We start from the raw sequence: 238,651 nt of genomic DNA on the forward strand, positions 1-238,651 counted from the left end.
ATATAGAAGTAGTGGCCTTGAAAACAAAATCAGATATTACAATATTTGTTTTGAATGCCTGATAAAAGTGTTGATATGAAAACTGTTGAATATGGTGATGACTGATAGCATACAACTTCCATGTATCAATCATGGTCCTTCAAAAACATCAATATTCAAAATATATCCAATTTTGCCTTTTAAAACTGACAGATTTCTGGAGTGGCAGGGGTAAGGCAAAGTATCTGTAAAGAATCCTAAATACAAGCTGATTTCAGTAGAATTTACATGCAAGTAATTCTAGTTTGATATTTGGCTGTCACTTAAGCTAGGATTTAGTCCCACTGTTCTAAGTAGCATAAGAAGTTGACATACTAGATTCCTTCAGAAAGCTTTTGGAAAAAATGACAATTTCCCTCTTTCTGCCAAAGACAACAATTATGCATGTAATGGGCTTCCGGTACAGTACTTAACATTTTCCTACCCATTGAAACATGTTCTCCCTCATTAATGTGACACTTATTTTTTAAAAAATAAATACTTATATCTTACCTTTTCCACCAGTGATGCATAAGGCAATCACGACAAACTTGTAGGGGGAGGGAGTAACAAAAGAAACTAAATATATTTTAATCTTTTTAGTAGATACATATATAAGTGTTAATTCCATCAATGTTCAATTGTTTTTTTAAAATGTTTTTAGCTGTTCTTATTTTATCTGTAAGCCGTCTTAAGTCCCTGTCTGGGAAAAAGGCAGTGGAACAGAAAAACACCAGACAGTTCTAGGTAACGTCAGTCCCTTTGCTGGCCATGTTCAGGTCTATAGCTTATAGGATACCTACAGTTGTAATATTCTGACCTTCCAGCAGCAAACAGTCTCCTTTCAGCATCCCAACACAGGCTAGGCTTTGGCCAAGAGCAAATTTGCCTCAAACACAGGTGTCTATAGTTTCGATTGTGCCAAGTTGCTCTCATATGCTTAACCAGGTGCAGGACAAAAACACCCAAAATTAAGCACACCTAACTTAAACCCTTTCTTGCCCTTTTCCCTCTGCAGGCACAAACCTCCTTATACATTAACACAACAAGAGAGGTAAGATGACTCTCTAGGGAAAGCCCTCAAAGTGCTTGGGGCTGAATCCACACTGACCTTTTTAATGCCATTAGAACAATATTGGATACATCGTTCTAAAATGTTGCAGGGCATACCTGAAAATTAAAAGCATTTTTTGTTTCCCCCGTCAAAACACTTATTTCCCCTACTGCTGGTTCCTCTGCAGGGCCCTATGGTGTCACATTTTAATAACACATTATGAACGTTAAAACCAGGGTGTTCGGTCTCCCATCTGTGTTACGAAAACCATTCCTTGACCCTTAACGTTACAAACCATGAGTGTCCATCTGCCCTGGTTGCGGCTGCCAAAAGTCCTCTCCCTGTGTCTCAAGTGTTAACTTTACAGTATGCAGGTCTTCTCCAGAAGATGTTGAGACCCTTTTCTGAGCTGCAAAGCAGCGGTGGTTAACTGCAGGCCTAGGACCGAAACGCTGCTTCCCATGCCATTGGGACTCCACCCAAGCAACACTTCTCCATAGGCCACAGCCTCGCCAACCCTGCTCTGCTCTCTTCCTGAGAGCTTTTGCCTGGCCAACACATGTCCTTAAACTATGATGATGCTTCTCGCTTGCACGGATGAGGATGGGTTGGGTAGGGTGTGCAAAAACTTCAGATTGTGTAGCCAGAATATCTGCGAAGGTAAGAAACCCTGGTTGCTCCACCCACTTCTGTCTCTATCCCTGCCTACTTGTATGCATGCCCCCTGGATGAAAAGGTGGGAAATAAATGCAATATAATAATGCTGGCATAGGTTCTCCATTGCTGCTGCCAAGGTTTACAAGGAAAGGAAGAGTTCTATCTGGGCTTATCTCTCTGCGTCTTACCAAGGCTACGAGTTTTGAACTTGAAAGGCCAAAGGGTCCACTCTCAATGTGGCCCCCACTTGCTTCCTGCGCACTCCTGTTGGTGCTTGAGTCCTGCGATGATTGGCCATTTACAAGGTCAGCTCCACATTTGAAAAATCACGGGCTTTCATAACCTAATGTCTCTCCCTGGGTGCGGTATGGAAACCACATCAGAAGTGTGAACCAGTTTCCCCTTTAAAACTATTAAAAGAGCTTGGAGGCGTCACATGACCAGCACAACACTAAAATTCTAAACTGCCCAATGGGGTGTTTCTCTTTTAAAGGCTGGAAGGTTTCAAGCATGATAGTGGGTACATTTAAAAGGTTGCAGCCAGTGTGTGTGTGTACATGTATGTACAATTCAAACTGACAAGGTCAAAACAGCTGCCCAAGATGATAGAGTGACATATCAGAAGTGCTAGGATCAGATCATCAACAGGACATGGGGTGCCTTGAATAAGCATCAGGTATGTTATTGTGGGGGACGCAGGTGGCGCTGTGGTCTAAACCACAGAGCCTAGGGCTTGCCGATCAGAAGGTTGGTGGTTCGAATCCCCACGACAGGGTGAGCTCCTGCCCACCTAGCAGTTCAAAAGCACGTCAAGTGCAAGTAGATAAATAGGTACCGCTCTGGCGGGAAGGTAAACGGCGTTTCCGTGCGCTGCTCTGGTTTGCCAGAAGCAGCTTAGTCATGCTGGCCACATGACCCGGAAGCTGTCTTCGGACAGACGCTGGCTCCCTCGGCCAGTAAAGCGAGATGAGCGCTGCAACCCAGAGTCTTCTGCAACTGGACTTAACGGTCAGGGGTCCCTTTACCCTTTACCTTTATGTTGTTGTGGAGCTCAGTGAATCACTGACATTTAAAGAAATGGCAAGAGAGGAATTGCTTTCAACTTGCCCCCTAAAAGGAGAATTTCCCTTTGCCCTCCCCTCCCCTGCTTTTGTATTGGTTCTGGCCTTTGAAAGAAATCTGGCTCAAAACAATGAAAATGGCCATTAGGAAAATTATCAGCCTTTAAGTCGCATTTTCATTAGATGCAACTCTATCTTTCTTCAAGGTTTTGTAAATAGTAATTATAGGAGACCCTGTGCAACAGGACGAGAAGCACTTTCCTTTTATACATAGGGTATAGGGTTGTCATATTTCAAAATCCAGACACAAAAAGACCTTTTTTGGGGTGGGATGCAAAGTTGTTGAGAGTGGGGGTTTTATGTGTTTTTGAGATATTTTTAAGGAAATTCGCCAAAATCTAGACTTCCAGCATGGGTTGCCATACAGCCAGATTTCCCTGGACATTTCATCGATTTTCGCCCAGACATCTTATTTCCGACAGCCATATTTCAGCCATGTCTGGGAAATTCCAGATGTATGGCAGCCCTATTACACAACTTGCTACTGTTATATTTTGACTCCCAAAAATATTACTCAGTGTTGTTTGCGGTACTTAAATACTAAATACAAAATGCCCTAAATAAAAATTTCAAAAGTATCCCAATTCTTAAGTCAAAATAGTAATTGCTATATAAAAAAGATCACATCAGTTCTAAAAATTCTCAATAGTTTACAAAAACGGGTTTGCACTGCTGCACAGTATGACTGTTCCTGTTTAAAGCTTAAATTATTCTCCAGAGTAATTTGTGCCTTGAGTTTTTGTTGTCACCACAACAGGAATACTTAATTTATTTCTGACAATGCATTCCTATACATACAGCATTTTTGAAACTTCCCCTAGCAAATTGCCCCAAAACATTTCATTACACATATAGCATGTATATTAGATCCAATTGTACATTGTTATTACTTAGCATATCTGATAGAAGACTTCATAGAAGTTAAGTTTCTCAAAACAGAGTTTTGTTTTGTTTTTATTTATTAAATATCTATCCCACCCTTCGTCCAAAGATCACAGTTCAGTTTACAATTTGGAGTCAGAACTCTGGGTTCTGGGAAGAATATCTTCGGGTGTAGTCCTGTAACACTTACCTGGGAGTAAATGCTATTAGAGGACATGCTATTAGTTCTACTAACTTACTTTTGAGTAGAAAGGCCTGGGATTGTGCTGTTGGTCATTTAATGGATTTTGTCAGCCATTTTAATCTCTTTGCAATTTATTTCCTTTTTTTGTCTAGCTTGGGATGCTAAGACGTTTCTGTACCATGTCACTGGAGGGAAATCCCCATATGTGGGGATCAAAGGATGTTAACAAAATCACACTTTACATAGTGTGAGCCTTTTGAAAAACAAAAATGTTATTTTCTTCCATCAAAGGAAATGTGTAACTCCCCCTTTTGAAGAGGCTGATGAATTGTGCCTCATGTTAATTGCATGTTCTGAAATTGCTGCTCTTACCTGGTCAACAATGGACACATTTCTTCTAAAGGACTCCCCAAAGGAAATATGTGGCCGTTGGCACTGAATTTACAATGACTGCCATTTTCAGCTGCAATTAAAGCCATTTTCAATTTGGAAAGGCCTCGGTGTTGCATAATACAAAACGTACAATGGTTCACAAAAGCATGATACTGCAAATGAGCCATTAATGCACGACATATTCATACAGAAGGAATCCAGTTCCTACCAGAGTTGTACAGCAAGATTTTTACAGCTACTTTTCATAGAGGATGCTCACTTGGTAGTAGAAAGTAAACACAGGTTGCATGTCCTCCATTGGTATTCTAACTTTCCCCCCTCAATAGCAGTGGGGAAAAGCAGGTTTCCAGAAATGGTATATGAATTCCCTGGCCTGTGAACATCAAATGTGCTGCATTTCAGTGAGTCCCATATCAGGGATGTGGGTGGCGCTGTGATCTCCACCACTGAGCCTCTTGGGCTTGCCGATCAGAAGGTCGGTGGTTCGAATTGTGAGCTCCCGTTGCTCTGTCCCAGTTCCACCCTAGAGTCACGTATCTACAGAAAAGCAGACTTCAGCCTGGAAATGTTTTTCATGTTGTGCCCCATTAATGCTGCTAGGAATGTGTGATTTTGAAAATGTTGAAGGGGAAGCTGATTTAATAAATATAAAAATTCCGTTCCACAGTAACTGGGTTATTCTATTGTACCCTAGCTAGTTTTTCTCTTAGTTAATAGGTTGCAGCCCCAACATTTTGGATTATGTCACTGAGAGAATGGAAAGGCAAAACAAGCGTGTATATTCCATATATACAAAACAGGCCATTTCTTGAATTATCGGCAGGAGATGCTATAACCAGCTAATGTTTGCTGGATTAACTCTTGAAGTGGGTCTACTGCTGAAAGCTTAGAAGGAAAAGAAACAAAAAAAGAACTGTGCCATGAGAAATGTATTTTATTAGCCGTTCGAAGTTATTCCTAAGATCATACAGGGAAGTAATAATAATGTTATTATTATTTATATGCTGCCCAGCTGACTGGGTTGCGTGAGCCGAACTCTGTGCAGCTTCCAACAAAATATTAAAACACAAACAACTCAAACATTAAAAACATCCCTGTACAGGGCTTCCTTCATTAGAAGACCTAATGAAAGACAAGCAGATATACTGAGGTGCAGCCAGGCCACATTCCAGCTTTTGGAAGGTATGGTCTGGGTATTAGGGCTTGTTTGCCAGGATACCCCGATGATGTAAGAGGAGACTATAAATGGAATTAAATGGCAGGATTTGAACTCGTTAAATTTACAGCAAAGGCAGATATATGACACGCCCTCCCAGCATCATGATCTGGGGTTACACACTTTGATTACCTGCAGAGACTCGAGATCAAGGGACCAGTGGGAACAGACAGGGTAGGGAATCTGGTTTGAATAGCTGTCTGTCAGGGATTGGACTCAAGAGGACGAGACGGAGGAGGAGTGGTGGAGATCACACCCACCCTTCTCCTGATGTTACAGGAGAAGTGGAAGGTAGCATTGATTTACAGCAAGTTGTTGAGGGAGTGGAGGAAGGTTATGACTCAAGAGATAGATGAACAAAATAGTTGGGCGATTTTAGAAGGGGGGTGGGTGGGATTGCGACAGGGCAGCCAGTTGCCGTGTTGTCACTGGAGAGTATTTCAGGGGGCCCCCCTTCCCCCAGAACTCGGCGTTCATTAAGGGTACAAGAATAACAGGATCAGAGACTTTTGGCCCGAAGCAGATACTTGGGAGGTGTTGCTGTTAGGAATGTGGGAGGTGGAGCCCAGTTTTGAGCAACGCCATTGTTAAGGCTGGATACATTCTTTTGTCTCTCGCTATTAAGGTTGAATAAAACTTATTAAAAAGGACCTAACCTTGTTATCTCTGCTCTTGCTGCAACCAGGAAAGGAACAGCTTTCCAAAAACCTTGATACTATCTTCTGTTAGCTTTTTTTCGCAGCAAACATAGGGAAGTGGCTGCTTTGCATGTTAGGTATGGAAAGGTAAAGGTAAAGGGGTCCCTGACTGTTAGGTCCAGTCGTGGGCGACTCTGGGGTTGTGGTGCTCATCTCGCTTTACTGGCCAAGGGAGCCGGCGTACAGCTTCCGGGTCATGTGGCCAGCATGACTAAGCCGCTTCTGGCGAACCAGAGCAGCGCACGGAAATGCCGTTTATCATCCCACGGGAGCAGTACTTATTTATCTACTTGCACTTTGATGTGCTTTTGAACTGCTAGGTTGGCAGGAGCAGGGACCGAGCAACGGGAACTCACCCCATCACGGGTATTCGAACTGCCAACCTTCTGAACGGCAAGCCCTAGGTTCTGTGGTTTAGACCACAGTGCAACCCATGTCCCAATAGGTATGGAAATTTAACTACAAATAGTTGTGTGAGTAAGGAATGAACCGCTCAGATTCTCTGTTGCGGACAATACTGAGCTAGGTAGACCAGTGATTGACTTGGTACAATATGCCTATTGAAAACTTTGTTCTTCCTTTATCCTTCGTGAGCAAGTAAATGTCTTTCTGAGGATTGCAAAATAAACATGCAACCGCTGTTGAAAATACAAAGAAAGACACATACGTATTCTCTAATCACACTATAAATAGATGGTGAGTGTTTTCATTGACTGAAAAGGCTGCTGGTTGGTAGTAGCCAAGACATGTTTATCAGTTGTCTAATACACAGTGCCATCTTGGTGTCAAGTTAAAGCTAATTTGCTCCCTTGACGGAAGATCAGAGACTTTGTATAAATAGAGGCATGGCGACAAACCTCAGAGCACCTTACAGACAAGTAAATAAATACATCTGAAGAAGTAAATACACATAGGCTATGTTGCTGTGACCAAAAGAGATGTATCTCCAAAATGTAGCAACCTCTTGACATTTTCTCAATGAACTCTTTAATAAATGTTTACACATGCAGTTCTCTATGAATTGTGCATGGTTTCCGGTCGAGTCGCAGAGGCCCAACACTGGCAACAGAAAGAGAGGTTTTCACTGCAGCTAGTGCGCTATTGGGAAGTTTGCAAAATGCTAACTACAAATGTACATTTATACAACCTTCTCTCTGTTACTGCAATACCCATTTGTGAACTATAGCTTCCATCACCCCTGCTCAAAAATCTGCGCCACTAAAGTTGGTACAGTGGTACCTCAGGTTACGAACTTAATTCGTTCCAGAAGTCCGTTCTTAACCTGAAACCATTCTTAACCTGAGGTACCACTTTAACTAATGGGGCCTCCCGCTGCCGCTGCACCGCTGGCACATGATTTCTGTTCTTATCCTGAAGCAAAATTCTTAACCTGAGGTACTACTTCCGGGTTAGCGGAGTTTGTAACCCAAAGTGTTTGTAATCCAAGGTGTTTGCAACCCAAGGTACCACTGTATTTGCTTATATCACAGTGAACTGCCATAACATTTATCAAGTATAACTTGGATGTAGCTGTTACACATTACCATCCCAGGAAGTAGACACTGTGGTAAAATCATCAAGTGGTAAACCCATAAGGTAAAGGTAAAGGGACCCCTGACCATTAGGTCCAGTCGTGGCCGACTCTGGGGTTGCCGCACTCATCTCGCTTTACTGGCCGAGGGAGCCGGCGTACAGCTTCCAGGTCATGTGGCCAGCATGAGTAAGCTGCTTCTGGCGAACCAGAGCAGCGCACGGAAATGCCGTTTACCTTCCCGCCGAAGCGGTAACTATTTATCTACTTGCACTTTTATGTGCTTTTGAACTGCTAGGTTGGCAGGAGCAGGGACTGAGCAATGGGTGCTCACCCCACCGTGGGGATTTGAACCGCCAGCCTTCTGATTGGCAAGTCCTAGGCTCTGTGTTTTAACCCATAGCATCACCCGCGTCCCTGGTAAACCCATACTGTGTCCTTAATGGAAAAGCCTGAACTGGGTTTGAAAAGCCATATAATGATTTAGAACAAAGATCTGAAACAAAAAGTTGTGAAGTGGAGTCTTGCTCCTGTTCAGAAGACACCATTCCATTCAACACCGCTAGCCATCCAGCATTCCATGTCTACTGAGCATGCTCAGTCCTCACTGAGCTGAGTTCCCGTCCCCCAATATGCTTCTGTACTTCTGCAAACCTTGGGGCTCCTCTGAGCTTGCTCTGTCTTGCATTCAGATGATGCTGTTTTGACTATGCAAGTAATGAGGACTGCTTTTTGGCATATAGGATACTGCTTTGAAAGTTTGACTGCAAAGCTGATTAAGACCAAAAAGCATTATGTGTTGACAGGAAAGATGGTCAAAAACTAGAGCTGCCTCGAAGTTGAAGTGCTGTGGTAAGGATGGCTTTATGTAAAACGTCATTCAGGTTTACACTCCACCCAGAAGGCTATGTGAACACCAATATATGCCCAGAGTTCTTGGGGGGGCAAGCTGTCCTTTCATTCCAAGGTATAGCTCCAACTGCACAAAAGGAATGAGTGGAGATCTGCTTCTCCCAGTCAATCGATGGGAGAAGCTCTTGCAGCTTTGAGCTTCACATTAGAGCTCCACACCTGAAATACATCAGTGCTTCAGGATGCAAATTTGCAACGTTATTTCCCAAACAATACCTTCTTTATCTGTTACTGCATCCAAACGAGTTATTTTTTATTAAACATCTTCAGCATATCAGGTAGTAGGTAATTAAGTAAAGATAACGTTCTCAGCCTAATAGGCTCCCGAGGTGGCTGAACAACCAATTAAAAACCATATAAACACTACCACTGTTAAGATTAAGTACAGACCCTACAATCCCCAACAGCTAGGAACTGAAGCTGTAATTCTAAGTAGTAGTAGTAGTAGTAATAATAATAATAATAATTTATTATTTATACCCCGCCCATCTGGCTGAGTTTCCCCAGCCACTCTGGGCGGCTCCCAATCAAGTATTAAAAACAACACAGTGTTAAATGTTAAAAACTTCCCTGAACGGGCTGCCTTCAGATGTCTTTTAAAGATAGGATAGCTATTTATTTCCTTCACATCTGAAGGGAGGGCGTTCCACAGGGTGGGCGCCACTACCGAGAAGGCCCTCTGTCTGGTTCCCTGTAACCTTAGTTCTCGCCATGAGGGAACCACCAGAAGGCCCTCGGCGCTGGATCTCAGTGTCCGAGCTTACACCTACGAAGAAGTAAACCTCATTGAACACAGTAGAACTTAATTCTGAGTTAAACATCTAACATTGTGCATTTGCTTCTGCATTAACCTTCCAGGATTTGTCATGAGGCCCCAGGGATTCCCAAGGTCCTCTCTTGAGCTTAGATTTCCCTTACTGGCTTCAAAGAGGTAAAGCAGGCATAGGCAAACTCTGGCCTTCCAGATGTTTGGGACTACAATTCCCATCATCCCTGACCATTGGTCCTGTTAGCTAGGGATGATGGGAATTGTAGTCCCAAACATCTGGAGGGCTAGAATTTACTGTCATTGTTAATGTTAACTGGGACTCCATTTTAATCTGGATTTGAAACCAGTTTCAAACGCTGGTTCCAAATTTGAGTTTGTCTACAACTGACTGGGCACACTGAAAAATATTGATTTCTAACATGTTCATGTTTCAGTAGCAGCCAGGGTGCTGGAACAGAGTTTGGGATCCAGTGTTATTGCCTGAGGCGAAATGGGAAGGTGCTGTCTCACTTACCGGGGTCTCAGGAAAGTTGTGTGAGGCCTTCGAGTGAAGACAACCCTTAGATTTTGCCACCTGAGACAGCTGCCTCAGTCTGCCTCATGGATGGGACAGCCCTGTGTGTCACTGTAGCTCACCTGGATAAGGAAATGGTAGGGCAGAACCACAGCCAAGCTGGGATTCCCACTGGACGTTACTCGTGGCTTTGAATAGTGAGGAGAGAATAGAGAATATTGGTTGGAAATAAAGAAACGGGTTATTGGAAGTTTCTGATTGAGGTAGGTCCTTTGGCTGTCAATCATGTAAGTTGCACTGTGCTAAAGAGAACCAGAATAAAAGCATCTGTAAGTGTCAATCATTTGAACTGCTTTCAAAAATGGAAATTAAAATAATTCTGGGCATTGCAGCTCACCCCCCATTAACCCTTCACAAACTACAGTGCCCAGACTTCTTTGAAGAAAAGAAGGCACTTTCAATGTGCTTCACAGGTAGACACAGCCTTTGGCTTAACGTCTAGCCCGAGGAAGAATTCTCATGAACTCGACAACTTGTCCACGACTCTCTGCGTTATTGCGCAACTGTGGCTTGTAGGTGTAAGCCGCAGAGCAGGATTTTATAACTCCTTCCCCAAATCCCCTCCTTTTTCTTTTTCTTTTTGCAGGACTCTGCGAGCGATCGTGCCTTTCTCTCGCCTGCCGGCTCGACGCTTCTCCGACCTGCGCAAGGACCAGCTGAGCAGACCTGTTGCTTCGCCTCCTGCGCGAAGAAACCCGCCCCCTTGCGCAATCGGATCTCGGGATGCTCAGAGCAGGAGCTTTCCAACCTCGCCGGGCTCGGGAGGGCTATTTTTAGCGAGCTCATTCCATTTATATCCGCGGCAAACAAAGGCATCGACCTTAAGACGCTCCACGGCTTGGATAACCCCGACCCCCTGCAGTCCTCTCGCCTGCCGCTGCCTCTCCAAAGCCACGCGCAAATCCGTTTCTTACCCGGACGTTTGGGGTCGCGGACGGGTCCAGCGCGCGTTGCGCCTTCATCCCGCTTCCTCCTCCTTAGGATCTTCGGCTTTCTGGAGGAAAAAAAGCCCAGTCGGGAGCTCAGGAAAGTAGGGTATATTCGACCCCCCTCTCCATTTGGTTCCTCGCTGCTGATTTCCCTCTGAAGCAGAAACATTCGCTCCATCCAAACTTTAGAGACGGTGCGCACGGCGGATCGTATTAGAAATCCAGATCCCCGCTAGCACGTGGGTTTCCTCTCCCCGGGGGGCCCCTCAATTTCGGAGATCGGCAAGCGGGGGAAAAGGATCCCCAACCAACCACCACTCCCGGATCCTCGTCGCCCCGGTGAGAAAGAATGGTGGACATTTTCACGGGGCATTTCCTGGTGAACCGCGACGGCCAAGCCGTGGATCCCGAGCAAGCGCTGCAGAACAAGATCGTGGGCTTGTACTTCTCGGCCGCCTGGTGCTCCCTGTGCCGGGATTTCACGCCGATCCTGTGCGACTTCTACAGCGAGTTGGTGGAGGACGCGCCCTCGCCGGCGCCCTTCGAGATCGTGTTCGTCTCGTCGGACCGCAGCCGCGAAGAGATGGTGGATTACATGCAGAACATGCACGGGGAATGGCTGGCGGTGCCTTTCCAAGACACCTTTAAGCAGTGAGTAGGAGAAGGGAGCGGCTTGCGGGTGGAACACGTGTGTGGGAATGCAGAAGCCCGCGCAGAGGAGGGGGAGGCAGAGGAAGACCTCCCTCCCTCCCCCGCGTATGTAGATCTGCTTCCCCTCCGCCCACTCCGTGGTTATTATTTTTTTAAAAAAAAGATATTTATTAAAGTTTCAAGAAAGATTACAAAAAAGTTGCAAAATAAGAAGAGAAAAAAAGAGAAAAAATTACAAAATACAGAGAAGCGAAAAACAATTTAAATCAAATCAATCTTTTCGTATCTTATCTTTCCTTTACTTGTTTCCCTGACCTCCTCACACCTCCCTTTTTTGTATTCCAGTTCAGTTAGTTAAATCAGCAAATCCTTTCCCTCCTTGTTTTTATCTTGTTCCTCTACCTTGATGTATTATATCTTTACATTCTCATCTGATAACAGTCCCTTTTTACATACTCCTTTATAACATTGCTGCTAGAACCACTTAACTTCATGCCAACATCATTCTAATGTTCATTAATTGTGCAGTGTTTATGTAGATAGTCTTTAAATTTCTTCCAATCTTCTTCCACCAACTCTTCTCCCTGGTCTCGGATTCTGCCGGTCATTTCCATCAATTCCATATAGTCCATAACTTTCACCTGCCATTCTTCCAGAGTGGGTAGATCCTGTGTCTTCCAATACTTTGCAGTGAGTATTCTTGCTGCTGTTGTAGCATACATAAAAAAAGTTCTATCCTTCTTTAACACCAATTGGCCGACCATGCCCAAGAGAAAGGCCTCTGGTTTCTTCAGGAAGGTATATTTAAATACCTTTTTCATTTCATTATATATCATCTCCCAGAAAGCCTTGATCTTTGGGCACGTCCACCAGAGGTGAAAGAATGTACCTTCATTTTCTTTAGATTTCCATCAAGATTTTTGCAAGCTTGACTGGTGTCATTTACCACCTGTATATCATTTTCATAATATTCTCTCCGGCGCCCTTCGAGATCGTGTTCGTCTCGTCGGACCGCAGCCGCGAAGAGATGGTGGATTACATGCAGAACATGCACGGGGAATGGCTGGCGGTGCCTTTCCAAGACACCTTTAAGCAGTGAGTAGGAGAAGGGAGTGGCTTGCGGGTGGAACACGTGTGTGGGAATGCAGAAGCCCGCGCAAAGGAGGGGGAGGCAGAGGAAGACCTCCCTCCCTCCCCCGCGTATGTAGATCTGCTTCCCCTCCGCCCACTCCGTGGTTAAACCCCGCCTCCTAATTCCAGCTGTGTGCAGGAATGGGAGAGAGCATCCTCCGGTGCTGCCAGGTAGGGGCAAAGCTCTGTTTAGCATTTATAGAGGTGCCTATGGTCCTCTATAAGTTGGGTGGTGCTGTGGTCTAAAGCACTGAGCCTAGGGCTTGCCAATCAGAAGGTCAGCGGTTCGAATCCCCGCAACAGGGTGAGCTCCCGTTGCTCGGTCCCTGCTCCTGCCAACCTAGCAGTTTGAAAGCACGTCAAAGTGCAAGTAGATAAATAGGTACCACTCCAGCGGGAGGGTAAACGGTGTTTCTGTGCGCTGCTCTGGTTCGCCAGAAGCGGCTTAGTCATGCTGGCCACATGACCCGGAAGCTGTACGTCGGCTCCCTTGGCCAGTAAAGCAAGATGAGCGCAAACAACCCCAGAGTCGTCTGCAACTGGACCTAACAGTCAGGGGTCCCTTTACCTTCACCTATGGTCCTTTACTGGTTTTATGTCATAAAACTTGTACAGCGCTTTATTGTAAAACAAAACAAAGCAAAAACTCACAAAGCGGTATACACACACACAAAAAGCTACAACAATAAAATTAACAAGAACAATAAGACGTTCACAAGGTTGAAATAGCAATAAACGAAAAACTGATTGTATCAACTTTCTAAATATCTGGGGAGGTTTGTAGGAACAAAAATGTTTTTAACAGGTGCAGAAAAGAGTACAGCACAGGCTTTTTCTTCTTCACTGGCGATCACTCGTAGCCGAGTAAAATTGTCTTCCATGAACACTGTCTTAAAAGTGAGTCCATAAGTAACTGTGGAGGCCAGTTCTGGATCCACACGTCCTTCCCCAGTGGGGGCATAGATTTCCGGGCAGGAGTTGATCACTGTGAGGGTTTGCCAAGCGTGCCTCATGGGCCATTGTTTCCCAACTGTCGGTGCTTATACTACTTTTTTAAAGATTTGTCTTGAGAGAGTCTTTGAACCTCTTTGGTTGACCCAGTGGCGTAGCGTGGGGGGTGCAGGGGGGGCCAGCCGCACCAGGCGCAACATCTGGGGGTTAGGGTTAGGGGGCGCAAATCCACGGGTTAGGGGGTGCAAATTACTTGCCTTGCCCCGGGTGCTGACAACCCACGCTACGCCACTGGGTTGACCACCAGCATTACTCTTTCCATTTTTAAGTTCAGAATACAGTCATACCTCGGGTTGAAGTTGCTTCAGGTTGAGCGCTTTTGGGTTGCGCTCCGCGTTGACCTGGAAGTAATGGATCACATTACTTCTAGGTTTTGCCGTTCGTGCATGCGCAGACGGTCAAAATGACATCACGTGCATGCGCGGAAGTGGTGAATCGCAACCCAAGCACGCGCAGATGTGCAAACGCAGGTTGCATTCGCTTCAGGATCCGAACGGGGCTCTGGAATGGATCCTATTCGTATCCAGAGGTACTACTGTAGAGTAGCTGCTTTGGAAGACGATAATCAGACATCCGTACAACATGACCAGTCCAACAAAGTTGATGTTGAAGAATCATTGCTTCAGCACTGGTGATCTTTGCTTCTACCAGTGCACTGGCAATAGTTCGCCTATCTTCCCAAGTGATGTGTAAAAGTTTTTGCGTCAGTAGGCAGGGAGTTTCAAAGTTTAAGTGCTGCCACAATGAAAGATTAAAGTCCGTACAAATTTGGAAGGGGTGTTCTGTGGCCTTTCTATCAGTTCTGCCCATTTGTCAAGGTTTTTAACCTCTTGCACCTGTTGGTTTGAGACAGTCATGGGGAGGGGACAAGTCTGTGGCCCTCCAGATGTTGCTGGACTGTGACTCGCATCATCCCTGGTCACACTAGCGGGGACTGAGTTGGAATAGAGGGGAGGGAAGGTGTTCTGGTAAAGAACAATATCTGCAAGTAGAAGGTCTGCAGAGGATCCTCACCTGAGACCTTGGAAATCCACTGCCCAGTAACCCAGATGAGATGGCCTGCTAACCTTGTATATATTTTGAGCAGCCACAGTTCTTTTACTCTGTGCCAGGAAATCTCTTTGCTGGACTTGAAGTCATCAGATATCAAATCTTTGCGTGTAAACTTGCTTTTTTTTGGAAATCTCCCATTTTGAATTGACACTTTGGTCTCAGCAGGTTTGTCTGCTTACCTGCAACACCTGAACCCATCCTTCCTCGAAGTAGCATCATACAAGGGGCTGTCTCCTTTTACTGTCACAACAGTCCCTTGAAGTATTTCAGAGACGCTGCTCTCAGCTGTGAATCACAGAATCTTAGATGTAGAAGGGACCCAAGGGCCATCTATTCCACCCCCAGCAATGCAGGAATCTCAGCTAAAGCATCCATTACAGATGGCCCTCCAACCTCTGCTTAAAAACCTCTAAGGAAGGAGCCCATAACCTCCCAAGGTAGACTGTCCCACTGCCAAACAGCTCTTGCTGTCAGAAACTTCTTCCTGACATTTAGTTGGAATCTCCTTTCTTGCAACTTGAAGCCATTGGTTCGATTCCTACCCTCCAGCACAGGAGGAAACAAGTTTGTTCCCTCTTCCATGTGAGAGCTCTTAAGATATTTGAAGATGGCTATCATATCTCCTCTTTTCCAGGCTGAACATACCCAGCTCTTTCAGCCATTCCTCATAAGGCTTGGTTTCCAGACCCTTGATCATCTTGGTTGCCCTCCTCTGTACACGTTCCAGCTTGTCAACATCCTTCTTAAAATGAGGTGCCCAGAACTGGATATAGTATTCCGGGTGTGGTCTGACCAAGGCAGAATAGTGGTACTATTACTTCCCTTGATCTGGACCCTAGACTTCTGTTGACTTGCCCAATGAGCTGAATGCCTAAGCAAGGATTTGAATGAAGTCCTCACTGGTACATCCTATTCTGCCCCCATGCACCACTACCCCCGAGAGTGGATTCACATCAAATCAAGCAGTTCAGATTTGTTTATTTAAAAAAGCTCAAACCAGCCTAATTATAGTATTGAGATGAGATAGCCTCGCTTTAGGAGGGATAGGTGTCACTTAGAATCATAGAATTGTAGAGTTGGAAGGAACAACGACGGTGAACTAGTCCAACCCACTGCAGTGCAGGAATTGGAGCAACAACCAGTGATGTGACAGGCACTCTAATGAGTAAGTTTACCTGTTCCCTGGATTGACCACATAATTGCACCACTGGTTGTTAGATTAACTAACATTAACTAAGATTTAGAGGTAATACATCCCTGTATGGAAAGGAGCCATTTTGCTTACAGCTATAGCAGAGAGCTTGAAGTCTGGATGATTAACTTCACCCTTGCACAAGGTCTTACCAGAGATAATGATAATGTTCAGTGGTTAGGTGGTTCCCATGTCTGGAAGACAGACCAGTTATCTGTTCTGGATGGGGTTGCACTGCATCTTAAGGAGCAGGTATGTAGCCTCAGGGTACTCCTGGATACAAGGATGTGGTTGGCGCTGTGATCTAAACCACTGGGCTTGCCGATCAGAAGGTCGGCGGTTCGAATCCCCGCGACGGGGTGAGCTCCCTTTGCTCTGTCCCAGCTCCTGTCAACCTAGCAGTTTGGAAGCACGCCAGTGGGTTTCAGCCCCACATTTGGCAAAAGATTCCTGTATTGTAAGGGGTTGGGCTAGATGACCCTCGTGGTCCCTGATTCTCTGATTCCATGAAACCAATATCCCCCCCTCCCATGGGCTCCATCTATTCATGAATATCTACCTTCCACACATCATATTCGTGAACATGCAAACACCATTCTGCCTCAACCACATTTGAAAATGTACTCACACAAACACTTACCAGCCGACATCCAAAAACATGACCTCCATTCACGTTTGTGCCCTGGCTGCAATCCACAAATATACACTGGCTTCTGTTGAGTGTCTTCCATCAGCCGACATCCACAAACATCAGTCTGCTTTAGCCTTGTAGCCTCCACCAACTTCCGAATCCAAAAGCCACTGGCTTTCATCCACCAACACCTGCCAGCTTCTCTCAGGTCCATCATGAGACGTCCACCAGCTTCCAAACACAGATACCAGCAGCCTTCAAGCAAGCAAACTTGCCTTATTTTCACTCCATAGCATCCCACTGCCAGAGGATTGCCTCCTTCCATTCTCCATTTTGCCTCCTCCAAGTGGAAGAAACCTGGGCAGTGCTGAATGTCACATCCATTGCCAGGTGTGTCCTGCTGGAAATAGAAAAGGGCTTTCCCCTTGGCCTACCTTTCTATCCACTCAGTTGCCAAGTGCTATTGTGACATCACAAGAAACCCACAGTCAATGTCCTGTACCACCAGCAGCTAGACTCCTGACGGGGTCAGATGGCCAACGGCATGTGATACCTCTGCTAAAACATTGGCATTGGCTGCCCAAATGCCACACAGGGCTCTTGTGTTGATATACAAAGCCCAAAACAACTTGGGTCCATGATACCTTAAGGAGCCATTATATCCCAGCTTAATCACTGATATCATCTGACAGAGGCATGTTAGTTGTCCCTCATACAGTCTTCAATAGCACCTGGCATCTCCACCATCTGGGGATAATTGGATCTGGACTGTTTTTCTTTTCTTTTCTTTTCTTTTCTTTTATAAATATTTTTATTATTTGTTTCCTTAAACAATATTTTCAACAATGCAATAACAAACATAAAGCTTTCTGCTCTGCCCAGTATGCAACTTCCCTCCTTCCCTTCAGCAGGTTTTCCGCTTTCAAGTCCTGTCTCGCATTTTAGTTCTTTCACTTCTGTTATCCACATTGAAGGATTTATTTCAATCCTGCTAGTGTCTTCAGATTTTGCAATTATGAGTCAAATATACAATAAATTTACTCCAGTCCCTTTGAAATTTTTGATCGTCCTGGTCCCAAATCCTGCAGGTCAGTCTGGCCAGTTTTGCAAAGTCCATCATCTTTGCCTGCCACTCTGCAATCGTAGGTACTTCCTTTAACTTCCACTTTTAGGCCATTAAAGTTCTTGCCGCTACTGTGGTGTACATAAATAATCTTTTATCTATCTTCGCAATTTCCTCTCCCATCAAACCTAGCAAAAGTGTTTCCAGTTTTTTTGGGGGAAAGGTATATTTAAACATCTTTTTTTGGTTCATTATAGATCAATTCCCAAAATGTTTTTACTTTATCACACGTCCACCACATATGATAAAAGTCTCCATCTGATTCTTTGCATTTCCAGCATGTTTTGACTCTCATCTGGGAATAATTGGATCTGGACTGTTTTCATTCACTAATATTCTGTAGAATTCTATCAGCTATATTTTATTTGTACGATTGGAACAGATTTCAGGAACCAAAAACGCCTTTTTTTGCAGCCTGAACAGGAGCAGTCACCATTAAGAAAAAGAGGCTGGAGTAGAATATATGTGAGGACTGTCCATTTCTTCTTTTCTTTTCTTCTTCTTTAACTTTTCTGCTTTTCTACTATAACTTCTCACAGCTCTTAACCTAGCTCAAGGTTGTCATCTGAACTAGCCAGATGTTCATCTGAGAATCAACCACAGAACCAATCATTTGAAAAATCAGACTTTAGAGCTGTCTTCCCCCAAAATGGCAGCTAGACATTCCATTTTGGTGACTGCAACCTTGGTTTAAGGAGCCATTTGGTGCCTAGTTTATATACCTGGGTTTCCAACACTGCCCTCATGGTACATGTTGCAGAGATCTGACTGGTGCCAACTACAAATTGGGCGTTTGGTGTCACTGAAACAATCTTCCAGCAGAGATTCAGCAGGCATCCTTGGGGAAAGAGGTGTGTAAGTACTTTTAAAGGTAAAGGTACCACTGCCCATCCGGGCCAGTCGTGTCCAACTCTCGCTCAAGAGGCCGGGGGCCAGTGCTGTCCGGAGACACTTCCGGGTCACGTGGCCAGCGTGACGAAGCTGCTCTGGCGAGCCGGCACCAGCGCAGCACACAGAAACGCCGTTTACCTTCCCGCTATAAAGCGGTCCCTGTTTATCTACTTGCACTTTGACGTGCTTTCGAACTGCTAGGTAGGCAGGAGCTGAGACCGAACGACGGGAGCTCACCCCGCCGCGGGGATTCGAACCGCCGACCTTTCGATCGGCAGGTCCTAGGCTCTGTGGTATAACCCACAGCACCACCATGTCCCATAAGTACTTTTATAAACGAGTAAATTAAAGAATTCCTGAACTTGTTTCATCCCCCAATTTGTCTGTATAATCCAGAGACTATCCTGAGATTTAAACAAATCCACAGCATCGGGATAAGCGCTGCAGTGTTTCTCTCTCTCTCTTCTCTCTCTCTCTCTCTCTCTCTCTCTCTCTCTCTCTCTCTCTCTTTCTCTTTCTCTCTCTTCTTTGGTCTGACTCTTTGTCTTGAGATAAATGAGCATGTAAACAGCATGCAACATTATCTCTGATGGATGCAGTCCATTGTTTTGTACCACCCAATCACTTTGAACATGCCAAAGTCTCAATGAGATGACTTTACTGACTGACCTTGCATGACGCAGCGCATGTTTACCCAGAGGAGGAGTCTGGCTGTTTTCAAAACAATAATGCGTAAATCATTTCTCACACTCCATACTCCTGTAATTGGGTTGGAAGACTGCATGGGTGGAATCTAAATTATTCTGAGCTTGAAAACCCAACACCCAAAAAGCCCCTAATTTAAGGGGGAAAATTATGCTCTTACAAGCTCACTCATACAAGCTCGATCATTCTCCCCAAAACATGGAAATTTTTAGTTAAGGCTTCTGCAGTCATTTTGGTTTCAGTGCTATGCACCTGGCAACAAGCTCTGCCAAATGTAGTGGAAGTGAGTTCTGTATAAGTATTCATGGGAGCGTGTTATTAATGTAACATCTTGTTCTGGTTTGAAGAGTGCTTGAAATTTTTCAGAATATTGTCTGTGTGTGTTATAGAAAGCGCTTCTGTTATTTGAATCAGCACTTTAAACCAGGTGACTTTTTAAAGAGACTTACAATAAATTGTGTGCTTGTTGTTTTTTAAATAACAACCCTATTACAATTCTTTTAACCAACTTTAAGTAAAAATAGATATTCAATCATGCTTAATCCACTCTATTTTCTCATGCATTTTACACCAGTGTGTTCCTCTTTTCCTGCCTCCTCTTTTTCTTTGCAGTGAGCTGAAGAAGAGATACAACATCACAGCCATTCCTAAACTTGTGATTGTTAAACAAACTGGAGAAGTCATCACCGATAAAGGAAGGAAACAGATAAGGGAGCGGGGACTCAACTGCTTCCGAAACTGGCTGGAAGGGGCAGACATCTTTCAGAATTTCTGCAGCTGAACCAGTGGTGGGAATTTCAGACAAAGATAGCTTAGCTAAATCTTTTGTGTAATCGGAATTCCCACCTTCACAACTAAGCCAAGCAGAGAAATGGCTTTTTCTTCGGATGGTATCTAATCAAGTCATACCCAGGGCAGACCCATTGAAATGAATGGATGCAACTAACTGTGGTCCATTGCTTTCAATGGTTCTACTCTGAGTACAACTTAGTTGGATACCCAACTTTATTTAAAATTCTGTGTGACTGGAAGAATTAAGCATAGCTGGGTCCAATGTACTCTTCCATCTATTTTGTATTATTTATGCTTTTATTACATAGAATATAACCAAAGCTGAAGAATTTGGTAAAGGCTAGCATTATCTAGGAAAGAGGATTTTGGCAGTTAGAAAGAGTGCCCTCCTCAATCTATGCAAACCTGTTATTTTTACAAAGGTAAAAACTCTACAGGGAAAACTATATTTCTTGGCAAGAAGACTTTTTTGGAGTATTGGTTTATAATTTATATTACTAAAATAAGAGAGCATTTGCTTTAATAAATCCATTTATAGCTTACTTGACTCCTTTACTGCGTACCAAATTGAAAACGAAAACTCGATGGCCTGTTATCTAATACTTCTCTTGCTATTAGTTCATGCTTTCTTCTCTCTAGTAATATATTTCCCTCCGGAGTTTTTTGGGTTGCTTCTTATTCCACCCTGGTCTCTTCACTGCTAACAGGTGTTGGCCTTGCAAATGCTATACAACTTGTGAATCAATGAGCCAATAGCAGCCCACCAGTCATGGATGGCAGCCTGTCATGAGCTTAATAAACCTCTCTATTTTTGCTTAGTTGTGTGGACGCTGTCAAGAGAAGAAGATGCAACCTCTGTGCTTGTAGAGCAGGCTTCCTCAACCTCAGCCCTCCAGGTGTTTGGTGACTACAATTCCCATCATCCTGGACCACTGGTCCTGCTAGTTAGGGATCATGGGAGTTGTAGGCCAAAAACATCTGGAGGGCCGAGGTTAAGGAAGCCTGTTGTAAAGTCTTCACATCCACTGAGGACAAGAGAGAGAGCCACTTTGGTCAAGGTAAGAGATCAGGGAGATGAATATGGTAGAGGCACTCATTTCGGCCCATGGATGATGGCCTAGGGCAGGGATATCCAACTTGGTGCCTTTCAGATGTTGTTCAACTGCCATTCCCAGCAGCCCCAGACAACATGGCTGATGGGGAGAGACAATGGAAGCTGTACTGTGGCAACATCTGGAAGGTGTGACATTGGCCACCCCAGTCAGGTGACTTGATTCTTGCTCTGTGTGAGAGAGGTTCTGGATTAAATTCCCGGACAAGCCCAGGGAAGAAGAAGAAGAAGAAGAAGAAGAAGAAGAAGAAGAAGAGGAGGAGGAGGAGGAGTTTGGATTTGATTTCCCGCTTTATCACTACCCGAAGGAGTCTCAAAGCAGCTAACATTCTCCTTTCCCTTCCTCCCCCACAACAAACACTCTGTGAGGTGAGTGGGACTGAGAGACTTCAAAGAAGTGTGACTAGCCCAAGGTCACACAGCAGCTGCATGTGGAGGAGCAGAAACGCGAACCTGGTTCACCAGATTACGAGTCTACTGCTCTTAACCACTACACCACACTGGCGTAGGGAAAAGAGGGGCTGCAGCTTTAGGGTTGAGGGGCGCATAGTTCAGTGATTTTGCATGCCAAAGATCTCAGATTCAATCCCAGTTACAAGGATAAAGGAGCAATGGACACAAAAGACGTTTGGCGAAGACCCAGGAGAGCCACTTCCAATCCAAGTAGACTCTGGGTGGACTCTGCATAAAGCATTTATTCCTGGAGATTGTGATGGGGCTTTCTAGCCAGACTATAGATGAAGCCTGGGCATTAGAAGATGTGTGCACGACAGGGATGGGACACCTGCAGCCTCTTAATTTTATGTGGCCGTCAACCTCATTGCAAAAGCCCTCTGCAAGTGGTAAGTTCAGACTTCTGCCAACACCATCTCTCCCTCTCCAGCAGCCTACTGGCTGGGGAAGAAGAGAGGCTGAGAAAAGGGATAGTCTTGCCCACTTCAGATTCTGCCTCACCTGCCAACTATTATTATTATTATTTATCATAATTTAGTGTTTTCAGACATCTCTTGGTTATCTCTTTCTGGCAGCAACTGGCAGCTGCATCTCGCAGGCCTCAGAGTGGATACAAAATTCATTTACTGCAGTCCTTATGATACATTTCCACATATTTTCTGTCTTACATGTGACACACAGCAGCCAGGCACAACTCTCAACCTGGAGAAGTGAGTCTGCTGATGGCCGTCTTGTATCCAGTCTGGTCAGCTCACCCAATCCTATATTATTATTATTATTATTATTATTATTATTAATAATAAAAAACCACCCTATACCTGGGGGTCTCAGGGCGGTTCACAGAATAAAATCAAGATATAAAAATCACAAAAAACATAATAAAAATAAAAACAACAACCCAATAGCTCCCCCCCCAAAGAAAACACATTTTAAAAGGGCATAGGATGTAAATCAGATCAACCAAAGGCCTGGTTAAAAAGGAACATTTTTGCCTGGTGCCTAAAGGTGTATAATGAAGGCGCCAGGTGAACTTCCCTGGGGAGGGCATTCCACATACGGGGAGCCACTGCAGAGAAGGCCCCGTTCTTGTGTTGCCACCCTCCGGACCTCTCGAGGAGGAGGCACATGAAGAAGGGCTTCATCCCTTCCAGCCTTTGGCACGTGGCATTCAACATTATCCCAAAGCGACCCACAACAGAAAACAGGGTGCCCTTCCAGGTGTGCAGAATAGCATGCAATGTGGATGGCAAGCGGCCACCAGGAACCAACATCAATGTTAGACCTCTCTGTGATGTTTCCAAAGCCTAAAATTAAGCTAGAAGAAGAAGAGTTTGGATTTGATATCCCACTCTATCACTACCCGAAGGTGTCTCAAAGCAGCTAACATTCTCCTTTCCCTTCCTCCCCCACAACAAACACTCTGTGAGGTGAGTGGGGCTGAGAGACTTCAAAGAAGTGTGACTGGCCCAAGGTCACCCAGCAGCTGCATGTGGAGGAGCGGAGACGCGAACCCGGTTCCCCAGATTACGAATCTACCACTCTTAACCACTACACCACACTGGCTCTCCAGAGCTAGAGCTCTACATTTTTTCCTTCTCCTTCTGTCTTTCTTCAAGGGCAATGTGAATTTGATACAGCGGAGTAAGGGATGGCCTGCCCATCTTCACCACCTTGATTTCTTTATCACTGGTTGTCCGAGAAGCAGCTCACATTTTGCAACCTGCAAGCTGTGCCTTTGATAAGTAAAATGCCTTTAAGAGGCTCCCTCCTCTGTGCAGATATGAACCTCTGGAGGCTTAATTGATAGGGATGCGACTTCTGGTTAGCAACAGCCATCTGTGCTGTGGGAACAAAAGGCTCATATTTCTCTTGTAAAGTTCAACTCTGATATTGTTGTTGATCAGAGGCATTACAACCAGATACTCGGCGTAACCCATAAGACCCCCTTCTGCATAGAAGGATGTGCCTAGCTTTCAGGGCACCTCCAGACTTGTGGTGGTGTTTTAATGGGTGTATGCTGCACCATATTGACGCAATAACAGAGCACCACTGGTTTAGTGGATCATCCACATATACCGTATTTTTTCCTCTATAAGACTCACTTTTTCCCTCCTAAAAAGTAAGTGGAAATGTGTTTGCGTCTTATGGAGCGAATACAGGCTGTGCAGCTATCCCAGAAGCCAGAACAGCAAGAGGGATTGCTGCTTTCACTGCGCAGTGATCTCTCTTGCTGTTCTGGCTTCTGAGATTCAGAATATTTTTTTTCTTGTTTTCCTCCTCCAAAAACTAGGTGCGTCTTGTGGTCTGATGCGTCTTATAGAGCGAAAAATACGATACCTTTTTCTTTATTAGCTGTTCTATGGTGCTTCTCCAGTGTCACTGCACCATTGCCAACTGGAGAGGTGCTCCTGTGCTATAATGCAAGAAAAAGGACAAAACCCAAAACCAAACACCCACGAACAGATTTTTTTTTAAAAAAAATATTATTGCAAATCAGTTTACATAAAACAACACAGACAAACAAAACAAAAAAGAACAGTACATCAGTAACAACTACACAGACACTAACAACGTTTTTAACTTCACACACATTTTGGACTTCCGATTCACCTTATTGTGCTTTTTACATATTCTTAGCCTATAAGCCAGGGGTTAGCAAACTTTTTCAGCAGGGGGCCAGTCCACTGTCCCTCAGACCTTGTTGGGGGGGCGGACTATATTTTTTTGTGGGGAGAGGGGAAGAACAAATTCCTATGCCCCACAAATAACCCAGAAACGCATTTTAATTAAAAGGGAACATTCTACTCATGTAAAAACACACTGATTCCCGGACTGTCTGCGGGCCAGATTGAGAAGGCGATTGGGTCAGATCTGGCCCCCGGGCCTTAGTTTGCCTACCCATCGACTAGCTGCTCCATCTCCTCATTGTTTTCAAGACAGGGCAGGTGAACAGAAGGTGATAGCAAGGAAGAAGAGCTATAGAACCAGGAGACTCCAGAGAGAATGGCAGTGGCAGGATAAACCACGGTTGCATGAACACAATACATTTAAAGCACATGAGTTTCCCCAAAGAATCCTTGGAGCTGTACAGTAGTTTATTAAGAGTGCTGGGAATTGTATCTCTCTCAGGGATAAACTGCAGTTCCCAGGAGTCTTTTTTTTTGGGGGGGGGGGGGAACGACAATATCTGATTTAAATATACTTTGACTGTATGTTGTGCACCCAACTAGGACAAAATAAAGTTTACTGCACATTACGGAGGAGGCCCTGTGTACTGTGGCTTCCTGGTGTTTGCAATAATGTGCATTTTTGTCTCTAGCTTTTGGAAGAGAACCGTTTTTGAATATTAGTGGTGGTCATGGCAGGAACAGTAAAGGTATAGTTTCTAGAACTGATTGTGTCAAAGCACTCAATCTGAGAAGAAAATTCTCTTGGTTGTCTGCTAGGTTTTGAAAAATATATATATTATTATTTGCAATCGTAGCTTCAGCTTGTTATTATTTCAGCTGTTTTTATTAATTTGCAGGATGGCATTAAAGAAGGTCAGTTCAGACAGATGTTTGTACTGAGCAAGTTCAAGTTGAGGCTTTCCTGTAGTCTGGCGGTGTGTGGGTTGCTGCAGATTCTCTGCTGTCGACTGCTATGAAGACAAATATACAGATCCTCGAATCCTCCTCACAGAAGGATTTATTGTCGTCATCTTTCTCCTTGTTTTACTATGCAGTATATTTAACATAAGCGTCTCAGACATAAAACATGCTTTATGATTGGGGTTTTTTGGCTTTCGGAAACGAAGGGTATATTTTAGAACTCTAAAATCCAGAGTGAAGAGGTTGCTATGGAAAACAGCCAGAAGGTAAAGCACAGCAGGCTGTTTCTGTGTCATAGAAATGTTAAATTATTTCGGACAGGTAGCCAAGCTTTGGTCTGAAGCCAAGTCAAACTGAAGTCCCGGAGCCCCTTAAGAGACTAGCATTTTTATTGTGGCATATAGCACAATAAAATTGCTAGTCTTGAAAGTGCCACTGGTTGCTGTATTTTTGTTCTTAAATGATGGCATTCTTATGCGCAGAGGTGTGTATAGATGCTAGGAGAGGGTATATTTTTAAGATATTATCTTTCTTTCTGCAGAGTGTATCCATTGCAGCTGGAAAGGGAAGCTTGTGTAGGTTAGTTTTAGCCTTTTAATTTCAGTAATCCATGGTGCTTTAAGGCAGACTGGATTTCCCTGCCATTTCCCCCTTTCCTCCCACTTCAAACAATAATCACACAAACAGTCTTGTCAAGGTAAAAACAGCATTTACTCATCTCAGAGTTTCAAATGGTAATTCCATTACAAAGACATACTTAAGGCTAGCTTAAGAGGGTGTCTGAACAATGGAGCTCAGGCGTACAGATTGTTCTCACATTTCTGGCTTGGCAATGAGATGAAGAAGAGTGAAGAGAGCCAAAGGAGGATGTGCCCAGGCAGGTAAGGAGAATATATACATGGCTAGGCCCTCTCCCCGTCAGGGCACAGTGGGAGTGACTTTCACAGAGTTCTAGCAAACTTACAGGAAAACTCTGTGAGCTTCATCTCCTGGCATGTGGCCATCTAGCAAACAATGAATCATTGGTTTGACTGCCCTTTGACTACCTCACACTATGTGAGCCCTCCATTGGTTGCCAGTTCATTTCTGGGTCTAATTTAAAATGCTCCTGCTAGTGTTTAAAGAACTGTGGGCTTTGAAGATGCTCAAATTCAGGACGAAAGGGAGAAATGTGTTAAGAGGAAGGCATGTTTGGCAAACCCTCACCGTGATCAACTCCCGCCTGGAAAACTATGTCCCCTCTGTGGAAGGACGTGTGGATCCAGAATTGGCCTCCACAGTCACTTACGGACTCACTGTCAAAACTGTGTTTATGGAAGACTATCTTACTCAGCGAAAGGCTGGCCTGGATGAATCCCAAACCGGAATTAAGATTGCCAGAAGAAATATCGACAACCTCAGATATGCAGCTGACACAACCTTGATGGCAGAAAGTAAGGAGGAATTAAAGAACCTTTTGATGAGGGTGAAAGAGGAGAGCGCAAAGTATGGTCTGAAGCTCAACATCAAAAAAACGAAGATCATGGCCACTGGTCCCATCACCTCCTGGCAAATAGAAGGGGAAGAAATGGAGGCAGTGAGAGATTTCACTTACTTGAGCTCCATGATCACTGCAGATGGTGACAACCGTCACAAAATTAAAAGACGCCTGCTTCTTGGAAGAAAACCAATGACAAACCTAGACAGCATCTTAAAAAGCAGAGACATCACTTTGCCAACAAAGGTCCATATAGTTAAAGCTATGGTTTTCCCGGTAGTGATGTATGGAAGTGAGAGCTGGACCATAAAGAAGGCTGATCGCTGAAGAATTGATGCTTTTGAATTATGGTGCTGAAGGAGACTCTTGAGTGTCCCACAGACTGCAAGAAGATCAAACCTATCCATTCTTAAGGAAATCAGCCCTGTGTGCTCACTGGAAGGACAGATCGTGAAGCTGAGGCTCCAATACTTTGGCCACCTCATGAGAAGAGAAGACTCCCTGGAGAAGACCCTGATGCTGGGAAAGATGGAGGGCAAAAGGAGAAGGGGACGACAGAGGACGAGATGGTTGTATTGTGTTCTCGAAACTACCAGCATGAGTTTGACCAAACTGCGGGAGGCAGTGGAAGACAGGAGTGCCTGGTGTGCTCTGGTCCATGGGGTCACGAAGAGTCGGACACGACTAAATGACTAAACAACAAATCTAACTCAGCTATGAGTGATTGCCAAAGAAGAAGACAAAGATATGATTGAGGTCCCCAAATATCTCTAATAATGCAATCTTTCCCTAAGGACCCTCTTGGGTGTTAAGATTGGCAGAGGGAGCACTCTGTGGCAGCCCCTACGTTGTGGAAATCCCACCACACAGAAATGCTTCTGGAACGTTCATGAAAAGTTCCTGATATGTACTGAAGATGCACCTCTACCCTGGCCTTTGAGATATGTGTTGGCAGGACCCGCCCTATCCCCGTGACTGTAATTTGTTTTAACCTGAATTTTAAATTGCTGTAAGCCACCCACCCTCGGACCTGCTGGTGGAGGGTAAGTAAACACAAACAAACAAACAAGCAAAAATAAGTGCTGAAACCCCAAAGGAGCAGAAAAGACTATTTATGTATGTGACCATGGCGGTGTGGATGTTATTGGCCCAGAGATGGAAAGAAGATAAAGTCCCTACCAGAGAAGAATGGCAGATTAAATGGATGGACCATGCCGAAATGGCTAAAATGAGCGGAAGAATCAGGAATCAGGAATTTTAATAAGGAATGGGGAAAATTTATAACTTCTCTTAAAGACCATTTTAAACAGTTAAAATCGTTAGTAGAACAGGCATAGGCAAACTCTGGCCCTCCAGATGTTTGGGACTACAATTCCCATAACTCCTAGCTAACAGGACCAGTTGTCAGCGATGATGGGAATTGTAGTCCCAAACATCTGGAGGGCTGGAGTTTGCCTATGCCTGGACTAGAAAATCACTTGTAGTTTAATGGTCGACACAATGGAGATGAGAAAGATTTGGATTATCATAAAAGATGCAGGAGGAAATGATTCATAATAGGACCCACAAAGAGAAGGATGGAAGTCTAGGAGATTCCTTGGAATTTTTTTTTATATTTATGTTTGATATATGACTGTAAATTTTTAATCTGAAAAACCAAATAACTAAATTAAACAAACAAACAAACAACAAACAAACTATTAATAATGTGATTGATTCTCAGCTCAGCCATCTGAGCTGAATGGCTTGGGGCATTATATAAACTTCCTGGGTCAGCTCAGCCCTTGGCCTTGACCTGTCGCCGTGTACAAGGTAGTGCTGCCAGAAGATTAAAAGAGATCAGTGGAAGAGAGCCGTGGGTCTTCGGGAACACGTTCGAGATAATGTTGCCTGTCTGATTTCTGCATTTCCTGTTCATCCTACAACATGGATATATATATATATACCCGTGAAAATCTACGAAAGCAAATATATATATATATATATATATATATATATATATATATATATATATATATGGTAAAGGTACCCCTGCCCGTACGGGCCAGTCTTGCCAGACTCTGGGGTTGTGCGCCCATCTCACTCAAGAGGCCAGGGGCCAGCGCTGTCCGAAGACACTTCCGGGTCACGTGGCCAGCGTGACATCGCTGCTCTGGCGAGCCAGAGCTGCACACGGAAACGCCATTTACCTTCCCGCTAGAAAGCGGTCCCTATTTATCTACTTGCACCCGAGGGTGCTTTCGAACTGCTAGGTTGGCAGGCGCTGGGACCGAAAGACGGGAGCGCACCCCGCCGCAGGGATTCGAACCGCCGACCTTTCGATCGGCAAGCCCTAGGCGCTGAGGCTTTTACCCACAGCGCCACCCGCGTCCCATATATATATATAAAATTGTCCAGTAGCACCTTAGAGACCAACTAAGTTTGTTCTTGGTGTAAGCTTTCGTGTGCATGCACACTTCTTCAGATACACTGAAACAGAAGTCACCAGACCCTTATATATACTGGGAGGGTGGGGTGGGGTTTTTCTCAGGAAGGTAACAGGAGATGGGTGATTGACTGATGGGTATGGTAAACCTGCTGATGACTGTTAACGACTGCAATTAATCCTACAGGAAAAAGCAAGGGATAGTATGCAGACGATTAGCATATGCAATGAGACAGGAATTCAATCTCTCTATTCAGACCAGGTTTCTCCATAGTTTTCAGTTTAGTGATAAGTTATAATTCAGCAACTTCTCTTTCAAGTCTGTTTTTGAAATCCTACAACATTGTTTGTGAATAGTTCATAAACCTACGCAGAACAGCACTGGGATAACTTCAGGCAGTGGAGAATCTTACAAGGAAATCCGCATCCCCCCCCCCACAAGAAGCGAGTTTTTTGGGTTTGGGGGTTGTTGTTTTTAAAATGCATCATTACAATAAATATGCAAACTGTAAATACTGCAGAGAGAATTCCGTCTCAAGGACTATTCTCTCTTGTTGTGTGAACTGATTTAACTGTTGAGGGAATACGCAGGGCTCTGTTAGTTATTGAAGAGCATTCACTTGAGACTCTTGTTTCTTCAAGGATCACAAAACAGATGATTTTAATCTCCGGAGGCAGGCTCTTTAAACAGCAAATGCTTCTCTTCAGCTAATGTAAAGATTTTCACTGGGGTCAGCAATCATCCAGGTTTTTTTTTGTTTTTCCCGTTACTTCTCAGTATTTGCTTTTCTTTTAAGCCTTGTCATAGTGCCAGTCCCTCCAAGCTTATACAGCCTTTGCCAGCACAGAAACTTACTTTAGATCGCTGGGCAAAGGGTTAGGATGCTACCACGACAGGCAATTCTGTGAAAATAGTACTGGGGGCAGAGGATCCCCATCAGAGGATTACAGGTAAAATCAGGATCTTCTCATCTGTTGGGGGGGGGGCTATTACTTTGAAATCCATTAAAAGACACCTCATCCCACACATCCCCCCAAAAACACACCTTTGAATTTCCAGAGAGGATAAGAAAGTGAAACACAGCTGTCACAGGCAGGTTTGTGAGTTCGAAGAAAAGAGCCCACCACTGGGCACACAGCTGAAACAGTCCACAGAAGCCTTTGAAGTTCAAAGTTGGCATCGTTTCTTTGAAGGTAAATGTTCTAGGGGTAACAGATTATTATTTCCAGATGTCCTGCTAATTAACCTGAGGAAAAAAACTGTGAGGCAATTACTAATTTGAGCATGCAGAATTGTCCAACTGGAGACTGTAATTGGATATGGAAATTTGTTACCTAGAAACATCGGTAATTAATACATGTAAATCTGCATCTGTGGAAAAACAGGATCACAAGCAAGCAGGGAGAACATTCTAGCATTGTCAACAATCCCTCTTCATAATATATATACCATCATGCATGCACAAACCCTGCTTGTTTCATTTGACGTTTAATCTCCCATTTTAGCCTGCCGCTTTTCTTGTTAGTGAGGTCCATAGACCCTACCAGAACTAAATATTAAATATTAAATCAAGATATAGTGCAGTGATTCCCAACCCTTCTTTGGCCATGCCCCACCTAAGCACCTCTAAAATCCTGATACTCCCCCCCATGATGTATAATTCTTATTATGCAAAAAGTGAACTCCTATTCACGTGGAGGAAGCCTAAAAGGCCATTAACTTGGTCTACACAAGCTTCTGCAGAACATGGCATCCATGAAAGAGAGAAATAAAAGAACAAAAGGACAGTTGAAGTACTGTACTGAGGAAGAAATCATTAAGAAAATGTTTAATAACAATAATATGAAGAGATATAAAAAATAGGAAATAAAGTTTCAAAACATATAATGCAAAACTGAAATGCATAAATATAAAATAATTTTATTGGAAGCTTTTTCTGTAATACAGTGGTGCCCCGCAAGACGAATGCCTCGCAAGACGGAAAACTCGCTAGACGAAAGGGTTTTCCGTTTTTTGAGCTGCTTCGCAAGACGAATTTCCCTATGGGAAATTTTGCCATTTCTGCATGTTACATAAGTTTTTATATCCATTCGTCCTTTACTGGGACTTCTGATTCTTTTCATTTTGGGGCAAGTAACTTTCTTGCTGCTATTGTAGCATACATAAATAAGTTTCTATACAGTTTCGGTAGTTCTAGCCCTATAATTCCCCAAAGAAAAGCTTCTGAGTTTTTTTACAAACATTATTTTAAACATCCTTTTCAATTCATTATATATCATTTCCCAGTAAGCTTACTGCAAGACCACCACATATGATAAAAAGAACCTTCTTTCTCTTTACATTTCCAACACTTTGTTGTTGTTGTTTAGTCTTGTCCGACTCTTCGTGACCCCATGGACCAGAGAACGCCAGGCACCTCTGTCCTCCACTGCCTCCCGCAGTTTGGTCAAACTCATGCTGGTAACCTCGAAAACACTATCCAACCATCTTGTCCTCTGTCGTCTCCTTCTCCTTGCACCCTCCATCTTTCCCATCATCAGGGTCTTCTCCAGGGAGTCTTCTCTTCTCATGAGGTGGCCAAAGTACTGGAGCCTCAGCTTCACAATCTGTCCTTCCAGTGAGCACTCAGGGCTGATTTCCTTCAGAATGGATAGGTTTGATCATCTTGCAGTCCATGGGACTCTCAAGAGTCTCCTCCAGCACCATAATTCAAAAGCATCAATTCTTCGGCGATCAGCCTTCTTTATGGTCCAGCTCTCACTTCCAACACTTACTTGATTTAAATGTACACATTTTTGCCAGTTTACTCAGTCTTAGGTACCATTGATATATCATTTTCATATATTTTCTCTTAGACTATAACATGATGTAAATTTTACATCCATATTCCACAATAGTTCCCATGCTCTATATTATTGCCCAATGTATCATTGAGGATTTTACTTGCTCATCCATCGTCTCCCATTTCAATAATATCCCATTTCAATAATAATACATTTTAGAGAGGACTTTTACATTACATTCGAACAGGTCTCTCTCCAGTTGTGATATCAATGGATGGAGGATGGTTGGTGGGGAAACAGAGAAATTTTCAGCACTGCAAACATCCTCAGTTTAAATTCCCTACATTGGCAAGGAAGCAAAAAGCGTCTCCAAAGCTATGGATTGATTTAAAGGGAGCTCTCCTATTTTGTTTTCATTAGATAGATCAGTGGTTCTTCAAATACAGCTTGGTGCATTATATGCCTAGTCTTCTATGAAGCTGTTTTCTCAGAAAAGTGGAAATTGCCTTTCAGGTCTCTCTCCTCTGTTACATTCAAAGAGAAAGGCAATTTCTTTTAATGTTGATTCTTTGTGCAAAAGTGCCTCAGAGCCTTCTTAGGTCTCACTTTGCCGTTTTCAGTCCAAACAGTGACATCTTCCAAAATTTGTTTACTATTCAGGGGTGGGGTGGGGTAGGGGCTACATTTAAAAAAATGGTATTTGAAATATATTCATTTCCTCAATTTCCCATTTTTTGAAGTGGTTTCCCCCCTCAATTTAATTATATGGAAGATACAGATGCAAGGCAGGAAGGATTAGTGTTTGAAAGGTAATTGCTCATCCATATATTTTAAAGACATTTAGAAAATGCATATCCATTCAATTTCTGAAGTCATTATTCCAGACCTGTGGCCCAGAGAGCAGTATTCTGCCACTATTTTATTTACCCTTATACTTTGCCTTAGCCCAATAATTTCCATTTTGTCTGGAAAGGAAGGCAGGAGAAATGGAGCAGATTAGGACAAAACACACTTGAAGGTTCCCACTGAAACTCCCTATTAAAATGTTTAGCCTGGTGCCTAAAGGTGTATAATGGTGCCAGGCAAACTTCCCTGGGGAGAGCGTTCCACAGATGGGGAGCCACTGCAGAGAAGGCCCTGTTCTCATGTTACCACCTTCTGGACCTCTCAAGGAGGAGGCACACGGAGGGCCTCAGAAGATGATCTCAGGGTCCGGGTAGGTTCATATGGAAGAGATATTGAGTCCTGAGCCATTTAAGGTAAGGTTACCAGACATCCCCATTTCCCAGGGACAGTCCCCGGATTTACATATCAGTCCCCTGACAAAATGCATCTATTTAGTAGGGAGCTGAAAAGTGTCCCCGGATTCATTGGAAAAAACCTGGTAACCTTAGTTTAAGGCTTTATAGGTCAAAACCAGCACTTTGAATTGTATGCACTGGTGTTGACTTCCTAAAATCATTAATGCTCCATCTTTCTCCGCTCTGAAGCAACACCATATTATTGGCTGTGAAGAGCTCTGAGATTTCGAAAGCCTTTTACAAGAAGTACTTTAAACAGGACTAGGAAACCAAGTCCCACTCTCTTTTGTGAAACTGCTAAGTAGAAAAGAGGAACATCTTTTTCTTCAGAAGTTCCCCCCCCTTAAGTTTTCCAAAAATTCACACATACATTTCAAAACATAATTAACTTCCGACTTCCCACTCCCCTTTTCCATGGTGATTCTATTTCTCTACCTCTGAGGCAGCCTGTTTTTGATCTCTTCAACCTTAACAGAACTACAATAATCTTTAATCCCTTCTGTTGCTTGTAGTTCAAATCCTGCTCACGTGTTCATCGTATAAAAATGTTTCTTCAAATAATCTGAAAATTCTTCCACAAAACCTTCGGCATTAGGTTCTCTTATTTGAGCTGCTAACCTTACCAATTCTGCATAATCCATCACCTTACTTATCTACTCTGCTTTGCTGAGTATTTCTGCTTAAATTTTTGTGCATAGAGAATCCTAGCTGAAAAGTGAAATTTCTTCTTTTGTGCACCCAGAAATTGCATTCTCTTGCACTTTCTGAGGCTATAACTGTCTCGGACGCCCGGGTCTCATCTTTGCGATTTTGTGCACTGCGATGCTGATAGATAGAACACTTCTGCATTTTTTGTATTCTCCATTGTAAGTCTGTTCTTGCATCTCTGAATTCCTGCACTCCAGGAGACTCCAAGAAAGATATTGTTGGGGTGAACTCAGTCTGCCTGACTGGAATGCCATACTAAGTGTCTTTTTCTGTGCTCCCACTTCCAGCAGATACAGTAGTACCTCGGGTTACATACACTTCAGGTTACAGACTCCGCTAACCCAGAAATAGTACCTCGGGTTAAGAACTTTGCTTCAGGATGAGAACAGAAATCATGCAGCGGCGGCGCGGCAGCAGCGGGAGGCCCCATTAGCTAAAGTGGTGCCTCAGGTTAAGAACAGTTTCAGGTTAAGAACAGACCTCCAGAACGAATTAAGTACCGGTACTTAACCCGAGGTACCACTGTACTGCCCAGCGAAGAAGGATGCCTCACCTCGGGGCTTCTACATTACGCACAGAACCTGCTTAGAATCATAGAATCGCAGAATTGCAGAGTTGGAAGGGAACCCCAAGGGCATCTAGTCCAACCCTCTGCCATCTTGGAATCTACTTGAGTAAAGCAGGCTTCCCTCTATAGATTGTGGCCCCCAAAGGAGGGCAGCAAGGTGAGAGCTAGCACAATTGTCCCCACTCTCTTCCCAAGCGTATTAATTTAACCCAAAAGCTGAAAGCTTGAATAGCGCGTAAACTGTCAGGAATTCAGCCTACACTTGAGTAGGACTCTGGCAGAGACACATGCCCGACTGGCATGTTCCCTCCCTCTTGGTTGATCGTTTGGGAGATTCTAAAGCTTTCTTCTGCCCGAACATCACAGCGACTGATGCCAACCAACACCGGCACACTTAAGGATCCGCAGAGTATGCACAACTTGCGTAACAGACTTCAGCAACTCAGAATATTGGCTAATCTACTTTTATTTACATATAAACACACACGGAGCACTGCAACATGGCTCCCTCTCTCTCTAGCATCAGACAGCAAAGAGAAAAAGAGTGGCCAATAGTGCCACTTTACGGAACACAGCAACACAAACATCCTATCTCCATAACTTCCCACTCTGTGGAGTCAAAACATATACCGTCATGTGATAGACAACAATCCTATGACTGCAATCATGGAGCAGGAATTCTAACATCCTTCCCCAATTCATGATCTGTGTTGCAGTCATCAGTGTAACTGCAACAACCATACAGATGTCATACACACAGTATACTCCTGTATCACCCGTTCCACCCTTTGAACTACCTGCAACTGGATTAGCCTTGGTTCTCACCATCTTGCACTTCTGACTAGTCTTGGCATCATAACCCTTCTGACTATCAGGAAGTTTCACACCTGGCTTTTGGGGGACTCGAACCCTAGCCTCGGTCCTCTCTGAGGAATCAGTGTTGGCATACAAGGCCTCTGGACATGGTCCAGCTTCCTTCTCCAAGGCAACAGTGTCCACCCTTACAGTCTTTGGGCGTGGTTTCCCATCCCTTGAGGACCAACCCTGTACCCCTTTCAAGACTCCGGGTTTCAAGACCTGTGTTGAGCTACTAACCACAGCTAAATCTGCAACAGCTGTGTTAGCAAACTCCTGAGCATACCTGGTGGGCATCTCACCCTTTGTAGCGCCTCCTGAGCTGCACACCTGGTGCATCAATAACCCCATAAGAATTCTAGAAAATAATTGGCCACAGCATGTCTACTTGTATATTAGTGGTGTAAAACTGATGAGCCAGCATCTCTATGAGCCTTCTCGCCATCCCGAGACAGAAAAGATGCTTCAGCGTGACATAATATAGTGTTTTCTGACATCTCTTGATTATCTCTTTGTGGCAGCAACTGGCAGCTGCATCTCGCAGGCCTCAGAGTGGATACAAAATTCATTTACTGTAGTTTTTGGAGGAGGAAAACAAGAAAAAAAATATTCTGAATCTCAGAAGCCAGAACAGCAAGAGGGATTGCTGCGCAGTGAAAGCAGCAATCCCTCTTGCTGTTCTGGCTTCTGGGATAGCTGTGTAGCCTGCATTCGCTCCATAAGACGCACACACATTTCCCCTTACTTTTTAGGAGGGGAAAAGTGAGTCTTATAGAGCAAAAAATACGGTATTTTCATTCTCATGTGTGACACACAGCAGCCAGGCACAACTCTCAACCCGAGAAGTGAGTCCGCTGATGGCCATCTTGTATCCAGTCTGGTCAGCTCACCCAATCCTATATTATTATTATTATTATTATTATTATTATTATTATTATTATTATTATTATTAATATACTGCCCTATGCCTGGGGGTTTCAGGGCAGTTCACAGAATAAAATCAGGATATAAAACCACAAAATACATATTGAAAATAAAAGTAACAACAACTCAATAACACCTCCTCAAAAAACACCACATTTTAAAAGGGCATGGGATGTCAATCAAATCAACCAAAGGCCTGGTTAAAAAGGAACATTTTTGCCTAGTGCCTAAAGGTGTATAATGAAGGCACCAGGCAAACTTCCCTGGGGAAAACATTCCATAGACGGGGAGCCACTGCAGAGAAGGCCCCGTTCTTGTGTTGCTACCCTCTGGACCTCTTGAGGAGGGGGCACATGAAAGAGGGCCTCAGAAGATGATCGTAGGGTCTAGGTAGGTTCATATGGAAAGAGGCAGTCCTTGAGGTATTGCAGTCCTGATCCAGTTCCTTTACTCTGTCAAAACTGCCATTCTACTGCTCAGAATCCAAATATTCTGCTTCTGTGTCTGCGAGTTAGCAAGCATGTTTTGCACTTTAAGCGATATTCTTTGGGGAGCTTCGTTCCAGATTTTCCCTTGTGTTCCACGAAACCATAGCCATGTGTTCAGTTTGGTTCTGCTGTACCTCGCCCAGTGTTGTTTTCGGTTAAATAGCTTTCAAAATACACCACAGACCATTTGGGTGGGAGGATCTATTTGGTGCTAACCATTTCTGGTTGTGTGAGACGGTAAGTTGGTTTGTGTCCTTGCTTAAAAATAATAATAAAAAAATTCATATCAGTCTTGGAAAGACAAACAGAAACTTTTCTCTCCCCAGTTCTTCCAATATCCTTCTCGTTTTTCTGTTGGATCTCCTCTCGTAAGTGAAAATGTGTTTCCTTTTAGGAAGGTTTCGGTTTGCCAAACCTCAGAGGAATTATAGTTATTTGCTATCTGAACTCACTGTAAACAAATCAGGAAGGCCGATCCTAGAAGATGCCAAGGTGCCACATATTTTGTGAGAGATGCACAGACCAAAAGTTTTCAGGGAGGTTTTTGGATGTCTTTATGAGGCAGAGTTGATATGTGACTGGCCACTCAGCTCTGAGTGAAAAGGCCCGTTGCAATATTATATAGTGCTTTCAAATTCCCACTTCAATGTTTAACCACAAGAGGGCAATGTCATTCTTAAATTCAGCATTTACTATGGCATGTAACACAAAAGACAACACAAGTCTCCAGTATCTTTCAAACTGCAGCACTGGCTAACTATTAGTACTTCTGCTCTCATGACCAAATATTCTGTTTTATAACTATTAGTGATATTTTCATAGGCGTCAGGGAGAACATTCAATTTAGCTTAAGAAGGGTGAAGGCTGAGAATACAGTGGTACCTTGGTAATCAAACGTAATCCGTTCGGGAAGTTTAATCCAAAACCAAGCATTCCAAAACTAAGGCATGCTTTCCCATAGAAAGTAATGCAAAACTAATTAATCAGTTCCAGACTTTTAAAAACGACCCCTGGGAGAAGAAAGGATTGAAGAAGATTGGAAAAAATTCAAGATTTACCTACAGAAACATTGTGATTTAGTGGAATGTTAAGAAGGATGCTTGGTTTTAAATAATTGGCCATCACTAAACTGGATTAGAATTTGATGACAAATGAGATTAAGAGAAACAAAATCTGTAGGAGAACTATTATATTGTATTTAAATGAGTGTTTATAAAATTGCAAATAAGATGATAATTTGCTTGAAAAAATTTATTAATGATGTAAGTGGGAGCGGGGGACGTGAGGAAGTCAAAAGATGTTATGAAATTCTGTAAAAACAAAGCAATGCTGTTTATTACTTTTGTATTTTTTTATTAAAAACTCTAATAAATATTTATATATATATAAAAAACGACCCCTAAAACAGCAATTTAACATGAAATTTACTATCTAACAAGACCATCGATCCATAAAATGAAAGCAATAATCAGTATACTGTACTATAAAATAAATAAAACAGTATTGTAGATGATAAAAATTAAAATTATTTTTCTTTTCCAACCTATACTGATTATAGCCATTGTTTGGATGGGGGGCTTTTATCCATTTTCGCAGTCAACCAATCAACCAATCAATCAATCAATCAGTAGCTGAACTGGGATCCACACAATAATAATAATAATAATAAATTAACTGAAAAAGCCTCAAAAGAAAAAAAATGCAAAATAAATAGCAAAAACAAAAGCACCAAATTTAAACTCCAAATATCAGTTCAGAACACTGCAATTGGAAACAGAAGGTTTGAATTACAATGGGGGGACGCAAATTAGAAGGTATACTGGACCGAGGCCGTTTAGGGCTTTAAAGGTTAGCACCAACACTTTGAATTGTGCTCGGAAACATACTGGGAGCCAAAGTAGGTCTTTCAAGATCGGTGTTATGTGGTCTCGGCGGCCGCCCCCAGTCACCAGTCTAGCCGCCACATTCTGGATTAGTTGTAGTTTCCGGGTCACCTTCAAAGGTAGTCCCATGTAGAGTGCATTGCAGTAGTCCAAGTGGGAGATAACTAGAGCATGCACCATTCTGGCGAGACAGTCTGCGGGCAGGTAGGGTCCAGGTCTGTGTACCAGGTGGAGCTGGTAAACAGCTGCCCTGGACACATACCCTGAAAGCAGTTGCTAGTGATAACCATGACATAGTGACTTAGCTGACACAAAACTATCACTTTCTGAGAAAATGCACTGCAACCATACAGAACCGGAGCCCTCCTGTGGCGCAATGGGTCAGTGTGTCTGGCTGTTAACCAGACGTTTCGTGGTTCGAGCCCACCCAGAGATGGCTGTGGGCAGAATTCCTGCATTGCAGGGGGTTGGACTAGGTGACCCTTGACCCCCTTCCAACTCTATAATAATAACAAGTTATTATTTTGACCCTGCACTACAATTTTCTACAATTCTATGACTCTATAACTCTCTAAGGCACTGTGGTATAAACCACTGAGCCTCTTGGGCTTTGGGATCGGAAAGTTGGCAATTTGAATCCACACAATGGGGTGAGCTCCCATTGCTCTGTCCCAGCTCCTGCCTATCTAGCAGTTTGAAAGCAACCAGTGCAAGTAGATAAATAGGTACTGCTGTGGCGGGAAGGTGAACGGCGTTTCCGTGTGCTCTGCTTTCCCTCATGGTGTTCCGTTGCACCAGAAACTACTGTTAGATCCATCATGAGATGTCCACCAGCTTCCAACCACAGATATCAGCAGCCTTCAAGCAAGCAAACTTGCCTTATTATCGCTCCCTAGCATTCCACTACCAGAGGATTGTCTCCTTCCATTCACCACTTCGCCTCCTCCAAGTGGAAGAAACCTGGGCAGGGCTGAATGTCACATCCATTGCCAGGTGTGTCCTGCTGGAAATAGAAAAGGGCTTTCCCCTTGGCCTGCCTGTATATCCACTCAGTTGCCAAGTGCTTTTGTGACATCACAAGAAACCCACAGCCAATGGCAACAGCTGGGGAGGCATCATCTTCATTGCTTTGAGCCTCACAATGGTGAGTGGACCTATCACTGACTGTGTGCTTGTTTATTCAGGATGTGTGTGGCGCTGTGGTCTAAACCACTGAGCCTCTTGGGCTTCCCAATCAGAAAGTTGGCAATTTGAATCCCTGTGACAGGGTGAGCTCCCTTTACTCTGTCCCAGCTGCTGCCAACCTAGCAGTTTGAAAGCACGCCAGTGCAAGTAGAGATAAATAGTTACTGCTGCGGCGGGAAGGTAAACGGCATTTTTGTGCACTCTGGTTTCTGTCACAGTGTTCCATTGCGCAAGAAGCGGTTTAGTCCTGCTGGCCACATGACCCAGAAAGCTGCCTGCGGACAAATGCCAGCTCCCTCAGCCTGAACGTGAGATGAGCGCCGCAATCCCATAGTCGCCTTTGACTGGACTTAACTTTCCAGGGGTCCTTTACCTAAGAATAGCTTTACAGTGGTACCCCGCAAGACGAACGCCTCGCGAGACGAAAAACTCGCAAAACGAAAGGTTTTTTCGTTTTCGAGTTGTCTCGCAAGACGAATTTCCCTATGGGCTTGCTTCGCAAAACGAAGCTTGCCCCGGGGACAGCGGGTCTTCTCTTTTGAAGCAAGGGGCGGCGGGGAGATCGCTTCTCCCCACCGCTCCTTGCTTCAAAAGAGGTCCGGGGTGGGGGGGCGGGAACACCTGCCCCAGCCGCCGGGCTTCGTAGCGCTGCTGCGAAGCCGGGCGGGGGGGCGGGAACACCTGCCCCAGCCACCCCGCTTCGGAACGCTGCTCCGAAGCGGGGTGGGGGGGCGGGAACACCTGCCCCAGCCGCCGGGCTTCGTAGCGCTGCTGCGAAGCCGGGCGGGGGGGCGGGAACACCTGCCCCAGCCACCCCGCTTCGGAACGCTGCTCCGAAGCGGGGTGGGGGGGCGGGAACACCTGCCCCAGCCGCCGGGCTTCGTAGCGCTGCTGCGAAGCCGGGCGGGGGGGCGGGAACACCTGCCCCAGCCACCCCGCTTCGGAACGCTGCTCCGAAGCGGGGTGGGGGGGCGGGAACACCTGCCCCAGCCGCCGGGCTTCGTAGCGCTGCTGCGAAGCCCGCGCCCCCCAGCCTTCAGAAGAGGTCCGGGGACAGACTGTCCCCGGACCTGGTCTGAAGGCGGTTTCCCTAGGAACGCATTAATTGATTTTCAATGCATTCCTATGGGAAACCGTGCATCGCAAGACGAAAAAACCGCAAGACGAAGAGACTTGCGGAACGAATTAATTTCGTCTTGCGAGGCACCACTGTATTTGTGAAGGGTCGGGTACTTTCTAATGATGTGCTACAGCCAAGGGTTTTCTGGGCATCTGTTGAGAGCCCATAGCACCCCAAAGGGCTCCCTGGCCACAACCCCCTGGATCTGCTCCTCTTTCCACCATTGCAATTTGTTTGTTTATTCCCCCGCCTCTTGCTCAGGCCCAGAACAATGGCAGTGTTGAAAAGTTGGTTCCAAATGCAGTTGCACCATAGATTTGTATAACAGCGGTATGATATCAGCGCTTTTGTTTTCAGCTGCTTTCCTAATGATCCCAAGCATTGAATTTGCCTTTTTCACAGCCAGCAAATACTGTGTTGACATCTTCATTGAGCTGTCCGCTACGGCCTCGAGGTCTCACTCCTGGTCAGTCACTGACAGTTCAGGCCCCATGAGCGTTTATGTGAGGCGCAAACCAAACAAATAACGTAACACACATGCCGGAAAAAAATATATCAAAGCTAGCAATATCTTTAAACAGCATGAAAAGATAGCTAACCAACCTATTTTGTGTAGCTACCAAATATATATATAAATTTGGTACCTCATTCTTTTCGTTATTAGTCTCTTTGATGCTTACAGTGTGATGCTTACAGTTAACCACCTTCTGCACGCATGATAATTTCATGAAGGGACTAAATATATATTACTTCTTTCCATCCTTATGTTGTCTCTCTGAATATACTTAGGATATATATATATATATATGTATATATATATATATGCAGGTTTTGGTGTCCTCGGGTGTCTTCCCGTGTAAAAGTTGGGGTGTCTAGGCGACGTTTCGACGAGGTCTCACTCGTCATCTTCAGGCTGGTGCTTTCGGCTTCTTGTTACTGGAACAGAGCAGGATCTCAGTGTTTGAGTTCCTATAAATACTGTTGAGGGGGTGTGGTGTATAGCCTCCAATGTTCTGGGCAGAGAGGAAGTTCCCAGGCTAGTGTGCCTTTTCTTCTTTTGTTCCTTAATTACTTGAGTGATTTCTTGAGTGATATCCTGAGTACCACTTAGGTGGGTCATTAGGTGTGGATTAGTTGCTAAAGTCTTTGTGTCTTGACCTCTATACACGAAGCCAAGCCAGAGCACAACTAAGTGCAGTACAGCCATCTTCTCAGAAAAACTCTTCACAAAGTTCAAGAGGTCAAGACACAAAGACTTTAGCAACTAATCCACACCTAATGACCCACCTAAGTGGTACTCAGGATATCACTCAAGAAATCACTCAAGTAATTAAGGAACAAAAGAAGAAAAGGCACACTAGCCTGGGAACTTCCTCTCTGCCCAGAACATTGGAGGCTATACACCACACCCCCTCAACAGTATTTATAGGAACTCAAACACTGAGATCCTGCTCTGTTCCAGTAACAAGAAGCCGAAAGCACCAGCCTGAAGATGACGAGTGAGACCTCGTCGAAACGTCGCCTAGACACCCCAACTTTTACACGGGAAGACACCCGAGGACACCAAAACCTGCATTCCTGTACCCGTGAAAATCTACGAAAGCATATATATATATATATATATATATTCCACTCTCCTTTGCTATCTCCTCCCTTTTCTCTCTAGTTTATCCCGCAGAGCCACAGAAGTGCTTTTATTTAATAAGATGACCTTTTTAAAAGAATCTGGCAATTGATGCAATTTCAAAATAAAACATACTCTTGGCTCATAATTGCTTCCTATGGAGTCTGTATTCATGCAAAGTACAGTTGCTGCCCATCAAAGATGAAGGGTGAAAGGCTGTAATTTAAAGTGGAATGACTGGGTTTGTTTGACTTGATCCAATTTTCTGACACATTATGCTAGAACAGTGGTTGGAGCAAAATAATGGTTTGGATCCAGAGTTAGCCTGTCATGTTTAGAGAGGACCCCTTAAAAATGACTGGCACTTAAGCAAGCCTTGACTATCAGCACAATCCCATGTATGTTTACTTGAAAATAAGTCCCACTGTGCTTCAGGGTGCTTGGAATTGGAGGCTATGTCTAGATCCAGCTCAATATGTTTAGCCTATTTATAACTCCTAGAAAGGAGAATTGTTTGTGTGTTACGGGTATAAACTCATAGCTTACTGGTATATGGGAAATATTATTAAGATTCCCCAGAGGCAAAGAGCCATAGATTTATTTTTAAAATGAAAAAAAAACCCATGCATTTTAAGTCAAGGACAGGAAGAATGGTTTTTTTGGTATCTGCTTGAAAGACAAGGAGAATGGAGAATGGAAGAGGAAGAAAGAGTTCTTAGCAAAATACTCTGCAATCTCTTCCTCCCAAACTGAAATACATCTTTGCTGAACCAGCCAAAGATGGACAGTGCAGTGTTCTACTAACTAGACAGAGTGTTGGATTAGGATGGGAACAAAAAGATCTGTGGCAAATCACTATAAGGTCACAACATAAAACATATTGAAGGCCTTGAGTAAGTTTGCTAGAGGGCCTTCTTGGTAGTGGCGCCCGTCTTGTGGAACGCCCTCTCATCAGATGTCAAGGAAATAAGCAATTATCTGACTTTTAGAAGACATCTGAAGGCAGCCTTGTTTAGGGAAATTTTTAATGTTTGATGTTTTATCATGTTTTTAATATTCTGTTGGGAGCCGCCCAGAGTGGCTGGGGAAACCCAGCCAGATGGGTGGGGTATAACTAATAAATTATTGTTAAATTATTACTAATCCAGGGACCATCAAAGTGGTGCCCTCCAAACATTGGACTACAGTTCCCATCAGCCCTGGCCAACATGGCCAATGATCAGGGCTGATAGGTGTTTCAGTCCAGCAATAACTGGGCTGAACCACAATGGCTACCCATTGACAGCACACCAGGAAGAGCCCAGACAACCAAATGTGGATAAATAGGTTATATTTATTAAGTAGAACAACTTGAGGATCTTAAAAACAAACTGTTTGGTCAAACTCATGCTGGTAGCTTAAAAAACACTATCCAACCATCTCATCCTCTGTTGTCCCCTTCTCCTTGTGCCCTCCATCTTTCCCATCATCAGGGTCTTTTCCAGGAAGTCTTCTCTTCTCATGAGGTGGCCAAAGTATTGGAGCCTCAGCTTCACTATCTGTCCTTCCAATGAGCACTCAGGGCTGATTTCCTTAAGAATGGATACGTTTGATATTCTTGCAGTCCATGGGACTCTCTTCCAGCACCATAATTCAAAAGCAAAGGGGCTTGAATAACTCAGAGAAGCTATGAACTATGCCAAGCAGGGCACCCAAGATAAAACAAACTAGTTTCAGCCAATGGAAGAGTCCAGAGTAACCCAATGCCACCCCCCACAAATATCATGCCTACATAACAGAAAAGGCAGTCTATAACGAGAAATTTGAATGTTGTTGTTTTTCCTGTCTGCCAGGTTATCTGATAATGCCTTATCTGATTGCCTTTCCTGGTAGTCTGGCCATTCCTTTGAGATGGTGATTTCCCAATTCCTGAGACAATGGGAAGGTTCCCTCACCCTCTCCCTCCTTGCAGAGAAAACATTTGGTCAGTTTGGGAGTCAAAATGGTTTCAGGGAGGTCTTCCTGTGCTGCTTCAGACATGTGGTCCACATATCTATGTATGTGCTTGGTTGGTACATTTATAAGCATTTATTATATATATATAAGACCTTAATTTTTTTTATTACAACAGAAGCGGTTTGAATTCTTTGAACTGTCTCTGCAGGTTGGAAAAAACCGTCCTCGGTTCATGAGAATCTGTTTTATTTATTCAACCACAATCAACAAATAGCCAGTGCTCAAACGCAAACCAAAGTTTTCTTTCCAAAAATGTAGTTGACTGCAGTGAACTCTGAGCAGTCAAGGGCACAGATTCTGTGGGTGGATCAACTGATGTAAAGCTGGAATGATTTCCAGCACGAGATTATAAACGCTTTTGCCAGCAAAACCAGACATTGCGGGGGTTTCTATTTTTACAGCTCACCGATGCATTGCAACGCCTTTGAGTGCCCCACTTGCCATCACTGTGTAATATATAGGCTTCTTAGTGTTAAAATATGGCATGCTGGCCAGCTCCCAACTGCATTGCATGTTGCATAGGTAAGTGTGCACAATCTGTCATCTTCCCTGGAATGTGTATGTGGGAAATGTGCAAGGACCAAATTAGGTTTAAATCACAAGAGGGTGTGTGTGCGTGTTAGATTGAGAACATATTGCAGGCGAATACGGCTAACGACGACATTCTGGGAAACGGTCCAAACTTTGCAACGGTGTGGTGGCGGGTTCTCCCCCACCCCCTGCTTCTGCAATTGAAAGCCAGAAAGTGTCCGTCCCAAAGAAATAAACGAAGCTGCTGAGAAAGCACAAACGAGGAGGCATGGAAATAAGGCACCCATGTGTGACTCACTCTGGCACCAGCGTCTGCCAAGAAAGGGGAGCTCATGCTGACCCTTCGAGCAAACAGGGAGACATTTCTGGACCCAGTCTTGCAAGACAAGAAGTCCAAAGAGCAAAGGCTGTGGGCAGTGGAGCTTTTTTAAAGGGATCAGCCAAAGTTGTCGAGCTTTTTTGGGAGACGTCGGCAAAACTTCCTTAGTTGGCGTTTTAAGGGGCGTACAGTTGCTCCACTGCTCTCCAGTGCCCTGCAGAGCCTCTGCCGCCCAATGCATCCTGGCCCCCCTTCCTTCACTACTGGGCTGTAGCCAATGCATTCTAAGCAGTGCCGGATTTACGTATAAGCTAAACAAGCTATAGCTTAGGGCCCCACTCTCTTGGGCCCCCCCAAAAAAATTAAAGGAAAAAACCCTGGATGTACACTTCCAAAATATACAATAAAAACAAATAAAATAAAAATAAAACAGTGTTTTGTGTTGTGTAGGCTCCTATGATGTAAGTAATGGGCCCCACCTGCTAGCCTGCTCCCTAAAATATCACCGGTTTGCTCATTTCTAAATATATAGGATGCCTACATTCTGCATGGACTGGTTGCATGGCAACATGGGCAAATGGCTTTAGATGATGAAGAAGAAGAGTTTGGATTTGATATCCCGCTTTATCACTACCCTACGGAGTCTCAAAGCGGCTAACATTCTCCTTTCCCTTCCTCCCCCACAACAAACACCCTGTGAGGTGAGTGGGGCTGAGAGACTTCAAAGAAGTGTGAGTGGCCCAAGGTCACCCAGCAGCTGCATGTGAAGGAGCGGGGACACGAACCCGGTTCACCAGATTACGAGTCTACCGCTCTTAACTACTACACCACACTGGCTCTAATACCTATTAGGTCTATAAATTACCATATAGCATATATTCAACACCAAAAACAGCGACAATTTGTTGTTGACAAAGGACAGCTGGACATATAAAGGGCCCCATTACCTCCAGTAGCTTAGGGCCTCATCAGAGATTTTCATTTTCATTGGGGCCATCTCCTGACCATGGCTAGCATCCCATTGCAAATGGTGCATCATTCCAGAGGGAAGCAGTAGCTGCCACGAGACCTGCCTACCCTCCTGCTGTTAAGGATGCTAGTGAAGAGTTTATGTTGTGGATATAGTGGAGAACAATCCATGAAGCAGGAGAAGGTGCAGACTGTCCATTTTGTATCTGCTACAAATGCACTTTAATCATGTAAGTGGCGCTGTGGTCTAAGCCACAGAGCCTAGGGCTTGCCGATCGGAAGGTTGGCGGTTCGAATTCCCATGATGGGGTGAGCTCCCGTTGCTCCGTCCCAGTTCCTGCCAACCTAGCAGTTTGAAAGCATACCAGTGCAAGTAGATAAATAGGTACCGCTGTGGCGGGAAGGTAAACAGCATTTCTGTGCACTCTGGTTTTCATCATGGTGTCCCATTGCACCAGAAGTGGTTTAGTCCTGCTGGCCACATGACCAGGAAAACTGCCTGTGGACAAACGCCGGCTCCCTTGGCCTGAAAGCGAGATGAGTGCCACAACCCCAGAGTCACCTTTGACTGAACTTAACCGTCCAGAGGTCCTTTACCTTTTACCTTACACTCACTCCCGATGCTCCCCGAATCTATATATTGCTGTTTTGCAGGCAGGATTCAATGGTGGATGGGCATATCAAGGTTGCACGATTGAAGTGGATTTTGTGCTCTTGCACAACAAACAAATCCCTTGCTTATTTTTTTGCAGTAAAGAAAGGAATGGGAAAATGCAGTGGGAACGAATGCTTAGTGAATGGATAGCTTGTAACCTCCTTGCAAACTTTGTGTAAATAAATCAGAATGAATGCTCTGTGTAAATAGGCAACCTAGAAGTGAAGAAACAGATCATCTAGAGTTTTTATTTACCGGTAGTTGAAATTCAGTGCCTATCTTGCTTTTACAGCCTCCTTTCCACCTACCTGTCTGTGTTCACCTGTATTGCTCTACCTGTCCCTGCCTTCCTGGAACCACAGCACTGAGCACCCAATAAACAGAAATACTTCATACGCCTCGTTGTGTTGCCTGCAGATCCAGAAGCCAGGAGGGCTTTCTATCTATGTTGCAAGTAACAATGTGTGTGCAATGCAGTGCAGTGGTTAGAGCACTGGACTTGATACATTTCATTAGCTTCACAATCAGTTTAACATTTCAAAGTTTGACTTCCTTCCTCCTCTTTCTGCGGTTCTTTAAATTTATTTTTTAGTATCTTCTGCATATCCAAATTCATTTAATTTACTCATTTAATCATATACCGGTACTTTAAATATGAAACTGTTTTATGAAACTGCAGGTTATTACAATAATCCTGCCAATGTTTCTATCTGTTTGGAATTTATCTGTAAATATTCAATAAACCATTTCATTCTTTTATAAAAAGTTTGTTGTCTTTGTTGTCTAAACAAGCTTCCACAGAACATGGCACCCTTGAAAGAGAGAAATAAAAGAACAGAAGGACAGTTGAAGAAGAAATCACTAAGAAATTGTTAATAATAATAATATTAATATGAAAAGATATGAAAAAATAGAAAATAAAGTTTCAAAACATATAATGCAAAACTGAAATGCATAAATATAAAATAATTTTAATGGAAGCTTTTTCTGTAATACTTTGATCATTTTAATTATTACACAATAAAATAAAGGTACCTAACAAATTCCTTCCCCCTCTTTCTGTAGTTCCTTAAATTTATTTTTAATATCTTCTGCCTATCCAAATTAACTTAATTTGCTCATTTTTTCATCTACTTTAAATATATACTCTTATCAAACTGCAGGTTATTACAATAAACCTGCCAATGTTCTTATCTGTTTACAATTTATCTCAAATATTCAATAAACCATTTCCATTCTTTTATAAAAAGTTTCTTATTTTTCTGGTACATTTCGCCATTTCTGCATATTCCGTAGGTTTTTGTATCCATTTTTCCTTTGCTGGGACTTCTGCTTCTTTCCGCTTTTAGGCAAGTAACATTCTTGCTGCTGTAGTAGCATACATGAATAAGTTTCTATACAAGTAGTTCTGTCCCTATAATTCCCAGAAGAAAAGCTTCTGGGTTGTTTCCCCCCCACAAGTTATTTTGAACATCCTTTTCAATTCATTGTATATCATTTCCTATGATCCATCTAGTGTAGATAGCACTGGGCTAGATAGAATGAGTGGCAGCAGCTCTCCAGGATTTCAGATGGGGTGTCTCCAAGCCCTACCTGGAGATGCTGTGGTTTGAGTCAGGGACCTTCTACATACAAAGCAGCCGCTCTATCGCTTCTCTATGGTCTCTTGATTCCGAAATCACTAGATTAGGAGGCTGCTTGATGCCCAAAATCTGTAACACCCTATTAGCAAATGGGGTTAATTCAAAGTAAATGGTAGCAGATGCGCATTGGTTAGAAATAAGAAATTACTTGATTACTCAAAAGCTAATACCAAGGAATGATCGCGAATTGAATTATGTATTTTGAACCCAGCGGGCGAAGAGATGAACAAATATTGGGTCAATATGCAATCTAAGTAGCTTAGCCCAGGCAATGCATCTGTTTGCTATTAACTTTTCTTGAGATAAGTAAAGGTCAGGGGTTTTCCTGTGGTTTAATTTGAGAAGCAATTTGGATTTCCTGCCCTCAGCTGGAGACGTTGTTAGTATGAGACCAAAAACGGTCTCAGCCATCCAATAAAGGCTTATATTTCACAAAGGAAAACACCTACGGAAATTTCTGTGGGTTATCAAAAGAATGATGTAAGGAGGGTTTGGGGGGGAAATAAATGCTTTCACTCCTTCGGAATAATTGTTAAGGAGGGTGAAAATTTAATCAAAAACTAATGACAATATTTTCCAAAATTTTAGTTTACATGTTCAACAATGCTATTTGTTCAGGTGCTGAAGATTTTTTTGGATAGGATCAGCTGCTTAGTTCAGAAAGCAAAGCTGTCCAATTTGGTCCCCTAGTCTTCAGATAACAGTGATGGAGATGGAGTTAAAGTCCTGACATGTTGAAAATGCATCTGTGTCACAAGGTGAGACTTGCCCTGCCCCGATGCAATAACTCAGGCATCCCCAAACTCGGCCCTCCAGATGTTTTGGGACTACAATTCCCATCATCCCTGACCACTGGTCCTGTTAGCTAGGGATGATGGGAGTTGTAGTCCCAACACATCTGGAGAGCCAACTGTCAGGAGTGTGTGCAGGAGCCAGGCCCTGTGACTGGTAGGGTTTCGCAGGACTGGGGCTTTCCTAAGTTTGTTCTGAAGAGGCAAGGTGCAGCCGCACAGGTAAGGCCAATTGGTAACTCACAGCACCTGGTGGCAAGAGCCGGGAAGGGATATAAGGTCAGCATTTCCCTTTGGCTCTTTGCCACAGCAACATGCTTCCTGCCTTGCTGTGTTTGGTTTCTTGACTCCTTGCTTCCTAGTCCTTGGACCCTTGGCTCCTTGAGTCCTGGTTTCCTGACCCTCGGCTTCTGGACTCCCATTCCTGCTCCCACCCCACTGTCTTGCCCCCGGTCCCTCCTTTTCTGTGATCTAGGTACAGTGGTGCCTCGCAAGACGAAATTAATTCGTTCCGCGAGTCTTTTCGTCTTGCACGGTTTTTCGTCTTGTGAAGCACGGTCAGTCACAACTGCACCTCTTCAAGCGGTTTTAAGAAAAAAGGAAACAAACTCGCAAGACGTTTTCATCCCATAGGGAAAATCACTTGCGAAGCAACTCAAAAAACGAAAAACCCTTTCGTCTTGCGCGTTTTTCGTCTTGCGAGGTACCACTGATGTTTAAGGGGGTGTGGTCTTGGGTTACACCCCTTCTGTGATGTATGTATGATGTATGGAGGGGTGGTCTTGAGCTCCAGGGCAGGGAATTTAAAGTTTGGGGTCCTCCTCCTTTCCTGCATGTGAGGGGAGCACCTTGTTGCAACAGATCAATAAAGATCAGGCTTACTAGCTACTTTGCTTCTCAATATTCTCTGGTTGGCCTCTGTTATTTTCTCCTACCAATAGGGAACCTACGTAAGGACTCTGTATGGGCTCTTGGATACCCCATAAGGGGAAAAGGGCAGATTTTGTTTACAACACTACTACAAATGATATTGTCAGGTGTGTGTGCAGGAGCCAGGCCCTGTGACCCATAGGACTTTGCAGGACTGGGGCCTTCCTAAGTTTGTTCTGAAGAGGCAAGGCGTGGCCGCACAGGTGAGGCTGATTGGTAACTCACAGCACCTAGTGGCAAGAGCTGGGAAGGGATATAAGGTCAGCATTTCACTTCAGCTCTTTGCTACAGCAACATGCTCCCTGTCTTACTGCGTTTGGCTTCTTGACTCCTTGCTTGTTGATCCTCGGACCCCTGACTTTGTGACTCCTTGCTTCCTGACCCTTGGACCCTTGGCTTCTTGACTCCTGGCACTCTGACCCTCATACTCTTGGCTTCTGGACTCCCATTCCTGCTCCCACCCTGCCATCTTGCCCCCGGTCCCGACGTCTCCAAGTTGGGACTTCGACCGCCCGTAAACCATACCGTGACACTGATTTTCAGGATGCCTGCAAAAATTTCTTCCTCAACCACTGTAAGGCACTGCTCTGTGAAGCCAGCATCATTGAACTTGGCTCCTGGTCTTGGGAAAAGAGGATAATCTCTTGCCATTGTGCAAGACACCCCACAAGGCCTTTCTGGCATGCATTTATTATTTCAGATATTTTTGTACTGCTTCATCCCCAGCACAGGTGGCCTGCATTTGCAGCATGCAGGCAAGGCAGAGGGGCAGCTTCTTCACCTTGCCCAGTTTGGCTGGCCATGGGGCTTGGTGTGGGAGCAGGAGGAGGAGAAGGAAGGGTAGCAGCTGCAGGGAAGGGCAGAAGAGGCAGCAGCCCCAGCAGCCATCCTGGAGGACTTCTTCTCTGAGACGTGCAGCCCTCTTGTCTGAGCAGGTCCTCTCGCAAGCCTAGGAGGTCCTGTGTCAATAGTTGTCACCCGTCCAGAAGTTCATGGTCTTCAGGAGCAAAACATACAGGATTGTCTTGGTCCTTGATGGCGTCATCCAGTGCACGGAGGGACGAGTTTTCGTACCAGGAAATGATTGCTAACCTTCCCTTGTGCAGTCACCCAAAGCCACAGAAAAAGGTAAAGGTACCCCCTGCCCGTGCGGGCCAGTCATGTCCGACTCTAGGGTTGTGCGCCCATCTCACTTAAGAGGCTGGGGGCCAGTGCTGTCTGGGGATACTTCCAGGTCACATGGCCCACAGAAGGTGCTCGTTATTGGGAGCAGCAATGGAGAAGTCTTGCAGGAAGTGGTCAAGCACCCTCTGTGGAGTCTGTACTAAAGTGGTACCTCGGGTTAAGTACTTGCTTCATTCCAGAGGTCCGTTCTTAACCTGAAACTGTTCTTAACCTGAAGCACCACTTTAGCTAATGGGGCCTCCCGCTGCCGCCGCCGTGCAATTTCTGTTCTCATCCTGAGGTAAAGTTGTTAACCCGAGGTACTACTTCCAGGTGAGTGGAGTCTGTAACCCAAAGTGTTTGTAACCCGAGATAGATAGATAAACTTTATTCGCATTAGCCAACGGCCATAGCAACCTAAAACAAGCAATATATACAATTAAAAAGACAACAATGGGTAAAAAGGGCATTCAAAAGATTATCGTTCAGATAGCGGCCTTTAATCTCATTGCACCCTTGATAAACCTAGCAACCTTTGCTGTTGTTTGATCATTTTGATCTGATAAAAGAAATAACAATGTGGCCACAGATGGGTGGCATGGGGTGGTAAGTAAGCATGGGGTGATTCTCTCATTCCTCAGATCTTTATAAAGGGGACAGAACAGGAGAACAAGAGCCACTGTTTCCAGATTGCCATCTCCACAGGGGCAGAGTCGTTTCTCAGTTGGAATCTTTTGGTATCTGCCCTCAACTACGACCACCACCGCATGATTTCTGTTCTCATCCTGAAGCAAAGTTCTTAACCCAAGGTACTATTTCTGGGTTAGCGGAGTCTATAACCTGAAGCGTCTGGAACCCGAGGTATCACTGTATAGTGCAAAATCGACAAGGATGTGATCCAAGCATCTAAGAAGTACGTCCCAGGGATGGCCATGCGATATTCCAGCCCAAAACTCTCTTGACATGTTGCGGACAGTTTTGAATTCATGAAGCAGAACTAAGAGGCTTAATCTCTGAAGGGTCTAAGCAGGGCACAACGGAGAAAACCAATGAAAATTAATTGATTTAAATTGGGAGCTATGGAAGGCAAAGGACAGCTAAAGGGAACATTGGGCTTTCTGGGGAAATGAGACAAATCTAGTTGTTGAAGGATTGTTCTGCATCATAGAGCACCTTTTGGCAGATTAATGATACGTCATTCCTTCGATCCCAGCCATTGCGAGGCTGTCACAAATCATGGCAGCACAACAGCGTAATGGAGGAGGAACAGCGTTAAAAAACCAAGCTCTCGGAAGAGGAATTTGGCAACTTGAAGAAGGAAGGATGCTCACAAAGATGAAGGAAAAGAAGTTAAAATAGAGTTTGTGCCAAGAAAGCACTTTGAGCAATATGATGGAAGTCCATTAAGTCTCAATATCACCATGCGGAACTTACAAATGGTCTTCTAGAGAACATCTGCAGTGCCAACAAAATATGCTCTTTTATCTTGTCCATTGTGTAAGTTCCTCTTCACAGTCTAGGGGTAGATAAGAAATTTGATTCCGTTTTCACTTAAAGGCAAACCTAACTAATTTGTACTGTCCAAAATAAACAAACAAAAGCATAGCTATCCTTTGAAATTCACACTTCTCCAAATTTTGCAATGTCATCTCCATCCGAGATGTGTATATATTAGGGCAAAGTGTACATAAAAGTGCATATAATATAAGAAATAATAGAAAAATTGGATTATGCTATGGGAAATTGTTTTTCAAAAACGAACCGTATATATTAGGAGAAAATCACACTAAAATGCTGGTGAATTTTTCTGGTTTTTTTTAAAAAAAATTGCAAACTGATATGGAAATGTGAAGAACTGAACCTAAGACTCCAAAAATGAGAAACTGGGAGAAAAGTAAAATTTACAAATTTGCCCATCCCTACTTAAGGGTTACCAAACAATCTATTTTGATGGTTAGTCCTGCATCTCCTCATTTCAGGACCGGATTTAGGTTTGATGAGGCCCTAAGCTACTGAAGGTAATGGGGCCCTTTAAATGTCCAGCTGTCCTTTGTCAATAACAAATTGTCATTGTTTTTTTGTGTTGAATATATGCTATATGGTAATTTATGGACCTAATAGTATGTACTTTATCAAAGTAAATGTTGAACTGAAATACAGTTAAGAAGTATATTAATAGTGAGATACAATTACCATATTTTTTGCTCTATAAGACACTTTTTCCCTCCTAAAAAGTAAGGGGAAATGTGTGTGTGTCTTATGGAGCGAATGCAGGCTGCAATCCCTCTTGCTGTTCTGGCTTCTGAGATTCAGAATATTTTTTTTCTTGTTTTCCTCCTCCAAAACTAGGTGTGTCTTGTGGTAGAGCGAAAAATACGGTAAGTATATTTTTGGGGGGGGCTGCAAGAGAGTGGGGCCCTAAGCTATAGCTTGTTTAGCTTATAAGTAAATCCGGCACTGCCTTATTCAGACGAAGGGGGTGGGGGAAGCCATATTCAAGTGTTGAAAACCACAGAATTGCAGCCATACGAAGGGGGAGAGGGAGGCCATGCTAGCTGGGTCCCAGACCCACATTGTTCATGCATTGGGGAAACGGAGAGGCCTGTCAGAGGCATGTGAGCCTTCCTCATAACTTGGAACTCTGGATAAATGAAAGTTCTCTTTGGCAAGGTCTCACAGACATGTGGAAATGCTGAGTACGGCAGTGATTCGGAGCACTGCATTTTGAGTTATGAGGGTTGTCTGACACTTTCAAGTCCGAAGCTGGACTATCGCCGTCCAACGAAATGTGCTTAGTCTTGTCCTCTCATTTCATGTACATCACCTCACCACAACGGCATCATCCGAGTCTCTGATTCAGGTGAACGAAGGGACGGATTAAGGTTCCGCTAAAGTGGAAGGCATGAACTTGTTCAACTTATTATCGCTTGACCGTGTTAGACGGATCAAACCCTTCTGCTTCGCTGGGTGCCAAGACGCCGAGTCCAGCACCAAGAAGCCATTATTCAGGCTGACATTTCAAACATTCTGCTCATCAGCAGGGGGCCCTGAAACCGCCATGGTGACATTTTAATGAGTGCGTAACAAAACCGAAGTCCTGGATTTGTGTAAACCTACTGGAGTAATTTACTTGCACGTCCAAAAGGATGACAATATTTATACACAATTTAGTGTCGCAGTAAAAGGACAGCTCAGAAATGAGTCTTCATAAATAAAGGGCAACGAAGGCATGTACTCTGGCGTGCATATTTCAGTTTCCTTGGCCTGAAATTGTGCTCTCTCATAACCTCATGCAAAAGCTCCTTCAAGCCTGCATAAATTTCACAACTTCTTTTTGAAAACACCACAATTGGGTGCTTTAAAGACGGACTTGGAAATAGACGTAGTGGTGTCAAGGTTTTAAGCTGGCAGCAAATGGGTCTCAAAACATACAAATGCAGCTAAGATCAGGCTCTCAAATGAGGGTTCCTGACCTCTGGGATTGGTGTTTTTGTTTTTTTTTTTAAAAAAAAACAATTCTGGAAGTGTGGAAATGAACCCAAAGATTTCCCCCTCCCCAAAGATTTCTGCGTACATTGGACATTTGTGAGGCTATTAAATCTTCATATAATGGTGGACCGGCCCCCTCATCTCTCCTATGTATATTTAAGCAGTGTGGTGTAGTGGATAGAGTGCTGGACTCGGTTGGACTTCAGACTAGAGCAGTGGTTCCCAACCTTTTTTTGGCCATGCCCCAACTAAGCACCTTTAAAATCCTGGTGCCCCCCCGACATATAATTATTAATATTCAAAAAGTGAACTATTCATGTAGAGGAAGCCTGAAGCATGGGAGCCACATGTCATACGTTCCCTCACTGATAAATCATGAATTTCCCAAGGTATCTGAATTCCTGCAGACCACCAGTGCTCAGAGCAGGTAGTGGCCCAAAACACATCTCTGAAAAATGCCAACGGCTCCAACTGAGCAGCTACAGAGCAGTTGCATTCAGGAGGAAATTCTACAACTTTTGACTGAGCACTCCTGGAGCACTACTCCCCCTAAATGCACCCAGTGTATTTTCTGTTTAGATATCCTTTTCCGTTTAGATAACCTCTCCATTGTCACCAGCTGACCGCCATGTACATTCTGATTTTAATTTTAAAAATGTGTAGGTCACAATATATATTTATATACAGTATATGAGGCTCCTAGAACCATAAGATATGCAAAAATTTCACTGTTAATAACTCATTCTCGAACTGCCCCCTTTAAAAATCAAATTGCCCCCCTTTGGGGTGTGATCTCCACATTGGGAACCGTGGGACTAGAGAGACTTAGGTTCAAATCCCAACTCAGCCATGAAGCTTAATGTCACTATCTTAACCTAATTCGCAGGGTAGTTGTTATGGAGGAACCAGCACTGATTTCCAAACCCTGCCAAATGTAGTTCACACTTACAAGCTTGCAGCAAGGATGTGTGGTGCAATGCCAATGTGCCCATGTCTGTTTCGTTGTGTAACTGGGATTTGCCAGATACACTTAAATATTTGAAATGTGAGGTGCTGGGCTCAACTCTTTCCTTTTTCCTTTCTCCTTCTGTGATGGAACTCCTATTTGGGGACTTCCCTGGCTCTTTTCTGGCCCACGTAGAGCCAGTCTGGATAGTTGGCCTTGGTGACGATTTGACGTTTTCATCCCCAAAAAGTTTTTGATTTGAGTTTCTACTAAAATGAGGCTGCATTTTGATGTTGTATTTTAATCTTGTTTTTAAGATGTATTTTAATCAATTGTTTTTATACCTGGTGCTAGCTGCCCTGAGCCTGCTCTTGGCTGAGGAGGGCGGGGTATAAATAAATTTTATTATTTTTAACTCTGCTTGAAAGTGGGACACTTTGCCCTCAGAGCTGCCTCCTGTTATCCTGGCTTTTCTCAGTTGTGCAATGGTAAAAAGGTAAAGGTAAAGGACCCCTTACCATTAAGTCCAGTTGCGAACGACTCTGGGGTTGTGGCACTCATCTCGCTTTACTGCCCAAGGGAGCCGGCGTTTTGTCCGCAGACAGTTTCTGGGTCATGTGGCCAGCATGACTAAGCTACTTCTGGCACACAAAACGCCGTTTACTTTCCCGCCGGAGCGGTACCTATTTATCTACTTGCACTTTGACATGCTTTTGAACTGCTAGGTTGGCAGGAGCAGGGACCAAGCAACGGGAGCTCACTCCTTCGAGGGGATTCGAACCTCCGATCTTCTGATTGGCAAGCCCTAGGCACTTCGAACATTCTGGAAGGCCCTTGCTTCCTCACTTGCATGCTACAGAGGCAACATGGGGCTGAGGGACAACACTTTGAGAAACTTTTTGCTCTTAGGCTCCGAAGAAAACTGAAGCCAGCTTTGCACGACTGAGTTAATCTAGTCTTCAAACTTTTAAATTGGGGTAAAATGTAAAGATTAGGCAGAGTGGGGGCAGATGAATGAATAGGTAGTCTCAGCAGTGGCATAGCGTGGGTTGTCAGCACCCGGGGCAAGGCAAGTAATTTGTGCCCCCTAACCCGTGGAATTGCGCCCCCTAACCCTAACCCCCAGATGTTGCGCCCAGTGCGGCCGCCCCCCCCTGCACCCCCCACACTACGCCACCGAGTCTCCGGATTTATGCAGCAAAACACAACCACCACTCTTTGGTTGCCAGAAATTTCAGGGAGTACAAAGTTATTCCATAAAAGGTACTGGTATTTCCAGAAGTCGTTTTCCTTCCACCAGCAAATCCACGAAATGTCTGACAACTGAGATAGTTTGCATCAGTGCTTTTTTCCCTAAAAAAAGTTTAGGGGTACTCTCATTTTCCTACTCATTTTGAAATACTGCCCCTCAATGAGGACCAATTTAGATTCACAAAATGGTTAGGGGTATGCGTACCCCTGCATACTCCCAGAAAAAAAAAGCACTGGTTTGCATTATCTGTATTTTTTCTCTACCCATCCTCACCCAAACCCTCCTCCCCTCTCCCAAATAATTACAAGTGATACCATCTTCCAACAAGGAACCTTCTCTCTCTCTCTCTCTCTCTCTCTCTCTCTCTCTCCCCTTCTGTATGTTTTTCTAAATATCTCATGGCCCTTATACCATGGTGCCCAACAGAGCCTCTCTAAACATTTCTTCCCCTGCATTGTACGAAGGAACAATTGTGTTCCAAATGAATTAGGGCAAGGCTGCTTCAGGATTCCTGAGGTTGGACCGCATGCTGTTTCATTCAGCCGCCTTTGATAACAGGAATGTAGCCTCTGGGGCAACTTATTTGCTTCACTCATTGTGTCCTCCTCAATGGATATGAAAGAGCTGCGTTGAGCCTTGACTTCGTTTGCCACTTCAGAGCATCACATCTGACATTTATTTTATTTTTTTATTTGCCAGAGAACAGAAGGGGGAAGGGGAGGAAACTGTTCAAAAATCGCCGTTTCACAATTTTCATCGTGAAGAGACAAAGGATCAATTCTCTGTATGCCACACAGCTGCCACTGGAGTACGTTCTGGGTGAGAAATTGCTCTGTTTATTCAGCCAAGAGACAACTTCTTTCCTACCTCCAAACTATTGTTCTTTCCACCAAACAAAGCAGTTAAGTAAACAAGAGCTCTGTCCCCCAAACCCAACTCACACTGGTCATGCTCTCACTGGTATTTATGGCCCATGTGATAGCTTGTGAAGGACCTTTTACGACACGCGTTTGATCTTTATTGCTCCCATCACAGCCTCGCAGATTGACAGGGCTTCCAAACTTGTGCATTGAGCTACAAGGTTCAAACCTGTCTCTCTGGATAGGACACTAATTAGTGAAACTTACCCGCAAGTAAGGCTTGATTTGCAAATATGTCGTCATTGCTGGACAGCTTCAGCATTATGTGGTGGCTTCCTGGGCCAAGGGCCATCGCAGAAATACAACACAGGAAAAAAGAATATAAACTCAGACCCAGTGATTTTTCAGTCAAATCAGATCATGGAATCATAGAGTACGCTTCTTGGAAGACAAAAAGCAGACAAAAACTTCAAGAAAGAAGGGGGAAAATTTATAATTTATTTAGGAGACCACTGTAAGCAGCTGAAAACATTAGCAGGATTCTAATAACGCTTGGAATATAACAAATACTACAGACAGCATGGAGAGATATAAAATATGCATGATGAAATAATATGCAGTTGAAAACATTGACAGGAGAGTGGGAAGTCTGGAGATTCAGAGAAATCGGGTGCTCCCTTAAAGAGGGCACGTGTTGCGGGGAGACCTGGCAACGAAACCCTGAGTTGTGGGTGGGTAAGATTGGATAGCCACAACACCCAGTTGGTAGGTCCCTTGATGCTGGGTTTAATCAGGCCAATGGGACGCAAGCTAAATGGATCAAGGGACCTATTTATGCCCATGCACATGACCCAAAGCTTCCTCTTTTGGCGCATACATTTGGAACACCCGCCCACCTCTCTCTACTTTTAGGACTTGTGCGCTTGACCTTGCTATGCCATCGTGTGTCATCTGTTGTTGGGACAGGGGCAGGAATTTTCCCCACTTGGCTGATTGGCTGGTGCTATTTGGGTTTTGCCTGCTGCGTAGCAAATTGTCACAACTTGTAAGGTTGCGGATAGGCACCTTAGGTTCAGGTGATAGGGATGGGGGAACGCTCTCACCATCCCTATGTGAAGGGTATTCCATTAAAGGAATCTAGGGACTCGATGGTTTGGTCAACCCCTGTGAGGGGGTTGTGCCTGTGCCTGAGTCCAGGGGGGCATTTGGGTGGTGGAGTTAGTCTGTTCCCAGCTTTCAACTTATCCAGGTGTTCACCCTTGGCAGACCTATGATAGAGCTCTGGGTCAGCGCTACCTGCAATGGTACAGGGAGCTAATCAAACCAGAGCCTATCCAACCACTCACTTTCTGTAATCAATAAAGTTGTGGCCTTAATTCTGCCAAAAACCAAAACCAAAACTTGAGTCTTGTCTGAATTTATTTAAGGGGGAGGTTTAAAGGTCTGAACATGCAAATCTCTAAATATGGATATGTAATTGGTATTGTTATAATTCTTCACTTGCAAAATCAAATAATTTATTTTTTATTTAAAAAAGAATAATAGGGTAGGGATGACCTTAGGGTCAACTAGTACAAACCACTACAATGCAAGAATCTTAACTAAAGCATCCATGACAGATAACCACCCAACTTATGCTTTAAAATCCCTGAGGAAGGAGATTCCACCAGCTTCTGTTAGCACCAGACTGTTATTCTGTTATTACCAGGCTGGACTGGTAATAACAGAATAACAGTCTGGTGCTAACAGAAAGCACTGTTATTACCAATGCTTTCCTTTTGGATAAAGACACTGGCAAGGTAGGTGTTGAGCAGTTTCACCCTTTTCCCCCCTGTCACCCAGTAACATTTCTCCGTCTTCTCCACCCAGTGTGCCTACTACTTGGAAGGCCTCATCCAAGTCTTCAGTCTAGCTAGGAGGTCTATTTCCCAGTTTTCACTCTTTCCTCTCCTTTCTTTCCGGAGATGCCTCTTTTGGAATTGTTTTTGGAAGCCTCGATTTAGAAGGAAGTCCTTGTGTGAATTATTACCATTGCCAATATCAATTTCTTTCTTTCCCTGGAGCATTCTTGGCTGGCCACCATCCTGAAAGACCATCAGAAATTCTCATGTTATAATTTGATCTCTTTTAAAACATTTAAAACAGAAACAAAACCCCAAGTCTACTCCTCTGAGATTTTTTACTGCTAATACAACAGCAGGTTACTTGGTCTCAAATGTCAGATCTCCGAAGTCCAGTTGCAAAGGGTTCAGCCAAGATTAGCTTGGACCATCACAGCATTTATTAGAAAGCCAGAAATTGGTGCCATGATTTATCTTCCCGTGACAAGAAAAGTTGGAGGATCCAGCTATTAAATATTCAGGCTCCAGCGTAAAGTCTTTCAAAGTCAACTGAGATATTCCTGCTGGTGCATATTACTCAAAGGTGGTTGCTTCCTGCTGGACCAGGAGCAACAAACCATAAAGCTGGACTTCGCATGTCACTCAAAACTGGGTTTAAACAAACCATAACTGGTAGCCAAGGTAAACTATGGTTGGCTAACATTAATGTGACTATGTTTGAACATGACACACAAACCAGGTCATTGTACAGTGGTACCTCGGGTTACAGACACTTCAGGTTACAGACTCTGCTAACCCAGAAATAGTACCTCGGGTTAAGAACTTTGCTTCAGGATGAGAACAGAAATCGTGCTCCAGCGGCGCAGCAGCAGCAGGAAGCCCCATTAGCTAAAGTGGTACCTCAGGTTAAGAACAGTTTTAGGTTAAGAACAGACCTCTGGAACGAATTAAGTTCTTACCCCGAGGTACCACTGTAAATGCACCCACAAGTTTAATTGTTGCCTTTTCTCTAATAGTGTTTTATTTTATTTATATTTATATTTATATTTTTTATAATTATTTTTATTTTTATCCTGCCTTTCCCCCAGAAATGGGAGTAAAGGCAGCTCACAAAATTAAAAAATATCGCTAAAAGCACATAAGCGGTTATCAAACCCTCCAACATTTCTCTGTTGAAAATAGGGACGTCCCATTCCATAATGATAATTCTACTACTTATACCCCACGCATACTACTGGGTTGCCCCAGCCATACTGGGCAGCTTCCAACATATATAAAAATGTAATAAAACATTTAAAAAACCCCTTTTGTATACCGGATTGCCTTCAGGCAGCTCGGGGGTTGGATAACTCCATACCCTCCAACATTTCTCCAATGAAAATAGGGACATCCTAAGGAAAAGTGGGAGATTCCAGGATCAGATCAGAAACTGGGACGACTTCTCTAAATTGGGGATGTCCCTGGAAAATCAAGGATGTCCCTTTCATAGATACCAACCCATTGTTTATCTTTCTTAAAATAATACAAATTAAATGGGCTTAAAATAATAATAATAATAATAATAATAATAATAATAATAATAATAATAATAATAAAAAAAAAATAATAATGCAACTCTTCTTCGTCTTCTTTTTTTAAAAAAGGTTATCTGTAGTGGGCTGTGGAAATTTCCTTTCCTTTGATAGCAGATTATTGTGAGATTATTTCTCAGATAAAAGGCACTGGAGAGAGACAGCATCTCTGCTAATGAAGTGTTAGCACAACATCACTCCCACTTATATGCCAGCCCCAACTCTATTTATTTAGCTTCAAAAATAGCTATGGAAATGATCCAAATACAACCTGCAGCTTTCCATGAATGAATTTTTCCCTGCTTTAGATATATTGATGTGCTCTTGTATATCACCTATAAAGGGGAACAACTTCCGTATACACCGATCACAATAAAATCCACTCTGTGGAGGCATTTTTAAGAAACAGAAATCACAGTCTAGTAAAAGCCAGCCGGGAAACTCTTCTAGAATTTTACAGTAGAGGATCAAATTCATAAAAGTGAAGAGGAGCACAAAGAGGCCTTATTTCACCAGTACTGCCACTGCCTGTCCTGTGGTGTGAAAAACCTTTAATGGGCAAGGGAAACACAGTGGAACCTTTCTTTGTGCAAAAAGGAGAAGGACAATTGTTTGTCTTCCTCCATCAAACAACAGGAGCACTTTTAAAGGCCTGGCTGCTGCAGTCTGGCCTGTTTTTTTACGACATTTCCATTTGACAAACTTCCAGCTTTGATGGCAATTACCCTTTTTTTACTGTTCTTTCAAACTACCCAGTAAGAAACCTGTACTCTGCAAGAAAGAAAAAAAGCCGATATCATTTTTTTGGGGGGGGGGGGGGTTGGAATGTGACGCACTAAGTTCCCACAATGGATTTGAGAATTCTTCAGATACTCTCAAAATAGGATGATCATGTGTCCTATTTTACAGAGGACAATGGTATGGAAAAGTTGCTTAATCAAAGCTCAGTTTCAAGCTAAAGAACCACAAGAACTGAGAGCAGGGACCTTGAAGTTGCCCGACTGCAACACCTGGACAGTAGACTGAGCAGGTAAAATGGTAAAAGGACCCCTGACCATTAGGTCCAGTCGTGGCCGCCTCTGGGGTTGCAGCGCTCATCTTGCTTTATTGGCTGAGGGAGCCGGCATACAGCTTCCGGGTCATGTAACCAGCTTGACTAAGCCACTTCTGGCGATGGCCATGGGACCATCTTTCCTGCTGAAACGCAGCATTGGGAAGGAGAGATTTTAAGCCAGGCATGTTCAAAGTCTGCTTTGGGGGCCTAATCCGGCCCTCTGGTCAGTTTAGTCCGGCCCCCACAGGCGGTTCCTTCTCTGGGTTCTAAAAAAAAGCTCAACACCTTTGGTCGGCCCTCATGCATGTTCACTTCATCAAATCTGGCCCTCTTTGAAAAAAGTTTGGGCACTCCTGTTTTAAGCTGAGAGGTGAGAGATCTTGCAAATTTTTTACCCTTCGATTGCACTCCATGGGGCAAACTGAAGAGAAGATGTTTTAGGATGAAAATGTGAAGCTGTATTTTGTTGGAAGCCGTCCAGAGTGGCTGGTGTAACCCAGTCAGATGGGTGGAGTATTATTATTATTATTATTATTATTATTATTATTTATTAGCTGGAAAAGTCCACGCTTACAGTGGAGTGTTAAAAATTCACCCCACCCAGAGTTCTTCTGTCCCTGCTGTTGGTCTGCACAAAACAGCACCTTCATGGCATAAGTGGCAAGAAGTCACTGAGAGAAAGACAATACTTGAGTTCTAGGTGTACCAGGGGAGAACCACCACCCCTACTTGCTGTCATAGCCCCATAGCTACTGTTTAAGAGGACTCTGGTGGTGGCCATAGGCTTCCTACCTATCAGTCCTACTGCTTCAATCTTTCCAACATGTCTTTCTGACTCTGGCTGGAGATGGCAGCCACAAATTTGTAGGGGAGCAGGTGGCGCTGTGGTATCAACCACTGAGTCTCTTGGGCTTGCTGATCGGAAGGTTGGCAGTTCAAATCCACACAATGGGGTGAGCTCCTGTTGCTTTGTCCCAGCTTCTGCCTACCTAGCAGCTCGAAAGCACACCAGTGCAAGTAGATAATTAGGTACTGCTGTGGCAGGAAGGTAAATGGCATTTCCATGCATTTTGGCTTCTATCACAGTGTCCCATTGTGCCAGAAGCTATGTTAGCTCCATCATGAGACATCCGCCAGCTTCCAACCACAGATACCAGCAGCCTTCAAGCAAGCAAACTTGCCTAATTATCACTCCCAGCATCCCACTGCCAGAGGATTGCCTCCTTCCATTCACCTGTTTGCCTCCTCCAAGTGGAAGAAACCTGGGCAGTGCTGAATGTCACATCCATTGCCAGGTGTGTCCTGCTGGAAACAGAAAAGGGCTTTCCCCTTGGCCTGCCTTTATATCCATTCAGTTGTCATGTGTATTTGTGACATCACAAGCAACCCACAGCCAATGGCAACAGCTGGGGAGGCATCATCTTCATTGCTTTGAGCCTCACAATGGTGAGTGGACCTATCAGTGACTGTGTGCTTGTTTATTTGGGATGCGGGTGGCGCTGTGGTCTAAATTCCTCTTGGGCTTGCCAATCAGAAGGTTGGTGGTTCGAATCCCCGCAAATGGTGAGCTCCTGTTGCTCTGTCCCAGCTCCTGCCAACCTAGCAGTTCAAAAGCACACCAGGGCAACTAGATAAATAGGTACTGCTGTGGTGGGAAGGTAAATGGTGTTTCTGTGTGCTCTGGTTTCCATCACAGTGTCCCATTGTGCCAGAAATGGCCACATGACCTAGAAAGCTGTCTGCAGATAAACGCTGGCTCCCTCGGCCTGAAGTGAAAGGAGCACCACAACCCCATAGTCGCCTTTGACTGAACTTAACCATCCAGGGGTCCTTTACCTTTTTAATATATACCACAGCTCTGTTTACTCCTGCTGCAAATCACAATCCACACATGTTCAGTCAGTGCTTGAATTACAGGTGGGTGGCATAGGGGATCTGTTCCCATTTCCTTTGGGGATGGTCATCCATAGCTACAATTTTTAGAAGACTGGGGAACAACATGTTTCTGTTATAACTGTGGAGGAGTCAGAGATGAGACTTGTGGGTTTCATTAAGAGCTAAGCTATCTCCTGCCTCCTGGATTTTGGGAGCTACTATGTGAAAGATGTCACGGCTAAAATGGCCGCTGTTTCTTTAATGCGAATAAAGCTGGGTCAGCATGACTCAGCGGTCTGCACCAAGTTGTATATATAAGTGAGAAATGTTAGTTTGTTGCTGAGGCTGGTGTTTGGGTTGGTTGGTGCTGGTGTGTGGAGTTATTCAGTCGTGTTTTGCACAAAGACTTTTAAGAATAAAACTCTGCAAGGATATTCTCGTGGACTCTTTTTGTGCCGACAAGGGTCCGAGGACCAGGCTGAAGAGGCAAAGGGAGGTCAGAACCTTTTCCTCCTTTTTTTTTGCTTTTTACAAACACTGACAGGTTATGGGCCCAGTGTTTCTGAGCATGTGCAGAGTGCAAAACGACTGACAGCATCTCAGCAGGGAGCTGGTGAGTCCTGGTGGTGTATGGAGCCGGTGGCTGTGCGTTGGAGCAGTTGGTGGCAAGCTGTAACTGTCTGCAGCGACGCTGGAGCAGCTAGGATCTGAGGACCAGAAAAGCACTCAGCGTCGGCTACTGGAACAGTTTGAACTGCTAGAGGACCACAGTAGGCGACTCACAGAGCGGCTACACCAGTTGCAGAGCCAGGCGGGACCTGAGGGTCAACAGAGGCAGCAGCTAGAAGCCGGTGAGTGCCAGCCAGGACCATCTAGTGGGACTCTAAAGAGAGAGTCTGGAGAGTTTGCTGGAGGCCCCACAGAAGGGGCTCAGCAAGCACCAGCAGAGATGGCAGATTTCCAGTCTTCCCAAGTTGTAAATATTGGGGGAGGCATCCCTTTTGAACTTCTCTCAGAAAGCAACTGGCTGAGTTGGTCAATTAAAATGCAGCAGTTGTTAAGGAGAGATGGACTATGGGACTGTGTTGAAACTGAGGTTTTGAGGACTGACTCTGCTGAGAAAAAACGGCTAGATGAAAGGGCTCGTGCCCAAATTATGCTGTGTTTGAGCAACTCTCAGTTATTGCATGTAGCAAATGCCAGCACAGCGTTTGAGTGCTGGAATTTATTAAGGGCAATGCATGTCAGAGAAACTGCTGGAACTATAATTTCTCTGACCAGAAGGCTGTTCAGGACTGTTATGAAAGAAGGTGAGAGTTTGGCAACTCATCTTCAAACGCTGAAATCTCTGTTTCTTCAACTACAGCAGAGAGGTAAGCGTTATGATGAGACTGACCAAACCTACATTATTCTTTCAAGTTTGCCTGAAAGCTGGTTGCCCGTGATTAACAGCATGGAGAGTATGCGTCCCCGAGATCTGACCTTTGAGTATGTGGTTGGAAGATTGACCGAAGAAGCAGAAAGAAGGTCAGATAAACAAGCTGAACTCCAAGAGCGGAGGAGTTACAGTCGAGGGGGCCAGCAGCAGAATCTGCCAATGGAGCAACGCCAAGGTTTGGACTTGGCCATGGCAGTGAGGAGATGCTATAGATGCAACCAACCCGGGCATCTCCAACGTCAATGCAGGGCAAGACTTCCAGGAGACGACGTGGAGCAGAGACAGCAATCAACGCAGAAACGTAAGCAGAAGGGGTTCTCTTCAGAGAAGAAGAACACGCGTTCTGCTCAGTTTGTTTCTGCATTTTCTCGAGAGGAGAGGAAGATACCTCGAGGAACATGGTTGCTGGACTCTGGGAGCAGCAGGATTATCTGCAACAGTCGGGAGGACTTTAAGACCCTGGGGAAGCCAGCTGATGGAAAAGACTCAATTTATCTTGCTGATGGTCGTAGAAGCAAGATTGATGGCCAGGGAACATGTTTCCTGCAGTGCTTGAACACTACTCTACCAGAGACTCTGTTTGTCAGCAGTTTGGACTATTGTTTGCTGTCTGTAAGCTGTTTGATTAATGCAGGGTATAGTGTTAACTTCACACGGGATGGCTGTCTGATAAAGAATGGAACTCAGGTATGTGGCCATGCAAAGTTGGAAAATGGGTTATATGTAATGCAGGACAAGCCTGTTAAAGCAGCCCAGGTGGTTCAGGATAATTTGCCAGTTCATAAGGGGTGTGTACATGAACTGCACAGAAAACTGGGTCACGCCAATTTCCGTGTGCTTTCAGAGATGCAAAAGGTGTGCAAGAACCTAAAAGTAAACAGCTGTAACTGTTTCCTAGATTGCAATGTATGTAAAATGGCCAAATCTAAGAGGAAGCCTGTGGCTTCTAAAAGTGACAGAGTATCTAAAGAGGTTTTAGAACTTGTCCATTGTGACGTGATAGGCCCTTTTCCACAGAAGACTGAAGGAGGCGCCAGATATGCTTTTCTGGTAATTGATGATAAATCACGTTTTAGTTGGTTGTTTTTGTTAAAGCAGAAATCTGAGTGTTTCCCCACATTCAGAGAATGGGTTGCCCAAGCTGAAAAGCTCTTCGCTCGCCCTGTTGTGCAGTTGCAAACAGATAGGGGTGGAGAATTTCTGAACAAACAATTTGGGACATGGTTGCGACGTAAGGGGATCACTCATCGTTTGACTAACCCTTATAGCCCTGCTGAAAATGGTCTGTGTGAAAGACGTGGGGCTGTAATACAGTCAGTAAAGGACTGCCTGCTAGTGGATGCAGGATTGGGTCACAACCATAGGCTGTGGGGCGAGGCTTTTCTGACAGCGAACTTTTTGATTAATAGAACCTGGTCTAGCTTTATAAAAGATATTCCTTATCGTGTGTTGTTTGGGAAAGAACCAGAGTGGACAATGCTCCATAACTGGGGTGCTTGGGCACATGTAAACATCCCCAAAGCTCAGCGCCAGAAAGGGGGCGCTAGAGCACAGAGACTGCGGTTTGTGGGATATCAGTCCTATGGCAAAGGGTGGCGTTTCAATTTACGCCCAGGACGAGTAGTTCTGTCACGAAGTGCAGACTTCGCTGACCAGGACAGATGGACTGTGATCCATGCCAACCCAGATTGCCTACTGCCCCTGCAAGTAAGAGAAGAGGCTTCTTCTCAGCCATTGGCAACGCAGGAGCAGGAGGAGGAGGAGGCACAGATTTCCCCAAAAGATGTGGCAAAAGATAATACTTCTCTAGAGGAAGAGGAAGAAGAGCCAGAGATAAGGGGGGAAGAAGAAGTAATAGTGCCTAGGCGCTCCCAGCGTTCAAACAAGGGTGTACCTCCTCAGCGTTTGACCCTAGGAGGAGTGAGAGTATGCAATGTGAGTTGTGTGGAACCACAAAGTTATAATGAAGTCTTAGACTTACCCCCTGGGGAACGTGCTTTGTGGGAACAAGCTATGAAAGAAGAAATGGACTCTTTTAAACGTAACAAAGTGTTTGAGGTCATAATGCCGCCACCTGGTGGCAGAGTGGTGTCATGCAAGTGGGTTTACAAAAGGAAAACCCTTGCATCTGGGGAACCACGTTTTCGAGCCAGATTAGTAGCCAGAGGGTTCACTCAGATTAAAGGGGAGAGTTATGATGAAGTGTTTTCTCCCACTGTAAAGAGTGAAACTTTTCGCTTAATGCTTTCCATTGCTGCTGTAAGACAACTAGCAGTGCACCATTTTGATGTTGATGCTGCATATCTGCATGCAAATTTAGACCATGAAGTATTAATGAGACAACCCCCTGGGTTTGAAGAGGAGAATGGTGCAGTCTGGCGTTTGAGAAAGGCTGTTTATGGTCTCAAACAAAGTGGAAGGTGTTGGAACCAGTGTTTAAATGAAGCCCTTGTAAAACTTGGTTTTAAAAGGAGTGTGGCTGATCCATGCCTGTACACCAAGGGATCAGGCAACAAATATCTAATGCTCTTAGTCTTTGTTGATGATTTGCTTGTGGCAGGGAGTTCCACAGATGAGATCCAGAAGCTCACAAGTCAACTGGAAAAGAGGTTTAAGCTTAAAGCCTTGGGGCCTGTAAGCAATTACTTGGGAGTAGAAGTAAGGCAGGAAGCTGATGGAAGCTTCCTATTGAGCCAGAAAGAGAAAATTCTTCATTTGATAGAGCAGTTTGGCATGGAAAACTGCAAGCCAGTTCAGACTCCCATGACACCAGATTTCCCAAAGACAGTGTGTGATGATAAATTTGATCAGCCTGAGTTGTATCACTCAAAAATAGGATCACTGTTATATTTAAGCCAGTGGTCAAGGCCAGACATTGCATGTGCTACAAATGTTCTGAGTCAACGTGTATCTAAACCCAGTACTGCTGATTGGTGTGCTTTGAAAAGGCTTATCAGATATCTAAAGGGGACATTAAATGTATGTTTGAAGATATCTAGTACACAAGACGAAAAACTAGAAGTATTTGTTGATGCGGACTGGGGAAGCTGTGTAGCTACCAGAAAATCTACAAGTGGAATGGTTATGATGTTTGCCAATTCCATAATTGGATGGAGGTCAAAGAAACAAGGATTTGTTGCAACCTCATCCTGTGAGGCAGAATATGGGAGCCTGTCGCTAGCATGCAATGAAATCATGTGGTTTATACAGATACTAAAAGATCTAGATTGTAAAGTTGATTTGCCTATTCAAGTGTATGAAGATAGCCAATCGTGCATTGCATTAGCGGGCTCGGAAATAATGAAATCCGCATCAAAACATATTGCTATCCGTCATGCGAATGTTAGAGATTGTGTACAGAATGGGGTAATCAAACTGGAGTATTGTCAGTCACAAGATAATATTGCTGATTTGTTCACCAAGCCTTTGCCAGCAACATGCCATAATGAACTGATGACAAAACTGGGTTTATGTATATAATGTATGTATGTATTGTTTCTGTTGGGGTTTTTCGCATTTAAAGAAACAGAAGGGGTGTCACGGCTAAAATGGCCGCTGTTTCTTTAATGCGAATAAAGCTGGGTCAGCATGACTCAGCGGTCTGCACCAAGTTGTATATATAAGTGAGAAATGTTAGTTTGTTGCTGAGGCTGGTGTTTGGGTTGGTTGGTGCTGGTGTGTGGAGTTATTCAGTCGTGTTTTGCACAAAGACTTTTAAGAATAAAACTCTGCAAGGATATTCTCGTGGACTCTTTTTGTGCCGACAAGGGTCCGAGGACCAGGCTGAAGAGGCAAAGGGAGGTCAGAACCTTTTCCTCCTTTTTTTTGCTTTTTACAAAAAACCTCAGTGCCTAGGACTTGCCGATCGTCAGGTCGGCGGTTCGAATCCCCGCGGCGGGGTGCGCTCCCGCTGCTCGGTCCCAGCACCTGCCAACCTAGCAGTTCGAAAGCACCCTCGGGTGCAAGTAGATAAATAGGGACCGCTTACTAGCGGGAAGGTAAACAGCGTTTCCGTGTGCTGCGCTGGCTCGCCAGATGCAGCCTGTCATGCTGGCCACGTGACCCGGAAGTGTCTTCGGACAGCGCTGGCCCCCAGCCTCTTAAGCGAGATGGGCGCGCAACCTCAGAGTCGGACACGACTGGCCTCTACCGGCAGGGGTACCTTTACCTTTACCTTATGTGAAAGACATCCAGGAAGAGAGAGCCTCCTACCCTCTGGATGAAACCAAATGAGAAAGTTGTGATGAGCTGATTCATAGTAGACCAGTAATGGATGAACTGAGAACTTCCAGAACTGCTTAGCTGGGACATCATGGACCACAACCCCCGGCACTGGGTCAGTTCAGAGCTGTATCATTTTCTGTCAGGGTATCGACGCAAGTCCCAGCATGATTCTAGATTTTTCTCAGGCAGATCAAAATAGGCCTAAGTTTTTTTCTGTTCGCCTCTCTATGTCTATAGCCTTGCTAAGTAGCTTGTCTGAACATACAAATGGGTTCTCTGTTCCTAAAAAAAATTATTTTGTTTAAAGGCAATTTCTTTCTGTGGTTAAATTTCCGTCCACCCCATCTGCTTTTCGTTAACAAGCTTGTAGCCTAAAGGCAAGATTACCTCATTCCAACTGGGATAAAGTAAGTCAGGATCTTTCCTGGGACAAAGGCACAGGCTTATTAAATATAGTAACCCCCCTCCCCTCCCAGTGCTTAGGTTATAGAAGTGTGTTTGGATATTTAGCTGAAGGGTGCAATCTACCAATAATTTCTCAACAGTGCTGGAATGAGAGGCAGTGTTGAACTATTGAATTCATTGTCATAGGATGTAGGAATGGCCGTCCACCTGGATGTGCTGAAATTTTTCTCCATCTCTGATAAAACTGGAATGGGTGATGTCATGAAGCTGAAGTGTGGGAGATTCGAGACAGAGAAGAGGAAACCTTCCTTTGCACAGGTGAAGCACATATTAAAACTTTGAAATTCACTTCCACGAGATGTGGTGATGCCCATTAATGTAGGCGAGATTCACATGGCAGTTTATTCCATTTCCCTAACTGTTAATTTGAGCTTTCACTGTTAATAGTTGAGCTTTCACACAACATAGAAGCCTCTTGCAGAGGGCAATCTCAGCATTCATTTCTGTGTTGTTTTCAAATAGGTGTTTTTTTCTTCCTGGAAGCAAATAACACAGAAATGAGGGTCATATATTCCACCATATTTCTGAAAAGGACTTTAATGTTGTGGGAAAGTTCAAGTACAGTGGTACGTCTACTTATGGACACGATCCATTCCGGGGTGCCGTTCGCACCCCAAAAAGTCTGTAAGTAGAGCACCACTTCTGTGCGTGCGCAGGAGCGAAGTGGTGAACCCGGAAGTAAACACTTCCGGGTTTGCCACATTCATAACATGAAAAATTGTAACGTAAAGCAAACACAACTCGAGGTATGACTGTACAATGCAGACATTAACATATGGTAACTACACGTCCCTGCTTCCCAGGGACAGTCCTCGGGACAAAATCCATCCCCAGAATTTCCCCGGATTTCATTTAATGTCCCTGGATTTATATTTTAAGTGTTGTATATTTATTAGAAGGTAATGAATGTTGTGTGGTTGGTTCAACGGCTCAAGAAACATCATATGGGGACTTCTGGCGAGGCAAACTGGCAGGCGCCATGGCAGCGAGCAGCTCCTGAAGCTACTAGGCTGAGGCTGCCACTGCCACTACCGAAGGGGAACTGGGGACTCCCGGCGTGTCAACTGGGGGAGCCACTGCCCCCCGTGACCCAAACTGAGCCAGGAGCAAGAGCACCCAGATACCCGGCCAACTGCCTAGGGGCGCTCCGGGGCCAGGAAAACCCTGGAGCCAACGCAAAAGGAAAGGGAGAGGAGGAGAAGGAGAAGGAGGAGAGAGAAAGAAAGAAGAAGGAGAAAAAAGAAAGAAGCTCCAACCTTGCCGCGCCACCACTAAGTAAAGATAGGAGAGCATCGGGAGTTCAAGGACATGTGCCCGAGCCCAGGCCCGACCCGAGCCTACTCCATGGCGGCTAGTGCTCCAAGAGAGCAGGCCAGGGTCCAGAGAAAGGCCACACAACAGAGGAGACCACAGAAGAGGAGATCTTCCTTCTTGTTTTTTTTAATTACTTTTCCCCCCTCTTTTCAAAAAATAAATGAGAGAGAGAGAGAGAGAGAGAGAGAGAGAGAGAGAGAGAGAGAGAGTGTGTTAGAGGGAGAGAGGTGTGTGTCCCCAGATTCATTGGAAAAAATCTGGTAACCGTACATTAACAGTTAGGGGAATGTGATGGAAATGGAACAAATTGCTGTGTGAATACAGGCTTAGCTTCAAAACTAGACTAGACAAATCAGTGGAGGTACTAAGGGCTAACAGTCACACAGGCTAAATCCTACCTCCAGGACCAGACAGATCATGCCTCTGAATGCCAGTCAGTGGAAGGGGCATACCATGGGGAGGGCCAGGGTTTGTGTGGCCCTGGGTGCAGATTTATGAAAGTGGGGGCACAAACAGGCACCCACACAACAGACTCCCTCACTCACCAGGCCATGCCTGGACTGGGCCTTCAGGGCTGGGGTGATGGTGACACCTCCTTCTCCTCAGGTAGGTGAAGGGATGCCCACATGCGCCCCACCCCTGGGCCAGCCGAGAGGGAGGGAGGGTGCCTCTGCTGCCACCCACTGAGGAGAGGCAAGAGGCTCTGGCAGCCACCTCCTCCTTTGCAAAAAGGGTGCCACAACCCTCAGGTCTGCCCTCCTCATTGGGCATTTGAGCCGCTTTCTCCCTCCCTTCGCTTTGCCCCACTCACCGCTGGCTCAGACTGTTGTGGCTCAGTCAACGGTGAGGGCTTGGGATGGTGTGGCCAGTTTCCTGTCAAGGACTGGGTAGAAGAGGAATGGTGGAGACCACCTCCCTATCCTGACCCTTCCAGGGAAGAGGAAGACAGTATAGATTTACAACAGAGATTTGAGGGAGGTCACAGCTCAGAGACAGATGAGGGGAAAAGTTGGGAAATAATGGGAGAAGCAGAGGCAGAACCAGAGTGGCAGCTGGCTGCCACTGTGTCTTTAGAAAAGATCCCAGACCCTCCATCTCCTGGAACCCGGCGTGCCTTAAAAGTAGGAGAGCAAAACTGGCAGAATCCGAGACCAGGGAGAAGAGTCGGCGGAAGAAGATTGGAAGAAATTCAAAGACTATTTACAGAAATATTGCAAAATCAATGAATGTTAGAACTATGTCGGATAGAAATTAAGTGGTTTCCAGCTGTAATGTTTTAAGAGAATATGGAAAAAAAGGTTTAGAAGCAGGTTAAAGCTTATTGATAAGGATTTGCTGAACTAACAATTTGAATTGGAATACAAAAAAGGGAGGTATGAGGAGGTCTGGGAAATAAGTTAAAGGAAAATAAGTTATGGAAACTTTGTGTGTTTTTAATTATTTTTATTTTTGTATTTTTGTTATTTTTTCTTTTTTCTTTTTGATTTTTATTGTATTAATATTGAAAATTCTAATAAATATCTTTAAAAAAAAGTAGGAGAGCAAAGAGCTCAAAGACAGAGGGCATGTAGCAGCACCCGTAGAAGAAGTGGGAGAGAACGGGGGTTGGAAATTCACCCTGGATAACGCCATTATCCAAGAGGCTGGGTTCTATAGCCCCTCTCTGTAAATATTGAAATAATAATGGACGGTAAGAAATTTTTCCTCATCTTTATGCTTCCTGGACAAACAGCTGGGAGCCAATGATGACAGCATCCTGACACCTCCACACCCCATGCCTGTGAGGATGCGCCCCAGGCACCAACAATCCATGTTACGCCACTGGTCAGTGGGGAATAACAGTGGAAGATGGCTATTGCCTTCCCATCCTACATCTGGGCTTGCCAAAGGTATCTGGTTGGGTACTAGAGAAAGAGGGTGCTAGACTAGATAGGTCATTGGTCTGATCTGACAGGGCACCTCTTATCTTCTTATGTTCATTCCTTCTACAGGTATATGGTGTAGGAATTGGGCTAATGAACTACAGCAGCAATAGAAGGCAACAAACCAGCCAAGCAGGTCCTTTACAGGTGAAAACTCTACCACACCCTGCCAAGAATCCAAGTAGAGCCCAACTCTTACATGTTCTCTGATGCAATCAGCTGTCCTGCCATTTTGGCTCCCTCTGCAGCCCTCTCTCTCCAATGCATCCTCACCCCCAGGCTTGGATTTTTGCGGCTTTCGCTTCTACCCAGCAGTGGGAAGAGACTCAGATTGCCTCATCTTCCAGCACAGCTGGCTTTCCCATGTTCCAATGGACTTAAATGGGCATAGAACCAGGCTCTCAGCTAGCTAAGCTTCTCGGAAAAACAAAAACAAACATTTCAGCTTTGGCACGGCCACCTTGTCCCAAACCATGCCCATGTGTCACAGGCAATATGCGCTTCTGCAACAGGCAGGGTTATGATTATGGTATTCCCCGCGTGTATTTGAAGAAAACAAGCCATAAAATATGTTGGCCCATTGCACATATTGCCACAGCAGTAATTATATGCATGGTAAGGTTGGGAGAAATTTCATTTGGTGTATGCCCAGCTCTTCTAGAATTGGGAGTCCTGGTTTTATGCTAGAGTATAATTTCTTTGCAGGGAAAGTTTTATTTCTCTGAGCTGGGCTGCCTGTTTCTTGCCATCCTTCAGGCTGCAGCAACAGCTGAGCCTTGAGGGAAACCTTTCTCAGTTTATGCACTGAACATACAGGCAGAAAAGGGGATTGCAAATAGAGATAGATAGATGATAGATAGATAGATAGATAGATAGATAGATAGATAGATAGATAGATAGATGATAGATAGATGCCTCTAGGAAATTCACATGGTGGGTCAGTGGGGTATCATTAAATCTGCAGTGTGTCTATAAGCAAATAAATAGAAATTCAGTTTAAATAAGTGGGAGGGCAGGAGACCTGGGGCTCATCTCTCCTGGGTACCCTCCTAACAATGCCCCTGGCTCCTGCTTTGATAACATCTCTTTTGCCATTAGAAATCCAAGCTTTCAGAGAGCTTTTAAACACAAGATGAGAATATACAATATTGACAACATTATTATTTTTTGCACACCCACACACCCCTGTATTTTGTTGTTGCAATAGCACACATAAATCCACTGATTTGAGCATTGTTGGTTTTTTTAGCTATATCAGTTAGTGATATGAACATATATTTGGGTGTCAGGTATAAAATCTGATGCAGATTTAGTCCATATTATCTCCTCCTGTACATCAAACTTCTAGAGAGGCTGTGGAATGCTAGGCTTGAATCAACATATGTGGTGGACATGTCGGAAAGTGGCTCAGTTCTGGGAAGGAAGGATTTGTTGAAATAAAAGTGATTACCAGACAATACTCCTCTGAATGTCCCCAGCTGGTGCTGTTCAGTTTTTTTTTACAGGACATAACGCAAACATAGGGTTAAACCCATAATAAGTTATCTTTTACTAGTGGCCAGACTCTTAATAACAAGATATTGGAAGAACTTGGAGGGTGTTTCTTTGTCAAATTGGTGCTATAAAGTATGGCAAACAACACTTACATAAAATTTCACTAATAAAATAAAAGTTTGAGGCATGAAGACTCTTTCACAACTGATTGGTATTGCTTTATGAGGTACATGGATAAAAAGGGAAAAAAGAGAATTTCCCTTACAGTATAAAACCACATATTGTCTTCTTTGCATGGGGTTGTCTGAGTTAGGAACTTACTATTTTATTTGGATGTCATTTCTGAGGCATTGCCTAAATGTCATCTTCTTGCTTAGGGTAGAAAATTTGATTTCATGCTTGTATGATGCTGTGATGTGCTGGAAAAAGTGAAAAATAAAAATTGCAATTAAAAAATATCTGTCATTATGTCATTGGCTTTAGTAAGCAGGTGTAGCTCACTTTGACAATGATGGAAGTTCTATCCAAGTCATGAACAGAAGTGTAGGATTTGTTAAGGTCAAGGTCAAGGATCCCTGGACGGTTAAGTCCAGTCAGAGGTGACTATGGGGTGTAGTGTGGCGTTCATTTAGCTTTCAGGCTGAGGGAGTCAGTGTTTGTCAACAGGCAGTTTTCCGGGTCATGTGGCCAGCATGACTAAACTGCTCCTGGCGCAATGGGACACCGTGACGGAAACCAGAGTGCATGGAAATACCGTTTACCTTCCTGCCGCAGCTGTACCTATTTATCTACTTGCACTGGTGTGCTTTTGAACTGCTAGGTTGGCAGAAGCTGGGACAGAGCAGTGGGAGCTCACCCAGTCATGGGGATTCAAACCGCTGACCTTCCAATTGGCAACCCCAAGAGGTTCGGTGGTTTAGACCACAGCGCCAATTGCATCCCTTAAGGTCAAGGCCTCATGACAGTGCTGTAGATTTCACAAAGTCTGAATAGCCAGATTGGTAATGGGAACCTGAATCAAAGGGTGATAAAATTAGCACGTCCCCAGCCCTTCCATCATCCCATCGGTTTCTGAGGTAAACATAACCACATGCAATTTTCCATAGTATAATGCATTTTTATGTTACGTTCACTAACTTATGCATTTTTATGTACACTTCCCCCCTAATATATGCATTTTTGTCCATGTTGTTTAATTGGAGAACTGCATTGCAGAATTCGGAGAAGTGTCAATTTCAAAGGATCACTGTGTTTCAGTTTGCATATTGGCTCAATAAGTGTGAATTAGGATTTTAATGAAAAAATATCTATTTCTCCTCTCCCTCACCTCCCAGTTCTTAGGCACAAATGCCTGGAGCCACTCAGACCTGGATTGGATCCTGCCCTGGTTCCATGTGTTGATCATTTAAGTAAATTCCGAGTAGTTTGGGGGAGAGGGGAGAAGCTCAGACCCTCCAAGTGTCCTTATTTTCCAGGGACATCCCTGATTTACAGAAGCCATCTGGGTTTCTGATTTGATCCTGGAATGTCCCACTTTCCCCTAGGATGTCCCTATTTTCATTGGAGAAATGTTGGAGGGTATGGAGTTATCCGACTCCTGAGCCATCTGAAGGCAATCCTGTATAGGGAAGGGTTTTTTTTTTTTAAAAAAAAAATGTTTTATTGTGTTTTTATATATGTTGGAAGCTGCCCAGATTGGCTGGGGCAACCCAGTCAGATGTGTGGGGTATAAATAGTAAAATTACCATTGTGGAATGGGCCTTTCCTATTTTCATCAGAGAAATTTTGGAGGGTATGAAAGCTTCAGTAAAATGATGTTTCCTGCCACCCAGATCTTTATGGTGCCTGAAACTTTGATTTCACTGGGCTTTGGTGGGAATCAGTGAAAACTCTGGGAACTGCATGATTCATCCTAAATCTAGCTCACGGATTTAAGATCCCTATGATGAATTTGGTTCCCATCTGTGTGAGAACCAATGCATGGGGTTTAAAATGAGGCAGAACTTGCACAAGGGGGAAATTGCACAAGGGGTGGAGGAAAGGAATTGAACCTGGCCTGTTGGGAGTCGTATTACTAAAATTACTCCCTACCAGAGCACTCACTCAAAACAGCTGTCCTCAGAATTCCAAGGAACCACATGTCTGCTTTCAGTTCAACAAAAGAAAAGGAATTCCCCAGAGGACTGAGAGGAATTCATGATGTGTTTTCTTACTTCACATCTGAGCAATGTCCCTGTTGACTGCTGCCGTACTGAAATGCAAACAGATGTGTGTCTGAAACTCCATCCTGGATCTTGGCTGGCCTCCTTCACCAGCTTCAAAGGGATGCTGCCTCTTTTTGGTTGGAATAAGCAGAGCTGTCCTCGTAGGTAAAATAACCAGAAAAGGAGAATGGACCAAGCGTCTCACCAGGTACTCGTTCCTCATGTAAAGGGGACTCGGTGCAACAACATGAAAACACCAGTATCCTATCCACTGAAGCATGTCAGATGTTTCTATAGTGGATGGTCAAAATGATGAAACATCTGTTATTGATAAAGATGAATTATGTTGGGAAGGCCTGGAGTTAAGGGCAAAGGTCATACACCTTTATGCCATAAAAATGCACCCCATAAACTTAAACAAGCCAGTGCTCTGACACTTTCCTCTGCAGTAAAATGCTTCCCACAAGGACTCCTGATTCTCGAGAGGCAAAATCACAAAATCTTGTCCTAAACCAACCTTCTTAATGTTTTAATTGCATAGGACGAGATTGCCGCTTATTTAATGTTTCTACAGCCCATCACCGTGCCTGAAGAAACCTGTTATGTCAGCCTCTTATGGGAAGGAGAAGTTTAATGGGATTTCTTTTTTTCTCCTTTTTTTCTTTCCTTTTAAATGCCGTATTTTTCGCTCCATAAGACACACTCCCCCCCTTAAAATCTAAGGGGAAATGTATGGAGCGAATGTGGGATCCCTGGAGCTGGGGGGGGGACCCGGGCTTCCCTCGCCAGCCCCGACCTGCTCTTTGGGTCGAGCAGCTCTGGGTAGCCCACGAAGCCTCCGCAGGGCAGCGGGGAGCCTTCATCCCACTGTCCTGTGGAGGCTTCACGCGGCTACCCCTGGCTTTTGCGGAAGGTGTGGGAAGGGACAGAGCAAGGCTCCTCTTTCACTTCCCCCACCTCCCGCAAAAGCCCCCAAGAGCCGCATTTTTTTTTCTTGAATCCCCCCCCCCCAGGTGCACCTTATGGAGCGAAAAATACGGTCAATACAATATTATATTCTCTAGGGCATTACCTTCAAGTTCATCATGAAGAATGTAACCTAAGAGAAGCATGAGCTCAAACAGATATATATTCTAAGGCAGCCTTCACCCACTAGCTAGGGCTGATGGGAGTTGCAGTCCAAAACCTCTGGAGGACACAGCTACCTTCACTTGAGTTTAAATTCACCTATTCCTACTCAAACCATCTACAATGTTTCATAGCGGCACTAAGAGTATCATTCCCCCAACTCCACCCCCAGAACTGTAGGCTGATCCAGTGCTCGAAGGATGGTGGAATGGGTAGGAATGAGGTATTAACTGTTTCCCCCCTTATAAGTCCTAGTGTCAGGAGTAGGTGCCAAGAATAAATCACTGGAGTAAGTGAAGTTAACTCTTTATTAGAAGAAACATGGTGCCTCTTCCGGTGTGGGTGTCATCGCTGCCGCAGATCCAAGATGGGCAAGTTTATGAAACCAGGGAAAGTCATCCTTGTCCTCACTGGGCGTTACTCTAGACACAAAGCTGTTATTGTTAAGAATATTGATTATGGCACCTCTGACTGCCCCTGCAGCCACGCTCTGGTGGCCGGCATCGATCGCTACCCACGCAAAGTGACAGCAAGCATGGGCAAGAAGAAGAGTGCCAAGCATTCCAAGATCAAGTCCTTTGTGAAGGTCTACAATTACAACCACTTAATGCCTACCAGGTACTCCGTTGATATTCCCCTTGACAAGACCGTTGTCAACAAGGATGTTTTTAGGGACCCTGCGCTGAAATGCAAAGCCTGGCGGGAGCCCAAAGTGAAATTTGAGGAGAGATACAAGACAGGCAAGAACAAGTGGTTTCCCCAGAAGCTCAGATTCTGAGTGGCATGCATTTGCACCAATAAATATTTTTGAAAAGCCAAAAACGAAAAGAAAAGAAAAGAAGAAGAAGAAACATGGTCAGCTCAGGAGCGCCAGCAACTCTTATTGGCAGGTTTTGCCTCTATGAGGCAGCTGTGAAAGCTTAATGTCCCCACCTTCTCACAGCTTTCTAAATCTCATTCCCAAGCAACCTGAGACTATGTGACGTGCCTGTCGCTGCTCCTCTCTCTTCATGCCTCTTCTGGTCCTGGGAGACCAGCGGGGATAGGAACTTGTTGCAGTAGGAGGAGGAAACACCCTGGCTTCTTCACCAGCCTGGCTCATCTCTGTCTCTTGACATCCTTCCTCTCCTGCTTCTGCCTCTGATTCTGGACTTCTCTCCCTGCCACAGACTCTCCCTGATCATTAAACCCTGCAACGCCTTCAGCTTCTGGCACCTCCTCCTTCCAATCTTCTCCCTCTGACCAGGTAGCATTGTCCCACCCCACACCCCAGACTCTGAGACTTCTTTGGGAGTTCCCCAGCTACTGCCTCCCACTATTCCTCTGTATTCAGCCAGTCTGTAACACCCAGCTATGCGGGGCAATAGCCACCACAATGCTTTCATAGTGAGAATCAGGTTCCGCAAACCCTTGTACGGTGGTACCTCTGGTTTCAAAGTTAATTCATTCCAGAGGTCCGTTCTTAACCTGAAACCGTTCTTAACCTGAGGTACCACTTTAGCTAATGGGGCCTCCCGCTGCCACCGCCGCGCGATTTCTGTTCTCATCCTGAGGTAAAGTTCTTAACACAAGGTACTATTTCTGGGTTAGTGGAGTCTGTAACCTGAAGTGTTTGTAACCCAAGGTGTTTGTAACCCGAGGTACCACTGTAACTGTTTAGTGGGTGGGATATTCGTAGCAGCTGCCAGCACATCTAGTTTGCCTTTAAATATTTTAGCATACCCATTTATCGTGATGAGAAGTTCACAGAAAGAGCAAATACCAATGTGTATGGGTTGAAAATAAAATAAATAAATGTCACTATCCAGAACTGCACTGACAAAGTTTGTGGAAAAACCAGATGTTCTTAAGGAGTCTTGCTAGAATGTGCCCAATTTACGAGGTGCAACGAGACATGACCTTGACTGTGTTTTGGAAATAATTGGCAATAAATATTCAGCGAAACATTCCTAAGGCTGGTTTTAAATGTGTGTATATATATATGTATATATCTCCCCCAATAGGCATGAGAAAAAGGATTTCCAGCTTCCCCGCCCATTTAATGACATCAGCCATTATTTGCTGGTGGGCACTGAAACAATGAGCTCTGTGAGCAAGCAAACAATTTACTGCTTCCATCTCTGGCCTCTCTGCTCAAAGGGATCAGGTACCAACTGATGGGAAAGATTCCAGCCTGAGAATCTGGAAAGCCACTGCCAATCAGAGAAGGCCATATTGGGCTACAGAGACTGATGTTTCAGTACTCTATAAGGAAACCTACTGGAGGGAGGGGTGTCCAGTGTATGTTTGTTATCGAGATGGGTAGACAGCTGCTTCATGTTTCTTATCACTGATTCGAATCCCATGACTTTACAGCGTGAAAATTCACAGAAAGATGCTTTCTCCCCACATCACACACTTCGTTTATTTATCTACGCTGGGTGACGGTGCTTCTCCAGAGTCCTCAGACAAGCCTTTCTCGTCTTTCTTTTAGAAGACCCTTCCCCCCTCCAATCTGCATTTGGTTAAGGTAATCTGCGGCCGCTGGTATCCTCTTAATAATGCTGTTTTATTGTAGGGCTTTGACTTCAGTTCTAGGGTGATTTGTGAGGATCTCTGGCCCAGAAATAAAGTACGAAATTAACAGAGGCTCAGAAGCCAGGTGCAAGTGGGCATCAAAGGGCACTTGCAGATGGGCTGTTTCTCACGTCAAAGGGTTGTTTATTTGCACAAAATTTGGCTGTTATGTTGTACTTCCTAACGCAATTACCCCATCACTTTTCTAACCACAAAACAGGCCAGTTAGAAACATGAAGTTAAATTGCTCAGGAATAAGTATGGGATAACAACCACTAGCTGGCAACATCGTATAACCTTCATGCCAGTTGTTTTTTTGTTTGTTTTGCAAACCATGTATGCTCATTAAACAGTTGGTCTCGAAGCTCCCGAGGTGAAGATATACGGAAGTGCTCTCTTTAAGTCGCAGACTTACTTATAGGGAGAGCAGATTCAAATCCCAGTCCATGCTTCCATTTAGTACACAATATTTGTTTAGATAAACGTTAGCCCGCCTGCTACCTGAGCCTTTTGATTAGAGAATGCCAATAATCATGATTGTAGCCAAGGCGGGAAGGGAGGCGCAGCTGCCCCTCAAAATATATCAAAATACAAACTGAAGTTCTGCCCTCCCCTAACAAAAGACCTGCCCCACCCCAACAAAAATCCTGGCAACACCCATGCCAAAAATTGAACTTTGGATCTTCTTTATGCAAGGAATGTGCTCTGTTACAGTAGCACTCCTACCCATTTCGAAGTTAGAGCATCTCCTGACTCAGAAGATGCGCATTTTATGTCAGTGAGGTGTGAGCCAGATCCACTGAACTCACAGAGGTCTACAGATTCTCAGACATAAGGTGAAGGAAGGAAGGAAGAGCCATGAGTTTAAATCAAAACACTCAAGTTAAGAAATTCTTGGTGACAATATAGGACATGAATTTGCCTGAACACTTCTTCTCTGGGTATTAACTCAGCAGCTTCCATTTCATATACAGCGGTACCTCTGGTTACATACACTTCAGGTTACAGACTCCGCCAACCCAGAAATAGTACCTCGGGTTAAGAACTTTGCTTCAGGATAAGAACAGAAATTGTGCGGTGGCAGCGCGGCAGCAGCAGGAGGCCCCATTAGCTAAAGTGGTGCTTCAGGTTAAGAACAGTTTCAGGTTAAGAACGGACCTCCGGAACGAATTAAGTATGTAACCAGAGGTACCACTGTACAGTGGACGCTTGGGTTGTGAATGTGATCCATGTGGGAGGCATGGTCACAAGCTGCAGTGCCGCATCCATGCACGCGTGGATCACGATTTGGCACTTCCACACATGTGCAAAGCGCGATTTAGTGCTTCTGTGCATGCGCGAGTGCCAAAACCCGGAAGTAACCTGTTCTGGTACTTCCGGGTTTGGCGTGATGTGCAACCCGAAAACGCGAAACCTGAAGCGTCTGTAACCCAAGGTATGACTGTATGTTGTTTTTGTAGCACATTAAAGAAAACCTCAAATGTTGTCTCACCTTCCTGGGAAACTAAAGGAGTGTGACTAAACTGAAGTTATTGTTTTGTTTTTCTGCACCCGGTGTTTTTCTATTAAGCAAGATTGCAAAGTTTTCTGAGTGCAAGGCAATCCAATCCAGTTCCTGTAGACTATTAATCTCCCACATTTAATTTTACATATTCACACAACAAACTTCAGGCATTCCGAATCAGGAATGTTGGGGGGGGCGGGCTTCTGTAACATCTGGTTTCTTTAGTTTAAGTGGAATACCTTGGCGTTGAAACCGATAACCTTTGTGAAACATCAGTCAGAGGGCAAGGATCTCTGGGATTACAGGGCACCAGACATGTGGAATTCCAACCTTTGACATTCTGTTTAGCAATGCCAAGGATGTTCCTACTTTGTTGCTGCCTAAAGATGGCCCCTGCTACTGAGATGTAAGCTACTGACCACTTTTCTGTCTCATGAACAATATGAGGCAAAATAAGCCTTCCTTGCCTCAATACTTATGGTCAGTTTACATGACCCCCAGTGCATTCCATCACATGTATTATAAAAAGAGTCCCACTAGATCAGACCAAAGTCTTATCTAATGCAGAACCCTTTTTCCTGCAGTGAGCCACCAGATGTCTACAGGGAGCTCACAAAAGGCATGAGGCCAACAGCACGCTGCCTCTGAATCATACATATCTTTTATTAATTGCTACTATTGTATTGAAAGTTGCTGCTATATGCTGCTGGGGTAGGAATGCAATTTTTATTCTAATGTGATTTTGCCGTTGTTGTTTATTTAAGAGCAATTGTATATTGTGTATTTGTTGATTTTATGTTGTGTGTCATTTTAGGCTTTCTTTTGATAAAGAAAAAAGTGTGGTAGGGGTTTTTTTAATACAAAAAGCACTGCTGAATATTCAGATTGCTGTGAATATTTCAATCCGCACTCATTTCACGTCAAGCAGTGCTTGCCATTGTTGATGTTTCCTTTGCAGAATGATGCAGGCCATTTGTTGAGGGTCAGGATTTACTTGCAACAGGACATGGCATGCATAGTTGATGTAGCTTTGATTTCCTGTGTGCTGAAATGTTTTGTTTTCTCAGCATGCCAAACATAATACGAGACTGGAACAACTCCAAGAAATGTTTCTTGTTCTTTGAAAGACGTTCGTACTTGAAATGGATCTTCTCCTCTTTTTCTGGAAGACTTTATTAAGTGTCCTTGAAGGTAACATGATGTACATCGTATTCTGGATAGTTCAGCTGGAACAAGACATTGCTTTGGAAGGTGCATTCTAGGAGAACTTTCAAGATGGCATGAATTTCATGTAACAAATGTGATAAATTTACCATTGCAGCTGTGCGCTCTGTGTTTGGCAAGTGTGAGCCCTCTTCAGCTATTACAGCCATGAATGGGCAACCAAAAAGTTCTATGGGCATGCCTTTAGCCTTCCTTTAGCCTTCCCATCCCATGCAGCTCCATCCCAGTGCTCAACAGGGAACATTTTCTACTTAATGGAGCGCCCTGCCATGCAATTCATGACCATCATCTTCAATTGTTGTGCCTAGACTTTGAATGCCGTACCAAGGAAGAATGGTTTTGCTCCTTTGTTGGCCTACAACAGCATTAAGACTTTCCAGTTTGGGAAGACATTGGCTATTAGTGGCCATTTTGTTATTGCTTGCCTGACATAATTATACATGTTGTTGTCTTTTTTACTCCTACTGTTTTTAATTGTTTTATTGCTAGCTTATTACTCTGCTTTTCCTTTTCTGCTTCCTTCTTCTTCTTCACTGCCTTGAATTATATTCGAAAGGTGGGGTTAAAATAAATGTTTAAAACAGGCAATGAAATAAACAGATGCAGAGGGTAGCCCTTCTCTGTGCAGGGTGCTTTGGCCCGTAGGAGCTGTAGATTTTCAAATTCTCATGGCGTAATACCCTGTGGAGAGGAACCATACCTCAACGAGGGAGCATGTGCATGCAGAGAATCCCAGGTTTAACTCTTGTTATCTTTAGGTAAAAAAGTCAGGTGGCAGCTGATGAGAAGGGCTGCTGTGTCTGAGATCCTGGAGAGTTGTTGCCTGCCAGAAGAGAGAGCAACTGATGGAGAGAAAAGTGATGCTGCTGCACTCAAGTACTGCTTGCCAACTTGCCACAGACATCTGGTTGCCTACTGTGAAAACAGGATGCTAGACTAGATGTGCCACTGGCTTGATCCAGCAGGTTCTTCTTCGGTTCTTCGGTCCCTCTGTTCTTGGTATTCTCTCAGAGCACATTAAATACTCCCTGAAACATATGGAATCACTTTTGTACCAATGTACTCCCAGCTGCATAGGGTTAAGAGGTTTACCAGAGTGGTCTTCTCAAAACAGAAAGATCTGGACAATCTGCCTCCGGAAATAGGACATAGGCTGTCACTATTTTGTATGTAGGACTCAATCACATACTAGTTGTGCGCTTAAAGCGAGCTTGGCTCTCATGTGCAACAAACTCACTTTGAAAAATAACATACTTTCCCAGTAAGGACAGTAATGGCAAAATGCACCAGAAAGCGTGGAATAACAACGAGGACATCATGATTTATTCATTTATTTACCTTCTCTGCAAACCACCTTTTTCTACAATCAAGCCGTATATGAATTTTATGGAATGAAATATGACCTCCCCACAAACAAATCAGAACAAATGCTCAATAAACAGGAGACGTCATTCCCGTAGTTCCCAGCTGACTTGCTTTTAGCCCAGAGAGAACACCCCGGCAAAACTGTGTATGGCGTCAGCAGCACAATCCATTGCTTTCAAGGGATTTAGCTCTGCAACTCATCTCTTACTGGATTGTGCCCCATTATTATCTCAATGGGAGCAAAAGAGTTCATTGCTGGGATGTAAGCAAAGCGATACCATTTTCATAAACAAAGCTTAACATCTTCCACTGCCTCTGCTGATTCATCCGAGCCAGCGATTATTTCTGGAGAAACGCAGGGAAGCGGATATCTGAAAATGGTCAAAGATATGGATAGTCATGGCCTTATAAAGTCGTTGTTGCTAAGTGGGAAGCAGATGAAATTTGTGTGTGTTGAGGGCAGGGCATTTTTGGGTTGATGCCTCCTATTTGTTTGCCTCAACTGTAAGCTGAACTCTGTTATTAAACAGCTGTACATCTTGCAAATCCTGAGTTAGCTTGGCTTACAAGGGAAATGAAGTGCTGAAACTCTGTTTACTTTAGAGAAACATTAATTTATTATGAGCCTAAGTAAAGGAAAGGAGATGAAAAGGGAGCATAGTTATGGTTCCCATTTATAGTTAATAGCATTGTATTGCAATTTTTGATGTTACAAGCCCTTGTCATCTTATATAGGTAAAGGTAAAGGTAAAGGATCCCTGGACGGTTAAGTCCAGTCAAAGGCAACAATGAAGTTGCGGTGCTCATCTTACTTTCAGGCCGAGGGAGCTGGTGTTTGTCCGCAGACAGCTTTCTGGGTCATGTGGCCAGCATGAGTAAACTATTTCTGGCACAATGGAACACCATGACAGAAACCAGAGCGCACAGAAATGCTGTTTACCTTCCCACAAGTAGTGGTACCTATTTATCTACTTGCACTGGCGTGCTTTCGAACTGCTAGGCTGGCAGGAGCTGGGACACAGCAACAGGAGCTCACTCTGTCATAGGGATTTAAACCACCGACCTTCTGATCGGCAAGCCCAAGAGGCTCAGTGGTTTAGACCACAGCGGCACCTGCATCTTACATAGCCCAGACCCCGTCAAACACACCATCTTCTTAAAGTATCTTAAAGGGCAGTGGCAACTAATAACGATCTAAACTCTATGTGCACATCTACATGCGCCCCATTGTATTTTAAACTTAGAGAGGTCAATGAACACATATCTTATTTTAATGAATTGACTTTTGCATAGCTTCGAAAAGCTTTTACAGAGCTATGACTAAATACAATAAGCTCTGCTTATAGAGATGGGAGACATAGAGGCATACCAAAAAACGAACGTGTTTGCATTAGGGGATGTTCTGAAGTAGCGGACCTTATGCATTATATCTTGCACTGTCCGTTATATAATGATGCAAGAAAAAGATTTTTGGTACCTATAATGACAGGGTCCCCTGGCCAGAACCCCCTTGACATGATGTTATATCTCCTTGCAGACACAGATAAGTATGTGACCTGGCGGGTAGCACTTTTTGCAACTGCTGCTAGGAAAATTAGAGCAAATTATATAGCCAAGGTAGCCATTAACTGTAAAGGAGATGAATTTATTTGATCCTATCTATCTACCTACCTACCTCAGGCTATGCTCCATCTTTGTCACCAAACTCTGAGTATAAATTGCACACTGTATTAATTGATATTGTTTTTAACATTAGTGACCATGTGATGATTTTAGCTTATGAATTTTATTGTTTAATGTTTTTATTTGTACATTGGGGTACTTTTATAGCTTTGTTTAGAGTACATAATGTTTTAATAATATAAATGTTTTAAGTCTTTTTTTACCAATTCAGTATACAGTGGTGCCTCGCAAGATGAAATTAATTCGTTCCGCAAGTCTTTTCGTCTTGCGAGTTTTTCGTCTTGCGAAGCACAGTTTCCCATAGGAATGCATTAAAAATCAATTAATGCGTTCCTATGGAAACTGCCTTCAGACCAGGTCCGGGGACAGTCCAGGACCTCTTCTGAAGGCGGGCGGGGGGCAAAAGTCTTTGCTCCCCCCCCCCCGCCTGCCTTCAAAAGCCGTCCGGGACAGCGGAGAGACGCGCTGCGTTTCTCTGCTCTCCCGGGAAGGCAGGCAGGGGGGAGCAAAGACCTTTGCCCCCTGCCGGCCTTCAGAAGAGGTCCAGGACCTCTTCTGAAGGCGGGTGGGGGGCAAAAGTCTTTGCTTTCCCCCCCGCCTGCCTTCAAAAGCCATCCGGGATAGCGGGAAGCGCTTCCCTGCTATCCCGGACTGCTTTTTAAATGCTGGCGGTGGGGAGCAAAGCCTTTCGGCCCCCGCCGGCCTTCCTGGACCTCTTCTGAAGGCCGGAGGGGGGGGAAGGCTTTGCTCCCCACCGCTAGCATTTAAAAGAGGTCCCCGGAGATTTCCCTATGGGCTTTCTTCTTGCGAAGCAAGCCCATAGGGAAATTCGTTTTGCAAAGCGCCTCCAAAACGGAAAACCCTTTCGTCTAGCGGGTTTTTCGTCTTGCGAGGCGTTCGTCTTGCGGGGCACCACTGTATTTTCTTTTAATTGTCAAATAATTCTGTGTTCATTGCGGCAGCCTTTGGCTATGTGCAATAAAACTGACTGAGACTGATAAGGGATATCAACTCACTAGCCTCTAACTTCTGTAAGTTCACCTTTAAAAGACTGTGGTGTCATGGAGTTTTGAGGTTTTCTAAGTGCTCAGGATTCATGTGGCAGAAGCAGAATACAATCAACCATTGCAGTTTCCTGATGGAAGTATGTGTCCAGAATATCGCTGGATTTTGGGGGTAAGACCTTGCATACATATTTGCCATGTGGAGCAATTTAAAACAATTGCTAGGTAACTGTTTGTTTGTGTGCATTAATCTTAAACTTATTAAATTCCACAACAGACTTTTGCTCATTTCAAGGCTGACACGACAAAACAGAAGAAGTAAAAATAGCATGTGTGTCTAAACACAAGCTGACAAATCATTTGCCCAGAAGGGATCTGACCACGACAGGAAATGAGTACACAAAGTTTACTCTGCATCAGTTCTTGGGTAACGCTTTCTTCCATGGGAGTGCATTTCAAATGATTCCTGTGGGAATCCTATGTGGAAAATGTTATGTGTGAACTAAAAGTCAACAGGATTCTATGTCATACAAAAGAGTTTATGCCTCGCAGAATCAGTTATGTATCATGGAAGTGCTGGAAAAGTATTGTGTAGAGCTGTATAGAGCAGTGTTTCCCAACCTTGGGCCTCCAGCTGTTTTTGGACTACAACTCCCATCATCCCTAGCTAGCAAGACCAGTGGTCAGGGATGATGGGAATTGTAGTTCAAAAACAGCTGGAGGCCCAAGGTTGGGAAACACTGGTATAGAGTAAGGTTACCAGGCTTCTATCTCCTTTCTCCATGAGCCTGGGCAGCCCCAAATTGTTGGTTCTTCGGTGGTGGTGGTGGTGAGGGGTTGGGAAGCAGTGCAGTGGGTCAGGCATGGAAGGCGGAGAAGGAGGGCTGAGAGTGGTGGTGAGGCTCAGGCAGCGCAATGCCTCCCTTCCCATCAGAGCAGCCCTGATCCCATTTCTACTTTCGTGCAAGCAGGAAGGGGCGGGGATCCCTCAGATGGGAAGGGAGGCTTCCCGTTGCCTAACTGAGAGGTCCCTGACAAATTACAGGCAAATTGGTCCAGGGGTTTTGTGCTTGGTACCTTAAAATTTTGTTGTTGTGTGTTGTATTTTATGCCTATGCTTCACAAGTGTGGGAAATTGCATTCTAATACAGCATGTGTAATGCTAGTCAAGGCATGAAGGGGTTAGGACCATAGAATTGTATTCCTAGACTCATTTAGGTCACACCCCTCACCTGGAATGAAGTTTGTGTCCTCTCTTTCTTCATGTGAACTCATCAAGATAGGACATGCCCGAGTGTGATCACTATAAGCCAAGGCCACGCTCTTAGAGCTATTTTCCTGTATTTTGTACCCCAAGGTTTCTGCCTGTGTTTACTTGCTACTGCATGGATAAATGTATGAATCTGGCTTTTTAAAACTTACTAAGGCATGTCGTCTGTTCGGAGAGGTAGAAAAGAGGATGCTCTGTTAGCAGACGAAATGGGATATTAAAAGGTATAACAGTATCAAGCCCCACACTGCACTGAAGTTTTGGGGGCCCCATATTGATGACCTATCTATTTGAGTGTTCAGACCCAGAAATCTCCCCCTAAATAAATTCACACCTGACTCAAATTTTTGGTTTGGTTTTTGGCAGAATTTAGACCACAACTTTATTGATTACAGAAAGTGAGTGGTTGCACAGGCTCTGGTTCGACTAGCTCCCTGCCATGCAGGTAGCGCTGACCAAGGGCACCAACATAGGTCAGCCCAAGGGTGAACACCTGGACGGGCACAACCCCCTCACAGGGGTTGACCCAAACAAGTCCCTGGATTCCTTTAACAGAATACCCTTCACATAGGGATGGCAAAAGCGTTCTCCCATCCCTATCACCTGAACCAGAGCCTATCTGCAACCTTACAAGCTGTGATGATTTGCTACGCAGCAGGTGAAACCCAAATGGCAACAGCCAACCAGCCAAGTGGGGGAAATTCCTTCCGTGCTTCTGTCCCAATGACAGACGACACGTGACGGCATAGCAAGGTCAAGTGCAACAAGCCCTAAAGGTAGGGAGAGGTGGGCGGGTGTTCCGAATGCATGCGCCGAAAGAGGAAGCTCTGGGTCACATGCATGGGCATAAATAGGTCCCTTGAATCGTTTGGACTGCGTCCCATTGGCCAGATTGTACCCAACTTCGAGCGACCTACCAATCGGGTTTTGTGGCTTACCAATTGTACCCACCCACAACCCAGAGTGTCGGTTGTCCAGGTCTCACCGCAGTACGTGTCCTCTTTAAGGGAGTACCCAATTTCCCCCAACAGCTAGGTCCCTGCATCATCTCATGCTGCCTTATACAGATTCTGATTCATCTTTAGCAAGACCAAATATCCCCTGAGACACTCCTCCTCAACTCAGGATTACATGTCCATAGCTGATCCTTTTTTCATGGTGACAAAGATCAGAACTGCGGCCTAAGAGCACTAACAGGAAGTGGTCTGCGTATGGCATGAGCCAATACTGGAAGGAACAGAAATGAGGTCAATGCCGGCTGCTTTGAATTTCATTCAGAGCATAGAAGGCATAAACAGCCTTGGTCTGGTGCAAAAGGGTCAATCCAGAATAGGTATGAGAAACAAGGGAAGGAAGCAAAAGGCATACAGACCAAAAAAAGGAGTAATATTTGAGGGAATGTAGACACAGACATCAGGCAGGAAGTAACACTAGACTCAAAAACCAGGCAAGATATCCTTTTCAGTCAAGTCAGGAGATTTAGGTCAGGTCAGGGGATGTCGGCAGACTTGGGTGAGTTTACACCCAGCATGAGAGAGTTGCAACCAAGCACCTACCTCAGTAGGAGGAAGTCAAGCAAAGTAGTATTGTAGCCATTAGCTTCAAATGCAAACTGAATCAAATTGTTCTCCCATAGCTCCCCAGGAACTACATTGCCAGTGCATCCGGACAGTTTCCAGTATCATCCCACTCAAGCACATTATTTATGTAAAATTAATCCTTCGGGGACCTCACTCTGCTGTTGTGAAGTCACAGACACCATGGAAAATGGAACAAAGTTCTTCCTACACCCCATTGCGAGTTGGGTCAAGCTGGTTGTCCACAAGATTATGAAAGAATAACCTGAGAAGCTGTGAAAGAAGCATTGGCTGTAGTAGCAGAAAGAGAATATCTGTGGGCAGTGGCTAGCCAAAAGTAACTAGAAAGCCCCTGGATACAAAAAGGTGGGTGCGAGTTCTGCTTTTGACTACCTTAAGAACTGAACAGTCAAATACCACTTTACTGCTGTCCAGTCATATTTATTATTGGAACTCATTTTTAATGTATTTATTACTACACCTGTATATGGTCTTGTGACTGATTCAGTATGCTGGATGCAACTGCTATGTGAAACCAAGACTGCACATTCCAACACTTGGATGCCTGGAGAGCTCAGTTGGTGCTGATAATGTCCTTTGGGGGGGGGTTATTTTCTAATATGTATAGCCCACCCTGAGCATTTACTTATTTTTTACAATGGAAAGGTGAGATACAAATACTGTACTCTTAAATAAAATACCGTATTTTTTGCCCTACAGGGCGCACTTTTTCCCCTCCAAAAATGAAGGGGAAATGTGTGTGCGTCCTATGGGGCAAATGCAGGTTTTCGCTGAAGCCTGGAGAACGAGAGGGGTCGGTGCGCACCGACCCCTCTCGCTCTCCAGGTGTCAGGAAACTATCCGCAAGCCTTGTGAGCCCAGCGGGAGTTGCCGCAGCAGCTCGGGCTTCCCCCGCCCCAGCCCCGCAGCTGGGGGGCAGAATAATTTTTTTTATTCATCCCCCCCCAAAAAGGAGGTGCGTCCTATGGGCCAGTGCGCCCTATAGGGCAAAAAATACGGTATATCAGGAATGGGGAACCTGTGGTCCTCCCAGCAACCTCAGAAACCATGACCATGGTGGAAATATTTGGAGAGCTTCTGAATTACATTAAGCATGTTTTGAAGAGGGGCAGGAAGTATGCACAATGATAGGCATTCTCTTTTTCAGGAAAAAGCAACCATGGCTGTGGTCCCAATTTAGATTTTAAAGATTAGGAGTGGGTGCACCAGGAAGAGGGTTTCTTTGCTTTCTACAACAGCACCCAGCAGAATATCCACCTCCAGCTGTTTTTTGCCCTCGTAGATGCTTTTAGCAGTAAACAGCATCTTTGGAAGGAAATAGCAGCTGGGGAGGGGCAATTTCTACCTGGAAACTGGTGTGAGGAAAGGGTTAACCATCCTCCTCCGTATTCACTGAGATCCTGGTCTGTGACATTTGGTTTAGCCCTTGGTTTCCTAAAAGAAGAGGCGGTTATGTGCAGTATATAAACAAACTGATATTTAGAGGAAACTATTCTGTTTGTTTTAAAACACTTGGATTAATTTATGAATTATGACTTTGGAGCTTAGGGAATGCTTTTGAAGTCCAACAATAATCTGGGGGGGGGGATGTTCTGCAAACTTCCTCTGGGTCATTAGGACTTTCCATAACTGAAGACGAAGGATGGATTTTGCTTCATCCAGAGGGGCTGAATGTTTTGGGGAGCCAGGATACTATTCATGAATAGTATTTGATCCTGAGCTGCAAGGTGGCTTCTCATAACCCAGAACTTGATTGCAGTACAATCCCAACCACATCTGCTCAGAGGTCCTATTAAATTCAATGGGCCTTACTCCCAAGTAAGTGTACTTAGAATGGATTGCCACCTTGATCAAGTATTCTGGAGCAATATGCTCCATACATAGGAAGTCTTGGTTTAATGCAGGGATGCAGTGTGGAAATGTAGTAGGAAAGGATATATTGAATAAATACAGTGGTACCTCAAGTTAAGAAGTTAATTCGTTCTGGAGGTCCGTTCTTAACCTGAAACTGTTCTTAACCTGAGGTACCACTTTAGCTAATGGGGCCTCCTGCTGCTGCCGCACCGCCACTGCACAATTTCTGTTCTCACCCTGAAGCAAAGTTCTTAACCTGAGGTACTATTTCTGGGTTAGTGGAGTCTGTAACCTGAAGCGTCTGTAACCCGAGGTACCACTGTATTACCCTTCTTCCACTCACACTAGTAGGTGATGTAGCAGAGCAGATCCCCTCAAGATAGCTGGAATCTAGTTTGCAGATTCGTTTGAATCTCTTAGTTAAGATTATTTCCTGGTGTCCTCTTTTATCTCTCCTAAAAGAATAAAGACACAAGAGTCTTTCTGAGTAAAGTAACAAAAAGTTTACTCACATTTCAGTTCACAATATGATCCCTGAAAGGCAGGCTTTACTTGGTAGTTACATAAAGAAACAGTGTGAGTTCGTCTCATAGGGAGACTGAGCTCATGTGCTGCTGGCTGAGAGCCAGCAGACAGCAAAATTACATTAATATAACAAAATGGCTGCTGTGGAGCAGCATGGCAGCAAAAGACAAGCAAGCAAGTGAAAGACAAACCGACTGAGAAAAGGGCTGCATGACTCGGAGTCAGCCAGAGCCACGCCCATCTCCCAGGTCACATGCAGGGGGAGGATGCTCCAGTCAGCAGAACAGGAAGTTACACTGACTGAGTGTCCCCCTTGCCTGTGCCCACTCTAGGAAAATAAGGAATGTTGCATTTGACTGCACCAATGGATCACGTCCCACATGTGTGGAACCTGAGAAGTTACTGGACTCCTGCTCCTATCAACCACAGCAACATGGCCAATGGCCAAGGATGAGGGGAGTTGTTCAGCAACCTCTGGTGAGCCCACGGTTCCCTATACCTGCTGTTGGGATTCTGATATGCAGAAGGACTTGATCTTTTGGTCCTTTGAGATCAGTGATAAAATTATCTTGACACAGAAAGGTCTGAAAGCCCTGAGTCAATCTGGATCTGACCTGTACCTGGAGTGGAGACCACCTAGAAACCCCATGCTCCAAGTTTCTAAGAGCAAGGATGGGATTTTTAAAATACTAAATTACATAGTCCAGGCATATCTGGACGTATCTTCAGTGTTTTCTCTGAAGAGATGTGAAAGGGCTTTCTGTTTATACAAATTTCCATCACATCTCATTTAACACCCAGTGTGAGCAGTTGGTTGATGCTCTCAATTTCCTTTATAGCAGCTTTATACTACTTTGAAATTTAAACAGTCAGGAGACTTCGGCAGCAGTTTCTGGAAGACATCAGCCTGATGAGTCAATGTTTGGCATTCTCCAAGCCTCGCCAGCATTTGTAGACCCTCAGAGAAAAGGGACGCGGAGGGCAGAACAGAGACAGAAGTCTCAAGGAAAAGAGACAGATTGCTGACCTTTACAAGGGCAAATAATGAGTAAAATATTGTGTGTTTTCTCCCAAAGCAAGTCAAAGTTGAGGGATTTTGCTCTTAGGAAAGAGGGTCACTGTGTCATTGTAGTAAAGGGGTTCAGAAAGACAAGAAATTTAGGAGTAGAAGAAGGCAAAGCAAGATAGCTGTTGAGGGGTGAGTGAATAAGGTCAATCTGGACTTAGTCTACAATCATGTGAAGCCAACTTGCAACTGCTTTCTCCTGTTTTCTGGCAGCACTTCAGTGATCAAGTTTTTGTTCCTACTAAACCAGGTTTGGCAGGCTCCATTCTTGGATGTGCTTGAACGAGATGATTTCAAGCAGAGCAGTGGTTAGGAAAAAGAACCCTCTCAGCCTTCACATTCCTCTCCCTCCTCAGATCTCTCCCTCTCTCTCACTTCCCATCCATATGTCTGTTGTAATCTTGCAGCCTTGCTGGGGGCCAAGATGGAGATGGGGAAACAACAGGCATCTGGTCGTGACAAGTGGCCCCCTAGGTTAAACATCTTAGCTATAGCAGTTCAGCCAAAGAACAAGCTGCTTTTTCAGAGAGCTTGGTTGCCAGCAAATGGAGAGAGGACAAGCCTCTGGGGTTTTCTTTCTTGCTGACGGCCAGGAAAGGAAGGGCGCATGGCCAGGTCTGCCTGCCCCAGGTTTTGGGACTGCAGGGCAGTCTAGAACAATTGCATTTCTATACACATGCACAGACAAAAAAGCTGAGACACCCCATACATTTAAAACATATTTAAAGCACCTGACTTTTCACCAAGCGTCCTGAGTGCTGGGAAATGCAGCTCTGTGAGCGGTAAACTACAGTTCCCACGATTCTTTGGGGGAGGGCAGGTGCTTCAAACATGCTATAGTAGAAGCACCCTGAGAGAGTGTGGAGAGAGAACAGCAAGACTATTCCATTGTCTTCCTTGAGAATTATGTGCAGAGTTTGCTCCCATGTTTATTCATTTTATAATAAGAATTATTATTATTATTATTATTATTATTATTATTATTATTATTATTATTATTATTATTTTATACCCCGCCCTTCTGGGTGGGGTTGGGCCTCCCCAGCCATTCTGGGTGGCTCCCAACAGAACAATAAAAACACGATAAAACATCAAACATTAAAAACTTCCCTAAACAGGGCTGCCTTCAGATGTCTTCCAAAAGTCAGGTAGTTATTTATCTTCTTCACATCTGAAGGGAGGGAGTTCCACAGGGCGGGTGCCACCACTGAGAAGGCCCTCTGCCTGGTTCCCTGTAACCTCACTTCTTGCAGTGAGGGAACTGTCAGAAGCATAGCTGTCAACTTTTCCCTTTTCTTGCGAGGAATCCTATTCGGAATATGGGAATTTCCATTAAAAAAAGGGGAACGTTGACAGCTATGGTCAGAAGGCCCTCGGCACCGGACCTCAGTGTCCGGGCTGAATGATGGGGGCAGAGACTCTAATATTGCATTTATATCCTGCCTCTCCTCAAAGGAGTTCAAATGATCTAGCTTCACCCAGTGTTATCCTGTGCCAGATTAAAAGGAGATAGAGTGGAACTTCAGTGATTTATTCTTGCAGAGTCAGCATTTTGGCTTGCCAGATGGAATGATTCCTCCCTCTCCTCCCCCTGTGAGCCATTTCAGGGGTTCTCCCAGCCTCCCCAGAGCCAGTTTTGAGGGGCCTGGGGATGTGATGGAAGAAGAGATCCATTATGCAAGTGCAAGTCCTTGCTCAGGAATTCCACCGATGGGACTCATGAGTAAAATCCCACCCAATGACTGAACCAAGGGCACTTGGTCACCTTTATGTCAGAGAGTACTCACCCTAAGATACCTCAAAGCACATGCCTAGCAACAACTTGGAGACATGTAAGGTAAAAAAAGGTAAAGGATCCATGGATGGTTAAGTTCACTCAAAGGCGATTCTGGGGTTGCGGTGCTCAACTTGCTCTCAGGCCGAGGGAGCCGGCATTTGTCCACAGACAGCTTTCTGGGTCATGTGGCCAACATGACTAAACTGCTTCTGGTGCAACGGGATACTGTGACAAAAACCAGAGCTCATGGAAACACTGTTCACCTTCCTGCCACAGCAGTACCTATTTATCTACTTGCACTGGTGTATTTTCGAACCGCTAAGTTGGCAGGAGCTGGGGCAGAGCAAAGGGAGCTCACCCCGTCGCAGGGATTCAAACTGCTGACTTGATCGGCAAGCCCAAGAGGCTCAGTGGCCTAGACCACAGCACCACCCATGTCCCGAATAAACAAGCACACAATCACTGATAGGTCCACCCACCATTGTGAGGCTCAAAGCAATAAAGATGATGCCTCCCCAGCTGTTGCAATTGGCTGTGGGTTTCTTGTGATGTCACAAAAGCACTTGGCAACTGAGTGGATATAAAGGCAGGCCAAGGGGAAAGCCCTTTTCTGTTTCCAACAGGACACACCTGGCATTGGATGTGACATTCAGCACTGCCCAGGTTTCTTCCACTTGGAGGAGGCAAACTGGTGAATGGAAGGAGGCAATCCTCTGGCAGTGGGATGCTGGGAGTGATAATTAGGCAAGTTTGCTTGCTTGAAGGCTGCTGGTATCTGTGGTTGGAAGCTGGCTGATGTCTCATGATGGACCTAACGGTAGTTTCTGGCACAATGGGACACCGTGACGGAAACCAGGGCTGTTACCTTCCCGCCACAGCAGTACCCATTTATCTACTTGCACTAGCGTGCTTTAGAACTGCTAGGGTGGCAGGAGCTGCGACAGAGCAACAGGAGCTCACTCCGTTGTGTGGATTCAAACCGCCAACCTAGAGGCAACTGTCTTATTTTGTCTTATAAGGCACCTCTGCCTGAACACACTGCCTCCCCCCAATTACTTCCTCTATTTGAGAATGACATTTGGAGGGTGGGGGAAGCAGTTTGCTTGGTTTGAAAAGCAGCAGAGTGCTGTGTTTGTGACCTGCTTGCGGCTTTCCATGGGCATCTGCTTGGCCACTGTGGGCTGGATGGTCCTTTGTTCTGATCCTACAGAGTTCTCCTTATGTTATCTGACTAGAATATAAGGCAATATCTCATATCTTTGCCCATGCTCCTCAAAAGGCTAGAAGTAAATTGCAGCCAGGCTTCCTACCCTCCCAACCCATTAGGGTCTTCTGTCCCAATCTCCAGTATTATCTTGCATTGCCAAGCAGGTTGTATGGCAGGTTTTGGAGTCCTCCCCTTGGCTAATTCCCTATGCTCCTCACACATGGAAAAATAATAATCTTAAATTTAACCTTTAATGAGAAGGATCTGGTGACATTATAAACCCAGAACAGAAAAAACCAAGAATGGATTTCTTCATGTCACCACAACCTCAAAGATAAAATCAAAGTTTGCTTGGATGAAAGTTCGGCAAGCGGGGAAATAAAAAACGAGCAAACTGCTACGGCAGAATATGTGCTGCTCCTAGAACAGATTGTCACAGAGGACCATGGGAACATCAAAATATCCTGTATCCACTGATGTCATATTTAAAAAAGCTAGTATTCAGAAGATGGCTATGCAATGAATGGAGATGGATATCGAACTGCAAGTCTTTTGGCCCCCTTGAGCTGCTCTCTCATGCAGAGGCACACAAACGAAGACACGTCCAATGGATAGCTCAGTTGGTTAGAGTGTGGTGCAGATAATCTCCAGGTTGCAGGTTCGGTCTCCGTATGGGACAGCTGCATATTCCTGCAGGTGGTTGGACCAGATGATCTTCAGGTTCCCTTCCAACTCTACAATTCAATGATTCTACATACCTGACATCTTCCAGATGTTGGATACAGTTTCCATCATTCATTATCATTGGCCATGCTGGCTGGGGCAGATGGGAGTTGGTGTTCAACAACATCTGGTGATCACTGGTTGGGGAAAGCCAGCACATGGCAAGGGCATCATGCCTGATGTTACAGGATATATTAAAAGTCAAGTACCTAATATGATGTACAGACTTGAAATGACCTCCATGTGAGGTTTTTGGTAATCAGATACATGCCAATATCTCTCATGAATGCCACTGGTACAGGTCCCAAAAGTCCCTGCGGAGCATGACAACGCCATTCATTTTTATGTATATAAAAGGTAAAGGGACCCCTGAGCATTAGTTCCAGTCATGGCCGACTCTGGGGTTGCGGCGCTCATCTCGCTTTATTGGCCAAAGGAGTCGGTGTACAGCCTCCGGGTCATGTGGCCAGCAGGACTAAGCCGCTTCTGGCGAACCAGAGCAGCGCACAGAAACGCCGTTTACCTTCTCGCCGGAGCGGTACCTATTTATCTACTTGCACGTTGACGTACTTTCAACCTGCTAGGTTGGCAGGAGCAGGGACCGAGCAATGGGAGCTCACCCCATCGTGGGGATTCAAACTGCCAACCTTCTGATCGGCAAGTCCTAGGCTCTGTGGTTTAGCCCACAGCGCCACCCACATATATAGGAAGATATTAAAACTGAATCTACTTTGTGTCTGAAATTCCATACACTATTCACTGTGTTTGTGTTTGTGTGTGTGTGTGTGTGTGTGTAAGAGAGAGAGACTGAGGAAGTGTAGAATTCTCCAAACATTCTGAAAACTGTTATTTTCTAATTTTGGCCTTGCTCTAGTTTATTTTACAAGGTGACTTTCATTTTGTAAAATACAAAACAGCAATCTCCACCCTGAAGTACACTATGGGAATATTTCATTCATTCATTTTTTGTCCAATAGCAGCTCATTAGCGTATCTTAGAATTAATATATATATATATATAATGTGATATGATTATGGAGACTTTAATTTTTACATAATTTCACACTCTCAGAGGTTATTTGTGTTCGGATACCCGTTGCTGGATATTGCAAGAGAGGAGCGCTCTTCTGTACTCCAGACCTGCTCGCAGGCTTCCCATAGGTATCTGGTTGGCAACTGTGAGAACACTGCGAGTCGATGGGCCCAGAGTACTGATCTTAAGTCCTGATGTTTATTTTTGGTGGCCCAAGTAATGCAAGTTGCTTATTTATCTACGTGCAGAAACAAAATTTTACTCCTTCATCAGTCTGAATTGTGAATAACTTGCTATGCGATAAACCTAAGTAAAACAGTATCAGAGTTGCAGGCAAGTAAATAGGCTCAACAGAAATCTGGCACACTTTGCTTTGCAAACTGCATTTAGTCAGTATGGGCAATGTTTAAATAGTATTTTGCCTGACACAGAATGACTTGGAACTCATTAAGTTGGCCTGTTAGTCATGCAGGTTAAGAGGACCTATGCAGAGTTCACATATAAAAATAAATACATATACTCAAGTATTCATATGATTACTTCAGTATGTACCCAGCTCACAAATCCTCAACCTCTGTTTTCTGCTCCAACACTCAACCATCTTGGCAGCTTAGTGGTGTCATATTAAATGTGGCCCGAGGTGCAAGTAGCATGCCTGGTGAAACGTAAACTCAGAGCCAATACATTTAACACACATCCTCATTATTTCAGTGCTAATTTGCTTGCGCAAATTGGCGTTTCGCAGGGCAAAAATGGAGCGGCCATCTACTCACGGCTTTGTGGCATTGCTTTGTTAACCTTTAGCAATAAGCCTCAGTCTTAAAGATAAGCCACAGTGAAATTTGATCTTCATTGAATAAATAAATAAATAGTTAACCTTCTGCTACGGAATTCCTTGCAAAAACCAGTTTTCCTATCATGTCCTTTGGTTTTCTGAATGTATGTCAAATGTAGCGTGGAAATGGTTTTCTCTGGCATTCTCATTGTTCTGGTGAAAAACAGTTGAAGCGTTTCAGAATGCCTTTTGCTGTGAGGCCCCAGCTATATAGTCTGACATGGTTTAGCGCTGAGCTTTATTCAATTTCATGTTATGCAGAAACTCAGATGCTAAGCAGATGTGCTCATAAAAGAGAGAAGGGGGGAGTTCAACGATTTCCTATGAGAGCGGCTCAGCTCGCACAGTAAATCTGGACGTTTCCAAGAGTTAATTGAAAGAATCTTGCCATGCTAGGCTTTACTTCTTTGTTTAGAATATGTTAGCAATGAATTTATGTGTGTCGTCAGCAAAGGGTCTGGTGGAGAAAAATATGAATGTGTCCAAATCTGAGCGTTTTGCTACAGGAGACTCAAACACTGATCACCTATGACAGCAAATCCGGGGCTAGATTGTTTTGAATTATAACTGGATGTAAAATGTGCAATTTCTACACTTAAGAGAATCCGTGAGAACAAAGTCTGCTGGGCTGCTCTGTCCTTTAATGGCTCTGCAGTTCCCACCAGCTGCTTTAGGGGAGTGCTGAGAAATATGACCTCATCATTCCTGCCTCCATCTTTTCCACCAGCCAGGAAGAAGAACATAAATACCTAATATGATGTTCTCTTCTCTTTAAACATAGGAACCCAGGGAACTGCCTGATACTTGGGATAACCTGAAACATTGGAGAGTAGCTGCCAATCAATCCATACTGATCTAAATGGACCAATCATCTTACTTGATATAGCAGATTCCTGCATGGAACCTGTTTTCACATGTGCCTCAATCTTGCTGTATTATTATTTTATTATTTATTGAATTTAGTTACCGCCCTATACCTGGAGGTCTCAGGGCGGTTCACAGAAAAGATCACAATATATAAAGTCAAAATAAAAACAATAACCCAATAACACCCCCCCCCAAAAAAAGAACCACATTTTTAAAGGGTTTAGGATGTCAATCAGGTCAACCAAAGGCCTGGTTAAATAGTAACGTTTTTGCCTGGTGCCTAAAGGTGTATAATGAAGGCACCAGGCGGACTTCCCTGGGGAGAACATTCCACAGAAGGGGAGCCACTGCAGAGTAGGCCCTGTTATCGTGTTGCCACCCTCCGGACCTCTCGAGGAGCCGGCACATGAAGAAGAGCCTCAGATGATGATCTCAGGGTCTGGGTAGGTTCATATGGAAATAGGCGGTCCTTGAAGTATTGCAGTCCTGTATCAGGATGAGTTGGTGTAATTTGTCTGACCCTTAAGGGAATTTATGATAAAATATATTAATAGCCAAACTAGACAATACACCAGTTTTTCTCAACCTTGGGTCACCAGATGATGTTGGTCTACAACCCCCCATCATCCCGAGTGAGTATTTTTAATATTTTGTTGGAAGCCGCTTAGAGTGGCTGGGCAGGGTATAAATAAATTATTATTATTATTATTATTATTATTATTACTACTACTACTACTGAAGGAGTGGAGACCAGAGGTCCACTTTGGAGAGCCAGGCTGGAGCCATTTTATAAGCTGAAAGCCATCTTAGAGAGCAAACTAAAAGCTAAAAAAGAGATTTCTCTCTCTCCCCTGCTTGCCCCTGCTTGCAAAAACAATATTTTTGCAACACAGCGAGTTTGCAAGAGGATGCGGTGAGGGGATTTTGGAGCTGTTCTGAGAAACTGTTCGTTTGCTAAGGATGTCTAGCCCACCACAAGGTTCTAAGCCGAGCAACCTGTTAAAACCACAAGACCCCTTTCCTGAGAAATAGGGGGCCGGAGCAGTTACTGGAACCAGTAAATGGGTCAGAAAGATTTTAAACTCGCAGCGCCACCTAGTGTATAATGCAACTTGGAACCGAAAGGCCAACATCAATTCTTTAATTGGTTGAGATGGGAATGATTAAGGGGTGGGTCAGGGGGGTTGAACCATTGTTTTGCCTGAGGGGATAAAAACTGTTTGCCCCTGGTGTTTGTGGGCATTCTCTCATTTCTTTCTGAATGCACCCCTTTTTGCTTTTTGTCTGACAAAAACCAAATTGAATAAAATCTTTTTCTTAAAGAAATATTGCTGCCTGGATTTTTCCATTCTGGTCTGTATTCTGAAGTCTCTAACATTTCTGGTGCCTGCGTGACTCGGATAAGGGACCTTAAGTCCTAAAAGACCAGAAGGCAGCTCCCTTGTCCCTTTCTAGGCAGGACACAGGGGAAGGGCCAATAGGCCGCTTACTCCTGGCGCGCACCGAGGCTTTTCTTCGGAGGAGGGCGAAGCCAATTTGACCCTTCTGCTGGATCCTGGAAGAGAAGGCAATGGATTGAAGGACCGAGGTTGACAGGACAGGGCAGAGTCCAGCCGGCTGGGGTGAGTACATGGCAAAGGGCCCCGAGGACATAGGAAGCCTCCTTTTTTAAGGAGAAGGGAGATCCTGATCACATCTCCAACGTGGCCAGTGGCATTAAGGGGAAAAGGAGTGTCCCCTGATAACCACCACGTTAAAGTATTAGGAAGAAGGAAATGGGGCAGAGGTAATTGGTGTTTGTGTTTTGTATGTTGTATGTTCAGATACTCCAGTGAATGAATTTGTTGAATGAGTGGCCAGGGTTTAGGACCCCTTTGGCCAAGCGAGTGCAGGGTTGTGCAGTTCCTAGTAGGGCGACCTCACCTAGGTCACAACCTGAAGTGTGTGGAGAGTGGAAGGAATTTTGAAACCCGGTTAGGAGCGGAGTATCTGAAAAATGGGGTCTGGAGCAAGCCAATGTAATCCTCTTGAATGCTTTTGATGAGGACTTTATGGGCCACACCCTTGAGTGGATGTTAGAATTGGCCCAAAGTACTTACAATCAGAGAGAGGAGGCCTCAAAGGAACAACCACCCCCAAGGTTTTCTGATGCCTGTTCCTCAGTCATCAGGCAACAAATCTTTCAGAAGTATAGCAGCCCTGGCTGGGACAGGGCAACAAGGAGTATCTTTTGAGTCTGATTAACTACTTAGGGAAGAGTTTCAGACTCAGGTACAACTCTGGGAGCGATGGAGGGGATCGGTCCAGAGATCCCTTAGGTTATTCAAGTTAGGTATATTGCACCAGGATGCATACAAACCTTTCAGATCTCTAAAGGCAAGAGTTCAGCCAGGCAAAGTTGGAGGGTTGTCTGCTGAGCTGTGGCTTTGGTAGCAAGGCAAGCCTCCTAGTTTTTTCCATAGCCCAGTAGTGAACTGGGAAGCACATGAGCCTTGCAGACCTCCAACAGTTTTGATCCCTATAGTAACTACAGCTTGACCAGGGAGGGCAAGCTAAATCCCAGAACTTAGCTAGGGAAGAGCTGGGTACCTATGTGACCAGCGGCAGTTTGGAACACATCAGGGAAACCACCAGCAGTGCCCCAGCTTCTCTGATGACCAGTGAGAGGTGGTCTATGGCTAGGAAATACGAAATGGTTTTAGACCTATAGCAGTTATAGCTGAGACAGGGAGGGCAATTTAATTGGTGTCCTTAACCAGGCACCAGCTGGATGGGTCAGTGCTCAGGTGTGTCTCAGAGAACACTGCAGCAGACCCCAGTTTGAGGCTCAGGCAGAGGAGCCTCAAGAGAAGACCTGCATCTTTGTGGCCACCACAGTTGACAAGTTAGTTGCCACAGAAAAAGGATGAGGGAACAGATGAAAAAACAAGCCGGACACCTGAAACTGACCACAGGGTGTGACCAGCCAAGGTCAGGTGTCTGCTGGGAGAACTACTAGAAGTTTAAAAAAAAACACAAAAAGAAACTGCATAAAACTAAAAGAGAAGGAAGAGCTTTCTCCATTTAACTTGGAACATGGATGAAGTTCTAGAGGTTCACGTAATAATAGAGACCCCCCCCCCGACTGAAGAAATATAAGACTGATCAATGCAAATTAAAGGAGGACGGGCAGGAAAATGTCTGTTCCCAGTGCCGTGATGGCCCCTTGGGAGGACAGGGACAGCCTCATATCCCCAAGGCTCCACCACTGCCTCAGTATGTGGCCCCGGGAGCCGAAGCAGGAAAGGGGGGGGCTGCCAGACACCCCAGAAGTAGACGAGGCAGAGCCCAGTGACCAGATCCTGGACAAAATATACCCCAACCTTAAAGAATTGAGGGAAAGGATGAACAAATACAGAAATTCGACCCCTATGTATTGAGAACCTGAAAAAGCTTATCGCAATGTTTGAGCCAAAGCATTGTGGAAGTATATGAGGCAGGAGAAGCAGAAGTCCTGACCCCCCCCTTCGTGTAATTTGGGACAATCCGCTCCCTGCGCCTCCGTTCACCCTCTATTTGTCCCCTTCACCACCACCGATTAGATGAATTGGAAGACCCACACCCCTGCGTTTGCTGAGAAGCCCCAGGCAATTGTGGACTTGCTGTCCTCTATATTTGCAGCGCATGAGGCTACCTGGGCAGATTGTCATCAATTGCTGAGCACTCTCTTTACCTCAGAGGAAAGAAGAAGAATTAATACACAGGCTTTAGAACACCTGAAAGACCAGCAGGTTCAGGAGGCAGATTGGCCTAATCGGTATCCCTTAACCAACCCACAATGGGACCCAAATAATGTGGACAATCGCAATGCTTTAAGTACCTATCGCGAAATCCTTTTGCATGGAGTTCGCAGGGCAGTTAGGAAGCCCACTGACCTGTCCAGGGTGACTGCCGTCGTGCAGAGGTCTGATGAATCTCCGGGCGATTTCTTGCAACGCCTGATGGAGGCATACAGAATTTGGACCCCCTTTGACTCTGAACTCCCTGCACATGAGTTAATGGTAAAAGCCTCCTTCATAGGACAATGTGCAAAGGACATTAGAACCAAAATCCAAAAACAGCCTGGGTTCCAGGGCATGTCCAGATCTCAGATCATGGCCATCGCCCAGGTGTTTGAACAAAGAGGAGAGGCTGAGAAGAGGGAGAAAAAGCAGTGGAGGAAAGAAAAGGCAGCAGTGTTAGGCACAGCAATGGCTCACAGGCCAGGGACCCGAGGGGTCCGCCGTAGCCATTCAGAGACCCGCGGCCAAGGGGGAGGAAGATGCCTGTTCAGCAACAGCAAGGCCATGAGAGTTACCCCTGTGAAAGGCTGCATGGAGCCAATTGGGAAGCCTGGTCAAAACGCATGTATTACTGGCTGGCAGAAAAGCAACTATGGGAAAGTACACAGGCTGAAACAGGCTTTGCCCAGCCCATTAAGAAGTTTACAGGCGCAGTGGAGGCTTGTGAAGGAGACGTGGCTGATGCTCTAGGGAAGCCCTGGGTTGCGTGGCAGGGACTGAAGACGGCATGTCAGGCCGCAGTAGAAGCCAGACCAGAGGGACCTGGAAGCCCAGAAGGGACTGTGGGACGCCCAGGAAGCCTAGAGGGGCCTAGAGGATGCCCAGAAAGTGTACCAAGCCCAGAGGGGGCTGAGTACCAAGTCCAGAGGGGGCTGAGGCTGCTTTGGGAAGTTGTTTCTACGGTTCAATGCATCTGTGTGATGAACTGTGTGTTGGAGAAAGGCTGAAAAGGCAGTTGCAAGCTGTTCCTCAGGCAATGGAGCACCCAAAAGTGGGGGTGCAGGCCAGGCAAGCCATTCCAAGAGTTCTGAGGAGGCCAAAGTCTCCAAGAGTTATTTGTCCTCTGAGGTGAAGTCCAACAGCGAAAGGCATTGCCATGCAATTGGCAGCTGGATGCAAGGCTAACATCTATATTGATTCTAAATATGCCTTCTTAACCCTGCATGCGCATGGCGCCCTATGGAAAGAGCGGGGCTTGAGTGGAGCCCACGGGAAAGCTCTGAAATACGTTCCAGAAGTTGAGACGTTACTAGAAGCTGTATGGGCCCCCAAAGTGATTGCTGTAATGCACTGCAAAGGCCATGGTAGAGGTTGGGACATGGTCACTAGACGGAAAGCAGATAATGCAGCTTGTGAGGCAGCTCTGAAACCTCCACCAGTGGTCACCACCGCCCTCAACCCAGCTACCCTGTTGCCGGTAGGAGAAGGTGAGGAGCAGACGCACGATTGCATTGAGGTTATGGACACAAGACTGGACCAGGAGAAGTGGCCAGAGGAAATCGATTGGCAGACAGAGTGGCCAAGGAAGCAGCCCGGGAACCGGCCCCCGCCTCAGTTATTGGAGCAGTGGTCCCAGAAGGGATCTTAAGCACTGCTGACAAACCAGATACTATGTGTCCACCCACATGAGGCCAGATGCCACAACCAAGCAGCTGGAGAAGTATGTCTATATAGCCAACCTTTATCAACTGGCAGCCCAGATTTCCAGGAAATGCCTGCTATGCCAAAAGAATAATCCCAGAACTCACTCCGGACGATGTGGAACCACGTTACACCCTTGATGAACAGCAGTGGACCAGCCAAGAAGGAGCAACGCTCCAGGAAGGACCAGACAGCCGTGTTTTTGTGCCCCAACATCTGGCCAGCACAATTGTAAAGAAGTACCACGAGTCCACCCATTTGGGAGGCCCAGCTGCTAAAGCACACCTTGGGAGAATATTCTATCTCAACTAACTGCTGCTATAACTAACTGCTGCTATATCCCAGAAGTGTGTCCTGTGCGCAGCCTATAGACCCCAGAGTTCGGGAAACACTGAGCGAATAAATCGTACTTTGAAGACCCACTTGGCCAAGCTGACCCAGGAAATGGGACTCAACTAGATAGATGTCCTGCCCATTGCCTTGTTTCGGGTACAAATCGCTCCACCTAAGAGACTGAGACTATCACCCTTTGAACTTCTATATGGCAGGCCAACCCCTTTCGTCCGAGACATCCCCGCCAGTTTGGGGCAGATGGGAGATCACATCACCCAAGGACAAGTGCAATCCCTGTGTTTGTTGTGTGTGTTTGCTTCCTTTCCAGATATTCCCTCGAGCATACACCGTGCAGTCCCGCGGCAGTCTCGCTGAGCCGGTTCACCAGTTCCTCTGGGTGACAGCGTCTGGCGACCCTCTCATCCCCAACTGCAGTGAAAGTAGCCGAGGTGATCCCCTGGGTACATCACACGTGTCTGGACTTGCAAGAGAAATCCTGCTGACCCTCTGAAGCTGATCATCACCTTGTGTCTGACGCTACCAGGGGAAAGCGTTGGACCACGGGCAACGAGATCCTGCGACTAATCATCACAAGGACAGTTACAAAGACTTTCTCTTTTCTCTCTTATTTTCTTTATTGACTTGCTCTATGTCTTATTGCCCTGACCCTACCGAGCCATACCGACCCTATTGGCCTGCTGACCTCTGCTATGACTGGTTTGTCTTGCCGGTGGTAAGAGACGGCATACTCGTTGGCTCTTGGGAACGAGGGTTCAATAGGGCGGCCGCAGTACAGCATCCCACTCTCCCACTGTGGCTCTTTATTCACTGCATTGCCCAGCGCACTTGGATGTGGCTCCTCCGGGAAGCTGCAGGATCGGTCGAAATCTATCGAGTTCTAGACCGCTCTTGTGGTTGTGGGAGAATAGCCTGCTGGTTGCAGGGTAGAGCACTGTACCAACCCCATTTGATAAACCAGGCCCAAATCTTACTCCAGGTGTTGCATGGGAGGGTGTCTGAATCAGGTGCATATTAAAATTACTGAACAGGTGCCTGTAAATTCTGCAGCCCCACCTGTGGTTGTCGTGGTGGCTCAAGCCTCCCAAAATCCCAGAATACTACCTGAACTACTGGGCCTGGTAACTCCACACCTAATACCCGTGAATGTGGCAGGGTATTCTTGTGGCTGCATAAGAGTTGCCACCCAGTAGACAGACAGGGCACTTAGTTCCGGAAGAACTGGATGGGAGGGGTGCCCGCGGGCAGGGTCCCCAACGTAGAAACTTGCTCTCCAGCAAATTTAGAGACACCACTAGGACTTTTGGTATTGGGACCAGAACCCCTTGATATAGTCACCCCTTGTGTCAGGCCGTTGAAGGGGCGGATATATTCTTGTGGGTGCATGGTGATATATGAAGAGGGGGAAACCCCTTTTGGGTATAATCTCTTGAGGAGACAACACGAGGGCCCAGTCCACCCACAAGGGATTATAGGGAAATTGTTCCATATAGTGGGTGCCTCAGCAAAAAGGTGGAGAGTCACCCCTGAGGCCCAGCGAATAATTGAATACGAATATCAGTGGGCCCTTCAGCGGTAAAAGAATATTAGGAATGAACCCCGAGGGTTGGTGGGTAGGCGTGGTATGTACTGCCCTACTTCTTTGGATGCTCCTGTATTTTTGCTGGCATTGGCCAAAGCGGGAAAGAGTTCCCTGGTCTCCCCTGCTAACTTTTCCCGTCTAATGACTGAGTGGGGCGTCCATAACCCCTACACTAGGTGTTTACAAGTGGCTGAAGTGGTAGCCCATTCTGCCAATAAGTCAGAATGTCTGGTATGCACCATGGCCCCAACAGATGCCACGAGTGGACTACCACTCCTCCCACTGCCACTTAACCGTTCCGCCATTCACAAACGAGCATTGGTCAAGGCAGCTACATGTACGCATGTCCTGGCTCTCTATGATGTGGTACCTATAGGTCCATCAAAATGAAAATGCAGAACCATAATCGGTCGGCATTTTCATGATGGAAAGGGGGGAATGAAGGAGTGGAGACCAGAGGTCCACTTTGGAGAGCCAGGCTGGAGCCATTTTATAAGCTGAAAGCCATCTTAGAGAGCAAACTAAAAGCTAAAAAAGAGATTTCTCTCTCTCCCCTGCTTGCCCCTGCTTGCAAAAACAATATTTTTGCAACACAGCGAGTTTGCAAGAGGATGCGGTGAGGGGATTTTGGAGCTGTTCTGAGAAACTGTTCGTTTGCTAAGGATGTCTAGCCCACCACAAGGTTCTAAGCCGAGCAACCTGTTAAAACCACAAGACCCCTTTCCTGAGAAATAGGGGGCCGGAGCAGTTACTGGAACCAGTAAATGGGTCAGAAAGATTTTAAACTCGCAGCGCCACCTAGTGTATAATGCAACTTGGAACCGAAAGGCCAACATCAATTCTTTAATTGGTTGAGATGGGAATGATTAAGGGGTGGGTCAGGGGGGTTGAACCATTGTTTTGCCTGAGGGGATAAAAACTGTTTGCCCCTGGTGTTTGTGGGCATTCTCTCATTTCTTTCTGAATGCACCCCTTTTTGCTTTTTGTCTGACAAAAACCAAATTGAATAAAATCTTTTTCTTAAAGAAATATTGCTGCCTGGATTTTTCCATTCTGGTCTGTATTCTGAAGTCTCTAACACTACTACTACTACTACAGTGGTACCTCAGGTTAAGAACTTAATTCGTTCCAGAGGTCCGTTCTTAACCTGAAACTGTTCTTAACCTGAAGCACCACTTTAGCTAATGGGGCCTCCCGCTGCCACCACGCCGCCGGAGCACGATTTCTGTTCTCATCCCGAAGCAAAGTTCTTAACCTGAGGTACTATTTCTGGGTTAGTAGAGTCTGCAACCTGAAGCATATGTAACCTGAAGCGTATGTAACCCGAGGTATCACTGTAATATTATTATTATTACAGTGAGGATTGATAAGAGTGGTAGTCCAACAACATTTGGGGACCCAAGGTTGAGAACGTCTGTAATACACCAGTCGCACAATTAGCAATTGCATTAATGCATTTTCAAGAAGAAGAAGAGGAGGAGGAGGAAGAGGAGTTTGGACTTGATATCCCGCCTTTCACTCTCCTTAAGGAGTCTCAAAGTAGCTAACAATCTCCTTTCCCTTCCTCTCCCACAACAAACATTCTGTGAGGTAAGTGAGGCTGAGAGACTTCAGAGAAGTGTGACTAGCCCAAGGTTGCCCAGCAGCTGCATCTACACCATGCTGGCTCTCTGAAATCAATAGCGAGAGCATGGGGCCTGATCCTGGAGGAGGTTAGGGGGCTTTAACCCTTTGTTCCTTGCTGTGGCTCGAATCCAGATCAGATCCCCACGAGTGCTATTTGCAATGGAAGGAAGGTTTCCATTCATGCCAATAGAAAATTTCCTTACAATATAAAAAGCAGGTGCAGGGGACTCAATGTGGATTGGGACCATAGCAAGAGGGCAGAGAGTTAAACTCCAATACCCGCTGTCAGATCCTGACACACCTCTGACACACTTACGTATGCATGCAAAAAAACCAACATCCGCTCAATTGCTAATTGCATGAATTGCATAATGTCTGATTGGCTCTGTGGCATCAAATCAAGCCTATACAGATGGCTCGGGCTTCTTCCTTAATCGTTTGATATGTTCAGCAAAAAATATTTTTGTGCATCCCCACATGGCAATAGATAAAAAGTGACTGACAAAGTGCAGATGTACACATGTTGTTTTAATCCAGACCACTTGAACCGCTCTCAAACAGCACCTAACTATTTAGAAATGTATGATTTGTAAGCAGCTTTAAAGACAATGTACACCAGATTGCAATATATGCTTGGCCACTTTCCTGTCACTAAATTACACACTACTGAATTCATGCTCTGTACTTAAACTGAGAATTATAGTGCTGTCTTACTGACCGGTGCAGGCAGAGAAGGGAGCGAGACCAGATCTCTTCAATTGTTCCATTCATGTTTTTCGGCAACAAAGATCATGTCACCCTTAGCGATTCATTATTCAATTCTAAGTTATTTTTAAACTGGCAGTTTCTTAGAGAGCAGAGCAGTACAGAACGGAACAGAACAGCCAGAGAAATATTAAACTGTCTCACTGTAAACCAGAAAACAGCAGGAACACCAGAATCAGCACCAGAAACATTCGGCATTTAGAAGGTTCTACTAAGGACGTGGGTGGCGCTGTGGGTTAAACCACTGAGCCTAGGGTCTTCTGATCAGAAAAGTCGGCGGTTCGAATCCCCTCAACGGGGTGAGCTCCCGTTGCTCAGTCCCAGCTCCTGCCAACCTAGCAGTTCGGAAGCACACCCAAAGTGCAAGTAGATAAATAGGTACCGCTCCGGCGGGAAGGTAAACGGCATTTCTGTGCACTGCATTGGTTTGGCAGAAGCGGCTTAGTCCTGCTGGCCACATGACCTGGAAGCTGTATGCCGGCTCCCTTGGCCAGTAAAGCGAGATGAGCACCACAACCCCAGAGTCGTCCACGACTGGACCTAACAGTCAGGGGTCCATTTACCTTTACCTTTACTCAGTGCTTGGGGTACCACAAGCCATACAGGATTGCAACTGAGTAAAGCCCCAATCCTATTCACACTTACCTGGGTGTCAGCCCCACTGAATTCAGTAGGAGTTACTTCTGAATAGACAGGGTTAAGACTGCACTGTGATGTATTGACTATTTTTTCCATCTATAAAGGAGACTTCTCTGTGCACCTGGTAAGGCTCATCTATGCATGGAAATCTGTTTCTAACTTATGGACACAATCCAAATGGACTAGATGAGAGCCAACAAACTGAAGCTCAATCCTGATAAGACTGTTAGTGCGTGGTTCCCTAAACTGGATGGATGTGAGGTCGTCTGCTTTTGACGGGAATACACTCCCTCTGAATGTAGCTTAGGGTAGGGTTACCAGATGTCCCCGGTTCCCGGGGACAGTCCCCAGATGTGCAAATCTGTCCCCGGGAAACGTGGCAGCGGCAGCCTCAGCAGCCCGGAGCCAGCCTGGTAGCGCAGTTGGCTCTGGCTGGCTTCAGGAGCTGCTCGCTGCCATGGCGCTCGCCATTTTTCCTGCGCCACAGCAGCGAGTAGCAAGCAGCTCCTGAAGCCAGTCAGAGCCAACTGCACTACCAGGCTGGCCCCTCCAGGGCAACGGCCACCCGCCCATGAATCCTGAGCCTCCCCTGATCTGTCAAAACAAAGGGGGAAGGGGGATGGAGATCAGGGAAGCCTCAGGTGTCTCGGGCGGGCTGCGCGCCATTGCCCAATTTTTTTAAAAAAACTGCACATTTGTACAATATGCATGTGTGCTTGGGCCCAGGGTCTTTAATAATAATAATAATAATAATAATAATAATAATAATAATAATAATAATAATTATTTATGTATATCTCGCCCTCCCCAGCCGAAGCCGGGCTCAGGGCGGCTAACAACAATAAAGTAATACAACATTCTAAAATCATTTCATTATAAAATTAATTCAAATCAAATTGATGGCAACCATTGGGCTAGAGTTCTGTGAAGATTGCCAAAGGAGGGAGTCAGGCTGCGCCCTGACCAAAGGCCTGGTGGAGCAGCTCTGTCTTGCAGGCCCTGCGGAGAGATGTCAAGTCCCGCAGGGCCCTAGTCATAATGCGCAGCCCCCGTTTCTCATAAAACTGGTCCAGAAGGGCTGCTGCAGTCTTCACATCAGCATTAATGTTCATGAGTGTACAGGTTGTCTCTGTTCCTGACCAGCCTAAATTGTACTGACAAACTCGTTCTGGACTTCCCTGCAATTCGTATCCACCGATGCAGGAAAATTCACAGGTTGCGCCATAATTATCCCCACCACCAGAACATTTTATGTAGCCGTTTTCTGGAGCATTCAGTTTCCCGCAACGTCTGACTTTAACTTTAACTTTTGTCTCACCATCCCCACTACTGACTCCCTGTTGCTACTCAGCTTCAAAGAAAAAAAAAGTGTCCCTGGATTCATTGAAAAAAATCTGGTAAGCATAGCTTAGGGTACTCCTAGATCCTTTGCATATCAACAACCTCAGATATGCAGGTGACACAACCTTGATGGCAGAAAGTGAGGAGGAATTAAAGAACCTTTTAATGAGGGTGAAAGAGGAGAGCACAAAATATGGTCTGAAGCTCAACATCAAAAAAACGAAGATCATGGCCACTGGTCCCATCACCTCCTGGCAAATAGAAGGGGAAGAAATGGAGGCAGTGAGAGATTTTACTTTCTTGGGCTCCATGATCACTGCAGATGGTGACAGCAGCCACGAAATTAAAAGACGCCTGCTTCTTGGGAGAAGGGCAATGACAGGCCTAGACAGCATCTTGAGAAGTAGAGACATCACCTTGCCAATAAAGGTCCGTATAGTAAAAGCTATGGTTTTCCCAGTAGTGATGTATGGAAGTGAGAGCTGAACCATAAAGAAGGCGGATCACCAAAGAATTGATGCTTTTGAATTATGGTGCTGGAGGAGACTCTTGAGAGTCCTGTGGACTGCAAGAAGATCAAACCTCTCCATTCTGAAGGAAATCAGCCCTGAGTGCTCACTGGAAGGACAGATTGTGAAGCTGAGGCTCCAGTACTTTGGCCACCTCATGAGAAGAGAAGACTCCCTGGAGAAGACACTGATGTTGGGAAAGATGGAGGGCACAAGGAGAAGGGGGCGACAGAGGACAAGATGGTTGGATAGTGTTTTCGAAGTTACCAGCATGAGTTTGACCAAACTGCGGAAGGCAGTGGAGGACAGAGGTGCCTGGCGTTCTCTGGTCCATGGGGTCACGAAGAGTCGGACATGACTAAACAACTAAACAACAACAACAAAGATCCTTTGGTGTTGCTTGAGACTCAGGTGGCCTCGATAGCCAATATAATGTAAAGGGTTCTTTTAAAGAAGTCAGTGCCTGTTGCTGCTGAGAGTGCCAACTGCTGGCATCAAAAGCTGTTCACTATGGCATCTTTCTATGCAGCAAGCGTTGTTCTACATTACATTACTGGCATGAAGACTGGCCATGTCAGAAATGTCCGGAATGGCGACAAAAACCGCAAGTGAACTGGGCTTTGGTGCGAGAATTAGGTCAATTGTTTCTGCCGAAAAGGCAGGTCAGCATTTCCCACGATGCCAGCAACCATGGGCTTGCTCACTGTGGTCACCAGCAGATGAGTCAGACGTGAGGCAAATTCTCTCCCAGAAACTGAACGGGACATTTCCAACTGATGCACATTTCCTGTGAAGCCCCCGCTGTTTCACAGGGATGCCTTACAAAGAACTCTGTGCACTCAGATGCAAACTTTCCATAATAATAACTATACTATTTTATTTTTTTTGCCACAACACACTTTATACACTGGGATAGGGAAAACATCTGCAGAGCATTTCTTGTTTGCCAGCATTGCAAAGTCTACAATTTTTCAATCACTGTTAAGTAACACACACAAATTCTCCAATTCTTTTGGGAGGTCTTTGGCCGGCCGTTTACATTAGCAATTTTGGGGGAAGTACAGAGACTTTCATTGACGAGGGCTGCATTCCCATAGACTGTTCCAACTTCTACGAAATCGGTTAATGAAAATACGTCTGGCGCTAGCTCTCCGAATGGAATGGCTCTATTGACTACCAGACAACTACCCACTAAGACGAGGAGCCTTTTCTAAGGATTATATACCACAAACAGGCATAACAATGGTAACAGCAACCAGATGTCTGTAGCTGCAGAATGGACTGCTTAGCTCAAGTTACCATATTTTTTGCTCTATAAGACTCACTTTTTCCCTCCTAAAAAGTAAGGGGAAATGTGTGTGCGTCTTATGGAGCGAATGCAGGCTATGCAGCTATCCCAGAAGCCAGAACAGTAAGAGGGATCGCTGCTTTCACTGTGCAGCGATCCCTCTTGCTATTCTGGCTTCTGAGATTCAGAATGTTTTTTTTCTTGTTTTCCTCCTCCAAAAACTAGGTGCGTCTTGTGGTCTGGTGCATCTTACAGAGCGAAAAATACAGTGATATGGGACATTCTGTTCTGCTGTGTTTGGTCCTCACTGTCCCCAAAGAATTACCCGGTCCCTCCTGTGGTAACATCAGAAGCTTCACCAGGCAAAATTCTCATTCAGATTCTAGAATGTGTATCTAGCAATCTTTTGCTCCCTGACCCATAGTCCAAAGCCCTTCAAATATCCCTAGTGTACCCACTTCCTTCCTGACACTAACAGACAGCTCCTCCTATATATAGGGCCGATCTACAGTATCCTTTTGCCTACTTACTTCTCGTATCCTTTTCTGAACTCTGTCACCCCATCAGTCATTGTTTCTTACAGCTTTCTGTTTTTTCACCACTGCCTATTTTGACCTACTTTGTTTAGTCCCATTCTTGGACTGGCTTCCTTACCAAACTTGTTTCCTTTCCCTCTATCACACAGTCCCTCCATGCTCTTCAACCCACCCCGTGTGGCCCTGCGCATCTCAAGGAGAGTCTCCACCCTCATCATTTAGCCTGGACACAGAGATCCAGCACCAAGGGCCTTCTGGCGGTTTCCTCTTTGCAAGAAGTGATGTTACAGGGAGCCAGGCAGAGGGCCTTCTTGGTGGTGGCACCGTCCCTGTGGAATGCTTTCCCCTCAGATGTCAAAGAGATATAAAAAAACTATACAACTTTTAGAAAACTTCTGAAGGTAGCTCTGTATCAGGGAGTTTTAAATGTTTGATGTTTCATTATGTTTTTATATGAGTTGGAAGCCATCCAGAGTGGCTGGGGCAACACAGCCAGATGGGCAGGGTGTAAATAATAAATTATTATTATTATTATTATTATTATTATTATTATTATTATTAAGCACTTTCTTCCCCCTTTTTATATTTTATTTATTTATACTTTTCAAATTTATACATTTCACTAATTTTACTATCATTTCAACATTTCCAAATTTGACTTCCTTTCCCCTCTTTCTGTGGTTCCTTAAATTTGTTTTTAACGTCTTCTGCATATCCAAATTAACTTAATTTGCTCATTTATTCATCTTTAAATATATACTCTTGTAAAACTGCAGGTTATTACAATAATCCTGCCAATGTTCTTATCTGTTTATAATTTATCTGTAAATATTCAATAAACCATTTCCATTCTTTTATTTTTTAAAAAAGTTACCTTGATTTCTTATTCTTCTGGTAAGTTTTGCCATTTCTGCATATTGCATAAGTTTTTGTACCCATTCTTCCTTTTCTGGGACTTTTGCTTCTTTCCATATTATTAAGCACTTTCTTGCCTCACGGAATTCTTCCCTTTTCCTCAAGTTTCATTCTCTACCTATCCTTCCTTCAGTTTTCTCTTTCTTACAGTATATTAGCAACGTTGTGATAGTCTTCCTTCAGATTCATCGACTTTGGTCTCTGCAGTCAGTCCCTTACCTGTCCTTCCAAGTCCTCAGCCATCCCCTATGTGAACTCTTAATCCCACCCAAACTATTGACTTTCATGTCTCTCACAGAAATTGGACCATAACAACCTTAGATATCACCCGAGTTAAGCCGGTCTTCAACAGCTGTACGATATAAATGAAAATTCTCAAACAATTTAACTATAATTTATTACTTGGATTACACCACAGATGAAATGGGAAGTATGATCTTTTGCACATCAAGATATGGAAGCAACGTGTGGGGATGGGATTTGCACATCATATCACTGTTTTGCCTTGGAATTCCCTTGAGATCTTAAGAAGTCTTGGTGATTTGCTAGAAAAAGTTCCATTCCTGTACAGTCGCGTTGTGCTAGTGACAAAGCTTTAGTAAACACAATATTATTAAAATTGTTGATCTATAAGAGTATTTCTGAACCACCAACTCATTAAAAAAAAAATACGGTTGTGTACAATAAAATCATTAAAACATCACAAAATTATACAACCATAAAACACAGAAGAATTGACCAACAGTATATGAAATTAATTCTCTAAAAGTTCATTTTCATCTGGTGGAGAAACATCAGAATTTCAGTTGTTTTAAGTTACTTCTCTACAAGGCCTCATTCATACTATACAGCTATACTGATTTCATAATACTTTCATAGTTGGGGCTTTTTTTTATAGCCGGAACTTACCAGAGCTCAGTTCCAGCACCTCTCAGGTGGGTGCCATTGCCTTTATAAGAGAACAAGAGAGGCGTTCATGGTGAGATTTGTAGATGGGATGATAATGTCTACACTGCATGGACTGTAACAAATTGTAATCCCATCATTAAAATAATTTTATGGATAATTTATGGAACAGATGGCCCCTCATAATTTATGCTTATACAAATCAAACCATCTATTCCAAGATGCAGCTGAAAACCCGTGGCATTTGGGTAACTGAATGAATTTATTTTGCTTTGCTTGATGCAGTCCTTGAAAAATAGACTCTAAACAACTGCATCTGGAATCGACACACCAGTCCTGCATGATACAAAGACGTAAGACACTGAGAAGGCATTATGGATGCGGATAGCACAAGTTGTTCCTTTTCGTCTTCAGATAGCTTTGAACTGCCTTGGCAGCAGTAGATGCTCCTCTGAGTGCTTCACCATATATGCATCAGAGAGAATTATGCTTTCCAATAAAGATGACAGGAAAGGAACATAAACAGATGCTAAGTGAAGCAGGAAGCATCGTTGGAAGTGGGACAAGGGGACAGGGTGTCTACAGGAAGGGGAATTGCAAAACTGAGAAATTCAAGAAGTTCTCCTCCAGTGCTCTGCCACCGTGTGAACCATAATCACACAAGGGAGGAGGCTTAGGGGAGAAGCGAGTTCTGGCCCTCCAGTGTTATTCTCATTGGTCTCTATAAGTTAACCAGAAAGCCTCCTCTCCTCTGAATATAGGTATCTTAACCAAGACATCACAGAACATTTAGCTAGTCTTTGCCATATGGGGGTAGACTTTTTGATTTTCAAACCCACACACCCCTGCCAATATTTACAGCAGAAAACCTATCAACAGAAGGCCTGTGCAAGGGATTCTGCTTACACAACAGGGCTTCCTCCCTCTCTCCCTCCCTCTTTCTTTCTTTCTTTCTTTCTTTTTTTCTTTCTTTCTTTCTTTCTCCACACCCCCTACTCCCCCAAAAAAAGAATTGATGGGAGGGTTAAGAGAATCCTCATGAACAGTATTCATGGGGAGAGGGGATCATTATACCCAAAACTTGTAATAGCACAATGTTGAATTCCATCCTGTGTCTTCTGAGAGCCAACAATGTGGAGGACCTGTGGCTCCTCCAGATGTTGCTGTTTTACCACTCCAACCATCCCTGACCACTGGTCATGCTGGTGGGAGCTTGGAATCCAACATCTGGGGAGCCCTGGGTTCCTCACCCCTGTCATAGACAAGGCACATTGAGACCAGAAGGGGCACTGCCAGAATCTACCCTGCAAAAGTTATACAATGCCACCAGGACAGGACAGGACAGGAAGCAGCCATTACTGAAGTGCGTTGAGCCATAGAAAAGAGGAGTTAGTGTCAATGAAACTGGCCATTGAAGTGAAATATATGGTGCCATTGTACCCCATGATTTAAGGTCTATCCTGAAATGTGTTGTCAGACTGGCATTCTTTGAGTGAGCTATTAAGAGACAGGGTGTGTGCATGAACCATATAAACCCTTTCAGTTTAATGACTGTATTTTTCACTCGATAGGACGCACTTTATCGCCTCCAAATATGAAGGGGGAAAGTGTGTGCGTCCTATGGGATGAATGCAGGCTTTCGCTGAAGCCTGGAGAGCGAGAGGGGTTGGTGCGCACCGACCCCTCTCGCTCTCCAGGCTTCACGCAGATCTCCGTAAGCCTGCGGAACCCGGCAGGAGTTCCCACCAGGCTCTGCAGGCTTGCGCAGAGCTGCCTGCAGCCCGAAGCCCAGGGAGCACAGCGCTGTGGTAAAACCATGATGTATCTATTATCACTTTTGGAGTATTTAATAATAGCATTTAATCACAAGTGAACTTTCTTGTGTTGCCAATTTTTTGCAAGGTTCACCCCAAGTTTGTCAGACTATTATTATATCATGTTTTCTCCCAGAATGAAAACCTAATAATCCTGTGCCATTGCCCATGAACTGCCCAGAATCAATTTTTGTGAGGGCTTCCATAGCAGCTGGGTGACCAGAAGGTGGCTAGCTTTCAGTGAGTCACTTGCTTCTCTGGGAATAAATCATCCAAGTATTCCAGTGCGGGTCATTAGGTTCTCCAGATGTTGCTGGTGACAACTCCCATCATCCCTGACCACGGGGATGTTTGGGGCTGATGGGAGCAATAGTCCAATAACATCAGGAGGACCATCCCTGCTGCCAAGACAACAAATGATCACATCAACATCAAGAAGAGATTAGTGGTTCAGGTGTGTTATCTCTCCTCAGCTTACATTTGTTTGCCAGGTAAACAGCAATGATTGTGAAGCAATAATTTAATTACGGTGAAGTTTACAGAACTCCTGCGTTCCCTATTTGCAACAGAAAATAATGCATTTCCCATGGATGGTGTATGAATGATGCAGAACTGCTCTCTCCTGCTCTTTACTCCTACCAGTTTGGATGTCTTAATTTAATTCCTCTGACATTTCAGTATTTCTATTACCCATTATGTATGAGCCAAGGAACTCACTGGGGTGGCTAGTCAAAGAGCTGTTTCTCACAGTGATCTAATGCTTTGGTTGCAAATTCACCTCCCACTGATATGTAAATTTTGAACTAAATACAGCCAGTTAGATTTACAGCCAGGCTATTAATCCTGTTACTTCCCTAGACACACTTTTGTCAACAACAAATATACTAACACTCTTGCTACTCAAATGAGAGACAAGACTTGCCTCATCTCAGAATTAAAGAAATCCCACTGAATTCCTTCCAAAGAATTGGATTTTGATGGGAATATTGTTTTATGGTTACATGGTGGTTTCAAGAATTACACTCCAAAACATGGGTACATGCACAAAAGGAATGAAACAGTTCAGGTTTAAAAACTTGGTTCATTTTTGAATTGATATTATTTCATTTTATTAACTCAGTGGTAGGAGATAGGGTCAAAGGTTAGACACAGAGCAGATACAGAAAGCCCCAAATTCAATCTCCAACATCTCCACCTAGAAAGATCTCTGCTGGAGATGTTGCCAATCAGTAGACAATAATGGCACTCGGGCACTTGTCACAGTGCCCCATTGCGCCAGAAGCAGTTTAGTCATTCTGGTCACATGACCCAGAAAGCTGTCTGTGGACAAATGGTGGCTCCCTTGGCCTGCAAACGAGATGGGAGCCGCAACCCCGCAGTAGCTTTTGACTGGACTTAACTGCCCAGGGGTCCTTTCATCTGCTTGCTGCAGTCTGAAATGAACTCTCCAGATAATGTTTTCACCAACATCTGCCAGCTTCTCTTAGGTCCGTCATGACATGTCTGCCAGCTTCTAATCATGGATACCAGCAGCCTTCAAGCAAGCAATCTTGCCTTATTATCGCTCCCTAGCATCCCACTGCCAGAGGATTGCCTCCTTCCATTCTCCAGTTTGCCTCCTTCAAGTGGAAGAAACCTGGACAGTGCTGAATGTCACATTCATTGCCAGGTGTGTCCTGCTGGAAATAAAAAAGGGTTTTCCCCTTGGCTTGCCTTTATACCCACTCAGTTGCCAAGTGCTTTTGTGACATCACAAGAAACCCACAGCCAATGGCAACAGCTGGGGAGGCATCATCTTCATTGCTTTGAGCCTCACAATGGCGGGTGCACCTATCAGTGTTTGTGTGCTTGTTTATTCAGGACACGGGTGGTGATGTGGTCTAAACCACTGAGCCTTTTGGGCTTGCTGATTGGAAGGTCAGCAGTTTGAATCCCCGTGATGGGGTGAGCTCCCTTTGCTTTGTCTCAGCTCCTGTCAACCTAGAAGTTCGAAAGCACACCAGTGCAAGTAGATAAATACGTACTGCTGTGGTGGAAAGGTAAACGGTGTTTCCATGCACTCTGGTTTCTGTCACGGTGTCCCAGTGCACCAGAAATGGTTTAGTCATGCTGGCCACATGACCCGGAAAGTTGTCTGTGGACAAACGTCGGCTCCCTCGGCCTGAAAGTGAGATGAGCGCCACACCCCATAGTGAGCTTTGACTGGACTTAACCATCTAGGGATCCTTTACCTTTACTGTTCTCCAATGGCCTAAAGGGACATGGGTGGCCTAGTTGAGGGACCAATGGCTAAAGCTGCTTTATATGATCATAAAATAAATCCATTGTAGCATATTGGAGTGCTGAGAATGAAACAGGGACAGACAGAAAAGCAATTAATCCTACTAAACTAGCTTAAATAGTAAATGTTCCACCTGGCTGAACTTTTGCCTCCTTCTACACAGGGTCCATTTTCAAATCTTCCTTCACAAAGGTCACTATTTAATCCAACCTTTCATATCCTCCCTAACCTTACTTATGATGCCTCAAGTATATTATTGGCAACTGATCTTAAAATGTGTCCTAAATTTTCTAGAGTTACCACTCATTTCTTTTTTTGAAAAAAATATTTTTATTAAAGATTTCTTGGTTTACAAAAGTATGTGCAATGCCTCTTTTTCAAGTTACATTTTCTACAGATCAGTTTCACATTAGTGCTGCATTAGGAGGAAAAGGGCGAAAGAGGTGGAAGGGGGCATGGTGAGTGGGGGTCGGGGGGGCAATGCTTCTATTCTACTTAGTGTATTTGTGGGGGTTTGTGTCAGCATCACTTGTGTGGGCTAGCTTTACGATTCACTTGTATTTGGTGGTGAGAGAAGTTGGGGTTGGCCCTAGGGTATGGTTGATTGTCTTTGATTGGCTGTATTGAACTTTGTTTTTGCGTGTGAGTCGGGTGGGTGGCTTTTTTTGATCAGGTTAACCAGATTGATTTAAATGCTGTTGGTGGGTTTGTCAGCATCGCCCTTGAGCCAGTGCACCAACTGGACTCATGGGCTAGGCGAGCTGGGTAGCACTGCCAGAGACCACCTTTCTCACAGGAACAGGTCACAGTGCTGTGGACTCACAGCTTAGAGCTGAGAGCACCGGATTCACTGTCTCAATAATACAGTCGTTGCGCAGCAGAGTTTTGCAGAGTCTTGCAGAGTATAAACCACTCGGAGAGCAGCTCTGTAGAATATCTTCCTTTTATTCTGTAACTACAACTATGATACAAAACTATATACAGAGCTGAATATTCTAAGCATAAATCAATGCTACACTGAGAGTCTGCAGCTGCTCTTAGCAGCAACCTTATCTTTAGACACGATCTCTAACACTCTCTCTCTCTCCCCGATACACTGACTGACTGACTCTCACACACACACATTTGGTGCTGGGGCAGAATAAATAGATAGCAGAACACGCCTCCTCCTCTCTGGAGAGTCAGCAGAGATCATCAGGAGATCATCAAGAGATTCTTGGGTATGGGAGGGGTGAAATCTCCTCAGGGTTCTTGTTGTTGCCTTGTTGCGCTGTGTATGTGATAAAGGGTAACCATATCAAGGTGAAGGCGACATCTTCTATTTGTCCCCGTGTCAGCCTTTTTAGAAAAACTAACCAACAAACTGAAACTATTTCCCATACTCTTTGGTACCATTGGCCCATGCTTACTCCTGACAGGTCTCTCCAGTGTCTGGCTAAGATGCTTCTGGCTGCTGAGAGTAATTACCACCCATTACTGTGCTTTTCTTAGGCTACTTCATTGGAGCCTGATATCATTAAGCCAAGTAGAGATAGGGATGTATAAAGGCAGTGAGGTTTTTTGTATGTGTTTAAGTGAAAAGAAGGATACGGATTTACTCTCACAAAAACAACAAGACTCCAAGGTGTGATGGCCTGGGACTTGGGCTCAGACTCGGAACCAGAGGAGACTCAGTCTGCACCGGATCCTTTGCCTGAGGCATCATCTGAACCAAGTCTGGGGCCTGATCCTGAAGAGTCCCAGTTTGCACAGGTTCCCCTGCAACAAACACCAGCTGGGCCGAGTCAGGAGCCTGAGCCTGCCCTGGCTCCAGATGTGGGGATTACCTCGTTGCCTCCAGCTGGGCCATCACTTACAGCTGCTCCACTACCGGTTTGGTCAGGGGAGGCTGAGGCGGCCCCTGGGTCTAGTAACCCGCCAACGTCTCCCAACCTGCAGAGACTAAGGTCTGAGAGGAGAGATCTGAGTACTCGCAGGAGGAGTGCTCACCTTCAGGCGAAACAGGGAGGTGAGTTGCCGGGGGATCAGGACCAGCCGCTACCCTGACAAAGATAAAAGGCTGTTAGAGCCTGCCCCAAGTTGCAAGAGCAACATTGCTGTATGCTAGATCCTGCCTGAGATCCTGTACCTGTCCTTGCCTGGTTTCCTGCCTCGTGTCCTGCCTTGGCCCTCTTGGAGTGACTCCCAGCGGAACCTTCGGATTCTGAATGGGACCTAGACAGTGTTTCACGGGTTACCCCTGGGCCCAGCACATTCTGACTGCTCAGAGTAGTTACCACCCATTACTGTGGTTTTCTTAGGCTACCTCATTGGAGCCTGGTTTTATTAAGCCAAGTAGAGACTGGGATGTATATAGGCATCGAGGCTTTGTGTATGTGTTTAAGTGAAAAGAAGAATGCAGATATACTCTCACAAAAACAACAAGACGCCAAGGCTCTTTTCAAGCTTTCTGATAGGTGGACCTGTATCAAAAAAACCTATTGCATGCAGCCATTTCACACAGAGGATTTATTGAAATAGATGTTGACCCACTTTATGCTCAGGTCATAAGACAGATGACATGTTAATAGCCACTAAAATATTAAAAAAAAATGAACAGGAGCATGTGGTAACAAGAACCCCTGCATGAAAAATTTTAACTGCAACCACCACATGCCTACATAAGTAAAAAGGGCCTGCAACATTGATATAGGGCTCCTCCAGAAAGGATTTTTATTGTGCATTCATTATGATTTATGATTATAATGTTGGGGCAGTTTTGTGTGAGCCTGCCCTCGATGCTGTTTGAATCTGCAAAAGTTTCAGGGAGGAAATACTGCTTCATTTCCAATCCGTGCATGTCTCATAACTTCCTGCTGAAATTTCCCATACCTTTCTTGCCACAAACATAGTGGGGCTGTTATTAAACACCCCCCCATGACACACACACACACACAAAACCACACTCCTATTCACACCCTTGGGCAGCACCTCTTTAGTCCTCTACCCTCGGGCCGCAGATATAGAAGTATAATCAGTTGTTGTTGTTTAGTCATTTAGTCATGTCCAACTCTTCGTGACCCCACAGACCAGTGCACGCCAGGCACTCCTGTCTTCCACTGCCTCCTGCAGTTTGGTCAAACTCATGCTAGTAGCTTTGAGAACACTGTCCAACCATCTTGTCCTCTGTCGTCCCCTTCTCCTTGTGCCCTCCATCTTTCCCAACATCAGGGTCTTTTCCAAGGAGTCTTCTCTTCTCATGAGGTGCCCAAAGTATTGGAGCCTCAGTTTCACGATCTGTCCTTCCAGCGAGCACTCAGGGCTGATTTCCTTAAGAATGGAGAGGCTTGATCTTCTTGCAGTCCATGGGACTCTCAAGAGTCTCCTCCAGCACTCTAATTCAAAAGCATCAATTCTTCGGCGATCAGCCTTCTTTATGGTCCAGCTCTCACTTCCATAACATCACTATTGGGAAAACCATAGCTTTAACTATACAGACCTTTGTTGGCAAGGTGATGTCTCTGCTTTTTAAGATGCTGTCTAGGCCAACAGGCTAAAAAACAGTTTCTATCCGTGGGCTGTTAGGCTGCTGAACGGAAAATAATATAGTGCAACTGACTTTCAGGGTTGGTGTGTTGTGCAATAAGCACACAGAGTGCAATGAGATTGAGTATTGGGGGGGGGAGGCTCGGTTAATTTCATTGCACACAGGTTGTACATTGACAATAAAGGTATTATCATTATCATAGTAGTGTAAATGTGTCCCTTCAAACAGCAAAAATGCAATAACATTAGGAAAGCATTGCAGAACTAATATAGTGGGGTGGTGCACTGAAGGTCCTATACAAATCCACCAGTGGCGTAGCGTGGGTTGTCAGCACCTGGGGCAAGGCAAGTAATTTGCACCTCCTAACCCGTGGATTTGCGCCCCCTAACCCTAACCCCCAGATGTTGCACCCGGTGCGGCCGGGCCCCCCTGCACCCCCCACGCTACGCCACTGAAATCCACCACTAACACACAATTTTTGTTTCACTGACATGTTGCAGAATGCACTTGCCCCACCCCACCCAGTCTAGAGGGGCCCATATATTCAGATTTTAGCAAGTCTCAGGGGAACAGTTTCACAGCTGTGGCTGGGCAGCCACTGAGAACCCCTCTGTGTGTGACCTGTTGGTTCAAATCCGATGCATAGTGTGCTTATTCAAGAGGCTATGCTCTTGATAAGTCACCATGGGGCTCTAAGATATGTGAGAATTTGAGAACGACTTAAATTTTGTAATGGATGGAGATCACTCCTGAGAGAACGATAAAAGCAAGAATCAAGGTGAGCTGCAATTGAAATAGTTTCTCTTATCCTTTCTTTGGGAAAAAGAAAGCAAACAGAAATTTCAGAGGAGCGCAATTCATGCTTTGAGTACTGCCTGAGCTAACATAAATCAAAGATCAATTCTCAGTGCATGAATATTTTACGGACCACTAAGTAGAGTCCTATTAGGAAATTAATGCAGCCTTCTCCCTTGTCCCGTAATTCCTTTCTGCCTCCAGGCAAGCGGGTGACACACAGGGGAAATGGCCAGCAACTGCCAACAGTGGATGTGTCAGCAGCATTTTATAGGCTGTAAAATTGGTTATTGTTCTTTTATGGAATTATAGCATTAAAGGCTCCCCCAGTTCTTGAGAAGGGTCTTGTAAACTGAATAATAAAAAGTATCGCATTGAGAAAAACAGCCTCATTGCTTTAAAAGCATAGAACGTTTCTCATACCTCCCTCTCACTCACTTATCCAGGTCCACATCCTTGAAAAAAGAACCATGTCATCATCTGCAATGTATACAGTAGTAAATCTGCAATGTATACAAGAGAATACACTGGTGATTGGTTACTCTGTCCTCAAATCTTTCACTGATTATAAGCAAATATAACAGTTTTTCAGAATCTATAGGTAGGGGCCATGGGCATAGCCAGGATTTATGTTATAGGGGGCAGGAATACCAGCTTGTCATCATCCTCTGCCTGTCTCTGTCTCGCAGATTCGGAATGAAATGTCTCAACAACAGTTGTTTTAAATTATGTTCTTTTGACACCCAGGTGCTCAGAAAAATCTCTCCACGTCTTTGCTAGAATGCACCACAGCATCACCTAAGACTTCAGGGGTCAGTAAACTTTTTCAGCAGGGGGCCAGTCCACTGTCCCTCAGACCTTGTGGGGGGCCAGACTATATATATTTGGGGGGGGGGAATGAACGAATTCCTATGCCCCACCAATAACCCAGAGATGCATTTTAAATAAAAGGACACATTCTACTCATGTAAAAACACCAGGCAGGCCCCACAAATAACCCAGAGATGCATTTTAAATAAAAAGGACACATTCTACTCATGTAAAAACACCAGGCAGGCCCCACAAATAACCCAGAGATGCATTTTAAATAAAAGGACACATTCTACTGTCAACTTTTCCCTTTTCTTGCAAGGAATCCTATTCGGAATAAGGGAATTTCCCTTTAAAAAAGGGAACCGTTGACAGCTATGATTCTGCTCATGTAAAAACACGCTGATTCCTTGACCGTCCACGGGCCGGATTTAGAAATCGACTGGGCCGGATCCGGCCCCTGGGCCTTAGTTTGCCTACCCATGATCTAAGTGACCTCAGCAAGCATTTTGATTCCAAATATTCTGATTATTTCTACTTTCAGTTAAGTATTTTTATTTATTTGCTTGATTTAGGGAGGCAGCTGCCCCCTGGCTATGCCCCAGGTAGGGGCAGGTCCAGCCCCATTATTAGGCATTTTGGGGTGGCTGCCTCAAACAGCTGGTTTTGAGTGTTGCGAAAGAGTATAAAACTGTTATTTAATTTATTGGGACTGGGTTTTTGTTGCTGCAGAGAGGTGACAGTGGGATTTCCTGCCCCAGATCCCCAGATAATTTGAGCTGACTTAGGGACTATGTTCCTCAGCTATGGTTGAGGGACACAATCAGTGGAGGCTGTTACATTAGGGAGAATGGGGACAAAACTGGAATTTGTGGGTTCTGTGTGTCATTGGTTCTGGTTTTATCTACTGTTGGCCTCCCTGCCTTCAACCCTACCAATCCAATAGGCACCAGCTACTACTGGACACCATTTGCCGTTCTACTGAGGGTAGCAAGATGTGTTAGGCTAGAGCTGGGTGGGAGATTTCAAATAAAAAGTTGAATGGCTACATGTCATGGGTGATTTCTTGGAGTGATGCATGTCTTAAAGCTTGTGGTTTTGAGTCCCTTCCCAATCATCATTTTTATCATCAAGGTTTTACCTTCTTTCACACGGTTGAAATAATTCACACAGTAACGCGACTACATATGTAGAAAGCAGCTGCAACATTCAGCTGACTGATGCAGTTTCTTTTATAGGTAGCTCTGGAGCAGATTGGGACCAGACCCATGAGAAATCCGCTCCCACTCTGTGCTGGCAATTGTCAAGGAGAACTAAGATTCTCAGCAGTTCAACCAAAGGCCACGCAAATAATTAAGTTGGATAGTTGCAGTAATTCTTAGAAAGTAGCCTTGTATGAGCAAAAATGCGACCCGTTTTTGGAAACATAGTGTTTGAATGTCACCCTAATCTCTGAGCAATACAAAATTCCAAGGGTACCAGGAGCTCACCCAGGGTTCAGTTTCTTCAAAATGAGGGACAGCAGAGACTGTTGTGTCTTTATGATATATGGTTTAGTTACACATATAGGCAAACTGAGTCTACGATGGAGGGGCTCATTGCATGATCACCCCAAAAGTGTATTTTTTCTCCAATAAGCTGCAGCCTTGGATTCAAACAAAGATCTGGCATGGCTCCCTCTCCCTCTCCTCTCTGGTTGCTGCTTTGCTTCTAGGTCACATCATGACAAAACTCATCTCAAAACTCAGGCTTTTGCCCTTCTAACTATCTAAGAATCGAAGGAGGGCTTCCACCCATTTCCCCTCTTACCTTTATTCTGCTAATGGCCCATCACCCAGGCAATCGCCTCAACAGGAAGCTAACCTGGCTTGATTAGCTTTTAACCCCTGCTGGATCCAGGGATCAGAAGGCTTGATGAGATTTTAACACCCACAAACTCATAACAGTACAGTGGTACCTTGGGTTAAGTACTTAATTTGTTCTGGAGGTTTTGTTCTTAACCTTAAACTGTTCTTAACCTGACGCACCACTTTAGCTAATGGGGCCTCCCACTGCCACTGTGCTGCCGGAGCACGATTTCTGTTCTCATCCTGAAGCAAAGTTCTTAACCTGAGCTAATATTTCTGGGTTAGCGGAGTCTGTAACCTGAAACGTCTGTAACCTGAAGCGTATGTAACCCGAGGTACCACTTTATTGTTAAAATAGTGATTTCCTAAACAGAAAAGGCTTCAAAATATGCTCTGATTTCAGCCTTTAAATAGAAAAAATGTTTCAGATCTGGGATGCAAGGCCTTTTAAAGCTTTAAAGATAAAGCCCAATACATTGAATTATACTCAGATATAAATTGGGAGCCAAAACAGAAAAGCTCCATCTTCACCATCTATTTTAAGCATCCCAGCAGAAACCATTGTAAACCAATGCTCCATCTTCCACCATTCATTTGATATTGAACTACTACCAGTCAGGAAGACGCCTCAAGCAGTAAGGGTCACAATAAAATAAGGTTCTCACTTGCCCATCACCCAAAAAGAGAACAAAAGAGAGAGCTTACTTGCATAAAATTATTATTTAAATTTGCATTTGGCCCTTCATCCGCAGATCTCAGAGTGGTTCACAACATAAAATGTGCATGTGCTAATTCGTATGCAAAGCTGCAACTCTAGAAATTGTTGCTATAATTTGAATAGAAATACTATCCATCTCACCATAGTAGGAAAATCTGTGACCAGGTGACATGTGTTCAGTATGCAGCCCAGCACTGTTGATGCACAACTTCAAAGGATCCACCCTTCCTACTTACAATTCATTATCTTTAAATCAGAGATTTACAGTGGGCGCTCGGGTTGCAAACATGATCCGTGCAGGATGCACGTTCGCAACCCGTAGGCGCAGGTTGCGATTCGGCACTTCTGTGCATGCGCGACTGCCGAAACCAGGAAGTAACCCGTTCCGGTACATCTGAGTTTTGGCAGTTCACAACCCAAAAAACTGCAACCTGAAGCGGACGCAACATGAGGTATGACTGTATTGCACAGCCCTTCCAACAGAGGATACTTTCAGATAGGGGAAATATCCTTTGACAGTCCCTCAGATTAGAGGACTATCTCCTATAGAATAGAACACTTGGGCCACTCTACAATCAACTATAAATCACCAGTAAGCACAAGTGATTGGAATCTAAAGGCCTGTTTATCTTTACTGGAGGCTGTTCTTATTTTCTAAACTCCATGAAGCCAACCAAATGACCACAGCTGTTTTTAGCAAGTACATTTCCTTCAGGCGTATTGGCACTGGAGACCAAAGCATTGAAACCAAACATGCGGTCATTCTGATTGTTTGGATAGAAGTCATCCTGCAAGACATTTATTCATTAAAAGCTTCATCCTGCTGACCTATTCCTCAGAGAAAATTCTTCACAAGGACTTCACATATCCAAATTCCCTTCCTTTCCCTCTGTGCTCACCCCTGGGTTCTCGCTTTGGAGTTTCGTGTCTGTGGCAGAGAAGCAATACTGGCATTGGTGCCAATTTCAGGTGAAATGTTGCCTGATTTGGGTGTGATCTCACCAAAATCTCATGAGATCTTGTATGCTCCACAAGATCTAAGATTACTTCACTGTCCTGCTGATGGGAACTCTCACTACTCAGAGAAATGGGGTAATATTAAGTAGGTGACTATTTTAATCCAAATGCCAGAATCTAAATTTAAAGTAACATTTTAACCCAGCATTAGAAATTTGCAGAGGTGTGGTAAGTAAATGTTGCTTTCAGTGCATACTTCTTTGGCGATCACTTGTAGCCAGGTAAGATTGTCTTCCATGAACACGGTTTTAAAAGTGAGTCCGTAAGTGACTGTGGAGGCCAATTCTGAATCCAAACATCCTTCTACAGTGGGGACATAGGTTTCCGGGCGGGAGTTGATTACGGTGAGGGTTTGCCAAGCGTGCCTTCCTCTTAGCGTGCTTCTCCCTTTCATTCTGAGTTCAAGCATCTTCAAAGCCCATGACACCTTTGGTAAAGGCTGTTCTCCAATTGGAGAGCTTGCAGGCCAGTGTTTCCCAGTTGTCAGTGTTTATACTACATTTTTTTAAATTTGCTTTGAGAGAGTTTTTAAACCTCTTTTGTTGACCACCAGCATTACGCTTTCCATTTTTAAGTTCGGAGTAGAGTAGTTGCTTTGGAAGACGGTAATCAGGCATCCACACAACATGACCAGTCCAACAAAGTTGATGTTGAAGAATCATTGCTTCAACACTGGTGATCTTTGCTCCTTCTGGTACACAAAGATACTGCAGGGCTTAACAGGGGGTGGGGAGTGAATCCAGTAGAGGTGAAAGAGGCTACTTTATGGCAAGACATCCACTATATTGGCTGGGCTCCAAAGATCCACTCCTGTATGCTGAGACTTCTTTTACTTCCCAACTGCAGCTTCTCTGTACTGCATCACAGATTACTCCTTAAGGTTTCCCATACCCTCCAACACATCTCCAATGAAAATAGGGACATCCTATTCCATAACAACAACAACAATTTTATTATTTGTACATCATCCATCTGATAGGATTGTCCCAGCTGCTTTGGGCGGCTTCCAACATATATAAAAACATTAAAAAATAAACATAAAAAACCTTCCCAGATGTCTTCTAAAGGTTGCATAATTACTTATGCCTTTGGTTCAGGGGGGTCACATAACTCCATACCCTCCAATGAAAATAGGGATGTCCTAAGGGAAAGCAGGACTTTCCGGGATCAAAACAGAAACCAGGACAGCTTCTGTAAATCCGGAACTGTCCCTGAAAAATAGGGACACTTGAAGGGTCTGGTCTCCCGAATTTCTAGATTAGCTGTTAAATACAGCACAGGAGTCAAAGACAAGGCCAGAGTGGGGAGAGTTAACTCATGGCCAAGGTGTTTTGACTACCAACAGTTCCTAAGCAGAAGTCTTGAAGAAAGCATTGCTTAACATACTTTCAGATGAAAAGAGACCAGTACAATAAAGAAATCTAAAGACAGAGGAACATTCAAGCCAAACGACCGACCGTTTGAGTGCCGGCATGGCAAGGAGCAGATGCAGCCATTAATTAGTGTTAATTGCTTCTGTCTAGACACCATGTGAAGGCCAAACCATTGCCTTTTGTTTACCATTTCAAAGTTACCTATATCTGCCAACAGCATTTTTAGGACACCCTCGTTTGGATCGTTTCATTCCACTGAAATTGCTTAAACCAAGAATTTAGCACATATGAATCAAAACTGTAGCAGTTCAGCCCAACTTTGAATTAGTTTATCTGCAAACTCACTAATAAAGCAACTAGAAAAATCAGACAAAAAGTATCTAAGAGCATTAAGAATCCAAAGCAAAGCCTTAAGGGACCTGCTAATTTTATTGGGGTCAGACACTGCATTCTGGTAAGCTTCTTATTAGGATGTATTAAGGAAGTAATTAACAGTCTGATCTTGTGCATATTTACATAGGAGGTAACCCTCTTTGCTCAGTGGGACTTGTTTGCAAGTGAGTTACATAGGTTTGCATCCCTGACTATTTATTTAGATAATAACTTACCCAATCCCAAAAGTCGAGATACCTTAAAAAAGCATGTTAAAACAAACTGATTATAAAATATATTAAGTGTAAAAGATACCCAAATGTCATGTAAATCAAGCTGAACCTATGTGTCTTAACACGAAATCTCAAATTAATAATAATAATAAAAAACCTGACTTTGTATGCTTCCAAAATATCAGGCATTGTTTTTTTCCAGACTGCCCCCTGCAGTGAAATTGTCAGAGACAAATGTTCCATTTGTTTAATAGATAAGATGTTTCTAATGCTTGTTGTGAGGCATCCCTGGGAAACCTTTGCGTTGTTGTTCACTAGTTCACACATACGCGGCTCATCGGGAGAGCATGAGTTTTTAGGAGAAAATCAGAGAGACACTATACACAAACACTTCATACACATATGCAACACCCGTTTGCAACAGAATGTCTTTATAGCATCAGCCCTTGCTTAATTCTGCAGGCATCTCTCAACCCCTCTCGTCACCCTCCAGGTCTGTAGCAACAAGCCATCATCCATTTTGGACCAAGTCCTCTGGAAGCCCTCTTATTTCTCTTTTCTCTCTAAAACACCTCCTAACTTCAGAATCCAAGCTCTTAGGGAAGAGGTGGAGAGCCTGTGGCCCACCAGATGGAGCCTAGAGATGGAGCCCAGACAATGGCGTGGCATGGCGTGGAGTGGCGTGGTGCAAAGGGACGGTTGTTAGCGTAAGTTAGGAAGGATATTAATAAACAATATATCCTCTCCTGCCACCCTGAACATTCCCACAACTATCACAGACAGGTAATACTAGTGGGCTTCCCATAGGCTCGTAGGTTGGACACTGTGAGTACAGGAAGCTAAACCAGATGGGACTTGGACCTGATCTAGAAAGGCTCTTAACAAAGAATGTCCCCAAGCCATAGCATTTGAAGATCTGAAGTGTGTCAAGATTGGCAGCTATATGTTAAGAAATGTTTGACCATCATGTATGCATTCAGCTGCACAGTGTTTCCAAGATGATGACAATCTCTTTTATAACAACAACAACAACAACAACAACAACAATTTATTTATACCCCGCCCATCTGGCTGGGTTTCCAAAGCCACTCTGGGCAGCTTCCAACAAAATATTAAAATACAATAGTCTATTAAACATTAAAAGCTTCGCTAAACAGGGCTGTCTTCAGATGTCTTCTAAATGTCAGGTAGTTGTTTATCTCTTTGACATCTGATGGGAGGGCGTTCCACAGGGCGGGTGCCACTACTGAGAAGGCCCTCTGCCTGGTTCCCTGTAACCTCGCTTCTCGCAGGGAGGGAACCGCCAGAAGGCCCTCGGAACTGGACCTCAATGTCTGGGCAGAACGATGGGGGTGGAGACGCTTCTTTGGTATACTGGATCGAGGCCGTTTAGGGCTTTAAAGGTCAGCACCAACACTTTGAATTGTGCTCGGAAACATACTGGGAGCCAAGGTAGGCCTTTCAAGACCGGTGTTATGTGGTCCCGGCGGCCGCTCCCAGTCACCAGTCTAGCTGCCGCATTCTGGATTAGTTGTAGTTTTAGCAGTGAAGGAAAAAACCTGGTATGGATTTGTCCAAGGTCGCACACGGTTGAACTATCTCTTCTGGGATTGGGATACAAATGTTTTTAGACCATAAAGCTGTAACGTTACTTGACAGCATGCTATGACAAATCATCTGGGCATTTTGATGTATAACCTATGTCGTTTGACCTGCAGTTTGATTTACAGCTTCTAGAGCTACACTGAATCATGTTGACTTGTGCTCCCCCCCACCTTTGCATTCTGCTTAATTTTTAGCACAGTGGTTCGTATGTCATTTCTGAGATGATCTGCGTTTGAAAGTACAGCTACTAATGGCTCTTGCAAGTTAGAAAACAAACAAAAACGCTTATCTGAATACTGAACTTGTCGTTGTCCATCTTGGAACTTCATTCCAAACAATGGAATGAAGTTGTGCCAATGCTACTGACATGAGAGAGTTGTATTTGATGTAGTTGTACAGAAACAGAAGTCAAGAACTAAAGCCTAATCTAGCATTTTATCTTGAGTATATTAAAATGGCTCCAGGACGTCACATGCTTCTTGATAGAGAAGCGGGGGGGGGGGAGGGCTTGAGAATACATAAAGGTAAAGGGACCCCTGACCATTAGGTCCAGTCGTGACCGACTCTCACCCCGTTGCGGGGATTCAAACCACCAACCTTCTGATCAGCAAGCCCTAGGCTCTGTGGTTTAACCCACAGTACCACCCGCGTCCCTGAGAATACATATCTTAATATAAACTTCCATGAGGGTGTAAGTTTCAGAGAAACCCATAGAACCAGATATATTGGCCTTCGTCATGTCAGAAACCCTCTTGCTGAAATAGTTTCTTATTTTGCTTTCTATCTAAAGCTATTTTAAATCCTGCTTTTATTTTTTTTAAAAAAAAAAAACAGTGGGTTGGGTCCAAATTTTAAAAAATTCTTGCACAAATCCCCCTGTACCCATTTGTCTGAAATTTGGCAGGATCCATCCCCTCAAAAGGGACGGCTTTGTCTGCCAATAAATAAAAGAGGTTCGGATTTATTTATTTATTAAAAAACCCCCACTTTATTAGGTTTTAAAAACTCCTTGCACAAATCCCACCCCCCAACAACTAAGTGCCTGAAATTCGCCAGGCATCAAACTCTCCAATGAGGTTGCTGTGCCTCAAAAGATATATAAAAATAAGTAAATAAAAATGTGATAGCCGTTTGTTGATTTTTCTTGTTGGGAAAGACATCTGCATTGACTCTTAGCTGAGAATTCTCTCGTAGCATTACATATAGGAATGTTTGTAGCAAAGCTATGGTTACATCAGTGGCAGAGCATATGAATGTGCTGCCCAGGGCAGGCGTGCTCCCAAGAGGGACGGGTCGCTGACAGTGCCCTCTCAGGTGCGGGATAGCCGCTCGGGTGCATGGAGCAGCACGTGCGCTGTAGCCAGGAGAGGAGTGAGCCATCCATGGGTGCAGAGCAAGTTGCTGATGGCGGACATTCGGCGTGCCACCCACCTGCAACTCAAGCCTCCACCAGCTGTCAAAATGAAGGTAGAAAGGGGGAATGCAGCTGGCAAAGTGGTGCAGCTCTTCCCCCTTCCCCCGACGAGGGAAATGCCAAATGTCACTCCCCTCAGCGAAGACACCCAGGTTGGTCCGCCCCCACCGCGCACCCTTCCTGTGCCCCTGGGTTAAAAGGTAAAGGGACCCCTGACCGTTAGGTCCAGTTGTGACTGACTCTGGGGTTGCAGTGCTCATCTCGCCGAAGGAGCCAGTGTACAGCTTCCGGGTCATATGGCCGGCATGACTAAGCCGCTTCTGGCGAACCAGAGCAGCGCACGGAAATGCCGTTTACCTTCCCGCCAGAGCAGTACCTATTTATCTACTTGCAGTCTGATGTGCTTTCGAACTGCTAGGTTGGCAGGAACAGGGACCGAGCAACGGGAGCACACCCCATCGCGGGGATTCGAACCGCCGACCTTCTGATCGGCATGTCCTAGGCTCTGTGGTTTAACCCACAGTGCCACCCGCATCCCAATGCCCCTGGGTTACATGCATGCAAAAATAACCTTGTTTCGTAAAGTCCTTCCACGGAAGGTGCAATGAGTAACATTTGCCACCAGGGGTTGATTCTTCTCCCATGTCTTGCTAGTTTTCAAAAAGCTGTGTCAAAAAGCTGGATTTCCCATATCTGCTGTCCAAAACCCACTTCCATCTTTCCTATCTGATATAGCCAGTGAAAGCAAGCTGGGAAAGTCCTTGCTGGGATTCTAGCACCCGATCATATAAACTGCCATCCAGGAAGAAACTGGAATGGATAATAAGTTGCTGAGCTTTTTCCCCCGTTTATTTTTCAGGAAAATTGCCAGAAACTACACTGCCGACATAGGGACGCGGGTGGCGCTGTGGGTAAAAGCCTCAGCGCCTAGGGCTTGCCGATCGAAAGGTTGGCGGTTCGAATCCCCGCAGCGGGGTGCGCTCCCGTCGTTCGGTCCCAGCGCCTGCCAACCTAGCAGTTCGAAAGCACCCTCGGATGCAAGTAGATAAATAGGGACCGCTTTCTGCCCGTGACCTGGGAGAGGAGAGGGTTGAAGAAGACTGGAAGAAATTCAAGATTTATTTACAAAAGTATTGTAATTTGGTTGAATCCTAACAAGGAAGTCAGAGTAGAAATAATTGTCTACCATTAAATTACAATTTCATATCTGAGTTTAACCTAAATATTGGATTTAAGATCACAAACAAGATGATAATTTGCTTGGAAAAATCTGTTTGTAACGATGAAAGTGGAAGCGGGAGACGTGAGGGAGTCCACAATAGAATGAAAGGATGCTATGAAATCTATTCTGTTTGTTAAATATGCATTTGTATGGAAAAAACTTAATAAAATATTATTAAAAAAATAAAAAATAAATAGGGACCGCTTTCTAGCGGGAAGCTAAACGGCGTTTCCGTGTGCAGCTCCGGCTCCGGCTCGCCAGAGCAGCGATGTCACACTGGCCACGTGACCCGGAAGTGTCTTCAGACAGCGCTGGCCCCTGGCCTCTTGAGTGAGATGGGCGCACAACCCCAGAGTCTGGCAAGACTGGCCCGTATGGGCAGGGGTACCTTTACCTTTACCTTTACACTGCCGACATGGGTTGACATGCGTCCAGATTTCCCCGGACATTTTTAGCAGTTTCCGCCCAGCCACTGCTTCCGGCTGCAGTATTCCAGGTATGTCCGGGAAATTCCGGATGTATGGCAACCCTATTAAATCTCAAAATTACCCTCAAATTTTAAGAGCTGATATAGGATTTGGGGGTTAGTTTGGATGATGACTATGGATCCCAACCATGCCTGTGGTTTTGCATTCGTGCAACTATGTATTCAACATCCAATGTATATATAAATTTGGCTCAAAGCCTTCTATTAGCCAGAAGTTCACGCAATCCATTTGTGGGGTGATGAGACTGAATGATACCCTAGAATTCCCCTTGATCTCTGTGTACTACTGCAAGATAAAAATGGATTATATCCTAGACTCGATGAATATCCAAGCTTTGGAACTTAGCCTCAGTCAGGAGTTCTGAAACTTTATCATAGTAAATCACCCCTGGGGGAGGTGGGAATATCAAGAAATGGTGTTTCTCCCAAAGGTATGGACATTTCCCATTTCCAACAGCCTCAGGCAGGAAATAGTTTGTATCTGCTGTGTGGGCAGCAGAAGCCGCCTCACTTCCTTGTTTTCAAGAACAAGACCATCTCATGGGACAGGCCTGTGTCAGAAAGAGCCAAGGGCAATGTCATGTTTCCCAGGCCAGGCATTCAAACCTACCTTCTCAGGGAAGCCTGGGTTGTTTCCAACATCCATTGCATAATGGCAGAAGGAACCTATCTTTTGGTAGCAGCTGAACTAGGGAAAGCAGGTTGGTAACATTTCAATGTTGAGGTCCCCAAGCCACCCCCCAAATAAATCACAATTCACACAGAATTTTTGTTTAAGGTTTTTGGGATCATTTTGGCCACAACTTTATTAAAATACATAATGTGAGTGGTTGCTTAGGCATTGGTTACGACTATCTGTCCCTGCCCAGGGACAGAACTGACTTTCGCCACCCTGCGGAAGTCAGTAAGGGAAAACATTATGGGGAGAGAATGGAACTGGGCACCAGGCTCTCACCTCTCCCCGAATGCTGACAGGGGCTTGCGCGGCCCAAGCCCCTTACCAGGGATTCAGACAAAAGCATGGCGAGCCCCTGGATTCCTTTAACAGAATTCCCTTGCAGGAGCAGCATTGAAGGGCCAGGCACAGCCAAGCCTTACCCCTCCACCAACCAATTTTTTAACCAATGCCTAACTGCAGCCTTACAAGTTGTGACGATTTGCCATACAGTAGGCAAAAAACCAAATGGCACCAGCCAATCTGCCAAATGGACAAAATTCCTACCAGGCCCCTGCCCCAAAGGCAGACGACCCCATGACAGGCATAGCAAAGTCAAAAGCAACAGCCCTAAATTAGGAAGGGTGGGCAGGCGATCCAATGTGCGCAGGGAAAAGAGGAAGCTCAACGTTGTGTGTGAGGAATATATAACGTTCGGGCTATCCAGCAATCTGGTAACATCAGAATCTCCCCAACAATCCAGAATAGCCCAATCACAACAAAAAAAATTCCTTCCAGTAGCACCTTAAAGACCAACTAAGTTAGTTCTTGGTATGAGCTTTCGTGTGCATGCACAGTTCTTCTGCATGCACACGAAAGCTCATACCAAGAACTAACTTAGTTGGTCTTTAAGGTGCTACTGGAAGGAATTTTTTTTGTTTTGACTATGGCAGACCAACACGGCTACCTATCTGTAACCAGCCCAATCACAGTCATGGCTATCTAGCCAATCCCGCCCAGCAACCAAAAGTGGGTGTTCGTCTAGACCTCCACTGCAACACGTGCTCTCCATGAAGGAGAACACACTTTGTTCAAATAATGTTAAGGAACTTCAGGCTTTGTGTGTGTGTGTGTGTGTGTGCGCGCGCGCGCGCATGCGCATACACACAGAGAGAGAACGTTGGATTAAGACTTTCAGAGGCCCTAAAATTTTGGGGGGCCCATATATATCTACCGTACTTTTTCGTCTATAAGACACCCCCATGTATAAGATGCCCCCAATTTTTGGAGACTGGAATTTAAGAAGATGGGGGGAGATGGTACAAAGTTGTTGAGATTTTTGGCGAGAGAATTGAGCAGAGTTGTTGAGCTTTTGGAGGGAAGGGGATTCCCAAGGGTTGTTGAGCTTTCTTTAGAGGGGAATAATGAAAACCGCTCACCCGCACGCGTTGCAAAATCCGCCTCCCGTCTGTCCCCTCGCTGACAGAAGCTGCCAATTGCCTGCCCAATTACTGCAGCATCACCCAGTCAACACTACCCATTGACTCAGCAACCAATAACACACACAATAGCCGCTGACAGCTGCGACAGCAACCAATCAAATGTCCACCCTATGTACTACCCATGTATAAGATGACCTCAACTTTTAGCATGATTTCTGAGGGAGGGAAACATAGTCTTATACACGGAAAAGTACGGTAATTCAAAATCCAAACAACAATAATAAACACAATATTATTTTTCTGAAATGAAACAAAACGTACAATAAGATGGAAAGTTATGTTTATTTTTCTATATTTGTATAAATAATATATATAATATAATATTTTGTTTTATATATCCCCCTTCCCAATATGCTTATTTTGCTGAATGGTTTATCAACACACACACACACACACACACACACACACACACACACACACAGTATTTCCCAAAAATATATTGTGCTCAAAGCAATTCACAGAAAAGAGAGAGCTGTTATTATTTATATTTATTTATATTTATTAAGCATCGTCTGCTTGTCATCCACAGGTCTGCAAGTGACTTACATATTGGGGGGTGGGAATATGTAAATTCATTATACCATAGAAAAAACACCTAGATCTTATACTTGTTTGCGGCAATACTATCCACTCTGAGAGCTAATTAAAACAATGTTTTCTTGCTGTGAACAAAGTATTTTTAGCACATATTTTCAATAAACCTTTAAATAGCAGTGGACATGCTCTCAGGAAGTGCCCATGGATGGTTTTTTTAAAAAATAATGATCTTGGGACACAATAGATATTTAACAGTTTTTCGGGTAGGTGCGGGGGAGAGCAAAAAAATATAACTGTAGATATAGAACACTCTGTGTCCTTCCTATTGTTCAGTCCAAACAAAAAAGCAGACTAAAGGGTAAAGCTGTCTTTTTCACTTGAATTGGTTCTGTGCAGCAGACGTTTCTCAGACGTTTAGACTAGGGGTTGCATCCAGCTCTCCATTTTCTGGAGTTCTGTGGGCACAAGACTTCCATTTCCCCTCCTCCTTTCTGCCTATCCCGAAGTGAACTTTAGGGTTTTTTGTTCATGTTTATTTTCCTATCCAAAGGCCAGGACAAACTTCTAGCAATAGTATTAATACAGTGGTACCTCGGGTTAAGTACTTAATTTGTTCCGGAGGTATGTTCTTAACCTGAAACTGTTCTTAACCCGAAGCACCACTTTAGCTAATGGGGCCTCCTGCTGCCGCCGTGCTGCCGGAGCACGATTTCTGTTCTCATCCTAAAGCAAAGTTCTTAACCCAAGGTACTATTTCTGGGTTAGCGGAGTCTGTAACCTGAAACGTATGTAACCTGGAGTGTATATAACCCGAGGTACCACTGTACAGTGGTACCTCGGGATGTGAACGGGATCCGTTCCGGAGCCCCGTTTGCATCCCGAACAGAACGCAAGATGCGACGGCGCGTTTGCGCGTGCGGGTCGCGTTTCGCCGCTTCCGTGCATGTGCGTGACATCATTTTGAGCATCTGCGCGAGCGGGGAAACCTAGAAGTAATGCATTCCGTTACTTCCGGGTTTCTGCGGAGCGCAACTTGAATGCGCTCAACCCAAAGTGCATTCAACTCGAGGTATGACTGTACAGTCATACCTTGGAAATCGAACAGAATCCATTCTGGAAATCAGTTCAAGTTCCAAAACGTTTGGAAACCAAAGTGCAGCTTCCGAATGGCTGCAGGAAACTCCTGCAGCCAATCAGAAGCCCCGTCAGATGTTAGGTTTCCAAAAGCAGTTCGCAAACCGGAACAGTCATTTCTGGGTTTGCAGCGTTCAGGAGCCAAAACGTCCGGGAACTAAACTGTTCGAAAACCAAGGTATGACTGTAATGTAATTTTAAAGCTCTCATTTCTCTTCCATAAAGTGCTGAAATCTGGAAGTGAGCAACTTTAGAATGAGCTGTTGTGGTTCAGCATATCTGAGGGTTACCAGGTTGGGAGAAACTGCTTTATAGGGGGAGGGGGAACCTGAATTTTTTCCAAAGGGCATATGGTCTCGGAACCCAGGTTTCTAAGAACCCAGGTCCTAAAGACTTGATCCAACAACAGGGTGATAGTGGCAAGTGGAATCGAACTGATCTTTCTGGTCCTCTGTTCATGATTTCCCAGTACAGTCGTACCTTGGTTTTCGAACAGCCTAGTTCTCAAACATTTTGGCTCCTGAACACCGCAAACCCAGAAGTGGCTGTTCTGGTTTGCAAACTATTTTTGGAAGCCGAACGTCCGATGGGGCTTCTGTGGCTTCCGATTGGTTGGAGGAACTTCCTCCAGCCAATTGGAAGCTGTGCTTTGGTTCTTGAACATTTTCAAAAACCCATTCTACTTCCAAGGTACAGCTGCACACTACATTCAGCAATGAATGCGGTCAAAATGTTCTTCTCGAATTCCAAGGGTTTGGATATTCCACATCTCTCAATTTCTGCAAGCTGTCACATCTGATTGCAAGGAAGGAAGAAATGATTACAGCTGTTTGCTGCAGTAACCTGAAGGCTTTGCCTCCGATCAATCCCACAGAGGCTACCGTGAACCAGGTAGAAAGGAACGCATCTGGGAAAGCAAACAAACTATGCTTAACATTCTCCACACATCCATTCCCATAATCATTTCACATGCTCAAGTTCCATATTGTTTGAAAGATGGAGAACTGGATCAGAGAAGGGTTGTGTTTTTTTCCATTAAAAAATGCATTAAAGTCCCTGAACACATGAGATTGATTAGGTGAAGTCCATTTGCCTGATTTTGTTTCCAAGGGGAATGTGAAGCGATTATGGTGAGTTCCTGCAGAGGAGCATTCATCTAAAATTCTTCTCAGGCTCATTTATCTCCAAACAGCTGCTAAATGGATATACCTGGAATGAAGCCACATTAAACAGCAGCTCTTAAGAAACAGCATCATTTCCTTTTCTTCGGGGCTAGCAATTTTTTTTTTAAAAAAAAAATACACTCGAACACTGCAAAGAAATTGGTTGAAACATATTCTATTTTAAGACACACCACATCACCCTCATGTTGTTGTAGAGTCCTAACTGATATGGCAGGTTCAAAAGTTTGACTAAACGTTCACGAAATAAGCTTACTTTATTTATATTGCTCATAAAGGAATTTAAGACTCTCTGGCTAAGGTCTTATGAGCATATTACGTTTTTGCAGTGATTGACTATGTGATAAATAGCATTTTCCCTGAGGGTCATTGCCATCCTTTCCCTAAATAAAGATGGGTTGCGGTTTCTTCCGGGAGGGGAGATTTTTGCTTGGTTTCAGTGAATTGCTTCCAAATTCTAATTAGGACCAAACCAAGCCAAATAACTTTATTGTACTAGCCACTGGCCTTGACAAATCTGAATCAAAAATAAATGCACGTATAGAGATGCAGCGCCACAGATAATAGTCTCTGTTTAGATCTCTGCGTCTCCCTTACAGTTTAATTAGGATAAAAGGTTTGTTTCCCTGAAGAAGAAAAACAGTTACTTCTTGGTAGAGCTACAAGACGCAAACTCTGAAACAGAGGTTTGTAATTGCACCAAAGAGACGTGGGTGGCGCTGTGGGTTAAACCACAGAGTCTAGGACTTGTCAATCAGAAGATCGACAGTTCGAATCCCCGTGACAGGGTGAGCTCCCGTTGCTCGGTCCCTGCTCCTGCCAACCTAGCAGTTCGAAAGCACCTCAAAGTGCAAGTAGATAAATAGGTACCACTCCGGCGGGAAGGTAAACAGTGTTTCTGTGCGCTGCTTTGGTTCGCTAGAAGCAGCTTAGTCATGCTGGCCACATGACCCGGAAGCTGTACCCCGGCTCCCTCGGCCAATAAAGCGAGATGAGTGCCGCAATCCCAGAGTCAGCTACGACTGGACCTAATGATAAGGGGTCCCTTTACCCTTTACCTTTTAATTGCACCAAAATACATAGGGACTTAAGGTGACATTCAACTAAATTTTCTCACTACCACAAGGATTAGTGCTGTAACAAGACGATTTTCCCACCCTCTCCTCCCACCATGGGTGCCCACCCCCAAATCTCCCCCAAAGGGTCCGGTGAACCCCCAGAACAGATATAGGGGGTACAAAGGGAGAGGAGAGAGGTAAAGCATTACATCGTGCAAGAAACAAATCCTTGTGCTGACGGAACGTTCACCTTAGCACTATATTGAATTGCAGCCCTTAATGTAATCCAGTTCTGCTAAAGGCTTGCATTATTAGATCAGATCAGTAGATCTCAGGCAAGCTGCGGGTTGAAGGAATCAGCAAATACATGAGAAGTTAAATGCATGGCTATGCATGAGCTAAGAGGTTGACCCAACAAGTGGCATGTCCCTGCAGCTTCCTTTTGAAGGGTGGGGCAGAAACAGTTCCTTGCATGGCAAGCAGCTAGTGTCCTAAGACTGGGCAAGCAGACATGCCCTGCTTTGAGTGGGATGGCCCTGTGAGGCATGTTTATACTGGACTCTGGCGTCTCCATGTCCCTGGAAATGGACGCACAGTTGGGGTCAGCTCAGCACTAGGCTTGCTCTCAGTTGCCTCCTGTCAGGAATGAGCCAGCTCCGAGTGAAGGTTTGCAGCCAACTGCAGAAAGCAGCCAGGACCAGAGAGGCTTAGATGGGCACAAGGAGAAGGGGATGACAGAGGACGAGATGGTTGGATAGTGTTCTCGAAGCTACCAGCATGAGTTTGAGCAAACTGCGGGAGGCAGTGGAAGACAGGAGTGCCTGGCGTGCTCTGGTCCATGGGTTCACAAAGAGTCAGACACGACTAAACGACTAAACAACAATCATATCTCCTCTTAGTCTCCTCTTTTCCAGGCTAAACATACTCAGCTCCTTCGAGTGTTCCTCCTAAGGCTTAGTTTCCAGACCCTTGATCATTTGGTTGCCTTCCTCTGCACACGTTCCAGAAACATTTGCAATTTTTGAAACTAAGTTATCTGCCTGTCTTTTCTTGCTGCTGTATAGAAAAGGACTTGAATCTGACCTTTGAAGAGTTTGTTGAGTAAGCCATTTAAAACTTACTAAGCGTGTGGTCTCTTTCTAGGCTAACAGAAGTGGGTAACTTTGGAAGAAACACAGAAGGGAATATTTTAAAGTTCTAGCGGTCTATATTTCCAGGCTTTGCTTTGCTGCATGTTTTCTGATTTAAAAATCTCTGCTGGGGTTCTCAAGAGTACTTGCCCCAAACCTGGATCTAGGCATCCTTTTATTCTTTAACCAAACTATCAAAACCCAACTAGGCAGACAACTGTCTTAAGATAAAAGGCAAAGTTAAGCACTAGCAAATTGGGCCTTGGAGAAACCTCAGTGTGTGCTGCATTCTGGAACCCACAATGGTAGCTTAATTCAAGGAGCTGGAAAATGCGTACCACAAACCACTTCATTTAGGACAGGCAATGTTCCAACAGTATCACAGCTCTCTCGATTCCAGTGCCAATTCTCTATTCTTATTCCTGTTGTCTCCATTGCATTCTCCTATCCCATCCAAATACTTGTCATTTGGTTTTATTTCCTCTATCCTTTGACTATACTTCCGCAACAAGTCCCATTTCCAACAATTGTCCGCTTCCAATGTATCATTTTGTACTCATTCACGCACTGATCGATTGGCTTTTGTATCTCCCTTCCCATCAAAATGGTCCTGAAGAGCTTTTAGGAGGCTTTTAAAAGGAATGACACAGGCACCAAATACACGGAGATGTCACAAGAAGGGAACATTTCCCCATTGGATTTATACCTGTGACCTTAGATTTCAGTCAGGCTCTGCCCTTTGATACACACCAAAGCAGCTCAAAATGTAAGTAGTCAATGGATGTGGTGGTATGATCAGAACAAATAGTGAACTTACAAAACCAAGGCTGAAGAGGATTTGTGTATGTGTTCAATAATAATAATAATAATAATAATAATAATAATAATAATAATAATTTATTATTTATACCCCGCCCATCTGGCTGGGTTTCCCCAGCCACCCTTGGTGGCTTCCAACAGAATATTAAAATACAATAACCTACTAAACATTAAAAGCTTCCATAAACAGGGCTGCCTTTAGATGTCTTCTAAAAGTTTGGTAGTTATTTTTCTCTTTGACATCTGGTGGGAGGGCGTTCCACAGGGCAGGTGCCCCTACCGAGAAGGCCCTCTGCCTGGTTCCCTTTAACTTGGCTTCTCGCAGTGAGGTAATCACCAGAAGGCCCTTGGTGCTGGACCTCAGCTGAACGATGGGAGTGGAGATGCTCCTTCAGGTATACTGGACCGAGGCCGTTTAGGGTTTTAAAGGTCAGCACCAACACTTTGAATTGTGCTCGGAAACGTACTGGGAGCCAATGTAGGTCTTTCAAGACCGGTGTTATATGGTCTCGGTGGTAACTTTGGAAGAAGTTTAGGACTCCCCCTTCCCTGATCTGATTTGGGGCCTGATCTGGGATTTCCTGCTGATAACAGGTGTGTGCAGCCAAATCACAGTGTGGGACTATTTGAAAGTCCTTTTACAAACTGCCTCTTCTTCACCCCCACCCACCACTCCACCGCACCCGAGGGTGACCCTGGGCAGTCTTGATCCAACAATGCTGAAGCCTTATTCCACCTGAATCAGCTCAATTCTGTTCAGAGCCAGTGTGGTGTAGTAGTTAAGAGCAGTAGACTCTTAATCTGGTGAACCGGGTTCGCGTCTCCGCTCCTCCACATGCAGCTGCTGGGTGACCTTCAGTTAGTCACACTTCTCTGAAGTCTCTCAGCCCCACTCATATTTTTTTTTTTTAATATAATTTTTTATTGAGTTTATGAAATACAGAATCCAACTTCCAATTACAAATTTCCATAGATCTAGTGGACTTCCCCCATCTTCCGAACCCTGCATTCTCTGTACATTCAAAACATCAGCAATTTGTTAACTTATTTCAAACACAATAATGTATCTTTCATTTTATCGTGATATCTGATCTCTACGACATTGTAGTCCAAATCCTTAAACTTTTAGTTTCAACACAATAAAGTTATTTCATTACACCACCTCTGGCTTCTTGTACCTTATTTTCCATTTCAAAAGTTTACAAATGCTGAAGCTATAGTTTCCTAAAAAGGAGCATTTTTTTTAACATTCATACAACTTATAATGCTTTTTCAAATAGTCCTTAAATTTTTCCCAGACTTCCTCCGTTGCTTCTTCTCCCAAGTCTCGGATTCTGCCAGTCATCTCGGCCAGTTCCATATAGTCCATCAACTGCGTCTGCCATTCTTCCAGCGTGGGTAAATTTTGTGTCTTCCAGTGCTTTGCCATCAGGATCCTTGCTGCTGTGGTGGCGTACGTAAAGAAAGTTCTATCTTTCTTGGCCACTCTCTGGTCTATCATGCCCAGGAGGAAGGCCTCCGGTTTCTTGGGTAAGGTAAATCTGAGTACCTTTTTTAATTCATTATGTATCATCTCCCAGAAGGCCTTCACTTTCGGGCAGGTCCACCAGAGGTGTAAGAATGTCCCTTCCTCCTCCTTACACTTCCAACATTTATTGTCCGACAGGTGGTATATCTTTGCAAGCTTGACTGGGGTCATGTACCACCGGTATACCATTTTCATAATATTTTCCTTCAAGGCACTGCATGCCGTGAATTTCATCCCGGTGTTCCATAACCTTTCCCAGTCTTCAAACATAATGTTATGCCCCAAGTCCTGCGCCCACTTTATCATGGAGGATTTAACTGTCTCATCCTGTGTATTCCATTTAAGCAGCAAGTTGTACATTCTCGAAATTAACTTAGATTTTGGCTCTAGCAACTCTGTCTCTAATTTCGATTTTTCCACCTGGAAACCCACTTTTTTGTCCGCTTTAAAAACTTCCTGAATTTGAGCATAGTGCAACCAATCTCGCACCTTGTTTTTTAACTTTTCCATACTCTGCAACCTCCAATTATCTCCAATTTTTTCAATTATTTCCCAATATTTAGGCCAATGGGCCTCCATATTGAGTCTTTTACGTGCTTTGGCCTCCATCGGTGAGAGCCACCTCGGAGTCTTACTCTCCAATAAGTCTTTGTATTTTGTCCAGACCATGAAAATTGCTCTTCTGACAATATGGTTTTTGAACGATCTATGAACTTTAACCTTGTCATACCACAAATATGCATGCCACCCAAAAGCATTACCAAACCCTTCCAGATCGAGGACATCGGTGTTCTCCAATAAAATCCAATCTTTCAACCAGCAGAAGGCTGCAGATTCATAATATAACCTCAAGTCCGGCAGGGCAAACCCCCCTCTTTCTTTCGCATCAGTTAGTATTTTAAACTTTATTCGGGGCTTTTTGCCCTGCCAGACAAATTTAGACAGCCCCACTCATAGAGTGTTTGTTGTGGGGGAGGAAGGGAAAGGAGATTGTTAGCCGCTGTGAGACTCCTTCAGGTAATGATAAAGTGGGATATCAAATCCAAACTCCTCCTCGTCCTCCTCCTCCTCCTCCTCCTCCTCCTCCTCCTCTTCCTCCTCCTCCTCCTCCTCCTCCTCCTCCTCCTCCTCCTCCTCTTCTTCTTCTTCTTCTTCTTCTTCTTCTTCTTCTTCTTCTTCTTCTTCTTCTTCTTCTTCTTCTTCTTCTCTGGTGCACAACCAGTGCTATTTTTCTAGAAAAAGAGGTGCCTGAGCTCACCAGGAACTTCTCCCTTGTTCTCTTATAATAGCAATGGCTGAGAGGCGCCAGAACTGAATTCCGGTGAATTCCAGCTGGGAAAAAACCCCTGTGCACAACCCTAGATTTATTTGCCCAAGGCTCTGAACCCTGCTTTCGTCAAGGACTGGGGTTGCAATCATGTTAAGTATCCTGGTGGAGAAAGAGGAAGAAAAGAGAATGGAGAATAATTTGGGGGCTTGAAACACTTCTCTCTTTTGAGGTGGGTTTTTGTGAGCCCCCAAGGCTCATATCTGAACTAACAGAATTTCTCTGGGACCCTACAATTAGCCAGGTTACTTAATACAACACCGTGCTGCTAGATGAAGCCATGCAGTATTCGGAAACACCCTAAAGAAAAATCAAGCTTTTTAAAAGGTGAGTTGCTGGAGCTCTTCTACAGCTTCCCATTAATCTGCTGCTTGGGTGGGCTTCTGGAGAGGACATTACGAAATGGCAAATATATGCGGAAGGACATATTGAGGAATAACCTTGCAGAAGGAAGGGACCTTGCAGTTCTGTGGGAATTAGCTGCTTGACCATCAAATCAAGTCCAATGCAATTAGGTAAAGGGACCCCTGACCATTAGGTCCAGTCATGGCCAACTCTGGGGTTACAGTGCTCATCTCGCTTTATTGGCTGAGGGAGCCGGCATACAGCTTCCAGGTCATGTGGCCAGCATGACTAAGCCGCTTCTGGCGAACCAGAGCAGTGCATGGAAACGCCATTTACCTTCCCGCCAGAGCGGTACCTATTTATCTACTTGCACTTTGACATGCTTTTGAACTGCTAGGTTGGCAGGAGCAGGGACCGAGCAATGGGAGCTCACCCTGTTGTGGGGATTCAAACCACCGACCTTCTGATTGGCAAGCCCTAGGCTCTGTGGTTTAACCCACAGCGTCCCAATGCATTAAACTGAAGCAATTTTAGAGATTTAACTAGTTTTTACTTTTTGGCACTGTATCTTGAAAGCCACTTACAGAATAGTGTAGTTAAGCAGTATATAAATTGCTCAGCCAAACAAACAAGTAAACAAGCAAACAAATAGCTAGCTAGCTAGCTAGCACAGTTCCTCCTCTATGCATGCTGGTTGAACTTGTATAGCAACCATAGTGGAGATGGTCAGGACCACAGTTTCCTGCTCGCATCTATGCTTCTTTACATTACGTGCGTAGAAAGGTGCTCTGTACTCACGAATACCATTACGTCTTGCAATTCCACCCCCCCCCCTTCTGTTACTTCCTGTGGAGACCAGGAGACAACCAGAACAAAATTCCTTTTTGAAAGGTGATGGGAAAAAGAGCATTTTATTTGAGATGGGAGATCCCGAAGTGGTGACTTAGCAGGAAAACGAATGGGCGTGATTAATGGGTTGAAACATCATTTGTGCCGTACAATGGCCCAGCGTGTCCACGCAGTAACACTCCCCCCAAAGGAGCCCTTTAGACAAATTCACACACTTTGCAGCCGCTGATGCAGTGATGCATTCTGCTGGAACTGGTCTCACTGTGCATCTTTTCAGCTGTGCTGTCAGTGTGCCCGAAATCTGCGCAACCTTCCCAGAATTCAGCGTCCCTAACACGGTCAGCTTGGCCTCTGGCAAGGGTCTACTGTGGAGTAAAAGTCAGAGACTAGCAGTGCATTGGCTTTGCTCTGAGGCTACTGTTTCAACAACAACAGGCTAAAAGAGCAGCTTCGCACATGGTGTTTATGCTGCCCCTATTGGCCCCTTGAGATATTTCAGTAAATGCAAGGAGCGATGCTAAACTCAATGGAGGCAGCAGAAAAGTGCCAAGAATTGGACAAACTTTTTGTTCTGTTTTGTGTGTGTGTGTGTGTTTGTAAAAAATCTATTGTAGCTATTTCTGATTTTTAAAAAACCAAAAACATTTAAATGGGTCCCTTTAGTTCAGGGATGAGCACGGTAAACTGCGGCCCTTCAGATGCAGCTAAACTCCAGCTTCCATTAGCCCCATTAAGGATAGCTGATGGTCAGGAGAGATGTGGTCCATGCTTTTTAACCACCAGCTTAAAACAATATAAAGATGATCAACGCTGGCTGAATCAAACCAGATTCACACCATTTAACAGCAGCAGCTGGACAGATTTGAGGCAAAGGTTTACAGCGACCCAAAAGGCAAGAGGTGGGAGGAATGGAAGAGGAGAAGAAGCATGGTGCTGATAATGCCCGGGTTGCAGGATCAATGCATATTCTGCATTGCAGGGGGTTGGGTTGGACCAGGCTTCCTCAACCTCGGCCCTCCAGATGTTTTTGGCCTACAACTCCCATGATCCCTAGCTAGCAGGACCAGTGGTCAGGGATGATGAGAATTGTAGACTCAAAACATCTGGAGGGGCGAGGTTGAGGAAGCCTGGATTGGAGTCTACAAAATGAGGATGCGGGACTAATGAGAGGAGAAGTTGGAAGGGGAAGTTCCAGGTTCAATTTCTGGCACTTTCAGTTTAAAAAGGAAGCAGGTATCAGGGGCTGGGAGAGACCCTCTCGGCCTGAGACTCTATTATCTAGCAAGATAGGCAATACTGAGCTACAGTATATGAACAAATTGCCAGACCTGCTACGAGGCCACTTTGCATGTTTCTGTGACATACTAAGCCAATGTTGCTTTTCCATTAGACAGAGGTGCCACACAATCCTAATACTTTACTCAAGTTCAATGCAGTTTATGAGCATCAGAAGATTCCTGCTTCTTCAGGCCAAATGTCCAGCATCATGATCTCACCATGGTCAGCCAAATGGGAAGGCCAAAAGCAGAACAGAAGCGCAATAGCACTTTCCCTGGTTGTGCCGTCCCAGAAACTGGTACTCAAGAAGGCTACTTGCAACCGTCTCCCTGAATTTGTCTAATCCTCTTTTAAAACCAGCCAAGTTGGTGGACATCACTGTCTCCTGTGGGAGCAGATTCCATCATGTCACACTATCTGCTGTGTGAAGAAGCAATTCCACCATGCATAATTTTACACATCCCTATCCGGTCTCCTTTTACTTTACTTTCCTCTAAACTAAAAAGCCTCCGATTGTGGCTACCTTTCCTCATAGAAGAGTTGCTCCAAACCTTGATCTTTCTGTTTGCTCCCTTTTCGAACCTTTCTCAGCTCTACAATATCCTTTTCGGGGAGGGGTGAGCAGATCTCTGCACAGTACTCCAGATGTGGTGGCACCAAAGAATTTCATAGTGACATTATGATACCAGCAGTTTTATTTTCAATTCCTTTTCTGTGCCCCTGAAGGACCAGGTGCACAGCCTGGGAATCATTTTGGACTCACAGCTGTCCATGGAGGTGCAGGTCAATTCTGTGTCCAGGACAGCTGTTTACCAGCTCCATCTGGTACACAGGCTGAGACCCTACCTGCCCACAGACAGTCTCACCAAAGTGGTCTAGATAGAAACTAGAAACTAATCCAGAATGCGGCTGCCAGACTGGTGACTGGCAGTAGCCACTGGGACCATATAACACCAGTCCTGAAAGACCTACATTGGCTCCCAGTACATTTCTGAGCACAATTCAAAGTGTTGGTGCTGACCTTTAAAGCCCTAAACGACCTCAGCCTAGTATACCTGAAGGAGCGTCTCCACCCCCATCGTTCAGCCTGGAACAGGAGTCCAGCTCCGAGGGCCTTCTGGCAGTTCCCTCACCATGAGAAGCAAGGTTACGGGGAACCAGGCAGAGGGCCTTCTTGGAAGTGGCGCCAGTCCTGTGGAACGCCCTTCCATCATATGTCAAGTAGATAAACAACTATTTGACTTTTAGAAGACATCTGAAGGAAGCCCTGTTTAGGGATGTTTTTAATGTTTGATGTTTGATGTTTTGTCACTTGATGCTGATGATGGGCGCCACCCAGAGTGGCTGAGGAAACCCAGCCAGATGGGGGTATCAATAAGTTGTTGTTGTTGTTGTTGTTCCTAATGGTCCATGCCTTTATCAAGCTAGCCCCTGTGACCTGTTCCTAGTCTCATTCCTGGGTAGTTCAGAGGAGCATATCTGTGAAATTAAGGGCACATTTGTTTGACCCATATTTTGATCATGCTGCGTACCAGTTACCATTCCCCCACCCGCTGTCCGGGAGCTTCTCTGAGAGAGCTTCTCTTTTGCCTTGCAAAAACCTAACACTAGCTGTCAAATCAGATCCTATCAGATGCATGGGATTTTGCTTTGCTGCACTTCAGTTCAAGGGCGAAAGACTGGACTTTTGCAAGGCACACCCAGAGAGAGCAAGATGGAAAGCCCTTGGGCCTGGGGGAATTCACTGGTACACAATGTGATCAAAATGCAGCTCAAGTGAAAGTGTGGATGAACCCCAAGATTCTTTGCCCTGCCATGCGTCTTGCCTTGGCCATTTTACCTGTTCACATCTTCTTTGTGCAACTATCTACTATCTTCCACAAACTATGAATTTGACAAGTTCCTGGAGGAAAGGGCTACCGAAAGCTACTAACTGAAATGGCTAAGATCTGCATCCACAGATGGAGGCAGCAATGCTTCTGAATCTTCTTCTTCTTTGGAGATCACTCATAGCCAGGTAAGATGGTCTTCCATAAACACAGTGAGTCTGTGACTGTGGAGGCCAATTCTGGATCCACACGTCCTTCTGCAGTGGGGACATTGGTTTCCGGGAGGGAGCTGATCCTGGATGTTTAACTACAGGTAGATGGGCTATTGGCTTGATCCAAAGTGTATGTCTACTTAAGGATTAACAGCAACCAGTAGGCTCTAATAATAATAGACTCCATCTTTCCAAGAATGGACATAGAAGAAACCACAACATCCTCTGGCATTTGTAGCCCCAGCAGGAAACCCAGAAGTACCGGAACGGGTTTCGCCGGTCGCACATGCGCAGAAGCGCTAAATCGCGCTTTGCACATGCGCAGAAGTGCCGGATCGCAACCTGCACATGTGCAGACACGAAGGCATGTGTTGCAAATGTTGTGGGTTGCGAACGTGCATCCCGCACGGATCACATTCGCAACCCAAGCGTCCACTGTAGTTATGTTGCCAACCCTAGGAGAAACTAGATCAACATATGCGCAATTCATGGTATGCATACACTTAAAGCTACTTGAAAATACTTAACTGAAGTTCTTAAAAATTAAATATGCCAGCCTATATGCTAACAACTATCGCTTTCCATTTAAAAAAAAGCAAGCAATTGAAATCCCCTCTCCTGGTTAGTGCTTGCCAGCTCCAACCCCAAAAGGGACTTGGACAAGTGAATTAACCAGCCAGGATTGCTCAGTCCAGAGCATGAGACTCTTAATCTGAAGGTCGTGGGTTCAAGCCCCACTTGGGATGAAAGATTCCTGCATTGCAGGGGGGTGGAATAGATGACTCTCTGGCGCCTACAGTTCCATAATTCCCTGGTTAAGTGTGCGTGGGATTGCTCCCTGAGCTGCGTGACCCTCGCAGGTAGAAACTTTTCCCTTTTTCATCCAGCCCCGCTGACTTCCAAGCGGGGCTCCCTTCCCAGGCCATGCGCCTCGGGTCCGAAAGCCTTCTGGAATTGCCACGGATGGGAAACAAGAGAGTCGAGCGGGAGGGACGGCGAGCAGAGGGTGGGCGAGATGCGATCCTGGGAGGCGCGTTGGAGGAGGGGAGGCTGGCCGGAGAAGGAATGTAGACGGAGCGCAGCAGGGAGCAGAAAGGGCCGGGATGGGGTGTGTGAAACAGGACATGGAGCGGGGGCGACCTCGCGAGGGAGGAGCCCGAGGAGGGGGCGGGCGGGCGGCAGCAGCAGCAGCAGCAGCAGCAGCTTCAGCATCTCCTCGCAGGCTGCTGGGGAAGTTGGCCGCGCTTGCACGGGACGGCGGGCTCTCCAACAGCGCAGCGCCCGTGGGATCAATTGGATCCACGCTCTGGCCGACAGCCGGGAAGGGGGAAAGGGGACGATCGGCGGGAAAGAGCGCCGGACCCCGGGTATATAAGGCGCTCCGAACGTCCCAGGATGTGGCGCGCCGGGCAGGGAGCCGCGTCGGAACGAGGTGAGCGGAGGCGCGCGGGATGGAACGGCGGGAGACTCCGCGAAGTTTGGGGTGCCGTTTACACGGCAGTGGTCTCTAATCCGAATTAGTGTGACCCGCTTGGGGATGGAACGCCAGGGGACTCTCGGCTGACGCTTGGGGTGCCGTTTACACGTCAGTGTTCTGTCATCCGAATTAGTGCGAACCGGTTGGGGTTGGGATTTTTTTTGGGGGGGGAATCGTGAGTCCTAGTGATCTTGGGGGTGGTTAGCTCAGCATTGCCCTCCTGCGATGTGACAAGGACTGGCCATCCTTTTCCCGCAGCGTGGTTTGTATTACCATTTTGCCCCAGGAGTCTGTAAAAGTTTGCAGCGCTTCCCGGAGGAGAGCAGATGCCTCTGTTTTCCCACCATCGTCAACTGCTGGGAGACTTAACTGGCGGTGGTGGTGCGCTGATGATACTGTAGTTATAATAAGAAACTACAAAGGGAGAGAAAGCAGGGGCCTCATCTAAAACTTTTCCTCACCTGCTTTCTACTGCTTCTGCCCCAGTGGCGTAGCGTGGGTTGTCAGCACCCGGGGCAAGGCAAGTAATTTGCACCCCCTATCCCGTGGATTTGAGCCCCCTAACCCGTGGATTTGCGCCCCCTACCCCTAACCCCCAGATGTTGCGCCCGGTGCGGCCGCCCCCCCCCTGCACCCCCCAAGCTACGCCACAGTTCTGCCCAGTTTGTTCATTTGACTCGTAAAAGTTGAGTTGCATGTGTGCGCGCGTGTGTCTCTTTGGCTGCAAAGCTGTTTGTCTTGGAAGACTTCGCCACTGAAAGCGATGGGGATAGTGACTGATGGGTCTCCAAATTACTTGGGATGCTGAAGAATCGCGCTGTTTAAAAGGGTGCGGGAAGAACTGGCTTCCTGCAAGTTCTTGCCCGACGAGGTTTTCCCAGAGCTTTTGTGTTTTGGGATGCCGAACCACAAGGAGAAGCAAAAGTAGCACCCAGTTTGGTAGAGCATGAGACTCTAAATCTCAGGGTTGTGGATTTGAGCCCCATGTTGGGCAAAATATTCCTGCATTGACTAGAGGACCCGTGTGGTCCTTTTCAACTCTATGATTCTATGATTATTATTCACTCCTAAAGGGTGTATGAGTGCCACTTGGTGGCTGTGGCCACCCCTGGCTATTCTTGATGGTCCTTTTATGTACATGTTGCTGGCTCAACATGCATGTGTGTACACAACCCTGGTCTCCCTCCTGAGGTTTGCGTTGGCAGAGATCAGTGCCCTTACCATGTGGCTTGGGGGTTAGACATGTGGGTGAACTGATCATGGGGCTGGCTTTTGGGGAAACACAACAGCAAGGAAGAGAGAACATGCGATGAAAAGGCTCTCATTGATCATTTACACTGTGGGATCATTTAAACCAGAGCTTTCCAAACTGTCGCAACACATTAGTGTGTTGGCTGCAGTGTGTAGGTGTGTCGTAAGAACGCTCCCCGTGCTCCTCCTGGGGCTGGAAAAGGGTTAGTTTAACCTGTGGTTTGCTAGTAAAACTGAATTTTGTTGTTGTTTAGTTGTGTCCGACTCTTCGTGACCCCATGGACAGAGCGCGCCAGGCACCCCTGTCTTTCACTGCCTCCTGCAGTTTGGTTAAACTCATGCTGGTAGCTTCGAGAACACTGTACAACCATCTCGTCCTCTGTCGTCCCCTTCTCCTTGTGCCCTCCATCTTTCCCAACATCAGGGTCTTTTCCAGGGAGTCTTCTCTTCTCATGAGGTGGTCAAAGTATTGGAGCCTCAGCTTCAAGATCTGTCCTTCCAGTGAGCACTCAGGGCTGATTTCCTTCAGAATGGATAGGCTTGATCTTCTTGCAGTCCATGGGACTCTCAAGAGTCTCCTCCAGCACCATAATTCAAAAGCATCAATTCTTCAAACTGAATTACTGTGTTGCAAAATTATGCATGTCTAAGAAGTGTGTCACCAACATGAAAAGTTTGGAAAGCTCTGATTTAAACTGTGATTAGCTGTGATTCCTGCATCATAGGTGACCCATTGAGTCCCTTCCAATTCTACAATTCTGTGATTCTATAATTCTACGAAACAGCCACACCCCAGTTGTCCAGAGGATCATTGTGCACATTACAGGAAGTGCCCCAAAGCCTGACTCTCTTTTGCACTTCCAGGTTAATGTGCAAAATAGGGGACTTGTGGGTGTTCCTTGTGGGGAGGTATGTAAATCAACCAGGAAAAGGTCAGTTCACGATTACTTCCGTGTGTTAACAAAATAGTAATAAGAAATGGCCCTGGACCAGTGGCGTAGCGTGGGGGGTGCAGGGGGGCCAGCCGCACCGGGCGCAACATCTGGGGGTTAGGGTTAGGGGGCGCAAATCCACAGGTTAGGGGGCACAAATCCACAGGTTAGGGGGTGCAAATTACTTGCCTTGCCCCGGGTGCTGACAACCCACGCTACGCCACTGGGCCCTGATAATAAGAGACAGTTGGGATTGAGGAATCTGGACCAGAGGAGAAGAATAAAGCAATTTCTAGAGGCTCAGACTAGCCAAGATTTCCAAAGTAAGAGCTCGTGGTGGAACTGTGGCATCTGAAATTGAGAACACCCATTATGGTCTCTGGGAGTGTAAAGTATGGAAATAAAGGCTGCCCATTACATGTTATGGGATTGTGGTGTTTTAGAGTATGAGACAGTCTCCTTAAATAAGGGGTGTCCTTTCAAATTAGTGTTCTATCTTATTTTAGCTATGGCTTAGGAACTAGAGCTAGATGAAAGGATCTGAGCTTTCTCTTGCCAATGTCCACAAATGTGCCAATCACCACCCCAAAGTACTTAGGCTACAGACATGATGGGCCCTTCTGTTTGTTATGCAGCCTCCTGCATTTTAAATTTCTCCGCAGTTCACATGATTGTTGCAGAGGAAAGGGAGCACTGCACTCAACCATCTCCCTCCCCCAATTTCATTTTGGTAAGGGTTCCCTTTGGCTGGGCCCTAAAACCTGCAAAGTATATTGATTCAAATTGCCAGTGCACACAAGACACATTCACAGTCACAAAACCCAGCTGTGATGTGAAACCTGAATGTATCAAGCTACGTTTCCATGTTCCCAGCTGTCCACCCATTCATTCTAGTATTATCCCAGTACAGGAGTTGATTTGTGTGGTTTAACTCTCAAACCTTCTGTAATTTGATGGCTTTCTGGAGAGCCTCTGAAAAGTAATGTTGGGTTCTTGGAGATGCAAAAAGATTGAGGGAACATTCTTTCATATGTGGTGTAAAGAGTACTGGGAAATGATATATAATGAATCGGGGGGAAATGTTTAAAAGTAGCTTTCCAAAAAAACCAGATTCCTTTTTGTTGGGGATAATTCAGAGGGAAATTCCCAGGTGTCAAAAAAGACTATTTATGTATGCTACTACTGCGGCCCAAAAATGGAAAACGAGCGAGGTCCCAACCAAAGAAGAGTGGCAACTTAAGTTGACAGAATATGCACAACTTGCAGACCTAACATATAGAATAAGAGAACAAGAAGAACATATGTTTAGAGAAGATTGGAAAATGTTTATTGAATATATGGGAAATAATTGTGTACAGCTAAAAACACTGGCAGCATTAAGATAAATTCAGCAATGTAAATAAGTTATGATGTATGTAATAATGGGATACTGAATGCTTTAGTTTCTGTAAAATATGCAGGGATTTATGATATGTAAAATGAACCATGGAAAGAGAAGAAGGGAAGTCATTGATAGCTTAAGGTTATATAAATTAGTGCTTTAAATTGTAAAACAGAAAATTTAATAAAAATTATATATATAAAAAAACTAATGTTGGGTTCCCGGAGAATGTTGTGTTCAGTTAGGGGTGGGGAGTCTGTGGCCCTCCAAATGTTGCCTACACCTCCCATCATCCCTGACCCCTGGTCATGCTAGCCATACTGGTTGGGGCTTCTGGAGTTGCAGTGTAACAACATCTGCAGGACCACAGCTTCCTGTGTTATGTTCATAACCCACACATGTTCCTTCTCCATCATGTCTACTCATGGGAACTAATTGAATAAAACAAAGTGGGACTTCAGAATCCCCCAGTACTTGTGGGATCAGAGGTGTAAGTGACCTCCAAGAATATAATGGCTAGCCTCACCCATTAGATGCCAACCAAGGGGTGTTTAAGGAGATAACAGAAATCATTGGGTTAAAGCTGACCGAAAGTCCAGAGGTAGCATTATTATCAATTGACGATGGGTGGAAGGTTTGCAGGCTATCAAGGACTTGCTCACAAATTTACTGACAGCTGCGCGAATTATTATAGCCAGGAAGTGGAAGGGGCAAGCAGAATATAAAATGAAAGAGTGGTATAAAGAGGTGTGGATACAGATGTTAATGACAAATTAACATGTGCCATTAAGGCAAGACGGGGAATATGCAGGAAAAATGATTTTGAGAAGATACGGAGAGTTTGTAGAATTTGTACCATTAAAATGGAAAGGGGTCAAACCATTGCAAGAGGTGTTGAAATTTTGGGAGGTTGGATAGTTACAATGGAATGGGCTCAGTGGTGGGATGCACATTTTTATTTTTATTTATTTATGATTATTGTTGAAAAAGGGGACGCAGGTGGCGCTGTGGGTTAAACCACAGAGCCTAGAACTTGCTGATCAGAAGGTTGGCAGTTCGAATCCCCGTGACGGGGTGAGCTCCCGTTGCTTGGTCCCTGCTTCTGCCAACCTAGCAGTTCAAAAGCACGAAGGGTAAGTAGATAAATACCTTCCGGCGGGAAGGTAAATGGTGTTTACGTGCACTGCTCTGGTTCACCAGAAGCGGCTTAGTCATGCTGGCCACATGACCCAGAAAAACTGTCTGTGGACAAACGCTGGCTCCCTCAGCCTGTAAAACAAGATGAGCACCGCAACCCCAGACTCGTCCGCAACTGGACCTAATGGTCAGGGGTCCCTTTATCTTTACCTTTACTTTGCCGAAAGAAAAAGATGCCAACCAAACATTGACCAGTGGGTGATCAGTTCTCAGCCTGAGAGCAGTGGGAGGGCTATTAAAGGTTGCCATGTGTCCTCTTTTTCATGGGTAGAATCGTCATAGTGATCCATAGTTAAAAGCAGAAGTTGGCAAATGTGTCCTCTTGTTTTGCTCTTCAAAATATGGCAACCTTAGATGTGCATGCCTAGGGTTCCTCCATGGGGAAGGATGCTTGGATAGATGAGGCTTCACATCCCTAGGAAAGGAGCCTTACTTGCATACATAAGAGCCAACTCTTAGGGACCAAGGTCCTTTTGCTGCCCCCCTCCAATAAAATATTTGAGGGGGCAGGGACCCCAAAGTTGAAGGACATTGCCATTTTAATGGGGGCTGGCCCGGGCCCAGTCGCTGCAGCGGCACTGGAGAGCCAGAGGTAAGGTGGGCAGTGGCAGGGTGCGGCATGTGGTGGCAGTGGGTGGAGGATGAGCAGCCACAGCAAATTTTTTGAGGTTCCCTGGAGTTGGTGCCACTGCTTCAAATGGACACCAGTTATGCATTGGCCTGTCAGAGTCATCATATCTATCATCGTCTAAGGCACAGCTTCCCAAACTTTTCATGTTGGTGACACGCTTCTTAGACATGCTGTTGGGCATCAGAGGGTCCCCACACCCCTGGCAGGTTGCCAGGAACGAATAAGACAAGGGACGTTCTTACCAATGCTTTTTTATTCAATATTCACAGAGAGAGGCTTGGAAATGCAGCTGCTTGGAGTAATGACGTCTCCACCCCCTCCCTCTCTCCCTTCATGCGTCATCACTATAGATGCTGAGGTGTGCCCTCTGCCTTTGAGCTCTTTGCTCTCCTACTTTCAAGGCTTGCCATGTTCTGGGAGAGGGGGGTCTGGAATGCTTTCTAAAGACACTGAAGAGTTTGGATTTGATATCCCGCTTTATCACTACCCTAAGGAGTCTCAAAGTGGCTAACAATCTCCTTTCCCTTCCTCCCCCACAACAAACACTCTGTGAGGTGAGTGGGGCTGAGAGACTTCAGAGAAGTGTGAGTAGCCCAAGGTCACCCAGCAGCTGCATGTGGAGGAGCGGAGACGCGAACCTGGTTCACCAGATTACGAGTCCACCACTCTTAAATACTACACCACGCTGGCACTGAGTCCATCAGCTGTCTCTCTTCTTCTTCTTCTTCTTCTTCTTCTTCTTCTTCTTCTTCTTCTTCCTCCTCCTCCCCCTCCCCCCATTATTTTCCAGCTTTCCCCCTCATCTGCCTCTGAGCTGTCACCTCCCTCAAACCCCTGTTGTAATTCTGAACTGTCTTCATCTTCTCTAGAAGAGTCAGGCTGGGGAGGCAGTCTTCCCCATTCCTCCTCTGCCCAGTCCCTGACACATGCATAATTTTGCAACACAGTAATTTTACCAGCAAACCAGAGGTTAAACTAACCCCTTTGCAGTCCTGGGAGGAGTGTGGGGAGGGCTCGCAAGACACACCTACACACTGCAACCGACACACTAATGTGTCATGACACACAGTTTGGAAAGCTCAGACTGTCTGAATTTTGTGGCAGGGATTCAAGTGCATACTGGAACTTTCGGTTTGTGTATTTTAAAGTGGATTAAAGGGCTCTGTCGCCCTAGTGCAAACAACCCTCCCCCCACCCCCACACAAAAAAGCCCCAGACTTTCTGAGGTTTGGAAAGTGATGGAGAAATGCATTGAAAAGTGTAGGGCGAACAAGTAAGGAAGCAGGAAGACATGCAAGAAGCCTGCAAGCAAAGCACGGTGAATGCAGGATGGATGTCCGTTGTCATATAACCGTTCTGCAAACAGATCAGAACGGATGCTCCACAGGAACTGGGTATAATCTAGCATCCATATAAGCTTTATGCAACAAATCAGAATGAATGCTCAATGAGCTGGATGTCTGGAAGGGGCCTGAGTCTTCAATGGAAATGCATTACTTTTATGGGTATTGCAGTGGATTCCTGCCGGCTAGAGGAGTTGCCCTGGCAACAGCAGCAAACCACTTCCTCGCCACAAACTCTGTCTGTTCATTATTTTGGTTTACCACACAGTTTTATCGAGACTCACCAGCAGGTGTCCGACAGCTAACAAATAAGCATACTCTACTGAGACTGCCCAAAATTCAGTTCTGGAGTACCACAGATGGTGTTGTGTGCTGCTGCTGATGTTTGTACTCTTTCTAACTTCACTGGAAATACTTAAGACATTGAATGATGTTGTGTTTTGACCTAACTGGACCATGCCAATTATACTTTTGAAATTATGTGAGGAATTAAAGTCTTCCAAACATCGGTAGCCATTTTATTTTAGCTATGGATCAGCTTTATTCACCACCAATTCCCTTCCTTCTTCTTGCTAAGGGGCTAGTTCCTGGGACATTTCTTTTCAACATAAGCTCAGGTTTTTCTTTTCAATGTCATTTTTATCATCAGTCTGTTATCTTATGTGCCGGGGTAAAAATTCCCAGGCTCCTATATATCAGATAACTTGAAAGGTAGGGTTGTTGGTATCAGTTTTAGATTTATCTCTTGACATAACAAGAGCTAGAAGGCAATTCAAGAAATAAGAATGACTTCAGGCTGTAAGATAAATGTTTGCCTGCACATTGATCGACTTCTAAGGAGGTCCTGGCTAAACAGTTGTGGACCTCAGAACTGTTCTAGATTAATCCACTGAGAGCTTTATGAATATAAGATATAACTGTCATGCTTTGTTCTGAAAAGACCTTTGGACGTCTAGGTCACTTTAGACGTCTAGGTCACTGCAACCATCAGAGTGAGACCTACCATTAGGTAAAATGAAGCCATCACCTCTAGGAGCTAAGTCTGAGGACACATCTGCTTTGTTTGTTTGTTTGTTTTACCCCATAAAAGATATAGACCACTTGATTGTTTTTTTAAAAACACACACACCTCCAAAATAGCTTAGATTTAAAGTACAGTGGTACCTCGGGTTAAGTACTTAATTTGTTCTGGAGGTCTGTTCTTAACCTGAAACTGTTCTTAACCTGAAGCACCACTTTAGCTAATGGGGCCTCCCGCTGCTGCTGCTGCTGCGGTGCCGCCATCACACGATTTCTGTTCTCATCCTGAAGCAAAGTTCTTAACCCAAGGTACTATTTCTGGGTTAGAGGAGTCTGTAACCTGAAGCATATGTAACCTGAAGCGTATGTAACCTGAGGTACCACTGTACTCTTATATCCCTTTAAACAGTCGTAGCTTTCCCCCAAAGAATCCTGGGCTCTGTAGTTTGTAAATGGCACTGAAAGTTGTTAGAGAGACCCCTGTTCCCCTCACAGAACTACAACCCCCAGAGTCCCTCAGGAAGAGAGATTTATTGCTAAGCCACTCTGAACTGTAGATTTGTGAGGGGAACAGGGGTCTTTAAACAAATCTAAGCACCTTTTTAAAAACTACAATTTGCATAATTCTTTGTGGGGAGCCAATACTGAGTGTCATGAAAGGGCAGCTAATTGTTGGCTACTTAATTTATTCCCATGTTGTTATTTTTTTTACTGCAAGGGACAGTGATTTTTCTGTCTCGGGTGCTAAAGTAGCCTTGGATAATATCTGACTTGACTTTTGGGGCTGGATTTGCGACTCCTTCTCAGGGCTGGTCCCAGCAGCCAGGTACACCTTGGGAACTGGCCAGTGATTAGAAAGAAGTCTGAAAAGAATGAAAAGGAAGGACTTGTGACTTACGTTAGCTTGGCTAAAACCACAATTGGAATCAGCTGATAACATTATATTCTAAAAGAATGACAAAATCACATTTCATAGAAGCCAAGACACATAGCGGTCGGCTTAAAAGATGCATGCCTTTTCTAAGAAACGGCATTTTGTGAGCTACACTTCTCTAGATTGCATTTGCAGTCACAAAGCTATGCAGAGCGGACACACACAGAGCATAAATTTATAGCCAAAGCCAAGTCCTGTCCTAGACATTGATGCCACTGATGGGAACTTGACAGATTATACACAATAACTCACCACCGAAGAACTCTTACATAAAATATATACGATGTTTGCTTTTTCACTTTAGATGTGCTTGCTTTTCTCTGGTCTGAAGATTTCTGCTTGCGACCACCCACACACAAAAAGAGGAAAGCTGAAATAACGTTCTGTGTGCCTTTTGTTTAAGTTTCTGTGTTGCTGTGCGGAGTATTATAGCATCGGAGAGATGTGAGACTTGCTCCTGTTGTGTTCACCTGACAGAGAACCAGCTTATCAATGGGACTGTATAATTTAGCATGACTCTGGTGAATGGTCATTCTGTCATGGGACTGCACAGTTAATATTTTGTACATGAGTAACTTTTTTTATTTATTCCATTTTTTATCTCACTTTTCCTTCTAAGTGCTCTTGGTTTGCATCAGCTGTGTGTGGGGAGGGCAAATAACGGGGTGGATCAAGGTGATTCAGGGATCTTTCCCTCATTCTGAGGCAAAGTGTGATGTTAATAACCCCCTCCCAAGTTGGACAAGGGTCCTGCAATGCTTTGTGTCACTGCATTTTGTACCTTATAGCTTTATATTTTCCTACATCTATGTGTTTCTATAGGGCAATGACCTCTGCAAAATATTGCCTGATTTACAGTGGTAAAGTAAAGGTAAAGGGACCCCTGACCAATAGGTCCACTTGTGGTCGACTCTGGAGTTGCGGCGCTAATCTCGCTTTATTGGCCGAGGGAGCCGGCATACAGCTTCCGGGTCATGTGGCCAGCATGACTAAACCGCTTTTGGCAAACCAGAGCAGCACACGGAAATGCCATTTACCTTCCCGTCGGAGTGGTACCTATTTATCTACTTACACTTTGACGTGCTTTTGAACTGCTAGTTTGGCAGGGGCAGGGACCGAGTAGTGGGAGCTCACTCCATCACTGGGATTCGAACCGCCAACCTTCTGATCAGCAAGTCCTAGGCTCTGTGGTTTAACCCACAGCGCCACCTGCATTATAGGAGTGCTTCAAATGTACATTGTGGGTGTGATTCAAGAGACAATCCCTTGCTCTCCCCCCCCCCCAAGGGATTTCCCTTCTTCCACAAAAAGCCCTTGGACCTATTTGTCTACAATTTGTCAGTCTCTGGAGGAGCACCTGTGCCTTAAAATTTCACCCACTTTGGCCAAATAAGGAAAATGACTTCATAGGGTGGCTGTGGAGATAAAATGAGGATTGGAGAAATTATGTATATGAGAGATGTCCACAGATCTCAAGATTCAACCGTGCATAAGTAGGTTAGGCTGAGAGACACAGTCTCACAGTCATCCAGTGAGCTTTAGAGATCTCCCTCATCTGACCCCAACCCTCTGTTCACTACATCAAATTAAATCTCAGTTGCTTATTCGTTCTTGAGCCCCTGCATCATTCATTTTGACAGAACAACAAGGTGGCAAAAATTCTGCTCAACAAAATAATAGACCAGCTGACAGAAGCATTATTTTTGGTGGTATATGTAGCAATTCTTATATTACTGTGAGTTTTAAAAAGGACCCTCTACATCTAATATTTCTGCGGTGTGTTCCCAATGGATGTTGATTATTTCCTTTTCTATGGTGAAAAGGTTTTATCAATGATCACAGAGCATTCCCTTGTTGCAGGACTCCAACTCCCATCAGCCCCTGCCATCATGGCCAATGGTCAGGAGTTATGAGAGCTGTAGCCCAGTAACATATGGAGGGCCACAGGTTCCCCACTCTGGTTTAAAGGCTTTCAAGTTACATGCACAGCTGGTCAGAGTGAGATCGGCACCCACCGAATTGAAGCCATGAGAACGGATGCTAATTCCATGGACAAAAATGCCTGTGCAAAAATGCCTGTGATTTGCCCTGCCTGTCTGGCTGCCAGTCTTTAAACATTACAGGAATGCCATGAGAAATATGCCTTCCTTTTGGGTTCCAGGAAAGTTTAAAGGGCACCTTAATGTGACAAACAGAGTTCGGAAGAATGAGACGTTTGGTTCTTGATAGCTTGGCCACAAGGGGACAGATTTAACTTCTATATAAGTAAGTGGCTTTCTTCCCCACCCCCTGTAAGGAAAGGACAGTGTTCTGTTGTGGGGGCAGCTACAGTTGAAATAAAACATGCCTCTGGCACTGTTACTATGGCCAGAAACTCCATGGAAGAGGAAGGAGTGCCGTTCTCCCATCTCTGAAGCCAACTTCAAGGTTGCAGCAATACCAAGGATGAGCAATACAGTGATACCTCAGGTTAAGTACTTAATTCGTTCTGAAGGTCCGTTCTTAACCTGAAACTGTTCTTAACCTGAGGTACCACTTTAGCTAATGGGGCCTCCCGCTGCTGCCGCCGCGCGATTTGTGTTCTCATCCTGAAGCAAAGTTCTTAACCCGAGGTACTATTTCTGGGTTAGCAGAGTCTGTAACCTGAAGCGTATGTAACCCGAGGTACCACTGTACATTTCCGAGGCATACCTTACCCCAGACAGAATACCAAATTCAGCGCAGGAGGCGGGAAGGATGAACGGATGCAATGCACGCCACTAACTCTTTCCCTGCTCCCATTCTGAATGCAGTTTCCGAATTGGAATAGACAAGCATTCCTTACATATCCTTTGGTTTTAGGGAACAGACTGAATGGACAGATTTGAGAAATAGTTCATAAAGATATTTATAGGCAATACTGGTTTGAATTTATATGGTTTTTATATGGTTGGGAGCCGCCCAGAGTGGCCCAGCTGGATGGGCAGGGTATACATAATAAATTATTATTATTATTATTATTATTATTATTATTATTATTATTATTATCATTGTTATTATTGTTATATCACATACACACCAAGTGATTATAAAATGTTCAAAAGAAGGTTTCCTTTAGATGTTATAACATATTATTGAATGCAAATCTTTTTACTTGCAATTTAAGTGCTTTGCTCCCATTTTTTCCTCTAGAGAGAAAGGACAAGGCTTTTGTGAAAGGCAGAGGAAATTATTGCGCATTGCATTCATTAGCTTAGGTTTTACGAAAGAAGATTGAGTTTGCATCCAGTTGTGCATGTTGGAAAATAGCCCACCCTGTTGTTGTTTTATCGATGCAGGATTGTATCCAACAAAGTTGTCCCATTAGTGCAAAGTCTTTTTTGAAATGAGAGGCAGCATACAAATAATATAAATAAATAGGCATCCTCCCTCGTTTTGTTTAAATGTATTTTGAAGAGTTTTGGAAAGTGAAGTTATTGGTCTATTTAATGTAAGACTTTCTTGTTGCTTGTGATGAAGTTAGGGACAAAAGCTGTGGGGCTGCCACCAGAATAGAAGCCCGTTCTCTTCCAGAAAGAGAGACATTTGTCCAGATTTGTCCACATTATGTGTGTCTCCCTTTTCCTGTTGCACATAATTTGCTGATGACGATGGTTTGAAAATATGGTGAAGTTGGGGGAGCAACTCAGTGGTCTTACTTGTTATTAAATTTGGAGGGTGGAGATAGAGAAAAACTTGGCAGAAGATGGTAGCCCCAAGCATCTGAGAGCTTCTAGATCTGCCCTACTGATCTCATTAGCTAAACATCTGCAAGAGCCCACATATCTGTTCCCGACTGCATTTTATCAGAAAGTATGAGCTTGCTGTTTTTAATATGAAGTCAGGTGATTTAATATGTTGTCATCTGTTGCTGTTTTAAAGGTTTTGGTGGAAGCACAGCAAGCTGCTGACATGCGACCAGTACAGAAGCTGACCTTTTCGAAGACGTCTTCTAAGAGGTGTGATGCGGGCTCCCCCTTGTGGGAATTAATTGGATTGAAACTTCCCTGATTTGAAAAGCGGATCAGTCCAAAGCTGAGCCATGGATATGGTGAGCACGCAACCGTCTGTTCAAGAATTTGAAGGGATGGACCCTCTGATCCGCCGCCATTACAACTTCACGGGGAAGCTCATCCGAGGAAAAGAAAAAAGTGTGACAACCATTATCCTTCTAATCGTCTGCAGCTTCATCATCCTGGAGAACTTGATGGTGCTGATCGCCATCTGGAAAAACAACAAGTTTCACAACCGCATGTATTTTTTCATTGGCAACCTGGCCCTCTGTGATCTGCTGGCTGGGATCGTTTACAAAGTAAACATCTTGATGTCGGGAAACAAGACCCTGTCCTTGTCTGCCCAGATTTGGTTTATTCGAGAAGGCAGCATGTTTGTGGCCCTGGGGGCTTCCACGTTCAGCTTATTAGCGATCGCCATCGAGAGGCATTTGACAATGATCAAAATGAGGCCATACGATGCCAATAAGAAGTACAGGGTCTTTTTGCTCATCGGAACATGCTGGCTTATCTCAGTTTCCCTGGGCGCCTTGCCAATCCTTGGCTGGAATTGTGTTGCAGACTTAGCTGACTGTTCCACCATTTTGCCGCTCTATTCCAAAAGGTACGTGGCCTTTTGCATCACCATCTTTATAGCAATCTTGGTGGCCATTGTCCTCCTCTACGCCCGGATCTACATCTTGGTGAAGTCCAGCAGCCGCAACGTCACCAACCACAACAACTCGGAGAGGTCCATGGCATTGCTTCGGACAGTTGTGATTGTGGTCGGGGTCTTCATCGCTTGCTGGTCACCACTGTTTATCTTGTTGCTGGTTGATGTGGCCTGCAAAGTGAAAGAATGCCCCATTTTGTATGAAGTGCATGGGTTCATTGCCTTGGCGGTCCTCAATTCAGCCATGAACCCCGTCATCTACACCCTGGCGAGCAAAGAAATGCGCCGGGCTTTCTTCCGCCTCGTCTGTGGCTGCTTGGTGAAGACCAGCACCACCACATCACTGCCTATCCAGCCCACCCCAGATCAGAGTCGCAGCAAGTCCAGCAGCAGCAATGCACAGAAACTGAAGGACGAGCACCCACAGACTAACGGCTCACCAGGTTTAGCGGAAAAGAACGAATCATCATTTCACAATGGGAATTGCTGCAAATGACGTCCGTCAACTCTGCAGGCTAAGGATTCTTTAACTGGCTTTTTAAAAGAGCCGAATGGAAGGAAGCCTTTTGGTGGGGTTTCATGCACTTAAATCACAGGGAGAAACACTCGCCAACGGCATAATATCAAGTGCCTTGTTTTTAGCCCAGGCTGTTTTGAACTGGGTTTTAGTTCTGTGAGGGATGGACTCAGGAAGGTACTTCACTGCCTCCCAAAATCCTGTCAGTATCAAGAAAAATGGCACATTTGACATGATACAAAATTTATACGCATTAGGGGATCAATGCAGAAACCATGGTGGGTTATTTAAAACCAATAAGTGAAACCCAGTCTGCACCTCCCAATAATATGCAAGTCTAAAAAAGCTGGAGGTGCTGTGTAAGTTTTTTTATTGCCATCTGTTCCGTGCCTTTTGGGCCCAGCTGCTGCCTCACTTCCTTCGTCCCTTCCTTCAAGCAGCCTACCTTCTTGACCTCTATGCAGAACACAATGCCTGGGATCTGTGGGAGACTTTGTTCCCACCCAAACCCATCTTTTGCTTTCTCCACCCAAGTGGGACGGTTTGGCAACATTATACAACTGACCTCCTCCCCAGGAGTTAACAGTATTTATAGATATTCTTTGATATCACTGTTGCTCAGGCAGTAGTGCTGGGGAACGGGGGAGAATCACATGGGAAAATGGCAGCCAATGCTAGCCTATTATGTGTATATAGAAATAAGTGTGTATCAGTCGATTCACAGGAAACATTTCCATTCACCAAGCAGTGCACACCCTCTGCAGGAATGTGTATCCCCTATTTGCTGACATTTAAAGTTACGAGAGAGATTGTTTACCTCCACAGTGCTGCATTATTTTCCAACTTTTACTTCTGTTGTTATGTTAATGGATTCACACTACAAGTATTATTTGACGTGGCATCCCAAGAAATGAATGCTTAGGACCAGTTGCTGTGCCACAAGGCATAAACTACCATATTATGAAGGCAAGGAACTCACGCTGACATGAACAGACAGATGGATACCCCAGAACAAATATTTCGGGTTGAGCTGCAAGCCTAATTATCTCTTTATTTATGCCAGTTGTTTGGCAAAAGTTTACATTATCAATGCAAACATCCTCTGAGAATAGCTAAATGTGAAGGCTGGGACTAGAAGGCATTTTGGTTTTGTTCTAGGACTTTAAGAAAAACGTAATATTGGCTCATTCTCCTTGAATTTCTTCTTTATTTAATGTAGTTTAGTGCCGAACTGAAATATGTGTCTTGGCATTTTATGCATAGCATGTATATAGATGTATATTTAATCAATGCATATATTATTATTTTTGCTCTTTGAAAGATATTTTTTTAAAAAATTGAAGGCCCAGCCTGTGTTATGGAAAGCCCAAACACAGAAGATTAGAAAGATACAATGGAAGGGGCATGGTCTTCTCAATGTTATTTCATACAAAACTACACGTTTCCAGAAAACTATCCCAACAGAGCTTTACAAAAATCGCAAATTTCAGTTTAATGTTCCTTAACAACTATCCCTAGCTCAAACTTGAGTCAACTGAATGGCTGGTGGATGTTTTTTTCTTCATCTAGCTCTAGAATTAATATTCTGTCATCTGGACTCCCTGCCCACCAATATATTTTTTCCCTGATGGCTTATGTTGGAAGAAAGCGAGCAGAGAATAAATGGGATTCACCATGCACTTAACATGGACTAATGGGTGAAATTGGGGGGTGCATGTACCACAGGAAGTAAAGTTAGCATAAGTGGAAGGAACAGTCAAAAGTGGTCCATGAGAACGTCATACATGGTACTCTGAGATTTTCAGCCAGCTTCTGCTTCCTTCACAGCAACAGGACTAATTTTCAACTGAACCAGCCCCCTCAGCATCTGAAGAATTCATAAATCTCTTTTGACATCACATCAGTTCAGCCAGGGGCTGGGAACTGCTGATAGGGGACAGTCACTTTATAAATGCCTACTGAATGGGATTTTATTCTAGATTTTAAAATATGCATAGAGGCATGATTTTTAAAACATCCTGCTATCATTATTTGAGGGGATTTTTTTTAAACTTAAGAATGACAAGCTGTGAAAATTCTGTTTACAAGAGACATTTAAAAGGGGAAGGGCATGCTATTTCGACCAGGAGTAGCCAATGGGGGTACCATCCTAAAATTTTGGGATACAGCTCACATCAGTCCCAGACAGCATAACCAGTAGACAGAAATCATGGCTGTAGTACAAAGTGTGTGAAAGGCACCGCATTGGCAAAGCCAAGAATTAAACATGAAATTATGATAGACATAAAAGAAAGAGGAGGCTTTGCCCTGCCACATTTGCAAATGTATTATGAGGCAGCCTGCTTGTGCTGGTTAAAAGAATGGATTACACTGGATAATGTGAACCTCCTGGACTTAGAAGGCCATGATTTAAAATTCAGCTGGCATGCATGTCTTTGGTATGGGAAGGCAAAAATCCATAAAAGTTTTATGAACCATATTCTAAGGAAGAATTTGTATAGAGTTTAGGAGAAATATAAAAATCTGCTGGAAAGGAAAACACCTTTATGGCTATCTCCTATTGAGGCTATTCCAATCAAGAAAGTTAATATGGATAGACAATGGCCAGTTTTTACAGGGAACTGCTGCATTTCACAGAGGGGGCACTTAAACTGAAATCAATGGAAAGTGTAAGAAGCCATGTTACAGACTGGCTACAATATCATCAGTTACATGCAATGTTTAAAATAGATAGGAAAAATGGTTTTTCGGACCAAAGCTCACAATTTGAAAAAGAACTTATACAAAACAAAGATATTTTTTTTAATCTAAAATGTATAATTTGTTATTAGATTGGGAAACAAAAGACGAGCTTGTGAAAGGCACCACATTGGCTATTCCTGTTTTAAACATTTCCTACAGCAGATTCATTGAAAACCTGTGTCTAAGGGCAAAATCCTAAGCACATTTAAGCAGAAATAATAGATGGGAATGACTTGCACAGAATGCCACCAAATCCTTTTGTCCCTCCGATAATGTAATGCCCATAGCAGAAACGCTCCTAGTTGGTATGAATATTTGTTATTTCAAGTGTAAAGTCTTGTAAACATGTATATTACCTTTTTGATCTCTGTGCAAAATACAAAAGAGTATGCGGAAACTGTGAATGCCAAACAGTATAAAGTAACATATCAAATAATAAAAACTGCTGAAAGCAGCGAAGAGACATTGTCTTTGAGATGATCCTGGTTAAACAGCAAGGCTACAGACAAGGATGCTTAACCTGTAAATACAGATCAAGTCACAGATATATCCCCAGGTGCTCTGAAGAGTTTCCTAAAGTTTTTATATATTAAATGTATTGTGTTGTATTGTATGGCAGAATAATAAAGTAAAAGAAGAGGTCCCTCATTGAAGCATGCAAAATAACAGAATCACAAACAAGTGAATGATAACTTAGTGATTGAAGGGGTATATCAGGTACAATAGGAAAATGCAAAATAATACAAAGGTATGTCTTGATGAAATAAGCAACAAAAATTTTGTTGTTCTCTATTCTCTTATTGTGTGGCATGCCACTTAAAATTTAAGAGTGATTTAAGAGTGATTTAAAATTTAAGAGCCTCTTATTGTGTGGCATGCCACTTTAAATTTAAGTGTTCTCGAACACTTAACATGAGTTTGACCAAACTGTGGGAGGCAGTGGAAGACAGGAGTGCCTGGCGTGCTCTGGTCCATGGGGTCACGAAGAGTCGGACACGACTAAATGACTAAACAACAACAAATTCTTAAAGCTGCTATTTTGCTACCAACTCAGTTCAAGGTTTTCAGGACTGGACATCTGCCTCCCCTTCTTTCTGAAAAAAAAGAAGTGCAAAGAGTTTCTGTGGCAAAGTATGCCACTGGCTGATGTAGTTGCCTTTTCCGCCATCGATGGAGGCATGCTTGCACCATTTTGTGATCCTGTCTCTCTTTCTGGTGCGGAAGTCATTTTGTGTTATGCCTCACCCCACTGAAGCCATCTTGAGTCTACTACTCAAGGGCCCTTTTTCAAAATTCCAGATGTGCTCACTGCCCACCAAAGTCTGGCAATCCCTAACTTTAGCTCCTATATAGGAGAGAAATGCCTCTGAGAAAATATGCAACCCAATAAATTTTCCTTGGAGTCTCTGATCATCGTATTTAAAGTTTGGAAGGCATTCCCTCCCACCTCCTGTCTCAAGCTTATACAGTAGTACCTCTAGTTACGAACTTAATTCGTTCCGAAGGTCCGTTCTTAACCTGAAACGGTTCTTAACTAGAGGCGTACTTTCGCTAATGGAGCCTCTTGCTCCTGCTGCGCCGCCAGCACACGATTTCCATTCTCATCCTGGGGCAAAGTTCTCAACTCGAGGTAACTCTTCCAAATTAGCGGAGTTTGTAACCTGAAGCGTTTGTAACCTGAGGCGTTTGTAACTCGAGGTACCAATGTATAGCCAGTTGACCCAGAGGCTTTCTCACAATTCTCATCTATTCTTGCAGCATATGGAGGGGAAGATTGCTCTAGAACCTTAGAAAAGTTCTATGCAAAATATTTTTGGATACTGTGCATGCTGAGCTGTGATACTGCTTGGGCTCCTCTGCCCATCTGCACCACAGAAGGACCAGCATGTGAATCAAAGCAGGAACAGATCATATCACACACCACCAAACTGATGCTCTCCAGCTGTTTCGGACTCCAACTCCTATCAGCCCCAGCCAAAAAGGGTCTGCTGCCGGGGGCTGATAGGATATGTAGTCCAACACACTGTAACTAGAGGGCAACAAATTGGCAAAGGTTGAACTATTTCACACCTATTTTTTGCTGCCCATGAAATGTTTGCTGAATGTGCAATCCAAGAGCTTAGGTGCCAGAAAAGTGTAGAAGAAATTCCAGTATCCCTTAGACCTTTTAAATCAAGGTGTACCTTTATGATTGATCTCACTTCTTAGTGGCACAAAACCTTCTTGAGCAGGAGAGCTATTAGCCCAATATAAAATTTAGTGAACAATATACCTCACCCAGTCCTTCCTTTTGAAAATCCTGCTAAGAAAGCAATGGAAAGGAAAGGAAAAGTTCGGCATTGTTTGGAAGACTTCTGGGTACCATTTGATCCCTATTTTATCACCATTTAGGGGAAACAACTATAGTTTAATGCATGTATTACGCATCTTGGATCTGTTGTGCCAAACCTCATTTGCATTTTACTTTCCTTTTTCTGAGGATATATGATTCCAGCAACTATTTACATATTCAGTGCCAATGGCTATTTTGATCCCCACTTCAGTGCCATTGATCTAGATTGGACAACAGCAATGAAACTGAGCTGTCTGTTTATGTGTACATTCTTGGAATGGAATCTGCTCCCACCAAAATGTGTGAGTTTTGCCACTTGCGTTAAAGCAAAATGTGAGAATTGAAACCTCCCTATGTATGGAAAACACCACTTACACATAATTACACCCACAAAACGTTTTCCTCTCTTTAAATTCCCTTATGAATATATGGAATTTTGCTTGTTAGAAATTACTGTACGATGCAATAAGAATTTACGAATTCTCATGACTTAACAACACAGCATGCAGATGAGAGCAAGGCAGAGAATATAATTCCATGGAGATGAGAAAGGGAAACTGGAGCCAGACTGCTAGCGTAGCAAAGGCGCACGAAGGAACATGGGACGCTGTACTCAGCCCATTCTGGAAATGCCAGAGACTGAACCTGGAATGCATGCAAAAGAGAGCATAGTTCACAGAATTGCAGAGTTGGAAGGGACCGTGTGGGGTCACCTGGTCCAATGCTCTGTTACTTAACTACAGACCTTTCCTGTACGCAACCACTGAAAAAGGATCGGAGAAGATAGTACCTTGCACTGACTGAGAGTCACCATCACAGTGACCAGGGTAGGGAATGTGGTGTGCTCTCTTTGCACACAGTGGACGCGGGTGGCGCTGTGGTCTAAACCACTGAGCCTCTTGGGCTTGCCGATCGGAAGGTTGGTGGTCCGAATCCCTGTGACAGAGTGAGCTCCCATTGCTCTGACCCAGTTCCTGCCAATCCTAGCAGTTCAAAAGCACACCAGCTCAAGTTGTTAAACAGGTACCGCGGCGGCAGGAAGGTACATGGTGTTTTCGTGTGCTCTGGTTTCCATCACAGTGTCCCATTGTGCCAGAAGCTACTGTTAGGTCCATCATGAGACGTCTGCCAGCTTCCAACCACAGATACCAGCAGCCTTCAAGCAAGCAAACGTGCCTTATTATTGCTCCCTAGCATCCCACTGCCAGAGGATTGCCTCCTTCCATTCACCAGTTTGCCTCTTCCAAGTGGAAGAAACCTGGGCAGTGCTGAATGTCACATCCATTGCCAGGTGTGTTCTGCTGGAAACAGAAAAGGGCTTTCCCCTTGGCCTGCCTTTACATCCACTCAGTTGCCAAGTGCTTTTATGACATCACAAGAAACCCACAGCCAATGGCAACAGCTGGGGAGGCATCATCTTCATCGCTTTGAGCCTCACAATGGTGGGTGGAGCTATCAGTGATTGTGTGCTTCTTTATTCGGGACACAGGTGGAGCTGTGGTCTAAACCACCAAGCCTCTTGGGCTTCCCAATTGGAAGGTTGGAGGTTCGAATCCTAGCTCCTGCCAACCTAGCAGTTTGAAAGCACACCAGTGCAAGTAGATAAACAGGTACTGCTGCTGTGGGAAGGTAAATGGTGTTTCCGTGCTCTCTGGCTTCTGTCACAGTCCTCCGTGTGCCAGAAGCGGTTTAGCCACATGACCCGGAAAGCTGTCTGTGGACAAACAATGGCTCCCTCAGCCTGAAAGCGAGATGAGCGCCACAACCCCATAGCTGCCACCTTTCTGTTGCAACAAATGCTTACAAGACTACAAGCAGGACAGAACAGGGATGTTCATTCACTATTGTTTATCCCAACACCTGCTGTTCTGGTGTAGATGCTGCCTCTGTACGTTGATATTTCATTGAGTTAACATAACATAGCCATCGATAGATCCTATTTTCCATGAGCATGTCTTCTATTGTGTTTATTTGCTTAAGCCATCATATCTGGAGGCTGCTGCCCCCCCCAAAAAAAAAACTTGTGCAAATGAATCTCAGCTTTTATGAATTAAATGATACAGCACTTATTAATTTTTTGTCTGGAATGTACAGCAAATCAGCAGGCAGTTGCGCTTCTGCTCATCAGTAGTGCCTGTTCAATGTTTGATTCAGATGGGGACACATTTGGGGGCTGTTTTGAATTATGGTGCTGGAGGAGACTCTTGAGAGTCCCATGGACTGCAAGAAGATCAAAACTATCCATTTTGAAGGAAATCAGCCCTGAGTGCTCACTGGAAGGACAGATCCTGAAGCTGAGGCTCCAATACTTTGGCCACTTCATGAGAAGAGAAGACTCCCTGGAAAAGACCCTGATGTTGGGAAAGATGGAGGGCACAAGGAGAAGGGGACGACAGAGGACGAGATGGTTGGACAGTGTTCTCGAAGCTACCAACATGAGTCTGACCAAACTGCAGGAGGCAGTGGAAGACAAAAGTGCCTGGTGTGCTCTGGTCCATGGGGTCACGAAGAGTCGGACACGACTAAACAACTAAACAAAAACACACCTCTAATCGGTTACCAGTGACGACTGTGGGACTGTGGCAAGTATGTTTAAAAATCACACACATGTAAATGTTCCTGGCATCCTCTTAGCCTTATATTCTCTGCTACAAGAGCAAGTTACATGTAGAAGAGTCTTAATACCAAACACTGTATTTAATAAATCAAAGTTGTATCTTAAGGTATATTATTAGAAAAATCAATGCATACACCTCATACACAGAGAGATCACACCAAGTCAAAGCCAAAACAAGTTACAAACAATTTGGAGTAGCATTTATATAAGAATTTAAGTGGGACATCAGAAAGAGAGAAAAAAATGCTTTTGTACTTAAGAGACAATGAATTATGCTTTGAAAAGTTGTTTCAAGCTAACTTTTCCTGTTGAAATATTAGCTCATTGATTCATGTTACATCACTCACTATTTAATCATTGGATCCTGTCTGTTTTCTCTCTGTTATTGTGCTTATTTTGTCATAAAACTGCCCTTGAGATTTCCTGTATCAATTTTCTTAGGGAAACAAGACCGGATGTAAGTATTGTTTAATCTAGACAATCACTCATTTCGTGTATCTTCAGTTAAAAATGCTTTTTCTTTTTTGGCCCATTATCTTCAGCAGACTGACTTCAAAAATATAAATATCTACCGTATTTCTATAGAATGTGTGTGTATGTACACGGTCAATATTCATATTAAGGAATCAGGAACACTTTGATTACATGTTTTGAAGAAAACCCATCCACCTGCTATTTTTGCCATTCTTTACCGACTCGGAAAAGCCGCAAGAATGTTCTTCGTCTTGGCACCACACAGAATGGCACTTCTTTAACCTACAGAAAACGTAAACTGGCGATACTCTTTTTCTACGGACAAAGGTTTACAGTTCCTTTCTGACTGTGGCTTGTGAGCAACACAGCTACATATTTTGCCATGAGGTGAGGGGCTGGGGAGTCACTGTTTTTTCTCTGCCGGCTGATGGAGACAAAGTTCACTCCCGGAAGAAACAATCGGCAAATTGTTCTCCAGGTGGTGGTTGATGAGGTGGCTGATGCTGTCAAATATGCGGTCCTTTGTACGAACCTGAAAAATAGAGGGTGCAAGGAGAAAGTCTGTATATGTTCCACAGAAATGGCCCAACAAAAAAACCCCGGCCATCAACATATATAAATCTTTGTTATTAGAAGACCAATTTGATGTACAGGTACTGAGGGAAGATTGGAATAAAGAATTAGAGCTCTCCATTTCGACCACACAGTGGGAAACTTGTTTCAATTGCTCTAACAAGGGTTTCTCTGGATCTTAAATTGAGGCTCATACAACAAAAAAATAATAATATTTAGAATATACTGGACCCCATTATGATTGTTTTAAAAAGGGCTGTCTAGGGCATGGGTAGGCAAACTAAGGCCCGGGGGCCGGATATGGCCCAAGCACCTTCTAAATCCGGCCCACGGACGGTCCGGGAATTGGTGTGTTTTTACATGAGTAGAATGTGTCCTTTTATTTAAAATGCATCTCTGGGTTATTTGTGGGGCATAGGAATTCATTCATTTTTTGTTTCAAAATATAGTCCAGCCCCCCACAAGGTCTGAGGGACAGTGGACCGGCCCCCTGTTGAAAATGTTTGCTGACCCCTGGTCTAGGGTATCTAACGTGGAGATGCAATAGGGATAATGCTTCTCTAAACATATGTTTTTTCATTGTCCTATATTGAAAGATTTTTGGCAGAAGGTAACTGAAACCATCAACAGAACTATACCGAACAACCTTACATTACAGAGCAAAATATCCTCTTGAATTATATACCCAACACATAGAACCTTACAAAAGGAAAATATGAGTGGACTCTCCGTGCCCTGACCACAGCAAGAAGAATGATACTGATGAACTGGAAAAATAAAAATGCGGCTCCCTTCTACAATTGGATTGAAGGCTTATATAAAGTCACAGCATACGAACAACTTGCATATAAATGCAGACTTGCCATGGACAAATTCAATGATATTTGGAATCCATTCTTACAAATACTGTAATAGGTTAAGATCTGGTGAAGTACAATAACAACCTTGTAAAATATAGTTTTGGGTTCCCCCTCTCCCCTTTGTTTTCCCTCCTGCACGGGTTCTGTTTCTCTCTTGTTTGCATCTCACCATGTCTGGTGCACATATAATTATGTACTTTTTGAACTTTTAATAAAGATGTTTTTTTTATTTAAAAAAAGTTCCACAGAAATGGCAATTCTAAATAATGTGGGTTTGTAAAAAACTATTTCCCTTTTTGTTGTATTGTACTGATCTTGTTCCTTTGTTGTTTGCTGCCCTGAGCTCCTTTGGGAGGAAGGGTGGGATAGAAATACAATTAACTATTATTGATAATCATGTTGGCCTTTAAGCTAAGGACCAAACTAGCCAAATGAATTTTATCCGTTATCCTCAGTCCAATACACATACAAACCCAGTGAGCCACAAGGCCTGGCAGGAATTTCCTTGGTCTAAGCCCAATACGCTCTCCACTTCATTACAGTGGGGCAGCTGATATAAAACGCTATGTAAACAAAACAGTGTGCATTTTTATAAATCATTGGGTAGTGTGCTACTAAGTTTTAATCAGAAGAGACCCAGTGAAATCAGTGGGTCAAACTTTGCCATGTTCATTAACTTCAATGAGCCTAATCTGATTAAAATTAATTGAGCATCTATTATTATTATTATTATTATTATTATTATTATTATTAGGCAAATGATACTCTATTGGGGAATTTGTTGGGGGGGTTCATGCATTCTCTTTCTCTCATCACCTATTTAGTTTTCTCCCTACCCACAGAAGAGGCAGGTCTCTCTTGCCAGAGGTCTGTTCTGATCACTTACAGAGGGCTTTTGAAATCAGTCCAAATCACTTATAAATAAATGAGTAAACAAGCAATGGGGAGAGCAAAGTGGAATTTCCAACATCAGCACAGGAGTGTGTTTTGAGAACGTCAGAGATTTTAGAAGGTAGCTGCATCTTTCTCAACACTAAATTGGCAAAAGACTCACCAACTTTTTGACCCGTGAGACACAGACAGAAGCACACTTTTGAAATGAAATATCTTTTCTTGTTTGCATGAAGCGTTTGGCTTGCTACAAACACATCAGCAACCTCAGGCGAATTCTGGAAATAGTTCCAAAACTAATCTCCGACTGACCTCTAGCGTTAAGAGTGTGAGTTGCATTCATTGCTTGAGGGGAGGCTGTGAGCCAGCCAGCAAAATGTCTCTTGCATCTTATGAAAGTGTTGGCTGCACTGCAGTGGCTGTTCTGTTCAACTGTTACATACACCTTCCAGAAGATGTGACTAGGGGAAAAGCTGACAGGGGAGTTTCTGAATTTTGACAGAAAGAGATTAAATGTTGCTGAGCTCTGATGGAAATTGCAGGCTGGGATCCCAGGTGTTGAGGAATTGCAGATGGAGCTCTCCTCACACCCCTGTCATGTCATTCATAGATAAGCAGGTGATACTAAGAGACTGGGACACGGGTGGCGCTGTGGGTTAAACCACAGAGCCTAGGACTTGCCGATTGGAAGGTCGGTGGTTCGAATCCCCCGACGGGGTGAGCTCCTATAGCTCAGTCCCTGCTCCTGCCAACCTAGCAGTTCGAAAGCACATCAAAGTGCAAGTAGATAAATAGGTACTGCTCCGGCGGGAAGGTAAATGGAGTTTCCGTGCACTGCTCTGGTTCACCAGAAGCAGCTTAGTCATGCTGGCCACATGACCCGGAAGCTGTACGCCGGCTCCCTCGGCCAATAAAGCAAGATGAGCACCTCAACCCCAGAGTCAGTCACGACCTTTACCTTTTACTAAAAGACTATATACATCCAGCATTCAACCCTCAAAAGGAAATTGTTTCTGCACGGAGAAAGTTGGCTGTGTTAGGCTGTTGCAGCAGCAACAACAAAACACAGCAAAGAATCTTGAGGCATCTTAAAGACGTGCAAGAAATCATTGTTAGAGGATTACAGAGGGCAGTGGGAGTCTGAATGTTGTCTTTAGAGTCCACTCCAAGCCTCTGGTCTTATATCTGTAAAGTGGGCTTCTGCTGAATTGAAATTGAAATACTTTATTGTCACTTGCACAACTTGTATACAGCGAGATTACACAAGCACTCCCCACTCAGCTCTTGAACCGAGCCGTTCGTCCGGCGAGTCCCCATGTGCTGCGCTATACCATCAAACCTCAGAAATACACTTTTTCCGAAAGGTTTCCACAATTTTGGCCCCTAGCGTATTCTAGGGCAGGACAGTATATCCAAAACCAGTTTGAAGCCCATATTGTGATATTTGTTTCACAGGGTTTTTTTACCTGGCAATATAGCACAAATCATGATGTGCGTTAGGGCTGAGCAATATATCACCCAAAACCAGTTTCAGTCCATATCATGAAATTGGTTTCATAATTTTTTGACCTGGCAATATATTGCGAATTGTGGTGTGTGTGCTATGCAAACATCACAACGTGGGGAAAACTGTGAAGCCTGCCAATGCCTCTACATCGCTCCATCCTTATTTCAGACATTGTGATACACCGGTATATTGTGATTTTTAGCTGGGGATATATCACCAAATATTTGAAAACCAAATATCGCCCAGCCCCAATCTATTCCCTGTAATTGGGGGTCAAATGCTTACAGTTCCTTCGGGATCCACCAAGAGAAGGTGCTTGGCTTGTCCATTGTGTAACCCAGTCAGCACGTACGAGCCTGGATTGGAGGTGCTTTTCCTAACCAGGAAGTCTCCACATTTCTTTAAGAGCTGTTCGGCTTCTTTCCTGCTCATCTCCCCTTGATACCAGGGTTCTGTGCTCAGTTCTGCTGCCGCACCTTCTGCTCTGGACAGAAGTGGGCTGGTACATTCAACTGAGGTAGCCTTGTTCAAAATGGGCCCAGGGGTTTGGTTCTTGAGAGCATCTTCAAAAGGGCCTGTTAGTAAGGTGAGTAACAAATACAAATTAGTGGCATAAGTAGCAGGACAGCAATTCAGCGTAGTTCAGTGACTCGTTGCGTTTCCCTACAATAAAAGCACTGTCTTGACGAAAGATGTCCGGATATCTTGCAACAACCTGAAGGCTGGGAGGCTGAGGTCTCTTCCGTTGGATCTTAAATCCCCTTAACTTCCTCTGGATTATATACCTGAAGGAGCGTCTCCACCCCCATCATTCAACCTGGACACTGAGGTCCAGCTCCAAGGGCCTTCTGGTGGTTCCCTCGCTGAGAGAAGTGAGGTTATAGGGAACTAGGCAGAGGGCCTTCTCAGTAGTGGTGCCTCCCCTGTGGACCGCCCTCCCATCAGATGTCAAGGAAATAAACAACTATCTGACTTTTAGAAGACATCTGAAGGCAGCCCTGTTTAGGGAAGTTTTTGATGTTTTATGTTTTATTGTGTTTTTAATATTCTGTTGGGAGCCGCCCAGAGTGGCTGGGGAGGCCAGGCCAGATGGGTGGGGTATAAGTAATAAATCATCATCATCATATATTATAAGGGGGAGAAATTGTGCTCCCACTGATCAGTAAATTCAACTGAATAAATTAACAGAGCAAATGACAACTGTGCTAAACTAAGAATAGGGATCTCTCCTAAGTCCCTAGATTTTAGCGCAGCAAATACATACCTCAGTAGGCACCCCAGCAGGTATAGGATCAAAAGTTGCTGCTGTGGCAATTACAGTTTTCAAGAAAATTTCTGCCCATTCTGCTCAACAGCAACAGAAACTAAGAATGATCTCCATTTGGCTAATAGAGTTATGACAACAGGCTTCAATTTCTTTTGTCCGCCTGCCTGTTTTATAGCTTTGCTTTCTCCTGTCAGGCTTTTAAAGTGAGAAAGTTGCCATCTTTCAGATACGTGAAATGTAGCGTTTCAGTTCTTTCAACTATCATTACCCTCTGGTTTTTCTGGATCAATGTGCTGTCATTTTGTAGGGCACACAATTCTGTCTTTGTCACAGCAGGCAAAAAAGAAGACCTCAGCCCTTATTTGCATGGGCGGTGAGGGAGACCTTGAGGAACTCTCCTTCCTCACCGTCATCTCCAGGGACCCTGAGAAAGTGGACTGGCAGGAAGGAGCAAGGCAAGGAACTGTGTCTGGGACAGGTGGTAAAAGTGTAAAAGGAATTAAAGGAGAGACTATGGATGGCACATAGTCTGATACATATGTCTGGGATCTTGTATAGGGTTGTATAGGACGCAGGTGGTGCTGTGGTCTAAACCACTGAACCTCTTGGGCTTGCCGATCGGAAGGTCGGCGGTTCGAATCCCTGTGACAGAGTGAGCTCCCATTGCTCTATCCCAGTTCCTGCTAACCTAGCAGTTCAAAAGCACACCAGGGCAAGTAGTTAAACAGGTACCGCGGTGGCAGGAAGGTAAATAGCGTTTCTGTGTGCTCTGGTTTCCATCACGGTGTCCCATTGTGCCAGAAGCTAGTGTTAGGTCCATCATGAGACGTCCACCAGCTTCTAATCACAGATACCAGCAGCCTTCAAGCAAGCAAACCTGCCTTATTCTCACTCCCTAGCATCCCACTGCCAGAGGATTGCCTCCTTCCATTCACCAGTTTGCCTCCTCCAAGTGGAAGAAACCTGGGCAGTGCTGAATGTCACATCCATTCTGTTGTGCCAGAAGTGGTTTAGTCCTGCTGGCCACATGACCCAGAAAGCTGTTGGTGGGCAAACACTGGCTCCCTCGGCCTGAAAGCAAGATCAGAGCCGCAACCCCATAGTTGCCTTTGACTGGACTTAACCATCTAGGGGTCCTTTACCTTTTTTACCTTTCTATATAGGGTTGCCACATGTCCTGCCTAATACAACAGCTAAAGAAACACCCTTCCCTTACAGCTATTAACTGAATGATTGTTGCAAAATACTGAGTTCTGAGATGCAAGGAAAATTAAAAAAGAGGCTTTTAGAGAATTTTCAGGAGGAACTTACTCATGTCAAAAAGATCTTTTCCTGGGCTGCTGTCTTTGGTACTTTCTGTTGTTCCACTAAACAGGTTTTCAGCATCTGCCTGAAGAGCCTGAAGGATTTCCATATTTATGTGTTGCGTATTCACATAGGCCGGTACTTCTCCTGGTGGGGTTACATTAGATTTTCCTTCCGGCAGGCTGTAAATGTCCAAAGAGCCTGCAAAAATCAATGCAACCTTTTTTGTGTGTCCCAGTTTGCAGTAAGGCAATTTAAAAGAGCATCCTTTGGCCTCGGGCTGTTTCCACACAAGAGGTGCAATGGGATGGGTGCCTATGGCAGGATCAGGGCTTCTTGTACGTGTGGAAGATGTTCTTTTTGTCAAAATGATGGGTGGGTTCAGATGGATGATGGGCATAACGTGCTGCATTTAATGAAATATACTGAATTATTTCAGGAGTTAGAATGCTGTTTGAAAACACAAGTTATGGGGATAAAAGTACTTCTCATGGCTCAAACAAAGGGGATAAATTGCATCCTAGACATATTCTCAGGGGGTTGCAGAAATGGCTTATGTATCAGAAGAAAAGGAAGCCTCAAAGGTTTCCAATTACGGCCATCTTCTCTCTATATAATATATAGGGCTGGATTCAACCATGCGGTGGGAGTCGGTGCAAGGATTTCTGCTTCCACAATAAGGCTTCCCCCCCTCCTCCCACTGAGTGCCCCTGTGTCTCCCCCAAATCTACTCTGGGGGGTTATGAATACTCCCATGGGGCAAGAACCATCTCCTTTGTGCTATGATGAATTCCACCCAGAGTGTTTGTTGGCTTAGTTTTGCATTTGTCTCCACCTCCTTTTGCTCACCCATCTCCAACTTTCCCACCGCTGTATGGCAGAAGAAACATTTTTTTAAAAAGAAACAGCTATAGAATTGAAGTCCGTGACTAAAACAGGCTCAAAAGTATGCTGGAAATGTAAGGGGAAAGAAGGCACCTTTTATCATGTGGAGATGTAAGCAAATAAAAGGATTTTGGGAAATGATATAGAATGAATTGAAAAAATGTTTAAAATAACCTTTGCTAAAAAAAACCCTGAAGCCTTCCTTTTAGGAATTCTAGGTGCCAAAATCGCAAGGGAGCAGGAAAGACTATTTATGTATGTGACCACGGCTGCATGGATGTTATTGGCCCAGAGATGGAAAGAAGATAAAGTTCCTACCAGAGAAGAATAGCAGATGAAATTGATGGACTATGCCAAAATGGCAAAAATGGCCGGAAGAATCAGAAATCAGGAAGACCAAATTTTTAATAAGGAATGGGGAAAATTTATAACTGATCTTAAAGAGCATTGTAAACAGTTAAAATCATTAGTTGGATTGGAATATCACTTGTAGTTTAATGGTGAATTCTGGATACAATGGAGATGTAAAAGATTTGGATCATTATAAAAGATGCAGGAGGAAATGATTAATAGTAGGACCCACAAAGGGAACTCCAGGAGATTCCTTGGAATCTTGTTTTTTTATTATCTATGTTTGATATATGACTGTAAAATTTTAATCTGAAAAACCAAATAAATTAATTTTTTTATAAAAAAGAATTTAAGCCTATGACATGAAGTCTTCCACCAATCCACATTCTTCTGTTTGCCTCTAGAACTCATGCAGCAAAAGTGCAACCATTCGAAGCGCAACTTACCTTGCCTACTGGGTCGCTGTTGTTGATCTTCGCCAAATAGGTCCCTTACGTATTGGCTCTGGTAGTATGTTTGCTCTCTTCCCATTGCGGATGCAGACTAAGGTGGCAGTAAAAATAGTCTTCATGCAAACTCTACCTTTTAAAAACTGCAATGCATTTTCAGTGGGTCTTTTATATGATTGGTCCAGGTGCAATTCTACCCAAACCCAGTCTTTGTTCATTCATCATGTATGACACTATGACTGAGCATTCTTTTATGAATGAGTTTGCGTAGGAGGAGGGTGAGTGAAAGGATGACCTTCGGGGAAATTGCACTCCTTTCCTGTTTTATTAACCCCTGTAATTCTAAATGACAAAGTAGGTATATTACACCTATAAAAGGAACTCCTCCAGTTCAATCACCCTTTCCTGGAACAAACTTGACAGCCTAATGATTACCAATGAATTTTTACAAACAGAGACACAGAAAGGATGCTAGACCATTATTATAATCATACGATGGCTACGTGTAAAACTTTGTTTCCCAATGCAGGGCTCATCCAGTCTCCCTTTCATGCTGAATTTCTAGGCATAGGTCCCTTTTGCCCCTAGAAAGTGTGGGGCAAAAGGTCAGTGTGGGTGAACCCGCAATTAGGGACTTTAGGGATGCAAAGTCGAATACCAAGGAACAACGCCCACTTTGCCATCTTCCCACTTTGCCATCTTTTCAGTAAATGTATGGTGATTGTTCATTCAAAATTACATGAAGAATACAGAAAAGGACCGTGTATATGAAATCTAGTGCTATTCACTTATCTCACACAACTACATATGCATAGATATATATCACAATAAATTTAAGTAACTCAATGAATGTTGCTTCCATATGAATGAAAAGCAATGCAAATATTCACCATGGCAGTTTTGCCCAAAAGTCCAAGATTCCTGGCAGGGAAAGAAAATCACAACCCATCGCAGCATGAAAGTTTGAGGGAAGAGTTGCCCACAAATAAATTATCTGTGGGTTGTGTAGTTTAGACTTCAGTAAGCGTCTAAAAGAGTGGCGCTGTGGGTTAAACCACAGAGCCTAGGACTTGTCGATCAGAAGGTCGGCAGTTCAAATCCCCGCGACGGGGTGAGCTCCCGTTGCTCGATCCCTGCCAGTCCCTGTTCCTGCCAACCTAGCAGTTTGAAAGCACGTCAAAGTGCAAGTAGATAAATAGGTACCACTCCAGCGGGAAGGTAAACGGCATTTCCGTGCACTGCTCTGGTTCGCCAGAAGCGACTTAGTCATGCTGGCCACACGACTAAGGGAGCTGTACACCGGCTCCCTTGGCCAATAAAGCAAGATGAGCACTGCAACCCCGGAGTCAGTCACGACTGGACCTAATAGTCAGGGGTCCCTTTACCTTTAAGCGTCTAAAACAGCCTCTCTTGCATCAATCCCCCGAACTCAAGCTCATAGGAGTTTAAACAGTTTGGAGATTCAAGGGGGGGTAGCAAGAGACATTCGGCAGGCATTTCCTGTGTCAACTTTTAAGTGCTGGTGAAAACTTTTCTATTCCTCCAGGTCTATACAAGCAATTCAGAGTACATTCCCCACATTGGTCTATTGATGGTTGCTTTTAATTTCTTTTTGCTTTCAACTTCTTTTTAACGTTTTATTATGTTATTGTTTGGTTTTATGTTTTTGTATTGTCGTAGACCGCTGTGATATATTTTTATAAATGAATGAATCCACAGAGCTACCTTTGTGAAACCAGCAGTTACCATTGCTATTTCCCCCTCTCATCTAAACTAGACTGCAGTGCTACATGGTGTTCTATGCAGTTTGAAACCCAACATGATAGAGGGCAGGAGTAGCACACCACAAGCAATTTCTTTCCTACCTGTGGTGAGAGCACACATTCCATATATGAACGTATGCAGCATATCAGACATCCCCACATGGACATAATGTTTCACCACAGAGTAGAAGAAGAAGAAGAAGAAGAGTTTGGATTTGATATCCCGCTTTATCACTACCCGAAGGAGTCTCAAAGCGGCTAACATTCTCCTTTCCCTTCCTCCCCCACAACAAACACTCTATGAGGTGAGTGGGGCTGAGAGACTTCAAAGAAGTGTGACTGGCCCAAGGTCACCCAGCAGCTGCATGTGGAGGAGCGGAGACGCGAACCCGGTTCCCCAGATTATGAGTCTACCACTCTTAACCACTACACTACACTGGCTCTCAAGAGTACACTTATAAGATCCAATACATGTTGGACCAAATCACATCAATTTTATCTGAGATCTCAGTTGTGCTGCTCACGAATTCATCCTGCCGAAAGATTAAGTCCACGTGTGGATGTTCAGTGGCCTTGGAGATGGGACAGGCATTCCAGGTAGACATGAGGGGACAGTCTAATCTACTCTCCCACCAGACAAAGGAGAACAGTGGGGGTTGTTATTGACCAAACAGAACCAGGATCCCTTAAACACAAAGAGAAGAGCTTCCCGGGTTGTGGTAGAGATTGCTCATACACTTGCTGAGCAACAATGTTCCTCGTGTGGTGAAATAGCAGGCGCACACTCCTCAAACACACATAGACCAGGTGAGGTGGAGACCTATATACATCTAGACCCAATTTCCCTAAAAAGACAAAAAGAATAGATGGCACAAATCAAGACTATGGGCATCCGTGTGATGGGTCTGCCTTAAATATCCATCCACATGCTTTTTTTTATGTATGCTACAACAGCAGCAAGAATACTTATTGCAAAGTACTGGAAGACACAAGATCTACCCACCAGGGAAGAATGGCAGATGAAGGTGATGGATTATATGGAACTGGCGGAAATGACTGGCAGAATCCGAGACCAGGGAGAAGAGTCGGTGGAAGAAGATTGGAAGAAATTTAAAGTTTATTTACAGAAACATTGTAAAATTAAGGAATGTTAGAAGGATGTTGGAATGAAGTTATGTGGTTTTAGCAGAAATGGTATAAAGGATTTAGAAAAAACAGACTGTTAATTGGTGAAAGGAGGGAAAGTAAAGTTACATTACATTAAGATAAATTACAGGACAAAAATTGGAAAAGATGGAAAGGATTTGCTGAAATAGCTAACCGAACTAGAATACAAAAAAGGGAGGTGTGAGGAGGTCAAGGAAACAAGCAAATGAAATATAAGTTATGGGAAGATTCGCTGTGTTTTTTAATTGTTTTTATTTTTCTGTTTCCCCCCCCCCTTTTCTTTTTCCTTATTGTGATGTGTTGTTTTGTTTTTGTTTAATATGGTGTTTTCTATTTTTTCTTTTTGTAACCTTTAAAACTTTAATAAATATTATTCTAAAAAAATATATCCATCCACATGTTTTTGGTAGAGGTGAGGGGGACTGCCACCCAGTGAGGGTATGAACTGGCTCTTTCAACCGGTGCATCAACACCTTTTGCTTAAAAGATCCATGATAAGTTAAATACTTCTGGTTATCCTTTATACAGCTATTTTCAGTCCATTAAAATAACACCCAAGGGAACCAAGCTAGGATTCACTGGCCTACCTGAGTAGGATCTGAAACAGAGGAGAGCTTGGCTCTGAGCCTTGCATCAACCAGGCCCCCAGTCGGAGGTATTTTGTTAGGAATGTTGTTGTAATATGGATGCTCTGCTGCTGCCTCAACATCTTCTTCCATCCAAAGTTCATCCAAACTTTGCATCCTGTCAGAAAGAAGCTCTGTTATTTTGCTCCTTCAGTTTTTATTCAGTTGGCTATTTAATTGCCAACATCTAAAATGTGACAAATATATCCCTTAACAAATTCAGTTCCGTTGTTATATAAACTATAGAATTCACCTTTGGACATAATCCAATAGTTTGAGGGACCTCTTGAATTGCCTCTATAGGTTCCCTGTTGACCAGCATATTCTCAGATACAATAGTCCCTTGTATTAACTACTTTGTTGCAGTACAATCGAAGACTAGGAGTAAGGGATCTTCCACACTTTTTCTTGACCTGTATTTTGGTCGTATTGTGTACCGATTTAATTCCACCAGGCCCAAGAGCTTTTCTTGTTGTTTTGTGGTTGTGCCTTTCAAAACTCCAATATTACCTGCTGAATCAGATCTTATCAGATGTGCGGAAAATTCAAAGGGAGGTTTTGCTTAACCGAGCTTCAATTCAGCAGGTATGATCGGTAGTTTGCAATGGGCAGCTGAAAGGACACTGTTATTGCTTTCTCTGTTACAGAGAGCAAGGGTTTGAGGCTGGTACCCAAGTTCGCTACCTGAGCAGCCTCCTCCAACCTGATACCCCTCAGATGCTTTGGGCAAAAACAACAACTATCATTCTCTGACCATTGGACTCTGCTGGCTGGGACTGGTGGCCACATTCAACAAGATTTGGAAGACATCAAGTTGAGCGAGGCTGTTCCAAGGATGTAAGCCTTATTCTGTCGGATGGGGCAAGTGTCACAATAATCTGTTGCGAGTATTTGCAGCCAGTTGTTCCCTCCTGCAAATGAACTCTCCTTTTATTTTAGCAGTCCTTGAAGGAAACAGCACTTCCACACAAAAATCAAAACTCCTGTTGTACTTGCTCACCTATCGTGAAGAGCCGGGATCTTTGAGGGGCATTGCAAATATTGCTTAAAACGCAGTTCAAATGCTTGTCCTATACTGCTGATAATATCCTGGGCCAGGCCGTCAGAGCACTCCAGGATATGACACGCTAAAGGAACGGGGAAACAAGAAAAGTATTTTAGAGTCTAAGCTTGAAGCTTGAAGAAATCAATGCTGTAGTAGTATAATAATAATCCACTCTGGCAGGCTTCCAGTAAAATATTTAAATATTTTAAAAAAATTAAATACAAGTAGTTTTACACCTTTGTCCTTTGCTTAAAAAAGATAAACTTAAAACAATCTATGGCTATTTAAAAAAAAAACTTCGGTAGAAGTAAAATTTAAAACCATAGTTCTAATATACGGGACTTATTTTTAAAACAGATGTTTCCCATCCCCTACATACAAGGTTGCATTCAACACAGTCCTACTCAGAGTAGACCCACTGAAATTAATGAGCCTGTTAGTAATGCCTATTAACTTCAACAAGTGTGCTCTGAGTTGTATACCACCCCAGGCGTCCCAAAAGTTTGCTTTTAAAAATATCACTGGCATCTTCTATGTGCCTCCCTAAAAAATAAGAGAAACTTTTAAAAGACACACACACACTTAAAAATAAAATAAAAAACGAGTGTCCCCATGGTCTCTTGCTTTGATACCAAAATGGCTTTTCTTTTGTTTTCTTTTTCTTTTTGGTCACTCCAGACCACATCAAAATTTAAAAGACAACTACCGAGCTGTCCATCCCTCATGGAGAAGTAGAATAATGGCTCAGTCACCTTTCAACTTAATAGTTTATAACCTTCTATAGCAAACCTGTACATATTTCACTCGTCCGCATCATCTAGGTGGCTACAAATCATTTTCTTCCTCCTTGGCGTTTTCTGATTAATTACTTCTAGTTAATACAGCTGCAAGAGAAGAGTCTCACAAAAACTCTGAGGAAGTGACTGAGCTAGCAACTCAAAAGATTGCTCAAACTGAGAAACATTCATTAAGTTAAACCTTGTCCACAGCACCATATAAATGTCCTGAGTTTAGTGGGGCACCTTATGGATGCAAGTTGAGCAGCTGCCTAGCCTTTCAGGTGAATTTCTATGCAGGAACTGAGGTTCAAATCAAATTCCCACTCAGCCCAGTGGATGACTTTGACCAAGTCATTGACTCACTGCCAGACCTACTTCCTAAGGTTCAAAATGCAACTTTGAGGACCAAACTAGACATAGGAATATACTGTAGGAAGTTGCCTTTTACCAAGTTGGACCATTGGTCAGGCTATCTCAGTATGGTCTTCTGAACTTAGGAACTTCTGAAATGGAAATGGATTGATTCAAAAAGGGTGGGTGGGAAGGTTTCTGCTCCCTGTGGAAGCCACATGCAGCTAGCCTTTTTAGCCTCACTGCCAGGCTGGGCAAGACAACAGCCAATGGCCAACCATCCAATGATACACCACCCTCCCAGTGGGGCCTCCGATTGGCCCACTGAAATTTGCCCTCTTTGATGGGAAGACCGCCCCTCGCTATCACTGGTCAAGGGGAATTCACCAGCAGCAGCTGGAAAGCAAGCATGCTCTAGCTGCCGGGGCGAAGGCGAAACGCAAGGGGGCCACAACTGTGCCCCCTGCCCCCATAAATGTGGGGAGCGGCCATTATCTACTGCTGAACTACAGCCCTTCCCCAAGACAAGACAATAGAGATCTGTGTTCATCCCACCTCTTAACATTTTGGCAAACAGAAATTGTGTAAGGGGCCATTTGGATCGGGACCACTGTCATGGGTAGTTAACACTTTACTCCAGTATTGTGCCTGCCTATGCATGGTTTTCTTCTAACTGGTGGGAATAGTGTGGAATGTAATCTACTGGGAGCAGTCAAGTACAACATTCCTTGTTTTCCTAGAGTGGACACGCAGGGAAATGTTTGGTCCAGCCAGTTGAAACTTCCTGTTCCTTCTGGCTGGAGCATCCTTCCTTTTGCATGTGATAGAAGGTGGGTGTGACCTAACCTGTCCAGGTAACAAAAGGACGAGTCATGCAGCAACTCTCTTTCTTCCATCTTCCTTTCATTGTGTGAACTGCTGGACTGCTAGTCTGCAGTCACTGGGATTATTCCCCCATATGGGGTAGATCCACATGTACATATTTGTAACTAAGTCTGCCTTCAGGGATCCAACTGTGAACTGATGTAAGTAGTCTTCTTTTATTGACTTTGAATAAGATTGTGGTGTCTTTATTCTTTTAAGAGGGATTCAAGGGAACTTACCATGAACATACAATTCAATCTGAGACAGACTGAATCGTACAATAGTGAGAGGCTCACACGAGCCTGCAACCAGCTATCTGCTGTGCATGTAGAAGGTGAATGTAGCTCTGGTAAGTAAAGGAACTTGCTAGTGCAAGTTAGAAAGGATATTAATAAACAATATATCCTCTACTGCCACCCTGAACATTCCCACTAATAGTAGCTCCATGAAAGGCTCGTGTGTGATGAGAGGCAGGACTGAAATTTGGACATGCTTCAGACTGTGGGAAGTCGTAAAATTAAAAATTACAATTCGGAAGATAATTTGACTTTTTATTTTAGTTTTTTTATTGCATTATGATTTGATATGTTAATGGGATGTCTTTTATTGGAAAATTAACAAATGTTCTAACAAAAGAAAGGAAGGAAGGAAGGAAGGAAGGAAGGAAGGAAGGAAGGAAGGAAGGAAGGAAGGAAGGAAGGAAGGAAGGCTCGTGTGTGTTTTCCATATGGAGAAGTGGCAGCTAGAAGAAAAGGTTGGCCACCCCAGTCTCCAAACCCTGAAGCTGCTGTTTTCCATAATTTTAAGAAACAGGAAATCCCATCTCAGAGCTCTGACATCTCATCTGATTTGGCAACTGAGCTCTTTGGAGGCGAGGCGGGATGTGAATGTAAGAAATAACAGAATAAATTTTGAATATGGTGTGTGATACCGTTAGTGGAAGGGAAGCCATTATCAATAGAACACAGTGCCTTAATGAGAATCTGAGCAGCGTACGTTTTCAAAAAGAAGAGGAGATTGAATGTTAAGCAGTACTTTACCTCTGCGATTCACAGGGTCCTTAGCTACGTAGGCGACATAGTCTGTTGTATCCTGTTGGCAGAGGGAGGGGAGATGGGAGGGCAGGGAGACAAACATCTACCATGAATAGCATGTGAGTTTTCATTTTATGCTGCAACAAAGGTGCACTGCTTTGTGTGTTTGCAACTGGTTGCCTGTGCTTGGATACCATGGTGACGAGTGTGTTATAAATATCATCCAGATAGAGAGATTAGATTCTAGAGTAGATACATTAAGGCAGGAAGACAGAGAGAACCTCTTGCACAGAAAACCCTGCAAAATAATAGAGCATGTCCTTGGTATAAAACCATCAATTCAAAGGCTATAATACCATTAAAAAACTGGGCCATCTTTTCCAGTATCTATCGAAAGGTACCCAAATTACAATTAAAATGGCATGCTGTATATTGAGGAGGTACAATTTTCTTAAAGCAATAAACCATTTTGGTTGTTACATCTGAAATGAGCCAATATTTTATAAGTGGGGAAATGTAATATCTGCCCCCCCCCAAGTGCTTTTGTAAATTGTGAGTGGGATTTCAGGAGTGTTGCATCAATGGGATATTAGTGGAGAGAATACCACACGTTTCTGCTGAGGAACATTGCAACTCTTTTTTTTCTTCTGTGCTCAAACACAATCTGTACCACACTGAGATATGTTTGTAAGTCTTCAGTATTTAAGCTAAAAAGCACAAATCCAGACGTTTGTGGTAAGAGAATATGCAAGAGATGAATTTCAATTTACAATATAAGTTTATAAAAGGTGGGGAGGAGCAGAGGAGGAAGAAAAAGGAAAGGTACCGTATTTTTCGCTCTATAGGACGCACTTTTCCCCCTCCAAAAATTAAGGGGAAATGTGTTTGCATCCTGTAGAGCGAATGCAGGCTCCTTGGCTTCAGTGATAGCAACGCGAAGCCTCCGAAGCGCAGAGGGAGAGCTCCCCCTGCGCTCCTTGGCTTCGCGTTGCTTTCACTGAAGCCCCCGGAGCACAGCGCCTTCAGGAAGCTATCCGCAAGTCTTTGGAGCACAGCTTAGCTTTGATGGAGAGGCGCTGCACAGCTTTCCCTCTCTGCGCAGCACCCCTTCAGCGAAGCAGGAGGAGAAATGGAAGGGGCTCCGTTTCTCCTGCCGCTTTGCTGAAGGGGTGCTGAGCAGAGAGGGGGAGAATTTTTTTCCCCTGTTCTCCCCCTCCTATGGTCCGGTGCATCCTATGGTCTGGTGCGTCCTAAAGAGCGAAAAATACGGTAACTACAAATGAATATGGGTACAGCTCACAAATGCAACAATAATTCACACATTTGAGTCATCACTAGGGTCGGGGGGAGGGGAGCTGTGGCCCTGCAAATGTTGCTGGAGTATCGCTCCCATAATCCCTGACCATTGGCCATGCTGGCCGAGTTGATCTGGTGGGCGACAGGTTCCCTAACTCTGGCTAAGCTCATACCATCAATAAGCAAAGATGTTTGTGTGATCAATCACAGACTGATCACTGCAGCTAAAAATATAAGGTGAGCCTGGTGGATCGGGCCAATGGTCTGCTCACAACAGCGCTCTCCCCTTCTGTCGTTTCCAGCAACTGGTATTCAGAAAGTAACAACAACAACAACATTATACAGTCATACCTCGGGTTGAAGTAACTTCAGGATGAATATGGCAAAGTTTTTATCGGTGGTTGCAAGAACCAATGATCCCCATAGTCTGAACAAAACGCTTGTTTAACCTGGAGGTAGGCCGTATGAATTGTATATTGCTTTGAAACGATTTGTTGGGTCTCTGGACCGTAATAAAGATTGTTCTTGTTGTTGAATATTTTTGGGTTGCGCTCCATGGCGACCTGGAAGTAACGGAGCACGTTACTTCTGGGTTTCGCCGCTCACGCATGCGCAGACACTCAAAATGACGTCACTCACATGCGCGGAAGCGGCAAAACGCAGCACGCACAGACACGTGTTACGTTCGCTTCAGGATGCGAACAGGGCTCCGGAACAGATCCCGTTCGCATCCAGAGGTACCACTGTATATTTGTTTGTTTGTTTGTTTATATACCCCGCCCATCAGGCTGGGTTTCCCCAGCCACACTGTGTGGCTCCCAACGGATTAAAAACAGAATAAAACATCAAACATTAAAACTTCCCTAAACAGGGCTGCCTTCAGATGTCTTCTAAAAGTCAGATAGTTGTTTATTTCCTTGACATCTGATGGAAGGGCATTCCACAGGGCGGGCGCCACTACCGAGGAGGCCCTCTGCCTGGTTACCCCTGTAACCTCACTTCTTGCAGTGAGGGAACTGCCAGAAGGAGCTGGACCTCAGTGTCCGGGCAAAATGATTGCTGCCTCCAGTTGTGAATGCACAGCATACTTGGATGGAACTTTGATACCCTCTGCTTTCAAGTCATGCAAAACTTTTCAAAGCGGACAGTTCATGCATTTAACTGAGAGTCACCGTAGTGAGAGATGCATGTGTAAATTTAGCCCTGTGTGACAACAATCATTTGAACTGGGCCTCCCCTCCACCCATCTCTTGCTAGCCACTAGGCAACTCACGTTCCGAAAATTCAGTAGGCAGTGGCATTTCAGGAGCGGACACTTGGGTTACAAATAGAGGTTAAATAACTGTAGAGGCTAGAAACACCTCTGCCCACAGCAGAAATTGCTCATTATACAGTCATTTAGTGTTAGACCGCTATGCTATTGATAATATGGGGTTCTTCCTTTTTTTCTTTCTTTTTAATCATGAAGTTATTTTCACAACACATTGGCTTCATTTCATCTTTACTGTAATACCTCTGAGAGTACCTTCATATATCATAGGAGTGTTTGAGTTAAACTGAATGATGATGCCTTGTTTTGAATTTCCAGAGCTTTCACTTAGAACTTAATGGCAAAGGTCTAATTAGCAATATTTCCTCAACAAGTTAAGTGATCAGTTGCGGCACAGTACCCTTACATCAGTACCACAGTATGATTTCATCAGTTCCAAAATGAGAAAGATGAATCAAATGAATCAAATGAATCAAATGCTTACCACATCGACTCCAGATGCAAAGGAAATAGACTGCATATGATGGTTTGCTATAATCTGTAAAGGGTTCGGGAAAAGATTAGCATGAGCGTGAGATGCAGTCAGACTTTCCAGAGTCACATTCTAATCATGTTTAAAGCACATGGCTTCCCCCCAAGAATTCTGGGAAGTGTAGTTTACCCTCTCCCTAGAGAGACACAGTTCTATGCAGCTGTAGCAAACTACAGTTTCCTGGTACAGGTAGGTAGCCATGTTAGTCTGCTGTAGTCAAAACAAAATAAAAAAAATTCCTTCCAGTACCACCTTAAAGGTAGAGGGACCCCTGACCGTTAGGTCCAGTCATGGCCAACTCTGGGGTTGCGGCACTCATCTTGCTTTATTGGCCAAGGGAGCCGGTGTACAGCTTCCGGGTCATGTAGCCAGCATGATTAAGCCGCTTCTGGTGAACCAGAGCAGTGCACGGAAACACTGTTTACCTTCCCGCTGGAGAGGGACCTATTTATCTATTTGCACTTTGACGTGCTTTCAAACTGCTAGGTTGGCAAGAACAGGGACCGAGCAACGGGAGCTCAGCCCATCATGGGGATTCGAACCGCCGACCTACTGATTGGCAAGTCCTAGGCTCTGTGGTTTAACCCACAGCACCACCTGCGTCCCTAGTAGCACCTGAGAGACCAGTTAAGTTTGTTATTGGTATGAGCTATTGTGTGCATGCACACTTCTTCAGATATCTGAAGAAGTGTATCTGAAGAAGTGTGCAATCACACGAAAGCTCACACCAATAACAAACTTGTTGTTGTTTAGTCGTTTAGTCGTGTCCGACTCTTCGTGACCCCATGGACCAGAGCACGCCAGGCACTCCTGTCTTCCACTGCCTCCCGCAGTTTGGTCAAACTCATGTTGGTAGCTTCGAGAACACCGTCCCACCATCTCGTCCTCTGTCGTCCCCTTCTCCTTGTGCCCTCCATCTTTCCCAGGATCAGGGACTTTTCCAGGGAGTCTTCTCTTCTCATGAGGTGGCCAAAGTATTGCAGCCTCAGCTTCAGGATCTATAACAAACTTAGTTGGTCTCTAAGGTGCTACTGGAAGGATTTTTTTATTTTGTTTTGACTATAGTTTCCAGGGTTGGTTTGGGGGTAACCATGAGCTTGAAACGTCCTCGAAAGCCTAAAAACAGAAACAATAATATCAAAAACAAATGTGCAAAGTCGTGCGTCTCCAAACCTTCTGTGACAGCATGCCCAGATGGCAACTCCCCAGGATCTCAGATGCTAAACCCAAAGTCCTGGAATCTTGCAAGGCGGGCTGGCTTTTGCTGTCATCACAGTATGACTCTTGCCCCACGGATCCTGCAGCCCACGGATTCTGCCTTAGGCAGAGTGGGCAGGCAAGGACAGGTGGAAGCACAGCATGGAGTCACCCGTTTATGCAGATTGTGGGAAGCCGTTTGCAATGAATGCGCATCCACCGGACCCCATTTGAAACCACCATCTGGGTGCCCTTTGAGTCAGAATACCCTACACATGCTGCCAAATTGAAGAAGCATACATGTTTCACCGCGGCTGGAGAAGGTGGCAAGAAGGGATAAGGAAAAACACCTACAGCTGCCTTATACCATGTTAGATAGCATAGATAGCATAGAGTTCTGCAGTGCAGACATTGGTCCAGAATTTCTGCCACTAATTGGCAGCTGCTCTCCAGGGCTTTATACAGGATTCTTTTCCATCCTTACCTGGAGAAGTTGGGAATTAAATCTTTTGCATGCAAAGAATGTGCCCTACCATGGAGCTAAACGGTGAAGGTAAAGGGACCCCTGACCATTAGGTCCAGTCGTGTCCGACTCTGGGGTTGCAGAGCTCACCTGCTTTATTGGCTGAGGGAGCCAGTGTACAGCTTCCGGGTCATGTGGCCAGCATGACTAAGCTGCTTCTGGCGAACCAGAGCAGCACACGGAAACGCTGTTTACCTTCCTGCCAGAGTGGTACCTATTTATCTACTTGCACTTTGACATGCTTTCGAACTGCTAGGTTGGCAGGAGCAGGGACCAAGCAACGGGAGCTCACGCTGTCACGGGGATTCAAACCGCCGACCTTCTGATCGACAAGTCCTAGGCTCTGTGGTTTAACCCACAGCGCCACCCGCGTCCCAGACCCACCCCCTTTTTTATGGTACTTTTATCCTAGGGAAAAGAGAGAGAGACCCGTTTGCTTACTTTGTAGTCCCATTTTAGTAGGAAAATAGGAAGTTGTCTTATATTACCCAGACCGTTGGTCCATCCAGCTGTCAGGCAGCAGAGGATCGAACCCCCACGGCAGGTTGCCAGGAATGGATAAAACAAGAAGTTCTTATGAACTGCTTTTTATTCAATATTCACAGAGAGATGCTTAGAAATGCAGCCTCTTAGAATAATGACGTTGCCCCCGAGTGAGTCTCCACTCCCTTCCTCTCTCATGCGTCACAGCCACGGGTGCTGAAATGTGCCATCTGCCTTTGAGCTCTCTGCTCTCCTACTTTCAAGGCTCACCAGGTTTTGGGAGACGGGGGTCTGGAATGCTTTCTAAAGACAATGACTCTGTCAGCTGTGCTCCCTCTGGTCCTTCTTCTTCCTCCTCTCCCATTATTCCCCAGCTTTTCCCCTCATCTGCCTCTGAGCTGTGATCTCCCTCAAACCCCTGTTGTAATTCTGAACTGTCTTCTTGTTCTCTAGAAGGTCAGGCTGAGGAGTCGGTCTCTGCCATCCCTCTTCTGCCCCGCCCCTGACACTAACTCACTATTGTCTACAGTAGGAGTGGGACAGAAAAAGAGGCAAATGCAAAGAGCAGACAAAATGGAAGTTCTACCTTTGTGCAGTGGACGAGTTTCTACGCACGCTCTCCGTCCCCCAACCAGACAAGCGAGGGGCATAATAAGAGTACAAGGACCTGTTCCACCCAGGCCAAAACATTTGGGCTTTGAAGATGGGCCAGTGCAGTGCATGGCCTGGGCAAAGTTCAGCTGGCCAAGTAGAAAGGTCATCCCTGGCCTGCATTTACCATCATTGCCTCCTCAGGGTTCAGGCAGAAAACATTCCCAGGCCTACCTGGAGAAGCCAGGGACTGGACCTGGGACCTTCTGCATGCACAGAAGAGCTCTACTACTTCTCCTATTACATTAATGCCCCTAGTTTTCCTCCTTCTCCCAGTTCTGTTTGAAAATAAGAGCCCAACAGTAATGGTTTTGCTGGCTTTTTAAAGAGAATGATCTGATACTCCCTGACCCCAAAGAGGAGTTAATCTGGTTAACATTTGAGGATGTCTGCAGATGGACTCTTCTGTTCCAATGCAATTTGTCTTGTCTTGAAAGTTTTAAGATCCAATCCGGAAAATACACTATACCAGGGTTTCCCAAACTTGGGTCTGCAGCTGGTTTTGGACTACAACTCCCATCATCCGTAGCTAGCAGGACCAGTGGCCAGGGATGATGGGAATTGTAGTCCAAAAAAAACCCAAGTTTGAGAAACCCAGCATTATACAATACACATTGATGGTGCACTTAGGCAGGCACACCCTGATCTGCTTGGAACAGAACAGCTGCATAAAATTGCATAAGAGCTTTGCCGGATCAGACCAAATGATCATATAGTATTGTTGACTGTTGTCTCAGGGGCAACCCAAATGGAAAGCCCCATAGCAGAACATGAGTGCAGCAGCTCTGAGGCATACTAAAGTCAACAGGGTTAGGGCAGAGCCATAATGGGTTGTAGGTAAAGGGATGCAGGTGGCGTTGTGGTCTAAACCACTGAGCCTTTTGGGCGTGCCGATTCGGAGGTCGGCAGTTCAAATCCCCTTGACAGAGTGAGCTCCCATTGCTCGTACTAGTTCCAGCCAACCTAGCGGTTCAAAAGCATACCAGTGCAAGTAGATAAACAGGTACCACTGTGGCAGGAAGGTAAATGGTGTTTCTGTGTGCTCTGGTTTCCATCACGGTGTCCCATTGTGCCAGAAGCTACTGTTAGGTCCATCATGAGACGTCCGCCAGCTTCTAATCACAGATACCAGCAGCCTTCAAGCAAGCAAACTTGTCTTATTATCGCTGCCTAGCCTCTCACTGCCAGAGGATTGCCTCCTTCCATTCACCAGTTTGCCTCCTCCAAGTGGAAGAAACCTGGGCAGTGCTGAATGTCACATCCATTGCCAGGTGTGTCCTGCTGGAAATAAAAAAGAGCTTTCCCCTTGGCCTGCCTTTATATCCACTCAGTTGCCAAGTGCTTTTGTGACATCACAAGAAACCCACAACCAATGGCAACAGCTGGGGAGGCGTCATCTTCATTGCTTTGAGCCTCACAATGGCAGGTGGACCCATAAGTGATTGTGTGCTTGTTTATTTGGGATGTGGGTGGAGCTGTGGTCTAAACCACTAAGCCTCTTGGACTTGCCAATCAGAAGGTTGGCAGATTGAATCCCTGTGAGAGAGTGAGCTCCCGTTGCTCTGTCCCAGTTCCTGCCAACCTAGCAGTTCGAAAGCACACCAGTGTAAGTAGATAAATAGGTACCGCTGTGGTGGGAAGGTGAATGGCGTTTCTGTGCGCTCTGGTTTCCATCACGGTGTCCCATTGCGCCAGAAGCTGTTTAGTCATGCTGGCCACATGACCCAGAAAGCTGTCTGTGGACGAACGTCGGCTCCCTCAGCCTGAAGCGAAATGAGTGCCACACCCCATAGTCACCTTTGACTGGACTTAACCGTCCTGGGGTCCTTTACCTTTTTACCTTAATGGGTTCTAGCTACAGACAACCTAATCCTCCATGGGTTTGTCATCCAAGTTGGTGGTCATCCCTCTCTTTCTTTGGAGCAAATCCCACACTTTAACATGTACTGTGTGACGAAAGTACTTATTTTTGTCTGCCCTGGATCTTCCAGCGTTCAGCTACTGAGAAGTACCAGCAAATGCTAGTTATAACAAATGAGTACAGGACCACTAAGCACAGAAATAATCTGGCTTGGTAGCAAGGAACAGGGCCATGGAACTATTAAAAGCAGCAAGCGGGAATTAGAGCATACAGACCTGTCTTGAATCAGGCGTCATCAGGTTTAAGCTGGTGGTAGAGATATTCAGAGTAATGCTCATTCCTGCGAACTGAAGGTTGCTCTTCCCCAAGATACTAGAGAGGGCTTTACTCGGCGGCTGTGAAAGCAAAAATCACACATCTCAGTACTCTAGGAGCATCTGGTGACACCTGACTCCACGCTGCATAAACGGGGAGCCTCTGGGGTTTATTCGTCAAGAGTGTGACATTTTAATCAACGTTCTGCGGCTGCTTTTATCCGAAGTTAGTAAGGAACAAGTCGCGTGTTGATTCACAAGCAAGGGAAAGTGCTACGAGGAGAGAGAGAAAATGCAGGTTGTTTCCATATAGATAAGGAAGATAAGTGATCTAAAGTGGTTGGTGTCATACCAGGGAGACCTGGATTCAAATTCCCCTAAAAACCCTACTGGATAACCTTGCTTCAGTCACCATCTCGCGGCCTTCCCTACCTCACAGGGCTGTTCTGAGGTGAAATGGGAGTGAGGAACCATGTACAGTGGTACCTCGGGTTAAGAACTTAATTCGTTCTGGTGGTCCGTTCTTAACCTGAAACTGTTCTTAATCTGAGGTACCACTTTAGCTAATGAGGGCTGCTGCCGCCACCGCCACACAATTTCTGTTCTCATCCTGAAGCAAAGTTCTTAACCTGAGGTACTATTTCTGGGTGAGCGGAGTCTGTAACCTGAAGCATCTGTAACCTGAACCAACTGTAACCTGAGGTACCACTGTACACCATTCTGAGCTCCTTGGGAGAATGGATTGCATATTAAACGAATGTAATAAAGAGACAAAGAGAACCAAGAGGCATGAGATGAACATGTGGAGCGATGTCCAATTACCTCAAAGTCACGACAAGTGTCAGAAGAGAAGCTTTTCTGTAACAGCAGAAAACTAAAATCTATTAACTATAGAAATGCTGAAACATTTGCAATTATATCTGCTCACGAAAGCCACTTTAAATCACTCCATCTAACTCACAGAGTTGAGTAATAAACCATTTGTGTGGATTCTCCACACAGTTGTGACAATTTGGGGCCACAAGCCCTTCCTTTAGGGTTTGCAAGCGTGGAGGAAAGTGTTGTTTTATTTCATTCAGGAAAAATGCTGTTAGACAAGTACAGTGGTACCTTGGGTTACATACGCTTCAGGTTACATATACTTCAGGTTACAGACTCCGCTAACCCAGAAATACAGTGGTGCCTCGCAAGACGAAAAGAATCCGTTCCGCGAGTCTCTTCGTCTTGCGTTTTTTTTTGTCTTGTGAAGCAAGCCCATTAGCGGCTTAGCGGATTAGTGCTATTAGCGGCTTAGTGGGCTTAGCGGATCAGCTGATAAGCGGCTTAGCGGATCAGCTGTTAGGCGGCTTAGCGGATCAGCTGTTAAGCGGCTTAGCGGCTTAGCGGATCAGCTGTTAAGCGGCTTAGCGGCTTAGCTGATAAGCAGCTTAGCGGCTTGGGGGAAAGGGGCGGGAGGGGAAAAAAACCCGCAGGAACTCGCAAGACATTTTCGTCTTGCGAAGCAAGCCCATAGGAAATTCGTTTTGCGAAGCACCTCCAAAACGGAAAACCCTTTCGTCTAGCGGGTTTTCCGTCTTGCGAGGCATTCATCTTGCGGGGCACCACTGTGGTCCCAGGGTTAGTGGAGTCTGTAACCTGTAGCGTATGTAACCTGAAGCGGATGTAACCCGAGGTACCACTGTAATAATAAGAGGCTCACACGAGCCTGCTACAAGCTATCTGCTGTGCATGTAAGAAAGGGGAATGTAACTCTGCTACATGAAGGAACTTGATAGCGCAAGTTAGGAAGGATATTAATAAACAATGTATCCTCTCCTGCCACCCTGAACATTCCCACAAATTTTTTTGCACCCAGAGCAGTCGCCCCAGTGGCTCCCCCCTACCCACTGTTAATGTATGATATCAGCGAACCATCTCACTCAAATACGTTATTTAGGAAAGTGCCAGTGGAAGAATCTCTGTTGACCTCAATAGGAGCGTCACTATTTGTATGTGCATGTGTGTTGTGATTTTGGTACACAGGTAAAGGATTGACTGCCTTTGCCATTGGCACAATACTGCTCAGTTCCTCCCATGGCAGTAATTCAAAGGACAAAAATTGTACGTGTAAAATGCATACATGGACTTAATGTCGCATCCCGTTTGGTCCCCAAATGAGAGAATATGATCACGTTGACCAAAAAGACACAAGGCAAATACCTTTCTTTTTTTAAAGGCTCCTTTGGCTGCCGGCACAGCATCGCAAACAAGGCTGATCGCTTCCCTGGAGAGACAGAAAAGAACATTGGGTAGCAAATGGTTTCACGGTGCCAGAAGCATACAGTTTGGTTTCTCATGATGGCATTCAAGTAATGATCTACTGGAAAGTCTGCATATGGACTAAAGCACTCCGATGCTCATAGCAAACCAAAGTTTGCATTTGAAATATTACACTATTTGATGGTCTCATAGGCTGTATCGAGTATGTTAAAAGTAAGAAAAGCAGGGCAACCAATCTTGCTAAATTTCTTAGGGAATTGTGAAGTTTTAGCATATTCAGAGCTAACCCACAGTTGAGGCAGAGTGAAGCAGTTATCTCCAGTGGCGTAGCGTGGGTTGTCAGCACCCGGGGCAAGGCAAGTAATTTGCGCCCCCTAACCCATGGATTTGCGCCCCCTAACCCGTGGATTTGCGCCCCCTAACCCTAACCCCCAGATGTCGGGCCCCGGTGCGGCCGCCCCCCCCTGCATCCCCCACGCTGTGCCACTGGTTATCTCAGGTGGTAGAACCATAAGAGGCTGCCCACAGAAATGCTCTGCTTTTATTCAGGTGTGAATAAGGAAAAGAAAGACACATATTCTTTTCTGCTTTTGTTCTTCTTCAGATGGTACGTACTTATGCAAGGTAGTTCAAAAGATAGATGTGGGAAAGTATTTGCAGTACATCATCTCATATTACCTTGTAATCTGTGTTCTAGTATTGAAGTCAAGGGATCTCATGGAACGCAAGACCTCTATACATCCCAAATACTACGGGAAGGAGAAGAAAATGGTAAATAAGCATAAGTGAGAAAGCTTTATAACAGGCATTTTAAAATGCAAAATAAAACCACAAATCATTTCCTCCCACAAGTGCACACAAACAGATGGAGAATAGGGCACGCATAGGAATTTATGTAGCTTTATTTATGCATGTTCTTATACTGTATGTCTCATTTTCACCAAACAAGAGCCCCCACTCAAACTGATAAAACAAATAAAAGTACAGTATGACCCTTGGCCAATAAAGTGAGATGAGAGCCGCAACTCCAGAGTCAGTCACGACTGGACCTAATGGTCAGGGGTCCCTTTACCTGTATAGTATAAAAGTCCACACAAAATGAACAATATTAAAATTTAACAACAATAATAATAGAAGGGAAGAAAATCACAGCCCTTTATTGATGCAGAAACTGTCCCCACCCACCAGATTCTTACATGGATGCACGGCTGTTAATGGACAAGCGAGGCCCTTCCCCACTTGACACAGTGAGATCAAGGTGCGTGATTTACAAAAAGCAAAACATCTCTTTGGAGGGGTGAAGAAGAGTGAGAGTGAGCAACTGGGTCAATTTATTTGTGCAGGGGAATCATTTTCAAAAGGAACAGCTTTTGACAATGGAACTGTTCTTTAATTTTTTTAGTGATGTGCTTTTTGGACAAAGTAGTAATCCTAAATAAATAAGAATAAAAATGTGCACCCCACCACAAGACCATTCCATTGTAACTACCCTACCTCCCCAAAATTCCATACCTCTTGCAGTGTACAAATTCTACAAACACCCTCCATATCTCCTCAAAATCATTTCTCCTGCGTATTCCCCGTCTTGCCTTAATGGAACATGTTAATTTATCATTAATAGCTATATCCCACACCTCTTTATACCATTCTTCCATTTTATATTCTGCTTGCCCCTTCCACTTCCTAGCTATAATAATTTGTGCAGCTGTCAATAAATTTGTGAGCAAGTCCTTCACAGCCTGCGAACCTTCCACCCATCGTCAATTGATAATAATGCTACCTCTGGACTTTTGGTCAGCTTTAACCCAGTGAGACAATGGAACTGTTCTTTTGCTGTTTGCATAAGACATGCTAGAAACCTCTGGCTCACTCCATGCTGTTCTAGGTTCCTAAGGAGTCCTTGGATTCCCCACTTTCCTTCAGGGTTCATTTCCAACTTTACACCAGATACTCAATGAAAAGTAACTGAGGGTGGACACCAGCCCCACTGAAAGCTGTTGATGCAGTGGATCTAAACACTTTTCACACGCTATGCCTGCATTAGGCTCAGACTATAAATAATGAGTGTCACCCAGATTCACCCAAATCTGCTTTAGCAAGAACTCAAGTAAGTAGAGAGCTGGGAATTGGATTGTTAAAGCAGAGGAGGTACAGAGGTGAGGAGCTCAACACCCCTCTGCAGCGTCCCTCCTGGCAGCTTCTCTCTCCTCCAAGATCACTGTGTGTTATACTAAGCCTAGATCCTAGAATAATAGGCAAGTAGAATCCTAGAATACAACAACTGATTGGCCTGGAGGAAAAGACCAATCAGGCTCCAGGAGGGAAGCAGAATCAGCCAATCAGATGTGACTCATTGTGTAAATAATGTACAGTGGTATCTCGGGTTAAGTACTTAATTCGTTCCGGAGGTCTGTACTTAACCTGGAACTGTTCTTAACCTGAAGCACCACTTTAGCTAATGGGGCCTCCTGCTGCCGCCGCGCCGCCACAGCACGATTTCTGTTCTCATCCTGAAGCAAAGTTCTTAACCCGAGGTAATATTTCTGGGTTAGCAGATCTGTAACCTGAAGCATCTGTAACCTGAAGCGTATGTAACCTGAGGTACCACCTGTATATAAAAGCCTGAGGTTTTGGGGGCAATTCAATCACTGTTTTACAAGCTGCAATGAAGAGCATGAAATCACTACAAGATTCTGAGTATATTTCACTGTGGCACCAAGAAGCCAGCGAGGAAAGCACTAGCTTCTGGGCACTTAGAAGCAATCGTGGAGAATCAGCATCCCGCTTGACCTTTTGTTTTTTTGTTGTTGTTGTTTTTGTTTTATAAAATATTTATTAAGATTTTCAATATGGATACATAGATAACACACAGTACAACATATGTCATAACATATTTTCACAACTTCTTTGGACTTCCTCACGTCTCCCGCTCCCATTTTCATCATTAAAATTTTTTACCAGCAATTTGTCATCTTGTTTGCATTTTTATGTCCCACAAACTTAATTTATAGTCTAATAGTTCTCCAAAAAGGTTTATATTTTCTCAATCTCACTTGTGTTCCTAATTCTATCTAGTTTAGTGGTGCTCAATTATTTATGATTTAGCCACCTACTTAACATTCAGCCAAATTACAATGTTTTTGTAAATAAATCTTGAATTTCTTCCAGTCTTCTTCCGTCCTCTCCTCTCCCAGGTCTCGGATTCTGCCAGTCATCTCGGCCAGTTCCATGTAGTCTATCAGTTGCATCTGCCAATCTTCCAGTGTGGGAAAATCTTGAGTTTTCCAGTGCTTCGCTAGGAGTATCCTTGCTGCTGTTGTTGCATACACCGCTTGACCTTTTGCTGTAGAAATGTGACTGCAGATCCTGCCATATGCACAGAACACAGATCTACCTCCATCACATGCAGTCAGAGTTTTGAACTCTCTAAACATACCCTTCACCACTCAGCCCTCCAAAATGCTACGCAGCAGATCAACACAAGAGGTAGTGTAATGCAGGGCTGAGACCACCCAACTCTCTCACACACATTCCTGCATGCACAAACACACAGAGAACACACACAGAGAGGGGGGGGCAGGCAGACAGACAGTCCTCCATCTTCAGCTGATCCATTTGGGAAGGAGGAGTATCGCCTTCCCTGCACACATCAGACAATTGACTCACTGACTGGGAAGAGGGCAATATGCACCCCTACCAAGGCACCAGATTCTGCCCTACCAGTGCAGTATCTACTTAAGTCCCACCTGCCCACTCCTACCCTGTTTTTAGCTGCTACTGCCAAAATTGTTTGGTTCTTGGAGTAGGGTTACCAGACATCCCCGTTTCCTGGGGACAGTCCCCGGATTTGCGAATAAGTCCCCAGACAAATTCCATGCCCAGAATGTCCCCGGATTTCATCTAATGTCCCTGGGAAACACAGCACCGGCAGTCTCAGCAGCCTGGAGCAGTTGGCTCTGGCTGGCTTCAGGAGCTGCTGGGAAGTCCCCATATGATGGTGGTGCAGGGGCTCTAAGATGCAGCTTCTGGGCTGCCTCCACCTTCCCCGACCCCAACAACTAAGCTGAGAAGGGAGGCTTCATGCTGCCTATCAGAGCAACCTCCCAACTCCTATTTGCATGCAAGCAGGAGCGGGGTGGGGATCTCTCAGCTGAGAAGGGAGGCTTCACACTGCCTATCAGAGCTTGCGTGCAAGCAGGACAGGGCAGGGATCTCTCAGGCAACGGGAAACCTCCCTTCCCAGCTGAGGGATCCCCGCCCCCTCCTGCTTGCACGCAAGTAGGGATGGGCTTGGGGCTGTTCCGATGGGAAGGGAGGCATTGTGCTACCTGAGCCTCGCCGCCACCACTGCCACTCTCGGCCCTTCTCCGCCTTCCATGCCTGATCCACCATGCATTGCTTCCCCACCACCACCACCGAAAACCAACAGACTCATGGAGAAAGGAGATAGAAGCCTTGGAGGAAGGGGGAACATGGTGGTTGAGGTCAAGGTGGCAGCTGCCCCTCTGCCATCGCCATCGCCATCACCTTATTTATTTATTTATTTATTTATTTATTTATTTATTTATTTAAAGTGTCCCCGGATTCATTGGAAAAAATCTGGTAACCTTACCTTAGAGGCCAGAGAAATTTGCAGCAGGGGGCTGGGCAGATCTGGCCTATGAACTGCAACCCCTAATCAATCACCCACCGATGTGGATGAGATATCAATTCCTCTTAAAGGAGGGAGCGCATTGTGATTGGATCTCTAAGCACACACCCCCCACCTTCTGGTGTGGGCAGGGCTATGCCCTGCTCCAGTCTGGTTGGTTGTTTCACGGTCACTTGGACCCTTGGCTTGGGGGATGACTGCAAAACAATATTTAAGCCCTGTGTGTTGTATGCTGGTTTTCTTTGCCTTCGTGCAGTGGACCCTTTTAATGGGGGTGATAGAGTAGAGTGCAAAATATGGTCTGAAGCTCAACATCAAAAAAACAAAGATCATGGCCACTGGTCCCATCACCTCCTGGCAAATAGAAGGGGAAGAAATGGAGGCAGTGAGAGATTATACTTTCTTGGGCTCCATGATCACTGCAGATGGTGACAGCAGTCACAAAATTAAAAGATGCCTGCTTCTTGGGAGAAAAGCAATGACAAACCTAGACAGCATCTTAAAAAGCAGAGACATCACCTTGCCAACAAAGGTCCGTATAGTAAAAGCTATGGTTTCCCCAGTAGTGATGTATGGAAGTGTGAGCTGGAGCATAAAGAAGGTTGATCGCCAAAGAATTGATGCTTTTGAATTATGGTGCTGGAGGAGATGCTTGAGAGGCCCATGGACAGCAAGAAGATCAAACCTATCCATTCTGAAGGAAATCAGCCCTTAGTGCTCACTGGAAGGACAGATCCTGAAGCTGAGGTTCCAATACTTTGGCCACCTCATGAGAAGAGAAGACTCCCTGGAAAAGACCCTGATGTTGGGAAAGATGGAGGGCACAAGGAGAAGTGGACGACAGAGGACGAGGTGGTTGGACAGCGTTCTCAAAGCTACCAGCATGAGTTTGACCAAACTGTGGAAGGCAGTGGAAGACAGGAGAGCCTGGCGTGCTCTGGTCCATTGGGTCACGAAGAGTCGGACACGACTAATCGACTGAACAACAACAACAAAGCAGACCCCCTGCCCACCCACCCTTTATTTAGGTCCGTCTGGCGTTGCTATGGACTTGTTGGCTGCCTGTTTTGTAATGGGGGCCTGGGAGGAATTTTTCCATCTGGCAAATTGGCAGGACCATTTGGTTTTCGCCTACCACCATAGCAATCGTCACAGCTTTGTAAGGTTTGGCGGTTAGGCATTGGATCAGCAATGGTGGGGAGGCGAGGTGCGGCCATCACCTGTCCCTCCAAGCTCAAGAGTATTCCATTAAAGGAATCTAGGGGTTGGCCTAAGGGGCTAGGGCCATACCAGGACCCCAGGGGGCACTGGGGGGGACCCTCTGGCAGCGCTCGCTCTGGCGGTGTTTCACCCTTTTATCAGATTCCCCGCGATGTGGGTGGGAATCTTATATAGTTTGGATGATTCCAATGCCTAAGCCAATACCACTCACATTCTGTATTCAATAAAGTTGTGGCCTAAATTTTGCCCAGTAATCTAAACTTAAATCCTGTGTCACTGTGTTTCATTTTTGGGGGGTGCTGGGAGGGGGTCTCAAATCGCAACAATATAAAAGAAAGGGACAGCCACCTGACATTGCATAAATTACAACTGCTGGAAGGCCAGCAAACAGAAACAGGACTCAGGAATGTGTCAGGAACTTCTCGGCCACTTTCCCCCCTGCAATTAATCTTAAATATTACCCATATAACCTTTGCTAAGAGTCCCCCGGTCCCTATCACCCACCCAGAAGATGCTGAAATGGCAGTTTAAATGAAGTATAAAAAAGAAAGGTGCTGCAATGTGACCTTAGAAATATTTCATGAACAAAAATGTAATACCCCGTACCCTTGAGATTCTACGCAAAGTCTGGTCAGAGGTATACATTTTGATGATGCGAGCAGCAAAGTAATCTGCATTTAATCCTGGCGCAGAAAATCCCTGAAAATGCTGGTTGACAGCCAGCCCTCTATTAACTATTCTAAAAATAGGCCTGCAAAATTAGAAATTTCTTACTTAGGGAGATTTGAATTCATGGCTGTCTGCATACAATCTGTCTCAGCGTCGCATTGTAATAGTTTTAGCTGGAAAAGAGGAGCCTTCCTTTGAAAACTTGCCAAGATTTATTCATGTTGAACTGATTACTTGTACAGCAATGTGATAACACAAAAATGGCTTCATTAAAAAAAATATCCGGGGTGTTAATTGCACATGAGGGAAAGATATGAATATGTGTGTTTTCAGATATATTCATGTGTGAAAGAAGATCTCTTAATATGCAGTTCCCATATCTGAATTACGTTCTAATGGGTGAGATTTGAGCACCGGAGAATGACAAGCAGTCATAGAGATTTAAGGCTGTAATTTAATCTAATTCTTCAATCTCAGGAGGGTGTGGATGACGAACAAGAGAAAGGCATTAAATTCCTTTAATAGTTAACAGAATGGGCTATGCATTTGCTTTGTAAAGGAAACTGTACTATTAATCTGCCATTTAAGAAATATAAAATCAAGAGCTCTGTGATAAAAAGTCTCAAATCCATATCCACCTTGGATGCTCACTGCAGCTTCTCACCTGTTCCCTAGCTCTGTGGAGGGGAGAAATTTAGTTGCCTTCTTGCCCTCCTTCTACTAAGAGCGTTCTCAGCATATACTGTGAACTTCCTAGGTCACACTGAGCAGTCTCGTTGTGATAGGATTTCCAGAGGCAACCTTAACTTCTGGACATATTGATTTACTAAGCTGAAGTGGAAAGTCCTCTGTAGTCGCTGTAGAATGTTACTTGCCCAAAAATAGAAAGAAGAAGAAGAAGAAGGGATACAAGAACTTATGAAATATGCAGAAATGGCGAAACGTACCGGAAAAATAAGAAATCAACAAACTTTTTATAAAAGAATGGAAATTGTTTACGGAATATCTACAATTAAACTGTAAATAGATAAGAACATTGGCAGGTAATAACCTGCAGTTTTATAATATTTAAAGTAGATGAAAAAATGAGTAACTTAAGTCAATTTGGAATATGCAGAAAATATAAAAAACAAATTTAAGGAACCGCAGAGAGAGGGGGAAGTTTTGGCAATGTCCATATGATGCCATTGACTTCAAAATGCCCGCCCAAATTCCACCTTTTCCTGTTTAATCTGGATTCACCCTTCCAAGCTGGGGATTCAATAAATAATTTTTTAAAAAATATTGCTGCCAATAACTTATTTGCAATATCTCAAATTAAGCCCTCTTCATCTTCAGAGAAGAAAAAGCAATTGCTCTAGATGACCTGTTTATCGAGCATTTGTTCTGATTTAACTGGAAGGAGGGTGGAGTGAGGTATTTATTGTGCATTTATTATGATTTGTTTGCAGAGAGGTCAGAGAGCAAGTGTTATCCAACATTTTCCAGTGCATTTTCCCATCATTTTCCTTATCGCCAAAAGCCTAATCTTCTTAGGGAGTGGGTTTGTTGCATAATACCTCCTGATCAGCTGGAATTCCACAGCTGGAATTTGCTGGTACTGTGTGTGATTGAATTCTACCGCAAAACAGAGAGTGTCTGAAAATACCCATAGACTGTGTTCATTGTCATTACCCATTTACAATTCAATTTTCAGAAGCAAGATGCACATTAAGCTCACAATTTATTTGCCACCTCATTTTAAACGAGCCGAGAATACTTGAACAAAACAGATACTGTCCTTTAGGTTATGAGGTGGGGGGGAAATATTTTGGCCAAAAGCAATTCTTTAAATGAAAACTGGGAGACTCGCTGCAAGCTGCTAAATTTTAGCAAATCAATTCAGACAGACGATAAGAAAAGCAAGGTTGGCGCATTCAAGTTTATATTTGTTCATTTCCTGAGCCATAGATAGTGCTCACTATAATACATCAAACTGCATGGTACAAGTTAATCAGTCTAATAATGCGTGTTATTGCACAAACATATTGTGTTAGTGCATCCATCACTCCTTCTAATAGTGAACTCAGACAGGTTTGCAAGCCCAAAGGTGGCTTCTGTAAGGTTACCAGATTTTTTTCAATGAATCCGGAGACACTTTTCAACTTTCCTACTAAATAGATGGATTTTGTCAGGGGACTGATTTGTAAATACAGGGACTGTCCCCAGGAAATGGGGACGTCTGGAAACTTTAGGCTACTGAGAAACAAGAGTGGGGTTAAACAGCTAGAAGACCAAAAACAGCAAGACTTAATAACACTCAGCATATAAATAAAACCAACAGTTTTTTTAAGTAAACATAAAAAAATAGAATTACATGTCTGAGTAGGCTTGGGACTGTGGAGGTGGGAGAGGAGGGTTAAACTATCCCCTCCATCCACTGTTTTTTCCAATCAAAGTGCTCCCCTAAAGCTGCTATTTGCCCCAGAAGCGGCGGAGGGGACACAAATAGGTGTCATATGTTTTGTTCAATGTGGCAAATAACAGCTGAGGCAGGAGCAGAGGTTATTATTGGAAATTTTGCAGGGGAAAAGGTTAAAACTAAGCAATCTGAATCAGGCCTCCTTTGGACGCTATTAACACTCTCTGAAGTACTAATAAACAATGATTATTCTGTTCCTACATTCAACACATCGGAAGGTGTATATTGTAGGTGCAAGGGTGAAATTGAAGAAATTCAGTATTTAATATTGTTCTTAATACGGGGGGCGCTATGGTCTAAACCACAGAGCCTAGGGCTTGCTGATCAGAAGGTTGGCGGTTCGAATCCCCGCGACTGGGTGAGCTCCCGTTGCTCAGTCCCTGCTCCTGCCCACCTAACAGTTCGAAGGCACATCAAAGTGCAAGTAGATAAATAGGTACCGCTCCGGCGGGAAGGTAAACGGCGTTTCCATGCGCTGCTCTGGTTCGACAGATGCGGCTTAGTCATGCTGGCCACATGACCCGGAAGCTGTGTGCGGACAAACACCGGCTCCCTCGTCCAGTAAAGCAAGATGAGAGTGCAACCCCAGAGCCGTCTGCGACTGGACCTAACGGTCAGGGGTACCTTCACCTTTCACAGTATTAAAGTAATATTAATATAGTGTTCAGTACTATAATATCTCATGAAAGAGTGACCAAAGTAAGAAACAAAACGATGAAGATTTTTGTGGCACCTTAAAAGCCTATATATATATATATATACAGTATATAATATGGTGTAACCTTTTGTGGACTGGAGTCCAATTCATCAGATGGAGTGGACTCTGGCTCGTGCAGACTTATGCCATAATAAATTTGTCAGCCTTTAAGGTGCCAAAAGACTGTTGTCATTGCTGCAACAAACTGGCAACGGCTTCCCATCTGGAAATTGTTCTAATGAATCAATACCTCTCTAATGGCCATTTCTCATTATAGACTGTACTTGAATGTGTGCCCTGTCCTGGATTTAAAAAGACAGGGAGGAAGCAAAAGAGATGGGATGGAAAATTCTAAAAACATAAAGCACCATCCGGCAGAAATTTCCCCCCATAAATCCCCATTAAATTGGAAAACGGAATAGCAGTTGTTTATTGTTACGTACTTTACTGTTCAAAAGCCAACAAGAACGTTATGCTTTGGCTGTAAACTCAGAAAAACAGCAACTGACACGGCATTGAAATGTTTTCAGATTAGATTAATTTTTTTGTCTACTGTTCTTTTTGTAATTGTTTATATTAGGGTTTTCGGTACTGTGATACAATGTAAAAACAAACAAACCAAAAACAGATACAGTCATACCTCAGGTTATAAATGCTTTAGGTTGCATTTTTTTGAGTTACAGACCCACCGAAACCCGGAAGTACCGGAACGGGTTACTTCCAGATTTCGGTGGTAGCGCATGCGCAGAAGCACTAAATTGCGCTTTGCACATGCGCATAAGTGCTGAATCACAACCCACGCATGCGCAGATGCGGCGCTGCGGGTTGCGAACGTGCCTCCCGCACGGATCACATTCGCAACCCGAGCGTCCACTGTATAAAGTAAGACAAAAGAAACAAATAAGTACTAGAAAGAGGATTACGTACAAATATAGAGACAATTGACTCGTGTGGAAAATACATATATATCATTGAATAGGAATGAGAGGATGGAAAACGTGAAGAAGGGAGGCAGAAAATCAAGTAAGAATGTCTTATAGCTTAAACTACAATGGTACCTCGGGTTACAAACTTAATTCGTTCTAGAGGTCCGTTCTTAACCCGAAACCATTCTTAACCTGAGGCACGCTTTTGCTAATGGGGCGTCCTGCTGCCGCAGCGTCACCAACGCATGATTTCCATTCTCATCCTGGGGCAAAGTTCGTAACCCAAGGTACTGCTTCCAGGTTAGTGGAGTCTGTAACCCAAAGCATTTGTAACCTGAAGCGTTTGTAACCCAAGGTACCACTGTATATGCTTTTACTCTTCTCCTGTGAGGTCATCTAATTACATCAACTTGCCAGCTGAGTCCCAAAGCTATGAACATCATTCTGCCACTGAAACATCTACGTAGGACCAGTCACAATGGTCTCACCATGGACCCAATACCACAGTTCCTAGTTTTTCATTGGATCTGTTACTGACACCTTGTTCCTGCCCTGATGCAGTTGCACCAACAACCTGCAAACTCTTTAAAACAGGTGCCCAGTAAAGAGGTAACACATTGGCAAAACACTATCAGATTTTGTTGCATGGCATCAGAAGCCATTTCGGCACAGCAAACGTTGATGCAACGATTTCCCCTCTGTTGCTTATCAAGGACATTTAGGGGCAACGCTTGTGGTAAACTGGGCTGGGAGGACAAATGGTACTCTGTAATGGATGAGTTCAATTCCAGAAATGACTTCTTTAAAAAAAAAATCAATCCCCACAGTGCACACATTTTGATTCCCTGCCTCCCCCAGTGCATTAGAGCTTTTTTTTTTTTTTTGGCATTTTGCAATGCTTCTGATCAACCCTTTGTCTGTTTGGTTCTTTTAAATAAATATAGCTTTTAACTAATTGAGTCATTGCTCAGATCGCTGCTCCAGGGCGCACAGTCCGGCGGCTCAAGAGCACAGCCCAGCACTGATGCCACGTCAAATCCGTATCCAGCCCTGGAATCACAGGGCAGCCTTGGACAGGATGAAGCCTTGGAGGAGCGAAGCAAAAACAGGCCCAAGAGAAAAAATGCAAAAAGCAATATGTGTAGTAAAGAATTATTGCTGTAACAGCCAAAGCTAAAGGAAGGGATACCAGAACTGATTTGATTAGCACAGCAGAGAAAGGAAATGGTTTTACTGAACGCTGCAGCAGAAACGGATGTGTTGTTTTTTTATTTAAAAAATGAAAGAAATTCGTACTTAAATATTGTACTTCACCTATCACAAGATAATACCAAGGGGGGGGACCAAGTTCCCATACAGAAACACCAGGATGCATTGTTTTATACGCTGTGCATAGATCCCTCAGAAACCAGGACATATTTTTGAATTCTACTGCGTGGCTATGAGTCAGTGTGTGTTATTTTAGGCTCTCCTTTAAATAGCACAAAAACTGTTTGCAATTAATTGCCTGATCGATGTCTGAGGCGGTAACGTGTAGCACTGCACTTCAAACACTTCTTAAGAATGCACTATAAATAAGTGATAGCAAAACCATAATAGCAACTATTGGACAATGGTTGCGATGTAAAAGAGACGAGGGAAGAGAGATGTAAGCCTGTGCGATATTCATTTGTGCATCAGTTCAAAGTACAGTAGTTCGGATCTCGTGTCCAGGTCACTTAAGGAAGTTGGGGGTAGACTTGGACCAACTGACCTACCTTAAGAGACCTGTAGCAAAAATTAACCAAAGAGACAATCTGCAAAACCATCTGCGTAGAAGTGACATATAAATGGTTTGCAGTAACAACTATTCCTATCCCTCTTTGCAAAGCCTTGAAAAGCCTCTCTAGAGAGTGGGGAAGCCTGAGTCCTATGGAACGAGGTGCAGGGGATATTGGAGATGCTGGAAATTGCCTGAAATAGGTTGGAGGATCACCCAGCTATCATTTCTGTAAATCCTTAGCAAAAGGAACAGCAACAATGATTTGAATCGCATCATCAGTCTATAAATTGCTTTACAAAGAAACAGGTATTGTGTTGTTGTTTTCAGAAAGACACACCTTCAAGCAATTTACAATCTAATCACAAACAGCTAGAGGAAACATTGGGAGTGAATGGAAAGAATTATAGGCGCAATTGTATTAAATTATTCTGCCTGGTCACACACACACAGAGGTTGCTATTTGTTTTTGCAGTAGCAGTTTCCTGCGATGTGGGGTGGACAATTTTCTGCTGAAAAATGTCCAGGGCTAGATTCCCACCCACACCCCACTTAGTAACAACGGATGCCTGCCAGCTGTAAATACACTATTAGGCAAGCTTGGTATTTTTGAAGTTTTTGACCTTGTTTACTAAATACAAGTAAAATAAACATGCCGAACACTCCCTGGTGTTCTCTGCTGTTTCTGATGCAAACTGACCAATTTCCTATGCAAATTTGCCTTATTTCCTAGTAAACCCGCCACGAAACCCACAGGATAGAAACCAGCAGCAAAAGATCAAACAAATATAAGAAACTCACAGCTGTACAAAAAGTTTCAGATCTTAAACAGCAAGGAGGCAAGCCCATAATCACATTTGACTGGATTTAACCGTCCAGGGGTCCTTTACCTTCACCTTTACCTTTGGTGATTATAATTTAAAAGCACACTACCTGCTGGAGATGCTATATCTTGTTACCGTCACCACTGATAGCCTTTCTCTCCATGAATCTGTCTAATCCCTATTTTAAAGCGTACCAAGTTACTTTAATGCCCATTCCCCAAGTTTGGAGAGATCCCTTTTGTTATGTTTTAACTACCTTGAATAGTTTGGCATCACGAGTCCTCTGCAACCTTGGCCACCTCGCTTTTTAAAAATTGGAACTACATTTATCAGTTTCCTGTCCTCAGGCACAGAGATCAATCTTAGAGACAAGCTACATTTTTGTTGTTGTTAGAAGATGAGCAAGATATGTATGGATCCAGTGATTTGTTAAATTTAAGTTTCTCAATAAGGCATATTCCTTCATCTCTTATTACCAGTATTTGTCTCAGTTCTTCAAGCTTCTTCCTGAAAATATCAGTTATCTGCCCTGTCTTCTTCTGTAGCAAAGAAAGACACAAAGAATACATTCAGATTCTCTGCAATCTCCTTATTCTCCTTTATCACAGCTTTAACTCACTTGTTGTCCAATGGTTCACCTGCCTACCTAGACACTTCCCTACTCAATTACATTAGGCAAGAAACAGCGTTCCGAATGCATTATAAACATACAACACCAGATGCTGCTGGAGAGCAAAAAGAATCTAAGCAATTTTCCATAGCGTTTTTTTCTTTCATTATACAGTGGTGCCCCGCAAGACGAATGCCTCGCAAGACGAAAAACCCGCTAGACGAAAGGGTTTTCCGTTTTTCAATGCGCTTCGCAAGACGAATTTCCCTATGGGCTTGCTTCGCAAGACGAAAACGTCTTGCGAGTTGCGATTTTTTTCACTCCCCCCCTTTTTCTAAGCCGCTAATAGCCTTTTAGCCACTAAGCCGCTAATAGCCTTTTAGCCGCTAAGCCACTAAGCCTTTAATAGCCGCTAAGCCGCTAAACCGCTAATAGCGCTAAGCCGCTAATAGGGTTGCTTTGCAAGACAAAAAAACCGCTAGACGAAGAGACTCACGGAACGGATTATTTTCGTCTTGCGAGGCACCACTGTAGTGATTTAATTTCTGGTGTATCCTGTGTGTAGATCCATCCCTCATGTATTTATTCATTTATCTGTTTTTTAAAAAATGTTGGTCTTCATGTTTTAAGCAATATGTTCCTCAAATTCTCTCCTCCATCCCTTATTGTCTGCTTGGGCCAATTTCCCCAAAGTTTGTGTTTGTGATCTAGTTGAGATTCCTGCATTGCAGGGGGGTGGACTAGATGGCCCTTGGGGTTCCTTCCACCTCTTCAATTCTATGATTCTATGATTTGGGCAAGACATTGATTTTCTGAAGGAAGCCTCCATTCCCGTAATAGCTTCCTTGACTCTGCTGGTGTCCTCTTGGACTGCAGAGCAGGGCTGGGGAGAAATTCAACTCAGTTCATACCTAAAAATGAATCTACCTAATTCCTGCTTTCTGAAACAAGACATAAATTGAAAAACAGTTAATAAACAATAAATTGAAAGTCACACTTCCTTTCATGTTGCAGTATACTTCTCCAGTCAAGTAATGTATATAAAAGTGCTTATACTAATGTAAGGTGTGCATAAAAATGCACATAGTCCTGAAAACAGCATACAAAAAGGCATTACAAAGAAGGGAAATTTACTTTGCAAAAATCTGTACGTTAGGGAAAAATTGCACTAAAATCCCAATGAATTTTTATGTGGAGATATATATATATATACACCCGAGGACACCAAAACCTGCATATATATATATATATATATATATATATATATATATATGCTTTCGTAGATTTTCACGGGTACAGGAATGCAGGTTTTGGTGTCCTCGGGTGTCTTCCCGTGTAAAAGTTGGGGTGTCTAGGCGACGTTTCGACGAGGTCTCACTCGTCATCTTCAGGCTGGTGCTTTCGGCTTCTTGTTACTGGAACAGAGCAGGATCTCAGTGTTTGAGTTCCTATAAATACTGTTGAGGGGGTGTGGTGTATAGCCTCCAATGTTCTGGGCAGAGAGGAAGTTCCCAGGCTAGTGTGCCTTTTCTTCTCTCGCCCCTATACACGAAGCCAAGCCAGAGCACAACTAAGTGCAGTACAGCCATCTTCTCAGAAAAACTCTTCACAAAGTTCAAGAGGTCAAGACACAAAGACTTTAGCAACTAATCCACACCTAATGACCCACCTAAGTGGTACTCAGGATATCACTCAAGAAATCACTCAAGATATCCCTCAAGTAATTAAGGAACAAAAGAAGAAAAGGCACACTAGCCTGGGAACTTCCTCTCTGCCCAGAACATTGGAGGCTATACACCACACCCCCTCAACAGTATTTATAGGAACTCAAACACTGAGATCCTGCTCTGTTCCAGTAACAAGAAGCCGAAAGCACCAGCCTGAAGATGACGAGTGAGACCTCGTCAAAACGTCGCCTAGACACCCCAACTTTTACACGGGAAGACACCCGAGGACACCAAAACCTGCATATATATATATATATATATATATATATACACACAAACTGATATGGAAATGTGGAGAAGTGAATTTCAGATCTAAGAAACCGAAAGAAACTCAAATAGACTGATTCAATCATCCCTCCTGGAGAGCACAGTTCCTAATCTGCACAGGTACACATTCAACGTGAGCTTTTATTATGATGATTTTGAATAACCCCATCCCCAATACTTTATGGAGAGCATTGGTTTAAAGAGGTTTAAAAACTCTCTCAATGCAAATCTTTAAAAATGTACCGTAATATAAACACCGGCAACTGGGAAACACTGGCCTACAAGCGCTCCTGTTGGAGAACAGCCTTTACCAAAGGTGTCATGGACTTTAAACTCAGGACAAGAAATGTGCTAAGAGGAAGGCACGCTTGGCAAACCCTCACCATGACCAACTCCCTCCTGGAAACCAACGTCCCCACTGTGGAAGGACATGTGGATCCAGAATTGACCTCCACAGTCACTTATGGACTTACTGTTAAGACCATGTTCATGGAAGACAATCTAACTTGGCCACAAGTGATCGCCAAAGAAGAAGAAGACTTTATGTGGCCCTCTGGCCATTCTTTTCAGCTTCCATTTTACCAATCCCTTCATTGTGAGGAAGCTGCCACTTTTGAAGTCAAACGCAAATTCCTTAGAAATTGTCCACTTACATCTATAGTGAATTTAGTAGCACAGTGACCATGGGTGGTTCAACAATATCTACATCTCACAATACAGAGGATTAAGTCCATGTTCATGTCCAACAACTTTTATGGTGAGCCAAGACTATCTTCCCCAACCGACTGTGAGAAGATGCAAGTCAAAGAAAATTTATAAATAGTCACTGGTAGTGATAGGAAAATCTGTTACGTTTGGTTCTTCTCAGTTTCTCATTTTTCCAATCTTAACTTCAGATCTTCACATTTCCATAACAGTTTGTGATTTCTTTTTTTTTAAAAAAAAAAGTCTTCATGAAAATTCATCAGCATTTTAGTGTGAATTTCTCCTAAATGCTGTTTTGCTTGCAACCTAAAATGTGTCCATTTAAATGGATAATTATTTGGCCTCTGTTTTGTGCAACGGTTCTGTCATTGCTAATGTGCGTAACATTACCCACAGAGAACATTTCTAGTGATGCTCAGTAGGGTTAACATACATGTTTAGCATCCGATTAACATATTCATGCCACTTTAAAAAAAATATGTGTCATAATCAGAGATAGTGGTAATGAGAGATACTCTGCTTCAGTTCAAACTCAGCCCGGATGCTAATTTCTAACAATTATCATTGCAAACCAGGTATTGTAATTTTTCTACATCTTCTCCAGTATGGTTCATAATATATGCTAATATGCATCTCTCTCCTTTGAATTTGCCTTCAACATGATACCGTGCATCAGAAGTGGAATAATGTCTCAACAATGTGTCAGGCTTTTTAAAACCTTGGTTCTTAATAATTATAAATTCCAGCTTCAGGCTGCAAGCCTATGTAGTTATGCGATTATTTATTTTGTCTGTTGACTGATTGATGTAGGGCTTTTTTTTATCCCACTTTTCTTTAATTAAAACACAAACATCTAAGAAGACACACCAGGACCACTGAAATCAGCAAGATTTCACTTAACTGTGTAGTGATCTGCAGGTAACTTGTTTTAAAATATCTCTAATCATTTACACTAAAAGAAAGAGCTAAAGCAGGAAGTTATACACACACACACACACACAGTGCTTTTTTCTAAAAAAAATGTTTAGGGGTACTCTCATTTTGACTCAAGAAAATCACCCTTTTATAGTTCAAATTGGGGAAAATAAATACAGTAAATGGACAAAAGTACACAGATTTACAAAATGTTTAGGGGTATGTGTACCCCTGCGTACCCCACAGAAAAAAGCATTGTGTGTGTGTGTGTGTGTGTGTGTGTGCACGCATGCGAGCACACACACACACATACACACACACACACATAGATAGATAAGATGCCAAGCTAATTTTTATCCATTTTTCATTTAAAAGAAAGATTTGTCTCATACAATATGTGTGATTAGAAAAGTCTTAACTGCAGCTCAGGTCCAGTCACAGGGAACCTCACACATAACAACTGGTAGCAAACCCCCATTTTCATTATAAAGCACATCCAACTTGTATAATCTGGTCTGCACGAGCACCGGGATGTGGGTGTATGTTCAAATGAGCATTTTCATTTTCATTGACTAGGTGCCTAAAAGGTTGATTCCACAAGTGGATTTCTCTTGTTCCATTTTCCCCGTTTGTCTGTGCAGACCCAGAAACATCCCCCCTAAATAAATTCACACTTGACTCAAATTTTGGTTTTGGTTTTTGGCAGAATTTAGGCCACAACTTTATTGATTACAGAAAGTGACTGGTTGCATAGGCTCTGGTTCGACTAGCTCCCTGCCTTGCAGGTAGTGCTGACCCAGGGTTCCAGCATAGGTCAGTCAAGGGTGAACATCTGGATAAGCGGAAAGCCAGGAACAGGCTATCTCTGCCACCCAAATGCCCCCCTGGACTCAGGCACGGGCACAACCCCCTCACAGTGGTTGACCAAACCATCGAGTCTCTGGATTCCTTTAATGGAATACCCTTCACATAGGGATGGCGAGAGCGTTCTCCCATCCCTATCACCTGCACCAGAACCTATCCGCAACCTTACAAGTTGTGAGGATTTGCTACACGGCAGGCAAAACCCAAATGGCAACATCCATCAGCCAAGTGGGGGAAATTCCTGCCATGCCCCTGTCCCAATGACAGATGACACACAACGGCATAGCAAGGTCAAGCGCAAAGCCCTAAAAATTGGGAGAGGTGGGCAGGTGGTCCAAATGAACATGCCGAAAGAGGAAGCTCCAGGTCACGTGCATGGGTATAAATAGGTCCTTCGATCCATTTGGACTGCGTCCCATTGGCCAGATTGCACCCAGCAACAAGGGACCTACCAATCAGGTGTTGTGGCTGTCCAAATGCACCCACCCACAATGCAGGGTGTCGGTTTCCAGGTCTCACTGCAATACGTATCTTCTTCAAGGGAGGACCCGATATACACCATATGAACTAGCCTCTTGCATTGCACGGTGAATTTTGAAGGTCTGCTCAGAAAATTCTTGAATTGCTTTGGTTCCTCTTACCACTGAATTGTCGGGAACTAGTGTGTCGAACTACACATTTATCAAAAAATGGTCCATTTTGCTCTGTATTGTTAGCGCTGACTTTGATACTGTTAGCAGACACTGGAAATGAATCAGTAGATATTGGAAACGAAGGAAGATTTTTCCCAAGAAATTAGAAAGCCAACGGTGTAAAAGCTCTTATCATTTCACGGAATCAAAGGCTTGAAGGAGAACTAGAAGGGTTACAAGGTTCAGCTTCCCCTTTTTATTTGTTCTATACCTGGAACATCTGCACATCACATTTTCCCTTTACCAAATAACATTCTTTCACAGAACATAAATGTGAACTACTGAGATTGTCCAAGGCCTATTTCCTCCCATTTGCCACCCTTTAAACCCCAGCCTCCAGTCTCCACCCCCCAAAGAACCATACACACAATATTCAGCAACAATGCCAAGACTCCTGTAATCACCATTTCTTAGAATTTCTATCAATTTTCTATTTCATTGGTGGAATTTACTTCGCAGACCAACTGAAGTCAAGCTATCTATGACTCCTAACAGTTAATGCCAAAGAAACAATGCTGTTTCAGCCAACAACATATTATTGTTACCTTGTTACCACACTGGTATGAATACATCTATCCCTGAAAATGGGGGAATGACATTTGTATTTTTAAGCTTTCCACTTTAAATTGTTTTACAAGGAACATAAAGCTCTCATACATCACCATCCAAAATCAAATACTAAACAGTATAACTATCTGTCAAAATGTTTTAAAAGCCAGGGGAATATGACCAAAGCGACTAAAAACTTTTAGAGAATGACCACATTTTTAATCTACTATGATTATGTCTATAAATAAAGCATGGCGGACGAGACGGGCGAGGAATTATGAAAGCGTAGTTGATTAGGACGGAACCTCGAGTTGAATTCTCACCATTTCTATTGTTGATAAGAGTTTGCCATCTATTTGGCAAAATTCATATCTTTCTGAAAGGAGCCACCAAAAGTACTTGTAGTTTTTATGTACCTGTACAATTATAGCTGTGTTGATAGTTAATAATGAACTGCCCTTTCAGTGTACCCTGCCTATGTGCCGGTTTTGAAAATTTGATTGGACGTAATCTCTAAAATACAAAAATGTTTTTAAGGTAAGAACTTGTATTCTCATGCGAGTGAATGCTGCACTTATAGATGAAGAGTCAGATATAATTAAGAGAAGGTATAACCTAAGAAGAACGGCTTTCGTTAGGTGCTTTATGATCAAAATGAGCAATACAAAGATTTTGTCCATCCATGGCGTCATGCCTATTAGCTGGTATTTTTTTATATATCTGTCATCATGACATGACTTACATTTAACAGTTTATATATCACTGGAATCGGTGTTGTGATGTATTTATATTTCTTGCTTTCTTCTTAGTTCTCAAGTGATCCTATAATAATCCCTAAGCCCTTGTGTTCACATCGTCTGTCTATCGACAGTGGCCTGGTCCTCATCACCCTTTTTGAGGTGCTATAAGTGCTATAAGCTATGCATGCTTAGAACCGACACTAACCACAGCTGGGGGAGAACCATCCTCTCAAAGGTACTATTACCAGGGTTTGTTTTCTCAGCCAAAGCTCACAGGAGCTCAGTTCTGGCACCTCTTAGGTGAATGCCATTGCCATTCTAAGAAGGAAGAAGTTCATGGTGAGCTCTGGCACCTCTTTTTCTAGAAAATGACTACTACCGCACTGGCTACTACCACTAGCAATAGTATCTTGCCAACCATAAAGCACAATATTGCACAAGTCTCTGGAATCAGGTGGATTTTGTGGGCAACAAAATACTTATGAGATATGACAGAGAACAGCTAGTCTGAGGTACAGTGTCAAATTACATGCCGCCCTCATTGTCAAATAGCACACAGTATGTTCTGAAAGGTAGCGATGAAGATCTTATTTTACCTCATGTGCTGTGGTCATTTTAATATGGAAGAGGGGAACATCGCCCTTTTTGGAGATGCTTCTTAATGAACCCACTTGTTGTAATTACCATCGTCAAACAATCCCCACACCTCTCATGTCCGCCAAAAGCACGCAGTCAAGACAGATATTTAACAAGATATTTAATACAAAATTACAACCAGTGGGACTAAGGTTAAAGGTTTGCACATTATAGCACTACTTGGAATACTGTCGCTTTCCCCTTTGAAATCAACAGAGCTATCATGAATGTCTCTCTCTCTCTCTCTCTCTCTCTCTCTCTCTGTCTGTCTCTCTCTCTCTCCATATCTATAAAATTTTTGCTTAGTCCTTTAGGATACAACAAATTAATGTTGCTGAAAATCAGTACAGTTACACAGCAAATAATTTATTGTTTGACAGAGTGACTTTTCAACCAGGTAACAGAGCACACATTGAAATCTCTAGTTGCTACAAAGTAAGCCATCAGTCTCACCATAATGCCTTACATTCTACCTGGTTAGAGTACACTTTTAAGAACACTGAAATATGTCTCAGCCATATTGGCCTAGAAATACCCTGGGATTTTTGCTCTGCACCTAAACTATCAGCGTGCTGAAAAGAAATACTGTTAAAAGTGGCTGAAAGGCTGTTATGTAAAACAAGACTGCATTTTATCTGCACCAATTGGAAAAAGAATATTCAGGTTTGCAAAATATGACAAATACTGCAAGCTGTGGCTTTTTCTCCACCAAAAACCCCAAACCACACACATACACTTGCAAATGAAACAGACACACACACACACTGAAGATATTCCATGCTTGAAATACGGCAAAGCATAAGCACAGGTTCAATATGCATAAACTCTTGCTTCTTCTATTAAACCCGACATATGAGAAATCATTATGCACAATAAATTTGCCCTATTCTGGGGGAGAGGAAAACCGAAGACTTTTGCTTTAGAAATATTCCTTTCCCACTGTTTTAAATCATGTTAACTGCCAACGAGTCAGCATGCACGCTTCCTTAATTAAAACAAATTAACGTGGGTTTCTGACAACGTCCTTCTGCTTTTAACAATCTTTGCGGTGCTTCCAGAAATGAAATGTGCCAAGAGAAAACCTTCCAGCCTGCCTACCTGGCTGCTGAAATAAGAAAAAGATTCCCCACCACCACCACCCTCCAATTGATTAAAACAATAGAATGGAAAATAAAACAGACCCACCTTCACAATGTACGTCACTCCAGGTCCCAGGATCTTCTCGTTCGAATGCAGCCACCCTTGGGAGACTTTGCTGGCAACGTTGCTCCCTTGATTCCAGTCTTCGCCTCCCAGGTTCATTTCCTCTGACCATGTTTTTTTCCCTGTGTTCATCTTGCTCTTGTCCTGCTGAGAAGACGGAGTGGCAGAGGCAAGGTTACATGTGTTGTCTGAAGCCTCTGCTGCCGAGCTCCCCTGCAACTTGGAGGCAGCAAGCTCCTTCACTGCAGATGAGAGGTTCTTGATGCCTGAAAGGCTGCCTGAATGGGAGAGTTTCAGGTGGGACACTTTGTGCATGAGAGTGCAAATGGCGGTGGGTCCATCTTGGTCCTTCTGGAGAACCTCAGGAGAGACCAGGTACGGCGACGGTGTTGACGTTGGACCAATTGATGAGACCTTGCTGTTCATGGACAAGTTATGGATAAGATCGTCAACCGATGTCACCGAATCATTCCTGAAGCGGTTATATTTGGTTCGTTGAAGCATTCCCTTCTATCACGAACCTTGCATATGTTCTGACAAACCAGGGAACTCCTGTGCTAACATAGCAAGTGATCCAGAATATCAGCGATGGCTAGTGAACATTTGGCAATGGGGCAAGATAATAATTTTTTTTAAGTTGCTAAGATTTTTTTCCAAGGGATTTTTGCTTAAGGTTCCATGGTCAAGCTGGGTGCAGCGATAGTTTTCTGTGCAAGAGAACGATCCCAGTCCTGCTCAGAGCTGCCAAGTCTCTCACAGCAGAAGCATGACTCACACAAATGAGAAGGACCCTTTTCAACAAAAGGCTCAGTGAACGCTGCAAATCACTTCCTGTAGGGGGAAAAATCCACCCACTTACAGCACACTACCACCAATCAATTCTCAAATTTCCTTTTCCTCTCTTAAACAGATTCTCCCCCATCTTTCCTTCCTACCCCATTTCTGCAACCAGAGGTGAGTGCCTGCAATAGTTCCAAGTATAACTGCGTTAACCTCCCCACCACCACCCGAACTACTTTTTCATTTTAATTTCCCCCCCTTCTGTCCTGTTCTGATGACTTTATACAGCGTGCCTTAGTTAGGCAGGAATAAAGTAACAATTTCATGAACGACGTTCAGGCAAACCCACCAGCATACAAATACCTGGAAAGGCTTCCATAATACACAGGAGGATTTCAAATTCTGTGTGGGTTGAGAAATTTATATGGTAAATAATCTAGCCTTTTCCTTTCAGGTAAGCATTAAAACTGTGCTGCTCTTTACCATAATTGCCACATTACAGTTTTTCTTTAAAAACTATGATGCCATTATCCTTTTGCTTTTTTCATTTCCAAGAGGAAAAATGATCTTCGGGAGGGTTTTTAATGCAGCATTACACTGAAAACTTTTGGCTGGGCAAAAAATGCACCCACCCGTGTGTGTGTGGGGGTGGAGGGTGAGTGTGGCAGTGGCAAGAGGCTTCTGAAACAAGGTTGCTTTTTCTCTCACAATTTAATGCAAAGGAGATCTTAACTTTACCTCTCGATACTAAATTTAAATCTTGAAAGCTAAGAAATACGAGAGGATTATTCAAGAGTACTTAAGGCAATGAGCTGATGCCTCGCTTTCAAAAATGAACATGAATACAAAAGGAAATGCTCCAATGCAGTCATAAAACACACTTACTTGAAAAGATGCTCAACTCGCACACCAAATCCCCTGATTTGTTGCAGGCATGCAAAATTTAACATTAGTCTGACAACCCAATATTAACCGTACACTGAAGGACTGAGGTTTGTTTAAGCAGTGTATGGATTTCAGCTACTTATGCTGCAAGGAAACAGATTCAGAATGGCACCGCAACTTTTTGAAAAGCAAATAAATAAAACTGCAACATGCAAGTCAACAAATTTCCCAGAGGGTAGCCCACACTCCTTTTTCGTACTAAAGGCTTAAGTACGGAAAATGCATCAACGCAGTAGCATGCTTCACTGCACATATTTTATGAGAAGAATTCATGACACAGAAATGAAGGCATCACCTCTGATCCCAGTAGCGATGAATGAAAATGTCCTATTCATTGTAAAAGCAGGTTTCTAGTGATCTGCAGAGTAGCTTTTCAGCACACTGCAAACCTGCTACAACATCCAAACTGCATTCAATCGACCCCCCCACTCCGCCCCAGCTTCCTCCTGCTACCCTAGCAACAGCAAATATACATCGTATAGATCATTTCTGGTCTTGTGTTCAGCAACAAGCCGGAATCTCTGTCATTCAGAAATGATTCCCTTCATTGGAAGTAGATTTAAAAAAAAAAAAAACCTGGAAAATGTGAATGGAATTCTCTGTATATCTGAATGAAAGAGCTGGCTAGCATAGCAGCATTTCTGTGAATGAAGCCCGGCCTTGCAGCCTCTGCCAGGCAATCCCTTGGATGCTAAGTATCTCAGCCAATAAGAAACAGTCTGGATGACTCATTCAACAAAGACTCTCTAAATAGTGGAATCTTCCATTTCACACACAGGTAGAATTTATATATACATATGCACCAACTTCAAAAGATATAAACATGACCTTCAAATCAAAAATACACACTTGTTTACAGAAGGTATTTCAAGCGATTTTTATTTTGTTTTATTTTTTACAATGTGTATTTGAACTGTTTGGGTGGTGATGTGTTTCACCCCTTAAATAGTCATTCAGTTGGTTTAGGCATCCTGAGGATAGGAACGTGATCATACATACTTAGATGCCTACGAATTCACATCGCCAGGTACACTGGGCAAAATTCGGTCATGGGCCAGCTCCCTTGTAAAGAGAAGCTAGAATGTTTGGTACTTTTCGGTTTAGGGACAAAAGGTGGTTAAGGACAAAAGTGAGGTTAATAAAAGGATGCTTGGTGTTGAGATAATGGATAGAGAGAAGTTATTCTCCCTCTCTCATAATATTATAACCTGGGTCATTCAGTCAAAATGACTGGTCCAAGAGTTGAGGCAGATAAATGGAAATATTCTACATGGTTCATTGTTAATTTATGGCATTCAATGTTTTGAAGGCAAGTACAGTGGAAGGCAAGTACAGGGGAACCTGGGACGCGGGTGGCGCTGTGGGTTAAACCACAGAGCCTAGGACTTGCTGATCAGAAGGTTGGCGGTTCGAATCCGAGAGACGGGGTGAGCTTCCGTTGCTCGGTCCCTGCTCCTGCCAACCTAGCAGTTCGAAAGGATGTCAAAGTGCATGTAGATAAATAGGTACCACTCTGGCGGGAAGGTAAACGCCGTTTCCGTGCACTGCTCTGGTTCGCCAGAAGCGGCTTAGTCATGCTGGCCACATGACCCAGAAGCTGTACGCCGGCTCCCTCGGCCAATAAAGCGAGATGAGCGCCACAACCCCAGAGTCGGCCACGACTGGACCTAATGGTCAGGGGTCCCTTTACCTTACAGTGGAACCTAGGCTTGCAAATGTGATCCATGTGGGAGGCACATTCACAACCCGCAGCATTCACAACCCGCAGTGCTGCGTCTGAGCACACATGTGACACAATTTGGCGTTTCTGTGCGATTCAGTGCTTCTGCACATGCGCGAGGGCTGAAACCCGGAAGTAACCCGTTCCGGTACTTCCGGGTTTCAGCGTGTCCATAACCTGAAAACACGTAACCTGAAGCATCTGTAGCCCGAGGTACCACTGGAGTTTAGATGGCTTTAAAGTCTGGGATAGCTCACTCGGTAGAGCATGAGACTCTTAATATCAGCGCCATAGGTTTGAGTCCCACGTTGGGCAAAAGATTTCTGCACTGCAGGACATTGGACTAAGTTACCCTCATGGTCCCTTTCCAGCTGTACAATTCTATTATTCTGAAGTGGGATTAGAGACATTTATGGAGAATGTGGAAGAGCGATCTGAAGTTTACAGCATGTTATTCCTTGAAGGAGATCTACAGTGGTACCTCAGGTTACATACGCTTCAGGTTACAGACTCTGCTAACCCAGAAATAGTACCTCAGGTTAAGAACTTTGCTTCAGGATGAGAAAAGAAATCGCATGGCGGCGGCGCAGCAGCAGCGGAAGGCCCCATTACCTAAAGTGGTACTTCAGGTTAAGAACAGTTTCAGGTTAAGAACAGACCTCCAGAACGAATTAAGTTCTTAACCTGAGGTACCACTGTACTTGAAAATGATTTACAGATGGTATTTAACTCTGAGTAGAGTTGCTAAGATGTATAAGGCTGAATCAGATAAGTGCTGGAGATGCGATGAGATGGAGGGTACGTTCTTTCATATCTAGTGGACCTGTAAAAAGGTAAAAGTGTATTGGGAAATAATTTATAATGAATTGGGGGGGGTGTTTAAAAGCACTTAAAAAAAACAACACCAGTCCTTTTCCTTGGGGATAATTCAGATGGAAATTCCCAGGTGTCAAAAAAGGTTACAGTATTTATGTATGCCACTACGGCGGCCTATGTTTTGTTATCCCCAAAATGGAAAATGAGTGACTAAAGAAGAATAGCAACTTAAACTGATGGAATATGCGCAGCTTGCAGACCTAACTTATAGAATAAGAGAACACGAAGAACGTACGTTTAAAGAAGATTGGGAAATGTTTATTGAATATATGGGGGGGGGGGAATTGTGTACACTTGAAACACCTGGCAGCATTAAGATAAATTCAACAGTGTAAATAAGTTTTGATGGATGTAATAATGGAATACTGAATGGTTTAGTTTATAGAAAATATGCAAAATGAACCATGGAAAGAGAAGAAGGAAGTTGCTGATATTTTAAGGCTGTTGAAATGAATACTCTAAATTGTAAAACAGAAAAATTAAAAAATTAATGTAGCCTTGTGATCTGGAAGCAATGTGTGCATAGAGTTTCTTTTCCTGCCTCCTCAAATCATGTTGGAGCCACAAGGTGGAGGGTCTGGTTGGAATTTTTCCATCTAGCAAATTGACACTGGCCATTTGGTTTTCGCCTACCATGTAGCAATCGTCGCAACTTTGTAAGGTTTGGCGGTTAGGCATTGGTATGACTCTGTTTGGGGGGGGAGGTGTGGCCATCACCTGCCCCTCCATGTTGAAGGGTATTCCTTTAAAGGGATCCGGGGGTGTGGATCTTGTCTGAAGCCCATGGAGGGGCTGGGGCCATGCCAGTATACCTCAATCCAGTATACCTAAAGGAGCGTCTCCACCCCCATCGTTCTGCCCAGACACTGAGGTCCAGTGCTGAGGGCCTTCTGGCGGTTCCCTCACTGCAAGAAGACAAGTTACAGGAAACCAGGCACAGGGCCTTCTCGGTAGCGGCACCCACCCTGTGGAACGCCCTCCCACCAGATGTCAAAGAGAAAAACAACTACCAGACTTTTAGAAGACATCTGAAGGCAGCCCTGTTTAGGGAAGCTTTTAATGTTTAATAAACTATTGTATTTTAATATTCTGTTGGAAGCCGCCCAGAGTGGCTGGGGAAACCCAGCCAGATGGGTGGGGTATAAATGATAAATTATTATTATATCAGGAACCATGGGGGAACTTGAGTCAATGTGTATCAGTGGGGCTCCCCCTATTGGTGGTTTACCGTTATAGGACTCCCTGCAGGAGTAAGATACAGTCTGTTCAACTTCCAGTGCCTAAGCTAATACCGCTCACATTCTGTAACCAATAAAGTTCTGGTCTCAATTTTGCCCATTAACCATTAACTTAATATACTGTGTACATGTTTCATTATTCTTCATGGGGCGGGGGGCTTGGGGTCTTGACACGCGAGTGGTCCCCACTGGAGGAGTGGTATGGCCCTAGCCCCCATCTGGGCATGGACAGGAGCCACACTTCCTGGAGGCTTTGAACAGGATACAATCACCCCTCCAACCAAGACTAAACTGATCCAATGCCTATCTGCCTTACACAGACATAACACACACAAAAATGAAATATTTTACAGAGAGTGTTTTTTTTATGGTGGGTCCTTTGTAGTCCAGAGAAAGATTGGGCTAGGCACACGCCCACCCTTTTTTTGCAAGGCAGATTACAGAACTTCGGAGAAAATTAATCCATCATGGCCTCTATATGGTTAAAATGTGCTGCCTCTCTTTATGGGGGCAAAATATCTCTGCCATTCAATTTTTGCCTTTTATGAAGCTGTTAAAGACCCAGGCACTTTTCCTGTAATCATTCCCCCGCCTCCATTAAGATTGGTACATGACAACTCTCTAATGCAGATGTGTGGAACCTTTGGCCTTCCATATGCTGCTGAACTACAACTCCCATCATCCCTGGCTGTTGGCCATGCTTGCTGTGGCTGATGGGAGCTGTAGTTCAGCAACATCTGGAGGGCCATATATTCCCCATGCCTGCTCTAAGGCCTAGATGCCTCTCAAAAATTTATTGTTGTTGTTGTTGTTGTTTAGTCGTTTAGTCGTGTCCGACTCTTCGTGACCGCATGGACCAGAGCACGCCAGGCACTTCTGTCTTCTACTGCCTCCTGCAGTTTGGTCAAATTCATGCTGGTAGCTTCAAGAACACTGTCCAATCATCTTGTCCTCTGTCGTCCCCCTCTCCTTGTGCCCTCCATCTTTCCCAACATCAGGGTCTTTTCCAGGGAGTCTTCTCTTCTCATGAGGTGGCCAAAGTATTGGCGTCTCAGCTTCAGAATCTGTCCTTCCAGGGCTGATTTCCTTCAGAATGGATAGGTTTGATCTTATTGCAGTCCATGGGCCTCTCAAGAGTGTCCTCCAGCACCATAATTCAAAAGCATCAATTCTTCGGCGATCAGCCTTCTTTATGGTCCAGCTCTCACTTCCATACGTCACTACTGGGACAACCATAGCTCTCAACAATTACACTAAAGTTAATACCAATAAGGAAAAAAATTGGCAACCATAACAGATGGAATAGTGGTCCAAAAGATCAAGAACCCAAACTTGTCTGTGGAAGAACTAGGTTCAGTTTCCATGTTGACAGCACCATAGATTCATTATGTGGCCTTGGGCAAATGACATTCTGCTCAGCTTTGGTTTTCTATCTGTAAAAGAGGAAATGGCAGCCACCTGCCTCGTAGGACACCTGTGAACACAATACTGGAAAGCGCTTTGCAAATGAATAAATAGTGCCGTTTGAGAGGATGGTAAAGATGGTTATCAATGCATGAGGCTGCAGACTTCCCTGGCAAAAGGAAAAGAACAAGGAATTGGAGAAATGTCGCTACGAAGCTCTAATTCTGTCTACCCAGATCCTTGTAGGTTACCAAAAATTGATCTGCACAGTGGACGACTACTGAACATTTCAAAAATCTATTTCTTTTCTCTATGCCTTAAAAAGAGCTGAACTATTTACCTGAGCCTCCTGACCACTAGAAAAACAGAGTTCACATGAACCTCTGGTGAGTACTGTGGGGTGGGAAATGAGTGTTGCCCATCACTGATGACTCCTGACTTTTAAGCATTTAGCAACATTTATTATTATTATTATTATTATTATTATTATTATTATTATTATTATAAAATAAAGCGAACGCAAGCCCTCAGTCATTTTGATGTGACTATTCCTTTCTGCCCACGCACAGCACATTTCATCTGACACACATGCACAGCCATGTGAATTTCCAAAGGCGAATCAGAGCCGCCATCGGCATCAGGAGAAAAAGCTGTTGCCGTTGGGCGTTCTGATTCAAAGCATTCCTGAGAAAACAAATTCATGAATGGACTCGCAGCATTCAGATTTCTCCACGCCGGACGTTTGGGTTTATTCTCATTGGACGAGAAGACGCCGAACAATTCTTAGGCTATTGCAACAGCAAGAAGCAAGAAGAGGATGGGAAGACAATGTTGCCTTTTTCTTGTTTCGCTAATTCAGACTTCTGTGTTACAATAAAGCAGCCTTGCAGCCTCCCCTTTTATATGCACTGTATCCATGGCAATGTTGTTGCTACGGGTGGGCCAGATACACACATCGCTGCCTTATCTGGCTTGGGAAGTTGCTCCTCTAAACGGACAGATTAGCAAAAACTGCAGCATAAATACGGCACAGAATCCTTAGATCTGGCCTTGCAAGCCATTGTCAATGGCTGTGAAGCCTTGCTGAGGTGTGTGCTCATGCTCCAATTCCAGTTCCTGGGAAATAAACCATCGCACCAGCAATGAACGCACATGCTCCATTTTAACGCAATGGCTGTCACAATGGCCCGGAGGCTTGAAAAAGAGCTTTGCCATTCACGTGGCGGCTCCAAAACTGGAAGCACAAGCGAGTTGTACTACCTACGCTTTGTATCCTGTGTGAGGTACACTAGCCTGTGGAACATGCTGAGTCTCAACATACATTTTATCGGCCTATTTCTGTGACACACGATTGTACCATTCCAGGGTTCAAGACAGAAAACAGAAGAGCTTGTAGCTCCCAGGGCTGCACGTGCATCGTAAATTTAAAGGACGTTTAATAACAACAACAACAACAACAACAATAATAATAATAATAATTTTTATTTATACCCCGCCCTCCCCAGCCAAGGCCGGGCTCAGGGCGGCTAACAAGCAATAATAAAAACCAGTGAAGGGCTTTAAAGGTCAAAAGCAGCACCTTAAATCTGACCCTGTACTCCACCGGGAGCCAGTGCAGCTGGAAAAGCACTGGGTGAATATGCTCCCATGGTAGAGACCCCGTGAGGAGCCTCACTGCTGCATTCTGCACCCGCTGGAGTTTCTGGGACAGCTTCAAGGGCAGCCCCACGTAGAGCGAATTACAGTAGTCAAGCCTGGAGGTGATGGTTGCATGGATCACTGTGGACAGGTCGGGGCGGGAAAGGTAAGGAACCAACTGCTTGATGTGGCGAAGGTGGAAAAATGTCACCTTGGCTGTTGCTGTAACTTGCGCCTCCATGGAAAGGGAGGCGTCTAGGATTACACCCAAACACATGACTTCCCCCAAAGGATCCTGGGAAGTGTAGTTTACCTTTCGCTTCCCAATATTCTTTGGGGGAAGCCATATGTTTAAAATGTATGGTGCACAGACAGGAAAACAGATGCCCCTGCCGCTCTAAGGGGCAGCATTTTCTGCCTTCTGGGCAACTGGGGAGTGACTGAGTTGCACTATATCCATCCTGCTCTAGATTTGGGTCATCAAAGTGCCCAAGTCTAATTTAGTCCCCAAATTCAGTTATGCATCTTTGCCAGGTGACAAAAGGCTCCAGAACTGCAATCGTTCTTCAAAGCCATTTTCAGCTCGTTTTCTGCATCCTTTATATCCAGTGCTTTTTTCCTTTAAAAAATGTTTAGGGCAGGGGTTGTCAACCTGGTCCCTCCCGCCCACTAGTGGGCGTTTCAGGATTCTAGGTGGGCACTGGGGGTTCTACAGCGCAAGTGGAATCCTTCTTCCATTGAGCGCTGGTGGGCGGTAAGGAAATTTTACCATCAAGAAAGATGCATTGGTGGGCGGTAGGTATAAAACGGTTGACTACCCCTGGTATAGGGGTACAGTGGTACCTCAGGTTAAGTACTTAATTCGTTCCGGAGGTCCGTTCTTAACCTGAAACTGTTCTTAACCTGAAGCACCACTTTAGCTAATGGGGCCTCCTGCTGCCGCAGCGCCACCAGAGCCCGATTTCTGTTCTTATCCTGAAGCAAAGTTCTTAACCTGAAGCACTATTTCTGGGTTAGCAGAGTGTGTAACTTGAAGCGTATTTAACCTGAAGCGTATGTAACCCAAAGTACCACTGTACTCTTATTTTCATACTCATATTGAAATACTGCCCCTCAATGAGGCCAAACTTAGATTCACAAAATGTTTTGGGGTATGTGTACCCCTGCGTACCCCCAGAAAAAAATAATGCATTGCTTATATCCTTGCATCCTGATTGCGTCTTAACAGGAGGAGAGTGAGCCAATCTCTCCTGCGGGAAACACAGAGTTTGACTAGATGCAGGAGACGAACCGTCAAATTCCCGTTCACTTTTCAAAATCCTTATTAATTACATTCTATCCATATCCGTGTCCAGAGTCTACAAATTAAAACCAGCAAGAATATTAACTTAATTTGCATGTCATCAAAGGCGGGTGGGTTAGATCTCGTTAAAAGGGAAAGAGGGGCGCTATCATTTAGGCTGGCGTCCTTTCCAATAAGACGGCCTGCCACTTAGACCGGCTAGTGTTTGAATCTTTCTTTTTCCAGCCTGCTTGGTATGAAAACGAAGCCCGGCGCTTGGAGGGTTAATCTGGTGAGTCGTGACTACTTGTAACTGTCAACTTCTCTCCCAGGATAAATAATTAAAGCTTCAGGAAGAACAAGCACACAGGAAGCAGTGGAGATTGGATGTACGTAGGTGTGGAAGGCATTCATTCTTATCCAATCAGGGAATAAAGAGCACATTATTCATGCAATCTGGTTCAGTCACTGCTACGTGACCTGAACTACAATGGGCGAGAGAAGCTGCCGCATCCAGAGCGGAGCTGGGAAACGCACAAAAGGAGGCAGAGAGGGAAGAATCCAAACTGTATCCAACGCGACGTTCCGGGCAGAACAAAACACTGCGCTGTCAATGTGCGCCTTATGCCTGAGACAAGCTCTTGCAGAAAACATGTATTGTTGGTTCATTCCAAACTCTGAGAAAGCTGTAAAAAGAAAGAAGCAGAAGACATATAATATGTGCACGGAGTCACAAAATGAATAAGAATCAAAGAAACGTTTGCATTTCCAACATTTATCATTCAAATACAATACAGTGGTACCTCTGGTTGCGAACAGGATCCATTCCAGAGCCCTGTTCACAACATGAGCAGAACGCAACCCGTGTCTGCGTGTCACGATTCGCAATTCGCCACTTCTGTGCATGCGTGTGACGTCATTTTGAGCATCTGTGCATGCGGCGAAACCCGGAAGCAACCCTTTCCAGTACAATGGTACCTCAGGTGACTTACGCTTCAGGTTACGTACGCTTCAGGTTACAGACTCCACCAACCCAGAAATAGTACCTCGGGTTAAGAACCTTACTTCAGGATGAGAACAGAAATCGTGCGCCAGCAGCGTGGCGGTAGTAGGAGGCCTCATTAGCTAAAGTGGTGCTTTAGGTTAAGAACAGTTTCAGGTTAAGAGCAGACCTCCAGAACGAATTAAGTTCTTAACCTGAGGTACACTGTAATTGGCAGAAAGTTCTTTTTCTGTCACCACTCTGGTGTTTCAGTACCACTGTACTTCTGGGTCGCCGTGGGACGCAACCTGAAAAGATTTAACCTGAAGCAAAAGTAACAAGAGGTATGACTGTACAGAGATTGAAATGACAGGTCTGCATATAAACAACCAAAGCCTCCTTTTCTCTCTCTTCTGCCTGTTTCCTGTGCCTCATATTAGCTCCTTTTAAATTTACTTTCCACTTTTGGGTATAATCCCATCAGGAGCCTTCAGAGCATCATGAGGCAGTTGGGAAGAGAGGGACACACACAGAAGGAAGGAAGGAGAAATATTGTGACAGAAGGCCTTGAAGTGCTTTAGGTTAGCTATGCAGCATTCTTCCTTGAGTTTGTTATGCAGCATTGCTTCATAATAAGCCGTTTACTCACACCTGTTGAGGTCCTCACCTCTTTCCTGCCCCATCTATTGGTCTATCTATCGATCTGTCTATCTATCTATCTACACAGAGAGAGAGAGTCATAGCATAGAGCTTCCTAAATCACAACGAATGTTCATTTGAATTAATTCACTTAAAAATTCAATGAATTCAACTAATTTCAATTCAATTCAAAACTCAAAACTGTGATGATAAACAGTATTCCCCCCCCCTCACTGTTCGAAAATGAGCAAAAGAAGAGTTCAGACAGGTGCCATTTACCTGTGGAACAATTTGACACAAAGATAAGCAAATGCACTGAATAACCAAAGCCCAAACAGTAATATTATTTGTAGTAATGCTTCAGATACAGCCATCTTAAAGGGCTTCCTTGAGGAAAAACGAAACTTTTGGCAATGTATCTTACCGGTTCAAACAAAGTCATCTCTTTCTTGCAGCTGAAAGTAACTCCCCATGTTAAATAGGTTGTCTTCTTTTTAAATTCCCCTGATAGATGTGCCATTTTTGCTACACAACCACATCTTCTTTCTCTTGATCAGCATGCTCTAAGGCAGGTTTTCTAATTAAATGTCATTTCAAGTACAATAATAGCTTGTAAGCTTTTTATTTCTAACACTGGAAGTTGTTTTGGTTTTTTTTAACTACCGCCAAGCTATTTCATCTCTGCCACGACTCAGTCTCTCACACTCAGTTTCTTGCATTGGTGAAATGGCCTTCCCAGTTGTCACCATCTGTGAATTTGGGGGCACAACCAGTGTCGTACTTACATATAAGCTAAACAAGCTATAGCTTAGGGCCCCACTCTCTTGGGGGGCCCCCAAAAAATTAAAAGGAAAAAAACTGGGTGTACATTTCCAAAATATAAGATAAAGAACAAATAAAATAAAGCCTACACACAGCAACAGTGTTTTGTGTTGTGTAGGCTCCTATTTGCTATGTGCAAATGGCTTTAGATACCTATTAGCCCATAAATTACCATATAGAATATATTCAACACAAAAGACAGCGACAATTTGTTGTTGACAAAGGACAGCTGGACATATAAAGGGCCCCTTACCTTCAGTAGCTTAGGGGCTCATCAAACCTAAATCCAGCCCTGGGCACAACCATTGTTCCTAGTATGCTATTGTTTGAGAAAGCAATGGGTTTGGCTCCTAGTACTCTCGACTCTCCTCTCTGAAACCGATGCTTCCTTCATCCACCGATATGAACTAACAATAGAGTTTTGTTCAACGTTAAGCAAGCCCAAATTTCTGGGGGGAACTTTCTCTCTTTTTCCCCCTTTTCCTTTATTTCTATTAACGTTCTTATGTCACATATGTATACATTATCATATTACATTACAGGGCATATTATAATATAATTTCCAACATGTATACAAAGTTTATATACCAAATTAATGTACCGAAAGAAAGAAAAAAGGAGGAAAAGAAAGAAAGAAAGAAAAAACAAAGACAAAACCATTTCAAAATAATATTTGTACCAACACTATGGGCTTCCTGTCAATCTTATTGTATATTCTTTTTTTACAAATGAATGTACTCTTATTATTGTATATTTCTTTACATTTTATCTAATACATTCCTATATAAATATGTACCGTTAATCTCTTTTTCCCTTTTCCAGTCTCCTGAAGTGTTGGATCATTTTCAGAGGAGCAATATTCTGCAGAAGAAGAAGAAGAAGAAGAAGGAGGAGGAGGAGGAGTTTGGATTTGATATCCCGCCTTTCACTCCCCTTCAGGAGTCTCAAAGCGGCTAACATTCTCCTTTCCCTTCCTCCCCCACAACAAACACTCTGTGAGTGAGTGGGGCTGAGAGACTTCACAGAAGTGTGACTAGCCCAAGGTCACCCAGCAGCTGCATGTGGAGGAGCAGAGACGCGAACCCGGTTCTCCAGATTACAAGACTACCACTCTTAACCACTACACCACACTGGCTCTCACCCGAATATTTCCCCAGTAGTGCAAAGAAATGTGAGCCTCTCATGTAACTCTGATTGACTGGGTCAGTGCTTGCTGCATGCATGTGCATCTTGAGTTCAGCAAGACTTTTGACAAGGTCTCCCATGATATTGCAAGGAAGCTGGTAACATGTGGACTGCATGAGCTAACTGCTATGTGGAATTGTAGCTGGTTGACTGACCAGACCCAAAAAGTACTTCCTGATGTTTCCTCATCACTCAGGAAAAACAGTGACAAGTAGGGTGCTGCAGAGTTCGGTTCTGGGCCTGTTGTCGTTCAACATCTTTATAAACAACTTGTGTGAAGGAATCGAGGGAATGCTCATCAAATTTGCAGGTGACACCAAACTGGGAGGGACAGCTAATGCCACAGACAGAACTGGGATTTAAGACAGAACTGGGATTTAAAATGACCTTAACAGATTGGAGAACCGGGCCTAAACTAACAAAATAATTTCAATAGGGACAAATGTAAGGTTCTCTACTTAGGCAAAAATAACCAGCTGCACAAATATAAGATGAGAGACACCTGGCTTGCCAGTGGTATGTGTGGAAAGGGTCTAGTAAACCGCAAGCTTACCATGAGTCAACAGTGTGATGTTGTTGTTGTTTAGTCATTTAGTCGTGTCCGACTCTTTGTGACCCCATGGACCAGAGCACGCCAGGCACTTCTGTCTTCCACTGCCTCCCGCAGTTTGGTCAAACTCATGCTGGTAGCTTCAAGAACACTGTCCTACCATCTCGTCCTCTGTCGTCCCCTTCTCCTTGTGCCCTCCATCCTCCCCAACATCAGGGTCTTTTCCAGGGAGTCTTCTCTTCTCATGAGGTGGCCAAAGTATTGGAGCCTCAGCTTCAGGATCTGTCCTTCCAGTGAGCACTCAGGGCTGATTTCCTTAAGAATGGATAGGTTTGATCTTCTTGCAGTCCATGGGACTCTCAAGGGTCTCCTCCAGCACCATAATTCAAAAGCATCTATTCTTCGGCGATCAGCCTTCTTTATGGTTCAGTTCTCACTTCCATGCATCACTACTGGGAAAACCATAGCTTTAACTATACGGACCTTTGTTGGCAAGGTGATGTCTCTGCTTTTTACCATGAGTCAACGGTGTGATGCAGCAGCAAAAAAAGCTTATGCTCTTTAGGCTGCATCAACAAAAGAATAGTGTCCCGATCAAGGGAATTAACAGTGCAACTCTATTTTGCCTTGGTCAGATGACATCTGGAATACTGTGTCTAGTTCTGGACACCACAATTTAAGAAGGGTATTGACAAGCTGGAAGGTGTGCAGAGGAGGGCGACCAAGATGATCAAGGACCTGGAAAGCAAGCCTTATGAGGAACGGTTGAAGGAGCTGGGTATGTTTAGCCTGGATAAGAGGAAACTGAGAAGAGATATGATAGCCAACTTCAAATATCTCGAGGGCTGTGGCACGGAAGATGGGGCAAGCTTGTTTTCTCCTATTCTGGAGGGTAGGACCCAATCCAATGGGTCAAGTTACAAGAAAGCAGATTCCTTCACGAAGAACTTTCTGACGTTAAGAGCTGTTCAACAGTAGAACAGACTCCCTCGGTCAGTGATGGACTCTCCGTCCTTTGAAGCAGAAGTTGGTCATCTGTCATGGATGATATAGTTGAGGTTCCTGCATTGCAGACTAGATGACACTTGGGATCTCTTCCAACTCTATGGGGGGGGGGAATCTGCCATGCTACTTCTGTGTACATATGACATGAAATCCAGTCCTAAGATGGCAGGGTTCTGAGAGTGTAGAATGGACTGAGGCAAATCACAGTTTTGAAAGTTCCTTGCTTTCATGGTGAGTTC

The 238,651-nt window shown here is 44.3% G+C and overlaps 3 protein-coding genes, 2 long non-coding RNA genes and 1 pseudogene across 10 annotated transcripts; 5 read left to right on the forward strand and 1 right to left on the reverse strand.

Moving 5' to 3' along the window:
• Positions 1-2,019: 2,019 nt before the first annotated feature.
• NXNL2 (nucleoredoxin like 2) lies at positions 2,020-20,660 on the forward strand. Its single transcript, XM_081930854.1, has 3 exons — positions 2,020-2,405; positions 10,596-11,589; positions 19,939-20,660. The coding sequence occupies exons 2-3, from the start codon at positions 11,288-11,290 to the stop codon at positions 20,105-20,107; spliced, it is 471 nt and encodes a 156-aa protein (XP_081786980.1). The 5' UTR covers positions 2,020-2,405; positions 10,596-11,287; the 3' UTR covers positions 20,108-20,660.
• Positions 20,661-70,119: 49,459 nt separating this feature from the next.
• LOC309379932 lies at positions 70,120-74,619 on the forward strand. Its single transcript, XR_014172688.1, has 3 exons — positions 70,120-70,273; positions 70,753-70,884; positions 73,932-74,619. It is a non-coding gene; the product is annotated as an uncharacterized lncRNA (long non-coding RNA).
• Positions 74,620-79,020: 4,401 nt separating this feature from the next.
• Positions 79,021-79,502, forward strand: LOC309380375 (large ribosomal subunit protein eL27 pseudogene; annotated as a pseudogene). The gene has a single exon. The product of its transcript is annotated as a large ribosomal subunit protein eL27 pseudogene (transcript).
• Positions 79,503-91,199: 11,697 nt separating this feature from the next.
• On the forward strand, positions 91,200-168,044 carry S1PR3 (sphingosine-1-phosphate receptor 3). 3 transcript variants are annotated; one of them, XM_081930729.1, is made up of 2 exons: positions 91,200-91,237; positions 165,663-168,044. In XM_081930729.1, exon 2 carries the CDS (start codon positions 165,823-165,825, stop codon positions 166,939-166,941), a length of 1,119 nt encoding a protein of 372 aa, XP_081786855.1. In that variant the 5' UTR covers positions 91,200-91,237; positions 165,663-165,822; the 3' UTR covers positions 166,942-168,044. The 3 variants fall into 3 exon arrangements, with proteins under 3 accessions (XP_081786855.1, XP_081786854.1, XP_081786856.1); XM_081930728.1 differs by lacking the exon at positions 91,200-91,237 and adding an exon at positions 152,814-153,028; XM_081930730.1 differs by lacking the exon at positions 91,200-91,237 and adding an exon at positions 153,044-153,099.
• Positions 168,045-175,435: 7,391 nt separating this feature from the next.
• On the reverse strand, positions 175,436-225,498 carry SHC3 (SHC adaptor protein 3). Of its 3 annotated transcripts, none has more exons than XM_081930600.1 (13): positions 225,367-225,498; positions 223,329-224,177; positions 201,909-201,979; positions 201,171-201,234; positions 198,933-199,052; positions 193,895-193,948; positions 190,851-190,902; positions 187,772-187,898; positions 186,733-186,889; positions 183,213-183,309; positions 181,537-181,731; positions 179,244-179,533; positions 175,436-175,659 (listed from the first exon to the last, which is right to left on the reverse strand). In XM_081930600.1, exons 2-13 carry the CDS (start codon positions 223,848-223,850, stop codon positions 175,531-175,533), a joined length of 1,878 nt encoding a protein of 625 aa, XP_081786726.1. In that variant the 5' UTR covers positions 223,851-224,177; positions 225,367-225,498; the 3' UTR covers positions 175,436-175,530. The 3 variants fall into 3 exon arrangements, with proteins under 3 accessions (XP_081786726.1, XP_081786727.1, XP_081786725.1); XM_081930601.1 differs by having other exon boundaries at positions 223,329-223,764; positions 225,367-225,496; XM_081930599.1 differs by lacking the exon at positions 225,367-225,498 and having other exon boundaries at positions 223,329-225,320.
• LOC309380769 lies at positions 201,263-202,640 on the forward strand. Its single transcript, XR_014173126.1, has 3 exons — positions 201,263-201,551; positions 201,730-202,001; positions 202,419-202,640. It is a non-coding gene; the product is annotated as an uncharacterized lncRNA (long non-coding RNA).
• Positions 225,499-238,651: the final 13,153 nt, after the last annotated feature.

This window comes from Podarcis melisellensis (assembly GCF_964234715.1).
Source record: "Podarcis melisellensis genome assembly, chromosome: 11".
Taxonomy (NCBI): domain Eukaryota; kingdom Metazoa; phylum Chordata; class Lepidosauria; order Squamata; family Lacertidae; genus Podarcis; species Podarcis melisellensis.

Excerpts from the sequence above, each read along its gene's own strand:
- NXNL2 (XM_081930854.1), top strand. The coding sequence starts at position 11,288 with ATGGTGGACATTTTCACGGGGCATTTCCTGGTGAACCGCGACGGCCAA. Across the intron at positions 11,590-19,938 it reads TTCCAAGACACCTTTAAGCA|TGAGCTGAAGAAGAGATACA; the intron begins GTGAGTAGGAGA and ends TTTTCTTTGCAG.
- S1PR3 (XM_081930729.1), top strand. The coding sequence starts at position 165,823 with ATGGATATGGTGAGCACGCAACCGTCTGTTCAAGAATTTGAAGGGATG.
- SHC3 (XM_081930600.1), bottom strand. The coding sequence starts at position 223,850 with ATGCTTCAACGAACCAAATATAACCGCTTCAGGAATGATTCGGTGACA. Across the intron at positions 201,235-201,908 it reads ACTAGAACACAGATTACAAG|GGAAGCGATCAGCCTTGTTT; the intron begins GTAATATGAGAT and ends CTGTCTCTCCAG. Across the intron at positions 183,310-186,732 it reads CTGTTTCAGATCCTACTCAG|TCTGCATCCGCAATGGGAAG; the intron begins GTAGGCCAGTGA and ends CTGCCACCTTAG.